General features: G+C 39.2%; 1 protein-coding gene across 1 annotated transcript; it reads right to left on the bottom strand.

The window, feature by feature from the left end:
- Positions 1 to 51,547: 51,547 nt before the first annotated feature.
- LOC136874813 (serendipity locus protein alpha) lies at positions 51,548 to 227,569 on the bottom strand. Its single transcript, XM_067148489.2, has 13 exons — positions 227,354 to 227,569; positions 207,975 to 208,157; positions 207,699 to 207,887; positions 180,596 to 180,760; positions 170,157 to 170,438; positions 148,969 to 149,118; positions 143,623 to 143,803; positions 115,371 to 115,573; positions 85,161 to 85,365; positions 83,995 to 84,207; positions 73,912 to 73,989; positions 61,447 to 61,692; positions 51,548 to 52,321 (listed from the first exon to the last, which is right to left on the bottom strand). Exons 1-13 carry the CDS (start codon positions 227,417 to 227,419, stop codon positions 51,945 to 51,947), a joined length of 2,538 nt encoding a protein of 845 aa, XP_067004590.2. The 5' UTR covers positions 227,420 to 227,569; the 3' UTR covers positions 51,548 to 51,944.
- Between the last annotated feature and the right edge of the window lie 53,003 nt (positions 227,570 to 280,572).

Consider the following 280,572-nt stretch of genomic DNA (forward strand, 5'->3'; position numbering starts at 1 on the left):
AATTATTGCATTATGTAACATAATGTAAGACGTGAAATGATTAGTTAAAATTTTATGTAATGGAGGAGCTTTAATTCCAATTCCTTAAGTTTTAATCTCTGCAAAGTACACGTCATTAAATTTTCAACTCTTACAGGCATTTTAATTTTTACACACATTAAAGATAAATTATGTCATATGGCGATCTCTAACTATTATTAAATCTGAAATTAATTGCACATTTAATTTGACCTTATTTTGCCGAAATGAGTAAATATCATTACACTATACTGGCATACAATGATCCCCCAACACAATTTACACATGACTTCGAATTAAATTAATGTTCAATGGAAAACCTCAATTAAGCTCTAGAATAGGATCATTAGAATGAAAAAACAATCAAAACAAATTCTGTGGACGTCAATATAACCATGTTATATAATAAATACAAATATTATTTAGTATGAGCTCTGTTTATATCGGAGGGGCTAACGATATCCAAACTTATGATCTTACCTTAGTCTTTCTTTCTTTCTTTCTTTCTTTCTTTCTTTCTTTCTTTCTTTCTTTCTTTCTTAATTCGTTTACCCTCCAGGGATGTTTTTTCCCTCGGACTCAGCGAAAGATCCCACCTCCACCGCCTCAAGGGCAGTGTCCTAGAGCGTGAAACTTTGGGTAGGAGGGTTACAACTGGGGGAGGACCAGTACCTCGCCCAGACTGCCTCACCTGTTATGCTGAACATGATCCTTCCACGGGGATGAGAAGATTGGAAGAGAAAGACAAGGAAGAGGGAAGGAAGCGGCCTGGTCTTAAGCTAGGTACCATCCCGGCATTTGCCTGAAGAAGAAGTGGGGAAACCACGGAAAAACACTTTCAGGGTGGCTGAGGTGGGAATCGAACCCTCCTCTACTCAGGTGACCTCCCGGGTTGAGTGAACCCGGTTCCAGCCCTCGTACCACCTTTTAGATTTCGTTGCAGAGTCGGAATTGCACGTGATCACAAGGAACCGCAATACTAAACTATGTTCTACATAAGGTTGATACTATGTAAAGAATTGCTATTTATAATTCTGAAGATCCAGTAACTATTTCTAAGTCCAAATCTGGACGTCAAAGGTGACTATCGTAAGTGGCATTACACTAACTTTACAGGAGAGCAGAAATAAGTTGCTGAGGCTCGCATTTTGCTACCTTTAAGGCAGGTCGAATCGACAGTTCTGACCATGGTAAAATATTGTAAGTGTCAATACGATAAGGAGTGCGGCGGACGACATAAGACTGAATTATGATCACTTACCATTCTTTATCGCTGGATATTCCATGCATATACGATAGTATTACATAGCTTATCTTCATTCCCGCGATACATACGCATACAATAGTGTATCCATAAGAAGGCACGATCAAAACAAGTCACTTACGATTAAAAAAATCAAAATCGTCGTTCCTTGTATTTTCGATTGTTTACTTGTGAAATCCAGAAAAGTAACAGATAAATTGAGTGAGAGCAAGAAGTAAATATGATGATGAATAATACCGAAACAGTCCTTATCACATCTACGATCATGTTGCTGAGGACGTTAACTGGGAGACCTAATTCAGTCAGTATGTTTTAGACCAGAGGTGCTCAGCTGGGCGCCCGTTGAGGCTAGCCCAGTGCGGCTGGGTAGGCTTGACGTCCCTGCGGGCAGCTTACGTGTTAAGCGTACGTCACAGTGAAGCGAGAAAACGACCACATTCGGTACGGCAAAGGAGTGCCATTCGATTGTGATTAGAGAACTTTCCTCGCACCATTTTCAACGAAACGTTGCTTGGAGTACAGTATCAAGACATTATAATCGCAAGAAAAATCTATTTTTTTCAAATATTCATGTATCATTTGTACTGCGTTCGTTATTAACAGACATGGTTTTATTTTCCGACATTTACACATTCAGAGAAAACAGAAAAGTTACAATGTACAGTCAGTCAAACCTTAGTTGATTTCACGAGGCTGAATGGACTCCGTTTCAACTTTCAGTCCAGAATTAAATCCTTGAACAACGTGGGACCTCTGGTAAGAGTCAGGTACGCTATGTTACCAACAAATGTTGATAACAGAATATCAGTGCGACTTTTATTTTCGATGTTAGCTACATTATTTCCCTCTCATCTTCATGCCCACAGCCACTCATCACGCGAAAACTCATCGTTCGCCAGTGCGGGATATTTGTTTCGTGCGAGGTGTGTTGGTAAAATTCGGTGTAAACGCGTCTTAACATGTCGTCGTCGTCACGCCTCGAAATACCATTATGTGACAATGTTGTCGGAGAAATACTGACCCGCAGCACATGTATCACTTGGAACGAAAATTCCTTGATGTAGTTCATACAATACTAAACCTTAGATGACAAAACCTTTCTGGTCAGAGTTCTAAGCACATAGCGGTTTTTCTAGGCGCAACGACGATATGTTGGTAACAAATGTTGCTAAAGTTCTTCTATCTTTACCGACTTACCGTATTGTGGGAATAACATTTCTATTGCTAACATGAGATATTTATAACAAATTCACAAACGTTTTTCGAAATGTTACCAACATTTGTTCGTAACATGAGGTAGCAATACCGGAGTAAACGAGGCTTTAGGCAAATTTCTTTAAAAATACAGTTTTTAAAAGCTCCTTTAAAGCGCTCGTTATTCTAACACGAATGAACTGAAAATGTGACTGTCTTTAGGATTCGAACCCATATCCCTCGTTTTCCAGACAGATGCGTTTACTGATTCCACCAAAACGGTCTTAGAACAATCAGTGCTTTAAGAGAAGTTACCCTCTTATTCTACGAATATTTCAATTTTTCAAAAACGTCGTTAATTTCTGACCACACCCCAGCACTCCCCTCAGCGAGGAAGTCGGTTTTCCGCTGTCCTGCTTCCAAGATAGTGGATCCGATCCTAGCAGAGGTCAGTGGCATTTAAAATGTGACCACTTTAAATCATCATTGGATTTCAAAATGTTAAAGAACTCCTGGGGACAAAATTCCGACACCCTGGCGTCTCTTAAAATGTATAGCAATTGAATGAATGTTAAATAAAGTACATTATTTTATTACCGAGCGAGTTGGCCGTACGGTTAGGAGCGCGCAGCTGTGAACTTGCATTCGGGAGATTGTAGATTTGAAACCCCCACTGTCGGCAGGCTTGAAGATGGTTTTCCGTGGTTTCCAGTTTTCATACCAAGCAAATTTTGGGGCTGTACCTTAATTAAGGCCACGGCCGCTTCCTTCCCTATCCCACCGACGCCATAAGACCTAGGCCTATCTGTGTCGGTGCGACGTAAAGCAACTTGTAAAAAAGTAATAATAATAATAATAATAATAATAATAATAATAATAATAATAATAATAATAATAATTTGTCTTAGATAATAGAGAAAACTTTGGGCGGTTTTATAGTAATAAGTAACACACTCCTTGCCCGGCAAATGTTCTCAAAGACAAGCAATCTGACACCTCGACGGACTATGAGCTGGGTCGGTGATTTAAGTTAGTCTGGTTAATTCCTCTAGCGCGAGGTCTGCGTGTTTGTGTTCGTCTTAATACTCATCTTCACTTACAGCACATCACACTACCAACCACCTCACAAACATGTAACAGTGAATACATCCCTCCACATAGGGATGGATTCGGAAAGGACATCCGTCCATAAAGTTGAGCGACATCCAAACTGCCTACCCGAGGTATTTGCGAAGTGACCAGGAAGAAGAAGAAGAAGAAGAAGAGAAAAAACCGGGTACTTCACCAAAAGCGTACAAAAATGAAATAGGAAATAAGGGAAGCTCTACAGAGCATTTGTAGATAGGAAGCCTTGTTTTTTTTTTTTTTTTTTTTCTAGTTGTTTTACGTTGCACCGACACAGATAGGTCTTATGGCGACGATGGGATAGGAAAGGCCTAGGAATGGGAAGGAAGCGGCCGTGGCCTTAATTAAGGCACAGCCCCAGCATTTGCCTGGTGTGAAAATGGGAAACCACAGAAAACCATCTTCAGGGCTGCCGACAGTGGGGTTCGAACCCACTATCTCCCGGATGCGAGCTCACAGCTGCGCGCTCCTAACCGCACGGCCGCCTTGGGTCTGAGAAGCCAGCTTAAGGAGATATGTGGTTAAATGTGTCTATCACAATAACTATTTTCCGTATTATTTACAGTTAAATTTATAATGTGACGCTCTCCAGGAAACCATACCTTAATTCGCATGACAAAATTTTACGCAACGAAGGAAAAAGGCGAGAAGGGTGAGAAATACCAATTTTCAGATTTGAGTGCCACCTGTTAGTCTTATCTTTGAATTAAGTGATGAAAGGAGTAACAATGACATTGCCATACGGAAAAGTCTTCAAAATAACCCTGGAAATAAGCTGTGTAGTCTAACAAAACCATACCTTAATTTGCAACGAGAATTTAACATTGGCGACAAGGTATGGTTTCTTTAATGAAGATCCTGCAATATCTTCTTGCACCAGAATATGAAATAACCAGCTTGTGCATCAAGATAACGTATAGTTACAATAGGCCACGGCCGAATGGATCCCTCGCTGCGCTCCTTCTACCGACCTTGACAATTGCTTTTCAAGTCCAGCATAAAGCTGAAATTTGAAAGTTTATCCACAATGCCGCTGGAGTGCTGGCCACCTATGGCACTGACTGGCAGCTGGGTACCGCAGATTATTGTATTTCCAGTTTAATTTGTATTGTTTCGCTATCTTAAGTGTTGGTGATGGGTTCATAATGAGATATTTGTTTGTTATTGAGAGTTGATAGTTATACGTTAATTAGCTTTTTTCAGTTGTGCAGTGTAGTGATTGTGATTACAAATCTTGGAATATGTGATATTGTTGAGCGCCATTTTGTATTTCAAACAAAAATTTCCTGCAAACAAAAACAAATGTGATGAGTGGCTCAGAGCGATGTTTCACCGTAACGTCGTCCTAAATATGAATTATAAGTGCGGCCAGTATCCAGTATTCGGGAGATCAGTAGGTTCGAACCCCACTGTCGGCAGCCCTGAAGATGGTTTTCCGTGGTTTCCCATTTTCACGCCAGGCAAATGCTGGGGCTGTACCTTAATTAAGGCCACGGCAGCTTCCTTCCTTTCCTGTCCCATCGTCGCCATAAGATACATCTGTGTCGGTGCGACGTAAAGCCCATAGCAAAAAAAAATGAATTATTCTTTATGCGTTAATTCGTTTGTTTTAAATTGTGCAGTGATTTGCTTTTCTTTAACTATTTTTGCAAATATTCAAACATGTCGTATTGCCGTGTGCCATTTTGTACTTCAGGCAGGGAAAGGAGTAAAGGGACACTATCATTTTTCACGAATCCCCTGTAGACCAAGACAAAACTAAGGAGTGGCTCAGAACAATTTCTCGCGATAACTTGATGCCTAATACTAACTCTGCTTCTGTTGCCTGTAGCTTTCATTTCAAAGAACATGATTATTCATCTGTAGGAAAAAGTAGGAGAGTAGTAAAGAAAGTTTCTGTACCATCAGTGTTTCCTAACTATCCTAGTTGTAAGGTGACTAGTACCAAGAGTTCCAGAAGAAAAATGATTAAAACAATACTACCATAGAGATAAGTAGGTGTGGTATTTACATGTGCTCTGAATTTCTTCTTTTCTGTGTTCATTGGTTTCTGGAATAATTTTATCAGGTGGTAAGAATTGTAATCTTTCAGGAAATCACTTCGAAGTTTTTTGCATTTTTTCAGAAATCATTTATTACTTGCCTCCCACTACAACTAACAAACTGACACAAAGTTGAGAACACTAAGTTGAAATCGCCGGGGTGAGTGGCTCAGACGGTTGGGGCGCTGGCCTTCTGACCCCAACTTGGCAGGTTCGATCCTGGCTCAGTCCGGTGGTCTTTGAAGGTGCTCAAATACGTCAGCCTCGTGTCGGTAGATTTACTGGCACGTAAAACAACTCCTGCGGGACTAAATTCCGGCACCTCGGCGTCTCCGAAAACCGTAAAAGAGTAGTTAGTGGGACGTAAAACAAATAACATTATTATTATTATTACTAAGTTGAAATCCATGAAAACATAATCTGATGAGTTCTGGTATTGTTGAGATTTACTTACAAATTCATTTTCAAATGCAGCTTCACTGTAGAACAAACCAGCACAAAGCGAAGATTGCCTGAAGCAGAAATCACGTTACAAGTACAAGGATAATTGAAACACCTACGGGTTCGTATTATAGCTCCCTACTACCACCCTGAAATTAACACTTTAGCTTTCCGCTTCTATTTTCGGGTATTTACCACCCCTAAACTTTATTTTATTGAATAAATAATCCTTTAGGTGGAGTCATATTTGTCACATGATAGCAACGCAACACATTTTAATCTAAGATAGCATTTAAACACAGAGAAGCAGAAACCACTACAAGGCCAACGTATGAAGCTAAGTGTTACCTGTGCAATGAACAGTTTACCAAGTATTCACTCAAAATACTTTTCTCTCAGTTTTATGTTTTTATGTAAAATTCTAGTGCAAAGTATGAATGAAAAGAAATCTGAAACTATATATTGAAATTCAAATTTAAACATGTCTGAGTCAAAATATTTCTGTTATCCGTACACCGAATACTTAAGTAGAAAAAAATAAGTATTTTATGTTTCGACCACACGCCCCTCCTGACAGCAGCACTTGAAGAATTTTAGAACTCTAATAGAACAATAGCGGTTAGGCTTAATCCGAAGATTAACATCAGAAGACAAAAGTATTGCATAATGTCCTTGTGGTACGTTCTACTAAATATCTAAATGCTATGGATAATAAAAGTGATTACCGTACCTACTTATTCTTCACAGTTAAGGAACTTCAGCTGGGCTACTTCATTTCTCCGCAGTTTCATTTCACGACATTATTTTTGGCAAATATCAACGAAAGTAGTCCTTAGGATTAATCATTTTAACGATATTAATATCATTCGAAATGATAAATATAGACTCCTTCAGCTTATCTCACAAGGTAAAATTGAAGGAAGAAGAAGTAGGGAAAGAAGGAGAATATCTTGGCTACGGAATCTACGAGGATGGTATGGGCTCAGTACCCCCAATCTTTTCCGAGTTGCTGAGAACAAGAAACAGATCGTCCTGACGACAGCCGACATCCAATGAGGATATGGCACGAAAAGAAAAAGAAGACATTATTTTGGCAAATATCAACGAAATTACCTTTTAGGATTAATCATTTTAATAGTATTATCCGCTGTAACATACTACTCCATACCTCTAAATTAAGATAAATCGGCACTCAAAGTCAATATCAGAACGTCAGCTGGACTACTCCATCTCTCCGCAGTTTCATTTCATGACATTATCATATCAACGAAAGTAGTCTTTAGGATTAATCCATTTAACATTCTCCATACCTTTAAATTAATTTAAATCGGCAATCAAAGTCAATATCTTTTCCACAGAGGAGTATGCATTACTGCAAAACCTTAAGCCGCCAGCGCCACGTGTTGAGCAATGAAACTACACAAGAACCTCGTTTATCCGGCCCTCATTAATCCGGATCTCTGGTTTATCCGGATCAAAAATAATTTATTTTACTTGTACAGTATTTCTGTTGAAGATTTTGTCATTACTGAAGCTGGTGAAAAAAATGAAAATCCACAGCCTGTTCCCAGTCATTCGACCGGATCAGGAATGGAATGAATGAAGCCCCCTTCTAGCGGCGAGGATAGGAATTGTGCCGGCTGCCGAAGCCTGTCGCACTCGTCTGGGGCAATGATTAATGAATGGCAGATGACCTTTATTTTGGTACATTGGAATACTGCAATAGTCAGGCAACACAGTTTTACTATAATAACACCTTTAACTTCATCAATTAACTCGGCAACTTCCGTTAAAAACTTAGCGGACCGAGCTCGATAGCTGCAGTCGCTTAAATGCGGCCAGTATCCAGTATTCGGGAGATAGTAGGTTCGAACCCCACTGTCGGCAGCCCTGAAAATGGTTTTCCGTGGTTTCCCATTTTCATACCAGGCAAATGCTGGGGCTGTACCTTAATTAAGGCCACGGCCGCTTCCTTCCCTTTCCTAGCCCTTTCCCATCCCATCGTCGCCACAAGACCTATCTGTGTCGGTGCGACGTAAAGCAACTAGCAAAAAAAAACCCTTAGCGGAACAAATGACGATCGACAAGCGCATACCTTCTACTGCTCGTGAGACATCTGTCCGTAATGTTTCAGTACATTCCTATTATAGGCATATTTTACTTGGGTGCATATTTTATAACTGGTAATTTTAACTTTAATTTTAATTTTAGCTCGGCCATAGTGCTGACAAGTGTGCCGCACAAACTAAAAATATCGTGTGAAGGTTTATGTTAAGTTTACATGAAGAAATAACGATTTCCTTTCTGCCAGTGGGTCATACAAAAAAATGATTGTCACTGGACTTTTGGTCTCATGAAAAGGAAGTACCTCGTGACAGACATTGACTCGGTCATTTAAGATAGCACCGCTGAGTCAAAACTTAGCAAAGCTGTCATCATCGGAAAAGAAACTCGCGCGCTATTAATAAATACGTATGACTGGCAACATGGTTGGAAAAGCGTTCCTCAGATCACATCTTTCGGTCATTTTACTATGAAAAAGAATACACCCGGGTTCATTACGTGTCAACAAAAATTGGACTGTCCAAGTGTTTTTGTGAAGATTTGCAAGGCAGATAATCTTTCTCAGAACCTGCCTAAGAAGTTGGAAGGTTCGACAACATTTGAGAGTTCTACACAGCAGAAACGGGGGATTCGTTGTGCCAACGGCCAGGCGACATTACAGCCGCTGAACCCGGGCCAAGTAGCGAGACGGAATGTGTTCGCAAAAGGAAAATCCATACGTAATTAAGAACATTCCAGAAAAGTAAGCAACAATTCAGTTTTGTTGTTACAGGATACAAGATCGATTAGTAGTCTAATGTAAATCATTAATCATTAACCGATGTGTGTGTAGTTTCAGTACATCTTTTCAAATATCCAACATTATTATTATTATTATTAACATTACTACTACTATTATTATAATTATTGTACATCTCAAGACAGAACTTCTGCGTATACGAGTGCCGCAAGACTAAAACTTCCTTTCCACATTTTTTTTTTCAAATTTTGAACATGTGTACATACCGTATTTAATTTGCGGAAAATTATGAAAATTATTTTAATACGCAAAGCTGATATTCCTTCATCCAGTAAACAGTCAGATTTTCTTAAATCCTTAATATATTATCGGAGTACTATACCCCAGTTAGAGTTTAAGAAAATTTTCATTCTAAAAAAATAGTCTTACGACTGCGGTATACAAACTGAAAACAAAATCTAGTCGAATATAACGTGTATTATCGATTATAGGACAGATTCCTCTGAAAAGACTAAAACACCGCCAAATTCTTTGAGTTTCAAGAACGTAGCTATAACTACTTAAGTAAACTTTTTTTACATTTGAAATGATATGGTATCTAATCCTAAATTATAATTCAAATTTCAAAGCTTCATATATTATTACCAAGCCTTTGTTTTTTCAAATTTTGAACATGTTTACATACCGTATTTAATTTGCGGAGAATTATGAAAATTATTTTAATACGCAAAGCTGATATTCCTTCATACAGTAATCAGTCAGATTTTCTTAAATCCTTAATATATTATCGGAGTATACCCCAGTTTCCAATCGATGTTCACGAAATTCAATAAATTCTGTCTTACAGCTTCGAAGTTACACGAAATGATCACTTTTTAACCTAGAGACTTCTAGTTTTCACGAAAATGATCGCAAATTTATCTACTCTCAAAATATAAAACAAACAAAAAATGCGATTTTTCGACTTGAGACATGGTTTCCTGGAGAGCATAACTATATGTATTTACACTGTTGTGAGATAAGCCGGTCCCGCCGTGTGGGGGTAATGTGCCTGCCCCTTATCTGGAGACCCCGGGTTCGGTTCCCGGCCAAGTCAGGAATTTTTCCTGGATCTGACGGCTGGTTCGAGGTCCACTCAGCCTACGGTGAGATAGCAGCACTGGTCTAGAAAGCCAAGAATAACGGCCGAGAGGATTCGTCGTGCCGACGACACGACACCTCATAATCTGCAAGCCTTCAGGCTGAGCAGCAGTCGCTTGGTAGGCCAAGGCCCTTTGGGGCTGTTGCGCCATGGGGTTAGTTGGTTGGTTGCGAGATAAATCATTGTAAGTTAACTCACGTTTGTCAGTGATATGGTAATTTACTGTAAATAATATAAAAGCTAAATGTAAATACATGTAAAAAATTAGATGTAAATAATCCAGAAAATAGTTGTTTGTCCAGCCCTTGTCCCGTTTCCCTACGAGGTCGGGTGTGAGGTGAGATGAATCTGTCGTTGCGGATTTTTATGACCAGATGCCCTTCCTGACATCAACCTCATCAGAGAAGTTAATGAGATGAAATGAATGACGTGATATATGATAGTAGGGAGAGAGTGAAACCCGGTGCCGGCACATAGCCTACTCCCGTCGAATAGCACCAAGGGGTCTGCTCGAGGCTTAACGTCCCCATCCAACGGACGAATCACCATCAACAGCGTCATATCCCCTCACTCCATATGAGCGCTGCGGAGAGGTTTGGAATTTAATCCAGGTTTTTGGCACGCAAATAATCCAGAAAATAGTAATAGACAGTAATGATAGACATAGTAAAGCTCTTATCTCCTTAAGCTGGCTGCTCAGACCCTAGGTTCCCTATCGCATAATGATCAGTAGAGCAACCCCTATACCCTGTTTAATTTTAGCATGGATTAACAGACAGACGGGTACCGTATCCTCAAGAACGCAGAAAAAGAGGAATGATCAAGATGCTCCCAGGCACTAAATAGAACAAAACAAGACCTTCTAATAGTTCGACTGAGAACTCCTGTTACGAAGTCCCTCGGTGTAGTCGCGCTGTGCGATGTTACAATGGGCCTGAGCCAACTGGCAGCCTCTTATCCCGAATTGATCACTTAAGTATGAGACGGGCAGTGGCTAGAACCGTCTGCGTAAGAAAAGGAGATCGAAGAATAGAGAGTGCAACACTAGAACATCCTTACAATTGCCCATCTAAGAGGATAGCCGAATAATTTATCTCCTTTTGTGCATTTGCTGGCGAGAACTATTGTTTACAATGCACTGTCTTCTGTATGGGCTAGATCAAATTTACTTTCATTGTCCTGTCTCAGTCTTATCCTTGGTTTTGACGATATATGAAAATGACTACGGTATGAGCGATCCTATTAACAAACCCCATTTCTTACGCAGCCAGTCCCTGTTATGAACGGTGTGAAAATGTCGCTCATAGGATCGGTTGGTGCGTGTGCATTTCAGCAACTTCTGGCTTGGTAAGGAGAATAACGAAAACTACCTCACTCCTCGTTCCCCTAGTATTTCTCTTAAGTGATGCCTAGACCATCTACGACAGCTGATGCCGGAGCTGTTGAGGATCAAACCATAATCAAGCCGATCTTCGAGCTAAATACTCAACATACATATTCATAAACAAACCGGTACTTACTCAAATATTTAGTTCTGTTTTCTACTGTCAATTAGTCGGTACAAAAAACCTATCTAAACAAGAAACATCCGGAAGAAATTCACGTATGGGAGACCGGAGCACCACGAGTCATAGGGTACCATGGGGCATTGGCATTTTAGCGGGTTTTTTAAATGTTTGTGTTGGCACCTCTAGTATCACATGACTTCTTAGTGGGTATAGGTTGTGTCTAGGTGGCAAAGATCAGTTTGAATTGTGTTAAGATCAACGAGCTAGAACGAAGACTACAGAGTGGCTAGCATGTCTACTAGACCGTTCTGGGTTGTGCCAAGTCGAAACAGCGGCGCCTTACTTTAAGCGCCCTCCATATAATTTCGTCCCCTTATAGTCCGTTACTTTTAAAAAATTCGATCGAATAAATTACTTACAAAAATTATGCTTTATGCGTGTGCTGCATAAACTGCATGCATCATAGACAAAACAATGTATCATATTTCAATCAAGTTTTTTTAGTAAAATACACAGTTTTTGGTGACAAGCAGAGTTATGTTTCATGAGTTTGTAACAGAATCCAGTATATGTGCAACAGGCCTAATTTTCTTTCCTTTTTGGTTCCCTTTGAAAAATACAGATCCTAAGAAACAGTGAAACGCGATACACGGTATTCTGCCTGGTGGAGCACTGGTTTTTTGAGCCCAAATTCGCAGGTTCGATCCTGACTCGGTCCAGTGATATTGAAGGTGGCGTCGGTAGATTTACAGGCACTTAAAAGAAAGAGACAAATTTTCGGCATCATGGCGTCTCCGAAAGCCGTAAAGGTAGTTGGCAGGACGAAGAACCAACAACATTATTTGCTATTAAATGTTATCCTACCCACCACATTTTCCCAGGTTCACGTTTTAAAATAAATATTAGTGAACAAGATGCTTGCTGTCCAGCGTCATACCTACAGTGTTTTGAATTTTCTAGTCTCCTCATCATCTCTGCCAACGATACGGAGTAATATGAGGCCCATCAGTCCTACATCACCACTACCCCCCAAGTCCAGCTCCATGGCTAAATGGTTAGCGTGCCGGCCTTTGGTCACAGGGCTCCCGGGTTCGATTCCCGGCAGGGTCAGGAAGTTTAACCATCATTGGTTAATTTCGCTGGCACGGGGTCTGGGTGTATGTGTTGTCTTCATCATCATTATTTCATCCTCATCACGACGCGCAAGTCGCCTACGGGTGTCAAATCAAACGACCTGCATCTGGCGAGCCGAACATACCCTCGGACACTCCCGGCATTAAAAAATAGGCATATGCTATTTCATTTACTACCCCCAAGCGAGTTAGCTACGTGGATTGGGCGTATTGCTGTTAGCGTCCCGTTTGCCCTGGTTTCCAATTTTCACATCCCTCACCGGAGAGTCTGTCTTACAAAGGCTGCGCCTGGCTAGAAATAGCCGCACGAAATTTTCACATAAGGAAAATGCTGGGGTTGAGGAACCTTAATGTAGGCCTCGGCCACTTCCTTCGCAGCCCTGTACTGAAATAGCTCATAATAAAATGAGCAATAATATGATTACAATTATGATAAAACTTTACAGTACCGGGCGTAAAGCTAATCGCCCTTAGTGCCGAGGTTACAGTACGAATAATGGAAGCCTTTACCTTCCACCCCTCCCAGGGCCTTCATGGCCTGTACGGAGATGACTTTGTTTCTTTATTATTATTACTAGCAAGATACCCGTGCTTCGCTACGGTATTATACTGAAATTTATAATTGAATGCTTATTGTTTTAGATATATAATCCGCCGAAATTCGCGACCTGACTCGTTTTCTGCGAGAATCCGCCAAAATTCGCGATCTGACTCGTTTTCTAACAGATTACGGCAAGTTTCCTCCCATTTTTAATCTTTCTTTCCAGCAATCGATTTCGTACTTCCCGGGCTAGGTCCAGGTATTCCACCCGGTTAGTTGGGTCCCTAAATCTTTGCCATCTAAACCTTAAGTATTTTTAATATGGATCAAATCCTTGAGGAGATCCGGCGTGGTGTCGTCTTGGGTGCCTTGGCGGTACTGAACCCGCGGCCGGACTGCATTCTTAGTCATTACCCATCCAGGACCCGTTTCCAGCGCGGTCCGCACATTTGACGACGGTCCAGAACATTATTATTATTATTATTATTATTATTATTATTATTATTATTATTATTATTATTATTATTATTATTATTATTATTATTATTATTGTTGATGTTCTGGACCCCACAGCAAATGCAAGACCGCTACTTGGCGGTAAATTACATCTGCTGCCATTGTCATTGTTGACAATGTGACCAGCACCATTGTCGCGCGTAGGCAAGTGTGCGCAATTTCTGGCGATACGAATGACATACTTCCGTGCATTATTGACCTTATTATAGTGGTGAACAATTCGACGACCGGGCGAGTTGGCCGTGCGCGTAGAGGCGCGCGGCTGTGAGCTTGCATCCGGGAGATAGTAGGTTCGAATCCCACTATCGGCAGCCCTGAAAATGGTTTTCCGTGGTTTCCCATTTTCACACCAGGCAAATGCTGGGGCTGTACCTTAATTATGGCCACGGCCGCTTCCTTCCAACTCCTAGGCCTTTCCTATCCCATCGTCGCCATAAGACCTATCTGTGTCGGTGCGACGTAAAGCCCCTAGCAAAAAAAAACAATTCGACGGTCAATCTCATTCCTATCGTTTATTTTAAATGTGTTTATTTTTATTTATATGCCAGGAGAATCCAGTGTAATCTAAGAACGTTCTCCGAAGGAAAAGATGGCTGTTGAAAACGAACCCAGGAAAGATTAAAAATAATCGTTTTATGATCAGAATAAGTACATCGAAAATCTACGGCCTGTTTCCAGTCATTCGACAGGGTCAGAAATGGAATGAATAAAGCTCCATCTAGCGGCGACAATAGGAATTGTGCCGGCTGCCGAAGCACTCCTCTGGGACAATGATCGATGAATGACAAATGAAATGAAATATTGGACAGTGTTGCTGGAATGAATAATGACAGGGAAAACCGGAGTATCCGGAGAGAAACCTGTCCCGCCTCCGTTTTATCCAGCACGAAATGTCACATGGAATGACCGGGATTTGAACCACGGAACCCAGCTGTGAGAGGCCGGCGCGCTGCCACCTGAGCAAAGGAGGCTCCTTATAAGTACATTATGAACAGTAAAATCAATTGGGCTGGGGCTGTACCTTAATTAAGGCCACGGCCGCTTCCTTCCCACTCCTAGCCCTTCCCTGTCCCATCGTCGCCATAAGACCTATCTGTGTCGGTGCGACGTAAAGCAACTAGCAAAAAAAAAAAAATCAATTGGTCTCACCTCCTTTTACACCCCACCGCCATGTAGTTTATTTACCCCCCCCCCCCCAAAAAAAAAAATAAAGGAAGGCGTGTTTCTTTATGTTTAAATGAGATTCCAAACACCAATGTTCACATCTATTACCTTCAGTTTTGAGATATAAGTATCCCCATAAAAAAATTCAGTTTTTTCACTTCCTTTCACACTCCCCCCCTCCAAGTGAATTTTCCGGCAAAAAAATACCTGTTTCTTTAATAGTAAACGATCTTCTAAATACCAATTATCAAGACTCTAATAACTTCTTCAGTTCATGACTTATGTGTCCTCATGAAAAGAATTCAACTCCTTTTCACTCCCGCCCCCAAGATGGTTCCCCCCCGAAAACGCGTTTTCCTTTGTTTTAAAGGAGATCCAAATACCAATTTTCACGTCTGTAACAACTTCAGTTTTTATTAGATGTATGTATTCTCATACAATTAAGTCAATTAATTTTTCAATTATTTCACCCCCCCCCCCCTCCATTCCCCCCTTCATTGGATTTTCCGAGAATACGTGTTTCTTTACTTTTAAAGCAGATTCCAAATATCAAATTTCACGTCTGTAACATCTTAATTTTTGAGATATCAGTAGCGTAATTAAAAGAATTCAACGCCATGTTCAGTCACTTTTACCCCCCCCCCCCATCCCCCACCCAAGTGGTATTTCAGAAAACTAAAAATACAAGTTTCTTTATTTTTAATAGAGATAAAAATACCATTTTTCACTTCTGTAACATGTTAAGTTTTTTGACATATACTGTAGAAATTCTCATTTTAAAATTTCACCCCCTTTTAGTTCCCCTTAAATGGAGTTTCCAAAAACAAATCACCTATGCTTCTTTACATTTGCAGGAGATTCCAAATACCCCTTTTTACGTCTATAACATTTTACGTTTCTCAGATATTCTGTAGATATAGTCTTTAAAAAATTCACCCCAATTTGGCACTCCTGTTTAACCGCCATTAATTGGATTTTCCAAAAACAAAAAGATATGTGTTTCTTTATTTTTAAAGGAGATCCCATATACAAATTTTCAGTTCTGTAATATCTTCATTTTCTGAGATATATGTATCATCATTAAAGGCATTCAACCTATTATTCACCCTTTTACACCCCTCCTATTGGGATTTACAGAAAACAAAAAAATACATGTTTCTTTATTTTTAAAGGAGATTCTAAATACCAATTTTTACATCTATAAACTTTAAAAGTTTTGAGATATAGATACACTCATTTTAAAAATTCACCCCCCTATTAATTGGATTTTTCAAGAACAAAAAAATACGTCTTTCTTTATTTTTAAAGGAGATCCCAAACACCAATTTCCAGGTCAGTAATATCTTCAGTTTCTGAGATATAAGTACTAGTATCCTGATTAAAGGCATTCAAACCGGGCGAGTTGGCCGTGCGCGTAGAGGCGCGCGGCTGTGAGCTTGCATCCGGGAGATAGTAGGTTCGAATCCCACTATCGGCAGCCCTGAAGATGGTTTTCCGTGGTTTCCCATTTTTTTGCTAGGGGCTTTACGTCGCACCGACACAGATAGGTCTTATGGCGACGATGGGATAGGAAAGGCCTAGGAGTTGGAAGGAAGCGGCCGTGGCCTTAATTAAGGTACAGCCCCAGCATTTGCCTGGTGTGAAAATGGGAAACCAGGCAAATGCTAGAGTTGTACCTTAATTAAGGCCACGGCCGCTTCCTTCCAACTCCTAGGCCTTTCCTATCCCATCGTCGCCATAAGACCTATCTGTGTCGGTGCGACGTAAAGCCCCTAGCAAAAAAAAAAACATTCAACCCCTTTTTCACCCTTTTCACCCCTCCTATTGGAATTGTCTGAAAAGAAAAAAATACGTGTTTCCTTATTTTTAAAGAAGATTCTAAATATCAATTTTTACATCTGTAAACTTTTAAAGTTTTGAGATATAGATACACTCATTTTAAAATTTCACCCCCTCCCCTTTTCAGCCCCTTAGCGACGGAATATCAAGAAATCCTCTCTTAGCGAGCACCTACATCGTAATATGAATATATCCCCAAAATTTCATTTCTTTATGTCCAGTAGTTTTGGCTCGGCGATGATGAATCTGTCAGTCAGTCAGTCAGTCAGGACAAGTTATTTTATATACATAGATTTCAGGTTCCATGGCTAACCGGCGGGTTTGCTTGGGTTCAATTCCCGGCTGGGTCGGGGATTTTAACCTCAACTGGTTAATTCCTCTGCCTGAATTAGGTGTTTGTGCCGTTTTCAACAACAGATATCATACAGGTAGCGCCTATCCTCACAGAAGCGTAGGTAGCTCAAGGACATCAACCTGCAAGACTCTCCGGAGGCCATTCTAATTATTATTATTCAACGAATATGAACTATTTCCACCATAGATGTTGAGTCATCCAGCGAAAACAGTGTAAATTTATGAAGTAGGTGGTTTTGTTGGTACAGTCCTTCCATGTGCTATGACACCAACATACTAATGCTTTTAAGAAGACAGGTATACTCCCTTATGACTCACATGTATTTAGTGACGATGACTTCCTCCCAAGTTCAGTTCTAAGCGGTCATTTCCACCAAGTGAGGGGACGCAAGAAATAAAAAAAACATAGCTGATCTGTCACAACCTACTCTTACCCTACTGACGACCCATAATGTATCCTATCGAGGGTGAGAAAAGCCGACACCAGCACTTGAAAGGGAGGTAACTAATGATGTTCCAAGGCAGTTCAAAAGTCCTGCAGAAATGAGAAGCCACTCAAACGCAGAACTTTATTTATGCACACGAAAATACTCCAGAAATAAAGTTTGGTAGAAAAAAGAAAAAGAAAAAAAGAAATGAAAGAAAAAAAGAAACAGATGGCCAACTGCGAAAAAAACGCGTTTTCCTCAATGAGCGTGATTTCTTGGAATCTGACACTGGAGAAGTACAGTCTCTGTTTAGCAAGAGTGATGATGATGATGATACGGAGGAGGAGGGTGAATATGATTCATGAAAGAACCTGAAGAAGATGTCCGGCCCCGCGGTGTAGGGGGCAATGCGTCCGCCTGTCACCCGGCGCCCCCGGGTTCGATTCCCGGCCAAGTCAGGGATTTTTAATTGTAAATGATTAATATCTCTGGCCTGGGGACGTTCCTTTCCTCACATTCAACACTCTACACTTCCGTAATTCCAATTACACGCAGGTTCATATCATATGGTGTAAGTAGGGGCAAAATATCTATAGGTCGACGCCCCGAACAAATAGCATTTTTTTAACCCTGAAAAGCACTACGTTGGAAATATCTTTAGGGTAATTAATGAATCTAATGAAAAAGAGTATGAAGAAAAATGTATGAGATGTTAAAACAATGGTGATTTTTTTTTTTTTTTTTTTCAAGAAGACATTTCAACATTGCCTGCCCAATCTTGAGGAGTGTGACAAAGAAACTCACCGTCAAATATAATTAATGAAATTCTCCGTAAAATTTAGCTCATTCAGTATGCGCTAGAGACAACTCACTTTACACTAATTAATTGTATTCAATATCAATGTCCATTTCTCAACCATTCAGTGACCAATATAGTTTTATTAATGTTTCATAATAATGTACACTCATGCTCAGAAATTAAGGATAATGCTAATACATGGTGAAACAACGTTATGGTGGGCGGTTTTCTGTTTTAAATCACCTCGGGGTATGACCATGTGGTGCATTTGACCTGCGGTCGTCGCATGGTGGCACTGGCAGCAGTCCAAATACGCAGGGGTGTGTTGGTGCATGTCAGAGTACGGTGCAGCGAGTAAGTGTGCAGATGTTTTCAGACGTGCTAATGGTGACTGTGTGGTGAAAATGGCTCAACGAAAACATATTGATGACGTTATGAGGGGTAGAATTATAGGGCGACTGGAGGCTGGCCAAACACAGCAGGTCGTAGCACGGGCCCTCCGTGTTCCACAAAGTGTGATCTTAAGATTATGGCAACGATTCCAGCAGACAGGAAACGTGTCCAGGCGCTACAGTACGGAACGTCCGCAGTGCACAACACCACAAGAACACCGATATCTCACCATTAGTGCCCGCAGACGGCCACAGAGTACTGCAGGTAGCCTTGCTCGGGACTTTGCCACAGCCACTGGAACACTTGTCTCCAGATACAGTCTACAGACGACTGACCAGACATGGTTTATTCGCCCGGAGACCTGCAAGGTGCATTCCACTGACCCCTGTTCACAGGAGAGCCCGTAAAGCCTGGTGTCAAGAACACAGTACATGGTCATTGGAACAGTGGTCCCAGGTTATGTTCACAGACGAGTCCAGGTATAGTCTGAACAGTGATTCTCGCCGGGTTCTCATCTGGCGTGAACCAGCAATCAGATACCAACCCCGTAATGTCCTTGAAAGGGACCTGTATGGAGGTAGTGGTTTGATGGTTTGGGGTGGGATTATGATTGGTGCACGTACACCCCTGCATGTCTTTGACAGAGGAACTGTAACAGGTCAGGTGTATCGGGACGTCATTTTACACCAGTATATCCGCCTTTTCAGGGGTGCAGTGGGTACCACCTTCCTCCTGATGGATGATAACGCACGGCCCCACCGAGGTGCCATCGTGGAGGAGTACCGTGAAACAGAAGATATCCGGCGAATGGAGTGGCCTGCCTGTTCTCCAGACCTAAATCCCAGCGAGCACGTCTGGGATGCTCTCGCTCGATTTATCGCTGCACGTCTTCAAACCCCTAGGACACTTCAGGAGCTCCGACAGGCACTGGTGCAAGAATGGGAGGCTATACCCCAGCAGCTGCTCGACCACCTGATCCAGAGTATGCCAACCCGTTGTGCGGCCTGTGTAAGTGTGCATGGTGACCATATCCCATATTGATGTCGGGGTACATGCGCAGGAAACAGTGGCGTTTTGTAGCACATGTGTTTTGGGACGGTTTTCTCAACTTATCACCAATACCGTGGACTTACAGATATGTTTCGTTTGTGTTCACTATGTGCCTATACTATTAGCGCCAGTTTTGTGTAGTGCCACGTTGTATGGCACAACAATATGCAATTATCCTTAATTTATGAGCATGAGTGTATTTTTAGTTATGTTTTAATCATTATGTTCCTTACAATTTCATTTGTAGTTACCTTTTATTCATGCGTTTCTTATTTCAGTTGCAGTTGACGTATAAGTTAATTAAATTTATTTTCCAACTTTCTTCACAGACATTTCTTGACCAAACCTGCTTCTCATGTGTGCGGCCCATTGCCCACCGGTGACTTATGAATTATATTATATTATGAATTTTAAAATATAGATGATTCATGAATTACAAAACAAAAACTAGACAGGTAATGTTGCCTATATTTAAAATAACTTTTGAGGTTTTACATTTGTGGCTCATTGTGTCCCGGGCTCTCCTACTACGTACAGTAGGCTAAGTGTAATATGCATTTCTCTCTCACTAATTAGAAGTAACTTCTCGTAAACTGATTGTAAGAATGGCTCTCTCATAATAATATCCCGTAGTAGTAGACTACCATATTGGACTAGAAGTTTTAGACTTACCTATAACGAAGCACAATTTGTTCATCTTAGTGGCAGAACAAAATACGAGTACAATACGAAGTCACAAGATGCGTGCCTTATAAGTTCCGTTCTTATCCATAATACCACTACCCCCAAACACATTAGGCAAACGACGTCTTTAAGATATCTCATTTCGAAATAACTCAAAGAGATAAGATGTCATCTGTGTTAGAAGCATTTCCAGAAAGCAACGAACTATCAAAAATTACCTCACGTGTAGACAAGCAAGGTTCCATTTACCTCCTGGCAAAAAAGGATTTTCAGTTTATCTAGTTAATTATGGATTCTCAGGTACGAGCTTAGTTATATTAATTACGGGATGAGGTAAAAGGTCAAGTACTCATTTTGACATCACGTGAGTTGAGATGATATTTCCCTTCTCCGCAAAAATCGTCAGGGTGAAAAGCCAGTATATCAGCCACCGTGCTTCATGCCCCATTTTGTTATCATTATTTATTTTCTTATTACTTCGCTTTAAGGAACCTAAACATCATTGTCATCATTCCATAATAAAGAGGACAATTATGACACGGAATATGATGATTCAAAGACGATAACATGATAATACTTTTACGACTCATTATCTACTTTTACAGTTATCGGAGGCGCGGAGATGCCGGGATTTGGTCCCACAGGTATTCTTTCACGTGTCAGTTAATCTACTGACACGAAGCTAGTACAACACGAGTACCACTGAATCGAACCCGCCAACTGAGCTTAAAAGGCCACCGCCCTACCGTCTGAGTTACTCAGCCCGTCAGTCCTCGAAGACTGAATATTCTTGGACTTTAAAGCAAGGCAAGGCATGGCATGGCAAGGCAAAGCAAAGCAAAGCAAAGCAAAGCAAGCCTAACAGATTATATAGTAAAAAGCCACCGTAACATCACTGGAGAAAGATAAGAATGAATCCCGTACGGTCGCCAGTTTACGAACTCGTCACTAAGAATCTGCCTGGTTATGTCCGGCTCCATGGCTAAATGGTTAGCGAGCAGGCCTTTGATCACAGGGGTCCCGAGTTCGATTCCCGGCAGGGTGGGGAATTTTAACCATCATTGGTTAATTCCACTGGCATGGGGACTGGGTGTATGTGTCGTATTCATCATTCCATCCTCACCACGAGGCGCAGGTCGCATATGGGCGTCAAATCAAAAGACCTGCACCTGGCGAGCCTAACATGTCCTCGGACACTCCCGGCGCTTAAAGCCATATGCCATTTCATTTAGCCTGGTTGTAGGCCTATAGGAGTTTTAACGAATGTACTTTTATTACGCATTTTTATATATAATGTATATTACTATAAGCTTCCGGAGTCCGACTCATTGACTGAATGATCAGTGTCGAGGCCTTCGGTTCAGAGGGTTCCCGGTTCGATTACCGGCCGGGTCGGGGATTTTAATCGCGTCTGATTAATTCTTCTGACTCGGAGACTGGGTGTTGGTCTCAACACTTTCCTCTTCACATTCAGACAATATACTGCACTACCAACTACCAAAGAAACACACAACAGTGATTACATCCCTCTATATAGGGTTGGCGTCGGGAAGGGCATCCGGCCGTAAAACAGGACCAAAACAACATGTGCGACACAGTTCGCACCAGTGACCCCACAGATGTTGGAAAAGCAGAAGAGAAGAAGAAGAAGATTACTATTAGCTTCCGGAACCCGCAGGAATCCAACACTCTTACTTGGATCCAAGGACACTCATTTCCTTTTTAGGTATTCTATACCACCTAAACTCTGGAAGTTTGAACACCTATCAAAATAAAATTCTGGATGAAGAACTACCTTAATGCCCCCCCCCCCCCCAACTTCACCCCCCTACCACCAAACTGAAATCCTGGCTACGCTACTGGGTTGTAATCCTTTATCGTTACCCAGGATGCACTCTTAAGGTCTATTCACAGATATCCGTGACGTGTCAGTGCCGTGAAACTGCATCAGTGTCAGTGATGATTCATATCGTTCCTTTGAATATGACTGTCGTATCCACACTTGTCCGGCGCAGTGTCGTATTTTCTGCGTCAGTAATCAGTGCAGTATCCGTTCCGTGATATTGAGTATTGTCGCCAACGATATTTTTGCTGTTTCACGGACGTGTTCTGCTCAGAAGTTTGTACGCGCTAGTGAATATAAAATGAGCGACGTTAAGTTCAATGTGTGTGGTTAACTAAATATTTGTTTTATTGTAATTGTACTGCATTATTCACTTACCTCAGACAAACTGCTAACCGTTCTCTCGGTATTATCGCCTTTCTCCAGCGGGTGTCTTGTCGTTTTAAATGAACTTCCAGTTTACTCAACAATATCTTAAAACAATTTTCAGACATTCTGAAATATTCAAAATATTTAGTTTGATCGTCAATTAGTTCCTTATACAGGGTAGCGAATTCGCCATCACATTCTCTATTCTGCCATGCCTCATGTACACACTTCCTTTTTTTAAATTGACGCTGTTCCTCTTCACCTAGAATGATAGCAATAGCCGCCAATTCCACATCCGTAAACTTTGACATCTCGGCAATCACTGAACTGAAACTGAAACAATACTGATATGTGTGGATAACCATCAATGAGACGTCACGTATGTCACGGAACTGATACGTCACGGCACTGTCACACATTCCGTTCCGTGATATTCAGTATTGTCGCCAACGATATTTTTGCTGTTTCACGGACGTGTTCTGCTGTGAAGTCTGTACGCGCTAGAGAACATATCCGTGACGTGTCAGCACCGTAACATACGTGACGTCTCATTGATGGCTATCCGCACCTATCAGTACTGTTTCAGTTCATTGATGGCCGAGATGTCAAAGTTTACGGATGTGGAATTGGCGGCTATTGCTATAATTCTAGATGAAGAGGAACAGCGTCAGTTTATAAAACGGAAGTGGGTACATGAGGCACGGCAGAATAGAGAACGTGATGGCGAATTCGCTACCCTGTACAAGGAACTAAATGATGATGAAACTATTTTTTTAATATTTCAGAATGTCTGAAATTGTTTTAAAATATTTCTGAGTAAACTGGAAGTTAATTTAAAACGACAAGATACCCGCTGGAGAAAGGCGATAACACCGAGAGAACGGTTAGCAGTTTGTCTGAGGTAAGTGAATAATACAGTACAAATACAATGAGACAAATATTTACTTAACCACACACATTGAACTTACGCACAATGATTTGTAGTACATAAGTTTATTGAAAATCTTGAAAATAATTAGTCAATAAAGAACTGTCTGTGCTGTCTGGAATTGCCATACATGGAGATGAGTTTTGTTGATGATCTTGAAGGGAAGATGCATTTTCGTGGCGTAGAAGTTGACGAGGAGGACGAATCTTTCGAATGAGATGTTTCTTCATAGAAATGTTGCTCCGTAAGCATCTTCATCTCACACTTCTGTATCGAAGCAATTATTTCAGATTTCGCTAAATTTAAGTAATACGGGATTAGAGTCTTCAAAGTTGGAGCCACACCAGCTAAAAATGCGTCAACAGGATGTTGTGTTGATGAGGTACTGGCTGCGTTTTGTTCTTTACTAATTAAGTATTCCAGTAATTTTGCAGAACCACTTTGTTGGAGAGCCACTTTCTTTCCTGGCGATTTTCGTGGAACTTCAGAATGACTTTTAAGCTTTGTGGAAGGTGGCGGGTTTTGAAACTCCTGATTCAAAACTGATTCGGTGGGTTTCTCTTTGTCATCCTGTCTGGTCTCCTGTATGTCTTCGTGTTGTTGTGTATCGGCATCGCCTTCTTCTTCCTCTTTTTCGTCCTGTTGACTGTTAAGGTTTCCTTTAGTTACCCTCTCCTAGAAATATCTCTTCAAGAAGCTCAACTGTTCAGAATACTTGTAAAGTTTTATCTGTTTTGCCCGTTGTCCAGTTTACGTTACAGTTCTCTTCGTAGATTTCCTATCATTGTCTCTTATGTTATTCCACCTGATTCTGCAAGATGTAGGTACCTAAAAATAGATTTGACAGACATTAGTTTATTATATATATATATATATATATATATATATATATATATATATGAATAAACTGTAATGAAGCGGGTTTTTTTTAGGTACCTAGCTACTGGAGATTCCCTACAAACAATGTCGTTCAGTTACCACTTGGGGCATAGCACAGTGCACAAGATTGTCACGGATGCTCGCCAAATCCTACAATAGCGATGTGGAAATCTATTGCTAATGATTTTCGTACACGATGGAATTTCCCGAATTGTTTAGGAGCCTTGGATGACAAGCATATTACCATCCAAGCTCCCTCAAATACGAGGATTGGGGCAAAAGTCATGGCAACTATTTTTTTCTTGTAGATATGTGAACGAATCACAAACGTATGTGTGTCGTGTGGAAGTTCTGCAGGCATAGTGTGTATGCACAACAACAGATGGCTCTGTGATAGCTGGTAGTAGCTGCTGAGTGTCGTGCGAGATGGAAGTAACCCGTGTTGAGCAGCGCGCTTACATCAAAATAGCCGTTCTCCGAGGGAGAAATGCGATGGAATGTCACAGTGAATTAGTGGAAGCCCCTGGGAACAATGCCCTGCCATACCGTACAGTAGCACGGTGGGTAGGAAAGAGTGTGTCAACCAGTGATGAGCAATGCTGAGGCAGATGGTATTCAGCGCCTCCCACGTCGTTGGCAGCGTGTGGTGTCAGTAGCAGGGGACTACTTTGAGGGTCTTTAGGCCCAGGTTTGTCATGTCAACTTCATGTGTACTGTGTTATCATTCTTTTGCACCGGGAAGGCCATATTGCCCTGTACACTACCGTAATAAATTAGTGTGTTACGATATTTCACCGCTATTCATTGTCAACACATGTAGTTAACACCTTGTCCTTTCATCTCTATGTCACATTTTCCAACCGGGCTGGTATCTTCGAGAAAGGGAAAAGTTGCCATCACTTTTGCCCCAACCCTCGTAGTGGATCTCTGTACTTTAACTACAAGAAGGCATATTCAATTGTCTTGTTGGCACTTGTTGACGCGCACTACAGTTTCATTACTCTCGATGTCGGCGCATATGGAAAAAACAGTGATAGTGGAATTTTTGGAAATAAAAGCACTTCAACGAGGTACAGTATCTATACCAGGAAATGCTGCATTGTCAGGCACATCTATTGAGACTCCGCATGACGAAGAATTTCCTCTAATAACTTATTTAACGCGACCATACCCGCGGCAATACTTGAATCGTTCTGAACGTACCTTCAGTTACCGCTTATGTCGTGTCAGCAGGATTGTTGAGAATAGATTTGGCATTTTGGCCCAAAAATTTAGAATTTATAACAGGCGAATTGAGTCCAAACCAAAACACGTAGATTACATAGTACTTTCAACCTGTATTCTACATAACATCGTCGAAAAATATAATCCAAAATACGTTTGCAAGCGAACGAACAACTACAAATGAATGTACAGAAGATACAAGACTTGAAAATTTGCCTATGCAGGGTGGAAATGCAACAAAAGACGCCTTTCATGTACGAGAAGTGTTCAAGGGTTACTTCACTTCAAAGGCTGGATCTGTTCCATGGTAAAAAGAGAGAATCAATACATGATGGAAGGTTACCTAAGACGGTGATAATAGGCCTACTGGGAGTCATACGTGTAAAAATATTTTGTGTACCGGTACGCTATTTGTAAGAACTGATGGATTGAGAAAATGCACAGAATCAATCAATCAATCAATCAATCAATCAATCAATCAATCAATACTGATCTGCATTTAGGACAGTCGCTCAGGTAGCAGATTCCCTATCTGTTGTTTTCCTAGCCTTCTCTTGAATGATTTCAGAGAAAATGGAAATGTATTGAACATCTCCCTTGGTAAGTTATTCCAATCCCTAACTCCCATTCCTATAAATGAATATATGCCCCAATTTGTCCCCTTGAATTCTAACTTTATCTTCATATTGTGATCTTTCCTACTTTTAAAGACGCCACTCAAAGTTATTCGTGGTAAACTCCAAGTAATGAATATTGATCAAATTGTATTTTGACATAGATTGTACTTTCTATACATGACCTATTCAATATATTATTTAATCGCTTCACTCAGTATGTCAAATTGAAATTACAAATAGCCTATGCGTATAACAATACTTAAATACAATAGGTACTTACCAACTGCGTTCATTTCCTTCCCATTATATTCCAAATATCATTTCTGAAACAACTGTCCATGTATGTGATAAAACATAAAGAACAGGATGATTGTGAACCAGTTCAATAAGCTGTTCGTTGCTCATTTTATATTCACAAGCGCGTACAAACTTCACAGCGGAACACGTCCGTGAAACAGCAAAAATATCGTTGGCGACAATACTCAATATCACGGAACGGATGCTGCACTGATACTGACGCAGAAAACACGGCACTGCGCCGGACAAGTGTGGACACGACAGTCATATTCAAAGGAACGATATGAATCATCACTGACACTGATGCAATTTCACGGAACTGACACGTCACGGATATGTGTGAATAGACCTTTTTAAGGAATGACACTACACTCCATCACTCCCAGTGCAGTCAATTGCCATAAAAGAGTCCTTATATGAACAATCCGGTCCAAAATTAAATGTGAATATGGCTACCTACAAAAACGGAAGAAAAAATTACAAGAATGCTGGTTTTCATCCGAAGTCGATGCGGTTACGAGAAGCGGAGATACAGTGCTCGAAAAAATCGCGTGACGTCACTTACTCTACTCCAAGGCCGACGAGAAAGACGGTAGCGATGCGCACGTCGCTCACCGAACGTCACGTACCTGCTGGTCTCCCTGTTTTACTCTAAAGAAGACATCCCGAGGCTGACGTGAGAGACTAGACCAGCGTGGTAAATAAATTACATTTCAACCTACCGAAAGTACGGTACACTATTCAATTACAGATCAAATGAAACAATCTTACTATCCTTCGTTGAACAAAAACTAAAATGCTACTGCAATAAAGATATGTATGTATGTTCAGTCCGTCAGCGATGCCGCTGGTGGGATCCTCAACAGCTCTGCCATCAGCTGTCATAGATGGCCTAGGCATCACTGAAGAGGCGTACTAGGGAAATGAGGAGTGAGGTAGTTTACCGTTGCTTACATACATACATACATACATACATACATTATCATTATAGACTGTTATGCCTTTCAGCGTTCAGTCTGCAAGCCTCTGTGAATTTACTAAACGTTGCCACAATCCTCGATTTGCAACTAGTATTGTGGCCTCATTTAGTTCTATACCTCTTATCTTTAAATTGTTAGAATCTGACTCTAGCCATCGTCGTCTTGGTCTCCCTCAACTTCTCTTACCCTCCATAGCAGAGTCCATTATTCTCCAAGGTAACCTATCCTCCTCCATTCACATGACCCCACCACCGAAGCCGCTTTATGTGTACAGCTTCATCCATCGAGTTCATTCCTAAATTAGCCTTTATCTCCTCATTCCCAGCACCCTCCTGCCATTGTTCCCACCTGTTTGTACCAGCAATCATTCTTGCTACTTTCATGTCTGTTACTTCTAACTTATGAATAAGATATCCTGAGTCCACCCAGCTTTCGCTCCCGTAAAGCAAAGTTGGTCTGAAAACAGACCGATGTAAAGATAGTTTCGTCTGGGAGCTGACGTCCTTCTTACAGAATACTACTGATCGCAAATGCGAGCTCACTGCATTAGCTTTACTACACCTTGATTCAATCTCACTTACTATATTACCATCTTGGGAGAACACACAACCTAAATACTTGAAATTATTGACCTGTTCTAGCTTTGTATCACCAATCTGACATTCAATTCTGTTGAATTTCTTACATACTGACATCAATTTAGTCTTCGAGAGGCTAATTTTCATACCATACTCATTGCACCTATTTTCAAGTTCCAAGATATTAGACTGCAGGCTTTCGGCACAGTCTGCCATTAAGACCAAGTTGTCAGCATAGGCCAAACTGCTTACTACATTTCCATCTAACTGAATCCCTCCCTGCCATTTTATACCTTTCAGCAGATGATCCATGTAAACTACGAACAGCAAAGGTGAAAGATTACAGCCTTGTCTAACCCCTGTAAGTACCCTGAACCAAGAACTCATTATACCATCAATTCTCACTGAAGCCCAATTGTCAACATAAATGCCTTTGATTGACTTTAATAATCTACCTTTAATTCCATAGTCCCCCAGTATGTGAACATCCTTTCCCTCGGTACCCTGTCATATGCTTTCTCTAAATCTACGAAACATAAACACAACTACCTATTCCTCTCGTAGCATTTTTCAATTACCTGGCGCATACTGAAAATCTGATCCTGGCAGCCTCTCTGTGGTCTGAAACCACACTGGTTTTCATCCAACTTCCTCTCAACGACTGATCGCACCCTCCCTTCCAAGATGCCAGTGAATACTTTGCCTGGAATACTAATCAATGAGATACCTCGATAGTTGTTGCAATCCTTCCTGTTCCCTTGCTTATAGATAGGTGCAATTACTGCTTTTGTCCAATTTGAAGGTACCTTACTAACACTCCACGCTACTTTTACTACTCTATGAAGCCATTTCATCCCTGCCTTCCCACTATACTTCACCATTTCAGGTCTAATTTCATCTATTCCTGCTGCCTTATGACAATGGAGTTTATTTACCATCCTTTCCATTTCCTCAAGCATAATTTCACCAACATCATTTTACTCCTCCCCATGAGCTTGGCTGTTTGCAACACCACCAGAATGATTTCCTTCTACATTGAGATGTTCCCTCCACCTCTCCAGTGATATGAGTTCACCTGAATTACTCAAAACACTGTTCATTTCCTTTTCCCCCTCCCTTCCTAAGATTCTTTATTACTGTCCAGAAAGGTTTCACTGCTGCTTGACCTAGCCTTTCCAGGTTATTACCAAAATCTTCCCATGACTTCTTTTTGGATTCAACAACTATTTGTTTCGCTCTGTTTCTTTCATCTACGTATAAATCCCTGTCTGCCTCGGCCCTTGTTTGGAGTCATTTCTGATAAGCCTTCTTTTTACGTTTACAGGCTGCTTTTACTTCATCATTCCACCAAGATGTTCGCCTTTTCCCATCTTTACACACAGTTGTTCCTAGGCATTCCTTTGCTGTTTCTACTACAGCATCCCTGTATGCCACCCATTCACTTTCTATATCCTGAAACTGCTTACTGTCTACCGTCGAAACTTCTCACTAATCACATCCATGTACTTCTGTCTAATTTCCTTGTCCTGGAGATTTCCTACCCTTATTCGTTTGCAGACAGATTTCACTTGCTCTACCCTAGGCCTAGAGACTTAGTTCACTACAAATCAGATGGTGGTCTGTATCATCGAAAAATCTGCGAAAAACTCGTACATTCCTAACAGATTTCCTGAATTCAAAGTCTGTTAAGATATAGTCTATTATGGATCTGGTATCCCTAGCCTCCCATGTGTAGTGGTGAATAGCCTTATGCTTGAAGAATGTATTCGTAACAGCTAAACCCATACTAGCACAGAAGTCCAGCAAACACTTCCCATTCCCATTAGCTTCCATATCTTCCCCACATTTACCAATCACCCTTTCGTATCCTTCAGTTCTATTCCCAACTCTCGCATTGAAATCGCCCATTAGCACTATTCTATCCTTGCTGTTGACCCTGACCACGATATCACTCAATGCACATAAAGCTTGTCAACTTCATCCTCATCTGCACCCTCACATGGTGAATACACGGACACAATTCTTGTCCTAATTCCTCCAACTGACAAATCTACCCACAGCATTCGCTCATTTACGTGCCTAACAGAAACTATGTTGCGTGCAATGGTATTCCTGATAAAGAGCCCTACCCCAGACTCTGCCCTTCCCTTTCTAACACCCGTCAAGTACACTTTATAATCTTCTATCTCTTCCTCGTTATCTCCCCTTACCCGAATATCACTTACTCCTAGCACTTCCAGATGCATCCTCTTTGCTGACTCAACTAGTTCTATATTCTTTCTTCCATAAGCCCCATTAATATTGATAGCTCCCCTTCGAATTCCATTTTGTTCACCAAGTTGTTTCCAAGGAGTCCCTCGCCTGTCAAATGGGAGTGGGACTCCATTACTCCCATAGGTCCGAGGCTTGCTTAAAATGTTCTGAGCTTGGTAAATTCATGAAGCAGGATGCTACCCTACTTGCACATAGTCCAAGTGAGGATCTCTCCTCTACCGGGTTATGGATCACCGGTGAATTGTATAGTCCTAGCCACCTGAGCACAAGGAGGGCCATGACTCAAAATCCAAATTCCTACAATGGTGGGAGAAGGGGGTGAACACTATTTAACAGATACCTAGAAAGCAAACCTCTTTAGTAGGGAATTCAGAGATTCAGTAGATGATTGTCAGGAGTTAGAAACCAAAACAGAAGATAGAGAGGGAGAGACACAGAGGGAAACAAGAAGCTTCTCATTCACAAATGAAGATATTTTCAGAGAAATCCAACTGCTTCAGCAAGGAAAAGCAGCAGGAAATGATCAAATTACTGGGGAGGTGTTAAAGACAAAGGGGTGGTACATAGTGCCTTATTTAAAATTTCTCTTTGACTATGTCATAAATAATAGTGTAATACCAAAGGAATGGAAGGAATCTATAATAATACCAATTTATAAAGGAAAGGGTGATAAAAGGAAACCAGAGAACTACAGACTAATCAGCCTGACCAGTATAGTTTGTAATATACTGGAGAGTTTAATATCAAAGTACATCAGAGATGTGATGATAATATTGGTTCATGAGGAGCCAGTGTGGATTTAGAAAGAAATTTTCTTGTGAGGCACAACCGGTGGGATTTCAGCAGGACATATCAGATCAATTGGATTCAGGAGGCCAGTTAGATTGCATAGCCATAGATCTTTCCAAAGCCTTTGATAGAGTGGAACATGGAATATTATTAAAGGAATTGGAGGGAATAGGATTGGACGTAAGGGTTATACGTTGGATAAAAACATTTCTAAATTCTAGGGTTCAGAAAGTCAAAGTAGGAAATAATGTATCGCAGGAAGAGAAAGTTTGGAAGGGAATTGCACAGGGCAGTATAATAGGTCCGTTACTTTTCTTAATATATGTAAATGATTTAGGGAATAATACAACATCAAAAATAAGATTGTATGCAGATGACATAATTCTTTATAGGGAAATAAATAACATTCAGGATTGTTCAGAATTACAAAGGGACCTTGAGAGTATCCAACAATGAGTTGAAGAAAATAATATGAAGGTTAATGGAGGCAAATCAACTGTTACAACATTTACAAACAGGAGTTTTAAAACTGAATTTGAATATACTTTGGATGAGATAGTTATCCCAAAAGATGGCAAGTGCAAATACTTAGCTGTGAGATTTGAAAGTAATTTGCACTGGAAGGGTCATGTGGATGACATTGTTGGGAAAGCATACAGATCGTTACATGTCATAATGAGGCTACTTAAAGGATGCAACAAAGAATTAAAAGAGAAAAGTTACTTAAGTATGGTTCGTCCATTATTGGAATATGCAAACAGTGTTTGGGATCCTCACCAAGAATACCTAATAAAAGAAATAGATAGTGTGCATAGGAAAGCAGCAAGATTTGTAACAGGGGATTTCAGGAGAAAGAGTAGTGTATCAGAAATGTTAAAGGAACTTGAGTGGGAAACTTTAAGAGGAGGGAGAAAACTAGACTTACAGGATTATACAGAGCCTATACAGGAGAAGCAGCATGGGGAGATATCCGTGAGAGGCTTCAGTTGGAAAATAATTATATCGGCAGGACTGACCACAAATAAAAAATTAGAAGGAATTTTAGCAGAAGTGATTGGGGTAAATTTTCATTCACTGAGAAGGATGTGAAGGAGTGGAACAGTTTACCAGGGGTAGTGTTTGATCCTTTTCCAAAATCTGTACAGATATTCCAGAAGAGAAAAAACAGCAACAGAGAAAGTAAATGAAATGTTAGAGGGCATTTGACCAGTGCAGGTTAATGTAAATAAAAAATGTGTGTGAATAAATTAATTCCATCCCCTGGTCTAAGGAGATTGGACAGCCAAAGTAGGGGACTGCCTGTAGGGGTGAAGTACAGTGGGGACTTCGAGGGCCCTGGGACTGCTACGGTAGCTGTAAAGGCCCTTCAGGAACTCTGAAAAGTGGTGGCAAAAGGGGCTCTGGTTAAGACACAGCAGGTCGTTATGCTACTTAGTTACCAGAATGTGTAAAAAAATAAATAAGTAAATAAATGCAATGTAAATTTTAATCTTATACCAGTTGTATAGTATCATTTGAAGTAATTCCACATACTGTATATCAGTTGACTATATTTGTAAGTAGTACAGGAGATGATATAAGTAGAATTTTGTAAACATTATAAATTTATTAAGAATGAGCTGTGTGTTTAATAGAAATAATTGTTAGCGTAAATTGTATAATATTGTATTATAGGAGAATTTTCTTCTCTTGTTAGTTTAATATTTAGTGTTTGACAATAATGTATTTTAGTGTACCATTTGCCACCGAGGTAGACACTTCATTTGCAAATAAAGAGATTTTTATTTTGATTTGATTTTTTGATATGTTCGAGATGCCCACTCCTTTTCCATAGCAATTGGTATCCCGACTCTCAGGACCACTTACTAGGCCACTCAGCTGTTGCCCATGGTTCACGAACTAGGACGTGACTATAGTAACCCACAAACATGAACCATTCCTGTTGCTTTCCTCACAATAAAGATATGCACTCATAGAAATCACATGTTGCTAATATAACTGAGTCGTCTACAAGTACCAGGTGGCTCACGGACGCCGTACTTTCTACTCATAAATGTCCCGCATGCATAAGTGATGTGTGGGGTGTCTACCAACTGATTTTAACAGGGGAACTACTGCCAGCGGGCAGGTGACGTCAGAATATGAAGAGATAAGAAACGAAGTCACACTCGCAGCATGTTACTCAGCATTGCTGGTCGAATGCACCCCTTGCATTAGTAAACATCGTTTTCGACCGCATAGCTCTAGGCTGGTGTATGCTACAGCCACACTGTATTTGCTGTCTGCATATCGGCAGTAGCTAGTGTGATCAGCAGCGGTGAATACACAGACATTATTTTAATCTGGACAATCTGGTCGGAATGCAACAGAAGCTCCAAATAGACATATGCCTTCTACATACGTACTTCACCAAACAGTATTAGTTTTTGTTTCATACATGCAACTCTTCCATCGAGTGGAATGTCTACACTTGTATAAATAAATAAGTTATTAGATTTCATTTACTGCATCTTTGGTGTGTCTACAAACAGTAGCGGCGGTTAGGGGGTGAGGTGAGGAGGGACAGTCGTTCCCACCCGCACTTTGTAGAGTAAATATGACATTTATTCCATTTTAGCCAGCTGGAACTAGGAATTATTTTAAAAAGGCTATTTGTAAAATCCTGCCTGTCTTACATGCTAAATCTTTCCTTTATTGTATAGCGCTATGGCAAGTAGTGGAGATGTTGCATGTGCTGTAAGGAAGGGTAATGGGGGTACAAATATACACATTTTGTTTTTGCTAGTTGCTTTACGTCGCACCGACACAGATAGGTCTTATGGCGACGATGGGACGGGAAAGGGCTAGGAGTGGGAAGGAAGCAGCCGTGGCCTTAATTAAGGTACAGCCCCAGCATTTGCCTGGTGTGAAAATGGGAAACCACGGAAAACCATTTTCAGGGCTGCCGACAGTGGGGTTCGAACCTACTATCTCCCGAATACTGGATACTGGCCGCACTTAAGCGACTTCAGCTATCAAGCTCGGTACAAATATTTTGCCGAGGTCGTGGCCACTGAGTTATAATTCACCCGCTTGCCGCGCTCATTCGTCAGTCTGGCAGTCTCTTTATTGTCTGTTAGTTTCTTAGTGTGTATTCACTTACTAAATGATTATTAATTGCATAATCATGCCGTACATCTATGTAATTGTACAGGGCGATCTGGCCATGGGGTTACGGGCGCACAGTTGTGATCTTGCACTTGGGAGATAGTGGTTTCGAATCCCATTGTCGACACCACTGAAGATGGTTTTCCGTGGTATCCCATTTTCATACCAGGAAAACGCTGAGGCTGTACCTTAATTAAGGCCATGGTTGCTTCCTTCCCATAAGTTCTATCTATGTCGGTGCGACATAAAGTCAATTGTAAAAACAGATATAGGCCTATTTAATTGTAATTGTAATTTCAACGCAAGAGAATACCAACTTCACATTCACCGGGTCCGCCTCTGTGGTGTAGTGGTTAGCGTGATTAGCTGCCACCCCCGGAGGTCCGGGTTCGATTCCCGGCTCTGCCACGAAATTTGAAAAGTGGTACGAGGGCTGGAACGGGGTCCACTCAGCCTCGGGAGGTCAACTGAGTAGAGGTGGGTTCGATTCCCACCTCAGCCACCCTGGAAGTGGTTTTCCGTAGTTTCCCACTTCTCCTCCAGGTAAATGCCGGGAAGGTACCTAACTTAAGGCCACGGCCATTTCCTTCCCTCTTCCTTGCCTGTCCCATCCAAACTTCCCATCCCTCCACAAGGCCCCTGTTCAGCATAGCAGGCGAGGCCGCCTGGGCGAGGTACTGGTCATTCTCCCCAGTTGTATCCCTGGCCCAAAGTCTGCATCTCCAGGACACTGCCCTTGAGGCGGTAGAGGTGGGATCCCTCGCTGAGTCCGAGGGAAAAACCGACCCTGGAGGTAAACAGATTATGAACGAACGAACATTCACCGGACTAAATTATTTCATTTGTATTATGCTATTTTATATGTAATTAATCAGCCCCGTGGATTAGGCCTATTCGTAATAACAGTTTTTTGAGATTTTGATTCAATGCTATATAATAAAATTTTTACCATGTCTCACAATCATACTACGGGGCATTTACTTAATAAATAACATAACACAAGGAAATAACTTAGCAATGTTGGTATTAGCTCCTGTTGAAATACGATTACAACTGAATATTTTTTTTATTTTTTACAATTGGCTTTACGTCGCACCGACATAGATAGGATTTATGGCGACGATAAGACAGAAAAGGGCTACGCGTGGACAGGAAGCGACCGTGGCCTTAAATAAGGTATAGCCCCAGCACTTGCCTGGTGTGAAAATGGGAAACCACGGACAACCATCTTCAGGGCTGCTGACAGTGGTATTCGAAACTACTATCTCCCGAGTGCAAACTCAGAGCTGCATGCCCGTAACCCCACCGCCACCTCGCCCGGTATAATTACATAGAAGTACGGCACGATTATGCAATTAAAAATAAATTAGTATTTGAATACTCACTAAGAAACTAACAGACACTAAAGAGACTGCCAGACTGATGAATGCGCACGACAAGTGGGTGAATTATAACTCAGTGGCCACGACCTCGGCAAACAATATATACCCCTACTATCCTTCCTCACAGCACAGGCAAAGTCTCCATTACTTGCCGTAGTCATCATCATCATCGTCATTATCTGTTTACCCTCCAGGTTCGGATTTTCACTCGGACTCAGCGAGGGATCCCACCTCTACCGCCTCAAGGGCAGTGTCCCGGAGCTTCAGACTCTTGGTCGGGGGGTACAACTGAGGAGAATGACCAGTACCTCGCCCAGGCGGCCTCACCTGCTATGCTGAACAGGGGCCTTGTGGAGGGATGGGAAGATTGGAAGGGATAGGCAAGGAAGAGGGGAAGGAAGCGGCCGTGTCCTTAAGTTAGGTACCATCCTGGCATTCGCCAGGAGGAGAAGTGGGAAACCACGGAAAACCACTTCCAGGATGGCTGAGGTGGGAATCGAACCCACCTCTACTCAGTTGACCTCCCGAGGCTGAGTGGACCCCGTTCCAGCCCTCGTACCACTTTTCAAATTTCGTGGCAGAGCCGGGAATCGAACCCGGACCTCCGGGGGTGGCAGCTAATCACGCTAACCACTACACCACAGAGGCGGACCCGGTGAATGTGAAGTTGGTATTCTCTTGCGTTGAAATTACAATTACAATTAAATAGGCCTATATCTGTTTTTACAATTGACTTTATGTCGCACCGACATAGATAGAACTTGCAACCGCTCCGGGTTAAACATTCTTTGCCCGATACCTCCATTTTCTAACTCGTCGTTGGGCAGCCTAGATTGACGAATGGAGTCGCTCAGCGGATACCTCAGGGTTTACTTATGGCAAGTAGGACATGTAATCCTACTGTAGAATTCGCTTTACGTGAGTCCAAGAGAATTCCAATTCACGGGTGATACCTATCGTTACTCACGACATAATGATAATCATCGCCGGCAACCTTATCAGAGTTTGACCTCGAGAGAAACTAGCCATGGTTAAATAAACACTTAGTTGTACGGTACCTTACTTAGCTAGTAGTTAACTTACAATCTAGACAGTAATTAAAGAACTGATGACACCAGCAATTAGAAAAATAACAAAATATTTATTAATAGAATATTAAATTACTAATTTCCAAATTATGCAACGCATTATTCAAATTAACTGAAAATACGTAATGAAAATGAGTCAGCGCTGGCTCGTATAATAAAATGAAATAATATCCAGTATTTAAATTATTTAAAATGATCAGTTCCTTTGTGAAGTTGAAGTTCAATATTTGCTCATTTACAACAGATCACTGGACACATCTGAGGTCCACCTCGTACTTGAAATGTAAGTATAACATTGACACAATTAACTCGTTCCGAAAGTTCACTTTCTTTAGTCTTATATAAACAGTCTCACTTGGATACAATATCCAGCCGCAATGCATTTCAAATACACTAATACATTAAGTGTGAACTAATTGGAATACGTTTAAGTGGTTCTGAGTGAATTATAAGAAAACGAAAATAGAACTGAATATATTAAGTTAGGTTTTAATAAAATCCGAAGACATGATTTTGTTGCAACGATCTCGTTGTGCATTGAAACTCCTTACGAACTAAGGCATTCTTTCCTAGTGCCAGTTAAATACGGCTCCTACTCTAGCCTTTCCCTAGCTGAAGTTCGTTAAAGAAATGTATGTTCAAAACGGAGAATATTAACCAATCTAGCTATCTATCTAACTTTAGCTTAATCTTTGGCTCTCTCACACATGCCCTAATAGGTTCAATGTCCCTTTTATTAGTTATCTTTCAATAACATTCAACCACAATGCAAGCTACTTTACTTTCTTGCAATTAACATGGAAGCGCTAAGTTGCGAGGTTTGGAAAACATAATCTCATATATATTGGTATCGTAATGCTTCTGGTTAACTACAGCTATTCAAAGTCGTATAATTCTAATGTTCATAACAAGTCATCTACTCTGAAATAGAATTACGTCACGAGCATACATTTATATTAATAAATCCAGTTCGTACCTTGGCATATGTAGCTCCCGCGGTGTTGGCACTCTTACGCAAATTAATCATAAAATTCACTTGTAGTGTGGTATAACTTAACTTGCAGGTACACGAAGGTCCTGCATCGCGTAAAACCTTCTCAAATCACAATACATAACTCGAAACTTTCATCTAATTACCATATTCATATTCTCATAACAACATCAATCTTATATAAACACCGTAGCCTCCATAAAAATATATCGTGTTTCCCAACTTGACGACTACGATAAAATACCACACAGATTCTTAATAAAATTTACAAGTCGCAGATTCTCATAACTTACATACGAAGTTCAATGCCCTTTCTATGAACCAAACAAATGCGTAATTCCATGTTTCTTTCTACACCGCGCACAACCATACGTGACGTCAACTTCATGCATTACTTCAATGAAATCTCTATAATCTCCCAGTATGTCATTTCAATCAGCTGTTTTATATTTCTCTACACCTCACGCTTCTTTCAAATGTTCAGGTCGACATAGCATAAACTATTGCTATATTATTAAATCGTAACTTCGAACTTAATTATCTTACACTTTGTTGGTAATCATCACTTGCATTGCTATATTATCGGTCTACAATTGCCATCAGCACATACCTAAGGTACATGTGTAAGCAAACCAAAAATTATGCAATGAAATGTTATGAATGACTTAGCTCGCTCATGGTTGTCCCTGGTCCAGCTGTTCCATTCCCATTGGATGTAGATGGGTCTTCGGTTCGGTCACGGGTTAGACATCTGGAACGTCATCCGCTCCTTCGTTCTGGTAGTACAATCTGGTTACCCGTCGCCTTCCTACGTCATGGCTCGGTCAGATGGTTACCCGTCGCCTTCCTCGCCATTTCCTGGTTGTATGGTAAGATGAATTGTTCCCAGGTCGGTCCATCATGTGAATTTAGCACATCATCTTGATCATCTTCTTGACAGTCACAATGTTGAAGATAATATTGCAATATACTGCCATTTCAGTATTCTTCTCTGACGTCGTTTATCCTTAATTTAATTTATTTTTATTTTTCTTCGTATCTTCGTCGTATCCGCAATTTCTTACGTAACGACTTCAGTACATTTATTTTCGTCTCAACTGATTTTGAATTCAGGCGAAGACTTATATTTTATTCTTATTCAATCGTTGTATTCTTTCTTTTCTCTTTTGCAATCCTTTGCTTCTCCAAAAGAAATATCCAATGACGGTAATTGCGTCCGCTCTCGATGTCGTGAAAATTCAAGATGAAGATTATTTAATAATAATGTTTTTTCTATTTTTTTGAAAACAATACTGTAGACCGTCCTCTGTCCGTTTTACTCGAATACATGACCATCCCGAGAAGTATATGGCCCTCTGAGACATCATAGCAGGCGACTATTCCTTGCTTGTTTTAGATTACAAGGCCCATACCTTCGGTCGGCGCCATTTTGTAATCTGTCGTGGACGTGCGAACGGGCACAAACTTATGGGAAGGAAGCAACCATGGCCTTAATTAAGGTACAGCCTCAGCGTTTGCCTGGTATGAAAATGGGATACCACAGAAAACCATCTTCAGTGGTGTCGACAATGGGATTCGAAACCACTATCTCCCAAGTGCAAGATCACAACTGTGCGCCCGTAACCCCACGGCCAGATCGCCCTGTACAATTACATAGATGTACGGCATGATTATGCAATTAATAATCATTTAGTATTTGAATACACACTAAGAAACTAACAGACAATAAAGAGACTGCCAGACTGACGAATGAGCGCGGCAAGCGGGTGAATTATAACTCAGTGGCCACGACCTCGGCAAAATATTTGTACCGAGCTCGATAGCTGAAGTCGCTTAAGTGCGGCCAGTATCCAGTATTCGGGAGATAGTAGGTTCGAACCCCACTGTCGGCAGCCCTGAAAATGGTTTTCCGTGGTTTCCCATTTTCACACCAGGCAAATGCTGGGGCTGTACCTTAATTAAGGCCACGGCCGCTTCCTTCCCACTCCTAGCCCTTTCCCGTCCCATCGTCACCATAAGACCTATCTGTGTCGGTGCGACGTAAAGCAACTAGCAAAAACAAAATGTATATATTTGTACCCCCACTACCCTTCCTTACAGCACATGCAACATCTCCACTACTTGCCATAGCGCTATACAATAAAGGAAAGATTTAGCATGTAAGACAGCCAGGATTTTACAAATAGCCTTTTTAAAATAATTCCTAGTTCCAGCTGGCTAAAATGGAATAAATGTCATATTTACTCTACAAAGTGCGGGTGGGAACGACTGTCCCTCCTCACCTCACCCCCTAACCGCCGCTACTGTTTGTAGACACACCAAAGATGCAGTAAATGAAATCTAATAACTTATTTATTTATACAAGTGTAGACATTCCACTCGATGGAAGAGTTGCATGTATGAAACAAAAACTAATACTGTTCGGTGAAGTATGTATGTAGAAGGCATACGTCTATTTGGAGCTTCTGTTGCATTCCGACCAGATTGTTCAGATTTAAATAATGTCTGTGTATTCACCGCTGCTGATCACACTAGCTACTGCCGATATGCAGACAGCAAATACAGTGCGGCTGTAGCATACACCAGCCTAGAGCTATGCGGTCGAAAACGATGTTTACTAATGCAAGGGGTGCATTCGACCGGCAACGCTGAGTAACATGCTGCGAGTGCGACTCTGTTTCTTATCTCTTCATATTCTGACGTAACCTGCCCGCTGGCAGTAGTTCCCCTGTTAAAATCAGTTGGTAGACATCCCACACATCACTTATGGATGCGGGACATTTATAAGTAGAAAGCACAGCGTCCGTGAGCCACCTGGTATATTTAACATTCATAGACATAAGCTTTTGCCTTGTCAGAAAACAAGGTGAAATTCTTTACGTTTCGCAGAGAACTTTGCTCTGCGTCTTCAGAAGAAAACCTCCTCTGTTCACGAGCAAGATTTCTTTAACAATGAGGCTTTGGTCTATACAAAGTACTAAGTGGTACTCTCTTTTGTCACTAGATGGTTCATTGTGCACTAGCCTTCTGGGCTCCAATTAAGATGTTTCTTGTCCCATCATATGTGAGTGCGAAGTAAAAAAGCAAGGTCATTAGAAGGTGGGTAGAGCGGCACATAGATCAAGCGCCGATTGGCTGTCGCTGGTCCCGTGACTGATGACGTCACAGTGAAACTTGGCTCCTGATTGGTTGAGTTGCATGGCTTAAAAGGGCGAGAAATTTGAAAGTCTTAGCGGGCGATTTGAAAAGTGGGCATGGTGATGGTTGTTTGACAGCTGTCAGTGCCATGTCGGGGCATGCGCTGTGCTCTGGTGGGTGATTTTAAAACTAAGCAGTTACAGGTGTACCAATTTGACAGAGGCATGGCCAACTTAACAGATGTGGGCAAGGGTGGTTTGAAAAGTAGGATAGCTGGGTATGTGTACAGGTTTAGGTTCAACCCAGGGCTTAACTAAGCAAGATGTCAGCTATTTGCCAACCTTACAGACCAAAATTTGATGCTTATAAGACTTATGACTTACCTTAACCAACTTACTGAGCAAGATTGCTGCTATACATAGGGATAAATGGTGACAGTTATGGCTGCATTTCTTCTTCTCCTTCTTCTTCTTCTCAACCGGCTGCCTTTCCTTACATCAGCTTGTAGGCTTTTAGTGCAAGGCTACTAGGCAAGATGGCTGCTATACGTTGCCTGTATAGAAGGTTTCATGCTGTTTTATGAACAGACTATTTTTTTAGGTTGATTTTATTAGGAGCTTTGTAACATCATGGTCATCAGCCCTGTGTGCTTTTTAGTAGTTTGATAACCTGTGTTAGGGTACTCTAGTAGTGAGTTCAAAAAGTTTGATAAATATGCATTCCTTACAGGAAAAACTGTGAAAGGCAACGTTAGGGACTTTGAGCTGAGCTCCAAAATGGCGACAATACCTGGTTTGCATGCGATTAGAAAGGTGGTGTAAAGTGTATTATGGATGCATTGCTTACATACGAATGGAAGACTACCAGAACTCGCAGCTGAGCTTGAAATTCGGAACACAACAGTGACTAAACATGTTTTGTAGGAGGTGGTGTAAGGCTAATGCGTATACGACAATAACAAAACATCTTAAAATCATGTCTCCTTCTCTGAGAAAATCACCACAGAAACAGAAGATCTGGAGGTCTCCTGTTCTAGGGATCGGTGAATTTCAAACTGATCACCTTGCCATCTTTCATCCCATGCAGAGAGAGGTACATGATGTACAAGTACACCGAGGAGCAAATGGCAATTCCGATCACTACCTAGTGAAAATAAAGGTAAAAAAAAAAAAAAATCCCCAAATTAAAAGTAAATAAAGTTGTTAAAAAAGGATAAATTATTCAAGTCATTAAAGCCAAAAATAATTCACCCGAAAGAAAATTCACCATAATAGGTCACACATACCGAAGTTTGACACGACAAAGATTGGAAACACTAATCTGCAAGAAATGTGGGAAAGGGAACATGCAAGCATGTGGGAGGGATTCCACAACAAAATCATCCAGAAAGCTCGAGAACAAATTCCCCTGAAAGAGAATACAAAACACCCTTGGTGGAATTCTGAATGTGAACGTGCAATGAAGGAACAAAAAGAAGCATTCCAGATATACAACAGCAAGAAATCACCAGAAAACCAAACATATTTCAATGAAACTAGAAAACGAGTAGCCAAAATCATCGGGCAGGTCAAGAGAAAACACTTGAAGCAACAACTGGACTCTCATAACTACAACGTACAAGATTTCTACAGGGAATTTGGAGGACAAGTCCATGGGTATGCTCCTCAAAACCTGACGTTCAAAAGACCAGATGGAAAACTTGCACTCAGTAATCAGGAAAATTGTCAGGAACTAGCACTTTACTTCGTTCATCTCCTCAACAGTCCAGAGCCCCTCACAAGATTCCCTCAAGAACCCCCAAGGCACACTTTCCCAGACTCTCCACCACCGACAGAGGAAGAAATCCACGGCCACATCCTCAAACTTAAAAACATTAGGACCTCGGAGAAGATGGCATCATTGCGGAACTTCTGAAAAATCTTGGACCTAACTCCCTCAGGGAACTCACTCAAATCATTACAGATATCTGGCAATCAGAAGAATTACCTCAGGACTGGAAATGCACCCTCATCCACCCATTACACAAAAAAGGAGATAAGACTGACGTGAACAATTACCGGGGCAATTCTCTTCTCCAAGTGGCATACAAAATTCTTTCAGCTTGCCTTTTGAGGAGAACACAAGAACAACTTGAAAAAAGTATTGGCGAATATCAAACAGGCTTCCGCCCTGGTAGCTCGTGTGCAGAACAAACATTCAACTTGAAGGCAACACTTAAATACAAAGCATTGAGGAACAAACCGGTCATCACCAAGCTCGATAGCTACAGTCGCTTAAGTGCGGCCAGTATCTAGTATTCAGGAGATAGTGAGTTCGAATCCCACTGTCGGCATCCCTGAAGATGGTTTTCTGTGGTTTCCCATTTTCACACCAGGCAAATGCTGGGGCTGTACCTTAATTAAGGCCACGGCTGCTTCCTTCCCACTCCTAGCCCTTTCCTGTCCTATCGTCGCTATAAGACCCATCTGTGCCGATGCAACGTAAAACAACTTGTAAAAAAAAAAAAACCAACAGTCATCTGCATTTTTGTTGACTTAAGGAAAGCGTACGACTCGGTTGATCGACAGTCTCTCTTCGTTATTCTTGAGGAACTGGGGCTTGACTCCAAGACCCTCAACCTCATCAAGGCGACACTCACTGACACTATCTCCAAAGTTAAATTCATGGGGGAGATCTCTGAACCATTCCCAATTAAAACTGGCGTCCAACAAGGTGACGGCCTATCTCTGCTTCTTTTCAATCTCGTCTTAGACAAAGTCATCCACAAGTGGGAGAAGAGATTGAAAGACATGGGATACTGGCGCCCCGTACGACTAGGACGACCCAAAGACGGTATTGATATATCCTGCCTCGCTTTTGCAGATGACCTGGCCATACTGACAGATGATGTAGTTACAGCTATTAAACAAATTGAAACCCTTAGCGAATGTGCTGGAAAGGTTGGCCTACAAATTTCCTTTGGAAAGACCAAGTTCTTCTGCTCAAAACTTAACATCAAAAACTTGAACACGACATATGGGCAAATCAACCAAGTACCACACTTCAAGTACTTGGGAGAAATACTTGAACCAATGGGAGGCGAGAAGACTGCCCAGAAAAATCACCTACAAAAATTTCGGAAAGCCTACAGTAGGGTTCACAACATATACAATAAAAAGTGCTTGACCCGCCATGCAAAGATCAGACACTATAATACAGTAATCAAGCCCGAAGTCTTATATGCCAGCGAGACCATTACACTAAACGGGAAAGGTGACCTAGAAAACATTTTAAAAGAAGAAAGAAGAATCCTGAGAAAAATTCTCAGCCCCCGAAAAACAGAAGGTTATAGACTGAGGTCACGCGAAGTGACATAAGAATTTTCCAACATTGCAGCAGACATCCGCAAAAGATGTCTGAAATTTTATGGGCATGTCCGCAGACTGCCGGCAAGTAGAATAGAATAGAATAGAATAGAGAATAGAATAGAATAGAATAATTTTTATTGTCGTTAGGCAACTGGCAGTTGCAATGAACAGAGTCATATGTGCATAGTTACAAAATATTACAAGTATCTGATAGCTTTATGGGCTTATGCCGTGTCAAGAAAATAAGGTGAAATTCTTAACGTTTTGCAGAAAACTGTGCTCTGCGTCCTCAGAAGAAATCTCAACTGTCCACAAGAAAGGCTTTTTAAACAATGACATTTTGAATTTCGGAACGTTATAATAGAAGTGGAAATGGTACATTCATTCGCCACCAGATGGCCCCCAGGACGTGGCACAACGCTAGCGTTTGAAGCGGAAGCTGGCTGAACCATCACAATTAGACTAAGCGGTTCACATATCGTGTTTGCGTAACATATGACGGGTGTAAGACATAGACACAAGCCTGGAATGAGACATCTGATGACGAATAACGTACGAATTTGGAAAACACCAAGACAAAATAACAATAGTGAAGGGACAGGGAAGGGGACTACCTACGTAAATTCTTAATGGCTGGCAACCATGTATTACTTAATTGGTACCTGCATCAAAGAACATGAACGTAATATTCGTCTCAACCAACCTGACAAATCGGCAATAGCTGAGCACGCTCTATCGTCGGGTCATGATGTCATGTTCCAAGATGCTCGAGCTCCTACCCACAATAGACACTACAGGTCCAGGATTATACGGGAAGCTGTGGAAATATGTGGAAATCCTAACAATTTCAACAGGGACACTGGCTATCAATTAAGTAATACCTGGTTGCCAGCCATTAAGAATTTACATAGGTCGTCCCCTTCCCTGTCCATTCACTATTGTTATTTCGTCTCGGTGTTTTCCAAATTCGTACGTTCCTTGTCGTCAGATGTCTCATTCCAGGTTTGTGTCTATGTCTTACACCTGCCATATGTTACGCAAACGCGATATGTGAACCGCCTAGTCTGATTGTGATGGTTCAGTCAGCTTCCACTTCGAACGCTGGCGTTGTGCCACGTCCTGGGGCCATCTGGTGGCGAATGAACATATCATTTCCACTTCAATTATAACGTTCCGAAATTCGAAGTGTCATTGTTTAAGAAGCCTTTCTCGTGGACAGTCAAGATTTCTTCTGAGAACGCAGAGCACAGTTTTCTGCGAAACATTAAGAATTTCACCTTATTTTCTTGACACGGCATAAGCCCAAAAGCCTATACACTATCATGTCTATAAGTACGGGCTGTGAAAGCATTAATGGAAACATTACAAGTATCTCATTAAGCACAGAAAATAAATACAACTATATACACAAAAGTTAAAATAAACATAACACTATTCGTCCAAGAGAGTGATAAATAACTACTAAGTTACCAACGTGTTAGGATGGCGTTGGCCTTTATTACCCCCCTTGAAACAGTGTTATTTTTTCTTCAAATTCAGATACTGAATAGAAGCTATTGGATGTCAACCAATTTTTACGGGTTCTTTTGAAGTTACATTGGAGCTATCCTTTACTTGGGCAAGTAGTTTGTTGAATAATTTAATGCCATTATACCTATAGTTTTCTTGTGCTTTTCTCAGCCTAACATGTGGTAAATTAAATCGTTCCTATATCTTGTGCTATATGAGTGTACATTGCTGGGAGCTGTTAGGTCGATTAAATTTTCTTTAGTATTTAGTATATTATGATAAATGTATAATGAGGGAAGAGTCATAATTGCAAGGTCTTGGAACATAGGTATACAAGACTCCTTTGTGGCCTTAAATATATCTTATTGCCTTCTTTTGCCTCTTGAACACATCTTGAGCCCCTGTTGAGTTACCCCATAACAGGGTACCATATGACAAGTGTGAATGAAAGAAGGCATAGTATGCACTCATCATCTGACTACTACTAACTGATCCTTTAAGTCTGCGAAGCAAAAATATCACTCTAACCAGTTTTGTACATAACTTTTGCATGTGTGTGTTCCAGGTTAATTTACAATCCAGATACAATCCCACTAATATGACAGAATTTTGATCATTATTACCCAGACCTGAGTTAATTAAATGGAAGAAGATCACTTCTGTCTTGTTATTATTTAAGATAAGTTCATTTGCCTGCAACCAAGAGGATGATTTGTGTAGCATTTCTATCCTTTCCTCTTCAACATATTTTAAGTCTCTATTGCTTCTCATGATACTGTAGTACTATCATCTGCATAGAGCACTGACCTACAGGGTAAATTACTAACAATATCATTTATGTACACAAGGAAGAGGAAGGTTCCTATAACTGAACAACCCCTGTTTTTACGTTGAGAGCCCCAGATCGTTGATTTTCTACCAGTAAAATTTTATAACTGTCATTGAGGTAGGATGTAATTAATAATAACTCTAAATCTTTCACACCATAGTAGCTAAGCTTACTTATTAGTGTATTGTGCGGTACTGAATCAAAAGCTTTGCTGAGGTCTAACAGTGTAGCGCTTGTAATGAGGTGAGACTCAAAGCCTTGAATTAATTCAGTCACAACAGCTTCTAAGGCTTTAATGGTGGATTTATTTGCTCTGAACCCAAACTGTGCAGCTTTTAGTAAATTATACTTTTCAAAATATATAGATAGTAGACTGATGCGCAAGGTTCTCACCTACATAGAACATCTAAAAAATACTCCATGGGTACTGGAAGTGAAGAAAGATCTGTAAAAAGCCAAGATGAACTCAACTGACACTGTAGACAGAAACCTCTATAGGCAAAAAATTAATGGATGGAAAGTACAACCAGAGAACGGAGTGAAAAAGAAGACTGGAGTGAAGTGGACAGAAGAACGAAAAAGGATCCACGGAGAAAGGATGAGAGCTGTTTGGCAACTCAGAAAACAGAATCGTTAGAGCTTTGCGTAATCCATTGGGTCCATACCCACATAACAACAACAACAACAACAACAATAACAATAATAATAATAATAATAATAATAATAATAATAATAATAATAATAATAATTTTGAAGACCCAACCAACCTTCATGCTGAATACTCAGCATACAAACACAATAAGAAAGAAAATAACCAAACCGAGTTTGACATGTAGATTGAAGTGCATAGCCATGTGCTTGCATTCGGAAGATGGTGAAACGTTAAATTACCTAGTCAAGGTTACAAATAGCAGAAGCCTTTTGATTTGCTTTTGAGCCTTGGCCTACCTATAGACTGCTGCTTACATACAAGATCACCCGTAGTCACTGCAACAAAAACTTTGAGCTATTATAAATTTCTGTGCTAACCCTAATAACTTAAGTTAGAACTAGCCTGGTGGCTACGATTGTTAAGGCATTTAAGTCTATATGGTCTGACACCATGGTTGGAGTCCTGTTGGTTGTAAAAACGAAAATACTATCAGAATGTTGGCTGGCTACGAAGGGTAGGTAGTAATATAAAATGTGTAATCACTAGATTGCATACTAAAAGCCTGGATAAATTCCAAACTTCTTTGAAGTGCTCATATAGAATAAGAGCATATAACACTGTTGATAGTTTTTCACCCACCGGATAGAGCCGTAAAGCTTTGAGCAGACTCTTTAGTGTTATTCGATAGGAGTAGGCTACGTGCCGACACTGGGTTTTACCCTCTCCCTACCTTATCATCATCATCATCCTACATCTAGACGTGCAGGTTGCCTATAGATGTTAAATAGAAAGCTATGCACCAAGCGAATCAAACATCTTTCCGGACACTCTCGACATTAAAAGCCGTACGATAAATAACACTAATAGTAATATTATTGGCTTTACATCCCACTAACTACTTTTTCAGTTTTCAGAGACGCCAAAGTGGCAGAATTTTGTCCTGCAGGAGTTCTTTTTGTGACAGTAAACCTACCAACACAAAGTTGACCGATTAGAACACTTTCAAAATACTACTGGACTGAGCCAGGATCGAACCTACCAAGTTGGGCGTCAGAAGATCAGCGCTTCAACCGTCTGAGCTACTCTGCCCATCATAAATTAAACTTAAGAAAAATTCTACTCAGATGGCTGGCGCCATAACCGTTTGAGCTACTCAGCCTGACAATTCAACTAGTAAGTGCTGAAATTACAGTTAATTTGAATTAAGTTGAATGCTAGAGCTGAACCAAAGATGTGTTCCTCACCCAGTTCCTAGAGGTCAAAGAGGTACTGTATTGTAGTCTCTAACTACTAGGCTTATAATAATAATAATAATAATAATAATAATAATAATAATAATAATAATAATAATAATAATAATAATAATATCAAACTAAATTGCTTCGCATTCGCGGATGATCTTGCGATACTGGCAAATGGTTTCGAAGAGGCTAAAGTTCAATTGGAAGAACTTGCAAATGTAGCGAAAAAAGTTGGATTGCAAATTTCGTATGATAAAACAAAAATAATGCCTACTTTCAGAACTTTAAATTCAGAGCTATTATTAAATAATAATAAATGAATTGAAATTATAAGTACATTTAAATATTTGGATGAAAATCTCACTTGGAATTACAATGAAAAACCATCAATAGAGAGCAGAATATATAAACTGAAGCAGGCACAACAGATAACTTGGCCTACATACAAAAAGAAATGACTTTCGATTAATGCTAAATTTAGGCATTATAACTCTGTTATTAAACCAGAAGCAACTTATGCTTGTGAAACATTATTTAAACTCAATACTAGATCAACAACAGAACGCTTACAACGAGTTGATCGAAGGATACTCAGGACGATCATAAACAAGAAACATCAGGTGGATGGACAGCGGAGATTGTTGCCGAATGAGGTTATCTATCGGGAAAGTGAGTCCATCACAGACATATATTGTCACTTGCTGGCATTATTGCTGGTTGCCCTACACTCGCATTTCATTCTCATAGTATTTTTGTCGTATTTCTAACTCATTCTCATTCCTTATTGTTGAATTCCATTTTCTACAGTAGCTGTTCTTGGACCTTTCTCCCATCCTTTCCTCGAATCATACTAACATCATTGAATAATAGCATTGTGGTCATTTTTGTACCTCCATGTTATTAATGTATAAATAACACTACTTACCTGACAATTAGTAAAGTTTTCAGTAAGGAGATGCCAAAGTGACAGAATTTTGAGGTCTCGTAATTTGCAGTGCCACTATCGCAAAATATGAAAGATGCAAACTTAACATACCCGTATCAAATTTATTGTGCTCAGCAAAGCTAACGGATTATCGGCATGTCGTATGTACGCCAACCTACTCATAACCTAACTCTTGTAAAACATTCAATCATTTACTTTAATATATTTTAATTATCTTTTATTAAATGACAAGTACGACTATACCCTGTAAATTTGTATTCAATATAGGTGAAAAACTTTGCTGTTTATAATTTATATGTAGAATAGGAGGAAACCTTTTCTGTTTATAATTTATATGTAATCTCAGTTCAATACGGATCAACAACATGAAATTCATAACCCTGTAAATTTGTATTGCACATTTGTACAACTTCAAATACATGTTGTTAATATATTTTAATTAAATTTTATTAAATATTAAGTACGACCATATTCTGTAAATTTGTATTGTACTTTTATATAACCTCAAAATCTATGTAGTCAAAAACTGTAGAAAACTCAGTAATATTCGTATATTGGGTATAATTCACTGTCAATCTGTTACATATGGAGGTTTCTGGAAACGTACAGTACTGATTTATTATTATCCAGATACATGTGGAAACATTAGGAATTTCGTAGAAATGTCCATGTGTGTTTATAAACGGTAATCAAACATTCAAGTTTGATCTACTCCAATCGAGAGGCCGGTCGATCGATTGTCAATGTACGTTTGATTTTTTGCTATGGGCTTTACGTCACACCGACACAGATAGGTCTTATGGCGATGATGGGATAGGAAAGGCCTAGGAGTTGGAAGGAAGCGGCTGTGGCCTTAATTAAGGTACAGCCCCAGCATTTGCCTGGTGTGAAAATGGGAAACCACGGAAAACCATCTTCTGGGCTGCCGACAGTGGGATTCGAACCCACGATCTCCCGGATGCTCACAGCCACGCGCCTCTACGCGCATGGCCAACTCGCCCGGTGTATGTTCAACTGTGTTCCATTAAAGTGTTGCAACCAAGTTGCAAAAATATTTCCAGAAGTTAATATTTTTTAGACTGTTTGTCGAACAGTATATATATTGAGTAACACTCAGTCGGTCGGTCAGTGAGACAGGGACAGACAGAGACAGTGCAGTAAGAGAATGTAGAGTGTGGGTTAGAGTGAGTTGATATCTGTATTTGTCAGTACTGACTTGAATGAGAGGGTAGTCAGTCTTGCCTTGTGATGGCAAAGTGAATAACCAGTGTGAGAACTTGTTGATATCTGTGCTTGACAGAATCAATAAATTGCTTCAATGTGGTTCCCTTAATAGAGTAGTGTTGTGTATAACTGTGTAAAACTGTGTGTTGTTAAGGAATAGGCATAGCAGCAATAAAGTGGCTTTATGTACGGAGGTGAACGTATCTCGTGTGATATTTATTTACACCAAAATAAAATTGCATTGAGAATGATAGGCAGCCCCGAAGATGGTTTTCTATGGTTTCCCATTTTCACACCAGGCAAATGGTGGGGCTGTACCTTAATTAAGGCCACAGACACTTTCTTCTTACTCCTAGCCCTTCCCTACCCCATCGTCATCATAAGACCTATCTGTGTCAGTGTGGTGTAAAGTAACTTGTTAAAAAAAAAAGTCATTCATCGGGAGTGAATCTGTTAGATGGCTAAGCGGAGTTCAATGACCCTTGTTATTCGTGAACGGTTCTGGAACGATACTGCGCTATAGAGGCCATGTTGGGGACTAGGAGTTTGATGCACACCGATCAGTGCGATCGCCCGAGTAAGTGTGTATTAATGTGCGTTTAAATCGTGAGTTAAAAGACTGCATCAAGTCAAAAACTCAAATACAAGTGAGCTTGCCAATAGTACTATAAACAAAATCGTGGGAAGATAGGTAGATAGGTAGCGGTGGTGAATGTTAGTTTTCGAGACTAGGGTAATTATTTGTATCATGTACCAGCTAAACTGTCTTCAAGAGGCTGATTCAACCTTGTTTCAAGGCCTCACAGAAAGGAAAAAGAAACAGATTCAGATATCAGGCTTCTTAACCATGAGGATAGTTTATGCTAATCCTTAAACCATAGCAACAATTCATGGACAAATTTTATGACTTAAAAGAAACAATTTCTTTAGTCAATACCAAAGATTCTCTGAATAAAGACACTTAGTATTCAGGGGAATAACACGGAGGTTGATTATACAATATCTAGATGAACTGACCTGATTCATTCAATTATAGTAAAACAAGCATCTTTGATCTTCTATAAAATATCAGGTATTGGTATATAAGTAATACAATAAAGTCTACTTGTAAAATATACTTGCTAGTTGCTTTATTTCTTTCTTTCTTTCTTTCTTTCTTTCTTTCTTTCTTTCTTTCTTTCTTTCTTTCTTACTCTTCACCTAACATTGAATGCAATGGCTATGTTATGAACTATTTACAAATTCTGAGAATTACTGGAACCTGGATGCTCCTTCAAAAGCAGTTCAATTCTATTTTGCACAGCTTGTAAGTCTTGTATTCTTTCAGGAGTGTTCACCTCATGACTAGTCAAACTAGCTATACTCAATGCAGACAAGGTTTTCTTGTATGAGCTCTCATAAGAAATAATAGAGTTTCCATTACCACTAAATGCTTCTGGTTCTGCAGGGGAATTGAAGAAAGTATTATGAGTATCCTCTTCATTTAATAGGCATGTGTTATCAGAGGGATTTAATTCAGCTTCACCCACATTTATCTTATCTTTCATATCCTTAACTCCCTCTGTGGTCTCAGATAACGTGTCAGACAGGAAAGTCAACTTGTCAAGTATTCCTGTAATCAAAAGGAAGTACACAACCATGTTCAACTATTTTATATGAACTCAGTGCAAAAGGTGACCTAAGACAAACAAAAATTCAGATAAATCACATTAGGTTAAAATTAATTTTATATAAAACAATATTGTTTATTATATAAATAAACTCTGCATGGTAATCTTGTCCAAGTACCAAAAGTACCAAAATAATAACAATGTTTGAGACCTGTATAACAAGGAGGGAAATAATGGTAATTAAAACTGTTGCAATATCCCAATAATGGAATGTGAAATAAACATTCAACAAAACTCCACTCAGTATGCAAGTAAGAAATGAGCCAAAATTCCAAATCACCAAGGTTACACACATCTTTATATTAATTAACCGACTGGATAAATTTTTGGAACAAGAATACAGGAAGAAAATAAATACAAAAGGAAAGGTAAATATATAAATGGATAACTTACCAAGACAAAACAATCACATTTTGTCTTTTAGGTTGCACCGGCACAGATAGGTCTTATGGTGACGATGGGAAAGGAAAGGACTGGGAGTGGGAAGAAATCGACCATGGCCTTAAAGGTACAGCCCCAGCATTTGCCTGGTGTGAAGATGGGGGAAACCACGAAAAACCATCTTCAGGGCTGCTGACAGTAGGATTCAAACCCACTATAACTAGAGCCTTGCGTGGATATACAAAATATTATCCACATCCACACTTCCTTCATCTGCATCCAGGAATGGTTATCCGTGGATATCGTAAATATTTAACTACAGTATATTACATCCAAGCTATTGAAACAGATCTGTTAACATAATACAATAGGCCTGATACCTGGCACCAGAACCCCTACAGTCACGGGTTTATGAGGGATTTCCTCTTGCGGCAACTACTGGCATATTAACCTTTGTCCCTTCCTTCCATTAATTGCGGGCAGGAGCCAGTTAGGCTTAGGTCAGATTTACGGCTTTATGGTCTCAATGCTCTTTATATACCACCATTAAACGCAAGCAAAAATAAAGAGTATACCTGAGTGAAAATCAATAAACTTCATTATTTAAAAATTATCAATAAAATTATCCATACTATCTCATAGCTAGCTTCCGCCAAGACACTAACTTCGTGGATATCTGCCATCCATGCAGGGCTCTAACTACAACCCGGATGCAAACTCATAGCTACATGACCCAAACTGCTCAGCCACTTGCTTGGTCCAAGACTAAACAACAAGTGAAATGCACAAGGATATGTACTAGTAGTTGTAACATTTTACTGACATGGAGCTTACAAAATAATTATAGTGCTCAAATATACAGTGATTCTCAATCTTCCATCACTGCCATAAGAGAAAAATATAATCTACACCCTTTGGCCTCAAACATTAGGAATTTAATCTTATCCAGCAAATTGCATATCTGTTTAAGCTGGGTAAAAGGCCACGCTAAAATTATTGGAAATGAGAGGGTGGGCATGTTAGCAAGATCCTCAGCTTGATGGGATACAGATTTCAGCTTCTCCATGTATCCCGTATCTCATGTGAAAAAGATATTAAGAAGTGAAATGGAAGAGAGTTAGAACTCTGTCAGGACAAATACCACGAAGGGACATGTCATGCGGGAGTTGTTCTTTCCAACCATTCATCAGCGTTTAACTTCAAAATTCTTTGAACCCACTTTTATACTTACACTACTAGACATGCCAAATTTAGAAGTTATTTCCAACGGCTTAAAATCCAATCACCAGAGGGATACCTTTGTACGTGCAACCAGAACAAACAGTAGCTCATTTAATACTCTATTGTCCACTACATGCTACCAAAAGGAACAATTTGTTACAATATAATTAATAAATTAATGTAGTAATGGTCCACCTTTCAATACTATAATATGTAATATTCTAAATTACATTAATTAGGGACTAGTTTCGGCCAGGGTTCGCCATCTTCAGCCTTAATGTAAAACTTCTAATAACTAAACAAATGTACATGCACACAATTGACATAAAACAAATGAAACAAATACATACAAATTGACATTGAAAACTGGGATGAAATTATGATTAAATTTGAAATAAACTAGGTTCTAACATCTTGAGTATGCTCATCATTGAGACTATTTCAAGTATTAATTTACATACACAGAACTGTTAGTTCTAATAATGCTGAACATTAATATTTCAACAGTATTCAAAGTACTGAAAGGTGGACCATTACTACATTAATTTATTAATTATGTTGTACTTACAATTCAATACGGATCAGAACCATGAAGTTTATAACCTATGAACAATTTGTTAGGTAACCTGAGTTATTGCAAATGTAAACTTTTCCCTGTCAGTTTCTGATATATTTGTGAAAAGGTGTTGCACTTCAGCTTTTATCTGTTTCTTAGGCAAGGTTTTTAACTCATTGTAATTTTTTTTGTAGTATTTTGTTCTACTAGGTAAAGTATTAATAACATTTAATACAGTATGCTTATAAACTATAGCCCTAACATACTTTTAGGTAAATAGGGCTACCTTCCTTGGATAATAATAATAATAATAATAAGAAGAAGAAGAAGAAGAAGAAGAAGAAGAAGAAGAAGAAGAAGAAGGAAGAGGGTGTGGCTTGATTATTCATGGAAGGTCTCGAATCTTCCACAAGGGTATAAAAACTGCTGATTTTCTTGTCTCTCGGCCACTCGAACTACATCTAGCATAGTGTATGGAAGTGTAGCAGGAGGCGGGAAGCGCCTCTTTCATCCGACAGCAGCTCTTCAACAAGGTAATGGCCGCTTAACATCTTTATTTCTTGCTAGCTCAGCAGTTTAATCCGCGGGGAAGGTCCAAAACCTTTATTATGTAACCTATCTTCAAACATGTAAATTGCCGTCACTTTTGTAAAACTTCATATATCTTTAACTGTAAATCGGGGATAGAGAGTGCTTTACCCTCTCGAGCTCCCCTTCATTTTGAATTTGAGGTGATTACATTTTCGTAACCGTTCTTCTACTCTTCCTTAATGTGTTAAATTTATTCTGTATACGAGTCACCTCCATAGTTTGGGAATAGCCCCTGTTTCATCGGCCTAGTGCCTCTTAGGTTTTAAGAAGTTTCATGTAGGAGTGCAGATCCACGCCTCCATTCAGTTTTGCATTTTGGGCCATTAACGTAACCTATAATTTTAGGTTGGGTACAAGATACCCCTATTTCTTTGTAAGTGTGCCTTGAGGGCAGTGAATAGTAAAGTCCGTTGTGGCCTTTGATAGGCTCAGAACATTGAGAGCAGGCCAGCTCTTTCTTGTATTTGGATATGTGCCTCTAGGAGGCTTGACATTGCTAGGTGGGAGCAAGTGCTCCATGTAATTAGGGGTTTTCTGCCCTTTGGTAATATGTGGTTGTGAGCTGACAGCTCAAAATTGTAAAAATTAGGGATTGTGGCCCAGATTGTTTAATTGTCTCTAAATCTTGGCTTTCCTGGTCTTGGACCTGATTTAACTTATTGTTATTGGTTAAAATCTGAAGTTTTATGTGAAACTTGTTAAGTTTTGCTGTTGTTGAAAATATAACCTTTAATGCAATTTTAATCAATATCTCTGCTTTGTTGTTAGACCCATTCCAGCCCGCACCTTCTTTCACCTCTGCATTCCAGGGGTAACCCTATTATTATAATAATAATAATAATAATAATAATAATAATAATAATAATAATAATAATAATAACAATAATAATAAATAGCAACAACACCACCAACAACAACAATAATAATAAAAATAATAATACTAATAAATACTCCAAACAGTGGTAATTTGAAGATGTAAGAAATTGAGTAATAGGTTTCGGCATCACTGGCAAGAAACATGGCAATCATATAGACAAACTGAGATAACAGAAAAAATGCTTGTAAAACAAGTGCCATTAGGAGAAGAGATAAAGAAGCACCTTGGAAAAAATGGACAAATCAAAGAAGCAGTTAAACAGAAGAATAAGGCCAGGCAGAAAGGATTGAAGAACAGAATGAACAAAAGTACAAAAAATGGAAGAGATTGACAAGATGAACATATGAAATAATTTGATGAAGATTCCAATTCAAAAGGATGATGAATAACATAAAATCTGACATGTGCAGAATATAGACAGAAAATTGGTGATGATGATGCTTGTTGTTTAAAGGGGCCTAACATCTAGGTCATCGGCTCCTAATGGTACGAAATGAGATGAAATGTAATGACAATTCAAAAGTCCAAAACTCATCCACTGACCAGAATTCAAAACGTGATGATGAAGAATTAATGGATGAATATGAATTTAAAATAATCAGCGGATCCAACTTGCAATACTGAAAGTTAAAATAATAATTCCAAAATTAATCCACTGACTAGAATTCAAAAAAAGAGACAATGAACAATGATTATGAACTTAAAACTATCAGTGTATTCAACCCACAATGCCCCACCTTCCCAGAAACTATCTTAAAACAATAGCATATACTGACCAAGGGGCTGCTTCCAAAGCATAACCCTGAATCAATGATGCTTGTTGTCTAAAGGAGTCCAAAATACAGGTCAACGGCCTCTCATAATGGTACTTATTAGAAGGAAAGTAAGTACCATGGTATTTCTCATTAGCGGTAATAATCATGAGTAACGTAGACTTATGGTGTTTCTCACATTACGGCACCACTCATAGGCAATGCAAACCCATGGTGTTCCTCACATAGGTTTACTAATCACAGGAACTCGTACTATCCCATGATGTTCTTCACATACATATAATGGTACTAATCACAGGCAATGCAGATGCACGGTATCGCTCATATACTGGTACTAATCACAGGCAATGCCCAGACCCATGGTGTTTCTCACAATGGTACTAATCCCAGGTAACGTAAGCCCTTTAGGGGCCGATGACCTAGATGATAGGTCCCTTTAAATAATAAACACATCACCATCATCAACGTAAGCCCATGGTGTTCCACATATAGTGGTACTAATCACAGGTACTGTAAAACCCAAACTGACTCACCCTCTGTTGCTACTAATCACAAACCTATCGTGTACCTAACATAGGGGTACTACTTGCAAGTAAAGGCGACTCATGGAGTTCCTCGCGTGATAGTACTACTTACAAGTAGTCTCATGGTTCTAATTCAATCATCCCTTGGTCGCCACTTTTAGTCGCCTCTAATGACAGGCAGGGAATACCATGGGTGTATTCGTCGTCTGTGTTGCTTTCCCACAGGGGGTTGATAGAAATTGGCAACTTAATCAGGAAGAAAGAAATTGTATCTTTTTGATACTTCAATGAATCGTTAAATGTATTAGATAAGCAAGACTGCAGCCTGGAGAGACTTAGGGAAGAGGAAAATGAAGAAACCAATCAGACAAATGATTGACCAGGAACTGACAATAAGGCATCTGGTTGGGATGAGGTAACACTGGAAATTATAAGAGCAGCAGGATAGGTTGGTATGCAAAGATTACATAATTTATTGACAAAAATATGGGCACAAATAAAATTCCAGGAGATAGGATGGAAAGTATAATAATCCCTTCAAACAGAAAAGGTGACAAGGACAAATGCCAGAATTATAGAGGAATAACACTTTTTACTAATTGCTTCAAAATCTGTGAAACACTAATGAATAAACTACAAAAGGACGTTGAACACAGACATAATCGTCCCACAGACATAGATGTAACAGCTGATTGAAAACACTGCCAATAAAGAAAATGGTTGTTGTTTTCACTGTTTTACTAAAGCATACCTGCCAACTTTACAAAACCAAAAATCAGGAGATTTTGACATGAAAATCAGGAAAAATCAGGAGATACAATGGATCAAAACCACTTATTCTACATGTCTTGCGCAATACAGTACTATGATATATTTATAACACTTATTGTCTCAAAGCCCGACTGTTGCTATATGACACTACAAGGCTAAAAATTACACATCTCTATTCCCTCACAGGAAGTATGTGAACGAGATGATCAGTCTCTGGTAAGCCTTCCAAAAATAGTATGTGTGAATCAGTCATGCCATTACTTAGCAAATGCATAGATTAATATATTGCATCAAGCGCCCATGTGATTATACAAAGCGCAATGCTATTTGAATCAAATAGCTAGCTGATGTACCCGTGTTACGCTATGGAATTCTCAGAAAGACTGTCCTTAATAGTTTTCCCAATTGAAGTCAACAGTCAACATAGGTCAGTACAATGGTGTCAGCAATGCTTTAATATGAAACATTCCATAAAATGAAAAAACAGCACATTTTCTCACATTTAACGAAAAGTACTATGGTGTCGATCTAACAGTTCAAAGTTCCAGAGCTAAAATGACCAGGCCGCGAACAACCGTGAACACCCCTGTGTAATTATTCCATTTAAGTGTGCACACTGCTCATTCCAATCACTGTCTCAGAGTAGGGATCTTTACGTACCAGTAGTATCAGAAAATTTATGAACCAGAGGAATGGCATGCTAAAGAGAGATCTCTTAACTCCCCAGCTACTTCCTGCCAGTATCCAGGCAGGCTATTATACTTGATACGGACGTACGCATCAGTAATCCCACCTATCGGAGATAAATAGCAGCAGAACACACAAAGTACATCATGACAAACAATGGTCAATGTAATGTTATTGTTGATCAATTTTATGAGCTTTCTTTATAACAGGCCTTCACATTTAGTTTTCTTCCGACTTTGTGATGTTAGAGTATCTAATGTAAAGTGAGTCGTCCTTTCTTTCATGACTCCCTCTTGTGTTATTATTCAAGCGATCGTTCCTTCATGATTTTTTTCTCATTCTTCAAAATTTAATCACCATCACCAATATTATTACAGTCTATGGTAAAACTGAATAAGATATAAATAATCGGAAATTGTATTCTCTATAACTTTTGTTATGTAGTACTTTTCAATATGACCAATAAGATAGGTAATTAAAAATGAAATTTTTCGCACCTTCGCCTAAACAATAATTTCGAACAGGGTGAATAAAATTATTTACAGCGTAGATTGTAGTTCCTTATTCCCCGAATTCACATACTGATTTTCATTAAATTCTGTTCACCCATTTTCTCGTACCTCGGCGGTGATATGGACTTAGAAACAAAAATCCAATTTTTTCATTCTTTTTTTTTTTTTTTTTAATAATTTGTTTTACGTCGTACTGACACAGATAGGTCTTATGGTGACAATGGGACAGGAAACATCTAGAGTGGGAAGGAAGCGGCCGTGGCTTAATTAAGGTACAGCCCCAGCATTTGCCTGGTGTGAAAATGGGAAACCATGGAAAACTATCTTCAGGGCTGCCAACAGTGGGATTCGAACCCACTATCTCCCGAATACAGGATACTGGCCACACTTAAGCGACTGCAGCTATTGAGCTAAGTTAAAAATACAAATTCACGAATATCTGTTATCATAGCCGGTTGGGTAAAAATGTATAAGACATAAATGATAGGAAATTTAATAATATATAACTTTAGTTATGTAGTATTTATTGATAGGGCCAATAATAACAAATATTTGAGAATTAAATTTTAGGCCTTCCCCTAAACTACCATTTTACTGTGTGAATAAAATTATTTATGGCCTAGATTGCAGCGACTTATTCCCCGACTTCATATACCGATTTTCATTAATTTCTCTTCAGCCGTTTTCTAGTGCGAGTGTACATACATACATACATACATACAGACAGACAGACAGACAGAAATTACAGAAAATTAAAACGTGCATTCCCCCTTGTTAGGTACTGTGGTCACGACCGGTCAGAAATATAATTCTTTTTAAATTCTGAGCAATGTACAGACAAAACTCTTATTTATATTGAGGTAAATTAAAATTAGTCAGAATTGTCTCCAAATGGCTCCCGAAATCTCTAGAAAAGTCACTAGTCGTTATAATTGAAATTCTGTCACTAAATTACTAAAAAAAGACTCCATGTCTAGTGACTAGTCTCTAGAATCGACAGTGAATGAACACGAATGTAACATGCGAGAACGAGAGATTGACAATCGATATATGCGTCGCGATATACAGGTTTTATAAACATTGCATTCACGCATATTTCTCACATTAATAAACATCGATATTTTGTTTGAAAGCAGCCAATAAGCGAAGAACTTCTGGCCACTGGCATAAAAGAGCTGAAATGACAGGATTTGAAAACAAATGTTTGAAGTTCACCAAAAAATAAGCTAAAATCGGGAGAAATAATAGAATAATCGGGAGGCGATAAAAACTGTCAAAAATCGGGACTCTCGCCTAAATCGAGAAACTTGGCAGGTATGCAAAAGGCTCATGACGATAAAGAAACAGAAACCATATGAGAAAAGCGCACAGAGGCTCAAAGAACCTACAAAGTTGATAAAAAGAATGAAGAAGACATGCAAGGCACGCACTTCAGAATGGTTCCACACCACTATTGGAGGAAGACAGGGGTCTTCTTTCTCCAGTCTTGTTCAACATCATGATGAACTATGTTAAAACCGAGTAGAACTGAATAGGAGTAAGTCAATAACAAAGGAGAATAATATATAAATTAGTCAAAAAGTGGCTAAGAAAGTTGCAAGAGATGCATTCAAGAGAAAACAGTAAATGAAGTACATTAAAAAAAAAAGGAAGTCATAAGATATAAACTTAATGGTTTTGATCCGTATTGAATTGTGATTACAATAATAATTATTTTAATTCAATTAATTAATTTAATAATTATCATTGTAAAAAAGTAGTAGAAAATGTTTTTGTGCACCTGGGCAGAGTAATTAGGAGAATAGGAAAAATAAAAGAACTTAGCAGGACGGTACAATAGGCTTACAAAGTACACAATATTATAAGAAATCTGTTCAGAAAAAACAAACTGCCAATGAAATGTAGAGAAACACCTTACATGCCTATTTCAAGACAATACTTATGCAAGAAGCAGAAATATGGGTATTAACTCAGAGAAATGAGAGCTGCTGACAGACCAATGTGATGTCCTTGCATAGTATGAGAGGACCAACATTCAAATGCTTCATTTTTAACGCTTTGTATTGGCACTGAATGTAAATGTCAGCTTCATGTTCAACCATAAGCAAAGCCACTCTACATGATTAGTGAGTATTCTTAGCAAGAATAAAATGTTACTAAGATTAGAAACTTACTTGTTATTTCAAGACATAAAGTCTGATCTATGACAGAGTCTGTCTGCACCTCCACAGAATTGCTTCTTGGGTTCACTGGTCTGCGATGAGTTCGGTGGATAGAGGCCTGTCTCATATTGGAATGGAAATGCTCCTTATTCTTTGGGGTAAAATACAAAATACTTCTCTCCTTACTTAAGAGTTTTCCCCTCTTCAGCAGTTCATTTATTATTTCTCCAGGAGCAAAGTGATCAGTGCTGTTGTGTTCTGAAACAGTAAAATTCATGCAGAGTGATAACACAGAAATGCTTGTTTTAGTTTTTATAATACTAAGTTCAAGGTGCATGGCATAGAAAGAAAAAGAACAATGCAAGGCTGATTACTAGATGGTATTCCTGAGAGAGAGGCCATCTCAGACTGAAAAACAGGACAAACTAGGACAACAAGATTACCCCTCTTAGTGCCATGCCTATTTACAGTGGGTACGCTAAGAATGCCACCCGCTTTACAACCAAATTGCAAGGCTGAACAAGATGAACCATAATTCTCCTAATTCTAAATCCAGATAATTGATTGTTGTCCCAAATTACTCAGAAAGTTGACTGTATTGATATTGATAGCAAATAATACCAACTAAGGTCACATTTGGGGAAGAAAATATTTTTTCCTGGGAAATTAGCATGGAACAGATTATATTTTTCAAGTTCAGACCTACAAAAGTTACCTGAAATACATAGGTATTCACCTAAGAAATATGCGTCTGGATGTCTTATGATGTGTACTTGCTGGTAGTCATATGTAAAAGAAACCCTGGATATTCTGCCTAGTATTTACTGAAATTATTTTAACACTTTCTACAAGAAAATCATGTACGTATTTACACTTTTTCAGTCACTACCACTTTTAGCACTTGTGGACCCCCAAGCATAATGGGTGGAGTCCCCATTTGCACTTTATGCACTGTAAATGGGATCTCTTTACTGGTCCACCATCTTTCTTGCTACACACGGCACATCATTTTAGGTTACGTCCCAGACGTTTTTCCAGTAGCGCTCTGAGAGGACTTGGATCTGTCAGATTTTGTGCTGGAGATAAGAGGTTCTTTTCTGACATCCACTCATTTTCGAGTTCAAGAATAATGGAAGATGTAAATTTTAACCTTGTCATTTTCTTGGTAGAGGAGTTTTCCTTATAGATAATATACGCATTCAGCACCATTCTCGCGAAAACTGAAAAGACAACCTTCTTCAAACACTTGAGTGTCTGGCGCTCATCTAGGTAAGTGTATAGCAACACATCCAAACCATCAACACCCCCCATAAATTCGTTGTACTTGTGTATAATTGTTGGTTTCGTTACCTCCCAAGGAGGTCTGTTCTTTCTTGGTTTGGTAGTAGTTTTGCTTTTGGCAATGGAATGCGTAGACAAGAGCAAAACTGTATGTTTTTTTAGATTTTTTCTCCTGGTAGTCAGCTAGCAGGGTCTCCTTCTTTCTAAAGTACCTAGCTTTCCCAATAGCAAATTTACCTTTCAGTTCTGAATGGATATCCTTTCTGTTTTGCTGGAAAGTACCTGTGAAGTATGTGCCCTTAGAAAACAAATGCTGGGTCAGACTAATCATAGTAAAGAAATTGTCTATTACAACATGATAGCCCTTCATTACGTAGTTGCCTATCGCCAGTAATTTAGTCACAACATGAAATGCTAGTCCATGTTTCTGTATATTTTTCCTATCGACATTGCTCTTTGCTCCGCAGTTGCAGAAGAAACCCAAACAACAATGTGATATTAAGTCACACAGCATCCAGAATTTTATCCCTCATTTGTGCTGTTTTTTGTTTGGAAGATACTGCAACAAAGAGGAATGAAATTTTGTTCCAACAAGTGACTCAACTATGCTAGGGTGTTGGCAGGGAGTGTAATGGTGTCTGAACAAATTGTTGGTGTGATCCACAAGAGGACTAAAGCGAGCACATGGGTCATATTTCTCATGGCCTGGTTGAAACAACTTATTAACAAGGTGGAAGAATTTCAGTATTGGCTGGAATCTGTTCCTTGAGAACATCATTGAAAACCATGGGATGGCTTGAGAATCAGTGTTCCAGTACGAAGATATTGTCGGTCTGAGTGTAATACCCATCTCTAACAATACAACGATAAAACCTTTAATTTCCTTTAGAGTAACAGGCCGCCACTGCTTTACGTGGGAATTCAGCTTCAATTGTTGTGCTGACCTCAAGAACTGAGTAGCATATCTATTAGTTTCTGCCACCATTAGCTGCCACAGAGCCCGAGTAAAGAAGAGATAAAAATGCGAAATAAGTTTCGCGTTGCAATGCTTTGGACCTGGATTTTCCAAGTAGACAGGTGCAGGGTGATAACGAGTATCACTTCCTATGAAACCTTCCGATACACAGATCTTTGGAGAGCATTACTGCTATCATCATCATCATCATCGTCGTTATTCTCATTCTCAGGACCATCATTTGCTCCATCACTAAGTTCGGATTCCTCCAAGCTCTCAGATATATTCGCAGCACTTACTTGCATGGTTCCCACCGTAACCTCACTACTGTCACTGTCTGAGTCATTATTCTCAGAATCACTCCCATTAAAAGGTGAAGTGTTGAAATACTCCAATAACTCGTCATCGTTCATGAACACATCACCGCCAGCATCATGCCTTGCTGCCATATTCACTAGCTACTGAGCAACACTTCATAAAACATACACCAAATTCAAGCACTCATAAAACCCGAACAAGCAAACAAGTGACAATCTGCATGCAATAATGAAAAGTCTGTGCCTTTATTATCCTACAACAACCAGTTTTTCCACCCATCAACAAAACAATTCTCAGTAATTAGTGTTTATTAAGGCACTAATATCAATATAAATGGTCCGTTATTGGACATTATAAATTTTCCAGCTAACTCATTCCTGGTTGCCAGCGTTTCGCCCCCGTGTACTAGGTTGGGCTCGTCAGTTGGTACCTAGCACACCTACCAAGACGCATGACTATTGCATACCGTGGAAGCTTCAAGTAGCCTACGCAGTGGCCTCCACGGTATGCATTACCCATGCGACTTGGTAGGTGTGCTAGGTACCAACTGACGAGCCCAACCTAGTACACGGGGGTGAAACGCTGGCAACCAGGAATGAGTTAGCTGGAAAATTTATAATGTCCAATAATGGACCATTTATGTTGGTATTACAAATTTACTCATTTGGGACAAATATTTCAGGTTCCCTATGGGAATCAACATCTATATCATATTAAGGCACTAGCGAGAAGAGCGCAATCGCGCTCCCGGCAATTTTAGCGGGAGTCGGAAGGAGTGCAATTGTGCTCCTTGGCACTCTAAGGGTTAAATAATAAAAATGCATCATAAGGTATAAAAGTATTTCATTACTGAAACATTCTCTACATGTAATAATATAAACATTGGTTTTTTAAATTTTTTTAAATTTGCCTTATTTCTCACCATCACAGATAGGTCTTATGGTGACAATGGGATAGGAAAGAATTAGGAGTGGGAAGAAAGCAGCCATGGCTTTAATTAAGGTACAGCCTGAAAATGGAAAACCACAGAAAACCATCTTCAGGGCTGCCGACAGTGGGATTCTAACCCACTGTCTCCCAGATGCAAGCTCACAGCTGCGCGCCCCTAACTGGATGGCCAACTCGTCCAGTCAAACATTCTGTAGTAACAATAAGAATGGCTTAACATTATCTGCTCCTGGACTTTTCTTACTAGTCTATCACTTCAGTTAGTTTTGCAATTCCATGTTTGTGCAAATTGAAAATAATGCACTCATATAACTATAGGAAGCAAGTCTGCTCCATGATGAACCATGTTACTTAGAACATGACCTGGACATCCCACTCCTATTAAGGCTAAATTTATGTTGGCTTGATGAACACATTTGGTAACATAATGGTTGCATGCATCTATAGGAAAACCTAGAAAATCAATCTTTTAATAAGCTCACTACAACATTCACATAATGTGATCCAAGTTTTGTTCACTATTCGCAATAGTTACAGTTTTAATAGAAGCAGAGGTCATTTTTGTTCCAGTTTTTAATTGCTGCACGCCTTCCTTAGCAATGGCACAATGCAATCCATGGGCCAAATCAATCAATTGCCATTGACCTGCATTTAGTACTGTTCCCCAGGTGCAGATTCCGTACCAATTGTTTATTTAGTCTTTTTAAAATAATTTCAAAGAAATGTTTATCAAATCTCACTGGGTAAATTATTCCAATCTCTAATCCCTCTTCCTATAAATTGAATACGTACCACAATGTGTCCAACCAAATTCTGACTTCATTCCCAGACGGGGGTCAGTTGTGAATTTAAGGCAACAGCATAGCGAGTAGAAGGTAGAAGTGTGATCTCTCCCCTAGTTCATTGGTTCCTCCGCTAGGCCACTCTTCCAGCAGTAAGTGAACTTGAGCTTACAAGCCAGCATACGAATAAAAGACAATTATTGCATGCAAAATATTATGCTTTTGCTTACCATTCCAGAAGTCAGTTGCCAGATAGTTTAGATAGCCTGCGGGTAGACTTTGTGGTCTCAGAAGATCAATTCCTTTCTCATCTGTCTTGTTACAAAATGAAATCGACACTTCATATAATGTAACACAAGTTTAGGGATAATGTCCGTAACATGGTCATAGCAGCATTATAATTCTTTCGAATTAATAGTGATACTGTGCAAACTGTCCAAACATTCGTAAAATATATTGCCCCTTAGACTATGTTCACAGGAGAGTTTTTGTTCCACTACACTTCCAACTTGCACGAACATATTATAAACTGCTCTTGAAGGATGGGTGAGGAAAGTGCTGTCAATACTGCATTTATTGCTATAGTCCCTAATAAATGTGAGGGCTGCATCAAGTATTTTTTCTGTAGGCTTTCTGTGAAGCAGGCTGACACATTTATGACATTTTGTGACCTTGGATACGTTGCGTACTGGAAATCCTCCTAGATAATAAATCAAACACTCCTTTGCAAGACTGCAGCTATCACTGTTAATTAGACCCAAATTGTTCTCCCAGTCCGGTAAGGGGTTATCCATCTTCTCACTGAAGTCTAGTGCTTGCCTTATTGTATTTTGTGCACTTTCTACTATAGCCTTATTTGTCTCTTCTGTCTTCTTAGCCAGTGTTTGGTTTGGTTGGGATATAAATAGACTGCAACAGGTATAAATTGAGAAAATCTATTGCTGAAGGGTGGTCGTCACAACTTAATGAGCATAGTATACCAAAGTGCCGTTCTAGTGGATCTTGATTAAATTTGACTGTGAGCACATACCGAAATCCATTATTCCATAAATACTTGGGCACCTGTATGGTGCTCTCAATTTTTACTCTTTGAGATTCAAGAGTTCCTTCTGAAGCAAAAGTATTATTCTTCCCACTGAAGTTATCTCTCCATTTTCTTAAGGTCTGATGCCCTATTGAATCTTTATAAAGAGCCCCTGCTGGTGTAGAAGTATTTAATAGATCTATTAGGATATTTAATTCTTTAGTGAACGTTTCTATTGGTTCACTGTCTCCAAATCCATCTGAGTTTATCTGTTTTCGTTTGTTTAATTGTTTCGTGAGATGTGGAAAATTGGGGAATATATGAGGGAAAGCGCCAGTTTTCATTTTCTATCTCTAGGAATTTCTACCTGTTCACGAATTGTATTACGAATGAATCTGATTTAACAATAAATTCATCAGAAAAATGTGAATCGCACACATAACACTAATCAGAAAGCTTTTTGTCTTTTCTGGGAATCGCCTTTTGCCATTTTGAAAATTCTGCTTCATTTTTAGTTGGTTTTAAGTGTTTACCTTTTGCAGATTTATAGCCAGACTTACAGCCTGGAACAAAGCAAGTAGGTTTATTTTTCCTCCTAGGTATTGCACCCTTTTCATATGACCTGGTCGATGTCTTCTTCATCCTGGGTTCTGGCTCGGCTGCACTGAAATAAAAATACTCACCATTGATGATCCTCTTCCTCAGGGGGCGGTGACGTTCTCTGGACTGTCGGGGTGCTCTCACGATAGGGATGCAAGGTTACTAGGCTACAGGCTAACTAACCTACCAAAATAAATATGATCTGGCCCAGACTGAATTTAAATATTATTAAAGTAATAAAATGAATGATAATATGACTGAGAAAAAATTATTAAAATATGATTACAATAATATTAAGTCCATTAATTCAAACACATGCGTAAATTAATTAAATCTGTTTTAATTTAATGAGAATTTAAAGGACTACTGAATAATCTCCAAAATAAAATGTGCTAATTAGTTAACTCAATGAAAACATTCTTAGTAACAAATCTGCGTTAGATTCACGTTCGATTACATTATATAGGAGTTGCCACTACTCCAATTATATCACCCTCCAGTGTTATGATCAAGACTATGAGTTGAGAATGAGATTAATTAGGTAAGGATTCACAATACTAAATTATAAAATGAAAAGAATTATAAATAACTCAGAATATTCCATGATCACAGGGATTCATTTCCTCCCCTATTACATCTATCAAACTAGAATAACATTATCATTTACCGTTATTTCCATTATAGATTGGTGATGGCTAATTCTCTCCATCTGACTGGTAATTTGTACACAGAATAATAGATGTAAAATAGAATAATTTAATTTAACCGAATTATACCGATCAAATAATAAGTCACTGTGTCAAACCGTAATGTGGTCCATCATTTACCTCAAAACAAATTGAACTGAACTGAATTCAACTGAACAGCTGTCTTATTTATACCATAATAAGTGTTGATTATAGCTGGTCTCAACTGGACCTAAATGACTTTACAAAACATGACGAACATCAATACCTGTTCACAAATACAAGTTCATTACCCAATTTTTTGACAAGACAAATTTTAAATAACTACAGTGTTTGCTGGTCAGTGAAGGTATAAACTGATTATGTTTGCCGTTCTACAACCAAGAAGTGAATTCTAAAATGATGTTCGTGTTGTTTGACGGAAGCTTTCGTTATCATACATTACTCTATTTACACAGCGGAAAATCTTCCGTTTACCACGCCACAAAAGAATATCTATACTGTTCACCACCGTCAATCACTGCCTAAGCTACGCATAAAAAAATACTCAAGTGGAGTGAATCAAAAATTTTAAAAATACCCTAATTAATATACACACATATCACGCATAATTTAAACAATATCAAAATTTTTACTGAATCATCAAATCCTTAATTACAATGCCGCATGTTGATTTCAACGTCCTAGGATATTTATCGTTGAAATAACAGGTGACCATGACCAAGATTAACGTTTATCATGGCTGCTCTCTCCCTATTCTGATTCACATAATAATAATAATAATAATAATTATAATAATAATAATAATAATAATAATAATAATAATAATAATAATAATAATAATAATAATAATAATAATAATAATAACAAACATGGCGCATAAATAGCTGACCAAAATGATGTTATTACCTACTCACAATGTTTAATGCAGTGCAGACTGCGACATCATGTTTCAGACAAAAAAAGAAAAAAGAAAGAAAACACCATTTGATATCATTATTACCTATGAATCATATGGTCCTAGCCATGCTGGACACGTTCGCATGCCTTATGTAATCGTTACACATATAAATGCTTGATAATGAATTGTATGGGTCTTTAGTTGAAGTTACGTCCATTAATATCACCCTTATGAGTATCTTTTGAATTCCATCTTACCTTGCTTATTAATATTTATTCATTATTATATCATCTAGACTCATAATTGTATTCTTGACCTCAAGTCCATTATTATTATGTATAAAAAGTTCGGCGCACTTCCAAACATCCGTATTCAAGCCCTCAATGATCTCACAGCTTTCCCGCTGAGATTGAGTTCTCTACTTCATTATTATTATTTCCATACAACATGTCCGTCAACTAGACTGCTGACCTATGAATGTCTTCCCCTTTACTCACTAGATACAATTCGTAATTAATGCTCTAGACTCCTCGTCGTAATGGACTGCTCAGCATTACCATAATTCCCACACAACTACATTATCAATCATATCGCTAGCCACATAGACTGATTTAATGAATATTACAGAAAGAATCAAACAATATCAAATGGTCTCAAAAGGAAAGCCTGAACCATGGAAATCGGTTCGACAGAACCCTGCCTGCGCGAAATGCCATGAATACTGCTGCTACCTGACCAATATAACACAAATCTGCCTCAATGCATGCGTAACAACATTATTAAATCAAATCAAAATGCGTGACGGAAAAACAAATTATACACAAAGTGATGACTGTGGTGTAGCCCTAACATGAATAATCAATGATTAAAATTAAACTACTGAGTTATCATTAACGACAGCTTGCGTCCTGTACAAATTAATATTTACATTATTTACAACAAACAACACCTTAGATTAAATTTCACTTACTCATACTGGTGGTTCGGCTGCCGCTCCTCCACAGCCCCGATGGCTATTCAGCTTACGCCATCATGATTGAGACATATGACAGGGTTAACTTGCAGTATCCTGATATGGTTGCTTGCGTATTTCACATGATCATACACACGTATACATTGCTCTTGCTGTTACACTTATATACACGCACACACACAAAAACAACTATACCCTACTCTAATACATTAATTATATAGGTGGACTTTACACATGATTCAGATCTTCCTATAATATTGAACCTCACCTCCGTTGACTGCTAGACTGCTGGTCTTGTATCTCCCTCTTTGTAACGGGACCACGGGATTACCTTCCCCTAGTTGAGCTTCCGTGCTGTGTTTACGTTCGAGGTTGTACACCTGTCGGTTCTAAGAATTCTCCTGGTTTGAATGAACTGTAACAGGACATTCCATGGGCAATTGCTGCATCTCCCCAACATTAAACAATTACCGTCTGTCTATATTAGCAGGTCCTAGCCGTAATGTCTATTAATTTGAATGGCTGATCATTACTTCAAGAATAATAAATCGGAAATACGAGCTGTTGCCGCGCTTGCACAAATCATAGTCTTTGCGACAGAAATATGCACTTATTAGCCCGATATGCCATACAGTTAACTAGTTCCTTATCCCATTGGGATCCTTAACTTGAAAAGTCTATCACCTCTCCTTGGGCCAAGTACTCATATAGTTTATAATTACCTAGGGATAACTGATTTAAATAAACGTTCCTAATCGTCGTTCGTGAGTAAATACAATAAAAGTCCGCAATTCATCAGTAAATTACTCTAGTAATGGCTGTCATTGGCGAACAAATTACTTTAGGAATTACTCTCCACATTATTAGAGTTCACTGGACACAAAGACTGAACATTCATGAGTCAGTAAGACGAACTGATCTTCCCTCACTGAGAACATATAGAACACTCCTCCCCAGGTGTGGTAGGCGGGCTTAATTTATGTGTTCCTGGGTAATCTGGGCTTGGCGCGGTACCCTGAGGGCTTTGGCGTCACAGGTATTCGTGCGCTGTGGAGGTGGGTTTCCCTCGCACAATTATTTTTATCACAAGTGTCCCCTATTCCATTTATTCACTACAAGTTGGATCACAATAAACCTAGCCATTCCTCTAACTGATGTTCCATTCCACAGCGGTCATAGGTTTTTTACTTAATTTGAATGCGTGGGAGGTACTATTTTGTGCCGACGATGCATTGTATGTGGGTGGAAACTGTCAGCACGTGGTTGGCAACGCAGGATTTGTAATACAACGACGCACTTCCACGTTTAAAGTCATGTCACCTACAATTAATTAATAAACTCACACTGAAAATATACTATTTTCACCTACTGTCAGGAGCACCAAAAATCTGCCTTAACACTGATCCGATGTCCCGTATCAACTAAATTACCATAGGCGCCTTTTTGAAACGAGTAATTTAGAGCTCCCTGATTGGCAGAATTTTGCCTAGCAGTACATGGCTTTCTTCTATATGGGACGAACCACCTCTGTTCGAGGGATGTCTGTCATCATTCAGTCTCACTCGCACAGAACATGTGGTCTCTCCCTCTTTCTCCCACCTTTGTTCACTTACTGGTGAAATTTTATGGCGGTATCGTACTGGCACCGTGAGAAAGCGCTGACCCGAGCACTTAGCTGTCGGCTGAAAGTTTTATTTGAGGATGGTAGAGAGTGCAATTATCTTTGGCTGCACCCTAGAACGTGCCTTAAGCATGGTGACAGGGCTCGACTCTATGTCGCCAATTTTTATTTGACACACCATGTCGCCTGCCGAAATATCTACCGCAGTGGCTGTCTTATATTCTCAAACATCGATTGAAATAATTCATTTTTTTTTTAATGCTAATTCGGCATATGGGTGCAGTATGTTTGTAAGTTTTATAAACTCAGCACTATATATACACCGAATAAATTAATACCATCACCAAATCACACGCTCTTCACTTTCACATGACAATAATACACGACACTTAAGTTTTTGCCTTCACAGAACAACACTACCGAACATAACCATATTACAACTACAGATACCAACCCTCAGATAGTAATGGTGCTGCCCATAGCAGATGATTCATCACAGTCCCTATACTAGCCAACAGAGAACAACTCAAGAGCTCACACTCTCTTCCACTCATTATGGCAACAGGCTATTTTTAACCAAGAACTTGTAAGATTTCGTGTATGCAAAATTAATTGTTTTTCCTCTAGTAACGAACATGAAACGATTTCGTTTTGATGAAATACGAGAAAGGGCCACGTAAAGCTGCCCACGAGAAAAACATTCTCCACTGAAATCAACTCCAGCCACGCTAAGTGTCTGACCATGTGCTTTGTTTATTGTCATGCCAAAGCAGACTCTTTCCAGGAATTGAACTGGTTTGAAATCAATAGGTAAATCTGAAGGAATCACAGTGATTGTCGGTGTTAAGACTGTTTCTCACGTGCCACAGCCAGTTAAAAGTTTTTCAAACAGTTTTTCAATGTTTTCACTACCAATTGTGTCTCATTGTTTAACTTTGGCAGGTGTAGGTTAATGTTAAGAATTTCATTCTTCGGGTTTCGAAACCGGTACCAAAAGTTCATAAACGTGATGATTTAACAGAAATGTAGAAATTTTCATGTAATATATAATATTGAAAAGGTGGATCTTGTTATTTTCTTTGTTTAAGGTGTAGGTTACATAACAAGGTAATAGGTACTCCGACTTTCAAAATCAGCTTGTGTGATGACAAGCTGGAAGGATGTAAAAAATTTAGAAAGTTTGTTGGCTAATGAAGAGCCTCTTCACTACAACTACTATCTCGGCTTAGTACTATATTAACTATATTAGGCAGTGACTTTGGAGAACACCAAGTTATTAACTTTTCCAACTTGTTCGTTTGTTGACAATGATTTAGGATTTCAGGATAAATGCTATCAATCAATTCTTAAACTAATTAACAATTTTGGCTGTGTTACTATGAAATCCAGTACATTTGGTGGAACACTGTCAATCAGAGTTTTGAAAGATTGAACAAAACTGAAACACACAAATCATGACTGAGGATAATTTTTCCTTCAACGTTCGATAATTCTCCATTTCTAACTTTAATTAACATACAGTATCAGCAATAAATACTATTAACTTTAGAAGATAAGAGTACTCATATGTTAGTTTTGTGTGCCAATTTTGTTATATCCCGTCAAATGCAAGATCATTCCTCTTTAAACGGAAAAACAGAACTTAATATTTCCAATGAAATGAAATACAATATATCTTTCCTGTCAGCACTCTAAAGAGAGTAAATCAAAAGTAGTTGCATTTCAGGACATAAGTTTGAAATTTTAAAAACAGAGGCAGTATTAATTGTAGAAGGTTTGAAATAAATAAGCCTACATGAACATATTTCAGAAAATTGTATTTTTAATAATAGTTTTCTACCGTTAACTGTTGGAAATAAAATCAATGATCTGTACTATGAAGACCAGATATAATATGATTTATACTCTTACTCCCTGGCACGAAAAATGTAAACAGACATACAGTGAAGATTTCAACGTTATTTTAAATATGAAATTAAGTAGATGAAAATCTTCAAAATATACTATCAAAAAATAAGAGCTGCCTCTGTGGATCAACGGTAGAGTGTCGGCCTCCAGATCCCAAGATAGCGGGTTCAAACCCGGCAGAGGTAGTCGGATTTTTGAAGGGCGGAAAAAAGTCCATTCGACACTCCATGTCGTATGATGTCGGCATGTAAAAGATCTCTGGTGACACATTTGGTGTTGACCCGACAAAATTCATTAAATCTCAGCCATAGACGCCCAAGAGAGTTTCGGTTTACTCGGTCTGCCATCTAGTGGGGGCCTAGGGTAAAACAGAACGTCGAAATTGACGAGCAGACAGCCAGATGGCGTCAAATTTAATGTCTGCACACGGTAGCTGAGGCCATACGATTATTATTATTATTATTATCAAAAAATAATTACCTGATGTTGCTGACGAACATGAATCTTCATCAACTGGCAAGTCATTGACACTCTCTGGAAATCTCAGAATTTCCTCCACTGAAAAAAAAATAAAACATAAATGATTTTTTAAATATATCAAACAACAATATAGACTTGAATGTATAAAATAACACCAATTATTGCAATAACAATAATAATGTTACTGGCTTTACAGCCCACTAACTACTATTTCAGGTTTCTAAGACGTCGAGGTGCTGCAGTTTAGTCCCGCAGGAGTTCTTTTACATGCCATTAAATCTACCAACATGAGGCTGTTTTGAGCACCTTCAAATACCACTGGACTGAGCCAGGTTCGAATCTGTGAAGCTGGGGGTCAGAAGGCCAGCGCCTCAACCGTCTGAGCCACTCAGCCCAGCCCAATTATTTCAACTTGCCAAATAGCTTTGCTCATCTGTAAACTTTGCTCATCTTGCAAAATTAACAAGCTTTCAGCATACCTTTCACTTTACTTTCCAGTCACTACACATTAAGACACTGAATATGATACAAGAACAACACCGAGCTAGATAGCCGCAGTCACTTAAGTGTGGCCAGTATCCAGTATTCGGGAGATAGTAGGTTCGAACTCCACTGTCGGCAGCCCTGAAGATGGTTTTCCGTGGTTTCCCATTTTCACACCAGGCAAATTAAGGCCACGGCCGGTTCCTTCCCAGTCCTACCCCTTTCCTGTCCCATCGTCGCCATAAGACGGTCGGTGCGACGTAAAGCCAATAGCAAAAAAAAAAAAAAAAGGAACAACAAGTCAAATTAGCAAAACAAAAAAAAAAAATAAAAAAAAAATAAAGAAGTAGCACACAGACTGGAAAGCTTGTAGTTTTACATGACTGTTGATATAATCACAGCCATGAAACATCCATCTCTATGTGGAGCCTGAACTACAGGTACATGATTTTTCATTTTTTAAATCCCACATTCATTGGCTGGTATTCAAACCATGGCCAACTTAATGAGAAGATCAGTGAAGAGATTTTTCTTATTAAGCATTTTGCACAACAGGAACAGGGTAACAAAAGTTGTACCTCCTCTAATACATTTTTAGAGGAAACAGCAGTTTGTTGCAACCACAGAATGCATTTTGTTATTCTCCAATGGATGAGGGGGAACAGGCCTGTCTGGCTAGGTTTCGTCCTGCCACAGTGTTAGAGTAGACAGTGCAGCCAGCGTCTCTACGCTGAGTGTTGGGCGGTGGGAAATAATCTAACATCCTGAAGAAGCCAACGGCTTTGGGTGGAGGGAGCTCGTTTGAGAGGGTGGTGGTCCCTCAGTTGGAGGAAATGCCACTGAAAACCATCATGTAGTGTCTGTACTCCATGTTAGGAGCGGCTGCAAAAGGCGTCTGCTCCCCAGTTAGGGGCGGCCTCAAGAAATCCTGGCAGTAGATATAAAATGCCCTTCACAACAGGCGGAGCGACATGTCGGATGACATATTTTTTGTTGTATCAACATGCAGCTGACTCCTCTTCATTCGGATATGAATGCTAGGGCGTCCCCTCTAAGCGACGAGCGCTGTTTTCATCCGAACAATGTGAAAAATGGACAAGGGCTGCTGATACGACGTTGATATTGGCTAAAGAAGCTAGACCAAAAGACATCAAATTGTATCAGACTAGCCACTGTCAACATTGGGACAATGACAAGCCAAAGCCAAGAACTGGCCGCCTCTTTGAAGCAGCGGAATGTGGACATAGCTTGCGTTCAAGAAACCCGATGGACAGGTGCAAAATCAAAAGATATCGCAGAAGGCTACAAGCTAATCTACAATGGTAAGAAAAGTGCAAATGGTGTAGGTGTGATTGTAAACCAGTGGATTTGTGACAGAGTCTCTGAAGTAGCACGCATCAGCAACCGCCTGATGTCAATAAAAATCAACTTGGGGACAAGTTTAATTTGAGTTGTGACATGCTATGCCCCACAGACTGGCTGCCTTGAAGAAGAGCCAACTCCTCAAAAGACCAGGAGGAAACAGGAGAATTTTGGGACCTATTGGACCAGACCATAGATAACATCCCCAAACACCATGTAAAAACGTTATACAGAGGATGGTTGCCTAGTTGTACTTCCTCTTAAAAACAATAATCACAATCACTACAAACCTTATCATAGTCGGTACGGTAAAACTGATTAAGACATAAGTGATCGGAAATAGTATTCTCTATAACTTTTGCTATGTAGTACTTTTTGATAGGAACAATAACATAGGTAATTAAAAATTAAGTTATAGGCACCGTCACCAAAACTACCATTTCAATCACGGTGAATAAAATTATTTATAGCGTAGACTGTAGTTCCTTATTCCCCAAATTTACATACCAATTTTCATTAAATTCTGTCTACCTATTTTCTCATGACTCGGCGCTGATAGGGACTTAGCAACAAAAATCCAAATTCATGAATATCTGTCATCATAGCCAATACGGTAAAAATATATAAGAATGAACCCGTTTATGAAAGGATCGGAAATTTAATACTATATAACTTTAGTTATGTAGTATTTATTGATAGGACCACTAATCATATACACATCGATCCATAGCGTCCTGAGGGCTAAGTTTGGTGGAGAGTTGCTGACCTCGAGGGCAACCTCAAACATGCTGGCTGGATAGGATGAGAGACGGCATGTCGCCTAAAACTGAATTCTCAAGGAGTCAAAGGCCTTAAGGCAGTGCATTATGAAGAAAGTGCAAAAAAAAGAAAATATATAAGAGAGAGCAACGAGGAGATGGAAAAAATGTGAAGAAAGTGCAGTTGCTGAAGGAGGAGATGGCTAAACTGAAAAGAGTAGTAGCGTATGGAATCCAAGAACGAAGAAAGAATAATATTTTTATATATGGAATAGAAGAAGCTGTGAAAGAAGATAAACATTAGTTTATAAGGTGGTTGAGATGATACAGAACAGAAAGAAAATACATTTTTGTGCGGTGGATATCGATGAGGTTCAGAGAGTGGGAAGAGTGCAAGGGAAAGGTAGCAGGCCAATTAAACTTACGTTAATATCTAGCCTGATGGCAGATATTGTTCTAAGGAACACAGGAAACCTAAAAGAAGATCTGGGTGAAAGAGGATATAGGCAGTGAAGCTAGTAGAGTTTAAAGTACTAAGAAGAAATATGGGAAGAGCGAGGCAACAAGGGCTGAGAGCATATATTAGAGGCCAACAGCTGGTGGTTGGGAATGGTAAATGGTCAAGAGAGTGGTCGGTTGATAAGCTGTAGGAAATGGACAAAACCTATCAACAGGCTGATATACAAGCGGCAGCGAAAGGTGAAAGGAGAGACGAGAAGGGACCAGCTTGTGATGACAGGGCAAAGGCTGAAAGTGATGAGGAGTAAAGTCCAGTACAGTGTAAGAAGAGACAGTAGAGAAGACCTCTCTTGTTCAACTCTTGTCCTTTTCTGACCCCGACAGTCATTCATTCATCTCATTTCCGTGTCTGGTCAGCATTTCCAAAAAACTGCAGTATTATGTTTGGAGGCCTATTGAGTCTTTCGTTTTGACGCCCTTTGTGGCCCTTGTCTTTCTTAGGCCAATATCTTCATTCTTCAAAGTGTCAGACCCCTTCCATTTCTTCTCTCTAATTAACGTTAAATTATTAATAGGCGACTTCAAACAGCGTGCTGGAAAGGTAATGTGTATTCCAATAATAACAATTATAATAATGATAATAATGATAACATTTCTGAATATTATCTTACGAGTAAAACAAATTTTGGAAATTATCACAGTTGTGAATCTGACGAGATTTACGGCCTGAGCATGCGTGCGCAAAGCTTCAACGACTCCAGCTCACCAGCTGATGGTGAAAGTAGGTTACTGGGTCAGTGAGTCGCCGTACGTGAGCAGTCTTCGACGCGACATTCAGGCGAAGGACTAGGTTCGATAGCGAACGGCTATACCTGATGCATGATCTGAAGAAGTTGAACTTTGATAATGGAAGACCTGATTTAACGTAGTTGTATACCCCACAAATATATATCATTTGGGATATTCTGTTTGTCAACGCACATAATACAACAGACGTCAAGATAAGTAGAGCTTCCTACAGTGTATATTCTTTGGACAATATTTCCAGGAATTGGTGGTGTGACAAATTTATTAATTTTTATTGTACCAGTTTCAGCTTGAAATCCAAGAAGAGGACAGTTACGAATCTCATCATGGTGATGTTACCTAACGCCGTGTGTGTGAGTGCAGAGATGGAGGCCTAAACTATGAGACCGTAGCTGGCAGCGATGGGTTGAGAGAAAGGCACATATAATTGTACTATTGAGGACGACTAGTCGTCCAGCATCATGAAGACATCGTAAAGCTAAGTCGACGCAATTGTATAATAATATCTGTTCTGTAGTGGGATAGTTATGTAGTTATAATTAGTAAATGGTCTTGCAGTTGTGTAGTTGTAGTACTTTGCCATATTGTAGTACCAATAGATGATCTTCACATATTTATCTCCGATAGATAGGCATAATGTGATATTGAATGGTATACGTGATTTGTGAATTATGCTCGGCGAATCAGGCAATAATAATTCTCATGATTTCATCTTATAAATTTATTATGGCCACGATTGGTGGAGAATAATGTTAGAACATTCGAGTACATAGATTAGATTTTACTGGATGTACAGTTGTCGCAAAGAAGCGGATTACACTTGTATATGGTATCCGTTGGAATATAATGGTGTGTGATATTTGAATTTAAGTCTTGAAAAATGATTCTGTCACTTTGAATCAGAACTCGTGTACGTAAGTGCAGAGTAGAGATAGTTAAATCGAGACTATGTAGATATTGTAAAATATTTTGTGAATATTAGTGTGACTTAGTATTGTAATCATGGTCATGGTAGTTTTGAGTTCACCTTTTATCTTATTGTCTCAGATGTTGTTATACTTTGTGGGCAGTGTTACTTTCTTTGATATTCGCATCCAGGATTTGTGATGTGGCATTTCAGAAGTTAGATTTTGTGTTAGGCAGACCATTTAAAATGACTATCACGATATTTCCAGACTTTAGTTATTTATTTAATTTTGCTAATCCAGTAAGCGACTGGTAAGTGAACAGATAATTATTTCGTTGAGTCGATTAAGTTTAAAGAGAAATTATAGCATCAAATTATGCAATGGGTAAATAATTGAAAACTTAATATGATTATCGTACAAAATTTAATTTTATTTTCTTCTTTCTAATATTTCAGAGTGGATCATCAGAACCCAAAGCTTTCAGTGAATTAAATGAAATCTGTTTACCTGAACAAAATTATCAAAATTATGTAATATGTAATTGTGATTTGTTAGGGCAAGATAGGGCGAAAAATCATGTACCACCCCATTTGATTATTTTGTTTGTACATTAAGAGCTGCATTTTAAATTTTATTAGCGATCATTTCCACTATCATAGTTATTGAAGGATGACAATCTGAGATTTTTCTTTTTTGTTAATAAACCATGGCATATATGAATTTCAATCTGTATTTTCTTTATTATATGCCACAATTTAAGTTCATTTTCCTATGCATGCCACATCCTTGGTTATTTTACTTGGGCGTCCTATTTGCGAACTGAGCAACCCTGAGGTGTCTCAGTGTTCTCCGGCTGTTGACTAGTATTAACGGGTACAATGTATTTTTTAGATGCAAGAGGACTCTTAACTGGGAGTTTCTGTAGGATTTTTTTTTGTGTGTGTGAGGGAAGGGGCTAAATTTTAAAACATTGCTTTACATTATCCCGTAACCACGTGCAGGATTTGACCAGAGCAGCCTACGCACATTCTTACCACGAGAGTGGTATGTTCTTATACCCTCTGACAATTGCCAGAACACACTGACACTTGCCAGACACCAGAATTCTTTCTGGCATCATTCCAGCACTCTTTGACATAAACCAGAACGCAAAGCTAGCGTCGTCTATTCTCATCTTGATCCTCTGAGAAGGTGGACATGTCTTTTACAAGCTCTCTGGCGATCGATAGACGTGAAGATGATATAGCCAGGCCTGCTATAGTGTGCCGTTTCCATATGGTATGAAGACGACAACACGAGTGCCGATGCAGAAATTGAAGCCTGACGTTACTCAAGAACATGGTGCCGGAGTAGTCTAGACATATGTTCATCTATACATATTGCGAGTATAAAATGGTGAAAGTGAAGAAATGGGCTTTACTTACATTTTAAACTTGAGAGTGTATAATTCTAGTCATGTAAGATTAATTTTAAGTATTATGTAGTTTGTAACATGTATTTTATAAGACGAAACCAAAGGGAAATGCAAATGGATTGGTATTACGTATGATAAAGTATCGATAGTTTATAAGTACAATAGTGGCGACATCTATGTATCGATTATCAAAGGTGTACTCTTAGGAACAAAATTTTATATGTAAATTAGAATATTCTGTTGCATGTCTCTGTTGTAATGAAAAAAAATTCTAAATGCAGATTATTATTGTGAGTCTTGAGAAGAATGTAATTGAAATGAGAAGGTATCACAAAGGTATTAAGAGGGAATCGAGAAGATATTGATATACTCTTGAGAAGGAATTGTAATATACGACAGGTCTTGCAAAACTGTACTACAGCTGATCAATATTAAGAAGATATTGAAAGTTATGAGAAATCTAAGTTATTATATTGAAACCAGCCATATGTATAAAGATTCCAAGTCAGTATCACGTAAAGATTTACTTAAAGCAAGGAATATTTGGTGTTGTTCAATGTAATATATCATTGTATGAACTTGTTAATCTTATTCAAGATTGTTTCAGGTTTAATCTGCTTGAGAGGAATATATGATGGTTTGGAACACGTATTATAATAACGATATGCAAGGCTAAGATGTGAAAGTCAGCTCTAACCGCTGTAATGATGTGGTTATGTGGAGGAAACCTGGACCACGCACATCCCAAACCCTGGTCCACAAGTCAGTAAACCATCTATTAATGATAATGCTATTTCTGGTAGACTTTATTTCTTTTCTTAGTGGTATGATGTAATTTTGTAGTAGCAATTGATGTCCTGAAGTAGTTCGTTGGAATGTGGAGTATGCACATAATATGCAGTAGTGTATATTGGGTTATTTTGACATTTTGCGATCCATATATATATACACACACATTTGAGCATGGAATATTGAAATTTATACGGCAATATGTGTGTGCGGGATCATTTGTTGAGACATGCCGATTTCGATGATATTAGTATCAATTTATATCATTATAACTGCTCGATAATTAGTGCGATGTGAATACGTGTGACATATAATGGCTTATAAATCATACATATCGGGATTGTTAAGGAAATGATAGCCATACACAGGAAAAGGTGATGTGTTTTGGAATGAGAAATGTCATATATGAATGTTATGAAGTGAATGTTGAATTAATGGTTAAGCATTGTCACGGCATAGCTTGTAATGAAAAAAATTAGGTAAAATATGGCATATCGTGGTGTTATATAGGGATAATATGCAGGTAAGTAGTGTATTTGATGTGGATTTATGAGTGAAATTGGATATGTGAAACGACTATGTATGATTTAAAGTGTAATGATAATATATGAGTGATGAGTGAATATTAATTGATGGTGATGTTGATACCAGTTGTGGTAAATGACAGGTCGATGTTGAATTACACTGTGATATGCAAAAGAAACATGTGATGGGTTTGAGTGTACCTAATTCGTATTAGTTATGAGGCGTGCTGTGTATTTGAGAGTATCATGATTCACATGAGGTTTGACGACATTTCACTGCAAAGTCCACTACGAAACACTTACTTTTCATTTGTATTGTGCATACCTCACACGACATGCATATCTATTATATATGTCACATATGTATACGATAATATCGGCTTTATAATGGTGATGATTATTATTTACAAAATACCATAGGCTATTTGGGAATGATTTACTTCCACGACGTCATGATTACCGTGCTTGTGATCCGCACCACGTTCCTTTATGCATGACTGATTTTGAAGCGGTATGCATGTGATATTTGTATTATTTACCGCACACATAACTACGAGGATGTGTACCATGATATCTTATGTAGGTTAATAGTAGCATTTCATGGATTTAGTAGTAATTTAATAGGTAGATTTGATATCATGTGATATTTTGACTTTATTATTTAAATGTGATTGTGTTATGTTGATATTGTGTCATGTCATTTCATCATTCATATCGTCCATCATTTTAGTAGGTTAGATAGAGCCTCGAAGGTATGTGTGAGGACTGTTATGTGTCTATTTTCATGTTTATGCGAGCATCTTCAGGACAACTTAGTTATTTAGGGTATATTCATTAATATTTGACTTCATTTTATTTCATTTGAGCCATGAAAGAGCATTATTGTCAGGACCAGACGTAGGAAGCAAATGTAAATCATCATAAATATGTCACATGTCCGACTCGTTGGCTGAAAAGGTCAGCGTACTGGCCTTCGGTTCAGATGGTCCCGGGTTCGATTCCCGGCCGGGTCGTGGATTTTAACCTTAATTGGTTAATTCCAGTGGCCCGGGGGCTGGGTGTTTGTGCTATCCCCAACATCCCTGCAACTCACACACCACACATAACACTATCCTCCACCACAATAACACGCAGTTACCTACAAATGGCAGATGCCGCCCACCCTCATCGGAGGGTCTGCCTTACAAGGGCTGCACTCGGCTAGAAATAGCCACACAAAATTATTATTATTATTATTATTATTATTATTATTATTATTATTATTATTATTATTATTATTATTATTATGTCACATATGAAATATTAAGTCTGATACATATGACGGAATAATACTATAATCAGGCAACATTATTATAACGCAGGTCATTATACTCAGGCAGGTTATACTAAATGAAGCCATATAATATTTTTTAAACAATCTTTAGGATAATATTAATTATCATTGTGAACTGGTGTTCGTATCAATAATTAGAGTATTTGAAAAGTGAGGAATTACATAACGCCATCACCGCATTACATTGAATTAAACTTAGACAGATGATTGGTATCTTTCGGTTTTGTCTTAATTTAGTTAGGGATTTTATTTTGAATAAACTTGTTCCAATCCAGAATCTCAGCTTTTATCAATACTATTCAGATGTAATTAGCCTTATTTGAGAATTCATTCCAACCTTACGTTCATATTAATTTATAGGATAATGCCAACTTTAGTAATATGATTAACTTCATCGTAAATATCATATGATTTGCAGTTACAGGAAATATTAACAGTACATCAACAGACTTGAAGCCATATAATATACGCATTCTATTTAACTGATTTGATACGCCATATTTTCGACCTGACACTTTGATCGCCCAATAGGATTCCTAACTCAACATCTCACAATCGACGCGTTTCATCATTACTCAATTTTGGGAGTGAAAACCAACATAATTAAACACCAATCAGTCACCCTAGCTAGCTGAGGCACTGAAATTACTGGAAGTGGCCCTTTAACAAGAAAACCTGTCAAAGATCCTGAGTGTAGAGTGCTCGTGTCACCGATGGTAGGGGGTGCACAATAGGGTGTTCCAGCAGTTGTCACCTCTCTATTTTACTGAGCTGAATAAAGATTCTGTTTCTTTATTATAATAACAATAAAATTCACACATACAACCCCAAATATAAACTGGTACAATAAGCTGAGATGGTTTAAATATGTTAAAAGGATGAAGAGAAAACAAAGAATTTAGCATCAAGAGTTTTCAGATAGTTGAGGACATCTGAAAGTTATTGCTTTGTTCTACCTGAATACTGATGTTGCATTTGATGTCCCTGTTGTGTATATATATATATATATATATATATATATTATTATGTCACATATGAAATATTAAGTATGATACATATGACGGAATAATACTGTAATCAGGCAACATTATTATAACGCAGGTAGTATATATCTATATATATATATATGATTAACTTCATCGTAAATATCAGATGATTTGCGATTATAGGAAATACTAACAGTACATCAACGGACTTGAAGCCATATAATATACTCATTCTAGAGAGAGAGAGAGAGAGAAATTACCTGTTTTGTTGGTTATATCATCATTCTTGAAGGATATATTCCCATATTCCTTCAATGAATTGCTCATCATCTCCACCAAAAGAGGCTGCAACTTTTTTACAACAGATACTAGAAGTTCAAATCGCTTTAATAATTTTAAATATGCGGTAGAGTTGACAGGGTCATCTGATCCCAACAGCACTACTCGTCTGACAGCATGACATTCCCTGCAAACTTGAGATAATCAAGAATATAAGCTACAGAGGGAAGCAAAACAATGAAATGAAATCAAAGAAAAAACTAATCAATTAAACCATTATAGAAAGATACTCATCCATTTCTTCTCAGCCTCTCTCATTATTTTTTTTCTATGACTCGATTTGCACTAGTCTGCTTTTTCCATTACTAACAATTAAGCAATAAGATGACACACAGGTAACAAGAGTGTAGTAATTAAATACGAGATATTCAATTTGGTCTCCCTGCATACAGGGAGAATGACATTCACGTGCACAAAGGGTTTTTTTCTTTTTTTTTTTTTTCCTTTTTCTTTAATTACATACATAAGGTTATGGAGCACCATTTTGTGTACATAAACTATCAAATAATAGGTCTTGAGTTTTTTTTTTTTGCTAGGGGCTTTACGTCGCACCGACACAGATAGGTCTTATGGCGACGATAGGATAGGAAAGGCCTAGGAGTTGGAAGGAAACGGCCGTGGCCTTAATTAAGGTACAGCCCCAGCATTTGCCTGGTGTGAAAATGGGAAACCACGGAAAACCATTTTCAGGGCTGCCGATAGTGGGATTCGAACCTACTATCTCCCGGATGCAAGCTCACAGCCGCGCGCCTCTACACGCACGGCCAACTCGCCCGGTGGTCTTGAGTTTATATAGCACAATATAATAAGAGTACAACATAAAACAATACAGAGGATGCAGGTTTTGGTGCAAAGATACATAGCTATGTCTGCTAATGTATATGCTTGTTTTACTGATTATGACAAAAAGGCCTTCAAGCATGTGAAACATGAAACATTGTTCTGCATCTTTGAGAGAGAGAGAGAGAGAGAGAGAGAGAGAGAGAGAAAGAAAAAAAATCACCCACACAGAGAGAGTTGTTTACCTTTTACAATATGCAAAAATAAAAATTGATTGTAAATATCTCCAGCAATTGAAATTACTAACCTAAATGAAAATCATCCATAATCTTGGGCAATGCAGATGGAATATTCTGTTGATCCACATCAGCAATGCTTATTTTTAGGTGCTGCAGAAGCTTTCTTGCCCTGTTACACACAGCAGTTGTTATCTTTCTCAAGTATAAAACATCCCTTTTATGAACTTGGGCTTTCATTTTAGCTACTAAAACCTGAATATCATCCAAAGTAACCTTAAACAAACAAAGGAGAAAAAAAATTAAATTGAGATATTTAGCAATGGTAAAGAAAGCAAGCAAAAGAGCTCAATATGACAGCCAACAAGCTTGGCAGTCAGTTATTTGGATTAATTTCATCTGAAGTAATTCTTCAGCTGTATGAGTTACATATATGCAGGTGGCTAATGAATTAAGGGACTGATTATCTCCCGGTATAAGGAGATCCCCTATACCAAGTGCCAACAGTCTCTTTGAGAGTGGATGAGCGGGTATGGGTAAGGGCACTCTATTGTCCTGAGGACAAGAAAGTGTTCCCAACGGCGGAGGAACCAGTTTGGTGAATGGCATTACAGTCTAGCTCGAGCGGTCGAGGAGAGAGGTTGCGTAGCGAAGTGCGTGCTGTAAACATGGTCGGCATTGAACAGTACCGGGCTGCTATTGGGAAATGGCAGGCAAGGCAGAAGAAGGAGGTCAGGAGTGGATTGGTGACGGACGGATTGAAAATGAGTGAAGCGGTGCTGGTGGTGACAGTGATAGCAGTGTTACTGGTTATTGGGGGGGTGGAAGTAAACCCAGGCCCAAATACCAGTGGAAAATATAGTACGGAGGATTTGGCCGCACTCAGGGTGGTTGTAAGTGAAGTTATGCAGGAGAAGTGTCAATGGGATAAGGTGCAGGAAATAAAGGACATGATGGAGGAGCAGAGAAGGGAGATAGGGAACATGAAGAAATGGCTTGAAACGAAGACAGAGGAATCGAGCAGGAGAGTGGTCAATAACGAGAAAGAAATCGAGTTATTGAGAGGGGAAGTGAAACATCTGAAAGATGAGGTGATGAAGATGAAGAAAGAAGCGGAGGGGTACAGGCAGGAGAGATTGAAAAAAGCCATATTTATATATGGAATTGAGGAAGGGGCGAGAGAGAGCAAGATTGAGCTGATATTTAAGGTGGTGGAAGCTATACGTGATGTTATGAAGATAAACTTTAGTGAGGTAGACATTGATGATGTAGAGAGAGTTGGTAAAATCAAAGGTCGGAGGCCAATTAGGGTTAAATTGTTCTCAACCTTAATGGCAGATTCTGTGTTAAGGAACAGCAAGAATTTACAAGGGCGGAAAATAGGGGTGAAAGGAGACATGGGAAGAGAAGGAAGTGAAAACGCGAAGATCTTGAATAGGCACCTATGGAGAGCGAGGAACCAGGGGCTAAAGGCCCGAATAAGAGGTCTGAGGTTGGAGGTGACAAACGGGCGATGGGTCAGAGTTCATTCAGTGACTAAGCTAAAGGAAATGGACGAAAACGAGAGGGTTGAGAGTGGTGAGAGGACAAGGCAAGATGGGAAGAAGAAAGAAGAAAAGAAGAGGAGGAGGGACGTGGCAGGAGAGCAGGGCATCTCGGAAGAGAATGGGCAGTGCAGCCGGGAGACAGAAGACCAAGATAGTGAAGTGGACGGTGAGAGTGGGCCGCAAGAAACTGGGAGAGGAGAGTGTAGAGGTGCAGTGAGCAAGAAAGGACAAAGGGAGGTGGATTCAGAAGTCCAAAATAGTGAGGGGGAGAGTGGGGGTGAGCAGCAAGAAGGGGTGAGTGCAGGGTGCAGTGGTGTAGTGAACAAGAAAGGTCAAGAGGAGACAGATCGACAAGAAGGTAAAAAAATTATGAGTAAAGTCAGGAGTAAGAGCTTAAAAGACATATGGGGAAAAGTACGTAAAGGGATGGAGGATACAGAGGGAGAGAGGTCGATAAATACTAGAAGTAAGAATAGAGGGGGAGACCTAGAAGGGAGGGAGGGAAAGTTATAACAATATTGGAAGATAGGATGTGTGAATATTGAAGGAGTAAGGAGCAAATTAGGAAACAAGAAAGTTAGGGAAGTAATTGAAAGTTTCGATGTTGTGGCACTCTTGGAGACGTGGTTGGAAACAGGGAGGGAGATTGCATGGAAGGGGTTTGAGATAAAATATAAATATAGAAGAAAAGAGAGGAATAAGGGACGAGCACCAGGAGGGATGATAGTTCTAATTAGGGAAGAAATTAGGGAAAGAGTAGAGGATATAGAGACCGATATGATGGAAACCATATGGCTGAGATTGAATTTGGGAGGGAGAGAGGGATGGAGGAAGAAAATAAATCTAGCTTTTGTTTACTACCACCCTAGTAATTCAGAATATGCAAATAAATATTTTTTTGAAGAGTTATTGGTGGATATTGGTAGGATAAGGGGAATGTATCCAGGGGAGGAGGATATGTTGTTATTTGGGGATTGGAACGCGAGAATAGGAGAACAGAGCCCAGTTTATAGTAGGGAGGATGGAATGTGTTTGTTAGAAAGCAGAAGGAGTGAGGACAAAATTACAAATAGTTATGGAGAGAAGCTCCTAGAGATGTGTGCTGTGGGAAACTTGTATATTCTGAATGGGTGGATAGAGGGTGACAGGACGGGGAAATTGACATATGTTACGGAGAAAGGGGGTAGTGTGATAGATATGGTTTTGAGCTCGGAAGGGATGATTGAGGAAGTTGTAAGTATGGAAATAGGAGATTGGATTGAGTCACACCATTTCCCGGTGAGGGTTATGCTGAAAAGAGAGGAAGAGAAGTGTACAATGAAGGAAAATGAGACAAAGGATAAACGAGGGAGGGGTTATAATAAGTATAAATGGACAGAGAAGGTGGGCCGGGATTGGAATAGGGTAGTAAAGGAGGAGCTACATCTTCTGAAATATGGGTGGGAAGGGGCGTTAGAAGAGAATGATACTGATAAAGCCTTGGAATTGTTGCTACATCCAATAAAGATGATAGCGCAGAAGGTGAAAGCTAGAAAAGGAAATAAGAAAGAGGGAGAAGAATGGTTTAATAGGGAGTGTGAAGGATTGCGGAGGAAGGTGATGGACGCGTTAGGAGAATATAGAAGGAAAGGTGGGAGCCAAGAAAGGGAGTTTTTCTGTAGATTGAGGAAGGAGTATAAAAAGAAAATCTCTGAGACAAAAAAGACGTGGTTAGAGGAACAAATGGAAGCCATAAATAATGACTGCAAGACTAACAATTTTGAGAGAGTCTGGGATAAGATTAATAGAATTATTAAGGGTGGAAGGAGTATGGAGAGAACGAGTATTGAGGAAGTGCAATGGGTCAGGCACTTCGATGAATTACTAGGAAAAAAGGGGGGTGATAGATGGAGAGGTTCGGGAGAAGAAGTAATTTGGAGGAATAGGGGAGTGGCAATTTATGACTTGGATAAAGAAATCACAAGAGAGGAAATCCGGGGAGTGATAAGCAGAGCCAGAGCGAAGTCGGCCGGGGGGTGTAATGGTATAAATAATAAGTTTTGGAAGGAAATTAGTAAAAATGAGATAATGACAGAGGGCATGGTGAAACTATTCAATAGGATATTCGAGGGAGGAAATTACCCTAGGGAATGGGAAACAGGAATTATATGCCCTATATACAAGGGAAAGGGTAGTAGGAACAATGTGAACAGTTATAGGGGTATATCTCTGTTGGATTCTTTGAGTAAAATATATACTGGGGTGCTAGCGAACAGAATAAGCGGGTGGGCGGAAGAAAATGAAATTTTGACAGATTACCAAGGGGGATTTAGGAAAAAGAAAAGAACAGTGGATAATATAATGATAGTAAAGACTATTTTAGAAAAGTATAAGAATATGGCTAGAAGTACGGTTTATGTAGCAGCAATAGATTTTGAGAAAGCTTTTGATAAGGTAAATAGAGAGGCCCTACTAGAGAAATTGGGTAGGTTAGGGATTTCGGAGAAGATGTTGAGGGCAGTGGAAGGAATATATAGGGACGTCAGGTTTTGTGTAAAATTGGGAGAAGGGAGAATGAGTGGACCATTAGAGTCCAAGGTGGGTTTAAAACAAGGATGTAAGTTATCGCCCATACTGTTTATTTTATTTATCAACGATATTTTAGAGGGGTTTGGGGCAGAAAATTGGGCTGTACCAGTAATTAATGGTTTGGAAGTGCCAGGACTGATATTTGCGGATGATGTGTTATTGATGCCGTTAACTGCAGGGGCGATGAATAGGGCCTTAGAGTCAGTGATGCTATTTGCGAGGAAATGGGGATTGAAAATTAATGGAAATAAGTCTAAAATATTGGTAGTACAGGTGAACAAAAGAAGAAAGATAGAAGGGAATTGGGTAATTCAGGGAGAAAGATTGGAACAGGTAAGGAAGCTGGAATATCTAGGAGTTATTTTTAATGATAAAGGAACTTGGAGTGACCAGATCAAAAGAATGAAATATAGAGGATTGGCAGCCTTAGCCTCAGTCAGAAATTTGCTACTCAAGTACCCGGGGATCAGTTACAAAACACTGAGACTCGTGTTCAGGTCGGTAATCGTGGGGAGGGTATTATACGGAGCAGAAGTTTGGGGGCTGGATGAGAAAAGAGAGGAACTAAGAAGGATTGTTAGTAGTTTTGCCAAGTTAGTGATGGGCTTACCGAGGTGTACAGCAAATGTAGGGGCGGAATTAATGTGTGGGGAGGATTTGGAATCAGAGGGTGTGAAAAGAATAGTTAGATATTGGATGAATTTAAAAAGACAGGAAGGTGGGAGAGTTTTACAGGCAGCATATGTACAGCAATTTAAGAGCATGTATAAGGGTGGATGGTTAGAAAAAATAAAGGGATATTTGGAGAGGATAGGATTAGGACACCTGTGGGGGGAGGTTTGGTCAAAGACAGAAGTGAGAGGGATGAATATACTGGAAAGGAGAATTAGAGATATCCATAGGCAGAAATTATTGGGGGAAAGCAGACTAAGAAATTCGCTGACTGTTTTGACAAAAATAGAGGAGATAGCAGGGTTGAATATTAGATACGTCGATAGGTCAAAACGATATGGGATGATGTGGTGGCTTTTAGGTCTGCCAAGGAATAAGGGCTGGTTACAGGGCAGGGATAAGACAAGGTGTGTACTTTGTGGAGATGTGAATGATGAGTTTCACTTGCTAAGAGACTGTGAGGTAACGAGGGGGTTAAGACATGGATTATTGAGTGCCGAGCATCGGGAAATACTGGGGAGAGGGGATGAGAACGCAATACTGAGATGGATTATTATACAATGGGAAAAAGGGGGTGAATTGAATAGGTATTTTTGTGCGACAAAAAAGGCCTGCGAGAGTAAAATGAAGGAGAGTGAGTTAGAGGGTGGGCAGGGGAATAGGGGGGTGGAATAGTTATCTGTATAAGGGAAGGGGATAGTATGTTAAAATTCTAATGGATTAGGGAATATAGGGACTGAGTACTTAGTTAGGTGGAGTTGGGTAAGAGGACAGGATTGCATGGTCTGTTTGTTTTATGATATGTTAGTAATTGTTATTCATTGTAATTTTATTAGTTTATGATGGTAATTATTTGTGAAGGCTGAAATGTGGCAATGGTGAAGTGGTATATTTGAGTAAGTAAGTAATTAAGGGCGTGGAGGCTGAAATGTTGTGAGGGAGAAGTGGTATACAAGTTATGATATGTTAAAGGGTTGAAAGATGGTGTCGGAGAAGTGGTGGTATAATATGGTGGATGGCAGTTTGTTGTTATTTGGAGCTGGAGGAGTGATGCTAAATGTGGTGTTGGATAAGTGTTGTAATTTGGCTATTTGTAAATTTTGGTTCGGTGGAAGATGGAGTTTTAGGGAGGTAATTATGATGGGTAATAGGATGAATATGAGTGTATGGCAAATTGAGCAAATTATGATATGTTACAGAGTTTAAATGTGGTGTGGGAGAAATGGTGGTATAAGAGGGTGAAGTGTAGTGTTGGAAGTATTGAAGGCTTAGTATTTAAGTTATGCTATGTTATAGGGTTGAAATGTGGTGTTGATGGCTATTTAATTTTTGGAGATGGAAACAGGTGAGTTTATTATCATTTTGTATTGTATTGGTGACTGGTATAAATGCGGAGTGATGGCAGACGAGTGTGTGTTAGGGCTGATAGCCTAGTATTTATGATTAGGTGATGTATGGTTTGCTATTATGTGTATTGAGATGGTTTATTTACGGATGATTGCGTGGGAGTTGGGAGGTGGTATATTGTATTGGTGTTTGAATTTTTGGAGCTGGAGAGAGGCGAGTTTATTATCATTTTGTAAATTTTTGGTTTGTTTGTAATATAGCGAGCAAATGTTGTGATGACGAGTGTGTGCTAGGGCTGAAATGTGGTGTTGGAAGTAGAGGTGGTAAATGTGGAAATGTGGTGTTGGAAAGGTATGGAGAAGTGGGGGTGTACTCATGAGTAAGTTGTATTGAATGTGATGATGGTATATGAGTGGGTGGTATTTGTGGATGTTGAAATGTGGTGTTGGAAAAGTATGAAGTGTAGTAATGTAATTTGGCTATTTGTAAATTTTGGTCTGGTGGAAGATGGAGTTTTCGGTAGGTAATTATGATGGGTAATAGGAGGAGTATGAGTGTATGGTAAATTGAATAAGTTATGATATGTGATATGTCTGTTAAATAGATTGAAATTAGAGAAGTTGGAAGTGGTGATATGAGATAGTGGAAAGCAGAAGGTGAGTGTAATTGTCGGAGAAGTAGAAGTGGTATATATAGAAATGAGGTGTTGGAAATGTGGTTATGAGGTGATGTATGGTGTGGTATTGAGATGGTTTATTTACGGCTGAATTCGTAGGAGTTAGGAGGTGGTATTGTGTCTGGTATGAGTATTGAATTTTTCAGAGTTGGAGAGAGATGATTTATGATCATTTTGTAAATTTTGGTTTGTTGGTGCAGAAGGGTCGAAGAAATATGTTGTGGGAGAGGTGTCGAAATTTCAATGTTATTATGGAGTGGTATGACGGAATGAAATGAAATGAAGCAATATTACCGAGGTTTTGTGAAAGTTGTGGTATGGTGGATTGGAATGTAATGACGGAATATTGTTGTTATTTTGGCTGGTTTGGTATGTAGTCGCGTAATGTTGCTGTGGTAGTTTATTTTGGAGTAGGTCAGGGAACAATAAAGCTGATGTAAATGCTGAAGGTAAACATAGGCATGGTTGGCCTGAGCACACCAAAGCAGAGTAGGTCAAACAGAAAAAAACAATGGCGGTGTGGGAATGTGCTGAGTAAGAAAGGACAGTTGGTGGAAGGTGTAATCTTACTCCGGGATCACATATGTGATATATTGCAAGTAAGGCAAACGGTTCATAGAGGGAATCTACCGTTGGCCAGTTGATTATTAATATTATTATTCCTTTATTATCATTATTTTATTATATTATTATTATTATTCCTTTATTATTATTATTTTATTATATTATTATTATTATTATTATTATTATTATTATTATTATTATTATTATATTATTTGTTTGTTTATTTATTCAGCTATTTATTTAGTTGTAGGGTGGCTTAGGTAAGACTCTATTGTGAACATGTATTGGGGCTAAACGCCTGTGATGTTCATCAATAAATTGTATTGTATAAATTGTGAATGGCATTAGGATGCAGAAGGCAAAGGGAAACCACTGCATTAAAGATCCTGAGAGATATTCCAATAAATCCACATGGCATGGCTGCAACGTCAAGATCAGAGCTGGCCGTGTGGATCGTCTACCTCTGTTTGGAGACAACGGCTTAAGAAGAAGATGAGTTACATGCACACACATTCAAAAATGTTTCCAGCTCTAGTATAAGAGGGAGTATTACATTTATCTCCCTTCTTTTTTTTTTTTTTTTTCATTTTCTGAAAGTGTCAACAAATACTGTCGTAAGGAAACTTAGGGTGGGGGGATAAAAAGTATACTGTGTAATTTAATTTCATCCCTGACTCCATATCAGGAAATGGGACTAAGGGGTTGATATACATACAAGGAAACTCTTATTTCACTACAGAAACAACATTCTGTGATGGGTTTCAGACATCATTAAGATAGTGACGAACTGCAATTAAAACGTTTCAGGACAGAATTAGAAAAATCTCTCAGATATTCAGGTCAAGCTGCATGGCAAACTATCTGTAACATATAAGTTTGTCTTAATTACACCGTGTGCATTACTTTTGTCAGTCAGTATAAATCACCACGTCAGAAAAATTCTGCCACATATTGCTCTATTTAATTCTTCAGAAGGTAAGTTCTAGTACAATGTCATTAAGTCACCAAAGAGTTTTCCTTAAAAATCATTTTATATACAGAAATTTAAGTAGAGAATAGAGTGTCCAAAGGATCAACACATCAAATGTGAAACATACCTAGGCAGTAGCCAGTTTCGATTTCATAATGAATTTGGCACCAGAGAAGCATTGATGGGGATAGATATTTTGGTGCAAAGATGCGCAAATATCTCTGTGGATGCGTGCGCTTGATTTATCAATTATGAAAAAGCCTTCAACCCTGTGAAAATGAAACACTGCTGCATATCCTACATGATATTGACCTGGATGGTAGAGACATCCGAATTGTTGATAGCCTGTATAGGAATCACACAGAATCACACAGCATTAGTTAAGGTCGAATGGCACCAATACCTGTGCTGTTGAGATAAAGCAGGCAAGGCTGTTTTCTGTCTCCATTCTTCTCCAATATCTACTCTAAAAGGGTATTTTCTCAAGCACAGGAAGGAAAACAGGAAGGCATCATTGTTAATTGGATCACAGTAAATAATCTCTGATGAGGATGAAACCATTCTGCTTGCAATAAGTGCAGAAGATCTACAAGCGTTACTTTTTTTTTCTTTTTTTGCTAGGGGCTTTACGTCGCACCGACACAGATAGGTCTTATGGCGACGACAATCATTACTAAACTATGTACTTGGAGACAAAACATGACAGCAAAATATGCCGGCCTCAGTTCTTGGAAGCGAGCTGGAAGCCAGCAGTCAATCACACCACGATGGCCTCTGTTGAGTTAACGATCCTTGTTTGGTGTGGAGAGGTTGCCAAACCACTTTCTTCCACACTCTCTTCATTCTTTACCCTTTCTTCATGTTGAGTGCAGTAAATGATTCGGCAACTCTGCTACAGTAGACATAGTAAATCTTATGAGCCGCTAATAGACACTGGGCTGCCGCTGGAGAGTAAAGGTGTGAGGCGAGGATGCCTTGTTTTGTCCCCAAGTGCTAGTTAACACAATGCTGCAGCAGGTCTGTGTTTTAACACAAAAAAGATCAAAGTAATGGTCATCAGCAAACAAATCATTCAACCTGTTAACTTGACAGTAGCTTGCACATCACAGAAGCAAGTCCAATGCTTTAAGTATCACGGCTGTGTACTTGATCACAACTGGAACAATGCTGTTCAAATAACATCCTGGATTGAACAGACAAGGATTGCTTTCAAAAGAATGACTTTTAATCTCCATCTATGTTTACTTCGGTCTCATGTATTCTCTGTCTAAATTTATAGTGCCGAGGCCTGGAACCTCACAGCGGCAAAAAAATGTCAAACCTTCGAGACGTGGTGCTACAGACACCTCCTCAGAATATCATGGGTTCAGAGAATATGTAACACTGAAGTACACCTGAACAAAGAGCTAGAAATTATGCACAACATCAAAAAGAAGAAACTAGAAAATTACTTTGGCCATATCATTTGAAATGATAAGTAGAGACACTTTCAGCTCATCTTACAAAGTAAGTGGGGTTTTCAAGAATAGAAAAGACGCTAAAATGAAGATAAAGTTACAATTCAAAAGGACAAATTGGGGAAGATGTTTGATGAATTTCCAACTTTTTTGAAATCATTTAAGAACAGACTAGGTAAAGAACTGTTAGGGAATCTGCCACCTCGGTGACAGCCCTAAATGCAGATCAATGGTAACTGATTGAAAGAAAGGACAAGCAGGAGAAAAGAGACTATCATGGCTACAGAATCTGTGAGAATGGTATGGACTCAGTACCCCCATGCTTTTCTGACTTGCTGAGAACAAGAACGAGATCGCCCTGATGACAGCCAACATCTGATGAGGATATGGTACAAGAAGAAGGAGAAAGGATCCAATTTCTTCTATCAAGTGCAGAATCTAGTTTGGGACAAGAAAATTCCTTTAAGAGCAAAATAAACTATGTTCAAACCATTGTGTTTGAGTCATCAGTCCAGAGACTGGTTTGATGCAGCCCTCCATGCCACCCTATCCTGTGGTAACCTTTTCATTTCTACGTAACTATTGCATCCTACATCTGCTCTAATCTGCTTGTCATATTCATACCTTGGTCTACCCCTACCGTTCTTACCACCTACACTTCCTTCAAAAACCAACTGAACAAGTCCTGGGTGTCTGAAGATGTGTCCTATCATTCTATCTCTTCTTCTCGTCAAATTTAGCCAATGATATACTAACAATTTGTTGGTTATTTTGATCCACCTTTTCAATACAAATTACAGTTTGTGTTGCTAAGTTGTAATATTACAACACTAATTTACCGGGACATGTTTCGCTTTTATTCACAAGCATCATCAGCCTATACAATTGCCTCAAGGTTTGTCATATTTGGGTTGTTGTTACAAATTTCATTACATTGAATGTAAATCTAATTTCAGTGATAACAATATTTAAAACAAGAATATACACATTAAAAATTATGACAATATGATTTGCAATGTTAAAATGGATTAACTCTTAATTCTAAAACACATCGACGTCCAAAACAGTTTTTACAATTTGAAAATTTGGCTAAAAATTGTTTGCAATGTTAAAATAAAATTGATTCAACTATAATTTAGCATTATAATTTGAGTCATAAATATAAATATTGGATGTCAATATATAGGAGCCATAGTTTCTGAAGTGCGTTGGTTTCTAGAATACAGTAACATTTCAGTATTGAGAATTTTAGTTAAAAATTGTGCTCTCTAAATAATGTTATTTAAAAAGACTGCAATTTTGCATTATGCGTAAAAGAAGCCATTTTCCAACGAACTCAAGACTTCAATTTATTCTAGATTATCATCATAACTAATCACGCATAATGCAAAATTACAGTCTTTTTAAATAACATTATTTAGAGAGCACAATTTTTAACTAAAATTCTCAATACTGAAATGTTACTGTATTCTAGAAACCAACGCACTTCAGAAACTATGGCTCCTATATATTAACATCCAATATTTATATTTATGACTCAAATTTTAATGCCAAATTATAGTTGAATCAATTTTATTTTAACATTGCAAACAATTTTTAGCCAAATTTTCAAATTGTAAAAACTGTTTTGGACGTCAATGTGTTTTAGAATTAAGAGTTAATCCATTTTAACATTGCAAATCATATTGTCATAATTTTTAATGAGTATATTATTCTTGTTTTAAATATTGTTATCACTGAAATTAGATTTACATTCAATGTAATGAAATTTGTAACAACAATCCAAATATGACAAACCTTGAGGCAATTGTATAGGCTGATGATGCTTGTGAATAAAAGCGAAACATGTCCCGGTAAATTAGTGTTGTAATATTACAACTTAGCAATACAAACTGTAATTTGTATTGAAAAGGTGGATCAAAATAACCAACAAATTGTTAGTATATCATAGTATAGTTCAATACGGGTCTAATAATGAGATTAGTTACATGTAAAATTTAGCCAAATCGATCTCCTCTCACCAATTCGATTCAGTATCTCCTCATTCGTGATTCGATCAATCCATCTCACCTTCAGCATTCTTCTGTAACACCACATTTCAAAAGCTTCTATTCTCTTTCTTTCTGAGCTAGTTATCGTCCATGTTTCACTTCCATACAATGCCACGCTCTACACGAAAGTCTTCAAAAACATCTTTCTAATTCCGATATCAATGTTTGAAGTGAGCAAATTTCTTTTCTTAAGAAAGCTCTTCCTTGCTTGTGCTAGTCTGAATTTTATGTCCTCCTTACTTCTGCCATCGTTAGTTATTTTACTACCCAAGTAACAATATTCATCTACTTCCTTTAAGACTTCATTTCCTAATCTAATATTTCCTACATCACCTGCCTTCGCTCGACTGCACTCCATTACTTTTGTTTTGGACTTATTTATTTTCATCTTGTACTCCTTACCTAAGACTTCATCCATACCATTCAGCAACTTCTCGAGATCTTCAGCAGTCTCAGATAAAATAACAATATCATCTGCAAATCTCAAGGTTTTGATTTCCTCTCCTTGGACTGTGATTCCCTTTCCAAATTTCTCTTTGATTTCCTTTACTGCCTGTTCTATGTAAACATTGAAAAGGAGAGGGGACAAACTGCAGCCTTGTCTCACTCTTTTCTGGATTGCTGCTTCTTTTTCAAAGCCCTCGATTCTTATCACTACAGACTGATTTTTATAAAGATTGTAGATAATTCTTCGTTCTCGGTATCTGATCCCTATCATCTTCAGAATCATAAATAGCCTGGTCCAATCAACATTATCGAATGCCTTTTCTAGATCTACAAATGCCATGTACGTGGGCTTGTCCTTCTTGATTCGATCCTCTAAGATAAGACGTAAAGGCAGGATTGCTTCACGTGTTCCTACATTTCTTCTGAAGCCAAACTGATCTTCTCCCAACTCAGCTTCAACTTGTTTTTCCATTCTTCTGTAAATAATACATGTTAATATTTTGCAGGCATGAGATACTAAACTAATGGTGCGGTAGTTTTCACACCTGTTAGCACCGGCTTTCTTGGGAATAGGTATAACAACATTCTTCCGAAAATCGGATGGGACTTCTCCTGTCTCATACATCTTGCACACTAAATGAAATAACCTTGCCATGCTGGTTTCTCCTAAGGCAGTCAGTAATTCAGAGGGAATGTTATCAATTCCAGCTGCCTTGTTCCTATTGAGGTCACTCACAGCTCTGTCAAACTCTGACCTCAAAATTGGGTCTCCCATTTCATCAGCATCAACAGCCTCTTCATGTTCCAGAACCAAATTATCTACATCTTTACCTTGATACAACTGTTGGATATGTTCCTGCCATCTTTCTGCTTTGTCTTCTTTCCTCGGAAGTGGCTTTCCATCTGAGCTCTTAATATTCATACACCTAGATTTCCTTTCCCCAAAGGTTTCCTTGATTTTCCTGTATGCAGCATCTACCTTTCCCAGGACCATACAGCCTTCGACATCATTGCACTTCTCCTTCAGCCATTCTTCCTTAGCTACCTTGCACTTTCTATCCACTTCATCTTTAATCGCCTGTATTCTTTTCTGCCCTCTTCATTTCTAGCATTCTTGTATTTTCGTTGTTCATCAATCAGGTCTAGTATCTCCTGAGTTATCCACTGATTCTTAGTTGATCTTTTCTTCCTTCCTAACATTTCTTCAGCAGCCCTACTGACTTCATTTTTCATGACTCTCCACTCTTCCTCTATAGTGTTTCCTTCAGCCTTTTCATTTAGTCCTTGTGCAACATGTTCCTTGAAACAATCCCTCACACTCTTTTCTTTCAACTTGTCTAGATCCCATCTTTTTGCATTATTTCCTTTCTTCAATTTCTTCAACTTCAGATGGCATTTCATGACTAACAAGTTGTGGTCAGAGTCCACGTCTGCTCCTGGGAAAGTTTTGCAATCCAGCACCTGGTTTCTGAATCTCTGCCTAATCATAATGAAGTCTATTTGATACCTTCCAGTGTCTCCAGGTCTCGTCCACGTATACAGCCGTCGTTTGTGGTGTTTGAACCAAGTATTGGCAAGGACTAAATTATGATCAGTGCAGAATTCAACCAGCCGACTTCCTCTTTCGTTCCTTTGTCCCAATCCAAATTCTCCTACTGTACTACCTTCTCTTCCTTGGCCTACCACTGCATTCCAGTCTCCCATCACAATTAGATTCTCATCACCTTTTACATATTGTATTAAATCTTCTATCTCCTCGTATATTCTTTCGATTTCTGCATCATCCGCTGAACTAGTAGGCATATAGACCTGCACTATTGTGGTGGGCATTGGTTTGGTGTCTAGCTTGACGACAATAATTCTGTCACTATGCTGATCGTAGTAGCTTACCCGCTGCCCTATTTTCTTATTCATTATTAAACCAACTCCTGCATTTCCCCTTCCTGGCAAATAAGACATACATCTCGGAGAGATGTCTATTACATACAAGGGATATCAGTACATTACGAAAGTGTGGAAAGAAGATCAACTGTGCAGAAGATGAGAAAGACAGTGTCAGAAATTATCACATTAGAAGAGACATGCAGGTAAACTCACCAACGGAAGGAAAACTGAGAACTGCACAGCAGAAATGATTTGGCCACATAAAGCAATTATAGGAGACAAGGATTCCTAGGCATTACTTGGAGAGGATGGTGCCTACAAAAAAAACAGTCAGAAATCCCAGAAGGACATTGGACCAAATTAACGAAGATCTGGCAAAAAAGGGAAAGACATGGTAAGGTATAATGAGAGAAGTTTACAAAGACATAAAGAGATGGAGGCATATCATTTGCAGAAGAACCCGCTGGAGGATCCACAGGTGGTGGTGGCAGTGGTGGTGGCGGCGGCGGTGGTTATGATGGTAATGAACATGACTATGATGATGATAAGTATAGAAACCTTTTTTTATGTATCATCATTTTCATCCAGAATATTTCACAAATTGCACTCTGAGTGCCATGAACTACCATTTACATGTTGCACTTGTAATTTTTATAAAATATTTAGCACCAAATCAGTAAACACTCCCACCAATATAACACACAGACACACCACCACCCTCCCCTTCTCCCACTGCTGTCAACTCCTCCTCACGCACAACGAATAAGCCCTTAGCCATGCCTTCTCAAGCTCAAACTCCTCCACCAAGACTTCACAAATACAACACGCGAAGTAAGAGCTCGGCGACTGCCAATTGCTCTAAAGCTCTCAACATAAGTTAACATCTCAGCGGTCGAAGGGGTAAGTGTCAACACTTTTCATTTAACTTCCACTATTTAACCCCCTAATTCCAATTATGATTCTTCATTAAATTTTCAAAATATCTCTTTAATTACAGAATTTCAGCACCCACTTGACTACCCACTGACTGACAACAACTGTTACTACAACAACGTTCCCTTTCGACTAGTACACTCATTTCAACACGTCGTAACAAAAAAAGAGCCACACCTATCACAAACTCTTCCCACAAATACTACATCAAAGAAGATGGCCTAATGACGTCTACAAAAACTCCAATATAGCCTACGACACCAGCCTTCTAACTAATATTATATCAAAAAGGAACCACGCCATATGAAAATTCTTCAAAATTTATAAGCATTTAAATGAAAATCAATAATTATCAACTTCAAGAACCAAGGACTATTAACAATGCTCAACTTTCCACAAGTTTTTAACAACACGCCATTTGACAATCAATTGGAATGTGCTTTCTGATTTTTAACTTTATTGTAATATCTTTTAATATCAAGATTCAACCACCTATGTCATAATTCTCAAACAATTGTCATGTTTTTAGACTCAAATATTAACACAAATATTATTAAGTAATAGTATACTACATTTTAGAGTAAATATGAGTTAAAGAGAAACAAATATATCAACATTACATACAATGAACCGCATTTGGCACATAGATAAATTGTGCCCGATGGAGGATTAATCTGCTTGTTAAATAACTATATGCTTTCAGAACTATAAAAAAAAATCTGGATTTTCTCTAAGGAACAAAACTAAAAGATTATAACTAATATTACTATACTAGCACTTTGCCCGCTGCTTCGCTCGCATCATAATTGAGTTATATTCCATTATTATTTTTTATTTCCCATTTTCTTTTGAAGGCCACCGAACCAATCCCATGTGTTCATCAACTTCCGTAAGAAATGTAAGACGTAAATGATGTGTTTTCCCGTCCCGGCTTTGGCCGGAATTGAAAAGTTTTACGTGTATTTCGAGTTCGCTATTAAATGAAATTTAAAATTCCCTGTGATCTCGAAATGTAAATACATTAATATTTTACATTACTTCCTTTGTAACAATTTCTTTTCCTGCTTTATGAATGGAATGAAATAATAATGAAATATTAAAGATATGAGTAAGCTTATTTAAAACATCTTAATCTCAAAAATTAACTTTTAATTATGAAATCAAAATACAGAGTTAAAATACAAATATTTGCTATCAAACTAAATTATAAATTTAAAGATTTAAAGAAACGAATTATAAATAACTATATCTAAAACCTAAGCATCAAATAACTTAAATATCTTTAGAAAACATGAACTTTAATATACTTAATCAATGAATAAGTAGCGTAAAATCATATGTTTCACAAAAAAAGAAATAAAAGAAGAATTTTAAATATAATTATTTAGAAATTCTTTATATACAATATTGGCAGTTCTTCCTTCTGGTGCCAAAAGGATTAAGCTACTTGGAGAACTTACTCTGGAACAGTCAACGTAAAATTGTCCGTGGGGAAAACAGTCTTCACGTAGGTCGATTTTATGTATCATTATACCAATTGTTATCAAGCTGTTATCTTCGTAATTCATTTCAGGATCGTAAGAAATCCCATAACGAAACTTAATTTTCCATGGATGCAATCGTCTTTCTTTTTGGACCCCAAGGTGATGTTGCTCATATCGGGTTTGAATTGTCGATTATTTTGCTGGTATGTAGCTGCCGCTGCTCTACAGACCTCGGGATTATTTTTCTGGCATGTCGATGCCGCTGCCTTTGGCCTAGGCTGTTTTACCAGTTGTACGGATGAAATAATTCCTTTAAACTGTAAGCAGCTGCATAACTTAGTAACAAAACGGTAATAATTCTCCTTGAAAAAACAATATCTCTGTGTTAAAAAAAGCCGCCAAGAGGCAGATTCAAACCCGCATTCTTGCAGTCTGCAACCCGTTGACTTAATCGTTGCGCTATCAGCGCTGCGTAGAATAGCTACTCATTAATTCACTGACAAACATTCGTGTATGTAGGCCTATATACTGTTAATGTATTTTATTTTCATTAAGGACTTGGTTGATTACCGTCTTGAAATACATGGAAGCAGAGTAAATTAGTGCGTACTCTTATATGTTGGAAAGTGCCGCGGCCATTTTTGATTGGCTAAAGCCAAAGATTCATGTGCACAAGAGAAGTGTTTCATCTGAAAAATCTTGAAAAGAAATATATTTCCGTTGACTTTTCAAGAAATGCAAGATTTTTTTCTATACTACTGAGATGATTTTGAAGATTGAATGAATATGTACGTACAATATTTTTCACAAAAACGGAGATATTGAAGACAAATGTAAAACCACATTTCACCCCTTTTCACCCCTTTAAAATCGGTATTTTAAAACTTTCTTTTAAAATAGTATTTATAATATAAGAAGAGAAATAATTGAATGAATATAAGTACAATTTCTTCGCAAAAACGGAGATATTCAACAAAATTATAAAATCACATTTCACCCCTTTTCACCCCTTTAAAATAGTAATTTTTGAAAATCCTTCCTTAGTGCACATCTACACTACAGTAGGAACATGTCCTCAAATTTTCATTCAATTATCTCCAGTAGGTTTTGCTGTGCGTTGATTATCAGTCAGTCAGTCAGTCAGTCAGTCAGTCAGTCAGTCAGGATATCTTGCTTTATATATATAGATGAGTGGAAAGGAAAGTACTTGACTTGACTTAATTCCTCTCGTTCCCACTGGAACATAGGGCATCCGTGAAACATCTCCATTGTGGTCGTTGACTTGCCAATGCTTTAACTTCCTTCCAAGTCTTCCCTGCTTCAAGAGCCTCCTCTTTGACAGTCCTCCTCCAGGTCTTCCTAGGATGACCTCTCCTCCGTGCCCCTTGCGGATTCCATTCCAATGCTGTGCGTTCTATAGATCCCGCTGGCTTCCTCAAAGGATGACCTATCCATTTCCATTTCCTCCTCTTGATTTCCTCTGCGACTGGAACTTGGTTTGTTGTTCTCCATAGCTAATCATTGGATATAATTTCAGGCCATCTGATGTTTATGATGCGCCGTAAGCAACGGTTTATAAATGTCTGCAAGAGATTAGTGACAGTTCGTGTAACCTTCCAAGTTTCACAAGCATATAGAAGGACTGATTTAACATTTGTATTGAAATATTTTATTTTCGTTTTCCTTGAAATGTTGTTCTTCCATACTGTATACAGCTGCATGAAGGCTCCATTTGCTTTCCTTATTCTGGCTCTCACATCCTCTTCTGCCCCTCCTTCTCTTGTCACTACACTTCACAAGTAGGTAAATGTTTTAACCTCTTCAATCTCTTCTCCTGCCACAAACAATCATCAATTTTAGCATTTACTCTCATTTTCTTGGTCTTAACAACATTTATGTTGAGTCCTGCAGCCTCTGCTTCCTTCCGTAATCCTTCTAACTTGTGTTTCATATCACTAATTCTTGAAGGCAAAAGACAAATATCATCTGCAAATTCTAAATCTTCCAGTCTTTACGCCATTCCCCATTGTATTCCTCTTTTCCTTCCACCCAACATATTTCCCATAACATTATTGAGCACCACTAAAAAGAATGCTGGTGAAAGAACGCATCCCTGGCGAACTCCACTTGAGACATTCACATAATCTGAGAGCTTTCCCTCATGTACTACTTTACATCTATACCCTTCATACATTGCTTTCATGAGATTCAAGATCTTATCCGGTACTCCATATTTCACCAAGGTCTTCCACATTACGGTCCTATTTACTGAATCAAACGCTCTTTCGAAGTCTATGAATGTCAAGTACAATGTGGCCTGCCATTCAAAACTTTGCTCTAGAATTATTCTTAGCGCATTTATTAGATCAACGCAGCCGCATTGTCTACGGAAACCAGCTTGTTCTTTTCGAAGACGCTGCTCAATTGAGTCCTTTACTCTGTTTAGAATTATTCTAGAGAGAATTTTACTTGGTATGCACAGTAGTGTTATTCCTCTCCAATTCTTACACACTGTGGTGTCACCTCTTTTGGGGAGTTTCACAATCAAGCCCTCTTTCCAATCAGCTGGAATTTTCCCTTCTTTCCATATTTTCCCCAGTAATGGTAGCAGCAAATTAATGGTGGCCTCTTCATCCACTTTTAGTATTTCTGGATCTATATTATTGTAACGAGTTGGCAGGGTAGTAGGATCAATTAACACTAGACTGGTAGCTTCAATACTAAGATTTATTAGCTAGGCACTAAACTACACAACACTACACACAACTTTAGCTCATAACACACACTTACGCAGTTTGCACGCGCTCTCTCTCTCCCTTCGTTTCTCACTTGTTCTCACACTACACAGTTTTACACTCACACACAAGGTCCCACATCGCACGGCTACACGTTCTCTCCTTCGCCGACAGTCCGCACTGTAGCACACTAGTCCGATAACCACGGCAGTTCACATACTTCACTACACTGGCAGTCGCCCACGACTGAACCACACCAACTTCTAACTCAGTCTAACTCTCACTGACTGCAGGCAGGTCATTCCTCTCTTATATACCTGCGCTGGCCCTTCTAGAATCGTCCAGATGCTGGATGGATCCAGGAACATCGCGAGATGGAACACTCCAGATAATCGTGGAGTCATTTCCATACTCCTCTGCTATGGGACCGCGAGCGGAAGCAAGTGGGACTGGCCTAGCACTTAAGAGCTGCTTGCGATTGGCGCAGCTGAAGCGTAAGGGGTGGGCCTATACGATGCCGGACCGGGCCCACTGCCAGTTGGCATGGCGGACGCTATGACCATTACATTATCTATACCTGCTGCTTTACCATTCTTTGTTTCAATCCTAACCTAACTTCATGCCTTGTTGGGGGATCTAGCTTTATTCTTGAGTCTTCACTATCTAAGCCTTCATGAATATCCTGCTCATTTCCATCATCTATGTTTAAAATTTCTGAAAAATACTCTTGCCATCTTCTCAGTTGTTCTTCTTGTGACAACAGCATATTTCTTTGCTTATCCCACACTGGTTTACTCTTCCTATAACCTCCTCTTGACAACTTCCTTGAAATAGTGTAGAGTTTCATATCACCCTTCTTCTCAGCTTCCTCTGCATTTTGTGCCTGCTGGTCGATCCATCTTCTTTTATCGCTTCTCACACTCCTTTTAACCATTTTGTCAATTTCCGAATATTTCCTTTGGGCTTCTGACTTCTGCTGTCTTGTTCTGCTTTGGTTTACTATAGCTTTTGCCTCTTTTCGTTTTTCAATTAAGTCCCATGTTTCTTCAGACATCCAATCTTTCTGTTGATAGCTCCTATAACCAATTACTTTTTCACATGTTTGTATGTAAGTGTTCTTAACATTTTCCCAAGTTCTTTCCACACTCAACTCTTCCTCTTTTTCGAGATTTGAAAGGACTTTAAACCGATTTTTCAACTCTTTTTTCTTGTTGCAAACTTCTTCGATGCAGCCTTTATTTTCAATTTGAACTCAGCTACTACTAGAAGATGATCACTACCAACATCAGCTCCTCTTCTATTCCTCACATCTGTCAATGATCTTCTAAATTTCTTGCTAATAGCTACATGGTTGATCTGATTTTCTATTTTGTGATCTGGCGATACCAATGTAACCTTATGACACCTTTTGTGGGGAAAGATTGTCTCTCCAATCACCATTCCACAGTGGATCAAAATCGAAATCTAGGGGGAAAAAATTATTTTTACGTTTTAATCGTGAATTTAGAGTGAAAGCAACGTATATAATTTGTTTACTTCATAATAAACATCAGTTAAGACCTTTTTTAAGTTACATCTACATCTACACATGCAAGAAATTGTCTATGACTAGGAGTTGGATAGAGCCTAAACTACAATAAACTACAATAGATTGTACTCAGTTTACCTTTAATTTGGAAGACTGCAATTGTGGATAATTGCAGACAGCACTTCAGTCACTATCACTAATCACTCGATGACCCTGACCTTGATGACTCATAACATGTGTCATCTGCAGCATCATCGTCATTCACTGCCGCATGCTGTTCATGATGAGCCGGTACATCTGGTTCTTTCAGGAGTCACTGGATAATGCTCTTCTCGTTTTATGTTGAATTTTGGTTTTATGAGATATTACTGGGTCCGAAGATATCAGCAGCATATGTAATATGTCCTCATTTGTATGTTTTCGTGAGGATTTTCTAGAATATCCAAATCTGTATTTTCTCAAATCTTTGTTACGTGTTTCTTGGGCTTCTTATGACAATTACCCGATAGGTATAGTACAAAAATCAATTATATCTGCACCATGAATTAATGCTTTATGCACAGTGACTGGCATATAATACCATGGATACAGTTTGTTGTATCCTGGGTGTAGGTTTTGCAAGCGGGTGTATTTATAGGAAACTGACAAGAAAGAGCACACAAAATTGTAGAAAAACGTCTGATTACCTCTTCATTTATACCCGGCGAGCAGCGTTGCCATAATTTGAATTTCCGACGCCTCCTGATCTTGGTTTGTCAACATGCAGACCCATTTCTGATCGAAATTTATTTTGTATTACTTTCTTTCTGTTTTCTATTTTTGTCTTATCTTCATCCCCTCTTGCTTACAATTTCTTAATTTCTATTTTGTAAGATGTATGTAGCAGGCATTCAAACAAACGGATCCAACAATGGAGGGTAGATAATCCAAATTTATAGCTCTCTTCAGGACAAACTGTTTTTGTGAGTGTGTTATTCATTTCACTGGGACCAGCACCACACACATAACACCTCTGTGCTGATGAACCTGTAATAGAATTGCAGACTTTTCCATCCACCATGGTCAGCAATAGAGTTTGATTAATATATATGTATTGATCATCAATTTCTATTTTAATTGGTTGGAGGGACGTTATTTCAGTTTCAACTAATTAAACCTCTCGCCTAGTCAATTCTACAGTCTCCTTTTCAAACAATAATTTAAGAGGTCTGCAAAATCGTGTCGAAGAAGGTCGTGGGTTCTGCCATAACATTTTCTTTTCATTGTTGTTTTCTACATTTAAAGAATAGATTTGTAATGGAACAACTGAAACTACAAAAATATCATTGTCACTGCCGTCATCATCTGTAAATTTCTGTTTATACTGACTATGTCCGCTTGAACCATCACACCCCCATTTTAATATAATACGAACTGTATCATTGCTAGAAATAGACTGTTTCAAAACATCTTCTTGAACTACTGCCAGGCGCTCAATTGTATGGTTGACCAGTGATTGCAATGTTATTGTGGCACATGTTTCTGTTATTGTTATTGATACACTTGGTGGATAGCATTTCTGTTTTGTTTCTCTAATGATGTGGTAAGGTGGGAAAATATTACAGTTCCTATTTTTGCATTCAAGTCGCATATTCATATATTGGCTTTTGCTGCAATTGTTATCTACAAGGAATGATAGAGACTCTTCACCGGTAAGTGGTACAGGTTTTACAGCTGGTGATATATAGGATTTTTTAATTTTAGTAGCTCTATGTGGAGACTTAAGAGTTTCTTTAACCATTTTTGCAGACATGTGCAATGATACTAGTGTGGCATGAATAAGTTCTTGTTCTGAATGTGCAGAGAGTAGCGGTTGAATTTTTCGTCTCTTTGATTTTTCACTACTTTCTAGGCCTTCCGACTTTCGATGCGGATGGAATAGGAGGATTTAAATTTTCTGTTAATTTAGAATCATACACAATTTTCGAAAATGTTATCTTCTCTTTTAACCACTAGAATATTTTGAAATGAATTTTGCTCTACTTCTATGAACCTGCTTCCACCGCCTGGTAAAATTATCAACAAAATCCTTTAAATCTCCTTGTAGGCATTCAGTTATCTCTTCATAACAATTGTCTATCCCTAATTTACTTTTGACAAAGTCACAAAGTTCCACTTTTGACACAATCTTCGAACCCAGTGCTTCAAACAGTTGTAAACGTGGGAGAACTGGTTGCGCGGCATCTTCTAAAACGTAAAATAACTAAATAAGTTGCAAAAAGATGCAAAAATTCTTATAACAGGCGTAAACTACAAGACTTTATCTACATTTTAACATTAAGTAGACAGTGACGCAGAGTGACGCGACATACTAAACCTCTAACTGTAAAAATAATAGTTAAATATAACATGATGCAAATATAGCTAAAATTACGTAACAATTACGCCCATTAATAACTGAAACCCGTTACAAATGTAAAGATCATACCTTCAACTGCATGTTCCATCTTAAAGCATCACACTAACCTCAAAGACAACCAAACCACAGTCACTTACATTCACTCTCCAATTCAGACTGCGAGATACGCACGCACAGCGCGGGAGGTAAGATAAGATTCGACCTCGAACAGAGCTGACAGATTTACACTAAGATGCGTTTATATCCCAGAATAGTGTGCGGCAATTATATGAGAATGCTGTAGAAGTAACAAATTTTGATTTTTTAATTATGAAAAAAAATAATTTTGTCCTCCTAGATTTCGATTTTGACCCACTGTGCATTCCCTGGCTGGCACACAAATTTACAAATCTTTCTCCATTTCTAATCAATGTTTCCCTATCACATGCTCTAGTCCCTCATTATTTGATCCAATCTTCACATTCATATCACCCATAATAATAGCAATATCTCTTTTATTTATATTCTTTATAGTTTCATTCAACTGATGATAAAATTGATCCTTCATGTTACCATCAAATACTTCTGTTGATGCATAACAAACTACTATTGTTACATTTCGAATTTTACCTTGAAATCTAGCCGTCATCATTCTGTCTGAGATGGAACTCCATTCAATTAAACTGTTCTTGGATGTCCTATTTAGCAACATACCCACTCCATTTCTCCGTTCCGCATCCTCCCCAGACTGTCCAGAATAAATAAATGTATTCCCATTTTGCGTCATGATCACTCCAAAATCGCACCACCTCACTTCACTTAAACCAAGAATTTCCAAGCCATAATTTTGCATCTCTTTCTCAACCTGCTTTAGTTTACCTTCCTCTGTCAAAATTCTAACATTCCAACAACCAATTCTCATTTTCCGTTTTGGGCCAAAGTTCGTCATCAAGGTATCCATCCAGTTTCGTTTCACTTCAGTTTCTTTAATAAGTGGATTTAAAATGTGCGAGTTTTTAGCTCACAGCACCCAAGCTTGGTGGTGGGGCTGCCACCTGAGCCTCCAAGCCTGCCATTTTCTGTAGGGGTTGACCCCCTTAACCTTTGAAGATCCCTCTTCACCACAAGGCAGTGGTTTCCCCCATTTCTTCAACCCCAAGGGAAAAGGGTTGCTTCGTCTGCCAGATTTGCCGTTCCAAAGGTCTCCTTCTCCGCCGCATCTGTCATTGAGGACTTCACCAAAGCCCTGTTAGCCGTCACTTTTCAGTGTTCCTGAAGGGCCTTCACAGCTACCGTAGCGGCCCTGGGGCACACACAGTCCCCGCTGTACATCACCCCTACAGGTAATCCCCTACTTCATGCCGTTGCCCGCCTCCCACGACGTGGATGAGGGGTTGGACTTATGGGAGGCGGAAAGGAAAGTGACAATCATAAAACTTGTCTATTTCAAAACTACAGGTTTGGACTTGTTAATGTTTACTACAACTCCATCTCCCACTGTGGATCAATGGTAGTGTCGATCTATGCATCCCAAATCGTAGGTTTAAACCTGGCACAGGTAATCAGAATTCTGAACAGCGGATAAAAGTCCATTAAGCACTCTGTGCTGTATACAGTCAGTGAGCAGTGATGTAGTTTGTATTTAATTTTTAAAAAATTAATTAAAACTCAGTCACACATTGCCCTAGAGAGTTCTGGTTCATCTACCATCTAGCAGAAGAAATAGGAACACTGAAACTGACATATAGGCACCTAAATGGCACCAGACAACTCAGTAACTGAGGCCACATGTTGTTGTTGTTGTTGTTGTTGTTATATTAGCATTATTATTGCCAAACTACAACTCTATCAATACCACTACTACTCTGTCAACGAGTGTGTTAAGAACAGATCACTTCTGACAATGATAGAAAGTGAAAGGATCTACAAAAATGTCTGTTGGCATGGGTAGAGTCACGACAGCTGAACCTCTCCACATGCTTCGCTGAAGTTCGTGAAGTCTGCATGTAACCGATGCCATCACTGACATTACCCTGCTAGCTTCACTCGGGCTAATATCTTGTACGCAAAGTGGGCATACTTCCTGGATGACGTTTAGTAAATACAAAGATAATTATGTACTATTTGATTAGAGAATGTGTTGAAAATGACCTCATTGTGCCTGGATGTACTTTTGTGCATGCTGCAGCATATTGCCACACACTTGATTCAATTCAGTACCATCAATTCTTGGAACTTCAGTCTAAATATTTTCTTACAGATCAGAGGTATAGAACTAAATGAGGCCACAGCACTAGTTGCAAATAGAGGATTGTGGCGATGTTTAGTAAATTCACAGGGACTTGCAGACTGAATGCTGAAAGGCATAAGAGTCTATAATGATAATGTAATGTATGTATGTATGTATGTATGTATGTATGTATGTATGTATGTATGTATGTATGTATGTATGTATGTATGTATGTATGTATGTATGTATGTATGTATGTATGTATGTATCTTTCACAGTTCTTGGATTTTTTTTAAAATATACTTCCCCTTCAAAGCACTCCACAGATAAAAGTTCCATGTGGATAGGTGTGGCAATCGCAGTGGCCACACACCTTTACTAACAGACCATTCTTCCCTGAAGAGTTTGTGACGTGCAAGTCTGACTCGTTGGCTAAATGGTCAGCGTACTGGCCTTCGGTTCAGAGGGTCCAGGGTTCGATTCCCGGCCGGGTTGGGGGATTTTAACCTTAAATGTTTAATTCCAATGGCTCGGGGGATGGGTGTATGTGGCGTATTCAACATTAGAAATCATCCTGGGTAGGGCCCTCATCTTCACAGACAGGAAGGTCGCCTAATAGGCTGTCTACTAGAAAAAGACATGCAATGGGCCTCTCCAGAGGCCATACGCCATTATATTATATAGTGACATGCGATAAGAGTGACAAGTTGCTGTGTCCTGTTGAGAAAACATGTACTGGCATTCATGAGGTAGCAGTTGTGCGTAACATTCTTCAATAATTCCCATGTAAAGACATACTCCGATTTTAGGATAGTGTAAAGGTTGTTCATGGATAATGTGGGCTCTGTTCACTGATCAGTATCTAGTGTTTTGAGCAATCACATGTACTGACAGATAAGTAATGATGGCGCATGGCCTTCGAAGAGGCGTGGTGCAGGTCTTTCGAGCTGCCGCCGTATAGGCGACCTGCATGTCTATGAAGATGGGGCCCTACCTATGATGAATTCTAATAATGAACACAGCACACATACCCAGCCCTCAAGCCATCAGAACTAACCAATGAAGGTTAAATTCCCCAACCCGGCCGGGAATCACACGTGGGACCCCCTGGACCAAGAGCCAGACAGATGAAACCAGGCTTTATCAGCCGTGAAATAAAGCAGTGGATCCTATAGTCCATTCACAATTGTTTCCAGGAGCCACATGCAATAATGCACATGATTTTCTTTGCCTCTCTCTTGCAGCTCTTGGACACGTATCATCTTGAAGGCCTTCATGTGTAGAGAGCATAATGGACGTTGACTCGAACTATGAGACACTTGAAATTGTTGCTGCTATTTATGTGTTGATTTCCTCAGGCTTCTAAATATGTCTTGAATACTGGCAACCACAGTAGGTGTAAGAATGGATGAGACGCAGGTCCTTTTCGCGTTTGCAACTGATCCACTTTTTCACCGAATCCTGTACACTGCTCTTTGCATTTACACTACCACCAAGAAACTTAGCAGCACTCTTCCCAGGTTTCCTTTTACAACTGCCTTTACGTCACACAGACACAGACAGGTCTTATGGCGACAATGGGAGAGGAAAGGCCTTGGAGTTGGAAGGAAGCGGCCATGGCCTTAATTAAGGTACAGCCCCAGTATTTGCCTGGTATGAAAATGGGAAACCACGGAAAACCATCTTCAGGGCTGCCGACAGTAGGGTTCGAACCCACTATCTCCCAGATGCAAGCTCACAGCTGTGCGCCCCTAACCACATGGCCAACTCACCTGTTTCCATGTTTCCTTAATGGAACCAGTGTGCACATACACCTGCACAATAATATTACTAGTCTTTGCTGAAGAGAATATAATTATCTTGCATGGCATAGTTGCCAACACATTCTAATGGCTCAATTCACTTCCAAATACTAACAGATACAGTAGAAGTCCGTTATAGCGAGAATTCATAACGTCGGAAAATTTACTCGCTATAGCAGATTGTCGTTATATCCGATTTTTGTATAGAAGTCGGAAAACCCCCCATGCATTTTAAAATCAGTATGAAACGGCAATCAGTTTGTTCAAAACTTGCGTTTCCACAGATGTTATCCACACTACGGCTGGCTTGTTTGTTATTTTTCGAAATCTGATACTACGTGAAACTGTATGTTTAATTTCATTCTGAAAAAAATAGAGTACCGTATTTCTCCGAATCCAAGATGAACCCCACTTTTTTCTTCAAAAAATTTAAATCGGGCTCAAAAAGTACTTTGTAAAATCATATGAATGCCTTTGTTGTACAATAGGCCTACGCATTTTAAAACTATTTTTAGACGTCGAACATTGACTTTCGTCATGCCTTTTTTTGCGGCTGCACAATTATTCTTTATTTCCGCGGGTTTAAGGGCCATTAACTTAAAATTGGCATCATAATACCGAAGAGAACCCTTTGAAAATTTGCCAGCAGTACCTATTCCAAGCGTCTGTAGATTACGACGTTCCACCAGGAAACTATTCTTGCTGCCTATGAAACTGTTACTTTTACTCAGTGTCAGATGTAACCGGCTACCGCTACACGCACGTCTCGGTTGCCAGGTTCGGCCAACTTCAATGGCTAGCAATGTGTAGGCCTATTCGCGGACGTCGAAAGTCAACGAACGAGTTTATTGCGCCACGGTATGGCCATTCCGCTATTTGTCTTCACACTAACGCCAAATATTGGCTTTAGCTAGGCCTATGCCGAAAATATTCCTGCTGTCTATAAGACTTAATTTACCGAGCTCGATAGCTGCAGTCGCTTAAGTGCAGCCAGTATCCAGTAATCGGCAGATAGTGGGTTCGAGCCCCACTATCGGCAGCCCTGAGGATGGTTTTCCGTGGTTTCCCATTTTCACACCAGGCAAATGCCGGGGCTGTACCTCAATTAAGGCCACGGCTGCTTCCTTCCAATTCCTAGGCCTTTCCTATCCCATCGTCGCCATAAGACATATCCTTGTCGGTGCGACGTAAAGCAAATAGCAAAAAAATATATATATATGTAAGATTTAATTTTGCTAAGCGTCAAGTACAATAGAGGCGTTATAACTCTGCCACTGAGTAGCCATGGCCTTTCTAAGAATTCGAAGGCTCGCATGTTTTGATGTCGTTCTGCAGATTTGAAAAACGTTTTTGTAAACGCTAATAGAACGCCATACTCTCTTTACTATTTCCTGCGATCCTGTGCGTAACTTCACTGGCGATGTAGGCTATAGTAAGGAGGCGGTCGTTTGTCAACGAGTTTCGTGCGCGCGTGAAAAGAAGTAGCGTGGTTACCGCGGTAGTTGCCAGTGGTCTCCATTAACTTACTGTTAGGCCGCGAATGCAAGACAACCCTTAAGTTTTCGCATGAGATTCTGAGAAAAAAGTCTTGGGATTCTGAGAAATACGGTATCACTCCAAAGGCTTCTGTGGCAAACACTTCAGTTCTCTTCTTCAAACGGCGTCACCTAACCTAACCGTATATGTATCATGAAAACATATTTCAAACGCACGTAGAGAAATGATAACCACCTCGCGAAATATTTACATTTAAATAGCCTTTCCGAAATTTAACTAGACGCGAGAAGATATGAAATATCCTCTGAAATCTGTGATGTACTCTGCCATATCTAGAAGTGTATCACATTCTTACTTAATTTCCGTATATAACATTAAAATATATCGTTTAATTCAGTCTTTATTTTTAACGAGTTAACAACTGCTATCGGCCACGTTATTTACGCATTTATTACGAAACCTATTATCCTCTTTCATTTCAAATTTTCTATAGAGAACAGCAGTCGACGGGTATTAGGTACTAATCAACTCCAACATCGCCTTTGAATGTCGACGAGAGAACTCGCAAATGCACAAAGTGAGAAAACTATACCGTACGGTACTGAAGAAGATCGATCGCATTTTGTTGCAAACGTTTCAGTTTGCTTATTCAAACAGCGTCACCTATCCTAACTTAACCGTACTATACGTATGATGAAAACACACTCCAAGCGCCAGTAGAGAAATGATAACATTCTCGATATACATTTTCATAATAGCCGTTCCGTAATTTAACCAGATATAAACTAACCTCTGAAATCCAAATTAAGCACTCTGCCATACCTCGAAGTGTATCCCTTACTACTTAATTGAGTATTTAGCCTCAAAATTAAGCGGTCGTTTAGCCCGCCTTAATTTTTAACGAGGTAACAACCGTTTATTTACCAGTATGCATTTATTACGAAAATATGTTCTCTTTCATTTCGAATTTTCTTTGCGGAACAGCAGTCGACAGGTATTACTATTCGACTACGACATCACCTTCGAATGTCGACGAGAGAACTCTCTTGTGCACATAGAGAAGAAACGATGCCAAAGGTAATCGGTCGTATGCAATATCATCGCTGGGGTGAATAAATTTCGCTTACGGAAAAAATCTCACGCGCTTAATCGCTCGTAATAACGGATGCGTCAGTGATATGGCCCTTGCTGTAACCGAAGGACGATACACAGTTTAATTTAGGAACTTTGAAGGGACAGAAAAAAGTCGTCGCTATATCGGAGTTCTCGTTATATGCCATACTCGCTATAGCGGACTTCTACTGTATGTTATAATGAGCACCTATTGGGCTGTGATACTACAACTTCCTTTAGGGTGATATCTGTGTTGGCCTTGGTTGTATGCAGGCTCGAGCAAAATGAGCAGGATAACATCAGCGTTGGCCTTGGTTGTATATAGATGCCAACAAAGCAAATGGGGACAGGCCTGTTTTTCCTAGACCACCCTATACATAAAGCAAAATGTAACCTCACCTGGCAGAAAGCTGCTGGATCAACAATGCCATCAATTAGTTTTGCCAATTTATCCACTTCATTCTTCCAGTGAAGCCACAGTGTTTTAAGGTAGATAATACAAGCTACCTTATTTGGCTCCAGATAGTAAGCTGTCACTGCAGGGACTAATTCAGGCTCGAGAGATTCCAAACTAGCTAGGCAGCTACGAATTCCAAGAACTCCTGACAACAGAAGTGGAAAAATATACAAAATTGTACTAAAAATGTGTGAAGATATAAATTTTGGTTACTAAAATCGGAAAAGACATTACTTCTTTTAAAACAATGTCTAATAATCTGACATTCAAAAATGTAAAATGTAATCAAAAGAGAAAGAACAATACACACTAGGCACAAAAAACTCAAAAACAACCAATAAATTTGGATTAAAAGCAAAATTAAACTACTATATGCTGTATATAGAAAACCAACTTAAATGTCATATTATATAATGAGCATTTGGAAACTCTGTTGCATTTAACTCCATTAGAATGGAATTCATTTCAACAGCACATGAACTTAAAAATTCAGAATATTTTATCTAAAAATAAAACACATTATATACAAGAAACATAATTTCAGAATAGTCCTCAGAACCAACAACACTAACTAACATATTTTACAACACACACACTATAAACATAAAACAAACAAGTCCTTAAACTCTAGAATTTACACATTAAAATTTCCACACTGCAAGGCAAGCTATGTTGGACAAACAGGTAGAAATTTTCGAACAAGGTACCTAGAATATTTAAATGCCAGACAAAAACACATTTTCAGCAATGAACCAACACATTGCAGATTTCAATCATTCTTTCACTTTCACATAAAGCAAGTTGCTTAACATTTATGAAAATATACAAACATATCTGGATCAGAAATAAAATCCAAACCTGGAATTAAATGAAATTTATGATATCAACATACTTTATAGAAATGTATTTAATATTACCAATAACTGTAAAACAAACACCCTTCCTAAACATCCAACACACTCCCAACAGCCTCCCCTTTAAACCCTACCACTCCCTCCCCTCACTAGTAATAACTCCATCCTTCACTTCACACAACAGCTGAGCTAGTCCACACACACCAACAATATCAACAAGGAGTAAGTACAGTTTGATTCCCAATTTCATACTCTGTTGTTCCTCTTGTCTCTGTTATCTTCCTTCTTTTTTATCTATTTTTCTTATTTCCAGACAATAATCACGAAGTCAGGTTTAACAGAATTTCACAAAAACAGGGCTCAACTTCACAAAATTCAATATGTTCTGTTTTGACATGTCCATCACAGTTGCGATTTTCTGTATTTTAATTCTACATTCAAAAAACCTAATATATCTAGTCAATTCTGAGGCATCCTTTCAGCTCAACATGAAGAAAATTTTAATTTTTGAATCTTTAACAACAAGAATATATTGCCAGTCTTTTGTGGTGAATTAAGATTTTTATAAGAACATTTGTTTGATAAATTAAGATTATGTGTTATTATTAGAGCTGCCAATTTATTTGATTGTTTGAAGCGATTAACAGATTAATCTAAAAATCCAATTAATTTATCATTGTGCTTAGCCAATTAAACAAAACAATTAAAACTGTAGTGTGGTGAAGGAAAAAAATAACTGTTTTGCATAGCACAAAACCTGCGTATTTTATTAGTATTTGCTCAGCTATTGTATGATTGAGCAGGTCATTAAAGTAAACTGATGTTCATGTCTTTCTTTTCGAAAGGTAAAAGCAATAGTAGCTCCTTAATTGCTTTGTTCTAAAACAAGGATTATGACTATTGCTTTTACTGACTGTTGGAAAGGAAATTACTGGACTAACTCAGTCAGGCGGCATAATGATTAGGGTTGGGGAAGGTACATGAAGAGGCTGTCATTAAAGACTTTACAGGAATTTCCATGTAATGTGTAAATGGACTTATACCATTTGGTAGAAAGACACAGTAGAAAATGACAATTTAAACCTCAGTTCATGTGTGGTTGTTATTCAGAAGGCAGTATATATTCACATTCAGTGTTTGTGAAATTCAATTACAAATATGACTTAAGAACCGATGCAACGAAAACTTCGTGAAAGTTTTGGATTTAAACTAAATGACTGTGGTAAGATGACAGACAGAAAGAGTGTTTTGTAAGAAATGCAGGAAATCATTCAGTTATACTGGAAGTACAAGTAGTCTTCAATATCATCTTAAACATATTCTCCTTTCCAAAATGTATCTGCATCTATCAATGTCCCTTGCTAGTTCATCTTCTCAGTCAACTTTGAAGCACTTAATAGTGAAGCCTGTGTCCTCTATGGGTAAGGAAACTGAAATAACGAATAAAGTAGTGGAGTAGACTGTGCGGCATAGTAAGCCGGTCAACATCACCTCTGATCGGGGTAATGAACAGGTTTTATAGGAAGCTCTCAATTCTAACACTTACCATCTTCCCTCTAGAGACACAATAACAAAACAAATTGACAAAGTTGTATGATGAAGAAAGGTTGAAATTATTAGATGAACTCAAACAAGCAGAATTTATTAGTCACAGAGAATATGTTTGGTCTTCCATATCTAACTGTAGTTACTTGGGGATTACAGCTCACTGAATTGATGCGAATTGGGAATATCGTAATTCAACGTTGCAAGGTAAACATGTTAGAGAAAACCACAATGTCACTAACTGCACATAAGAGTTTGAAGATGTAGTTTGTGAATGGGGGTTGGAAGATAAAGTTGTCGCTATTTGCACTGACAATGCAAGAAGTATCATTACAGGTGTACAGCTCACATTCTACAATTTAGTTTAAATAAAGCTATTACAGATGCTGCTATGGAAACATTACTTTCAATGTGCAGAAAAGTAGTGGGACATTTTAAACACAGCCCTTATGTGGAAAATCAGCTTGATACAAAACTTAAAGAATAAGGCCTTGATGCATGTTAATTAAAACAGAACATAATTACTCAATGGAATAGTACATTTTTCATGTTCGAGAGCCTTATGAAAGATAAAAGGGGTATTATAGATGAACTATCAATCCACTCTTCTAATATCAGACCTCTAACAATAATTGAATGGGAGATGATAGAAAAACTTATTGTGTGTCTTAAGGATTATTTTGAAATATCAGACCTCCTTGGTGGTAGCATATATGTGACAGGTAGTGTTGTGTTGCCTGCAGTAACACACTTGAAATTATCTTTATATTGCTCTGATGTTGATCCTGGATACATAACTAGATTTAAAAGGAATCTTGTAGAATATTTAATGGTTAGAATAAATGACTGATGTAATCTGAAGACATACCAGGAAGCTACTGTTTATAATCCTTTATTTAAATATCTTAGATCTATTGAAAAAACAGAAATCTATATGGAAAAGAATTTTGGAAAGAGATGTGGACAGAGTACAAGTTTCAGTAAAACCAAACAGCAAGAAGAGGAAACTGTATTTTGAAACCAACGAAGACAAACAGAATTCTGTTCATGCCATTTCAGTTTCGAGTTTGCAAATGTCTGTAGACACATTTGATAAATTACTACATAAACTGAAACCCATCTTGCAAAGAATGGAAGTGAATCACAGAAAAACCATCACAGCAGAAGAGAAGCTTGTTGTTACGTTGAGGTAAGTAAAATACTAGCATTAGTTCTATTGTATCTCCATCAATGAAAGTTATAAGATGGTCACTACTGTGTGAGTCTGTGATATCCGTAGTGGATAATGGTGTAAGATGCAGTGAAAAATGTGGCAAATGCAGAAGAGTAGGTAGTTAAAAAAGCGATTCTGTGTCGTAAGTGTGATGAATGGTACCATTTTCGTTGTGCAAATATTGTAAATAGGACTGATATTGAAGAAAGTGTGTGGCTGTGTCCCGAGTGTAAACAAACTGATAGTGAGGCAAAACAACAAGAAAGAGAGACTTACGAAACTATAATTAAGATTTTAGGAGTGCTACAAGAAGACTTATGCGCTCTGAAACATGAAAATGAAAGCTTAAAGGACAGAATAAAGAAACTGGAAGATAAAGAAGACATTGGAGAAGAAAGATCGCCGTGGACGGAAGTGACGCGTAGCCATTTTAGGCCTAATGTTAAACATATGGGAGAAACTACGTACAACTTAAAACAGGCAAAAAACTCTTTGCAGTGCCAAAATAGATATCAGTTATTGCAACAAGTTCCAGAAGAAGATGCACCCAAGTTTTCCAAATAATTTTAAAGCCAGTGGAGGTAATCTACAGAAGAAGAAAACCAACCGAAAGTCATGATCGCCAAAAATTCATCTCTACGCAGACAGTCAAGGGCGGGGTATGGCAGAAGGCATCAAGGACGAGCTGCAGAATCAAGAAACTGAGGTCTTAGGACTAATAAAACCAGGTGCCACAACTGAAGACGTCCTTTCAAGTTGCGATCCTGTGTTTGAGAAGGACAATTATGTGGTGATTGTGAGTGGTACAAATGGCATTGCTGCAAATGAAGGTGAGGAACTAATTACGACCCTCAGAGGTAAGATTTCCAAACTATCTGACTCAAAAGTAATTGTAGTTAATGTGCCACCCAGGTATGACCTTTTAGAGGACTCGTGTGTGAACAAAGCTGTACATGATGTAAATATAAAAATCAAGAGATTATGTAAGGGTTTTAGAAATGTCTATGTAGTAGATACTTTAGGTCTTGGCAGGCAAATGTTCACTAGGCATGGGTTACATCTGAATGGTAATGGAAAAGCAACTCTCTGTAGACAAATTGCTACAATTATCAACAGAGATTTGCAAACTAATCTGTACTTAAGAAAACCCATTCCACTAAACTGGCACATACAGGGAAACTTGCCAGAAAACCCAGATCCTTAAATCAAGATCTATGTACAAGGATCTGGGTTCCAGGGAAGTTCTCAACTCATGAGTCAAACGTTACCCAATTGCAACAGTCAAGTTTTAGGGAGGAAGGGGGTCTGAGATTGCTCTTGGTAAACTGTCAGTGTATAGTAAATAAACAATTAAAATTCGGTACATTGATGGAATCTTATGATACTGATGTGATGATAGGAGTGGAATTGTGGTTGAGAGAAGGGGTGAGTAATAGAGAAGTATTTATATACAGTCTATCGTAGAGACCGAGGAGATAAAAAGTAAGGGGGATTGTTTATTCTGGTGAAGGAAACTTATTGTTCACATGAATGGTTTACTGATGAAAGAGATGAAATATTAGGGATAAAATTAGTTTGTGATAATATGAAGGAGGTGGGAGTTATAGGAACATATAGGCCTGGAAGAGAGGAAAGAGACATGGAAATATTTGAGAAAATAATAAAACAAAAATGGTCTGGTAATAATTGGGGGAGATCTAAACTTGCCTGAAGTTGAATGGAATGGAGCTGCAAGTGAAGCCCATGAACAGAAACTGGCAAATAAGTTAATTTGGGAGGGAGGATTTACACAAGCAGTACAAGAACTGACTCGTCTCAATACCTTGCTAGATGTATTCTTGGTTAAACCATGGGAAATTGTTGATAAAACTGAGGTAATTGAAGGAATAGGTGACCATAAGGCTGTAATAATGGATGTAGGACTCGTACCAAAAATGCTTAATAAGAGGGTCACACAAGACAAGAAATTATACAGAAAAACTAAAGTTGATGAATTTGGGACTTACCTTAAATCACAATTCAGTTGTTGGATAAGTGGAGTAATGTGGATACACTTTGGGCTAAATTTAAAGGAATCATCTGAGAAGGAGAGAAGAGATTTGTACCTGTTAAGAAGGGTAAAATGACCTCAGACCCTGTTTATTATACAAGGGAAATAAGAAAATTAAAAAGAAAATGTAGAATAGTAAACAGAAAAATCAAAGAGGGTAGGGAGAATAGAGAAACTAGAAAACAGCTAATGAGGGAACTGAATAGAGTGAAAAAGGAAGCAAAAGAGAATTATATGAATGGCATACTTCAAGAGGGTAATGACCACAAATGGAAATGGAAAAAGCTGTATTCATATATTAGGAATCAAAAAGGAAAAGGAATCCAAATTCCTACAATGGTGGGAGAAGGGAGTGAACACTATTTAACAGATACTGAGAAAGCAAATCTATTTAGTAGGGAATTCAAAGATTCAGTAGAAGACTGTCAGGAGTTGGAAACCGTAACAGAAGGTAGAAAGGGAGAGAGACACAGGGAAACAAGAAGCTTCTCATTCACAAATGAAGATATTTTCAGAGAAATCCAACTGCTTCGGCAAGGAAAAGCAGCAGGAAGTGATCAAATTGCCGGGGAGGTATTAAAGACAATGGGGTGGTACATAGTGCCTTATTTAAAATTTATCTTTGACTATGTCATAAATAATAGTGTAATACCGAAGGAATGGAAGGAATCTATAATAATACCAATTTATAAAGGAAAGGGTGATAAAAGGAAACCAGAGAACTACAGACCAATCAGCCTGACCAGTATAGTTTGTAAAATACTGGAGAGTTTAATATCAAAGTACATCAGAGGGATATGTGATGATAAAAATTGGTTCATGAGGAGCCAGTATGGATTTAGAAAGAAATTTTCTTGTGAGGCACAACTGGTGGGATTTCAGCAGGACATATCAGATCAGTTGGATTCAGGAGGCCAGTTAGATTGCATAGCCATAGATCTTTCCAAAGCCTTTGATAGAGTGGAACACGGAATATTATTAAAGAAATTGGAGGGAATAGGATTGGACGTAAGGGTTATACGTTGGATAAGAACATTTCTAAATTCAAGGGTTCAGAAAGTCAAAGTAGGAAATAATATATCACAGGAAGAGAAAGTCTGGAAGGGAATTGCAAAGGGTAGTATAATCGGTCCGTTACTTTTCTTAATATACGCAAATGATTTAGGGAACAATATAACATCGAAAATAAGATTGTATGCAGATGACATAATTGTTTATAGGAAAATAAATAACATTGAGGATTGTTCAGAATTACAAAGGGACCTTGAGAGTATCCAACAATGGGTTGAAGAAAATAATATGAAGGTTAATGGACGCAAATCAACTGTTACAGCATTTACAAACAGGAGCTTTAAAACTGAATTTGAATATACTTTGGATGAGATAGTTATCCCAAAAGATGGCAAGTGCAAATACTTAGCTGTGAGATTTGAAAGTAATTTGCACTGGAAGGGTCATGTTGATGACATTGTTGGGAAAGCATACAGATCGTTACATGTCATAATGAGGCTACTTAAAGGATGCAACAAAGAATTAAGAGAAAAAAGTTACTTGAGTATGGTTCGTCCATTATTGGAATATGCAACAGTGTTTGCGATCCTCACCAAGAATACCTAATAAAAGAACTAGATGGTGTGCAGAGGAAAGCAGCAAGATTTGTAACAGGGGATTTCAGGAGAAAGAGTAGTGTATCAGAAATGTTAAAGGAACTTGGGTGGGAAACTTTAAGTAAGAGAAGGGAGAAAACTAGACTTATAGGATTATATAGAGCCTATACAGGAGAAGAAGCATGGAGAGAAATCCGTGAGAGGCTTCGGTTGGAAAATAATTATATTGGCAGGACTGACCAAAGTACAAAATTAGAAGGAATTTAGCCGAAGCGATTGGGGTAAATTTTCATTCATTGGGAAGGGCGTGAAAGAGTGGAACAGTTTACCAGGGCTAGTGTTTGATCCTTTTCCAAAATCTGTACAGATATTCAAGAAGAGAATGAACAGCAACAGAGAAAATAAATGAAATGTTAGAGGGCATTCGACCAGTGCAGGATATTGTAAATAAAAAATGTGTGTGATTAAATTAATTCCATACCCTGGTCTATGGAGTTTGGACAGCCCAAGTAGGGGACTGCCTATAGGGGTGAAGTACAGTGGGGACTTCGAGGGCCCTGGGACCGCTACGGTAGCTGTGAAGGCCCTTCAGGAACTCTGAAAAGTGGTGGCAAAAGGGGCTCTGGTTAAGACGCAGCAGGTCGTTATGCTACTTAGGTTCCAAAATTGGTAAAATATAAATATGTAAATAAATACAATGTGAATTTTAATCTTATACCAGTTGTATAGTATTATTAGAAGTAATTTCACATACTGTATATGAGTTGACTATGTTTGTAAGTACAGGAGATATTATAAGTAGAATTTTTTAAACAATATCAATTTATTAAGGATGATGTGTGTGTTTAATAGAAAAAATTATTAGTGTAAGTTGTATAATATTGTATTCTAGGAAAATTTTCTTCGTCTCTTGTTAATTTAAAATTTAGTGCTTGACAATAATGTATTTTAGTGTACCATTTGCCACCGAGGTAGACACCTCATTTGCAAATAAAGAGATTTGATTTGATTGATAGTATTTTATTGATTAACTAAAAGAAGCACAGTTTTGTATAAAGTAAGACAATACAGATATTAGATCATTAAAGAAGCATACTTTAGTATAAAAATAGAAAATGGATAAATTAAATAATTTATACTGTACATGGAACTTCGTCAAAAGAAAGGAAGTTAAACATTATACCATTAAATAGAGGAAACTAAATCCATAAGAAAATAACATTATATCACTACAGAAATTACTGCATTTTTTATTAACTGAAAGAAGCATAGTTTCATATAAAGGAAGGAACTACCTAAATTAGTATTGCCCATTGTTCTGAATATCATTAACACCTGTCAGGTCTGCCTACAGTACCTACTGGGTGGATTGAGTAGCTCAGTAGTTACTGTTGCCAGTACCAAGCCCAGGGAAAGGAGGAGGGTTGGCTCAATTCTGTAAAATAACAGCCAGAGAACATCTTGAGGCAAACACACATTTTTCATCAAATCATATTTCATTTATCACCTTTCCGGATCAGATCTGGAATTGCAAACCCTGACCACACAGTCAGACTCTTGATCATTGATCGATCAACCTAATATGGAAAGTCTTCTATTGAAAGAATCCACCGGTTTGGATAGCTATATAATTTTCCAAACAAAGACACCATTTGGATATGGTGGGGTGTCAGGTAGAGTATTGTGGCGAGTCGGAGCACCCAGAGACTTAATGATCAATCATGCAGATTAATCAAACTATGTATTTAAGTTCAATAAACCAGGAAAGTTTTCGTATTTGGCAACATTAAATATCAATTCATTGATGAAGGTTGGTAAGTTGAAACATCTAATAGATATTTTGAATCAAAATAAAATTGTGATCACAGCTCTTCAAGAATTACATAATACTGATCAGAACCCAATTGAAACAGGAGGGTATCCTCTCTATAAAGGACCTTCCAGGTGAAAGAGTCGTAAAGAATATTCCTCAATTCGGAGTTGGTTTCTTGATACAAAATAGAATTCTAGATTCCATTATTTTATTGAATTTTCCTCAAATTCATCAAGAGTAGCATTATTAACGATTAAAGTGAAAAAAAGATTTATACATTGATAAATGTTCATGCTCCAACAAATGAAAAGAACAGAAGTGACAAAGAGGGAACAGATCAATTTTGGTATGAACTTCATGAATTGGTAATGAATATACCTGATACTAACATTAAAATTCTCCTTGGAGATTTTGGGAGATTTTAATGCAAAGATTGGACGTGAGAGAAAATTTCATTTTGTGGTGGGACGATAGCCAGCCCATAAATTAACAAACAAAAATGATGAACGGTTAATTGAATTTTGTATTAACCATGGACTAATTTTAGAAACAACAAGGTTTAAAAGAAAACTGCATAAATGAATGACTTTGAAAAGTCCAAATGTTACATTGGGTGAATCCCAAATAGATCATGTGGCCATGGATCATAAATTTCATAAAGATTTCTAATGTTAAGATTCTGCGTGGTGTCGATGTTAATTCAGATCATTACATCTCCAAGATTAAATTTAAATTAACTCCTAAAAGTAAATATAAACCGCATAACCCTCCTAGGTCAGTCAGTAATAATCGAACATGCTTCGAGATATCCACAACACTTTTAAGTGATAGCTTGAGAACCACTATTAACAAACTATAAACCATAGCAGAGGAAGTTGCACCCATTAAAAAACGAAAAAAAAACATGCTTGGTGGAATGAAGCGTGTGATACAGCAATACCAGAGATGCCAACTTTCAAGAAAGGCAATTCGTAATGTAGCCGTTCGGGCACGGGAGGGGGGGGGGGGGGGGGGGGGGGTGACGGGCGAGGCGGCCGTAGAATTTTCTTTCTTCGAGATCTTACTAACGTACATATCATTGAAAAATTAATGAACGACATACAATTCAACCAAATATTCAAAGACTGACATATAAAGAGTGTATGATTCTTACCCGCTAAAGTAACAGGTGATCTGCAGTACATATCTGAGGTAGATTGAAGGATCATTTCTTTTGTTGAGTACTGCAGTTGCTGCCCTTAGCAGCTTGTAGTTGCTGTTTGGTAAACGTACACTGGTGACATGCTATTCCGTTTGATATCGTGTGCTTCCTCTGCACTAACAGAGCACTTAACAGTTCGGTGTTCAGGTTATGTAGCGCATACCTATCTACGAAATGCCACTGTAATATTTGTCCCAAATGGAACATAGTCATGAAGTGAAAATGAAGTGAAAAATCTGCTGTAAATTAAGCAATACCGTCGTTACTAGAGAAATATGTATACGTTCTTACGGGCTTTGGACAGGACTCACTTATGTTGTATTCCGCTTCTCATGCCGTCATTTGTTTCTTTCTTGAGGTCCAGGGAGTGCAATGTCTGTGAATTCTCATTATCTTTGTCCATATGACTAGCGCGGGCAGTTCAAACAGCAAAATAAATATATTACTTTTTTGTTGAAAGGAAAATAGCATGATCTCCGGACCAATAAATATATCATTTATGAGTGAGTTAGGGCACAAAACGAATGAGCAATATGAAGAAAACGACACCTAATTAATACAAACAACTTCAGTGAGCAAAGACATCACACACGAAGGTGTTGGACAAAAAAACACATACGGAAGCGCTACGACGTAGCAGAAAAAAATAGTTGTAAGGTAGTAAAGTATGTATCCATATCATTCTCTTCAAGTCAACCATTTCGTACTATTTCTTAATTTACCGCATATTTTCGAGTTTATTTATGTAAAAGCAATTATGTTCCATTTAGGGCAAATATTACAGTGACATTTCGTAGATAGGTATGCGCTACGTAACCCGGTGTTCATATTAGCACAGAACTCAGTCTTGTTCTTCGTCACCATACGCAACTGAAAATTTGCGGCTACACACACTACAAAAACACGCGTGAATGAGATTTTGAGGAACGCAATAAACAGGGCCATTCTTTCGAGTATTCCTCCCTAAAGTTTTGAACAACTTTTGGTTTATTACTAGCATCACTAATCACGGTAACGTCACCACACGTATTTTCCTGCACAATAAATCGCTTCATTATTTCAAACCTTTCGCATTTTGTAATACACGATTAGCATATATCCTACAAGAGCAATATATGTAAATTTGGCAACCAAAATCGCAATAAATATTTCAACAGTCACGCACGCAGTATCCACAATGATACGGAGTTTCTCACCACTTCGCCGCCAAAACAAAGGCAAAACAACTCGCATATTTCAAGGAAGTCTGGTCATGTGACGAACAAAGACAACAGCTCGGCAAGATATACCGCTTCACAGGTGCCGATTTCTCCGGTAATGTAAGCACACACTGAGTTCGGCGGGAGAAAACTCGAAATATTCTCAAATGAGGGACAGGAAAGGGGTATAAATGATTACCGAGAAGTCCAAAAATAATATTCTGAGAATTAAAGCTGTAATGGCATTCCTTGTCTGTACTTTTGAACACCTCATACACTTAGGTTTGAAAATCAACAAAAAATCGTAATTTGAGGTGTGTGATTCGTAAAGGCGTAATTGTGATGGGTAATTCGTAATTATTATGATTGAATCGTAATAGTTGGCATCTCTGAATGCTGGCATAAAGCCCGGTTGAATGATCAACAACAAAAAAACAGAAAGCTCTACAGAACTAATCCATGCTAGACGATTAATGGATAAAGAAATCAGGAGAGTTAAAAGAAATTATCAGAAGGAAACATTAAAATCTATTGATGAAACTTTCAATCGAAATGAAACAAGATACTATTATAGGACATTTAAACAATACCAAAAAATTAATACTCCCTCTACGCTTCTGATGAAAAATAAGAATAGAAAGGTGGCCCATAAAGATTATGACAAAGCAATAATTTTGGCTGAATACTTCAAAACATTACTTAATAGCGATGAACCCGAAAAATGTTTTGAATCCGATCTTTTTCCCAGAAATAAAACACCTATAAAGAAGGTCATACCACCAGTTTATGATGAAGTAAGTGCAGCTATTGATTCGCTGAAAAATTTTAAAGCAGCAGAAGAAAATCAACTAGGAGCGGAACTCTGGAAGAATGCAAATATACAAACTATTCAGAATTTACATAAACTTCTCATTGACATTTAGAATACAGAAAAATTGCCTGAAGAATGGAATGTTGCAATTATACACTCAATCCATACAAAGGTGAAAGATCAGATCCTAGTAAATATCGGGGAATTTCTTTGCTAGATATCACTTATAAATTTTTCTCTAAGATCCTATATTCCAGAATCTATGACCAGCTTGATAGTAAATTTGGTGAATATCAGGGTGGTTTTCGTCTAGGACAAAGTTGTCCAGATCAAATTATCAGTCTCAAATGGATCATAAAACGTCAATGCATTAGGAGCAAAAATTCAATGATCACTTTTGTTGATTTTCAAAAGGCTATGATACTAACTATCCATCGTGAATCATTACTACATATCCTTACTGAATTTGGTCTACATCAGAAACTTTTTAACCTTATTGCGGTCACTCTGAGAAACACAAAATCTAAAGTTCGGTTCAGAAATGAAATCTCTGAACCATTTGAAATTCATATTGGTCTTCGACAGGGAGATGGATTATCCCTATTGATGTTTAATTGTGTGCTGAAAAAAAATATGCGTGAATGGAGTAAGGTATGTCCTCCGACTGCTAAGATTGGAAGAAATATTCTACTAAATTGTCTTGCAATTGCTGATGATCTGGCGCTATTAGCAAATAGTATAGAAGAAGCAAAATTTAAAGTAGAGGAACTAGGAAGATTAGCAGTAAAGGTTGGGTTGAAAATATATTTTGAGAAAACAAAAATTATGCCATCCTTTAAAGTTGACACTCCACATATTATATTAAACAATACTCAGAAAATTATAGTTGTAAATAAATTTAAATACCTTGGTGAAATTGTCACTTGGAATGCTAAAGAAAAAGCATCCATAGATAATACAACTCTAAAATTGAGACGAGCACAACAAATTAAATGGCCGAGTTACAAAAAATAATATCTTTCAATTAATGCTAAATCTGACATCATCGTACAGGTTGACTGAATTAGCAGACGAAATAACACATAGTGTGCTGTGAGAAGCAGGATACACTTTGCGTATTTCTACTTTATGTTAGTGTCTGGTATAGTCATCAAACCAGAAGCAACATATGCAAGTGAAACATTATCCAAACTAAATACCAAAGCAACAACAAACAAACTGCAGAAAGTGGATAGAAGAATTCTCTGTACAATAGGGAACATGTGATCAGAATGTACAAATAATAACTCCAAACATGATAAAAATCTAAATTAAATTACACAAATGTCACGTGATGCAAGTATGCGATCTCATTGGTCTGACGTCATCGTACAGGTTGACTGAATTAGCAGACGAAATAACACATAGTGTGCTGTGAGAAGCAGGATACACTTTGTGTGTTTCTACTTTATGTTAGTGTCTGGTATAGTTAATTTCGAGGTCTATACATAGGATAATAATCTGAGTGGTATATTTTAGACTTAAAATGAATCCTGCGCAGACAGTGAGGCAGAAAACATAAATGGTGTATAGCTCCGATGTGCAATAGCACATCACATACCATCCCAAACAAATTGTTTATAAATGTTCCAAAGACGCTAAAACTAGGGAGAAATGGATTTTGGCGAGCCAGAGAAATACTGGTGATATATCAGAAAAGTCTACAGTTTGTTTTTTTGAATATCATTTTAACGTAAGTTGAATTTGTTTGAATTTTCAATCACTTTTCCATATCAGCTGTTCTAGTGGTAAAACTTTAAATTTCAATGTATGATGCTTTATTTGCTTCAATTACATTTTGGAATATGAAAGTAATAAATAGTGCATTAATTAACGCTGATTATTATAAAGTATTCTCCAAACCTAACCTATGTTTTGGGTGATCCATGTCAAGGTAATAAATCAAAGGGGTTATGAACCATATTGACAGCTCTAGTTATACCAATTTACCTTGGCATACGACAGTTATTTATGTCTTTATTGAAGAGCTTATATTTGTAAAGAAATTTAGGCTATAGCTAAATACTCTATAATATAACAAAAAATAGGCGTGTAGATCATGAAAGAAAACAACGTGAATTTAACAAATGTATAAAACCAATGCTTGTCTGTTGGAGTCTTATAAGTTAACAAACAATGCTCAATTATAATAATTATCATAATATTAATGAAATAAATAACATAATTGCACACAGGTGAAAATAGTGATGCTGGTGTTTAAAATATTATCCAACTCAGCCTAAGTTTTAGGTTATACAAGCCAAGTCAATAAACCGAAGGGTAAAAATACCGGGCGAGTTGGATGTGCGGTTAGGAGCGCGCAGCTGTGAGCTCGCATCCGGGGGATAGTGGGTTCGAACCCCACTGTCGGCAGCTATGAAGATGGTTTTCCGTGGTTTCCCACTTATCACACCAGGCAAATGCTAGGGCTGTACCTTAATTAAGGCCACGGCCGCTTCCTTCCCATTCCTAGGCCTTTCCTGTCCCGTCGTCACCATAAGACCTATCTGTGACGGTGCGATGTAAAGTAAATTGCAAAAAGAAAAAAGAAAAAAAAAAAAGTAAAAGTCACAGCACCCAAAGACATTCCTGTATTGAACGATTAAAATGTCACCAAGACACTTTTCTTGCCTGATATGCTCATCTTGTTAAAAGCCAAATGTAATTAATGTTATTGGCTTTACGCCCCGCTAACTACTTCTACAGTTTTCGGAGATGCCAATGTGGAGGAATTTAGTCCTGCAGGAGTTCTTTTACGTGCCAGTAAATCTACCGACACGAAGGTGACGTGTTTGAGCACCTTCAACTTCCACCGGACTGAACCAGGATCGAACCTGCCAAGTTGGGGTCAGAAGGCCAGCACCTCAACCGTCTGAACCACTCAGCCCGACTTGTGAAAACTGGATGAAGTCATATTTATCTTTATTTTTATCATGTTTAACTTTTTCCCTCCACCAACATATTTAATATTTCTCTTTCATGGGCCCCAGATGTGGGTAGGCCAGTTGCCCCAACCATAAATATATATTTTTTCGGGAATGATAGATTATAGACCTATAGTAGTATGATCTTTCTTTCTTTCTTTCCTTCTTTCTTAATCAGTTTATCCTTCAGGGTTGGTTTTCCCCTCGGACTCAGCGAGGGATTTCACCTCTACCACTTCAAGGGCAGTGTCCTGGAGTGTGAGACTTTGGGTATGGTGATACAACTGGAGAGGAGGGCCATTACCTCGCCCAGGCGGCCTCACCTGCTCTGCTCAACAGGGGCCTTGTTAGAGGATGGGAAGATCGGAAGGGATAGACAAGGAAGGAAACGGCCGTGGTCTTAGGTGCCTGGAGGAGAAATGGGAAAATACGAAAAACCACTTCGAGGATGGCTGAGGTGGGATTCGAAACCCCTCTACTCAGTTGACCTTACGAGGCTGAGTAGACCCCGTTCCAGCCCTCGTACTATTTGTTTTCAACTTTCATGGTAGAGCCGGGAATCGAAACCGGGCCTCCGGGGGTGGCAGCTAATCACATTAACCACTACACCACAGACGCGGACTAGTACTATAATGCTACCTATATGTTTATGTTAGTGCTGAAATCTGATTTCTTACTTTACTAATGCTGAAAGCCCGAAAATGTAATGTTATTCTTTAATACGGGAATCAGTCTAAAAGGAAATGTTGAAAGTGATGTGATTTCTATCCAGGTTCGTTGTTATCCTAATACTATGAGTTAGAGTACATTGCATGTATATAAAAGATGCCACTTACAAACTTGCTTTTATTCCGCGAAATTCTGCGCCCACAAAAGTTACTAGTTTTCAAGAATGATAACATCTACACATGGTAGATTGACTGTGCTGTTTTGAACCTTTCTTCTGTCATTTTGAAGTTATTCGCAATCACGAATAATAAACAATCGGCTTTTAGTAACGCTGATGCACAATGGCTGGTAGAGCTGCATGCGGTACTGGATCATGACGTCACAGCGCCGCTTAGGCCATTTCGCTCGCCTTGCGGAAAGGCACTTTTAAATATTTTTTTAATGGTAGAAAACAAGGCAACTTACCACAATGTAATATGTTTACATACTATTTCATTGGTGCACTTTTCAAAAAAAAATATTTTTGAAAATTATGCATGTTCCCTATTATTAACCCAATCGCATCATTTGACGACCCTAGCTCGTCATAGTTACTCGTGGCATATGAATCAAATGACGAGCTCTGCTCGCGGCGATGCACAGCTGTACATCAATCCATATAGTTCAGTCAATAACCCACAGACGCCACTTGTATGCATTCTGAGCTGAAGTTTACACATGTGGCTTCGGATTTTTTCCTTTCACCAGGTTCTTGCACACTTCCGGAACAAGAGATAAGAGAATCTTTTTTCACATAATTTCGCTCATGTCAGTTGCCATCATGCCGTCAAGCAGATATGCTGGTGTTGATGAAGAAGGAATACGAAAGCTAATAGATAGTGTTTTAGAGAGTGATATTGAAGGCAGTGATGTTTGTGACGATGAAATAGACCCTGAAGTCCTTAGTTCGAGTACTAGCGATGCGTATAATAGTTCTGATGACACGGAAAGTGAAGCAAATAACGACGGTGTGCCGAGTCTTTCGAAACGAGCTCGTACCTCGGCACAGACTAACTTGACTGACTGGAACTGGACAAAAAGTGACAATAAACCTGTTGTACATAAGTTTAGTGAATACAGTGGGGTTAGTGAAAATTTATTGAAAAAGTTTGATACGCAGCCACTATCTGAACTCTCAGTTTTTTGTGAATACATGAACCCTTTGTTTGACAATATATCTGTCGAGACAAATTCATATGCAGCAAAACAGTTGAGCAATCCTGACAGAAAAAAGTTGAAAGACGATGACAAATGGTTTGAGACTACACCCGACGAAATTAGGGCATATTTTGTGTTAGTTATACTAATGTCACAAGTGCGAAAGTCAAGAATACAGTTATACTGGAGTAAAAACAGGTGTATAAACACTCCTATTTTTCGTGAAACCATGAGCAGGGGAAGATTTATTATAATTTCACGATTTTTACATTTTGTTGACGATGAACAAGTCGATAGTAGTGACAAATTAAGAAAGATTAGGCCTATAATATAACATTTCTGCTCCAAATTTTCAGAATTATATTTACCTTCACAAGACATTGCTCTAGATGAAAGTCTAATGAAATTCAGAGGCCGCCTTTCATATGTCCAGTGTAATAGGTCTAAACGTTCTAGGTTTGGAATAAAAATTTACAAAATTTGTGAATCAAGTTCTGGCTACTGTCTGTCTTTCAAAATTTATGTAGGTGATGATGTAACGGATCCAAGTCTGCCAGCGAGTACAAACGTCGTGCTCAACATGTGTGAACCCTTGTTAGGCCGAGGACATACATTGTTTTTAGATAACTGGTATTCTTCCCCAGATTTATTCAAAAGGCTACACGACAAGCAGATGAATGTAATTGGAACTGTTAGACAGAACCGAAAAGACATGCCTCGCGATATCAGTAAGACGAAACTAAAACGTGGAGAGTATGAGACGTGGGCTGCCAACAGTATGTTGTGTGTGAAGTGGAAAGTTAATAAGGATGTTTGCTTTCTCACCACTAAACACAAATCAGCTGACATGACAGGGACAGGCAAACTCAGGCGAAAGAGAGGGCAAACTCCGAGGGAAGAAGTGATAAAGCCCAAGTGTGGCCTTGAATGCCAGAAGGGGGATGGGTGGTGTTGACCTTCAGGATCAGGTTACAGCTCTGTTCCCCGTCATGCGACGCACAGTGAAAGGATATAGGAAAATATTCTTTTATCTCCTAGATATGTGTATTTTCAATTCCTTCACTGTGTATCACAAGATCGCTGCTAACAGAAAGACGAGCTACACGGACTTCCGAACTAGCATTGTGCAGCAGCTACTAGAGACTGTTCAGTTGCCGGAGTACTCGGTTCGAGGTCGACCTTCAGTGAGCACCACCCCAACCAGATTACAAGCTAAATCATGGGCCCACTTTCCCATGCGTATTCCCCCTACAGAGAAGAAATCAAAAGTCACAAGAAGGTGTGCTGTGTGCTATAGCCGGGGTAAAAGAAGCGAAAGTTGCTGGCAGTGCAAAAAGTGTGGCGCAGCTCTTCACTTAGAAGAATGTTTTGAGGTGTACCACACCCAGCAGACGTACTAAAATAGCGGCATTGGTAAGTTTATTACTTCTTTATCATGCATGCAAATTTTCAGAAAGGAATATTTACTGGTTGGTTTTGTATGATTTTCTAAATAATAGTGTGATGACGACGGCCGCAGAGCGGTATTTAAATGTGATTTCTTAGTGAACTCCTATGGTATTTAAATGTGAGGCGAATGGGTTAATAAAAAAACATCAGGTTGATGGCCAATGGAGACTTTTACCTAATTCAGTAATTTACAGGGAAAGTGAATCAAATACTGACACAATGACAAAATGGAGGATTGCATTTTTTGGACACATACACTGTTTGCCAAATTTTAGACTCCTAAAACAGCTTTTAGATTTCTTTTGGAATAGTAAAACAAAAAACACTTGGTTTGAAGAAATACAAATGGATTTGGATGAATTGAAAATTACTACAGAGCAAACTGAAAATAGAGAAAAGAAGAAGATTCTAAACAACAAATATACAAAACTATCACTTAAAACATCAAAACATAAACAATATGTTACATCAGCAGAAGAACGGGCTGCAAGATCGTCTACAATGAAGAAGTTTTGGGAGAAGATATTATCAAGTATTAAAAAATGAGCTTATTTTTTGATGTACTTTATTTTGTGAAGATTTTATTGTATAAGGTTGATTTTGGTGCTCCATTGTGGGCGTAAACAGTGTAAATAAAATAAATAACACCTCTCAGATAACATTTCTGTCTTTAAAATATTTGAGAGATACATTCCACGGTAACAATCGTTTAAAAACTGATGAAATCAATTCCTCTGTTCCAAAAGACATGGTGAGCTTGGGACAACACGCTTACAGCTGAGCAGCAAGAAACAAACTGATCTGACTTGAAGTGGTATTGGGCATAAGTATGTGAGGAGTAGAGCCATTTCTGCTCTTTGTCTGGCCATGCCCAGGTTTAATCGCTGGCTTGATTCTACGCGCTCAACTGCTCAGCACCACTTGTTAATGCTTGCTGCTTCAAAAAGCTATCTGAGTGGCCTAACCCTTAGTTCTAAATATGTCAACTTCCTGACATGTCTGAAGTCCTGAAGCATCATTTGTCCTGAAGTATCATTAAATCATCAATATTGAAATATATTTAAAATACCTTAACTACTCATTTTTGTATTACAATTAAAATTTAAAATATAAAAAAAATATTTCTTTAAAGCATATCAAATTACAAAAATATATTATGCCAGGTGTTTTTCTCAAACTTATGCTGTGTGAACCTGATTAAAATTCAATTAACCAATCAAATGTTTTTAATCAATTGACAATTCTAATTATGTATTGCATCATCTATAATGTTTTGTAGCTAAAAAAAGGCCCATTAAGAGCCAAAACGTACTGTTTTTCTATTCTAATCACGACAAAAATCTTCAATTACATAAAATGAACTTCATTATAAAGCCCGTATTGTCGTAAGTATACTTTGAAGGTGGGTCAAATGTTCCACCTTTACAATACCATGATTCTTTATTATCTAATTATTTAAATATCATTTTTTTTAAATATGACGGGACATGTTTCGTCTAACTTGTAGACATCATCAGCCGCAAAAGTCTTTAAGAGAAAGCAACAAGGACAAGGACAAAGCAACACATTAAAATAATTCGGGTAGCCGAATACGTCAATTAAAATGGTGAAGAGTGTTCAGGATTGTTCAGAGCACAACACTTAAAAATATATTGTTGACATTAAAATTAAAATTGTCCATGTGGGATGATTCAGTAAAACTTGGCGTTAAAATTCTTCTTTTTGAGGTGCTGTGTTGACATACAATATTCTGTTGTGTCGGTGAAAGTTTGACAATGTGGTGTACAATGTTAAATCATAAAAATGATGTGTAAGGAATCCAGTGAGCGGATGTTAAGGTCGTCTTATTGGCATGATGTTGACATTTCTTGCTGAGAAGTTAGGTGGAATATTTGAACATAATAACGTGTGTGAAATGTGCAGTGAAGGGCCCTAGAACGAGAATAATGGCTGTTGTTAGTATTAAAATAGGCAAGTTTTTGTATCTTGTGATATAAACCAATAAATGAAAAAATATAAAGAGTGCGGCAAATCTGATTACTTACGTTCTCGCCTGTTCGAGAGCGACCAGTTCAGTGTGGACGATTGTGGCTGACTGGGGGCAAACTATGGAGATCGTGTGTGATGGGAGCTGGTATGAGGAGAAAGTAGGGGAAGGTTGGAATCAATAGGCGGGGAGCTATCACGTGGAAGCTTGTTTGTAAGTTTGTCAAAGTAGGAACTTTTAAGCAATGCCTCGAAAATTACGTTCGCAGTTTCTGAATTTTCATTAAAATTGTGAATGGTGTAGTATGTGGTGAGACGGAGAACTGCAATAGTGGAAATATAATTTTAAAGTTTTTATTTAAAGTGTCTGAAAGATTTCATTTTTGGTGGGAACTCTGGACTCTACTGGAATTATTTTATGTATTGAAATATGTGTGTAATAATTTCTCTTTTAGGCAATAGGCAAGAAATATTGAACTGTATGAACACTGCAAGATATGAGAATTGTTGTGAAGTGATTTTTTTTTGTATGTAAATTTTCGGGAATTGATAATTTAAATTAATGTCAGCAAGCAAAGACACTTGGGACGTTTTAACTCGAAGAATTATTTGAATTTTTTTTTTTTTTGTAATTATAGATATCAAAATTTATAATATGATGAAAATGTAAATGTAAAGGTGCTTTACTTTGGAAACAGTCTATACTGCACGCGCGGTTATGGGTGTTGAAATAGGTGTTGCAATAGGAAATCTCGAAGTTGCTAACTATCATAATATGACCATACATGGTCATGCAATTTCATTCGCTAGAACGAGATTTCCTATTGGCGAAAATAAAGGGAATCTAGTGGAAATTGTTTCCCATTGGTCGGTTGTGATCAGGCCATTTCCGGACTTTCTGCCGGCTTCAGAATTTTCATGTGTGTGCTCGGCGTCATTTACATCCGACCGCCCTAGCGAGTGCAAGCTCGAGGGCTTCCCTCGAGAACTCCTGCCTTTCTGCGGTAAGTGTTATTTCAATGTTAATCTCAATGTTTTCTGCTTTCGTTTAATGTAATTAATTTGGTTTTTCGGTATTTCCTTGCTTAATGCCATTTTTAAAGTTTTCAATTAAAGTATCAGCTGCTTTGTGATTTAACCTTGTTTTGTAATTTTTTGTTTGTTATTTTAATACAGTTGAGCTAGAGGGTGTTTCTTGTAAGTCTTTTCTCCCCCGTAACACCTTACATTCCCATGGACCTTGTAGGGCCCTCTCACCTTCCATCATCCTTTCTTAGTTGTCATTTTTAGGCCTGTAAGTGTTCCCTTGTATTTGATGTAAGTTTGCATATCGAAAGATACTCGTCACGTTTCCATGTTTTGATGTGAATTCACCGCCACTGCGTCATTTTTCTATCTCCTTATTCATATTATTAAGTATTATATTATTTACTACTGGTATTACTTTATTATTATTATTATTACTATTCTTATATTTTATTTCGCATTATTATTATTATTATTATTATTATTATTATTATTATTATTATGTGTAAGCGTAATTGTCCCGGTGCGGTTACATTTGTTACTAGAGCGTGTGTTATGAAAGGAGCTAAGGCTTACAATGATCATTCTCGGCTAACTTTTATAAAAATTAATTTTAAATCTTAGGTTGAATATAGCTTGTAAGTGTTCCGTGTGTATTCTTAATTCCCGGTTCTTGTTTTTCATGATTCTTGCGCTAGTTTTATGCACCACGTGTTTTTCGTTCCGTGATGTGCAGTCTTGTGTTGCTGTGTTTCAGCTTGTAATTAATTAACAGTTGGAGGAAATGGTGTGTCACTATTTGTAACAAGTTTTTTTGGTTTCGTTAATTTTAATAAATTTTCTTGTGTGGCAAGATTTCGCTTGACCACGTGTTTTGTAGTAAAGTGATATCTTCACATTTCGTGTGCTGTGTTCGCTTTCCGAAAGTCTTCTTTGACAAATTTCAATATGTTTGATTATGTCAAGTTTTTTTTCCGATACGTGTGTTTTGATCGTAACACTTGTGGGATTTCTTGTTGCTTTAAGCTATGTCATTAAATTATGCTACGTGCAGTACTTCAGTGCACGACCTAATGTTATCTCCCGAACAGCTGAGTTACGTATGTGTTGAAAACAGATGATTGCTTGACTTACTCCGAGATTATGAGCGCTCAATTCAATCTTATAAAAGTTTCTCGTGTCGTAATCATCTTATTTTTCTTCTTCCAGATACGTAAATTGTAGTGTGTGTTTTGGTCAAGTTTTAGCATGGAGTCTCCTTTGTTTTTCTGAAATGTTTGTCTCCGTAAATTAGCGGCAACAATTTTGAGGTTAAAGTTTCGTCTATTTCTTCAAGTGTTTTTCTGTTCGTAAATCTCGTGTTTCGGCAGATTATTTTCTAAATTTTGTTTCTTGTCGCCTAGTGTGTTACATTTGGCAGTATTCCACGTGTGTGTGATCTTCTAAAGTAATTTTTACGTTATGTTTTCCCTCGGTATGTGCTTAAATTTTCGGTCATGTTGTGTTGTTTCGGGTCTGTTGCTGTGTTTGTGTTCGTTTCTGAATAGGTATGGAACTATTTTGGGGACAGTTCCCGACCAGCTGCTAAATTCGAAAGTTTCCTAGTTTGTCTTGTGCTTTTCTATCGTGTAAGTGTCTGTTTCCTTGTCACATATATTTATTTACCCGTATGTTCCTATACTTGCTAGGAGGGTCTACGTTGACTGTGATAGTCTCGTAGGGTGAATCGTGCTCACCATATTATTAGACCAGCTAGGCTGAGGCTCATTTTGGGCAAATTTGATGGGTTACGGATCTGCACTTGTGCTCGTGACATGTTGGAAATCTAGCGTATCTGGTATGAGATTCCTCGTAATCCTTTTCTTGGTATTAGGTGCCTAGATGGAGAACGATGTCCCTTGTGATTGTAGAATGATTACTAGGAAGATTTTCTGCAAATGTTCATTTTGGTGTCCTTATGCTGAGCTATAAGTTGTTAAATTCATAGTAGGTCTGCAGGTTGTCAAGATTTTCCTTTCTGTTATTTTAAAATTTGTCACTGGTGAAATTCTGAAGGTACTGCGATTTAGCTATGCCAGTCAGTTAATTTTTCAGCTTGTTTGGTCTTGTTGAGAGAATAAGGCAAAAAGATTTATGTAAATTTGATGAAAGGAACATGAAAAGTCGTTCTTCATGTGACAATGCATGGCTCTTAGTGTCATAAGTAGTTTCATTTTTTTAGTGAAACTGATGACTGTCTTTTCCTTTTAACTGAGGAGTGAGGTGAAATATTATGACAATCCTTAACGTTTTCAGACAAACAAGACATCTGCACTTAAACTGTGCTTAGGAATTTTGTAAGTCTTCAAAGTTCCCATCTGAGAATCCTTACTCACAATTTCGCTCCTGAATAATGTAACCAAAGGGTCCCACTGAAGCAAAATCCTATCTAAACACCTTCTTAGTGATAACCATCGAGTAGGCAAATACTTCAGAATTTTCCTGATCTCTGTGTTGTGTAAAGTCTGAAATTCTCTGAACTTTTCTTTCCTCTTTGCACACCTTTCCAGATAATAAAATATATCAATTATACTTTCATCTACATTTACGGGCAAGCACGTCGCACCCTTCTCGGCAGCAAGATTAATTAGGTGACAAGAGCAGCCTACGATGATTATGTTACTATTTTCCCGCTTCAAACATCCTGCCACACCATTCTTTAATCCTACCACTACTGGAGCATTATCAGCACCAAGAGCTAGGCAGTTTTTTTAATGGAATGCAGAATTCCCGAAAAGTTGAGAGCAAAAGATTGGCAATGTTAGCTCCAGTAGCATCCCCTTCTAAATTAGGCACAGAGAGTAGACAACTCTGAATTTCACTGAGTTCAGGCTTAAAAAATGTTACAATAATGGGATAGGCCCATATCTTTAAATCACTTTTATTGCTACCATCAGTAGCAACAGAAAATGCATTCACCTGCAAATGTGATACAATTTTTGCCCTTTCTTCCATGCACATTTCTGTAATGATAGCTGCTGTTTTCGTTCTAGCACACCCACATTTTGCAAAACAAAGGTCGCGCGTGATCGGCTCAATTTACAGGCAGGTTATTTTCTACTATAAATGACGTAAATAACGCCTCGGCATTCGTCACAGGATTTACATCTTGGTTTTTACATGAAAAGTTCAGTTTCTGGTTTCTTTCTACACACAGAACACTCTCCTTATGTTTTTTCGTTTGCATGTGCTTGAGTATATCGCATTTCCCGCCATGTGCAACTGCAAAATCAAACCTACATATAGTACAGAATGTGAACGTTGGTCCCTTTCTGGATTCACTCAAACACGGAAACTCTTCCCTATAAGCACTTTTAAACACTTCATCATATTTCTTTTGTTTCACATTTTGGTGAAAACAAATATTAAGGCACAACATGAGCACTTCTGTAGGTCTTGCCCCGGGTAGAACGACTATGTTTCTGAGGTTAGGTTACTCCAAAGAGAATGTTACTTGCTTGACTCGCTTGCAAAGAGAATGACTGTATTATAGACCAAAGAGCAGCACATGACTGGCCACCGTGCACCGTACTGCCATCTAGTATCATTATTAGAACTGCTATCGACCAGCCATACTCAGCCATATATCGACAGAACGAGGAAATCTGCGGGAGTTTAAAATAATACGAAAATTACGGATATTGCTCTGAAAATCGGGAGATCGGACCCAGCGATCAGGAGATCGGGAGGAACGATGAAAAATCGGAAGTCTCCCGCTCAAATCGGGAGACTTGGCACGTCTGCTTATATCAGGGAGTTGGATTTCTGTATGTGCACTCTTGCATCGCTTTCGTTTTTCATTTCTGAGTTCCTGTTGGTAAAGTAATGTGATTTTGATTTGCTATTCTTGGCCTAATTGCGCCTTAATTTGACTGGTGTGACACGTAAATCGTAATGTGAGTTTATCTATGCAAAAATTTTATGAGTACATGACATGGTATAGCGACTTACTAACCTCAATTCATTTTTTTTTTTCTAGGGGCTTTATGTCGCACCGACACAGATAGGTCTTATGGCGACGATGGGATGGGAAAGGCCTAGGAGTTGGAAGGAAGTGGCCGTGGCCTTAATGAAGGTACAGCCCCAGCATTTGCCTGGTGTGAAAATGGGAAACCACGGAAAACCATCTTCAGGACTGCCGATAGTGGGATTCGAACCTACTATCTCCCGGATGCAAGCTCACAGCCGTGCGCCTCTACGCGCACGGCCAACTCGCCCGGTAACCTCAATTCATTGAAGGTGGTTGCAAGCTAACTTAATTTAGTACTTATTTCCCTGTTTTGAGATCCCTTGCAACTTTCTAAATTTTTTCTTTTTATTTGTTTGGTTCTTTCTTAACGTTGGGTGATTAAGAATGCACACCGTAACTAAATTTAGTAGTTATAAGGAATTTATTTAGTTATAAGCAAATTTTCTTTTGAAAAATGGCTGGCAATTTCCTGGATCTTATAGTTTAATTAAGACTATTAGTTGTAATTAGGAGGGTCGTTTGTGACCATATTAGGTAGATTTTAATGTTATGTATTTTGGGGTAAGATTAGAAGTTTATGCATGTGCTTAGTTAGGGATTTTGTAACGTTTTTGGTACTAGGGTAAACTCAGGCAGATTTTCTTTTAATTTTTTAACTTATCCTAAATTCTGAAATAACACTTGCCAAGGGGGGCTGGGGTATCCCAGATCTATAAGAGGGACCTCCCTAAGGAGTCTTGTTATTGTTATAAGAAAAATAAAAACAAAACCCACCCTCGAAACTCAAATTTTAAAGTCTTCGATAGGTTAGGCCAGTGGCCTTATTTCTTCAGCTCCAAGTTTCTGCTGCCTTTGTTTATGTTCCAGTGAATGCAATACTACTGACTCTGTTCACCTGGGGTATCTGTTGGGAGCCTGCAACGCACCTTTTGGCCGCTGTATCTGATGGTGGCATGGGAAGGTGGTTCTGATGGTGGCAGCATGCAATGTTGCGCCAAAAACCTTCGCCTGTTTTGGGCCAGTTCACTAAGCTGGTGGGCTGTGCTGAGGCTGTAAGAGAGCAATGGTGGGACTGTAATATGGATGGAGACGTTGCCCATCGGCAGCTGACAGCGCCTTCGTTTAACAGCGATACCAACGCTCTACTTGTTTTTGCCTGTATGGACGTTCCTGAAGAGAACAAAGATTTAAAAAATTTGTGGTGTGGTGCGATTGTGGCGTTGCAAGATTCTTCAAATGTCCATTTACGCCTCCCTTCACTTAAATTTTGTTATTTTTTTAAAATCTTTTTTGTCGAGCGGAGCCAGGCAGACCTTCGAAGACTCCTCCCCCAACAAGAATCAATGCCTCTCACTATCCCTCATACGTTGTTGCACCAGCACGCAAGGAAAACCCTTCTCAGCGATGTGTTGTGTGTTACCGAATGGGACAGAGACGAGAATCTAGGCATGAGTGTGAAGATTGCAAAGTAGCCCTGTGCGCCGCACCTTGCTTCCAGCGCTGCCACACAGTTGTGGACTTCTGAGGACTACTTTTATGGAAGTGGAAGCAATATTTCAAGACTGATGAACGTGAATAAAGTATTGTAAAGTAGAGAATAAGTCTTCTGATCGTAATACCTAAGACAATTTCTTTTATCCTGTAAGTAAATATGTTATTTGAAGAGGAGTTAGTAATGTAAAGCCCTGACTGAACTTTACTATGGAGGCTTCCGTGGAACTGTAATCATTTTTGGTAAGTTGATAATGAATGTGTAATATTTTAAATCTGATAAAATATTTGACTACACAAGAGTATGTTATTCTAGGTTTCTTGTTGCTTTCCTCACTGAACCAGATTCTCTTTCCTTGCCCGTGGCACTGTAATCATTTTAATAGCTTGATAGTGAGACTTTGTTTTTTTAAACCTGATGCAAATACCTGACCAATTAAAAGTATCTCACCATAAATTCTCGTTGCTTTTCTCAGCGAGCCAGACACCTTGCCCTTCGTACTATGATCATTTTTGACAACTTGATACATATTCTATACTTTCTGAACCTGACAAAAATACTATACTACACTATATGTTACTTCCCAGTACCTTATGGAAAATTTGCCACTGTGTTAGTAGCTACTCAAAAGAAATGTACCACTCGAAAGGTTAACAAAGTTCAGGAATCAATCCCGCGCTGTGGAGGGTCTTGAGGTAACACTTAAAATAAATTTATAACACATTAAAAGTGCCAAATATTATTGTTGTGAATAAGTGACTTAAAAGTCTGAGTGGTATACAACGAATTGAAAAAAATAACAGTCACACTCACTGAAGATTAAAATCGAATGGCAGCAAGATATTGCTAAAATTTGTAGATAAACTATATTGAATACTCCCTCGTAGTAAAAAGTGACCTGAGTAGGTCTTTAGTATGATAGCATATATAACATGAAAAATAAAATAAAATTTCAAAAAATAAACTTAATAGAGCATTCATTATATCATAATGCCTTACCTTCTAACAGTAATTTTCTGTAAATTCGTTAAAATTGTTTTCTCGTTCATTATTGTGATGAATAGGAGGTTAATATTAAGATTAAATTTTCCTTACATTGAAAATACTAACTTTTTATATCTTCTGAGCATGCCATTGCAAACAGCCCTATCTGCATAATGCGGTCCATCTGAAGATCAAATACTGCCACCATCTCCGAGAGATCCTGTACCTGACGAATGCCTTCAGGAATAGAATTATTACTGACAAAATTAAGCAGATTATTCAGGGGTTGATTGAAGTCACAGAATACCTGTAACATACAAATAAATTTAAATATAACAACATCAAGACTACTGATTAGTGAATAGAACTCGAAAAAAAAGAACAAGGCCAAATAGTAACACGTATTGATGGAATAGCTGAAATATGGAGAAAATACTTGTTATCTCTATCAAGGCACAAACCAATACCAAAGATGAACATCAGATAACGTAACCTGAAACCAGACATACTCAAATTCAAAGTAGAGAAAGTTATAGAGAATCCAAGCATTTGGAAAGCTCTTGGCACACATGGTGTTACCGCTGAGAAACTAAAGCCATTGACTCAGCTGGAACTGACATGACTGTCAGTTATATGGAAATTTGGAAAATGGCCAGAGGATTGGAGTGAATCCACACTGATACTACTACACAAGAAATGCACTCCAATGGACTATGAAAATTACAGAACTATTGCCCTAATTTCCCAAGCAAGCAATATCCAAGTGAACATCATCAACAACAGATTGACAGCTTTCCTTCATTCCCAACAACAAAAAGGATTTATGGCTGAGAAAGATACAAGAAATCAAATATTGAACACCCAACAACTGACAGAGAAAGCCAGAAAATTCAATGTAATTGCATTCATGTGCTTTATCAGTTACAAACAAGCCTCTGATAAAGTAAAGTTGGAAAAAATATGAATCATCCTTAGCAGTATGGGCACATCTTCGCAGCTGATCTGCCAGATAAAGCAACTTTTCAAAGGAAACACAGGAAAAATACGGTCAATCAAAACACTCTCCCAAACGTTCAACATTTGTAACACACCCTTACTGATGCTAATGCTCAAAACCTATAATATAACAGAGATAAAAGCAGTGGTAGCGTAATCGTGGACCCAAATTAGAGGTATGAGCAAAATGGTGAAGTATAAATACAGATTTGCAGATGCCCAACCATGACTAACTTAAGACAGTTTGAAATTGAACCGGTTCAGTTAAATTGAGATGTAAAATTATGACTAGCCTCAGTAACTAAAAGGAAACGAGAAGGATAAAGGGAAAATGCAACATTTATTCAAAGTGAAAATAAGGAAACAGATAAGGCACAAACAGGACCTAAGAATACTTTTCAATGAGGGCAGGAGTACTTGAAACATATTTACAGTTTTGTTGTACAATAGTTTTCAAGATGTCGCATTGATGTGGGCATTTGTCGTGCATTTACAATAACGTACCTGGTACCTTCCTTACAATAGCCATGTTCCATCACCTGCTTAAATATAATGCAATCAGAGGTTACTTGGTTGCACTCAATCATAAAATGAATCTTAATGTAAAATATTACTCGATAAAGTTCGAGTCAGGCAAGAGACCAACTCCCACACTCAAAAAAATTAGAACAACCTCTCATTATTGGGAGCAGGCCAAGAGTAATTAAAATGGAAAAAACGACATCATAGAGGTCCCGACAGGCAAAGATAACAAGGATACACTCACACATGAAGGGAAACCAAGATGTCAGTCCTAATGAAGAAAAGAACATGGGCAAACAAGGTCTGGTTACCAGGTAAACTCCAAACTTATAAACAAAGAGGAGCTGAAGAGACAACCAAGGTTAGAAAAACACACACACAGAAATAAAGATGGAAAAGTCTAAAACTGAGGCAAAATAAACTAAAAATCTCTTTCTTCAGTCAGTAATGGGCACGACTCATTCATCACACACACTCAACTGCCAGACAGAATAGCAATCTCAAAACATAAGTATCGTAATTTAATCATCATATGATACCAAAGGTTTCACAATTATCCAGCGATATGAGCCATCGATTTGCCCAAACACTCACCTTATCACCAGTGTTCGAAAACAAGAACACATTCCAAGCAATACTTATCCATCAATGTGTTGAACAAGCTTCGACAATGAAAATACCCAAATTTCCAAAGCAAGTTAATACATGTACGTCTTACTGGGGAACCACCAAGCTCAAATACGTCCCCGACAAAAGGACCAGGAGTCCATCCTCACAAAGGAACATTAAAAACACAACAGGCATCGAAACATGCAAAGATAAATCGCACCCAGTTACTAAACGAAGTGACATTAAAAGTAAGAAAATTTTACGTCGCCCCGACACAGATAGGTCTTATGGCGACGATGTAATAGGAAAGGGCTAGGAGTGGGAAGGAAGCGGCCATGGCCTTAATTGAGGTACAGTCCCAGCATTTGCCTGGTATGAAAACGGGAAACCACGGTAAACCATCTTCAGGACTGCCAACAGTGGGGTTGGAACCCACTATCTCCCGAATACTGGATACTGGCTGCACTTAAGCGACTGCAGCTATCGAGCTCGATCAAAGCAGAAATACAGAATGAAACGACGTGGCATGACGTCAATAAGCTAGAGTCCTAAGTTAAGAATGAAACTTAAAAAACATAATAGACTCCCACACATAATATACATAACCTAAATGTAACCACACCATGTAAATGAAAAGAAATAACTACAGCATTCAAAACCAAAAATATAAGGTAAATATTTATCAGATCAGACTTTATCAGAGAGATTCGATAAATTAAAAACCTTTAAATCAGTTAAAAACATGAATAGGAGAGGAAAGTGATTATTTGACTCAAGGCCTCTTATTTTACAAAACTGAGAGAGAAAATAAGAAAGTTAAAATCAAGGAACAGAGGAATTAATATCTATGATAAGAGATGGTACAACAAATGTCATCTAGCGGTACAAAAGAAGACCCTGTATAGAGGCAGTGAACCAGTTCAAAGTCATGGGGGGGGCCAAAATCCAGTAATCGGGAGATAGTGGGTTTGAGCCCCACTGTCGGCAGCCCTGAAGATGGTTTTCCGTGGTTTCCCATTTTCACACCAGACAAATGCCGGGGCTGTACCTTAATTAAGGCCACGGCCGCTTCCTTCTACTTCCTAGACCTTTCCTATCCCATCGTCGCCATAAGACATATCTGTGTCGGTGCGACGTTAAGCAAAATAGCAACAAATAAAGTCATAGGGCAAGATGGCATCGGGTGATAGTAGTGTGTGTGTGTTTGATCTAAATACAGAAAACAAGTGTTTTAAGACCAAAAAGTCGTAAGAAATGGTGTGGTGTGCAGTACTTGCTGAAAACGTTATTGTTTTAAGTGTGGTAATGTAGACAAAGGTGAAAATTATGATTATTCGTGTCAAGTTACAAGCAGAAGAAGGAGCACACAGATGATGGCGATATTGAAAATAGGCCTGTATGGCTTTCCAATTCAGTTGAGAGTTTAGTGAGTGAAAGCACACAAGATATGAATAGAAACAACACTTTGGCATAATTAGCAATTTTACAACATGACTTGAAAGTACTCAAGCTATTATTATTACAACTTCCTCCATAAGGAGGCTACCACAGGGACAAGTAAAATCAACACAGGGTTATGTATTGAAAGAGGAATAAAGAAATAGAAATGAAAGAAAATACAATAAATTGCTAGTTGCTTTACGTCGCACCGACACAGATAGGTCTTATGGCGATGATGGGACAGGAAAGGGCTAGTAGTGGGAAGGAAGCGGCCGTGGCCTTAATTAAGGTACAGCCCCAGCATTTGCCTGGTGTGAAACTGGGAAACCACGGAACACCATCTTCAGGGCTGCCGACAGTGGGGTTTGAACCCACTATCTCCCGAATACTTGATACTGGCCGCACTTAAGCGACTGCAGCTATCAAGCTCGGTACAATAAATTGTATATATGAAATGAAATGGCATATGGCTTATAGTACCAGGAGTGTCCAAAGACAAGTTTGAATTGCCAGATGGAGGTCTTTTGATTTGATGCCCGTTGGCAACCTGCGTGTCATGATGAGGATGAAAATGCTGATGAAGACGACACATACACCCAGCCCTGGTGCCATCAGAATTAACCAATTATGGTTAAAATTACCAACCCTGCTAGGAATTGAAACCGGGGCCCCTGTGACCAAAGGCCAGTACGCTAACCACTTAGCCATGAATGAAGTAGTACAAGAAGAAGATGAAGAAGTCGCCTGTGCACTACTGTGGCAAACTATTCAGATGACGCCAGAGTATGGTCGCTGATCCTCTGATGGCACTGATGGCGCCTTCGAATGTCGACGAGAGAACTATCCACCAGCTAACCTTGCCGTAGTACAGGGACAAGTATCATCTGGACAACAACTCTGTGCATGGATCATGTTCGGGGGACAATTACCAAATTCCTTATGGATTTCTGGAGTCGTCTGAAACTCAACCGGGCTCACTTGTACGGCATCCCACCTCTACCGCCTCACAGGCAGTGTACTGGAGTGTGAGACTTTGAGTCATGAAAACAACTGGGGAGTAGGACCAGTACCTTGTAAAGGCGGCCTCACATGCTATGCTAAAAAGTAAACTCGTGTCCTCATCCAAGATGGTGCAGCTAGTTTCAGGTACATCCCCAACGGAGGTGAGCTACACATACCATTTCAACCATGTACCAGCCCTCCTGCCATTCTTAAATTTCTGGCAGTACCAGGAATCGAACCCGGGCCCTCGAGGACAGCAGCTAATGACACTAACCATTACACTGTGGAGGCGGACTCATGCTATGCTGAATAGGGGCCTTGTGGGGAGATGGGAAGATTGGAAAGGATGAACAAGAAAGAGGGAAAGAAGTGGCCGTGGCCTTAAGTTATGTACCATCCCAGCATTTGCCTGGAGAAGTGAGAAACCACAGAAAACCACTTTAAAGATGGCTGAGGTGGAAATCGATCCCCACTCTGCTCAGTTGACCTCCAGAGGCTGAGTGGACTCCATTCTGGTCCTCATACCACTTTTCAAATTTTGTGGCGGAGCCGGGAATCAAACCCGGACCTCCAGGGGGTGGCAGCAGGGGGTGGTACAAACAACTACACCACAGAGGCAGACCCAAACACTACCATGAAGCCAAAGTAATAAGTATCATAAATCATAACTAACTGAACCACCCCACTTTTTTCCAATCCTCCAGAGTCCAATTAGCAACCTCATGATCCAAGTGAGACAATATGTGTATGACAGAGAGGACTTATTAGACAGACCCTAGACATAGTCACAAATCTCTTAAATTCTACCACTTTTATCATCATTATTAAAACACAAATTTCCACAAATCTAAAGTTAAATTCTTCACATGACAGCTCTATATCAACATTTTAACTCTGTCTTACCTCAAGAACCAACCTAAGTAAGGCTGTATTGACCCGTTGCTCCAAGCCCTCCAAGCTATCGGCAAGGCCATTCACATATAGGTTACGCACAGAGGGATTGCCACAAGAATTCTGATATTCCTTCTTCAAAACTTCTAGTGCTCGCAACACCTACACATAAAATAATGATGTAATCAAGTAAATTAAATTATAATGATTTCTGTAACATAGATAGAATATATAATGTAATACTGCCAAAGTGGAAAAAAAAAAAGTAAAGAGCAGTGATTTGCACAACAAATACTCAATAGATTAAATGTAACAAAAAATACTTCAAAATCAAGTCTTCATAAGTGCGAGTTAACAAAAACGACTGATGCAGAGTGAATTGGTGTGGCAGTTTTGTTGCCATTCTTTAGAGTCAAGAGTCACTCAAGGAAAATCTACTTACAATTTAAATACGAGTCTCACAGAAAACTATCTCTATCCTCCCAGAGTCTACTGAGAATCTGAACACCAGTTCATTCTGAAGTCCATGCTTTAAAATTAGATAACTTTCACTTTGACTACTCTCGACTCTGTTCATTCTTCTTGTCTTGTCTCAATTCTAACTTATGTTACCCATATTCTCTGATCTTTATCATACTATCATACAGCTTATAAATCTCAAATTTTGTCCCGTATTGGCTCAACACAACTAAGGTTATGTTACAAGGAGGTTCGGTGGTGGTGGTGGTGGTGATTATTTTAAGAGGAAGTACAACTAGGCAATCATCCTCTATTAAACACTAATCAGAGAGAAAAAATGGAAAGGGTCCGACACTTCAAAAAATGAAGGTATCGGCCAAAGGAAGACAAGGGCCACGAAGGGCATGAAAATGAAAGACTCCCTAGGCCCCCATACGTAATACCATTGGGGTCTGAAAAGAACAAGAGTTGACCAAGGGAGGTCGGATAGGAGAGATGAAAGTGAGGAGCCTGGCACAAGTAAGTGGAAGCAGTTTCTTATAGCTAGTTTATTATTTACATAACATAATCCAGGTTAATCTCTGAGTATAATACTAAATAGAACATGTTTCGTTCCAATTATGGAACATCTTCAGCTAAAAGCTTTAACAAAAATTGACAAGACAAATAAAACACTTGTGATGATGATGATGATGATGATGATGATGATGATGATGATGATAATAAGATAAAATGTTGGTTCATGTTAGGTTAAAAATTTCCAACAAGTCAATGTCCAAGTTAACGAATAAAATCGAAATAAGGGGTCTTCTTTTAAGGCTGCAGAAGTGCATGCTATCATAGCATTTCACATTACTCTAGTATCTTCTTCGGTTCACACCAAAACATCACTTTTTTTCTTTAGTTGTATATAGAACTGTCAATAGGAACACAAAATAAGATAAGCACAATGCCAATTCAGTGTGGGAAGAGGGAGTGGAAAGAGAAAAACAACGCATTGTTAAGGAATTAGAAGACAGAAAGGAATGCATTCCCTTACCAAGACTGAAGATACCGGTATGTAAAGGATATAAAGAAAGCCAAATAAACACAGGAAAAGGGACGAGACAAAGAACATTCAGGTGAAAACAGATGGTAAAAGATAGGAACATAAACACAGAAGAAAAAGAGCCCAGCAGTCAATATTAGTAATTCTAATGTGTGTTCCTACTGTCCTGTAATAAAAATTTAGTTTCATCAATTCTTTGTTCTTTCTCATTTTTTTAGTTTCTTTTTCTTTTTTACAAGTTGCTTTACATAGCACCGACATAGATAGGTCTTATGGCGACAATGGGACAGGAAAGGGCTAGGAGTGGGAAAGAAGAAACTACGGAAAACCATCTTCACGGGTGCCGACAGTGGGGCTCGAACCCACTATCTCCCGAAAACCGGATACTGGCTTTGTGCATTTCAATATTTTTCAATATTCAATAACAAAACTTTGCAAACTTTAGTTTTTCCTAAGTCATTTAGCAAAATAAATGCTGACAGCAATAGTGACTCAAATAAATATTCAAGTAATTCAACATACAATTGAATGCACCAAAATTTTGAAGATTCAAGCGAATGAATTGCAGAGAGTGAATTAGAATATCATCACGTCTCAACGCATATCTACAGACTGAGGGAGAGCCCTTTCAACACTTACTGTAATGGGGTAAGTTTTATCGTTTTTCTATCTGTTTTTCAGTATAATTACTGATTCATCGAAGGTAAGAAAGAAAGAAAGAAAGAAAGAAAGAAAGAAAGAAAGAAAGAAGATGAGTTACTAGGTTTGAAGTCAAAGAAGTGAAAAGTTGCTTGTCGAGGGTATGCAAATGGCAATATATATGAAATGGCATCAGTTTTTAATATTTTGCACTGAAAGATAATAATATAATTATGATTTTCTAATAATACTAACTGCATTATGTCTGGATTAGGGGTTTATATGAGTTTGCTTCATATTAAAGGATAGTACAGTAAAAGGAATGATTTAAATTAACTTTTTTTTTTTTTTTTTTAATAAGGAAGGAAACAACCATGGCCTTATCCCTAGTCACTTCACCATTAGGAAGTTCTACATTTTGGATAGATTCATTTTCAGTTCTTCTATTCTTAACGATTCTGGATAACAGTTTCTTATTCCCACCCTGTGTTTTTCTTGTAGCCATTTCTGCTTTTCAATTACAACCATCTGACCTGTAATTTTTTTTTTAATTGACAGCTTCTCCTCTATTGATCTGTCTGGCCCCCCGGTGTAGGGGGCAACGCGTATGCCTGTCACCCGGCGGCCCCGGGTTCGATTCCCGGCCGGGTCAGTGGTTTTTAATTGTAATGATTAATATCCCTAGCCTGGGGACTGGGTGTTTGTGACGTCCTTATCCTCCTTTCCTCACACACAACATTCCACAATACCACCATTCCAATTACATGCAGGTTCATACAATTGGTGCCAGTAAGGGCAAAAGATCCACATGGGTCGACGTCTCAAACAAATAGCATTTTTTTAAAAAACATATTGATCTCCCAGTGTTCTTGTTTGATATAGGGCTCTTCTTGCTCATTTTCTGTGAATGATGGCCTTTTTAATATCATCATTCCACCAGACAGTTTTTTTGTATTTGGCTCCTTCGTTCACACTCTTCTTCTGCTGTACCTACCACATCCTTCTTTAGAGTGTCCCATTCATCATCTAACAATTTCAGTTCTCCTCTCAGCAACAATATGCAGACATCTTGCCTGAATTCTTCCTTTACACTTGGCTCAGTAAGTTGCCAAGTTTTTATTTTTGGGAGATATTTTCTCTTTAATAACTGTAACAGTAGTCTACAGTCTTTGCCAAGGTCTTCACTTGGAATGACCTTGACATCATTCACATTCTTCTAAAATCATTTGGATCTATCAGAAAATAACCTATTACTGTACCCTTTTTATCATCCCAGCTATATCTTGTGATTTTATAGGAGACCCTTTTCTCGAACCAAGTGTTACTCACTATCAGGTTGTTTCTCAAGCACAGATCCAGCATATATTCTCCCTCTTCATTTCTATTTCCCATTCCATGAGGGCCCAGTGTGGATTCGTATCTTGTTTGTTGTGAATCAACTTGTGAATAAAAATTTCCCATTACAACTAGATTTTCATACTCTGTGTGTTCTTCCAAGTTAGTAGCTGTTACTTTCACCACGAGGAGGACAGTGTCATTTCTTGGCAGTTTTACAGACCATCTACAGTCATAGCAGATGTCAATAGTGTCTATGAAGAAAGTACGTATCATTACATGTCAATTGTGAAACCACGAGTGGGGAATTTTTACTAACATTTTTGTGAAAGTTTCAGTGCAAGGAAGCTGGACTTTTCCTCTTTTGAGCATCCTACCTGTAGGGCATAGACTTAGATACATTTTATTAAGTTCACAGATAACTTAATTACCCTTTAACGAACAAACTCGACTTGACTACAAACATCTATGTCTTTATGTATTAAAAATCCCACTCTGTTCTTAGGTTTCACTTCATTTCCAGACCAGTACAGACTATAGTCTAATCTGATATTGATTTTCTCGTTTTATTCCAATTTGTATCACTCAACCCCATAATCAGAAGTTTCCTCCTTTCCATGAGGTCAACCAGCTCTGAAGTGAGGATATTTAATGCTCCCACTCTGATCCTTTGTCTTCGTTGAGTTCACATAGCCGGTGTAACACCAGGTTGTAAGCCATCATTCGAACCAAACTGATGTCGCTGTCTTGAATGCCTACATCCAAGGCCCACATCATTCTTGAAAATAATTTCCTAAATAATCCCTACGTTGACCTGCTGAGCCTAACATAGAAGGAGATTTTCTTTCCAGGTTTTCTCTCTTAGCCTTTGGTGTCCAGTCACCTCAACCTACAAGGCAGCAGGTTGTACTTATATTAATCCCTGAATACAGAGCTGCCTCTCCGCCATCTCCACCGTACCAAAGTCCACTTCCACTGTAGATGTCGTTGAGGTCTCCACTCGTAACCCTGAGCTGGGACCCTTATCAGATGCTACACACCGGATCAGTGTGCTCTGGGACTCGCATAGGCAGAGGCCCCACTCCTTGTCTAGGATTACCTCTGAAAAGGGTCACTACCTGCTACCTATCATATCATATATATCATACCAGTATCATATCAGAACATTGAAATATTAAACCAGAAACCTAGAGCAAAAAGCTCCATAGTAAAGGATAAAAATGGAAAAATATTAATAGATAATGAAGACATCAGTGCACGATGGAAGGAATACCTTCAACAACTGTATAATGGAGAAAATTTCAGAAGCCTTCACCAGAAGCAGATTGGCCATGACACCAAAGAAAGGAAGTAGTGTAGAATGCTCTGAACACAGAACCATAACTCTGTTCTCTCATACATCCAAAATACTACTATAAATAACAAATTAAACTTACAAATTTACAAATTGATCAGGACCAGTTTGGATTTAGGACAAGGATGGGAACAAGAGAATCAATCTTGCCTCTCCAAAAAAATTTATAAAGGAGTTTGGAGATGAGTAGAAACACCTATGTAGCATTTGTAGATACTAAAAAGGTTTTTGATAACGTCAGTTCAGACAAACAATTCAAAATTCTTAAAGCTACAGGTTTGGACTGGAAAGACAGAAGGCTGGACTGCGATTCTATGAAGGACAGACCAAAATGGTAAATACTGGAAGAAGTATCCAGACAGCAAAAATCAAAAAAAGGCTTAAGGCAGGGCTGCTCTCTTTCACAGTACCTCTTTAATGAATTCATTGAAGAAGCCATACAGAAGTTTACAGCAAATACAAAAGGAGTTAAAATAAATGGGCACCGTATGATGATATAGCAATTATAGCAGACTCTGACAAGGAGTTGTCCAAGATGCTGAATGTATTGTCATCAGCATTGTCAGATTCACGCTTAGACATCAACATTAAGAAGACCAAGGTATTAGTTGTGAGTAAATATCCTGAACAAATTCACACTAACATCAAGCTTATTGACAAGATGGTGGAACAAGAAACCAATTTCCCTTATCTAGGGAGTTTAATCACCAATGACAGCAAGTGCAGCAAAAGAGATTAGAAGGCAAATAGCGCTTGCAAACAGGCATTAGTAATAAGAGAAATCTTCTGATCATTAAATAATAATAATAATAATAATAATAATAATAATAATAATAATAATAATAATAATAATAATAATAATAATAATAATAATAATTGTACCGGGTGGTATACCTCTACGACTCAAGTTCAAATCTTGCGCCAATTGAAACTCCTCTACAGGAGAAGCTCTGAACTTTAAAAAAGGAATCAACTCTACTGGTTATCAGAAGATGTCATTGTGTGTTTTTGATTTGCTTTTGTTTTTCATTGATCAAGAAGTGTGGACATTCTCTAAAAGATGTCTCTACCAAAAACTATGATAACGCACTCTGGTGTAAAGGAATGAACCTTCTTGGAGAAATGTTGTATTCATAAGTTTTGTCTTTACTAAATTTTGTTCTATGGTTTGTGGGTTGGCAATATTAATCCTTTCCTTCTGCCTGTTTTGAATTTAGCCAATCAGTAATTTCTGTAATTAATTTTCCTCCAATCATATCTTTCTTCTTCGAATTTCCATGTGTAACTCTTAGTCAACCAATAAAAATTGAGTGGGTGTGTCTACTCATTCCTGAAAGGTCTCGAATTTTCCACAAGGGTATAAAACTGCTGATTTTCTTGTCTCCGGGCCACTCGTATAACATCTAATTCAGTGTGTGAATATGTAGCAGGGGGCGGGAAGCGCCTCTTTCTTCAGGCAGCAGCTCTTCAACCAGGTAATGGCCTTTTAACCTTTATTTCTTGCACAGCAGTTTAACTCTCAGGGAGGGTTCGAAACCTTTAATATGTAAACTATTAAACATGTAAACCCTTTTCCTGGTAAACTTCAGTTTTCTTGAACTTTAATTCGGGGATAGAGTGTGCTTTACCCTCTCGAGCTCCCCTTCATTTGAAATTGAGGTGACTACGTTTTCGTGACCGTTTCTTCTCTTCCTTAATGTATTAAAGTTTCTCATACGAGTCACCTCCCTAGCTTGGGATTAGCCCCTGTGTATAGGCCTAGCGTCACTTAGGTTTTAAATGTGTATTTAGGAGTGCAAGTTCACGCCTTCAGTCCTTTCTGTACTTTGGGCCAGTAACTTAACCCGAATTTTTTTTTGTTTTCTTCACGTGAAGGCCCTGTAGGTTGGGTACAAATACCCCTGTTTCTTTGTAAGTGTGCCTTGAGGGCAGTTAGAAGTAGTTTGTTGTGGCCTTTGATAGGCTTGTAAAATTGAGAGCAGGTCAGCTCTTTCTGGTATTTTGGAAGGTGCCTCTAGGAGGGTTGACATTACTAAGCGGGAGCAAAAGCTCCATGTAATTAACCCTCTACTGCATGAATTATTTTTCGTTTTCGTTTGGTGAAGAAAATTTCAAGCTTTAATGTTCAACATACGTTCAGTGTATTTGATGTACCAGCAATTCTTAACTGGGGCTAATAGCTTAACACTCATATGTGATGTGGATTGCCATAGTTGAATATATATACGACTTTTCACGATTTTACGCTAAGCTTTTAACATTCAAAGACCTACTGGCCATGGGTACGTACTGCAAGGCGCAAGTACAACTTGCAGAACCGTAGGTCGGTAATGTCTTTGAGGTTGAGTCAGAGGTACTCCTGAAGCCTGTGGTAATGTGATGGGGAGGGCCCACGTAAAATAAACAGTGGTTGGTTCGCGTGGATGTTGACGGGGTGGGAGGAGTACCTTTGGTTGTAGGGCTGTTTTGACTTATGTTATGTAAAAAAAAACAAGGCATCACTGGGATATGTGTTTAATTGATTGTACACTTGAAGGTGTGCCGTAAAACTACCTCTGTCTACAATATTTGTCCATTTATATAGGTGAAAAGTTATTTGTTGCCTAAAGGCAACAGTATGCAGTAGAGGGTTAAGGGTTTTCTGCCCTTTGGTATTTTGTGGTTGTGAGCTGAGAGCTCCAGGATTGATGAATGTGGGCCCGTAGCCCAGAATTTGTAAAGACCCCTTAACTGGTGCTTTCTTTGTAAAGTTTCATTGTACCTGATTTTCTTTGTTTCACCTAGTGGAAATTGTTAATTGTTAAAATTGTTATCAGTTGAAAATATAACCTTTATTTAAATTTTAAAATTCATCTTTCAGACTTGTAGTTAGACCCATTCCAGCCCGCACCTTCTTTCACCTCTGCTGTTCCACAGATACCTCGGAACAAATGGTAGCAGAGCATGGTTGAATGGGTCTCAATTTAGCCCCTTTTGACGGCTAAACATTGCTTTTGATTCAAACTCTAACAATTTTCTCAGTCGCTGGAATTTTTTTATTTTTCTGTCACTATGTCCGGCCCTCACGATGTCCTCCATCCCGGCTATTTGCAAAAGGAGGAATTGATTCACGAATTAACTATTAGAAATGTTCCATCTGGAGACACGGTTGCGGCTGATACCACTAAGCTTAAAGATTGAATTGCCTATTACCATCCCAACTTTGGGAGAGAAAGATATTGCCGATGCTCTCTCCACGATCACTGATAATGCTACTGAGCTAGCATTGGTAGTTAGTTTTTTTGAAGGGGGTGATCCATCACCTAATCAGCTCAAACGTGTACAAGCTAGATTGTACCATTTTTCCAATAGAGTTAACGATCTATTGTCTCTAAAGTTGAATGACATTCAAGGGAAGGAGGCTAGTGCTCTTCTCGAAAACCTTTCCAAATTGTCCAGTAAGGTTAGCCTATTGTTAACCGGGGCAGTCCCTCCCAAAACCGACCAACCCGCTACGGTAAACTTAGTTAGCGAGGAAGAGTCTTCTAAAGGAGAAGAAAATAGCAAATCTGTAGGAGCTCAACAAACTTCTGCCCCATTAGACAACGAATCTGAACGTCGTACCTCGTTGAATAATGCACCATCTGAAACAGCTTCTCCGCCACTTAGGCCTCTACCTACTATGTCACCTGGCTTCAGCAATTTGCCCCATCCTTTAGCAATGTTGCTCAGAGGTATTTCTAAGTTCTCCGTCAATTCCACCAGTGATGTCATTGCCTTTCTAAGATTTTTCGTTGAGTTTCAGGATCATGCTCTTGTTTTTTCTCTTTCTCCGTGTTAAATACTTCAAATTATTTACCCTTATTCCATTGGTGTCCTCTCAGACAAGATAGTTAGGGCAATTGCTGAACAATCATCCATAGAAGACTTCCACGCCCACCTGTTAGCTAATTTTATTCCGGCTCGAGCTTGCTCATCACTAATTCAGAAGTACTATTACCGAGTACAGCGGTTGGATGAAAACTTGGCAGATTTCATCCAAGATATTAAGTTCTACACTAGAGTATTTGCTCTCCATTTTCCCGAAGATCAAATTGTTCAGGCTATTGTAGAAGGAATTTCACCATCTTACAGGTCATATTTGTGCTTTGCGTCGCGTCCGCAAACTTTTGCCGAGCTGGAAGCTATGGCTGTTTCAGCCGAAGGGGTTAGATATGCCGACACCTTACGTGTCGTGAAGGAACCCCCTGCATCTTCAAGCAATTTTCGGCCTCCACCTCGCCGAACCTTCACTGCCCGCAAATGTTACGCTTCTGGGTCGGTAGATCATCTACGTAATAAGTGTCCATTAATTAAATCCAATGGGACAAACAAGGGAGCAGGGTCATCCCAAGGCTGTTTTAAATGTGGCGCTTTCTCCCATATTGCCAAGAACTGCCCTAATGCTAACAGCACCCCCACCTGCTCAACTTCTGGTGCAACTCCCACCAAGAATCAAAAGTGACTAGTGGCTTTGGCTGAGTCAGCAGATTCATCTTTTCAAGGCTCAGCCCCGGTTAAACCCGACGAAAATTCAGGGAAAAGTCAGAACTGTTCTACATTACCATTTGAATGTCCCAAAGAATGTCTTAGGATTGCGGCGGATACCCCCGCACCTGTTCCATTTCTCAAAATTGAATTGAATAATGAACCTGTAACTGCTCTATTAGATTCTGGCAGTATGTGTTCCATTATTTTGGCCGAGTGGTACTCCAAATTAAAATCTGTTTGTAAACTTCCCGATTATTGTTCGTCTTTGGTTCAATGTGTTTCGGCAAACTCATCTCCATTAAAAATTCCGCAAGCTACTCGAGGACTGTAAACAAACTTCGCATCCGCGGCGTGCTTCACCACGACTACCCCTCTCATAGTAGCGGGAGAGAGGTATCTCAGGGTACTTGAGGGGTCCGAGCGGCCTCCACTGGACACAGGTAGCGGCGGCAGGTCTTGCCGTCAAAATTAATCGGCAGCTAATGTACTTCAACAGTTACATGAACACTCTATATCTGCAATTAACACATTTTTGCTTCAAATCAACCTTTGGTGGACTTAGAAAAATATTACCCCCATGAATTAATGTTTTTGTTTTGCAATTCTACTACAACAAAGAAACTATAAAGCTGGACTTAAACTAGTTCCACCCATCTATAACAAATAACTTAAGAAACCTCCGACTTCTGAAAAATTGTAGTTTCTCTTCTAAATTCTTCTTCAGCTAATCAGCAACAAACTTGGACTTTTGTTTTGGAAAATCTTTTTTTTTTCTTTCAACATTCTTCTGTGTCACCCCTTGGAAGGACTTTTTGGGGGGGGGGGGGGGAGAGGTCTGTACCGGGCGGTACACCTCTACGACGCAAGTTCAAATCTTGTGCCAATTGAAACTCCTCTACAGGAGAAGCTCTGAACTTTAAAAAAGGAATCAACTCTACTGGTTATCAGAAGATGTCACTGTGTGTTTTTGATTTGCTTTTGTTTTTCATTGATCAAGAAGTGTGGACATTCTCTAACAGATGTCTCTACCAAAAACTATGATAACGCACTCTGGTGTAAAGGAATGAACCTTCTTGGAGAAATGTTGTATTCATAAGTTTTGTCTTTACTAAATTTTGTTCTGTGGTTTGTGGGTTGGCAATATTAATCCTTTCCTTCTGCCTGTTTTGAATTTAGCCAATCAGTAATTTCTGTAATTAATTTTCCTCCAATCATAGCTTTCTTCTTCGAATTTCCATGTGTAACTCTTAGTCAACCAATAAAAATTGAGTGGGTGTGTCTACTCATTCCTGAAAGGTCTCAAATTTTCCACGAGGGTATAAAACTGCTGATTTTCTTGTCTCCGGGCCACTCGTATAACATCTAATTCAGTGTGTGAATATGTAGCAGGGGGCGGGAAGCGCCTCTTTCTTCAGGCAGCAGCTCTTCAACCAGGTAATGGCCTTTTAACATCTTTATTTCTTGCTAGCTCAGCAGTTTAACTCTCGGGGAGGGTTCAAAACCTTTAATATGTAAACTATTAAACATGTAAACCCTTTTCCTGGTAAACTTCAGTTTTCTTGAACTTTAATTCGGGGATAGAGAGTGCTTTATCCTCTCGAGCTCCCCTTCATTTGAAATTGAGGTGACTACGTTTTCGTGACCGTTTCTTTTCTTCCTTAATGTATTAAAGTTTCTCATACGAGTCACCTCCCTAGCTTGGGATTAGCCCCTGTGTATAGGCCTAGCGCCACTTAGGTTTTAAATGTGTATTTAGGAGTGCAAGTTCACGCCTTCAGTCCTTTCTGTACTTTGGGCCAGTAACTTAACCCGAATTTTTTTTGTTTTCTTCACGTGAAGGCCCTGTAGGTTGGGTACAAATACCCCTGTTTCTTTGCAAGTGTGCCTTGAGGGCAGTTAGAAGTAGTTTGTTGTGGCCTTTGATAGGCTTGTAAAATTGAGAGCAGGTCAGCTCTTTTTGGTGTTTTGGAAGGTGCCTCTAGGAGGCTTGACATTACTAAGCGGGAGCAAGAGCTCCATGTAATTAAGGGTTTTCTGCCCTTTGGTATTTTGTGGTTGTGAGCTGAGAGCTCCAGGATTGATGAATGTGGGCCCGGAGCCCAGAATTTGTAAAGACCTCTTAACTGGTGCTTTCTTCGAAAAGTTTCATTGTACCTGATTTTCTTTGTTTCACCTAGTGGAAATTGTTAATTGTTAAAATTGTTATCAGTTGAAAATATAACCTTTATTTAAATTTTAAAACTCATCTTTCGGACTTGTAGTTAGGCCCATTCCAGCCCGCACCTTCTTTCACCTATGCTGTTCCACAGATACCTCGGAATAATAATAATAATAATAATAATAATAATAATAATAATAATAATAATAATAATAATAATAACAACAACAACAACAATAATAATAAAAATAATAATATATTTGCTTTATGTCCCACTAACTATTCTTTTATGGTTTTCAGAGACGCTGAGGTGCCGGAATCTAGTCCCGCAGGAGTTCTTTTACGTGCCAGTAAATCTACCGACACGAGGCTGATGTATTTGAGCACTTTCAAATACCACCGGACTGAGCCAGGATCGAATCGCCTTAACTGTCTGAGCCACTCAGCCTGACTCTTTTTATTGAAAATTGCAATTATAAGGTCAAATAAAGCATTGGATTTTTCTGATATGTCACTGAGATTAATGTTAGGACTGAAAGATTGGTCTAAATGAAATAATTCATTTATCAAGAAATTATAGATGAAATAATTCATAGATCCCCCTTCCAGCAATTACCTACTACTCCACATACCTCGACTCCGCCTCAGACAACCGCGCCTCTCCTTCCTCTCTACCCTCCCCCTTCCTCTTTTTCCCCTCAATTCCAAAACCAATCTGATCTACCCACTGTTGTCTTCACACAGCTGTAATAGTTATTGCTTTTATCATTGTTATTAGCCAATATACAGTTTAATATAAGAATTTTGAAGGGACAGAAAAAAGTCGTTGCTATAACGGAGTTCTTGTTATATGCTGTATTCGCTATAGCGAACTTTTCTACTGTACTGTTGCAGGATTCAACCTCCCTCCCCTCACTTTCCCTCTCCCAGTTCCCTACTTGTTTTTAGGTAATTCTTTTTTATATGCATCTCCGCTGGTAGGAAATGCTTTAATTGATACGCTTGTGTATTATTCAATTGTAATTCTCTGTGGCTGATTTGATCAATTGTGTAAACTCCTTTATGAGCATCCAATTCTCTCTTTGATACATGATATTCTTTCGATTTCAATGCTACTGAATTTGTTACTGCCTGTTGTCTTTTAAATACATGTTATCTTTTGTTATTGAGATTTGTGTATATTTTCTCAACCCCTTTATATTCACATATTTCTGAACCTACCATGCACCCCTCTGGGTTTCCAGCACTTTCCTGATATTCTGCTGTTGAATACTGGATCAGTTCTTTTAACGACAGAGCACAGCACGGTCATGGGTTTTCGACTTGCGTGTTTGAAAATATAATCTCAGAGGATCTTCTGAAGTTAACTTCCTCAATTCCATCGTACATAAAAAGTTTGAGACACACAGATACAAAGATATCATAGACCTGCATGCATGTAGACCAAAAGAATGCAGAAGGGTCAGACTTCTTGATTTCTGCCAGAGAAATCACCTTGTTGGTAATACATTTTCCTAGAAACAGAAAAATCATTAACTTAGGACTGGCAACAAGAGATGGTCACTTACTACATACAGGTGGCATATACATCAATAAAAGAGAAAATCAGATGCTAAAATGATACCGGGTATATCCCTGGGCTGTGATTACAGACTCTGATGATTTCTGAGTGAATAAGTTTAATTAAAACATCTTGTGTGCAACCATGACCTCTGATAAAAATTTCATCAGCATGCTGTAAAGTGTTGTTTGTTACAAATGCTGCTTAAGCCCGCCTACTGGCCATAATCATCTAGGCATCAAGTCTATATGGTCTGACACCATGGTTAGCCGGTTCGAGTCCTGTTGGTTGAAAAAATTTCACCATCGGAATGTTGGCCAGCAGGCTGGCAGAGATGGTGGTATACAATTTCTGAACACTAGATTGCATGCCAAAAGCCTGGATTCAAATCCAAACCTCTCCACAGTGTTCATAGGGAGTCAGAGTATATGACACCATTGATGGTGATTTGTCTGTCAGATGGAGACATAAAGCTTTGAGCAGACTCCTTGGTGTTATTTGACGGGAGTAGGCTACATGCCAACACCAGGTTTCACACTCTCCTTGCATCATTTTACCCATGGGTGTCAAATAAAAACACCTGCCAATAATCTAGATATTAGGCGCCTTTAAACAACAAGCATCATAAACATGATATAGGCTTTTTGGGCTTATGCCCTATCAAGAAAATAAGGTGAAATTCATTTCGCAGAGAACTTTGCTCTGCATCTTCAGAAGAAAATCACAACTGTTCACGAGGAAGACTTCTTCAGGAATGAAAGTTTGAATCTAGATGTTACTAATAGAAGTTTAAGTGGTACGTTCATTCATCACCAGATGGCTCACTGTACGTGGTACAGCGCTAGCATTCAAAGCGGAAGCTGACGGCACCATCAGAATCAGTCACATAGAGGGGGGGAGGACACATAACAGGTGTACACACATTATGAAAGTATGACACTGACACAAGCATGGAATGAAACATCTGGTGATGAGGAACGTACGAATTTGGAAAGCACCGAAGTGAGACAACAATAGTGAAGGGATAGGGAAGGAAACCACCTATGTAAATCCTCAATGTCTGGCAACCACGTATTACTTAATTGATAGCCAGTGTCCCTATTGAAATTGTTAGGATTTCTACGTATTTCCACAGTTTCCCGTATAATCCTGGACCTGTAGTGTCTACTGGGGGTAAGAGCTTGAGCATCTTGGAACACGACATCATGACCCGACAATAGGGCGTGCTCAGCCATTGCTGATTTGTCTGGCTGGTTGAGATGAATATTTTGTTTATGTTCTGTACCAATAGACTGGCATGTTTGGCCAATGTATACCTTGCCACAAGTGCAGGGAATTTTGTATACCCCAGGATGTAAAAGTGGGGAAAATTTGTCCTTAGTTTTACCTAGACTGCGAGTATTTAGTGATGGTACCAAACACTGTTTTTATAATGTGTTTGCGGAGGACCTTGGCAATTCGATCTGTAGTGTTGTGAATGTAAGGCAGGCAGGCAGGCAGGCAGGCAGGCAGGCAGGCAGGCAGGCAGGCAGGCAGTTACCTTCACTTCTTTCTGTGAGCATTGCTTGGTCGTCCTTGTGGGATGCAGGGCTCTATGAATCTACACATCTGTGTAACCATTACCCTTGAATGTGACTCTGAGTGTGTCCATCTCCTCCTGGATAGTTGATGGCTCACAAATTCTTATTGCCCTCTTGGTGAGTGTCGTGAAAACACCTTGTTTTTGTACTGAATGATGTAAGAATCCGCATGAAGATAGCGATTTGTGTGGGTAGGCTTACAATAGACCAGAGGTGCTCAGCTGGGCGCTCGTTGAGGCTAGTCCAGTGCGAATGGGCTGGCCTGACATAAATGTGGGCAGCTGACATAGAAAGCATACGTCACAGTGAAGCGAGAGAGCAAACAACAGTGAAGCGAGGGAACATTCATTCGATTGTGATTACGAAGCTCTCCTCCACTACTCAGACAAAATGCTGACTGGGGTACATTATTTAAAACATAAACAACAAAAATCTGACTTATCCTAAATATTCTGGTTTGATTTATACTGTGCTCAATAAAAAGTCAGTTTTCTTTTCTTATATTTAAACATTCAAAGAAAAATGACACAATTTTCATGTTACAATCTACAACAGTATAGGATTCAAATGTACAAGCTACGATTTACAATTCCTTGGATGAAAATGACATTATTTCCATTTAAAAAAGGTAAAATTCCTGTTATTCATTAACCCCTCAGCGCCAACCTCTATACGTGGTATAGACCCTCTTTTCTTCCGTAGCCGCCGACCTCTATACGTGGTAGAGACCCATACATGGTTTCGCATTTACGGCTATAGCGCGAAGAGTTTTCGAGTTATGGATATGCAAATTGTTTTGTTCCCAAGAAGACATTTTCGGGTTTATCTGTGTTGTAAATAAGAATTGAAAATCGTTAAAATGAAGTTGTTTTTGTAAGGATAAGTATTTGTCAAGTAAGTCTGAGCACTAATCTCTGCTTTTTTAAAAAGTCTGTTTGCTTCATTCTTTCCCACAGAATAAAATAAAGAAATGATATTATGAGAAGTTTGTCTTTTCGCGTGATGTTCTTTGCTCTAATTTTACATTAATGGTGTGGTTTATTTATTACATTTGTCTTTATTTCTAAGCTTGTAATATTTTCGTAACTCTCCACGAGCGCACTGTGTAGTCATGAGTTAGTGCTGCTTTCTGTCATACGATACGAGAACCAGTTGTTCATGGTATATATATCTCGCCTGAAAGACGATGTCTCGAGCTTTTGTCTGAAATATGTATCGAGTTCGTTTTTTTCATCATAAATGTTATTCCCCTCATTCAGTTTCATCCTGCTCTTTTCAGTCTCGCTGCAGCTTCATCAGTCCGTGTGACACGCCGCGCTCAGCCGTGGTTTGACTGACAGTAACGTGCTTGAAATATTATATAATTCAGATGAAAGTTTTGTCGGAAGTAGTAGTGACAGTATTACCAGTAGTGATAAGGAAATAGATGATGTGGCTGTGGCGGATGCAGTGGTAAATGATGAGAGTGACTATAAGGAGGAACCAGTACTTGGAAATTTCGTGTGGGAGGCTATGGATAATTATACAGATCAAAGGGAAGTTTTCAACAGCGATTTATGATTCCTGAATTCTCTAATAATATTCAGACTAATCACAGCGACAAACATGGAGCAGTTATCTTATCGGGTTCAGCTGATGGAAGGTTTGTTTAAAAAATACGCTCGCTCGGGTGGGGAACGAAATATTCAAGGCCGGCGCGCATCAGATTATTCAGTTCCAAGGTTGCAGAAAAGACATTTTATCAGGAAATTAGCACCCAAGAGTGAGAAATCCAAACCTAAGAGACGTATCGTATGTTCCAAACACGGCGAAAGGAAGACGTCGGTGTACTGCTGCCAGGAGTGTGACTTGGGTCTATATCTCGAAGAGTGCTTCGAACTCTATCACATGAAACTAAATTACTAAGGAAATGTGAAACAATTATGTAATTACCTGCATGTACATAGTTCTGTCATAAGGAATTCCAAATTTTGTGAATATCGAGCTACTCTCATACTTGTAACAACGCTTGAAGTGAATCAATGTAGTTCAGTCGCGCATAGTTGAAATCTCATCCGGCCGCGGGGTAGGAAGCTCTTTAAATGGCTGCGACGCTGAGGGGTTAAGCAAAAAGTAATATAATTACATAATGCAACAATTATTTTGCACAGTGTTGTAGTGTTGTGTGACTTTCCCTGTTCACTAAATTTCTGAAAATAGTATTTAAAACTTAACAGGCATCTAGTGATAATAGCTAGCCTCTAAATGGTGAGAGGGAGTTTCATCATCAGTAAGGACATGAATATTTACTATCCAAGATTGAAGTACAACAACAATGTAAAATTATCTATCAGATAGATGTACAGTATGCCTTCAAATAAATAACCTCACTGATTTTATTCCCAGTAAGCATGATTGGCTTGTTGGTGAGTTTATCAGATAGTTTAAACCCAAACAACCACAAGCCACAGCTTACCCACCTTAACTCTGTATTATATAAGAACTATTCTAAAGCACCTCTTAAAATGTAATAGTGAAAATTGTAATTCATTACGTACATTATAAAAATATTTGAGATTGTAGGCCTAACTCTTTATTTCATTTGGTCAAAATACATAAACTGCAATGAACATAAATAACTTATTTCTTACAACGTTAATTAAAGATGACGTGGATTTCTGCTATCTTTCTTTCACTATTTTCTGCCTCCATTTCAAACTCTGGTATCGCAGCAGTGATCAAGAGTGACTGAGATAACTTTGCCCAAACTTCACGGCCTGTGCCATAGCCACGTCACTGTGGTTGAATTGCATACACTCATCGCCTACCAGCCTACCAGCTTACAGTGCTGGGCACCTGCGGGAAGGAATGCCCAGCATGAGCATCTCTGCGATAAATGGTATGTCCGGTATGTTGTAAGGAGCTGTCCGATTTATTTCTTACTAGAACATCCACGAAAGGAAGGCATCCGTCCGACTTCATCTCCATCTCAGTTACATATTCTGAAATAAATATAGCCAGATACAACTGATCACTGAAGGCAAAATAGAAGGGAAATATTAGTGTAGATGAAGACGATTATGCTGGACGCAGAAACTCTAAACAGTGGTTCGATGTTCATGATACGGCAACTCTGATACAGGAAACACAAAATAGGAAATAATTACTCCATGATGGTTGCCAACCCATCATCATCAAGTGACCCGAACATGTTCTCGGAAAATAAATAAATAAATAAATAAATAAATAAATAAATAAATAAATAAATAAATAAATAAATAAATAAATAAATAAATAAGTAAGTAAGTAAGTAAATAAATAAATAAATAAATAAATAAATAAATAAATAAATAAATAAATAAATAAATAAATAAATAAATAAATAAATAAATAAATCAATCAATCAATCAATCAATCCTGCTTAACACTGTCAAAGGCTTCATCAATGAACCAACTCCAGGCCTTTGAAATGTGAATGTATCTCAGAATGTTCATGATCTCATGGGTAAACCATGTCACCAATCACCATGTCTCCATGTGAAGTTTTATCTTCTTTTTTTGTTTTTTTATTTTACAATTTTGCTTTACATCACACCGACACAGTGTAATAGACAAGAAAAATGTTCCACCGATCAATACATTTATTGTGAATTAATTATTGCACTAGTACCGGTTTCAGCCTATCTTGGCCATCATCAGCTAGCACACAAATTTACAGTCATTAGACAAAATTACAAAGATGTTACGTTAGAGCATCCGGATGTCTAATGTCATTAGATGCTCTAACGTAACATCTTTGTAATTTTGTCTAATGACTGTAAATTTGTGTGCTAGCTGATGATGGCCAAGATAGGCCGAAACCGGTACTAGTGCAATAATACCAATATAAATGGTCCGTTATTGGACATTATAAATTTTTCAGCTAACTCATTCTTGGTTGCCAGCGTTTCGCCCTCGTGTGCTAGGGTGGGCTCATCAGTTGGTACCTAGCACACCTACCAATACGCTGGCTAGTGCATACCGTGGAGGCCACTGCGTAGGCTAACTGGAGCCACCGGCAGTGCCAATGCACTAAGAGACTTTGTCTCATTATCAAAAATTGATGCCTGCTTGGCCATCAGATGATATAGATGTTGATTCCCATAGGGAATCTGAAATATTTGTCCTGAATGAGTAAATTTATAATACCAATATAAATGGTCCGTTATTGGACATTATATAGCCCCAGCATTTCAGGACAAATATTTCAGATTCCCTATGGGAATCAACATCCATATCATCTGATGGCCAAGCAGGCATCAATTTTTGATAATGAGACAAAGTCTCTTAGTGCATTGGCACTGCCGGTGGCTCCAGTTAGCCTACGCAGTGGCCTCCACGGTATGCACTAGCCAGCGTATTGGTAGGTGTGCTAGGTACCAACTGATGAGCCCACCCTAGCACACGAGGGCGAAACGCTGGCAACCAAGAATGAGTTAGCTGGAAAATTTATAATGTCCAATAACGGACCATTTATACTGGTATTATAAATTTACTCATTCAGGACAAATATTTCAGATTCCCTATGGGAATCAACATCTATATCAACTAGTGCAATAATTCATTCACAATAAATGTATTGATCGGTGGAACATTTTTCTTGTCTATTACATTGAATCCAATCAATACAGAATATGAAACATAAATAATAACACCGACACAGATCGGTCTTATGGCAACACTGGGATAGGAAAGGGTTAGGAATATGAAAGAAGCGGTCATGGCCTTAATTAAGGTATAGCCCCAGCATTTGCCTGGTGTGAAAATGGGAAACCACAGAAAACCATCTTCAGGGCTGCCAACAGTGGAGTTTGAACCCACTACCTCCCAAGTGGAAGCTCACAGCTGCGCGAGCCTAATCGCATGGCCTCATGGTAAGTCTTAACCCTTGCAAAACACAGAAAAGTACCACATTTCAGTTACATCTTCTGAAATAAATATAGCCAGATACAAATGATCATTGAAGGCAAAATAGAAGGGAAACATGAACGCAGATGAAGTCGATTATGCTGGACGCAGAAACTCTGAACAGTGGTTCGACATTCATGATACAGCAACTCTGATACCATACAGGAAACACAAAATAGGAATAATTACTTCATGATGTGTGCCAACCATCTGTGAAGAAGAAGAAGAAGAAGAAGAAGACGAAGAAGAAGAAGAAGAAGAAAAAGAAGAAGAAGAACTGCCAAGGAAGGAAACTTAAGATGTAGAACTAGATATAAGTCCAAAGAAGATGGCATCAATGTTAGATAAAGGAATGCAGAAAAATATTATCTCATCAGTGAAGAAAAAATGAAGTGATGGTGATCCACAGAAGTTGATGGCCTGTAGGCTCCAGTAAAGTGAAAGGAGAACAACTTAAAATCATTCTTTGAAGTATCTAGGAAGGATAATAATAACTGCAGGTACCACTGATGACAAACTCATCAACAGGATCCAAGCTAGAAGAAATTTGTGTAGAACTGTAAGAGCCCTTGTATGGAACAGGAAAGTCCCACTGAAGTGCAAACAAAATATCTGCAAAATTACTTAATACTAATCTTGACCTATGAGACACGGATCACAAGGATAAAAGATGTGAGCAGAATTAGGCAGCAGTAATGAGATTTCTCAGAAGCACGATCGGTGCAACGAGACACAATTAGGAGAGGAAACGTGAGGGACTTGGCTGAAGTTGACAGATTACAGGACAAAATAATCATACAGAGGCTGGTTCTGGTATTGTACGGGCACATGAAAAGAATGAGTCAGAACACATACCTAGCTACAGCTAAAAGACTGGCGTCTCAGATGACCACGGCTAAGAAAATTAAACTGGGATAAATTTGAGACGAAATGGAAAAATACCTAGGTAAAAGCTCGTGGAGGGGTTTCATTTGCGGTTATACCTTCACAATCCGATGCTACAGCCATTTGACCCATCTCCTTTCCTCAAATCTACTCCAGGTTAATTTTTTCACTGTATCCTCTTTTATGATGTCTTTATATCTTAGCCATGGTCATTACTGAGTCTAAATATTTTAGTTGTAGCTCATACAATTTTCTAGGTTTTCTTTCTGACTCATTATTTGCATATGCCCATACCATACAAGACTCTACACCCTATATGGTTATTATAATATGCAGTGCAAAATAGAATTTCAACTAAAATATTTTATACATTTTCAGCAATATTTTCAAATATTTTTTAAGATATTAACATTAAATTCAAAATATAAATTAGGATAGAATGATTACAATTAATTTTTCATGAGTGATCCCCAAGTGAAAATAAAACACAATACAATGTATTGAGATCCTAAGAAAAGCTAAGAATGTTCCAAAGAGTTTGTGCTAAACCTTAAACTGTTATTTTTTTTTTACTTCAAACTTAATAAACTATTAAGGAAGTTACCTTCCAGTATTTATTTATAATTGTATACTTGCTTGTTTCATTTCCATTAATAAAAATTATAATACATAACAACTTCATACTTCACAGATTATAAATCAACAAGGTTAAGAACGAAGTACCACAGTAATGAAAGAATTTTTACCTTCTGACAACTTGCTGTTATAACTTCACAATCCGATGCTACAGCCACTTGAGCAATTGACATAGCATGACACAGAACATCATCTATAACAGACTTTAGTTCAACTTCTGGGAGTTTCCCAGAACAAGATGTTAATATTTCAAGAGCCAAGTCCATTTTGTGTACAAATTGTCCTCCACAACCTTCACTTTCTTCCTTTGTACTTGGTCTGGGTGCATTGATGACAGTATTCAGTTCAGAAAAGCACCAGTTAATGCAGCTAAATATGTAGCGCTTGAGCAGCTTAATTTATGGAAAAAAAGAAACAAGGCAAAAGAATTAACAACAAGTATTACAAGTGAAGAACTAAATTATGCTGCTTACTACAAGATATACAAGATGACCCTCGATAATCCAGCAACTTCTCGTATGACATAAAATCAGATTTAGTAAGCTCTCAGTTTTATATTATCATTAACAAGAGTACAGAATCGGAGTTGTTCCTCAAAAAGTTGTAAAACTTCCTACTCAGAAAAATTATTTGGCAAAAACAAACGACAGTACTCTCCCAGTTAATCCTCTAAATTCACTTTTCTATGACACATTTCCTATGAAATTAGCCAAAATACATAGCAACCTTATGCCCTACGAATCATAACAGGCGCAATAAAAACCATGCCCGAATCAACAAACAACGAACGCATTTCTCAGCTTACAAAGACTACCACAAATGACCTGGGCAAAAAAAAACAGTTACTGGCCCCAATCTTAAAACCCAAAAAAATCCATTGAGTCTTACCAAAGAATACATTAATAAGAGCAATCTGCAAATAAAACATGAATCACTTTATATGCCAGTCAACCCCATTGAATATATGCAAGTGACTGCAGATCTGACTCTGCTAGAAGAGGCTGGCAAGAAAGACAGTTTGATCTAAAACAGCTGACCCTTTGTACAACAGAAGAAAGATATCTGTCTAATCAATGGCTAAAAATATATACAGATGGCTTACAGAACAAGGAAAATGGAACTGGGGCAGGAAAACATTCATCTCTCTTCTCACTCCACTTCCCAGTAGGCCAAAACAAAACAAATGTTGATGCAGAGATAAAAGCAATTTCCCATGCACTACAACAGTTACTGGGCAGAAACAATGATTACCAAAATTTTTTTATCTTTACAGATTCAAAAGCAGCCACTCTAGCCATCTCGTCAAATAATGTCTCAAAATAAAGAACTGAAAGAAATTCTATGTTTGTTAAAACCCTCCAAAGACTCCACAAACAGATCTCATTTCAGTGGATTCCTTCTCATGTTGGAATAACAGGTAATGAAGAGGCAGACAGATTAGCCAAAAAAGGTACCACTATAACAACCTGCCAGTCAGACTGATTTTATGTCAGCAAAAAGGATTCTGAAAAATACCATTAAAAACAGACATGAAGACATGGTAAAGAAAACAGCAGAAATCAAATTATGGAAGAATATTGATGCTAAATGAGATCAGTATAAAATAAAACCAAAAAGAGAAGCTGTAGCCTTCTTCAGACTTAACACTGACCACGAGTCTTGCAGGTCATCTGAAATGAATCAACATCCTGAGATCCGAAAAATGCACACTTTGCCATCACCCTGGAAGCAAAATGGATAAGGAACACCTGCTACATTGCAACAAACTTGATGTGACAGCCAGAACTTCAGGAAATCTCACTCAACTATACTGGAACACAAGAAAGCTGATGGATTGTAATCTGCATTAGCCATAAGATACAGCAACAACACACAGCAACCTCACAAACAACATTGTTGGTACATTCTCTATCAGCATGTGCAAACCTCTAGACCAGTACTCCACCACCTTGAACCTGATGAGCAAAGTCTAAGTGAAATTGGTGGCGGTGGTTGTGGTGGTTTTCGTTTAAGAGGAAGTACAACTAGGTAATCATCCTCTCTCTAACAAATTAGTGGAAAAGAAATTGAAAATAAAATAAAATAATTCATTCAACAAAGGAATTTGGAAACGCAGTACAAAATAAAACAAAAAATTATTGAATTAGGCCAAAAAATTTCTAATGAATCAAAAGGGATCATGCATTCCCTGAGTAACAGTACACTTGTAATATAAATACCCTTGATTAATACACTGTCGCACATAAAGCAGATGACAAGATCAGCAGTAGTCGCGTCATTGGCTAGTATACGTTCGAGTGTTTCCTGCAGGCCGAGGCTCCATCTTAGGCAAGGGAGATCGGCGCACTCTGTGAGGATGTGGGCCACGGTGAAGTCGGCACCACAAGAACACACTGGGGGGGGGGGGTGTTCAGGTGATTGTATACCTAACACAATCAACTCAACTGGAAGCTACTCGTCGTCATCATCATCATCATCATCATCATCGTCATCATCAACATTTCTTCACTCCAGCAAGCTGGATGCAGTTGTGTACAAGCCTCCTCCAATTTGTCCTGTCATCCATGGTTATTGTTCATATATGCATTGCAAGTTTAAATCTCTAATTTCAAGGTCCTTCAAAATCTGCTTCTCCCAACCATCACTAGATCTTCCTCTTGGTCTCTTCCCAGGAACCCTGCAGTCAAAGTATGCTTGAGGAGTCATCCTGTGGGGAGCCATTATTTTCATGTCATCATACCATTGTTATTTCTTCAGTTCTAAGGTCTCCAGCATGCTTTTTTTTTTTTTTTTCCAATCTAAGCTGCTATCAGATATCCACATTCCTTATTTTATCCATTTTTGATTTTTGTAGACAAGAATGGAGGAACTTCATTTCTGTTGCCTGAAGACAAAACTTTGTTGACCCAGTAAGTGCTGTTGCTTTCAGATCATACGTCAATATACGTATCACATATATTTTGTACAAGCTGATCTTGCAAACTAACAGAAATTTTTCAACCGGAAGTATGCAAAGTACAGCGTGATAGAATTTGGAAGCGTTCTGTATTCTGGTATTCTGTTGCTATTCATTTGATGTATGGTATTATCTGAGGACAGAATACTACCTAAGTACTGGAAGTTGTCAACAATATCTATCTCCTCATCCCCAATTCTTACATGAACAGTTGAAGAGTTTCTGCCCATCACCAAGCCTACTCTCTTGGTTTTGCTGATTTTTTTAAGAAGTAAGGCTGTAAAAGTTCCATGCCAAAGATCCAGTCTAGCTTGTACTTCCACTTCTATCTCACCCCTTACCATTACATCATCAGCAAAAACCAGGGCATTAGTTGTTGAATTTCTTCTTTTAACTGCTTCCAAAACTTCATCCATTATGATTATGAAGAGGAGTGGTGAAAGACAACTTCCTTGCTGGATTCCACTCTTCATTTCAAACCAACATGACCTTCCATCCTGCACCTGGACACAACTCTTAGTTTCATCATATAATCATTGTACTCGTGCTATTATGTCATTAGGCACATTTTTATGTCACAAACATTTCTCCCAATACTTCTCATACAGCATTCTGATGGCAAAAGTGAGGTTTATAGTTGATCTATAAGGTTTAAATCCATGTTGTTCCTCCTCAAGTGTAGGTTCAACATATTTTCTAATCCTGCTCTCTAATCCTCTGTAGTTGGTACATTTCTTTTTATCACCTTTTATCACTGGGTATTACATTCTCTCTCCAAATTCTATTCAGTACTCTCTATATATCCACTGTTATCCAAACTCTCCTAGTGCTTTGATTATCTCAACACTAAATTCATCTGATCCAGTTGACTTGGTTTTCTGTTTAGATACTGCTATCTTCACCTCCAATAATGTCAAACTATTGGTATTTCTGCACCCAAAATCATAAGATTCGCCATCTAATGAAGTGATCTTTCCATCACAGTTCAGTGTAGGGTGAACTCCTGTAATATTTTGGTCCTATACCTAGTCGCCTCACCATTAGGAAATTCTACCGATTTGATACATTCATTTTCAGTTCTTCTATTCTTAACGATTCTGTATAACGGTTTCTTATTCCCAACCTGTGTTTTTCTGGTAGCCAGATCTTCCTTACATTTCTGCTTTTCAGTTACAACCATCTGACCTATAATTTATTAATTTTTTTAATTGACATATTGACATAATACATATTGATCTCCCAGTGTTCTTGTTTGATACAGGGTTCTTTTTGCACAGTTCCTGTCATTGATGGCCTTTTTAATATCATTCTACCAGACAGTTTCTTTAGGTTTTCTTATTTGACTCTGTCATCCACATACTTTCTCTGGTGTACCTACCACAACCTTCTTTAGAGTGTTCTAGTCTTTATGTACCAATTTCAATTCTTCTCTCTGCAACAATCTGCGGACACCTTCCCTGAATTTTTCCTTTACACTTGGCTCAGTAAAGTTGCCAAGTTTCATGTTATCCACTGGAGGTCTCAGGAAATAAAATTTGCAGTGTCTGTTAGATCTTGCTACCGAAGAAGTAAGACAAGAAGACAACATGCTTGCCATTAAAAAGGTTTGCTCAAAACTCAGAAAGTGTGAATTTGATAAAGGGAGCATTCTACCTCACAAAGGAAAAGGGGTAACATTATTCAAGTAGTACACGCCAACGAATAATTAGCTATGAAATCACAATGGACTTTCATTGCAATAGGCCATTCAAATGACTGCCAATATCTCCACCGTTTGATCCATTCCAGGGAAGTCCCGGGATGGTAATCTCTGTAGGCGATGCCACAGAGAGAGATAGAAACCTTTGCACATGTCCTGGGATCATGCCCACATGAAGAAGTTCTGTAGTTACAATAACCGCACAACTGAGAGGAAAAGCATACCTGCCAACTTTCAAGAAGAGAAATCCAGAAGATCCTAAACGCGCATGCATTGCAAATTCTTGAGACATAGTGGAAAAGGACGGCAAGAGGGGAAGATTACAAACAATACTAATACAAGTCAAATACACCTCTGAAATTAAATACTTTCACAAAGTTACATCTTTATGAGGGGTCATCTGTTTTCACTCAACACTGGGAACAGTTCACACAGTACACAAAACAGTGTTTTTCTGCACTTTAATCTTGCAGGTCACAATATGAATGTCACCGTCAAAATTAAACTAACATGTACACTTATTTACAAACTTCTGTCAAGTTCACAGTATGCAGGCTATTATCCATCACAGGTTGAAGAGGACAGATGAGATGAGTAGCTTTCTTTGCTTTCTTCAGAAATTCTGGAGAAAACCAACTCAAGTAATATGGACCAGTACTTCTGATTTTCAAAACAGAAATAGAATCCAGAATTTCATTTGACATTGAGAACCTAAACTGATTCTGGTTCTTTTTCACCAAGCTGAACACACATTCACACTCAGTATTGCTGTGTGGTAGAGTCAGAACAGAAAGAATGAGCCTGGATATCCTATTATACTTAGGAACACCATCAGCTCCACAAATGTTCATCAAGCGAGCCCATTTGGTGTCGTCTGTCAGATTCTCACTCTCAACAGGAGCACAGCCATCAACCTGAAGAGCTACAAATTGGTTCTGAAGCACATTCATTGCATCCTCAACCGACTCACTGTCCTTCCTTGGCAGCAATGATGGAAATCTTTCTATAAAGAATTGTACAGAAGAAAACTGGGCATCTTCAATTTTCAAAACATCTGCAACCTTTGCATGTTTCAGTACTTCATCAGTGAGAGGGAACTTGTTAATAATATAATCACATGCTGTGCAGAAGCTCATCATTGTCTCTCTGATTCTCAATAGAATGGTACGGAACTTTTAATAAAAGGGAACTTTTGATAACTTTTGGTTTAACAAATCTGGAAAGCAGCTACTTTAACAGGTTTGTCATTAGTTCTAGCAGTTTAAGAATGTGAGGAGAAGCACTCTGAAGTGAAGAAGTGCGATTCTCAAATAAAGGAATGACAGCATAAAGGAAGGCACAGTATACCTTATTTAAGCCTGATGACAGAACCATAAAAATAATTTCTTCACAATTTTGAATAATGTTCTTATTCTTTAGCACAGCTGCCTCTGTGGATCCGTGGTAGAGTGTTGGACTCCGGATCCCAAGATCAAACCCAGCAGAGGTAGTCGGATTTTTGAAGGGCGGACAAAAGTCCATTCGACACTCCATGTCGTACGATGTCGGCATGTAAAAGATCTCTGGTGATACATTTGGTATTTACCCGACAAAATTAATTAAATCTCAGCCATAGACGCCCAAGAGAGATCCGGTTTACTCTGTCTGCCATCTAGCGGACCTAGAGTAAAACGGAACGTCGAAATTGACGAGCAGACAGCCAGATGGCGTCAGATCAAAATGTCTGCACACGGTAGCTGAGGCCATACGATTATTATTATTATTATTATTAGCACAGGAGAGTCAGATATTGAGCCACAATGTAAATCGTTTGAGAGTGATCCATTCTCACGACACAGTAGCTTAACTCTTTACATGGTCTTTGGAATTACCAGGCTCGGCTTTTGGGATCGTAAATTATGTTACACTAGTAGTTGATGTACACTGAGCATTAACAAGCACCTCATCTTTAAAGAAACCCAGTAGTGGATCCCATTGCTCTAACAGCCTCTGCAGACACCTTCCTGACAATAGCCATCTTGTGCAAACATGTTTTAGTATCTTCTTTGTTTCCTTGTTGTGAAGCTCTTGGAATTTCTTAAGGCATTCCTTCCTCTTACAACTCTTTTCTAAATAATAGAAGATGTTAACTAATAGTTCATCAACTTAAACAGGCAAAGTGCTTGCACCTTTCTCAGCAGCCAAGTTAATCAAATGCCAACCCAGTACAAAGACAGATGACTGTGCTTTCCTTAAAACAGCATTCTTCTTTCCAATCATGACTGGAGTATTGTCGGAACAGAACACTGCACAATTTTGAATTGGTATTTTGAAATACTCTAACTGTGAAATTACCAACATTACGTCCCGTTGAATCACCCACCAAGCCTGAGACAGACAACACTGAGCTATCTTTTCCTCCTTTGCCACAAAACAGGTGACAAAAATAGGGTAAAGCTTGGCTTTACTATTATTGTTCCCATTTGTATCTAAAGAAAATGGTTCACGTTGCATGTAACCAACGAGTTCACTTCTTGAATCCGTAGCCATTTCTTTCAAAATGTGTGTGGTTTTCAGACGACCACCGCCATATTTTTTTTGCAATTTCTGGACCTGAAAACATTTTCCTAAACAGAGCACCAGCATGATCAGCAGCACCTAAATAATGGGATATTATGTTCAATTAAAAATGAAGTGAACAAACATTCCACTCTTACTATATCAAGGTCGGCTCCAGAAGAGGTAAAAAACGAATTAATTTTCTGACTGCCATCCTTAAATTTTGTATTGGAGACGTGTTTAACAGATTCAATGTGATTTACTAATTCTGTTCTACCTCTGTGAGGAACGCAAGTATGAAGAATGAGATTTCCACTTAATCAATACTTTATTACAAAATGTTTAAAGTTATCTACATTGAAACAGTACCGGTTTCAACCTGTAAAAAGGTCATCATCAGCTGTTGGTGAACCTGCTTAATAGCGATTGTACATAAAACATTACTAAAACTAATTTAACAAGAATGCCTTATTCTAATATAATATTACTATTAAGATATATACATATGGTACAATATGGGGCTTAGACTCGTTGGAGTTCCATTCAAAAATCTGTGCTGTTGCCAACATTATGTCAAACAATATACATATATACATATGGTGCAATAAAGGGCTTTGGCTTGCTGGAGTCCCTTGAATGCCACACACTCCAAAAATTGTATAACAGAGGTTGAAAATACAGTTCCTATAGAATAGAGGATCACTGAGGTTTCGGTGTCAAGTTGAAACGTCTATGCAGCATGTTGGCACTGAGACCAACCGCTGTGAATACACAATCAAGGTGCTTTGTTGGGCCGCAATTTTGCGGGGAGCGTAATCGACTGAGGTTCTGTAGCTTGTTCATTCTTAGTGTATGATGTTGCTGATAAATATTAGTTTCCAGGTTCCTTGTTGAGGCATGTCATGCTATGGATGAAGTTTTGAAATTAAAGAAAGGTTGATAGAGTTCCCCTCTTCACACTTGCATTTGTGCCCAGGAACCTGGAAACTAGTATTTATCAGCAACATCATACACTAAGAATAAACAAGCTACAGAACCTCAGTCGATTACGCTCCCCGCAAAATTGCGGCCCAACAAAGCACCTTGATTGTGTATTCACAACGGTTGGTCTCAGTGCCAACATGCTGCATAGACGTTTCAACTTGACACCGAAACCTCAGTGATCCTCTATTCTATAGGAACTGTATTTTCAACCTCTGTTATACAATTTCTGGAGTGTGTGGCATTCAAGGGACTCCAGCAAGCCAAAGCCCTTTATTGCACCATATGTATATATGTATATTGTTTGACATAATGTTGGCAACAGCACAGATTTTTGAATGGAACTCCAACGAGTCTAAGCCCCATATTGTACCATATGTATATATCTTAATAGTAATATTATATTAGAATAAGGCATTCTTGTTAAATTAGTTTTAGTAATGTTTTATGTACAATCGCTATTAAGCAGGTTCATCAACAGCTGATGATGACCTTTTTACAGGTCGAAACCGGTACTGTTTCAATGTAGATAACTTTAAACATTTTGTAATAAAGTACTGATTAGGTGGAAATCTCATTCTTCATACCTGCATTCTTCATTCATCAATACAGACAATGAAGCTGATAGATTATAATCTGTGAGGAACGTTTATATCACACGAGCACATGGAACAGAATGCGAATGTTTTGCCTTTCCATGATCGTATAAAACAAGGAAATTCAGTAGAATTTGTCTCCCTAAAAGTCTGATAATATTGTTTCATAGTTGAACTCATTACGAACACCACTAAAAATTCTAAATCGCTTACAAATTCGTCACACAATTCCACAAGTTTCAGAACAACTGCCAATGTTACTCATAACCTCATACCCACACATAAACAAAGCCTTTCAACTGATACGAAGCACAAACGCAGTTACTAAAGTTATAGATAAATTCACAGCTTGCTAATTTTCACTTATTTTTTTTCTTCAAAATCACAGCCTGCTACTTGTCTGGGAACATCTCAGTGAAGAGTGAATGAATTAGCATTTAAGGTCGAACAGGTGACAAAAGCACGATGATAATCGATAATGTGATTATCGATACATTTACCGGTTGAATTTCTGCTACTATCGAAAGTCAAACAAATCTGATTTGGACGCAGAAAGCGAAAACAAGCGTAGATATTCAAAATCTGTATAATAACGATGTTCATCAGTAAAACCGTAAAACATACTCAAAATCCATACATCCGTACTCAAAAAATCCGTACAGAGTTTCCTGCAAAGCGAATGCTTTTCAGCTTTCCCCAATGTTTGTTTGCATTTATAACCAAACGTTGGCGTCCTCAGCTCTGCAATTGATGTTGATGGTTGTGTTACAGGAAGTAACTGTTGATAAACCCTGAAGTTTTTTTCTGAGCTCTGTGTTTCTTCACCGATTCTCGTACCTGTTGGTGCCGTACGCGTAACTGGGCAGGAACTGAATCCTGTGGGCAGTGTGTTGCGGCAGCGGGGAACTTCCCGGTCGCCTGCTCAAGAACGCCGTAAACACACTACGTATTTTATAATCAGCTTTGTATGAACCCATTTGAAATCTTAAACGATTGATATAGCAGCATGAAAGGGTGTGCAGTATTGGCTTTGCATACTAAGTTTTATTCAAACAGCCACGCACTTTTCGTCTACAGAAACTTTTAAAGCTTTTTCGTCGTGTGTTTACATGGCCTGCAGCAATAAATTTGTCACTTTATTACACCTTATAAAAACTGCTAATAAACTAAATAAGTACTTTACTGCAAAGAGAAAGAGCATTAGAATTAAAATTTTAATTATTTTCATAACTTTTCATCATAATAAACAGGAATTCCTAAAACTATTGCAAAATATCAAATGAATTTAGCCTGTATATAAAGGTTCAATTAAGCATGCAATTAAAACCTGAAAGACATCAATAAATTAATACATATCATAAAATTAATAAAATGTCATGTTTTATCTATCTACAAAAACAAATTGTTCAGTGTTATTTTATTTCAGAATGTACAAAGAAGAGTTTTCTAATCCTTCCCTCAAACCACCACAATCTGATATTTGCAGGCTCTGTCATAAACTTCAATGCAGAGTAAAATCTTGCAAGTCTGTAGAAGAATCAAAACACAGCAATTTTTTTGCTTTTGATATGTTTAAACATGTTTTTCCCTGAGACCTTATTTATGATTAGGTATTCTGTTTAACAGACTTGTCTGTTTTGGACTCATCGACCAACAATCATTCTGAGAACCTTCATAATAATAAAAGGCAAAAATTCAAAACTTACTGGTAATGAAAAATCATAATTTAATCTAATCACCAAAAAAAAAAAAAAAAAAAATCAAAACATCAGTAAGTACCTGCATATCTTCCACTTTACCAATGAGAGCTATTCGTAACCAATGCAAACACTTTGCAATCTGGCTGGCACACAGCAAAATAACATGCTGCTGCTTTTTGCTCAGCAAGTCAGAGGCTCGTGCTCCAATCTCTGCCATGCAGGCACTCGTCAACATTCCAAATTGCTGCAGAGACAAAGAAATTACAGGAATTTTGACAGTAGGGAAAGGACAAAGAAATATATAAATAGGATTACATATGTATTGAAGAACTTCCAAGAATAAGCATAATTTAAAAGATTTTATACAAAAAGGAACACTTATTTTTCAGGATTAAAAACTACACAGTACCATCTTATTTGTAGAACTAGTAATGTACTCAAAGTTTCTGTGGTGTCAAATCAAAATCACTTTATTTGCAAATGAGGTGTCTATATCGGTGGCAAATGGTACATAAAAATACATTATTAACCAGCACTAAATGTTAAATTAACAAGAGAAGAAGACATTTTCCTAAAATACAGTATTATACAATTTACACTCACAATTTTATTATTAAGCAAACAGCTAATCCTTAATAAATTTACAATATTTACAAAATTCTATTCATAATATCTTCTGTACTTACAAACATAATCAACTCACATACATTACATGGAATTACTTCAAATAATACTATAAAACTGCTATATTTAAATTTACATTGCCTTTTTTTTTTTGTTCTCATTTGGTACCTAACAAGCATAACAATCTGTTGCGTCTTAAACAGAATCCCCTTTGCCACCACTTTTCAGAGTTCCTGAAGGGCCTTCACAGCTACCGTAGCTGTCCCAGGGCCCCCCCCCCTCGAAGTCCCCACTGCACTTCACCCCTACAGGCAGTCCGCTACTTTGGCTGTCCTCCACAGATCAGAGGATGGAATTAATTTATTCACAAAAATTCTTTATTTACAAAAACCTGCACAGGTCGAATGCCCACTAACATTTCTTTTTTTTTCTCTGCTGCTGTTTATTCTTTTCTTGAATATCTGTGCAGATTTTTTTTTTGGAAAAGGATCAAACCCTTCCCCCCTGGTAAACTGTTCCACTTCTTCATGCCCTTCCCAATGAATGAAAATTTACCCCAATCACTTCTGCTAAAATCCCTTTAATTTTATACTTGTGGTCAGCCCTGCCGATGTAATTATTTTTCCAACTGAAGCCTCTCACGGATTTCCCTCCATGTTTTCTCTCCTGTATAGGCCCTATATAATCCTGTAAGTCTAGTTTTCTCCCTTCTCTTACTTAAAGTTTCCCACCAAAGTTTCTCTAACATTTCCGATACACTACCTTTTCTCCTGAAATCCTGTTACAAATCTTGCCGCTTCCCTCTGCATGCCATCTATTCCTGGTGAGGATCCCAAACACTGTTTGCATATTCCAATAATGGACAAACTATACTTAAGTAACTTTTCTCTTTTAATTCTTTGTTGCATCCTTTAAGCAGCCTCATTATGACATGTGTCTGGCTCCATGGCTAAATGGTTAGCGTGCTGGCCTTTGGTCACAGGGGTCATGGGTTCAATTCCCGGCAGGGTCGGAAATTGTAACCATCATTGGTTAATTTTGCTGGCACGGAGGTTGGGTGTGTGTGTCTTCATCATCATTTTATCCTCATCACAACATGCAGGTCGCCTACGGGCGTCAAATCGAAAGACCTGTACCTGGCGAGCCGAACATGTCCTCGGATACTCCCAGCACTACAAGCCATACGCCATTTCATTATGACATGTAATGATCTGCATGCTTTCCCAACTATGTCATTAACATGACCCTTCCAGTGCAAATAAGTTTCAAATCTCACACCGAAGTATTTGCACTAGCCAGCTTTTGGAACAATTACCTCATCAAAGTATACCTAAATTCAGTTTTAAAGCTCCTGTACGTAAATGTTGTAACAGTTGATTTGCCTCCATTAACCTTCATATTATTCTCTTCAACCCATTGTTGGATACTGTCAAGGTCCCTTTGTAATTGTGAACAATCCTCAATGTTATTTATTTCCCTATAAACAATTATGTCTTTTTTTTACAACTTTCTTTACAATCAACAAATTAATCTAAAAAGCCACCCAATCGATACTTTATTTCTTTTGCCTTTGGCAAACTTAAAAATACATTAACAAACACAGTACATGTTTCGACCACTTAGTGGTCATCTTCAGCTGTATATAAAAAAATCTTAGATGATAACATTTAAAAGCAAGCACATTGGATCTTAAAACTCTATATCCCATGGGAATCCAAAAACTATTGTTCTAGATGCTTTAAATGAAATGGAAGATGGGGGGGGGTAAGGAGATTTATGTGAATGATACTTAAACTACAGTATCATTTACAATTGTGTTTAAAAACATATTTAAAATATTTAAAAGCGTCTATGGTAAAATTCTTTTTGATAACATTAGGTGGCGTGAATAAAAAGTTTGTGTTTGTAATAATCTTCAGGCATTTGTGAGAAAATAATAACTTAATTAAAATTCACGTCTGTGGTGATGTTAAACACTTTGTTTTTAATAAACATACTTTAAAATATTCTGAAGTGTCTATGGTAAGGCACTTATTCAAAAACACTTGTGCTTGAATGAGAGTTTATGTCATATGCACCAGTCTTCAGGTATTTATTGTTTATATTTAATAACTTCCTTGAGTGATATTCTTGTGGTTAAAAGGCCGTGTTGACTGTTTAACTTCCGAGAATTGCTCTTCGGAATGTGATAAAAGAAATTGTGTTAGTCGTTTAACTTGCTAAAAACAGATATAACATTCCTGAAAGAATGTTTGATTAACAACCTGGTTCCTAAATTCTTACAAGGGACACAAAGAAACAGTATACGCTCAGTATTCCAAATTTCAACCCAGAAAACAGTTAACCGTCTATGGCTTAAAAGAGAAATCAAATTTATGTATAGGAAGAAATCCTTCCTTAATCGGGAGAAGGATCTTCAGCGTAAAATTAGGCAAAACGACGTAGTTATAACAAAAGCCGACAAAGGAGGAACAGTGGTAATATTAAATGAAACCGAATACATTAAGAAAACAAACTTTTTTCAATAGTAACAAGTTTAAGGTAATTGAGAAAGACCCCACCCTAAAAATCCAAAGGAATTTGAAAGGAATACTGAAGCAATGCACCTTCCTTTTAAATGACCAAGAAGTCCACAAACTCATAAATATGAACCCTGGACTTCCTAAGGCAAGAGCTATGCCTAAATTACATAAAAAGGACGTACCTATTAGACCAGTAATTAATTTTCGGAAAAGTCCTACGTACAAAGCCTCCAATTTATTCATAAGTTTATGTCCCAAAACTATGTTTTTTATACCAAAACCTCGATAAAAAACTCTAAGGAGTTTTGTAAGGCCGCTAAAGATTTCAAATTAACTTGTTCTCACGTAACAAGTTCCTTCAACATTAAAGACATGTATACGAACATTCCTATAAAAGACACTATCAAGATTATAAAAACTAATTTATTAGACCACAAACACATCAGTAAACCTGAAATAGAAAACTTCATAACTATCCTGGAATTCGTATTGAACCATAATTTCTTTTCTTTTAATAATAAAATTTATCAGCAAGACGGACTACCTATGGGAGCACCGGCCTCCAGAATTTTAGCTAACATATACCTTGATCACTTGGAATACACTCAGATAGTAGGCCACATTAAAGGACTAGATTTCTGGGTACGCTTTGTTGACGATACTTTTGTCATTATAAACAAAGAACTTAATGACAGTCAAAGTATTCTAAATACCTTGAATACTTTAGACACAAACATTAAATTTACAGCGGAAGAAGAAGAAGAAGGTTCACTCAATTTTCTAGATATTCAAACAATTCGGATAAACAACCATTTCCAGTTTAAAATACACAGAAAACCCACTTTTACACCGACTACAATTAAAAGCGATTCTTTACATCCCACTTCACAAAAGAAATCCGCCTACTACGGTTTCGTCAACAGGGCCTTTGAAATCCCGTTAACAGATACAGACAGAAAGAAGGAACTATCTTTCATTCGTCAACAAGCCTTACATAACGGTTTCAGTTTGAAATTCATTAACAAAATCATTACTAAGTGCAAATATCAACAAATTAAACTAAAGCAACAATCGGAGAATGCAAAGAAATACGTCAAATTCACCTTTAATAACCCGAGGATTTATGAAATCACGAATTTGTTTAAGAAGCACAATACCAAAATAGCTTTCTCAACCAACAACAATACAAAACACAGATTTTTTAATCACAATAAAGTCAATAAACTTAAAGATGACGAATTCCAGGAATCTGGCATTTACAGACTGACATGTACCCAGTGCAAAAAAACATACGTGGGGCAATCTGGGAGGAGCTTTTAATTAGATATCAGGAACATGTTAATGCAGAGAAATACAGAAGATACCCTGCTATGGGAGCTCATATGAAGGAGGCAAATCACAATTTCACTAACATCAGACAAGATCTCCAAATTATCAGTAGGATTAATAAAGGAAGTTTAATGAATAATCTAGAAAACATCCACATTACTCTCGATAAACTAGAGAACAGGGAACGCAATCTTAACGGAACGAACCAAAAAAACCTCCTATACGAACAATTCAGTAAATACGTGGAAATGGTAAACAGTAAACAAACAAGACAAACAAATTAAATACTCGAACACGACGTCACTGAAACACAACCAGTAATCCCTCCCCCCTCACAAGACGTACTAGATGACAACACAACTCTACTTCCCCTTTCTCCGGAATATTCCACGAACAATCAGACCATGTCACACCGCTATCACACTAGGTCGTGCACGAAGGCAGTTCTCCAAGGCAACGCGGATTAAACATTTGCCAGATAAGGTAAGTCAAGGCCACGCAATCTCGAATACAAATATCTTCCCGCTATCTATTTAGAATTCGGAGCTTTTTACTTTTATCAAATGTCATATTTTAATATATTACGATCTCCTGCTGGTTACAGATCGCGAGGCAAGCTGCCCGAATCAGATCGCCATTTATATAACAGAAGCCACCACAGGGTTTTAGCAAGTTAAACGACTAACACAATTTCTTTCATCACATTCCGAAGAGCAATTCTCGGAAGTTAAACAGTCAACACAGCCTTTTTAACCACAAGAATATCACTCGAGGAAGTTATTAAATATAAACAATAAATACCTGAAGACTGGTGCATATGACATAAACTCTCATTCAAGCACAAGTGTTTTTGAATAAGTGCCTTACCATAGACACTTTAGAATATTTTAAAGTATGTTTATTAAAAACAAAGTGTTTAACATCACCACAGACGCGAATTTTAATTAGGTTATTATTTTCTCACAAATGCCTGAAGATTATTACAAACACAAACTTTTTATTCACGCCACCTAATGTTATCAAAAAGAATTTTACCATAGATGCTTTTAAATATTTTAAATATGTTTTCCATCATTTAAGTTTTTAAACACAATCGTAAACGATACTGTAGTTTAAGTATCATTCACATAAATCTCCTTACCCCCAATACCCCCCCCCCCCCCATCTTCCATTTCATTTAAAGCATCTAGAACAATAGTTTTTGGATTCCCATGGGATATAGTTTTAAGATCCAATGTGCTTGCTTTTAAATGTTATCATCTAAGATTTTTTTATATACAGCTGAAGATGACCACTAAGTGGTCGAAACATGTACTGTGTTTGTTAATGTATTTTTAAGTTTGCCAAAGGCAAAAGAAATAAAGTATCGATTAGGTGGCTTTTTAGATTAATTTGTTGATTATACTCATCGATACGGCCATGAAGTGGACAGCTTGCAAAACTTTCTTTACGTCGCACCAACACAGATAGGCCTTATGGCGATGATGGGATAGGAAAGGCCTAGAAGTGGGAAGGAAGCGGCCATGGCCTTAACTAAGGTACAGCACCAGCATTTGCCTGGTGTGAAAATGGGAAACCACGGAAAACCATCTTCAGGGCTACCGACAGTGGGGTTCGAACCCACTATCTCCCGGATGCAAGCTCACAGGTGCGTGCCCCTAGCCGCACAGCCAACTCACCCGGCATCTGCATACAATCTTATTTTTAATGTTATATCGTTCCCTAAATCGTGTGCGTATATATTAAGAAAAGTAATGGACCATTATACTTCCCTGTGCAATTCCCTTTCAAACTTTTACTTCCTGTTATACTTGGTTTCCTACTTTGACTTTCTGAACTCTTGAATTTAGAAATGTTCTTATCCAATGTGTAACCCTTATGTTCAATCCTATTCCCTCCAGTTTTTTTAATAATATTCCATATTCCACTCTGTCAAATGCTTTGGAAAGATCTATGGCTATGCAATCCAACTGGCCTCCTTAATCCAACTGATCTGACAAGTCCTGCTGAAATCCCACGAGTTGTGCCTCACAAGAAAATTTCTTTCTAAAACCATACTGACTCCTCATGAAATAATTTTTAACTTCACATACCCCTCTGATGTACTTTGCTATTAAACTCTCCAGTATTTTACAAACTTCACTGGTCAGGCTAACTGGTCTATAGTTCTCAAGTTTCCTTTTATTACCCTTTCCTTTATAAATTGGTATTATTATAAATTCTTTCCATTCCTTTGGTATTACACTATTATTTATGATATAGTCAAAGAGCAATTTTAAATAAGGCACTTAACACCCCATTGTCTTTAATACCTCCCCAGTAATTTAATCACTCCCTGCTGCTTTTCCTTGCTGAAGCAGTTGGATTTCTCTGAAAATATCCTCATTTATGAATGAAAAGCTTCTTGTTTCCTTATGTTTCTCTCCCTCTCTATCTTCTGTTTAAGTTTCCAACTCCTGACAATCTTCTAGTGAATCAATGAATTCCCTAATAAATAGATTTGCTTTCTCAATATCTGTTAAAAAGTGTTCACCCCCTTCTGCTACCATTGTGAGAGTTTGATTTCTAATATATGAATACAGCTTTTTCCATTTCCCTTTATGGTCATTACCCTCATGAAGTATGCCATTCATGTAATTCTCTTTTGCTTCCTTGTTCACTCTATTAAGTTCCCCCATTAACTGTTTTCTAGTTTTCTCTATTCCCTTTAACCTCTTTGATTTTCGTGTTTACTATTCTACATTTTCTTTTTTAATTTTCTTATTGCCCTGGTATAATAAACAGGGTCTAAGGTCATTTTACCCTTCTTACCAGGTACAAATCTCTTCTCTCTTTCCCAAATGATTCCTTTAAAGTTTGCCCAAAGTGTATCTACATTACTCCCTTCACTTATCCAACAACTGAATTGTGATTCAATGCAAGTCCCGAATTCATCAACTTTAGTTTTTTTGAACGATTTCTTCTTGTGTAACCCTCTTATTAAGCCTTTTTGCTACCAGTCCTCATCCATTATTACAGCCTTATAGTCACCTATTCCTTCAATTACCTCAGTTTTATCAACAATTTCCCATGGTTTAATCAGGAATACATCTAGTAAGTTATTGAGATGAGTTGGTGCTTGTACTACTTGTGTAAAACCTCCCTCCCAAATTAACATATTTGCCAGTTTCTGTTCATGGGCTTCACTTGCAGCTCCATTCCATTCAACTTCAGGCAAGTTTAGATCTCCCACAATTATTACCATATCATTATTATTGTTTTTATGAGTATAATCTACTATTTTCTCAAATATTTCCATGTTTCTTTCCTCTCTTCCAGGCCTATATGTTCCTATAATTCCCACTTCCTTCATATTACCACAAACTAATTTTATCCCTAATATTTCATCCCTTTCATCCGTAAACCATTCATGTGAGCAATAAGTTTCCTTCACCAGAATAAACACCCATGCTCCCATTTTATCTCCTTGGTCTCTACAATAGACTGTATAACCTTCTGGATATACTTCTCTATTACCCATCCCTTCTCTCAACCATGATTCCACTCCTATCACCACATTAATCTCATAAAATTCCATCAATGTACCGAATGTTAATTGCTTATTTACTACATTTTGACAGTTTACCAAGAGCAATCTCAGACCCCCTTCCTCCCTAAAACTTGACTGTTGCAATTGGGTAACTTGAAATTCCTTACTTTCCCGAGTTTCATTTTCTAGTTGACTGAGCCAGCTGTTAACAGTGCGTTTGTAAGTGTATATAGAGCTACAATTGACGATGGTTGACTGTGATTTGAAGAAAAAAGCCATTCCATTAGATATCTGAAGTGGAGAAGAAAAAGTAAGGAAAAGTAGGATTTGAAACCATATTCTACTCTTTGTCACATACCTATGAGTACTGTTACACAAGCATAACAGAGACCACAAGAATTGATCAGAATAAAGTTCTTAGTGAGATAACTAGGCTTGTTGTTTAAAGGGGCCTAACAACTAGGTCACTGGCCCATTCTAACCAGGTACCGGATCTTCATGCACTAAAAACGATAAAAATATGCATGCAATTATGCACTAAAAATGTAGAAAATATGCGTTAAAAACTGAAAAAATATGCACTTAAGAATAAGCCAATTTTTATTCACTCACTTCACACTTGTATCATTCAATGGAGAAAGAAGCATCACAATAGATAAACTGCAAGTTTTTCAATGTTTTCTGAAGACAAATTACGCCAGTTGTCTGTCAAATAAGTTTATAGGCCGAGAATAACCTTTCTACATCAACTGAAGTGATGGGACAAAATTTATACACTGGCACCAAAGGTTCCGAACATTCATCTGGCAAAGACACCCTGATTCCATTCAAGTACTGACTTCTTTAGTCCAGCATTCGAGTTTATCACCTTCTCTAACTTGCATTTAATTTTCTTTCCAATTTTACCTTGAATGGAATTCATTGAAGAAGCTGCTTTCTAAAAGATTTCAAATGAATTATGGAAGAATGCATCAGTAGTTCTAAACTCTTAATGGTTCTCGGAAGTGAAGAAAAATGCGTATGGATGAAATTCACATCTTGATGGATACACCATCATCTTAAAGTTTTGTAACTACTTCTTTTACTTGATTGAAATTCTCCTGATAGAATGAAACTGCAGATAACCATGTTCCTCACCTAGGACACATTCCGGTGGAAGAGTCGCTTCAGGTAGGCAATCGCTGTAGAACAGGATACAGACTGCTGATTTTAGAAACACCTTTTTTCCACTTGCAATGAAATAGTTAACAGTTGCAAATTACGTGTGTATTGTTGCCATTGATGCTTTCACGGCCCATACTTATAGACATGATACTGTATAGGCTTTCGGGCTTATGCCGTGTCAAGAAAATAAAGTTAAAATCTTTACGTTTCGCAGAGAACTGTGCTCTGCATCATCAGAAGAAAATCTTGACTGTCCACGAGAAAGGCTTCTTAGACAATGACTTTTTGAAATTTAGACGTTATAATAGAAGTGGAAATGGTACGTTCATTCATCACCAGATGGCTCCCCGGATATGGCACAGCGCTAGCGTTCGAAGAGGAAGCTAACCAAACCATCAGAATCAGTTTAATAAGAGGGTCATATAACGTGTATGTAACATATGACATTGAGAGGTGTATGACATTGACACAAGCCTGGAATGACACATCTGGCGATGAGGAACGCACGAATTTGGAAATCACCAAGATAAAATAACAACAGTGAAGGTACAGGGAAGGGAACTACCTACGTAAATCGTTAACGGCTGGCAACCAGGTATTACTTAATTGATAGTCAGTGTCCCTGTTGAAATTGTTAGGATTTCTACATATTTCCACAGCTTCGCGTATAATCCTGGACCTGTAGTGTCTAGTGTGGGTAAGAGCTCGAGCATCTTGGAACGATATCATGACCCGACGATAGAGCGTGCTCAGCTATTGCCAATTTGTCTGGCTGGTTGAGACGAATATTACGTTTATGTTCCTTGATACGGGTACCAATGGACCGGCATGTTTGGCCGATGTATACCTCACCGCAAGTACAGGGAATTTCGTATACCCCAGGATGTAAAAGTGGGGACAATTTGTCCTTGGTTTCACTCAGACTGTGAGCAATTTTACTGGCAGTGCCAAACATGGTTTTTGTATTGTGTTTGTGGAGGACTTTGGCAATTCGATCTGTGGTGTTGTGAATGTAAGTCAAGTAGGCAGTTTACTTCACTTCTTCCTTCTGTGAGCTTTGCTTGGTCATTTCTCTGGGATGCAGGACTCTATGAATCTGCAAATCGCTGTAACCATTACCCTTGAACGTGACTTTGAGCATGTCCATCTCCACCTGGATACTTATGGCTCACAAATTTGTCTCGCCTTCTTGGCGAGTGTCGTGAGAATGACTTGTTTTTGTGCTGGATGGTGGTGAGAATCTGCATGAAGATAGCAATTTGTGTGGGTAGGCTTACGATAGACGGTATGTCCTAAGGAGCCGTCCGTTTTCTTTCTTACTAGAACATCCAAAAAAGGAAGGCATCCGTCCGACTCCATCTCCACAGTGAATTTAATTGAAGGAGACATAACGTGAAATGAAGTACTGATTAGGTGGAGAACTCATCCTTCATACTTGTACTATATCATAGTTTGATGGGCGCTGAAGAAATAGCCTCCTCCTCAAAATGCTCCATAAAGGAATTAGCCACTACGACTGCAAAATGCCACAAAAAGCAAGAACAACCATGTACCATACCTACTTCATACGAATTCTCACAAATGGTTCAGAGGCATATACTCTACTAAACAATGAATACGACAGAATTCACTGCTTTGTGATACAACTTTCTGTTTAGCCACTAAATTACCACAGAACGAAGGTCTGCACCATCATTAAAAGTGCCTCCATATTTCAATATTTTTTGGAGCCAAAAAGTTACACTGCAACAGTCGGACAACATCCCCAAATTGCCCGCACTGCCAGCATCAAAATACTGACCTTACAGGAAGTAAGGGCCGAAACAAACAAGTGGAAGCGAATGTCACCTTTAAAAAAGAAGCACAACAACATAAGGAAAACAGAAGTTACTTACCCCAAACTGTGCAGGTGACCACAAACCATGGAAAGAAAATAAACGCGTCACTGTATGAATTTTAAATACTTCACAAGAAAGACAACACCATGGTTCTTTTCAAAATAATTAGGCAATTTTAATTTAAAATATTAATGGGACAATAAAATACTGAACACCTTCAAAAAACAAAATAATGATATTAAGCAAACTAACACCTTATTATTCATTGATCAGCTGATCCTGATTAATTAAATTGGGACCCAATTGCTTTTAAGTTACTAGATCAAAGAGTTAATCTTCATTAACAAACTTAAGAAACACATTACTTACAACCTTGGTGCTTTTTGTTTCAATTTAATTCAGTCTTAACATCAAATTTGTTATACTATTCGGTTGAAATTCAGTACTAAATGATAGTTTAAAACCTTTGAAGAATGTGTTTCAAACAAGTTTTAAAACCTTGGGTGCAGAAGAATTAAAATGTGGGAAGGTTGATTAATATCAGGAGTGCAATAATGGGATTTGAAGAATTATATCATCATCAAACTCAAATTACTCTCAGGTAATTAATTAGCTCAATCTTAAACCAGCATAAAACCAATTACTAACCAAACATTAATAAACAACACCATGACAACAACACGCCCACCTCCGAAAGGGTTGGGCCAATCCCCAAGCAGAAACGCAACAATGCAACAAAGATAGGGGCAAAAGAAAATCAGAAAAAGCACGTCCCCAAAAATGAAAAGGAAAAGGCAAATAAATTAATAACACAGAATCAAGGAGAAGGAATGGAACTTCCAACACATATATCTTGTGAAAACTGCCTCGCTTAATAACTTTCCATTTACCAATATTAAGCCCTCCACATGGGACTCGAAGCTTTACCAATATTATTATTATTATTATTATTATTATTAATATTTCCTTTTCCTTTCTGCCAGTTTTGAATCTAGCCAATCCCTAATTTCTGTAATTAATAATTAATAATAATAATAATACCGGGAGGTACACCCCAATGCCGCGCATTCAAATTCAGCACCTAAATGAACTCCTCTATTGGTAAAACAGTGAAACTGAAACTACACCAACTTAGAACTTTACTCAGAAGATGTCACCACAGAAATGTGATGTAATTTTGTTATTGTGCAGTTGCCTAAACCGAGTGAATTTCTCCTTGATTTTGTTTGCCTTTCATCAAGAAGTTGGGACATTCTGCCATAGATGACACTACCAAAAAAACAATGATCGTGCACCCTGGTGCATGGTGTAAGAAGTTATAATTTAAAGAAATTTTGAATTCATAATTTTTTTTTTTACTGACTGATGTTCATTTGTTTTTGGATTGGCAATATTTCCTTTTCCTTTCTGCCAGTTTTGAATCTAGCCAATTCCTAATTTCTGTAATTAATTTTCCACCTATCACAGGCTTCTTGTTCGATTTTGAGTGTTACTTTTGAATTTCACCAATAAAATTAAGAGGGTGTGTCCTGATTCATCTTGAATGATCTCGAACCTTCCCTGAGGGTTTATAAACTACAGCTTTTCACATTTCTTGGCCAATTGATCGACATCTATCTGAATGTGTGTGTTAAGCAGGAGGCGGGCGGCCTCTTTCGTCGGCAGCTAGAAGTGTTACAAGGTATGGCCACATAATTACATCTTTCTTGTTGAAGTAACCTCCACAGATTATTTCAAGGGGAAGGTCCGAATCATTAACCATGTAACCTACGTTTATAAAATGTAAATTTCTTCCGGCTAATGTAAAAATTTCATAAAATATTTAACTGTAAATCGGGGATAGAGAGTGATGTACCCTCTCGAGCTCCCCTTCATCTTGGTTTGAGGTGACTACATTTTGTACCGGTTTTTTCTTCGATAATGTGTTAAAGTAATTTCTATACGAGTCACCTCAGTAGTTTGGGAATAGCCCCTGTTCCATCAGCCTAGTGCCCTTTAGGTTTTTAAGTGTTCATATCTAGGAGTGCAAGTATAAGCCTCCATTCATTCTGTGTTCGGGCCATTAATTTACCCTGTTATTCTTATTCCATGAAGGCCCAGTAGGTTGGGTATTTAATACCCCTGTAATAATTAGTTCCATTTGTAAATGGTGGTTTGAGAAACCAGAGATTGATGCAATGTTACCTTGAATAGGCTTGAGAAAGTGAGAGCCTGTTAGCTCTTTTCCAAAATGTAATAACGAATGCCTCTGGAAGGCTAGATGTTGTATTTTGGGAGCAAGTGCTCCATGAATTAAGGGATTTCTGCCCTTAAACGAATTTGTGCTCTTTCGTAAATTTGAGCCTGGGAGCTCAGATATTGTAAAGAGTGGGGCTTGAAGCCCAGGATCTGTAAAATTTACTAATCTTGGATTTTTCTAGACTTGTTTCTAAATTGCCATTGTACCTGATGTTCACTGTTATGAAATATTGTTAAGTTTGAAGTCCTTTGTTAAAGTTTTAAATCTATTCTTGACATCGTAGTTAGACCCATTCCAACCCGCACCTTCTTTTACCTCTTTCTGCTCCACGGGTATCCCCGCAATAATAATAATAATAATAATAATAATAATAATAATAATAATAATAATAATAATAATAATAATAATAATAATAATAATTAATAATAACAACAATATGTTTTAGGATACCAATTTTGAATTGTAAGCTACCAAACCATCATATTCACATGGGAACCGATTTACAAAATTTCATTATACACCCAGAAAAGAAATTAATAATCTGCAAACACAAGCCCCCAGAATGTATTATACACAGATTTGAAATTCCGGAACATCCCATGCACAGGACTTCTCAGGTGGTAAATAACACTTCGTTGAAATAAAAGTAGATGTGTAACGGAGATGCTCCCGAAATAAAATCAGAATGGTCAAAACTTACAGTCTTGGAGATGTGGCAGGAATACCAAGGTACATGCCATAATTTACGGCGACGAGGCTTGAAGACGAACAAATTATTAAATGTAAGTAGATGAAGGTGTTTTTAAAAAAAAATTAACTTGAATTTGCTGGGGTATTAATCCCAGTGTATTAGTAAACTCAGCCAGCTTCCATAGGGTTAGATGGATTCACGGCGAGGCGTAAATATAATTCTCGTCCAGCGTCCATGCTTACCACAGAAGACTCAACGCTCGCACAAGCACTTCCAGTCTCGGTTACATTTGGCAGGAAAACCTGCGCGAGCAGGATGCGCAGTAGGTTAGAGCAAAGCAAGCAAGTTCAGGCCCCCTATGGGAGAGAGCAACATCAGCCTGAAACATTCGTTCCCGACAATATATAAGTAAAGTTCAAATGAGTTGAACCACGTTCTCAGATGCAGGAAATATGAACAGTTCGTGACTTCAAATCAGTCCACACCTTGGCAAAAGGTTTCCGTATAAAAATGTCTACGGTAATAAAACCGAGTTCCAAAAATGTCTATTAAGGGAGCTTATTTACGTTAATGACGTCATAACACAATTGAACATCTTGGAATTTTTCCTCAAAAGAGAGAGAGTCCAGTTTTTGGTATTAGCACTCACATAAATACAAAGAAATTAAGGAAGAAAGTAATACAGTTAAGAAAGTTGACATAATTGAAGATAGGATAATAACCGAGGACAGCCGGATAGGACAAATATGTAAGTACCAAGTGGATATATTGGGAAAATGAAATGTCCTCCATTAAACTGTGATGATATGATTTACGGATTTAAGAAAGTGGTACCAAAGGAGAAATTTAGGCGCAGGGATTCTTAGATAAGAAGATGACTTATGGTATTATTACTTAAGCTTAAAGAGGCAAGGTAGAGGCAAGAAATTAAAGCAGAAAACAGAGTAGAAGAGAAATACAGATAAAACCATAGCAAATGCCATAAAACATCTTACGGTGTGAAATAATGGGCTACGCTCTGCATACTGTTGAAATATTAACAACCACCCTTAGTACTATTCAAAGATGATTGTAACCATAAAACGGTATTCCGCAAGTATCCTGCGCAGCTTGACTTCTCTCTCACCTTCTACCCAATGAACATCCAAGAGTTTACAGGAATAATGATGAAAATGGCAATATGTTACTTCCATACTGGCAAGCAGCCAAAGACGTTGCCATGGTAACCAGTAGGTTCGTTGTTGGTCTGCGCGGGTGTCCGTCACTCGATGCAGAGCATGAAACCCACAGATAATAGCCATTTTCTCCGTCATTTGAAGAGTAGGCGAAATTATGAACATAACTGAAGTTGTTTAAAATGAAGGGACATTTCACATATAGTCTACAGATTTTACAGAAAATCAATAGTATAAGAGAAAACTGAAAAAAACCTGTTCTGGTCATCCTATAAACCCCCAGTCTATTCAGTGATTTTTAAATCATATGCATATCTAAACTTGCTCCTGGGTAAGTACACTTTAAATATGAAGTTTGGTCGAGATCTATCCAGCCATTTTGCCATGATGGTGGAACAGACAGACAGGCAAGAAAGCTAAAAACCACTCATGTGGTCTTGCGTTGACTTAAATGGATAAAAATTGAAAAATTAACAAAATAAGTGAAATTACAGACAGCAGACCCCTACAACTTTATTTATACTGATCAGCCACTTATCAATTTGGACCGATGACTGCAGACTGGATATGAAATCAAGGAATTACACACACACTAGAAAACTATAAAATTCTTACTAAAATTGCTGTTGGTTTAACTTGAATAAAGTTGACATATTCCATTGGCTGAGACATCCATCTAAAATGCGGTGTTTTCATTAGTTGATAACTGATGATACAATAAGAGTTAATCTCCTGTCATATTTTGTAGATTGCTGCACGTGTTTGTTGGGTTCCTCACTACATGTTCACAACAACAGAAAAGTGTGGCAACAACTTGTGTACACATCTGACCTGCCCATATAATAAAAATGATTGCTGCTTGAGGATGGGGTGGGATGGCAGCAACCATTTATAACACAACAATGTACCTTTCAAACTGTATGCGACATTGACAGTACAAGTTTATAAGCTATGCTACATTTGTAGTTTGATTAATGGGCATCTGTGATTTCAATAATAAACCACCATATTATTATATACATCATTAAATAATCAGGAAATATTTTGGAAACAAAAATATTTTTTGAAAGAAATCCAGGTTGGTGCCACTATAACTAAAAGGTGGTGGCATGGTTTCAAGATATTTTTAAAAAAAGAACCCGGATGCCATCCTGACACATCCCGCCCCAACTCAAGCACTGAGTAAAGGCTATTCTTTCTCTGCTGGCGCATCATATCACCCATATGTGAAGCTCCCATACATAAAACTTGTATTATTTTCAAAATGAATGTCTCTCAACACACAGACCAAGATATAATTAAGTGTATGAAAGTGATTAACTGAAAACTGCTAATCACTGAAAATATGGATTCATTTTCATCTTCTACAGATCTTGCACAATCCATTTCAGTAATGGATACTGTGGTTATAGACTGGCAACTTAAAATAATAATAATAATAATAATAATAATAATAATAATAATAATAATAATAATAATAATAATAATAATAATAATAATAATAATAATAATAATAATAATAATAATAATGTTATTTGCTTTACATCCCACTAACAACTTTTACGATTTTCGGAGACGCCGAGGTGCCGGAATTTAGTCCTGCAGGAGTTCTTTTACGTGCCAGTAAAGCTACCGACACGAGGCTGACGTATTTGAGCACCTTCAAAAACCACCGGACTGAGCCAAGTTGGGGTTAGAAGGCCAGCGCCTCAACCGTCTGAGCCACTCAGTCTGGCCAACTTAAAATAGAGCTCCAAGAAATATCTGAAACTGGAGGCTTCTCATCACCTCTCATACCTCACGTCAGAAGATCCACTGCTATTTGTTCCCGCAAAACTTGTGTCTTCCACACCACTGCGCACCACAAACCAATAGGAGTTAGTCACATGCAGCACTGTCAAATATTGTGTTATCCGCATTCCACTGCAAGCGTTCACAGAGTTAAGTCCCATAAGGCAAGCACTCCGGCTTGTCTGCTGCACGCTCTTGTGTTAAGAATCAGCAGTCTGGCACCACTGAACTGGCCTGGGAATACCCCTAAGTTACAGTTCCCTCTCGTGAGGGTAGAGTTAGCACTGACAGCGCCAGCAGTGCAGAGCTTTATTTCCATTTACCGAACTGTAGGCATATAAAATCCACTGTGCAGATTTCAAAGAAACCGTTATGTCCTGTTTCAAAAAGGTAGGAAAAATACAAAATGAAAACGAGGCCTAAAAATTATTCGCATGAACACATAAAACTCGTAGGTGTTTCCAATCGGTATATGCAACATCATACTAAACGCGGCAGAAAATTATCTGAATACAGACCTGAATGGTGTAGGCCTAACTAGGCTGATCTAGATGACTTGAGTAAAATCATCGGAAACTATCAGAAAGCGAATTAAATTACGATCAGAAAGATTATGACTGTCTTAAGGTAACTCTACAGAATAATATACTTCTTTTTTCATGTCTGTGAACTAATTTTGAATTTTTATCATTAAGAAAAACAAGCATGTTGGCAGAATACTGTGTCTGTCACATTCGGAGATCAATCCCACATAAATTTCACAATTACTTTGCAAATGAAGTCACACAAGATTGATGCTTTCATGGCCCATGATTATAAGCATGACAATTAGCATTTGAGCTTTTGCTGTGTCAAGAAAACAAGGTGAAATTATTTACATTTCGCAGATAACTTTGCTTTTTCACAAGAAAATCTTGTCTCTTCACGAGGAAGACTTCTCTTTTCAAGAAAGAGAATTTTAATATTTCTTTTTAAACTAACAACACCAATAGTCAATTATACTATAATCATCATAGCATCATCAGTAATAACAAAAGATTTCTTGATTCAGGAATATACAGGCTCAAATAAACCAGGAAAATGCTGGGGCTGTAGCTTAATTAAGGCCAAGGCCGCTTCCTTCAAACTCCCAGCCCTTTCCTATCCCATCGTCGCCAAAAGACCTATCTGTGTAGGTGCAACTTAAAAACAAATTGTAAATTGTTCTTAGCTACTACTGTAATTTGTTAATACGCTAGTATCCAAAAGTTAAGTATAAGTTACGAGTAAGCAGGGCAACAATCAATTGACCGCAAATCGCACAATATATGCGGCTACCAACCTTACATATTCGCTCTCCATAGGATACGAGTGTTCCCTGCTTTGACTAGCGGCGTAACCGCAAGGTAAACACAGCCAGTGCCTGCGCCCCATATTCCCTCAGTCGTGTTTGCCCTGTTATAGTGTGCGGAGTGTGGCCTCGTGGTGAACGTGACAATATCAAATTCTCTTCAAATCAAATCAAATTCTCTTTATTTGCAAATGAGGTGTCTACCTCAGTGGCAAATGGTACACTAAAATACATTATTGTCAAGCACTGAATATTAAATTAACAAGAGAAGAAAATTTTCCTATAATACAATATTATACAATTTACGCTAACAATTTTTTTCTATCAAACACACAGCTCATCCTTAATAAATTTATATTGTTTACAAAATTCTACTTATAATATCTCCTGTACTAGTTAAAAATATAGTCAACTGATATACAGTATGTGGAATTACTTCAAATGATACTATACAACTGGTATAAGATTAAAATTTACATTGCATTTATGTACTTTTTTTTTTTACCCATTCTGGAACCTAAGTAGCTTAACGACGTGCTGCGTCTTAACCAGAGCCCCTTTTGCCACCACTTTTCAGAGTTCCTGAAGGGCCTTCACAGCTACCGTAGCGGTCCCAGGGCCCTCGAAGTCCCCACTGTACTTCACCCCTACAGGCAGTCCCCTACTTTGGCTGTCCAAATTCCTTAGACCAGGGAATGGAATTAATTTATTCACACACATTTTTAAATTTTATTTACAATAACCTGCACTGGTCGAATGCCCTCTAACACTTCATTTATTTTCTCTATTGCTGTTTATTCTCTTCTTGAATATCTGTACAGATTTTGGAAAAGGATCAAATACTACCCCTGGTAAACTGTTCCACTCCTTCACACCCTTCCCAATGAATGAAAATTTACTCCAATCGCTTCTGCTAAAATTCCTTCTAATTTTATATTTGTGGTCAGTCCTGCCGATATAATTCCAATTCCAATTCCAACTGAAGCCTCTCACGGATATCTCCCCATGCTTCTTCTCCTGTATAGGCTCTATATAATTCTATAAGTCTAGTTTTCTCCCTTCTCTCACTTAAAGTTTCCCACCCAAGTTCCTTTAACATTTCTGATACACTACTCTTTCTCCTGAAATCCCCTGTTACAAATCTTGCTGCTTTCCACTGCACACTATCTATTTCTTTTATTAGGTAAGCTTGGTGAGGATCCCAAACACTGTTTGCATATTCCAATGATGGACGAACCATACTCAAGTAACTTTTTTTCTTTTAACTCTTTGTTGCATCCTTTAAGTAACCTCATTATGACATGTAACGATCTGTATGCTTTCCCAACAATGTCATCAACATGACCCTTCCAGTGCAAATTACATTCAAATCTCACACCTAAATATTTGCACTTGCCATCTTTTGGGATAACTACCTCATCCAAAGTATATTCAAATTCAGTTTTAAAGCTCCTGTTTGTAAAAGTTGTTACAGTTGATTTGCCTCCATTAACCTTCATATTATTTTCTTCAACCCATTGTTGGATACTTTCAAGGTCCCTTTGTAATTCTGAACAATCCTCAATGTTGTTTATTTCCCTATAAACAATTATGTCATCTGCATACAATCTTATTTTTGATGTTATATTGTTCCCTAAATCATTTGCATATATTAAGAAAAGTAACGGACCGATTATACTACCCTGTGCAATTCCCTTCCAAACTTTCTCTTCCTGCGATACATCATTTCCTACTTTGACTTTCTGAACCCTAGAATTTAGAAATGTTTTTATCCGTGTAACCCTTACGTCCAATCCTATTCCCTCCAATTTCTTTAATAATATTCCATGTTCCACTCTATCAAAGGCTTTGGAAAGATCTATGGCTATGCAATCTAACTGACCTCCTGAATCCAATTGATCTGATAAGTCCTGCTGAAATCCCATCAGTTGTGCCTCACAAGAAAATTTCTTTCTAAAGCCATACTGGCTCCTCATGAACAAATTTTTATCATTACATATCCCTCTGATGTACTTTGATATTAAACTCTCCAGTATTTTACAAACTATACTGGTCAGGCTGATTGGTCTGTAGTTCTCTGGTTTCCGTTTATCACTATTTCCTTTATAAATTGGTATTATTATAGTTTTCTTCTATTCCTTTGGTATTACATTATTATTTATGACATAGTCAAAGAGAAATTTTAAATAGAGCACTATGTACCACCCCATTGTCTTTAATACCTCCCCAGTAATATGATCACTTCCTGCTGCTTTTCCTTGCTGAAGCAGTTGAATTTCTCTGAGAATATCTTCATTTGTGAATGAGAAGCTTCTTGTTTCCCTCTGTCTCTCTCCCTCCCTATCTTCTTTTTCGGTTTCCAACTCCTGACAATCATCTACTGAATCTCTGAATTCCCTACTAAATAGGTTTGCTTTCTCAGTATCTGTTAAATAGTGTTCACCCCCTTCTCCCACCATTGTAGGAATTTGGATTCCTTTTCCTTTTTGATTCCTGATATATGAATACAGCTTTTTTCCATTTCCCTTTGTGGTCATTACCCTCTTGAAGTATGCCATTCATATAATTCTCTTTTGCTTCCTTTTTCACTCTATTCAGTTCCCTCATTAGCTGTTTTCCAGTTTCTCTACTCTCCCTACCCTCTTTGATTTTCTTGTTTACTATTCCACATTTTCTTTTTAATTTTCTTATTTCCCTTGTATAATAAACAGGGTCTGAGGTCATTTTACGCTTCTTCACAGGTACGAATCTCTTCTCTCCTTCCCAAATGATTCCTTTAAATTTAGCCCAAAGTGTATCCACATTACTCCCTTCACTTATCCAACAACTGAATTGTGATTTAAGGTAAGTCCCAAATTCATCAACTTTAGTTTTTCTGTACATTTTCTTGTCTTGTGTAACCCTCTTATTAAGCCTTTTTGGTACGAGTCCTACATCCATTATTACAGCCTTATGGTCTCCTATTCCTTCAATTACCTCAGTTTTATCAACAATTTCCCATGGTTTAAGCAAGAATACATCTAGTAAGTTATTGAGACGAGACGGTTCTTGTACTACTTGTGTAAATCCTCCCTCCCAAATTAACTTATTTGCCAGTTTCTGTTCATGGGCTTCACTTGCAGCTCCATTCCATTCAACTTCAGGCAAATTTAGATCTCCCCCAATTATTACCATATCATTATTATTGTTTTTATGAGTATAATCTATTATTTTCTCAAATGTTTCCATGTCTCTTTCCTCTCTTCCAGGCCTGTATGTTCCTATAATTCCCACCTCCTTCATATTATCACAAACTAATTTTATCCCTAGTATTTCATCCCTTTCATCGGTAAACCATTCATGTGAACAATAAGTTTCCTTCACCAGAATAAACACCCCCCCCCCCCCTCCCTTTTTATCTCCTCGGTCTCTACGATAGACTGTATACCCTTCTGGAAATACTTCTCCATTACCCACCCCTTCTCTCAACCACGATTCCACTCCTATCACCACATCAGTCTCATAAGATTCCATCAATGTACTGAATTTTAATTGTTTATTTACTACACTTTGACAGTTTACCAAGAGCAATCTCAGACCCCCTTCCTCCCTAAAACTTGACTGTTGCAATTGAGTAACTTGAAATTCCTTACTTTCCTGAGTTTCATTTTCTAGTTGACTGAGCCAGCTTGAAGTACAGCTGGCTCTTTCTACTAGTTTTCCTGGTCAGTATTATAACTCAAGGGAGTTGCCTTAATCTTAAGATTAATAAAATCTAGAACAATATTTGCTATCTTTTGTTTACCTGAATTGTTTAGATGGAGGCCATGTTTTGTATAACAGTATCTCTCAAAACTGCTGCATTCAATAACCTGAGTATTCCGAAAATGTTGACAAATTTTAACAATATCTGTATTGACCTTGTCCACTTCAATGTTTACACACGAGTCTCTACTCAAATCATGCCTGTGGGGCACGTTCACTACAAAGACGTTAATGTGGGTCAGCTTCCCTAGTGTATGTTTAAGTTGTGATCTTACATTCTTGACGTTGTCGTGAGCTACGCCGTTCGTCCCACCCATGATAAGCACTGCATCGCCGCTCCCGAAGTCCCTAGTTGCTTCTTCTACATTTTCCAGGCACTGCTGATAGAAGCTCCTGGATATATTTCTCCTGTTGCTGCTATATTCTCGTCGTTAATCACTCCCGCAATTCCCCTTCCTTGGCTATCACCAAACACAGCTACCTTTGCTGATTTAGGCCTAACTGGGTCTTGAATCTGAAATCTAGGCCTAAATTTTAACCTTGGCACGGCAACGGCAGCGGATTGCGATGATTTGGTTTCACGCGCGCTATCACTTTCTTCCAGAATTAAATTATTTAGGGCAGAAAACCTATTTCTGATGTTTATTTCTGGAAATTCAGTTGTAGATTTCTTCTTAGCCGGCCATCCACGAACTACTTGACACTACGTGCTCAAGTCTGTTACTGGTACCGGTATATCACTCGAAGAATGGTCAGTCCAAAATTCTAGCGATCGCAGTCTTTCTTTTAATTCTTGATTTGCAACTTTAAGAGCCTCATTGTCCTTTTGTAGAATGTTTATAATTTCTAATGCACTTTTATATTCCTCATCGATTGTTTTCGGTGCTTCATCGTCAACGCCGTCGCCAACTACAACATTCCGAACACACTGCTCACAAATCCAGTCAACATTTTCATTAGTTTTTACGTCTCTAGGGCAATTTCCGCACTTATAATGCCACCATCGGATCACATGAATCACACAACATTCCATTTTTCACTAATCTTCGACATTTTCCGCACTTTTCGTCACATTTTACGGTTAATTTACTCACTATAATGGCACAACGACACCATTTGGACCCCGTTTTGCAGGGTAGAATACTCGACCGCCTGGAAGCAGGCGAAACACAGACCAAAGTCGCCATATCCTTGAATGTGCCACAAAGTGTCATTTCCAGGCTATGGAGACGATTTCGAGACACAGGAGATGTTAGTCATAGGCCAGTACCAGGTCGACCAAGGGTAACCACCTCACAGCAGGACCGATATCTGAGCTTAATCAATTAGCTGTAAGCTAGTGTCATAAGTTACTTTATTATGAAGCTTTTTTAGCGGCTGAAATAATTTCAATACCGCCAGCCATGGCGATAAATGAATATAATTTTCTGTACTTTTCTATCTTATTGGAACATTCGAACTTTAAACCTTTTTGCTATAGCTAGAATTGTGACAGTCAATTTAATAACTTCAAGGCAGTGATTCAATTAAAGATTCTATTTAACTACAAACATTTCAAGTAAAAATCTTGGACTATGAGTCTTTTACTCTACTTTTTCTCAGTGTCAATTATGCTATTTGATTATCGTGCCTCGCAAGACATTCTTCAGGCGCTTCAAGTAAAATTTAGGACAATAAACTGAGGGCTCATTTTTTCTGCATCGGTCTGTATGTCTATGCTTTAATCTAATTTAAACAAAGTACCTAAATGTTCTGTGAACTCTTTTGCCTTTACTATTGTAGTGTACTGCAGTCAGTTTAGTCACAAATTTAAACACTTTGTTAAATTGTTGAATTTATGGTAAATATAACATTGCAACAAAAGTTACATTCTTTGGGTTTCTTCCCTGCTCATTTTCAATATCTACCATCTCTTCATCCCATCTTCTGGTAAGCTCTTACCTTTCTCATATTATCCCATCTTCTGAAAACTTGATTTACTCCTAGCCCTGGGTGTAATCCCGTATTATTCCAACATGAGAATGCCAAAAGAGATAATAAATATTAAGCAATGAGCTCTCATAAAACTGATTTTACTACTTTTATTCTACAATAGATCAGAACGTCACTATTTTACATGCGGCTAATACGGGCACTCTGATGAACATATATGGGAACATTTTTCACCTGCTTGGACCAAAGGTTCAATCCCAATTTCAACCTTAACGAGATAACTGATAAATATAATATCCTCTTCACAGAATTAATAAAATTTATCCTTTTATCTAATTAAACAAAAAGAGTGCAACAAACCCGAACTATTTCCTCCTTCCCTCAAAGCAGTTCTGCCCATTACATTCTCCTCCTCTATCATAACAGCTGCTCAATTTTCCATCCTAGCTTCTACTCAGCCACACCAACACTCTCACCAGTACAGCGGTACCTGCAGGCAAGTGAGTGCTTCTTACAATTACCATATTTATTTCTTAATTCCTTCCCATTCTACAACTCTTGTTCTAATACCCCTGTTTTCTTTTTTTTTTTATCTTTCTAGACTCCTTTCATAAGCATCCATTTGACTTTGCTTGATCTTCAAGTTAATTTCTATAGTGTTTCTGCTCATTACCAATTCAACGCTTTATGAGACGAACTTGTGTCTTCGTTTGCAGAAAAAGGAGCTCCCCTACGTTTACTAACTTTAAATTTAATGTAATATTCAACTTCCAATGAAATCATGATGCTTAAAAGACATTTTGTATCAGAAGACTTCAAGACTACTTTTAATGTGTTTTCTTCAGACTTTTTATCTTGGCCTTATTTTAATGAACATTGTCAACTATTTTATAATACTAGTCACTCTATACAGTTGGATTTGACAGGAAAGGACCAGAAAAGTCCTGCAGTGTTCCTATTATCGTGCCTACCTTATTATATACTTCTTATGGCCAATTTTATGTCTTTGAATATAGGATCTCTTGTAATTGTCTTCATCAGCTGAAGATGTCCCTAACTAGGGGATGAAACATGTACTGAAATGATGATGATGATTCTTGTTGTTTTAAGGGGCTTAACATCGAAGGTCATCGGCCCCTGTACTGAAATGATAAAGATTTTATAATAATACTTTTTTTAAATATTTAATGTATTGGAAAGGTGGACTCTTTCTCCTTTAAACAATATAGACTTCTCTAATAATGATGGTTTAAATTTAAGAATACTTTGCTGTCGGTCTACTGTAAGTGGTAACCTTGTCACCAGATGGCTCACTATGAACTAACCTTCCAGGTAGGAAGTGACATTGCCATCTTAGCTCCAATTTTGCAACATACATACCTAGGATTGAACAGAAACATCTTAATTGAGCTACAACAAGATGGTGTCATCATTTCCTATTCGGAAGGCTAGCCCATAGTGAGCCGTCTGGTGATGAACAAAAGCACCGCATACAGTAGACTAACAATAAAGTATTCCTCAATTCAAACTGTCATTATTAAACAAGTCTTGAACGTGAACAGATGAGATTTTCTCCTGAAGGTGCTGAGCAAAGTTTTCTTCAAAACGTAAAGAATTTCACCTTGTTTTCTTGACATAGCCAAAGCTAATTATCATATCTATACACACAAGTAATTGTTTACATACACTGATAACAACTGAATTGGAGATATCTGCTTAGTTGCATGTAGCAAGGTCAGATGACCTTAGGGACTAGGCAAGCATCGGCATTACCATGGAGTGCTCATTAAACCAATCAACCACAATTTGGGAGTGAGAGGATGGTACATTGTCTTACTGTACGTACAAGTCTACTGTAGTGTAGTGGAGGTGAAGAAATTAGTGGACATGTTCTGACAGTAGGTTCCTCTATTGTTCAGCACTGAGAGACATTGTCAGATGTACCAGGGGTCCCATTTGATTCCATGTGGAAAGTCCTCCTATGATGATACAACCACCTCTGGCCTGAACTGTACCCAGCTGACAAGAGAATCCACTGCCTCAAGTGCTTGGTGATGCACTCATACCCTACCATCGGTGTGTACAAACTGGTACCATGACTCATTTGTCAGTTCTGAGAGTTCAATGGTGATGTTCCTGTGCCAATGTCAATCTTTGTGACTTGTGACGTGCAGTGAGCAGTGGTGCCCGAGTGGGACCGTAGCTAATGTATCACACTGTGAGGAAGTGGTCCTGGATAGTATAGGTGCTCACACTTCATCGTTATCCAGCATCGAATTCACAAGTAATCTGTTGCACTGTGACCCGTCTGTCCACTCTTACCATCAAGTCAGAATACAGGCGACCCCTGTCAACAACACATTATACTCTTCAGCAGTTGACCCTGGAACTGTTAGTTTTTCCTGAATTTACGTACTCATGGTACACCCTGGACACAGTGACCCATGCAATGCCCATTACCTGCAAAATTTTGCAGATGAAACACCCCATAGGTATTGCACAAAAAATCTGGCCATGATCAAACATTCTGAGATCTAGTGGCTTACCCATCCTGTGCTCACCTGTGAGTCACACATCCAGTAGGAGGTCTAACGACATTGCAGTCATGTACCACTATAATCTATTAGCTTCATAGTACGTACAAGCGTATACTTGTGTGGTCATGTACCACGCTAAACTATTACATTCGCCGGGCCGACCACAGTGCTGCCATATTGCCAAAATGGCAGCCTCTCTAATTCAATTGCTCTTCAGTGTATAAAATTCTTCGGAAGCTGCAAAAGTATGAAAAGTTAATTCATCAACCATCAATACAGATTTAGGGCTGTTTCCCATGTGGCAGCTACCCTATCAGTTGTTTCTGAGTATTTCTCAAATGATTACAAAGAAGTTGGAAATTTATCAAACATCTCCCTTGGTAAAATATTCCAATCCCTAATTCCTCTTCATATAACCTAATATTAGCTGCAATTTTTCCTCTTGAATTCTAGCATTATCTTCATATTATGATCTCACCTATTTTTAAAAACTCCTTTCAAGTTTATTCATCTGCTAATATCATTCCATGCCACTGTTCCACTCACAGCTCGAAATATTTTACAATAATTTATTTTGTTAAGATCAATAAATTGAAATAAATGGTGGAAATTTGTGTACAACAGAAATAAACTGTGTTACCATGTAATTGCATTATGGATCTAAGTATCAAAGTACAATTTTCTCCCCCAACCTGACATTGTTATGGACATCATATCAAGGACTCTTACAAACATACCTTTAAATTCATCATTATCTCTTCACTGTTTGAGGCTTCTACAACTTTCACAAGAGAATCTTGACATTCTTTAATTGATATGCTGATTTTCTCAATCTCTAGAAAATCCTTCTTGACAGCAACATCATGAACAGCTAACAAAAGATTTTTGAAAACTTGGATACTGTTCTCATTGCATTTATTTTCAATCTAAAACACAAATCAGCAAAGATCAATATACATAAGGAGAGACACAATATAATGTACTAATACAGTAATATTTTATCACTGCTTAACCTGCCAATCATCCACAGCTGAACAGTACTCATCCAATGCAGTTCTAAGCTTTGTACTGCACTGGACATCATGACCAACACTTTGCAGTAGGGTGATGCATGTCTCTTTAATCTTATACAGCACATCATTATGAGGTAACTCCCCGTTCGACCTGTTTCTACTTGACGAAGAGCACTGCAGGACCTAAAGAAGAAAAAACATAGAAAGAAAGATATAAACAGTAAAACACAATTTTATAACAGCTATTACTATTATGCATAAAAGGCTAAATTGTGTTTTCCCTAGTCACAACTTTCTCCATGGTATTAATTACTATCTTGACCTAGCAGTACTCAAGTCGCATGGCTCAAGATGTTTTATCCATATTTGATAGCAATCCATTAATGCACTTCAGAGTTAGGGATGGCATTACACATTAAGAAATGTACAATGTAAGAATACTCATTTCTTAACACCCCGATGATCCTATATCATGTCCAAAATATTGACCTACCGAGCAAGTTGGCGACATTATTTGGGTCACGTAGCTGTGAGCTTGAATTTGAGAGATGGTAGGTTTGAACCCTTTTGTTGACAGTCCTGAAGATAGTTTTCTGTGGTTTTCCATTTTCCACCAGGCAAATGCTGGGGTTGTACTTCAGTTAAGGCTAGGTTGCTTCTTTCCCAATTCTAGCTCTTTCCTATCACATCATCACCATAAGACCTGTCTAGGACAGTGTAACTTAAAACGAATAGCAAATTTGACCTTTCAGCAATAGGTTACGGCTGTCATTATTATTATTTTTCTAGTGAAAATTCTCATTATTCACTATTAACATAAATGTACACTAGCTGTAACTATTACCAGAAGGCCTAAAACTTCAGACATAAGTTTTAAATTATAATTCACAGTCTAGCTATCTAGAGTAAGATATGCTACTGGCCTCTCAACTCTATTGACAAGATTCAACTACTGGAAGAAGCTAGTTTTCACTAGGTCCTGACTGTTGACCTTGATAGTGAATATGCTTGGGTTTGTTTCCAAGGAGAGAAACTCTTGAACATAGATTGAAACATTATAGTTCATAAATTTCTTGAAATTTAGGCACATGCCATATTGGCTCAGGTGGTCACTCCATCTTTGAACACTGCCCTGCAAGTCCACTTCGGTGGTGACTGCAAGTAGTAGTAGTAGTAGTAGTAGTAGTAGTAGTAGTAGTAGCAGCAGCAGCAGCAGCAGTAGTGGTAGTAGTAGTGGTAGTAGTAGTGGTGGTGGTGGTGGTGGTGGTAGTAGTAGTAGTAGTAGTAGTAGTAGTAGTAGTAGTAGTAGTAGTAGTAGTCATATGGCCTCAGCTACCATGTGCAGGCATTTTAATTTGACGCCATCTGGCTGTCTGCTCGTCAATTTTAATGTTTTGTTTTCCTCTAGGCCCACTAGATGGCAGACTGAGTAAACCAAAACACTCTTGGGTGTCTATGGCTGAGATGTAATGAATTTTGTCGGGTAAACACCAAATGTGTCACCAGAGATCTTTTACATGCCGACATCGTAAGGCATAGAGTGTCGAATGGACTTTTTCCTGTCCTCCAAAAATCAGACTACCTCTGCCGGGTTTGAACTCGCTATCTTGGCATCTGGAGGCCGATACTCTAACAATGATCCACAGAGTAGTATGTTACAGGCATAAAACAATGTCCAAGCAAACCTCTTATGCAGGTCACGCGAGATGGTATCTGCAACAAGTACGAAGAATATTGGTGACAACGCTGATCCCTGGGAAGCTCCCAGATGGTTGTATTGATTGCGAAGTGCATGCAAAAGTGAGTGGAACATGGCTTAGATGGAAAGGAGTCATGGGAGTGCCGTGTGAGAGATGGATGCCAGTTCAACTTAAATCAAAGATGGTCCATTTAGTGGCATTGTACAGGGCTGATGGTTGACCAGTCACCAAATGTGGCAAGCATCCTCTACACACCATGGAGATGGGCATGCTAAACTGCTCTTTAGGAATTTCTATCCCTGATCATATAACCAACGACACAATCTGGCAGAGGAGGGGAGTTATTACCAATCAGGAGGAAATGCAGGAGGGGTGCCAAAGAATGGTACGAGAACGTCCTGAGAGCAACCAGTAACATCACTTATGATGCCTACACAACTTCACCATCAAGAGCAACCACCCTCTTGGAAGGCCAAAACAATGATGGCAAGACACACTACTCACCAACATGAAGAGGTATGTTTGCCCAAGGTGTTGAGGCAGTATATATGGCTCTTAACCGTAACATATGCACTTGATCCCTGGCTTATCCATGGATTTTAACCCTTTTGGCTCCCGTGTCAGACTCAGTCTGACATTACTTATTTGCAGTTCAGGTCTAAATGTTGGACCTGGTAATGGTGGACTTGCTTCATGTTGTTTATAGCATAACTATTCTTTTGTACAGTGCCTACTTCTACAATTCATTTGTTTAATTTCAAAGTGTTATCTCAGAAAGTGCATCATCTATGTAATAGGCTAATATTTACATTCTGCAGCAACATGGCATCTACTAGCCGTGGCACGCACACCGACAACATTCATAATAATATTATTGATTTTCTAACTGGTAAGACAGGGACAACAGCCCCTAACCTTGCCAGGATAAATAAATTATCTATCTACTATTATGGTTTTTGAAGATGCTGAGGTACTGTAGTTTTTCACCATAAGAGTTCTTTTAAGTGCCAATAAATCTACCAACACACAGCTGACATATTTAAGCACCTGTAAATCCCACTGGACCGAGCCAGGATCAAACATCCCAAGTCAGGCTCAGAAGACCAGTGCTCTATTGTCTGATTTACTCAGTGCGGCCGGATGATATTTACGAGCAGTTATGTGACAGTAGTCATTCTGATGTTGATTTTTCTTCTCAGCGGGAAGCTAGACATCAATGATGCACAAGAGAACAAGAAAAGAATTAGGATGGTACCATATTTTCAGAGAGTAAAGTGAAGGCTAGTAGAAGAGAAACATCATTTTTCTGTGGAATCTGTCCAAGGAACCCAGGACTCTGTCCCAACAACTAATTCCCAAAGAACAACAAGATTTAAAAAAACTATTGCTAAGAGTAATGTAGAACGATCAACGAATTCAAAGCATTAATTTCATAAAATAAATATCTGTGCATTTCTTCCTATAATAATTTAATTTAAACAGGACCTGCAGGGAATGCAAGTGGAAATATAATTGGACTCCAAACAGTTAATTCAAGACTGGGGACTAGAATAGGGTTCGCTCAGCCTTGTAAGTTCAAATTAAGACCTGTCCGATATGAATCATTATTTTTATTTATCACTAGCTGTAGTACCCGACGTTGCCCGGATAGTTTTTTAATGTTTACTTTTAAGATTTGTATTGCCTGTTAATTATGTGTAAAGTGAACTTTTAAAAAATTCTTTATTGAGATGTTGACTGATATTTTACAATCTATTATGTCATTTTAGAGTTTTTTATATGTTACCAATATGAATGTATTATTTCATTTCCAAGTAAAACTTTGTCCTTGTGGAAGCCCGAACTGACTGGGAAATATTTGATCCTTTCAAAAAAAAAAAAAAAAAATTGAAAAGTTATCTATGTATTTACCCGTAATACTATAGATATGGTGTACGCAATTCCAACTCTCATTAAGACTGTTACTAATCAGCCTTGTGACACCAAAAACTGTGGATTCAACACTTATCTCAGTCATTTTAGACTATTTACTTTTCACCCCATCTCAATGGAGGCTAAACGTGGGCTCAAACGGTACCTACAGCATCACAATTCATCTCAGTGACACTAACAATGGATTTGACGTTTAATATCGGTCATTTTTCATTATTTTTACTTGTCATCCCCTCCCATTTCTCACCTCTAACGGTGGTAGGAAATTCTCACCTACATAGTATTTATTTTCTTTTTTTCCAGATAGTAAGTCATTATGTGTATCAAGTTTGATTGAGAGCTATGCTGTTAGATACATACATTCATACATACATACACATACATACATACATACATACATACATACATACGTACATACATACATACATACATACATACATACATACATACATACATACATAATTTACTGTACCACATCTACATGGTATTGTCATTTATTGAATACCTCATGCATATATTAAAACTAGTGCAAGGATGTGAACTAACGAAAGCGTGCCAGACCTAGGCCACCCACGACAGGGAAGAGCAGACTAGCGAAGGGAGAACCACGAGCAGGATTCACAGATTAGCCTCCAACTCTGCTAACCATGTAACCTAAGTGCCAACTACAAGTATAAAGAACGGGAAGAAACAGTAGTGGAATGCTTGTGAAATTAACAGATAATTGCGCCTAAGAATCACATGACGGAAAACTGGTACGACAGAAAATATTGACTGGATTTATCTAATGCCTTGATTTGATTAGATCTGTTATGTCCAATATTGGAATTTAGTCATATATAACATACCGTGGGAACCAAAGCCAAATCAACACAAAGAATTGGCACGGTTCTATCAGTGATAGGACCCCTGGTGAGACGTTACCTCACGTATGTGATAAAAGGGTGAGGAACCAAGGGACACTCTTTTTATTCTGACCCAGAACTCAACGCAGAAAGTTGTGCGTGTGACTTAGTGCAAGTCAATAGAACAATAGAAGTGTAGAACCGTACAACAACAGTGTAATAGTAATGGCAATTATCCAAAATAATCTCTGAACTGACTAGGAGATAAGAGTATTTAATTACAAGCATAATTGAAATTATGTAGGTGAATGCTAGGATAGGGCATGTGACTAGAGTGCAAAGCAGCGCTATAGGACAGTAAGAAAATAAAGCATGAAGGGAAGACTAGATAAAGGCGGACGGCAAAGCAGTTTTTCTGGCATGGTATTCATAAATTACTTGAGAGATCGGCGAAGTGTGTAGAAGCAGTAGGCCAATATTTTGAATAAACAAAAAATGAAAGTCCCTTGAAAATTACATGTTTTCTTTACCATAAAAACTGGCAAAAACTTACGTTCACACCTGGTACACATACTCACCTGTAATCTCTGTCATTTCCTACATTTTCTTTTTTCATGCCTTCTCACCCCCTATGCCATGGGGACTGAACTTGGACTTTACATTTATATATATAGAAGATACCTTTTAAGAAACACATACTGTTCAGCAGGCAACCCGGTGATCAGACTTGACTTGCGGTTTCCCACTTTCTTTTTCACCCCTTATCACCCCGTATGCCAACCTGCCCTTCAGATATTGTTCAAACCACTTCCAAATAATAACAACAAATTGTGAAATTTTCAGCAAAATCGGTCCAGTAGTTTCTGAGTCTATTAATCTCAAAATTTCCAACATCCACTTTTATATATATGGTTGGAAACAACATAAACCGGGTATATGAGCATTACAACATTGGTCATACCGATAAGTAATTTGAAAAATTACGTTAATATCTCGTGCCATTGTCATTTTATCAGCTGCTGACGTTATTATTATTATTATTATTATTTAATAAATTTATTTATTTATTTACTACAAATCATACAGATTATATGGATAGTCTAGCGAAAAAGGGCAAGCCCCATATAGGCCTACATTAGTTTCTTCACAGACCTAGTAACCTAATATATACAATAATTACATTATTCACATAATTACACTCGTACAGTAATTCATGCACTCGACACCATTTTCTCTCCCTTTCACTCCCGTCCATGTACACACACAGATTTACATCTTTTTACGTGTTTTTTTTATTTTAGGTGGTAGCTTATTCCAGAGACGTGAGGAGCGGCCATAGTAACCAGATTGGTAGGAGGTGGTGCGGGCAAATGGAGGGACAAGATTAATGCCTCTGCGGGCAGAGCGAAAGGAAGTTTGTTTAGATTTGTGACTGTGGTGGGACTCCAGGCAGGAAAACCATAGGTTAGTATGGGTCTTACCATACTGAGGTAGGCTGTTCGTAAGGCCCCTGATTTGAAGCCTTTTAGGTTCCTGCTAAGAAATCCCATGACTTTTATCACTTTTCGCCTTGCCTCCTCCGTCTGCAGCTTCCGTTTCAAACCCTTAGAAATAATAAATCCTAAAAGTTTGATATTTGCACGCTGCAGTATTACATTCTTATTTAGTTCATATGTGTTCTCTATGCAGTTTCTTGATCTACTTATCGTAATATATTTACATTTATGTTTAACCCATTCGCGGAACACCATACAGATAAATTTTGTAGGTCTGATTGTAGTTTTCAACTATGTTCTTTTATACAAGACACAGTGTCATCTGCATATTGTGCCGACTGTGTGTGGTTACACATCCGGGAAGATTGAGCACAAACACGACGTATAGCAGGGGACCGATCACAGAACCTTGAACTACTCCTGATGTCACTTTAATAGGTTGTGACCGGGCCCCTCCGTATACCACACACTGTGTTCGACCTTCAAGGAAGGACCTCACCCACATCAATAATCTGCCTCATATACCGAGCTGTTGTAGCTGTAACAGAAGTCGTTCATGTGGCACTTGGTCACAGGCTTTGCTCCAATAAAGTGACAAGCAGTCTACCTGAATCACATCTGGTTGATCCAAGTAACACTTTCCGTAAGAATTCAAACACGTTCCTTGCTACTAATCGTTCCATACTTTTACAAATGAGTTACATTATTGCCACCGGCCTATAATTGAATGGCTCACCCGAACAACGTTGTAACCAACAAATTTAGTGAAAATGAGATATATATGGAACAACGTTGTACTTGCCATGGTGGACATATTTGAAAAATATTAGGCTTTAAATCATTAAACAGGTAGCACTGTTTGAATTTGAAAATAGCGTTGTGAAGAACAACGTAGTAACTGCATGCAAAGTGGCGGGTCAGTTAGATGTGTCACTTACATTACATGAGCTGATAAAAAAAAAAAAAAGTCATATAAAGGGAAAAGAAGGAAGATATCATCGAGCTCGTGGAAAGATAATATTCGCAAATATCTTCGGGATACTGGATGTCCATATATCTCCAAGAGAAAGCAATGTTACTAAATCGTTAATAAGACAGCACACAGATTCTTTTCCAAAACAAGAGAATCATTACTCAAGACATGAAAGTAAAAGGTTTTCCTTAATTCTTAATTTGGAGTGTACAGATCGGGAAAGGGTAGCACTGACGCAGATTCGGAATTATTTGATAGGATAGTCAGCTATGTGGGAAACGACATGGATAGAAATGTGATTGTAGCGGGAGATCTGAATTTGCCATATGTCAATTCGGAAGGAAATGCGAACGACAGGAAGCATGACCAACAAATGGCAAATAAGTTAATATGGGAAGGACAGCTGATTCAGAAAGTGATGGAACCAACCAGAGGGAAAAATATCCTGGATGTCGTGCTGATAAAACCAGATGAGCTCTATAGGGAAACTGAAGTAATAGATGGTATTAGTGATCATGAAGCTGTTTTTGTGGTAGTTAAAAATAAATGTGATAGAAAGGAAGGTCTTAAAAGTAGGACTGTTAGGCAGTACCATATGGCTGATAAAGCAGGCATGAGGCAGTTTCTAAAAAGTAACTATGATCGGTGGAAAACGGTAAATAAAAATGTAAACAGACTCTGGGATGGGTTTAAAGAAATTGTTGAGGAATGCGAAAACAGGTTTGTACCATTAAGGGTGGTAAGGAATGGTAAAGACCCACCTTATTATAATAGATAATAAAGAGACTAAGAAGGAGGTGCAAACTGGAAAGAAATAGAGTTAGAAATGGCTGTGGAAGTAAGGAGAAATTGAAGGAACTTACTAGAAAATTGAATATAGCAAAGAAGGCAGCTAAGGATAACATGATGGCAAGCATAATTGGCAGTCATACAAATTTTAGTGAAAAATGGAAGGGTATGTATATGTATTTTAAGGCAGAAACAGGTTCCAAGAAGGACATTCCAGGAATAATTAATGAACAAGGGGAGTGTGTATGTGAGGATCATCAAAAGGCAGAAGTATTCAGTCAGCAGTATGTAAAGATTGTTGGTTACAAGGACAATGTCCAGACAGAGGAGGAGACTAAGGCCAGAGAAATAATAACATTTACATATGATAACAATGACATTTACAATAAGATACAAAAGTTGAAAACTAGAAAAGCGGCTGGAATTGATCAGATTTCTGGGGATATACTTAAAGACAATGGGTTGGAATATAGTACCATATCTGAAGTACTTATTTGATTATTGTTTGGTCGGAGGAGCTATACCAGATGAATGGAGAGTTGCTATAGTAGCCCCTGTGTATAAAGGAAAGGGTGATAGACATAAAGCTGAAAATTACAGGCCAGTAAGTTTGACATGCATTGTATGTAAGCTTTGGGAAGGCATTCTTTCTGATTATATTAGACATGTTTGTGAAATTAATAACTGGTTCGATAGAAGGCATTTCGGTTTTAGGAAAGGTTATTCCACTGAAGCTCAACTTGTAGGATTCCAGCAAGATATGGCAGATATCTTGGATTCTGGAGGTCAAATGGACTGTATCGTGATTGACCTGTCTAAAGCATTTGATGGGGTGGATCATGGGAGACTACTGGCAAAAATGAGTGCAATTGGACTAGACAAAAGAGTGACTGAATGGGTTGCTATATTTCTAGAAAACAGATCTCAGAGAATTAGAGTAGGTGAAGCTTTATCTGACCCTGTAATAATTAAGAGGGGAATTCCTCAAGGCAGTATTATCGGGCCTTTATGTTTTCTTATATATATAAATGATATGAGTAAAGGAGTGGAATCGGAGGTAAGGCTTTTAGCGGATGATGTTATTCTCTATAGAGTGATAAATAAGTTACAAGATTGTGAGCAACTGCAACGTGACCTCGAAAATGTTGTGAGATGGACAGCAGGCAATGGTATGTTGATAAACGGGGTTAAAAGTCAGGTTGTGAGTTTCACAAATAGGAAAAGTCCTCTCAGTTTTAATTACTGTGTTGATGGGGTGAAAGTTCCTTTTGGGGATCATTGTAAGTATCTAGGTGTTAATATAAGGAAAGATCTTCATTGGGGTAATCACATAAATATGATTGTAAATAAAGGGTACAGATCTCTGCACATGGTTATGAGGGTGTTTAGGGGTTGTAGTAAGGATGTAAAGGAGAGGGCATATAAGTCTCTGGTAAGACCCCAACTAGAGTATGGTTCCAGTGTATGGGACCCTCACCAGGATTACCTGATTCAAGAACTGGAAATCCAAAGAAAAGCAGCTCGATTTGTTCTGGGTGATTTCCGACAAAAGAGTAGCGTTACAAAAATGTTGCAATGTTTGGGTTGGGAAGAATTGAGAGAAAGAAGAAGAGCTGCTCGACTAAGTGGTATGTTCCGAGCTGTCAGCGGAGAGATGGCGTGGAATGATATTAGTAGACGAATAAGTTTGAATGGCGTTTATAAAAGTAGGAAAGATCACAATATGAAGATAAAGTTGGAATTCAAGAGGACAAACTGGGGCAAATATTAATTTATAGGAAGGGGAGTTAGGGATTGGAATAACTTACCAAGGGAAATGTTCAATAAATTTCCAATTTCTTTGAAATCATTTCGGAAAAGGCTAGGAAAGCAACAGATAGGGAATCTGCCACCTGGGCGACTGCCCTAAATGCAGATCAGTATTGATTGATTGATTGTACGTTGCAGTTTATCGTGCGAACGGAGCAGGAATACGTCCTCTTGTTGCTCTGTTACCATAATCACGCTCTAATTATTCTAGCCAGTAATGATGACATCAATGAATTAGTGGAACTTGATTGATTGATTGATTGATTGATTGATTGATTGATTGATTGATTGATTGATTGATTGATTGGTTTGACATTAAGAAAAATGTACAAACTTTTCTGTGAGCAGTACCCAGAAATTGAGTGTAAAGAAAGTACCTATAGGGATATTTTTAAGTCTGTCTTTAAGCTGAGATTTGGTCTTCCAAGATCCGATGCTTGTGTTTACTGTGATCGTCTTTTTATTCGCCTCATTTTAGCAGAATCAAATGATGAAATGCAAAAAATAGAGGAGGAAAGTCAACTTCACCATCGCAGATCTGAGGCAGTATATAAATCTTCGGCAACTGATACTGCTGTTAGTAAAGAAAACAAGGATGTTATAATGCTTTGTGTTGACTTAAAACAAGTTTTATTTCTGTCTCAATTTTCATCATTTATCTATATTATACCAAAGGCACTAGTCCTACTATAACCTTTCTATCCACAATACTGGCAATAATACTGCTTTTATGTGCTTCTGGCATGAAAGCATAGCCTAAAGGGGTTCTGTTCAGGTTTCTTCTTCAATATTGAAGTATATTGAGACTTTCCAACCACTGAAAATAGGTGAATCAAGGCATCTCATTATGCGGTCAGATAGATGTATAGGCCAAAACAGTAACTGGTGGATTATTGCTCTCTTCCAACATTTAAGTTAATACTGAAGAAATATTTCTCTATTGTTGAACAGTATTTATAATCACTGGTCATAGCTTCCTGCCCTGTGACCGGAATTTTGTCTTAGTGGAAAAGAAGAAAAAATCAGCAAAATTGTATGAACCTAATGACTGGGTGGAAGTCATAGCCAACACTAGCTCCCATTTTTAGTCTGTGTCATGGAAAAGGAGGATTTTAAAGATATGAGCATAGTTGAAAATTATTTCAGTAAGGGTTCATTCAAGATCATGAATGATGACCCAACAACCATTCGTGGAAGGAAAAGTCATAATATTCTCCAGCCATGGATTAGTCAGAGTATTGCGAAGAAGACGAGAGGTACTGGTTACAGAAATTTACCTCCAGTGAATGTCCACAGTTTTTCAAACGTGTATTCAAAGACCTCTGCCTATTACAGCTGCAAAAGAAGGACCTATTGGATATGTATAGATACATTCCAGTTAATTCTAGAAAATTCTATGAGGACCTGTTCTCATTAAATTTAATTTAATCGCAGAATTTTCAGCATTTTTTAATTTCTTAATAGTGACAAAATGTAATTGTCATCTTTTTTTGTTTCTCACATACCAGTACCTAACATAATAAGATATTTATTGATAATTATGACACTGTAACTAAGGGTATTAGGAATACATTAACAACTGGTAATGTTAAAAGTAAAAACAAAAAATATCTTTGTCAGTTACAACGTTGTTCTATTTTTAAAATATTTAATGCAATATTTTTTCAAAACGTAATTGTTGTATGAATATAATAACTACTTTACAACTTTTATATGAACATATAAAGTATAGCTAGCAGCAATTAGTTTGGAATTCTTTCAATATAAACAGTCAAGAAATGTTTTTCCCATCTCCTGTAAAATTTTCATTTTGTCAGTTACAACGTTGTTCGGGTGAGCCATTCAATTATCAATGTTATCTCTTCCTCCACTTTTGAAAATTGGTACTACGTTTGCACACTTCCATTCACTCGGTACACAGCCACTGTTAATTGATAAATTGAAAAGACGAACAAGGAGGGGACTAATGCTTCAGCACTTTGCACTAAAATAACAATGACCTGCGACTTTCCGAACATTGCAGGATGTTTACAAAGTGATCTTTTATATTTTGCGCATGCTAATTCCGGAACTGAAGTCAGTTTTCCCCTATCACATCAGGTTTTTGTACTAATTCAAAATGAAAATTTGATAAATGCACATGCAAGATTACTATTATCACATGTAAAGAACGCTCCTTTCTTATTATTTTCACCCACCTGAACACTCCTATCTTACACTGGTATACTTGTGTATGTGTGTTGGGTATTCAGCCCGAAGGCTGGTTTGATCCTCCACAGCTATGCCAACAGCTGTTATAGATGGCCTAGGCATCACTGAAGAGGCGTACTAGGGAAATGAGGAGGGAGGTAGCTTCCCAATGCTTTCCTCACCGAGCCAGAAGTTGCTCCCATATCAGTCTGCCAAGCCCACTGGGATGCACCCACCCACTGACCCTATGAGTGATATTTTCATACCATTCATAACAGCGACTGGCTGCATAAGGAATGGTATCACTAGCATCACACATACCTCAGTCACTTTCATATTGTCAAAGCCAAGGATGAGACTGAGATAGGTCAATGAAAGTAACAAATTTATTCTAGCCCATACCAGAAGACACTGTAAACACTACATCTCGCCAGCAAGGACATACTGGTATAGTTATGAACATAATATAAAGATATTTAGTGTATTGTGTTAACAATTTGTAGATAAACACAGCCAAATGGACCAAAATTTTCCACGCATTAAACCTCATAACGTACTGAGAATGGTAAGTCTACGGTTTCAATTTTATAATGTCCTACCTTAGTATAAGAAACGTCTTTGCCTTGCTTTTCGTATGGTGAGGAGCAGTTGGACCTTCTCTCTTTAGTAACCAGCAGTAATCTGCCAGCATGTTTTTGTTCCATTTCCCTTGATATCTGCATTCCATTTCCTGTAGATCCTGATGGAATCTTTCTCCTTGCTCTTTGCTCAGCATTCCTAGGTTCTCAGGGAAATAGTCCAGATGTGAATGTAACATGTGCACTTTCAAGCTCATTTTTCAGCCTAAATCTTGGAAAGAAACAAGCAATCTATCCATCATTTGTTTGTAGTCTGAATCCTTTGTGTTTCCAAGAAAGTTTTTGACCACATTCCAGAATTCTGTCCATGCCGATCGCTCTGCAGCACACATAACATCTTCAAAATTAGCATCAAAAAGAAGTTTTCTGATATCTGGACCTCTGAAAATACCCTCCTTGATTTTGGAATTACTGATGCCTGGGAATCGATGACACAGGTACTGAAAGCATTCACCTTCATTGTTTAGGGCCTTAACAAATTGCTTCATAAGCCCTGCTTTGATATGAAGCGGAGGTAACAGTATTTTGCTCTTGTGAACAAGAGTTTCTTGTTTTATGTTTTTTGATCCTACAATCCATTGTCTATGTGGCCATTCCTTTTGAGTCCAGTGATGTAACCTTGCTTCACTGTCCCACTCACACAGAAAGCAGGGGTGCTTTGAAATCACCACACACTTGCCACTTGTGTTCCTAGTACTTCAGTTTACACAACAGCATTTTGAGATTTCCATATATTTCTCGCATAATAACTGAATGGGCAACGGATATGAATGCAAGTTTTTTTCATTGTGAAGAAGGATGCACTTCAAACTATGCTTGGAGGCGTCGATGAAAAGTCTCCAGTCAATAGGGTCAAACTGTGGTGCTCCTAGTTCTAAGATAACCTCCAAAATGTTGTTGCAGTAAACCAAAGCTCCCTCTTCAGAAAAAAAGGGTTTAAATTCTTGTTCGTGATGTCTGTACAAATAGTACGTCGTCCCTGATGCCAACATGTTCCTTTCACGAAGTCTAGACCTGAGTAACTCGGCAGATTCCTTTGTAAGGCCCAGGTCTCGAACGAAGTCATTTAATGCACTTTGCTCGAACAGTCTCAGTTCTTTTTCAACACATTCAGGGGAGAAATCACAGTCAGAGTTAGTGCCCGCCATTTCTGCGTCAGATTCAGAAGAGGGACAATCCTATAAATGTTCTGGACGCTGTGGTACTGGTGTATCAGGGCCATGAGGAACGGATAAAATTGCAGATCGAATATTGCTTGGATATACAATGTTACCTTTGTTGCTGCTGTTAAATCCCTTCACATTTACACATTCACAGAACAGAAGTAGCAGTGAGTACTGTGGTCTGGGGGTTCTCGCCACAACATTGGAATACTGAATGGCAACGCAGTTTGCTAACATTCACCCATTGCCATAACAGCTTGTCTTGGTCTCCAAAAGTTTCAAGCCAAAGTGGGCTAGCAGGCCTTTCTCACAAACTCGGTTATATTGCACCGCTGTCTCATCGACACAAAACTTCCACGTACACAGCAGAATATATCTGGATTGTTCTTGCAGCCACGTCGCGGTATGTTGATAAATGTAAGTTCAATAAAAATATTTACACAGTACGTCACTCACATATAGAATGCTTATGAAGACAAAAATCTCTTTTCACCAGCAAGCGAAACACAACTCAGACTATCGCGGATGAAGCACGAGAGAATGGCGCCACTCAGCCAAAACTGCGCGTTGCCGGCTATGTTGTACATAGTTGCCAGCTCTACACTCTGAGTGTGATAATACAGGATGAGATGGCTGGAGGACATTGAATTAATAAAATAATAAAATGAATTAATAAAATAATAAATTAATTAATAAAAGAATATGGAAATCTACATTAAAGCAATACTCTTCCTAACAACGTAAGAGGTGCATTAGTGCTTGTGATGAAATAAATGTAATATAGGATTTTTGAGAAGTGTGATGTGATGGGGAAAAATGAATATCGGATCCTGATTCAGGATGCAGAAGTCATCCTAAAAAGCAATACAGTATGGTGGCAACGAAACCATCGGAGGACAGTGTAATTGCAGGTATGTTGTCCGGCCCGGAAGCAGCAAGTGGTCGAGTCTTTCGGAGGCTGTTAATTACCTCGTACTCCGTCAAGTAAAGGTTGCAAAGAGAGAGGAGTGATGGCCGAGTGGTGTTCGGGTACATATTTGTACTTTTCCCTGGCTCATTAAAGTTCCCTTTAAATTTCTCCCTGAACGCTGTGGCAATAGCCTCGAGGGAGGTAACAGTTGTTCCGTTAGAGTAAAATGCATTTGGTGCTGAGTTGCCATGTTTTCTATTCAGGAATTTCCACATGTCTTTGCTGTTGCCACTATATTGTTTACGTATTTTTTGTATTCTTCACGGATGAGTTGCTTGGTTGTGTTCCTCACACATTTATATTCGTCCCACGTAAGATCATTGTATCCGGTTTCCATTTCCTATAAAGAGCATTCCTTTTGCGAATCATTTTGATTATTTCTTTTGTGATCCATGGAGAGTTTTTCTTCGTATCGATTTTTACGTCAGGCACCACTTTGTCAACACAGTGAAAGAAACTTTCTTGCCATCTAGACCGTACTGAATTTATGTCCACAGTTCTTAAAGATAATGGGTTGGGTAGATGTTTTCTGAGTAGGTATGATAGTAGTTTCCAGTCAGCTGTTTTGTAGTTATAGACTTTTACACTTTTTTTACTGGTGGCTTCTTATATTTTAGGGTGGCTGTAACTGCTAGGTGATCGGAAAAGCTGGGGATGACCTGTGCTTCTGGTCGAGATTGACAGCCATGCCAAGAAATGAGAATCAACCACTAAGATACCATGGGTTTCAGCCAATGCCACCATAGCGTGCTTGCTATGGGCTGAGCCTATTAGCAGGGATGTACTTGTTAAAGTCCCTCGCCTGGAAAATTTTATTTCTTCTATGGTGCTCTCAAGCCGGTCATACGCCACATGCAGATTTAGCAACACCACCTCATACAGCCCATATCAACTTGCCTGCGAAGAGATCTGATTGGCCAACTTCAGTAGTTGATAAAATTATAACGGAGCGAGATATCCATTTTTTTCCAATTATTTATCAGCATGATCAGCCCTCTAATGCTCATATACCCGGTTCACGCTGCTTCTGTCCACTCTGTATACAAGATAGATAAATACAGTATGTGTGTGTATATATATATGCACTATGAGAGACTCTGTCTCATTACCAAAAAACTGATGCTTGCTTAGCCATCAGATGATATAGATGTTGATTCCCATAGGGAACCCGGCACTGCCAGTGGCTCCAAGTAGCCTACGCACTGGCCTCCACGGTATGCACTAGCCATGCATCTTGGTGGGTGTGCTACGTACCAAATGATGAGCCCAACTTAGCCCACGGGGGTGAAGCGCTGGCAACCAGGAATGAGTTAACTGGAAAATATATAATGTCCAAAAATGGACCATTTTTATTGGTATTATAAATTTACTCACTCGGAACAAATATATTTGGGTTCCCTATGGAAATCAACATCTATATCATGAAAGTACATCTCAATCACGGCATGTTGGATTGCTATTTCCAAATCACAGGCACGGTCATGAACTTCCTAGCGAGAAAGGTACTTTATAATACATGGCTGTATGGTCCCATCCTCCTATATAGAGCATTTCTTACCAGACTATCATGACATAACGTAAGTTACTGTTGCCTAACGACAATCTGTCCATCAAGTCAATACAATCTTAGTGCCGTTTTGAAATTAAATTAATTTCATAAAATCAATCCAGCAGTTCTGGAATCCATGCCAGACAAACACACAAACAAACATACATACGGTAGTTTCACTTTTATAAATATGTGGCTTTCAGTGCCGAGTGTCCAACCTGCGCGTCTGAATCTGGGACGATGATGATAGCACTTAAGTTGAATAACACTATTAATAGTCATATGATAAATAAAACTAACCTCTCATTTTTTTTTCAATTTGTTTTACATTGCACCGACAAAGATAGGTCTTATGGCGACAATTGCTTAAGAAAGGCCTAGGAGTGGGAAGGAAGGAGTCGTGGCCTTAATTAAGGTACAGCCCCAGCATTTGCCTGGTGTGAAAATGGGAAACCACAGAAAAACATTGTCAGGGCTGCCGACAGTGGAGTTCGAACCCACTATCTCCCAGATGCAAGGTCATAGCTGCGCACCCCTAAATGCACAGCCAACTCACCCGGTCTTCTAATATCAAATAAATCCTCATTTGAACTCGCAAGACTCAAGGGGTAATTTTTAGAACGCCAGACAATATATCACTGTTTGGTACCTGTGAGTAAAGTGCCAGCAACGATATATCGTAGTTTGAACAGCACGCATTACTATCTGCATTTGGCATGATTACAAACAGCAGATGGCAATATCTTACATTTTGTTTCAAAAGAGTAAAGAACATTGTTTCTAATGTTATCACTACAAGGCCCATTTTTTCATTTATTTACACACATTGAACTGAATTTCACATTTCTTTTTTGGTCATGTGTCGATTGGCAGTTACGTTACGGTAATTACCTACTGAACTACTGAAAAGATACTTCTCAAATTTTCCATGTTTATTCACTTGAATGGCTGCATTGCAGGGAGATTACCACATTTTATCTGTAGTTTTAATTTTGAATTATTTTTACTGTAGGCCTATTGCTACCGTATTTTATAAATTTTATTTTTTTGTTTTCAAAATGTTCAGAAATATATTTTGAAACTTAACGGTATTGTAATCATTGTCGTAGTAAGTACATACCATCCTCAACCTTCCCCGCAAGTTTACAGTCTAAATATTCAAAGTTGTAAATTACGTGGCACTTTAAACAGGATCTTGCAAAATCCTATTAATCACCCTGGCATTCTTGACACATTCGCAGCATGACACTCAAGGGTAAATGTTGCGATCCAACAATGATCACCATCAATAGCACATTTGCCCTCACTCCGCATGACCACTACAGAGAGGTTTGGAATTGAATCGCCCAGCTGAATGGCTCAGACGGCTGAGGCGTTGATCTTCTGACCTCAATTTGGCAGGTTCGATCCTGGCTCAGTCGTAGTATTTGAAGGTGCTCAAATATGTCAGCCTCGTGTCAGTAGATTTACTGGCACATAAAAGAACTCCTGCGGGACTAAATTCCGGCACCCCGGCGACTACAAAAACTGTAAGAAAGCAGTTAGTGGGACATAAAGACAAATAACATTATTATTATTGTTATTTATTATTATTATTATTATTATTATTATTATTATTATTATTATTATTATTATTATTATTATTATTATTATTATTAATGAACTGAATCCAGGTCTTTGGCATGCAATTTAGAGATTAGACATTGTATGCCACCATCTCTCCTACCCTGCTGGCCAACATTCTGATGGTGAAAATATTTTCCACCAACGGGACTCGAACCACCAAACCATGGTGTTAGACTATATAGACTTGATGCCATAACGATCATGGCCCCCAGGCAGGCTGATATTAAAGGCAGCAGACACAATCAAGAAAGCCCAGTATTACAGCTGAGGGAGTCATCAGCCAGCTCATGTGACACTCCAACATATGCAGGCCATCTGACTAGGCAGCAGTTGTCTTACCAGGCCAGGGTCCTTACTGGGCTATAGCCTCTATGCCACTTTTTTGCTTCAAAATACTATCAGATAAAAGTAGGTAGCCAGGGGACTGGGATGCAGAGACTCTAGGCAAGAGGCAGGCATCAAAGAGTTGCAGTGTATAGCCACACATTGTAGGATATCAGATATTATATAGGCCACAGCACTATGACAGAGTTACAAAAATGATTTAATAGAATAAGAGTTGGAAATAAATAAAGGTAGGTGAAATAACTTTTTCTTTACTTATCCATACTTGGAAATAATGCATTAGCCTACATTTCTTCAAATTAAGCATTTTTTTTAACGTATAAATACATGTAGGTATCGGAGACATAATCACACTGCATGTAAGAAACGTTGTCATTTTCCAAAAACAGAGAAACAGTGTGAGCCTTTCATACACATAGACCTGGTAAACTGAGTAGGCCCCTACGACTTACTGCCTAAGCTTGGTTCAAGTTCAAAAAATCAAATCCTACAAAATAATAACGGACATCTCCACTCACTGCTCATTGCTATTACTTGACAGAAGCAGAACTTGTGCATTTGTCCCTTGGCACACATCAGAGTAAAATGTAGCTTCCAATTAAGACAATCATCAATCACCATTGATCTGCATTTAGGGCTTTTGGAAGAACCAACCAGCCTCCAGGGTAATGACGTTAATCACACAAGACAGGCATCTCCATTCAAAGTACTATTTAAAATGCACTTCACTCATAACATTTGGTTCGAAAAGAGTCATGGATAATATAGCAACTCAGATTTTCACTAAATAATGTACACTGAAGTCTCTCCAAGGTCTCAGACCTTGTATGAAACAATTACAGGCCCAAGCTGAGAACGTTATGGCAAGGTTGCAACCAATTATGCACCAGTAATCTGGAATTCATCTTTCCTATCTGGCTTCAAATTTTCAATTATTTTCCTCCTCCAACTCCACCACAGATTAGATTTGCCCTTGATAGCTCTCTCCCCCAATTCCACTGGATGTTTGTGCAAGTAACAATATTATGTACGTTTAGATCATTATCAAACTTAATTTGCTGATATTTAAGCATCAGGAAGTTCATTACGGCCTTCACTTACCTACAGTAATATTCCTCAAAGAGGCAGGCCTAAAGCTGTGCTTTCTTTCTTCAGAAACAACTGATAGAGACTGTCACCTGGGAGACTGCCATAAATGCAGATCAGTGGTGACTGAGCGAATAATAATCTCTTTGTGTTGCACACTTAAAAACCACGAATACAATATAAATATCTTAGATGACCGTAGAAGAACTTCATTTAGGCCAAGAAGCATTAACAAAACTAAAACAATACATTCTGCCCTTGTACAAACCTGATCTGCTAGGGGCTGTACAACTTTCACCATGGACTTAGTCTTCAAATCCCTAATATCCATCATTAGACATATGGATTAGTACCGAATACTAGGAAAACTTGCAATTATATTGGAATGGAACTTTTTGGTCGATGCTCGTATGCACTCATTAAAAAATAATATTAAAAAGTTGCGTGCCCTCCTCATACCCGCAGGCGTTTGGTGTTTGGCAGATTTGGCGCTGTAATTTCAAAATAACATAAACAACACAAGGAGTATTAACTTTAAACAAATTCGGCAGAGACAATACGCGACACTCGGCGAGATACCAAGGGACAGCCATTAGAGCTCTATCTAGCGGGTAGACCTGAGAACTACTGATTCAGTCATAAGAGCACGTGTATTTGTGTATGAAGTTTTGGTGTTATTTATGCGTTTTCAGTTAGTTGACAAAATAAAAAAAATTAGTAACGTGTGTCATTCCTTGATATCTCCTCTCAACATGAGGGGGAAGGTATGTGCTGTGTTTGGCTGCAGTAACTATGAAGTAGAGAAGAATGCGCGGTCTTTCTTTCGCTTCTCTCGTGACAAGAATGTGTAAGTAATATTGTGTTTGCATTATATATTCTTCCAGTTACAAAGAGATTTTTATAGTACTTCACTGCTTGAACCATATTTTAACTGGCTTAAAATATAATAGGCATATTTTATTGTATAGTGCAACAGTTAACCTTCAATACCGATGTGTTGTGGTAGGTGTGATCTGTGGGTTTTAAAATGTCACAAAAGTGATTTGGATAAGGTGTACAAGAAAGAAGGGACGTTACGCTTATATAAGAATTATATTATAAGATCTGTCCAGATCATTTCCAGGCCAGCGATCTTAGAAGTCCTCGACTATACAGCCAAGGCTATGTTACATTTTTACTCTAATTGTACGTAAATATTCCTCAAAGCATCACTGTCGACAACATTTTCATACTTTTCTTTCTTTTATTCATCTTCTCAGGTTAAAGCCGGGATTTTATAGATTTTCTTTCTGTTAGTAGGCTTCATGGTAAGAGGAAAATTGTCCAAATTTTAAATGTTAATTCATTGCTTCATCTGTGTAAGGAATGTGCCGATATTTTTATTGACAAATGTCATAATGTGATGATATATGTTTTTAATGAGAAAAAAGACAAATCTAACCGTAAAAGTTCAGGCAGGAATGCTAAAGCAAAAAAAAAAAGTCATGCATAAATGAAAGATCAAGCCATTTCACAGCAGTCCATTTCAAATCTTACTTATATGTCTAATTTCAGTCTTTAAGTACAGTGATAACCTTTTAAATAATTCTTCATTCATTTATCTAGAATTGCTTTGGCAACCTCGAAGTTAATATCTCAATAATGCTTTCTTTCTAGACGTAATTTATTTATCCATTTTCGTATTTGCATTTCCATTGATACTTGAATTTAGCGCGACATTTCAGGTCAAGTCACTAGGAGCGCCACCGTCGAATTGTCTCCCCTTTTAACAAGGCTAAATCCGTAAGTGTCGCATATTGTCTCTACTGTATTTGCTTTAAATTAGCTTAGGACCAAGGCATGTCTATAGGGATTCTTCTTCATCTTCTTCTTGAAAGGTGTGGTTGGACATACATATACACAAGGCAAAATCAAACTTTAAAGTCCATCTTTCTCAGCCATTCAGTTAAACCGGGTGTGAGAGCGAACAAATCGTCAGGAGTGCCAGGGTACGAATGAAGAGGACAGCATTGGACCAGATGCTCAATCGTCTGTTCTTCCAGGTTACAATCACACCAGTGGCGGTTTCTGGTATAGTGCAATGGAGCAATGAACCTCCAGTTTATATCAAATTGTACTTAACTACTTAATTTTCACAACTGCCTTGTCAATCTCGAAGCCTTTGCTAAGCCCATCTATCCGTAATATACTCGTACTGACTTTCAATTCAAGCGAGCCGCGCGAAGTCCTGGCTGGATACTCGTCTGAAATGCACCCCCCGTGCAAGGCCACATCTCCGTCCGTACCTTGGCGAAGGGTGTGGTGAGGTGTGGGGAGATGCCGACCAACACGTAGACAAGTCTAGGATATCGCAGAAACGAATATCCGTGATTTACGCATGCGCAATATGCCACTCTCACCCGTCTTCGTAATCGCAAATCGTGTTGTTCGGGTTAGAAAACTAGTACATGCCTGCCATCTGTTGCCCTTACAGGAATTTAACTACGGCAACAAAGAATAGTACATATAGTTAACACTAGTGTTGGAAAGCATCATAACTACCAAAAGTCACATTAAACTGCCAAATTCCGATTGATATTTTGTCCCGAACATATTACTAATACTTACTGAACATCTATTCATTTACCTTCTTTGGAGTAATTACTTCTTGGAGAGAAACTTACTTAAAAATCATTGAGACAAAAAATAGCGGGAAGATAATACCAATGAAAATGCTAACTGCCTAGCCCACACGAGTTCGTAAAGTTAAGTTATCAACGTTGTCAACAGTGCGAATACACATCCCTAAAGTTCCCTTCTGTTTTTCAAATGTGATACTAGTGTTTATAAAACTTTGCAGTATTTATCATAATTCGTTATATTATTGTACGCTGTGCAAGCGTGTCAGTGTACTATTGTGTAGTACAGAAACTTAATTTTTAAAACATAAAGAAGTTACAATCTTATGTCCGTGTGTGTATTTGTGTGCGCTGTGGTTGCGTCCACAATCTTTGTGCTCGGGAAAGGTAAGGAGCTACAAAATGAGTATGAACAGTGTCCAGATACCTAGGAAGACAACATTTTCTTCTCTCTCTCTTGAGCGCAAACTTGAGATTAAGAATGCCGGCCGCCCACTGCCTGATCTTGATATAACGATGCAGATTAAAAGTAAAGAAATCGTGCGTAAATTCAGAATGGATATAGGCCCTATGCAAAAGAATCGAGTGGATGTGTGGGTGCGAAATTACCAACAGGATGTTTTGTTTTCCCTTTTTATTTTTGTGAGTGATGAAAGCGAAGGGACTTGGACCAAAGTTGGAGTGGTAGTATGTGGGGGCGAAAGGGGGGGGGGGGCACAAGAAGTCTTCCTTCTGTTGAACCCCCAGTGACGAAAGTCACGCGCCGCCACTGAATCACACATTGGTGGACTAATCCAACCCGACTTGAACCTGAAGTAATTGCAACAACCATGTCCAGTCCTTAACCTGTTGATAAGGCACCAGAGATTTCCCAGTAGGTCAAAACCGTTTGGCTTTTTTTGTGGGATCAAGATGGTGGACACTTGTTCCCAATGTTTTTGTTGACCACTCATGCTTCCAGCTTTCATTTGGGTCAAATCCATCTGCAATGAGTTGCCTTGCAGTGACACTTGCTGGCTTCTTGATTGCAGTCGCTGCGGTGACGGATGACAGAATTCTTGGTGCAGTGGCAAAGAGGGTGATGCAAAGATTTTCTTGGCTTCCCTTAGTACAGCTTGCTTCCGCCTTAAGTGAGGTTCAATTTTGTATCCTTCAATTTTGTGTCTACCTACTTCACATGTACACTTTCCAACCAGACAGGAGCACAGGACTCAGCAGCCGAGTAGACAAGGCTGATGCCAGTTAAGCGTAGACAATCAGCAGAGGCTCCCCAGGAGGTACCACAGAGCTTATGCAAGTTGTTATTTCTTGCGGCGACTTTATGAGAAAGCTTAGTGATGTTGTCTTTGAAGTTCAGGATTCTATCTAAAGTAGACTGCAAGATATTTTGGGAAAGAATTGTACCCCAGCTTTCGTCCATTAAGCAGAACTCTTGATTTGTAGTTAGCAGCACGATTAACTAGATGGAAACAAGAGACTTCAGTTTTTGTTGTGTTGGGGATCAATCTCAAGGTCAATAAGACTGATGAGTGATGACACACGCAGCGGTTTTTGCCGAGTCGGGCGGGTCGGTCGCCGAGTCTGCCGCAGGCCGAGCCAGCGCATGTTTCTTCTTCTTCTCCTTGATCCTTATGAGCTCCTAGAATTCTGCCCAGTAAAAATCCTGAATTATATGAAAAACAATCCCAATATGTTTGTACCGAGGTAGACACTTCAATTATCAAATATAGTAGTCACGCACATATAGCACTACATGTATGATTCTAACAAGCAAAATTATGTACAGAAAACACTCGGTCAAAACTGATATTCTTTTTGATGATGAATGCGGGCTTCTGTATGGGGACCAGTAAAAGGTCCTGATTTATAGGAGAAACACTCGCAATGCTTATATCCTTCAGACAGCACAACACGTATTAATTTTGATGTACATTCACGAATAGCACCATAATGTTTATATCAAAATAAACAAAAAGTTGTACAGAAGACACGAGTGGAAGCAGGAGCGTCTGACCCGACGGGACGGGAAGAACGGTGCTTAGTATTACAATGCAATTTTGAATTGTCAAGAAAGTTATTGATCGCAGCAATTATAGCAGGGGTCGGATTTTATAGTAAACAGGAAATACTGGTTGGGAAAGGGTGTTTAAGACTGGCGAGTGGGCGCAAAAATGTCTGCCGAGCGGAATAATGTAACGGATATTGAAAAAAATAAATGATTGACATTTCCATCTCAGCCACACAACATGCGCAATCAGGCAGGTTGGTAATGTGAAATCTATACTTATAATTAGGGGAGTGAGTGCGTGATTGAATCGTAAACGATAAAGTTAGTAATATGTCGGTGGGATTAAGTACCTTTCATAAACCAAGGTTTTTGAGGGATAAGGGGTTGTAATTGATAATAAAATCGTTCTTTGTCTGTTACAGTATTATGCCACTCTGATTGACAGGCGTGATATGCGGCATCCATTAAAAAGGGGAAATAATCTGTCGGTGGTATGGGTACACGAAGGGGTAGCAGTCTAGCAGCACGTGTGGCGAAGAAATCCGCCTGCTCATTTCCGAAAATATCGGCGTGCTCGGGCAACCAAACTAATGTTAGATACATTCTGGATTGTTTTAACGTATAGATGAGATGCTTAACATTATAAAGATACCAGTTTGGAGAGAAAGAGAGAGAAGATAGAGATTGTAACACACTCAGGGCATCAGTATAAATAGTTGCTTTGGGGAAAGCATGGTTTTTTTATATATATATGAGAGCTTGCCGAATGGCAAATAATTCAGCTGAGTAAATTGAAAAGGTGCTAGGTAAGCGGTATCGTTCAGTTTCGTGGGAATGAGCCACAAAAAAGCCGCTCCGATCCCATGCTGAATCTTGGATCCATCCGTGTATATATATATGCCTCTCTCGGAGATGGTAAATCGTATTTTTTTCGTGGCCGGTTCTGTACATTGATGGACGTGGTTTGCTTGGCGGTAATCTATAGCGGATGGGATAATGATATTAGGCGTGAAAAATAGGCTGGCTGGTGAAAATGTGAAAGATGTGGTATAAGAGTTCTCAATAAAGCATCTCGATATACACGTAACGATACATATGCAAAATATTGCGCTGGCATTTGTTGGTTTCTTGGACGTTGCACTGCGTAATATTCGTGGAGAAGTTGCAATTTTGGGATAAGCGGATTGGCAACAAGTGCCAATTTTTAAGAATGTATTTTTTCGTTTGCATTTGTCGCCGTATCATTAACGGGGGCTCTCCTGATTCTACGAGAAGAGCATTAGTCGGAGTAGATTTGAGTGCTCCGAGACAGATACGTAGGGCTTGAAACTGTAACGTACTGAGGTGCGACAAAGTAGTGACAGAAGCAGTATCAATGATATGTGCCCCATAATCCATATTCGATATCATTGTAGCTCTATATAATGAGATCGCTGTAACAGGATCCGCTCCCCAATGCCAACGCGTGACATCTGCTTAGTGACGTAAATGTTGGAGATGTTAGTGCAAATTTAATTTATGATCTAGGATTATCCCAAGGTATTTGTGTTGGGTGGAGATTGGTATTGCATACTCATCAAATGAAATGGGGTGAGAACGATCATGACAACGAAGATGAGTGAATGTAATGCCGAACAATTTGAGATGGAGAGTTGAAGACCATTCGAATCTAATCATGACGCCACCTTGCCCAAGAGATTTGACATGGGTATTCTACATGTATGTATGTTATCATGGGAGAAGTAAATGACAAAATCATCAGCATAGGGAAGTATGCGAGATGAACGAACAATTAACTTTTCAAAATCGCTCATATATAAGGCAATGAGAATCCCACTGTAAATATCTCCCTGTGGAAGACCGCGTTATGCTTGGCGGCTTTAGATGAGGTGCTTTATTGATTTAACAATGAGCATGCGGTACGTAAGTAATTATCGTAATATATCTATAAAGCTGTTTGCGGTTCGATGTATGGAGAGGCGGTCCCAGGTAAGGTGAAGTGGTACCGGTACAGAAAAAAAAGGTCCTTGGATATCTAAAAAAATTGCAATAGTACTTTGTCTTCGGTATTTCGACAATAGTACATCAATTATGAAAGTATTAACGGCATCTTGTGAGCTACGCCCTTTAAAGTATGCATACTGGTATTTCGGAACAAGTTGGTAGTATTCTAACACCCACATGAATCGCTGTAGGAGTATTTTGAAGAACGTTTTTCTGAGACACGATCCTAATACAATTCCTCGATAGCTGTTAGGTTCAGCGACTATCTTGCGCTGTTTGAGTATGGAAAGGAGAAAGATGTCCTTTCTTTGTGGTGGTGTATCTGAGGTTGGCAAAATATTCAATGGGCACTTTTGTAGCACGAGGGGGTAGTAACTGGATCATCTTATACGTAATGTAGACGGGCCTGAGGCAGATTTGGAGGATGTAGTTAATACCGCTTCCAGTTCGTTGGAGTGAATGGGTTGCAGCAATATGGAGAAGTGGGTATTGGAGGGTGCAGGTAGAGAAACGGAAGCGGGGACAACGTAGTCGGGAATTATGGACGTAAAAAAGGGAGAAAGAACAGTGCTGGATATTGTCGCGGGCGTTACATGCTGTGAGACTCTTGTAAGAGCCCGAACTGCATTCCAAAGTTGGGTGGCAGTGATGTGAGTGTTTAAAGACGAGAAAAAGTCCGTCCATGCTTCTCGTCGTTTAGAATTAAAGACTCGCCGAGAGTAAGCGATATGATTTTTAAGGTGAAATAATTGTGGGGAGTTAAATTTTTGCGATACAGTTGAAACAATTGGCTTCGCTTTTGTATTATCTGATGACATTCGCCATCCCACCAGCGGACGCGCTGAGGTTGATTAGCGGGAAGGACGGTAGCTACCGAAAATGGGTGGTATATATTACCATAGTCGTGTAAAATTATTATAAGGGAAGAATACGTCAACATATTACCGGGCGGTGAGCTGAGTTGAGTGTTTATATAATTACTGAAGGTAGTTGCATCGAAATTTCTAAGAGAGCGCACGTTACATATACCAGTTGGGGCAACGGAAGACGGGTTCAGTCTCCCCACTCCATAAGTAATTAAGATCGGAAAATGGTCGCTTGAATAGGTGTCTGCTAGAGTATGCCATGCTGTTACGGGTACCTGGTGCTCCAACAAATGTTAGGTCCTTGGCATTTGGGGGAAATCCGGGCGGAGTTAGATGAGTGGGTGAACCATCATTAAGTATCGACAAGTCATGATGATGAGTCCCAGCCAGAATGTGGGTGCCCTTAAGCGTATCGGAGGAACTACCCCACATAATATGGTGACGATTATAATCTCTTAAGAGAAGGATCTTCGACACAGTATCAAACTGGTGAAAAAAGTTCCACCATTGGCTTTCAGTAATAGATAGAGTATGCTGACTGCCTTAGGAGAAACCAGCATGGTAAGGTTATTTCATTTAGTGTGCAAGATGTATGAGACAGGTGAAGTCCCATGCGATCTTCGGCAGAATGTAGTTATACCTACTCCCAAGAAAGCCGGTGCTGACAGATGTGAAAACTACCGCACCATTAGTTTAGTATCTCATGCCTGCAAAATTTTAACACGTATTATTTACAGAAGAATGGAAAAACAAGTTGAAGCTGAGTTGAGAGAAGATCAATTTGGCTTCAGAAGAAATGTAGGAACACGTGAAGCAATCCTGACTTCACGCCTGATCATAGAGGATCGAATCAAGAGGGACAAGCCCACGTACATGGCATTCGTAGATCTAGAAAAGGCATTCGATAATGTTGATTGGACCAAGTTATTTATGATTCTGAAGATGATAGGGATCAGATACCGTGAACGAAGAATCATCTACAATCGGTATAAAAATCAGTCTGCAGTGATAAGAATCGAGGGCTTTGTAAAAGAAGCAGCAATCCAGAAAGGAGTGAGGCAAGGCTGCAGTTTGTCCCCTCTCCTTTTCAATGTTTACATAGAACAGGCAGTAAAGGAAATCAAAAAGAGAAATTTGGAAAGGGAATCACAGTCCAAGGAGAGGAAATCAAAACCTTGAGATTTGCTGATGATATTGTTTATTTTATCTGAGACTGCAGAAGATCTCGAGAAGTTGCTGAATGGTATGGATGAAGTCTTGGGTGAGGAGTACAAGATGAAAATAAATAAGTCCAAAACAAAAGTAATGGAGTGCAGTCGAACGAAGGCAGGTGATGTAGGAAATATTAGATTAGGAAATGAAGTCTTAAAGGAAGTAGATGAATATTGTTACTTCGGTAGTAAAATAACTAACGATGGCACAAGTAAGGAGGACACAAAATACAGACTAGCACAAGCAAGGAAGAGCTTTCTTAAGAAAAGAAATTTGCTCACTTCAAACACTGATATCGGAATTAGAAAGATGTTTTTGAAGACTTTCGTGTGGAGCGTGGCATTGTATGGAAGTGAAACATGGACGATAACTAGCTCAGAAAGAAAGCGAATAGAAGCTTTTGTAATGTGGTGTTACAGAAGAATGCTGAAGGTGAGATGGATAGATCGATTAACGAATGAAGAGATACTGAATTGAATATTTGAGAGGAGATCGATTTGGCTAAATTTGACGAGAAGAAGAGATAGAATGATAGGACACCTCTTTAGACACCCAGGACTTGTTCAGTTGGTTTTTGAAGAAAGTGTAGGTGGAAAGAACGGTAGGGGTAGACCAAAGTATGAATATGAGAAGAAGATTAGAGCAGATGTAGGATGCATTAGTTACGTAGAAATGAAAAGGTTAGCACAGCATAGGGTGGCATGGAGGGCTGCATCAAACCAGTCTATGGACTGATGACTCAAACACAACACATGTCAGGAGGACAATTTATATTAACAATGTGGATGTTTTGATAAGTGATACCTATAATAAAGGTATTAGAGATCTGGTTAGGGATATTCAAGGGTTTGTATGACAATTTTTTATGAAAGATTATAGCGACTGCGCCATATCCCTGTCCATCACATCGTTCCATATTATACGCTTTGACGTGAATGTATTGATGAGATGAAAACCATGCTTCCTGTGGAGCTACAATATGGAGTGCAGTTTGAGCGAGAAGTAAATTTAGTTCATGCTGTATATCGAGGACGCTCCTGGCATTCCACGGTGTTAGTATGCTCATAGAAGGAAAGTATGTTATCTACACAGTCACGTAATTGATAAAATACATTTGACACCGGGGTGTTGTCATCCAAAAGTTGTATGAGTTGTACGCGGTTTTGGTGAATGTTGTTTTGTAAATGGACGCGTTGTCGTAAAATATTACTAGTTGTTGCAGGACGGGGGACACCACCAGACATGGCTCGTGCTCCCGAAGTATGAGGAGTGGGATGAGCTGGTGTATTTGAATGGGGCCGTAAAGAAGCGAGTTGAATTGCAGGAATTAGTGATGCCCAGTGTAAATTCAGACATCCTTCTCGGTCATATACAGGAAGAGGAGTAGGCCGGGGTTCTTGCATGATCACTTGTGTGAATTAGCGCTTTCGAGGGTGTTCCATTGTCGGGGGGGGGGGGAGGACGTTTCCCTAGTAAGTAGGAGGAAGAGTTGAGGGTTCTTCTCCGGATGAAATGCTGGGGGATGCAGTTTGGAATAAGCTTCGTGAAAAGTGGGATTGTCAGTACTCATTATTTTTCACTAAGGTCTGATATTGTGACGGGCAAGATGGGGAACCGGTTGAATGGGACCATTGACAATGTACAAATTTAATGCAGTTTTCTGTGCTTTCCGCCGTGGGATAGTAGTAGGGCTAGGCGGGTTCTGAGCCATCTCGACAGCATATATTGGGCTGAGTCAACACTCGAGGTCAATGACCACGGCCACGGTCATTGACCCCATGACGTCATGAACACGTGACCGTGACGTCATAACCAAGTGGCCTTGTTTGTAAACAAAAGCACGTGCTCCTGACGAACCCTAAACCCACTTTTTTAGACAAAACGTCGCTAACATCACTGCTGCCATCTTGACGGGTCCTAATCTCACTGCTGTTACCTTAACTACGTGGGGGCACGGAATTTAAAATCTTCGTGCTTTTAACTACGTGTTCTTGGATTTTTAACTTCGTGTGTTGACGGAGCATACCACGTAACCGTGACGTCACGACCACGTGCTCTTGTTTGTAAATTAAGCCACGTGATTTTTAACACCTGTTATCTTGACGGACACTAACCTCACATTTAAGGACAATAGAGCATCGCTAACCTCACTGCTGTCATCTTCACAGCGCTAAACCTCATATGCTCGTAGTGGCACTGCATTTAAAATCCAACAACAGAAGATCGCTAACCTCACTGCTACCATCTTGAAAAGGTCATTGTTCAAAAATAAAAAAACTATCAAGCAGATACTGATTTCTGTTAGAAAAACGCAACTCAGTGCACCACTAATAGGTCGTGGATTTTATTCTTTATTAGGTAATTCTAATAAGAAGTGACCCATGAGTTCCATTCCCTGTTCTGAACACAAAGTTTTAACTCATAATCATTAGCACGGTAAACTTTTTGTTTTAGGACGAGACATTTTTCGGTTCTTCCGCGTACTTGTAGTAAGAATAATACAAATGTTAAGCAATTTAGGTTGTAACTACTCATAGTATAAGGACTATAACAAAACCATAAGTCTGGTAGATCATTCAATGTAGTTGTTTATTGAAGAATAACCACAGATATACACAACACGAATAGATTACATTACTGTAAGATACATTGTAAACAGTTATTGATCATGAAATATAGAAGTAACACACCGTCGCGAGTATAAAGTTAGAAGAGAGTAACCATTTACCAATAGATATTAATCTGCTACATCTAACAAAGTAGAAGCGTTCTTGAGTAGTATAATGCAGGGATTCTGGCGCCTCCGCCGCATCCTCCGCCTCCTCCTCCTCCTCCGCCGCCGCCGCCGCCGCCCGCGGGAAATTTGAATTTTGGCGGGAAATTTGAATTTTGGCGGGAGATTTGAATGTGTAAACAAAGCCACGTGCTTTTTGACAGCTGTCATCGACAACAACGCATCGCTAACCTCAGTACTGCCATCTTGACGGGCCTAAACCTCACTAGTGCCAACTTAACCTAACTAGCATGAGGTAAACAAAGCCACATGTTTTTTGACAGCCACGTGCCTTTTGACAGACAACAACGCATCGCAAACCTCAGTACTACCATCTTGACGGGCCTAAACCTTAGTGGTACCAACTTAACCTAACTAGCATGAGGTAAACAAAGCCACGTGTTTTTTTGACAGCCACGTGCTTTTCGACAGATTTGTAAACAAAGCCACGTGCTTTTTGACAGACAACAACGCATCGCTAACCTCAGTACTGCCATCTTGACGGGCCTAAACCGCAGTAGTACCAACTTAACCTAACTAGCGCGAGATAAACAAAGCCACGTGCTTTTTGACATCCACGTGCTTTTTTGACAGCTGTCATCCGCCATCTTTAAACTACAGAGCACCGTGCTGCCCTCTTTCGTCACCTGTCATCGGCAGTGCTGCCATCTTGACGGGCCTAAACCTTAGTGCTACCAACTTAACCTCACTAGCTCGAGATAAACAAATCCACGTGCTTTTTGACAGCCACGTGCTTTTTTGATAGCTGTCATCCGCCATCTTTAATCTATAGAGCACTGTGCTGCCCTCTTTAGCTACTTACCTTTGAAATGTGGTGGCGGATAATTTGAAAAATGCTTTTCGACAAGCAGCCATCTTTAATCCAGAGAGAACAGTGCTGCCCTCTATGTGGTGGCGGCAAATTGAAAAATTCCACGTGCTCTTGTTTGAAAACAAACTCACGTGCTTTTTTGACAGCTGTCATCTGCCATCTTTAATCTATAGAGCACAGTGCTGCCCTCTTTAGTTTGAAATGTGGTGGTGGTAAATTCCACGTGCTCTTGTTTGGAAACAAAGCCATGTGCTTTTTTGACAGCTGTCATCCGCCATCTTTAATCAACAGAGCACTGTGCTACTATCATGCGGGCAATTTCATCACCTGTCATCCGCCATCTTTAATCCACAGAACACCATGCTGCCCTCTTTGTGGCTACTACCTTAAGCACGTAGTAGCGGGCAATTTGAAAAGTTCTGTTAGCTATCATCCGCCATCTTTAATCAAGAGAGCACTGTGCTGCCATCTTTAGCTAGATACCTTTGAAATGTGGTGGCGGCAAATTGAAAAATTCCACGTGCTCTTGTTTGGAAACAAACTCACGTGCTTTTTCGACAGTTACCATCCGCCATCTTTAATCAACAGAGCATAGTGCTACCCTCTTTAGTTTGAAATGTGATGGCGGCAAATTCCACGTGCTCTTGTTTGGTAAACATAGCCATGTGCTTTTTTGACAGCTGTCATCCGCCATCTTTAATACAGAGAGCACCGTGCTGCCCTCTTTATCGTAGTAGATGTAAATTCGTCACCTGTCATCCGCAGTGCTGCCATCTTTAGCTAGATACCTTTGAAAAGTGGTGGCGGATAATTTAAAAAGAAAAATTCTACAGCAGCCCTCTCTCGACGCTAATTGCATAAGATGGTGGCTATACATGACTCCTTAAGGGTGCTTACGCAAGATGGCTGCTATACACAGGTTCTTATGAGACTCCCTTGGGATGCTTGCGCAAGATGGCAGTTATACATGGCTCCTTATGAGATGCCCTAGGGATGCTTGCGCAAGATAGCGGCTGCTCTTATGGGACGGCTTAAGGGTCCTTGCACAAGATAGCTTGAGACGCCCTAAGGATGCTTGCGCAAGATGGCGGACACAAGATGGCGGCTATACACAACTCCTTATGAGACGCTTTAAGGGTGCTTGCGCAAGATGGTTGCTACTCTTAGCTTAGAGGCTAACGTGTCGTGATAGTTCGATTCATTAAATTTAGGGCTTAAATGCAAAATGTTAAATATATCGAAAACGGTGCACCGTAGAGCAAAACGGACAAAATTTTTCTGCCTAATACCTAGGTTCGTAGTATGAGGAACAAGAAAATCATAGTCTAATGATGGGATCAACGGTCCGGTTCCTACTTAGGCCCTTTGGCATTTGCTCTGTTTTAGCTTGTATTGAAGCGAGTCTTCGTAACATGATCAGGTCTAGCTATGGTAGAGAGTATAACGTACCGTGCAGGTTCGATTCATTAAATTTGGAGGCTTAAATGCAAAATGTTAAATATCTCGAAAACGATGCATCGTAGAGCAAAACGGACAAAATTTTTCCGCCTAATACGTAGGTTCTTAGTATCAGGAACAAGAAAAAACATAGTCTAATGATGAGATCAACGGTTCGATTCCTAATTAAGCCCTTTGCCATTCGCAGCTATCTATTTCTACAGGATGGTGGCTGCTCTTATGAGAAACAAGATGCCTTGAGACGTCCTAGGGATGCTTACGCAAGATGGCAGACACAAAATAGTGACTATACATAGCTCCTTATGAGACGGCCTAGGGGTGCTCGCACAAGATGGCGGCTACTCTTATGAAGAAAGCTAGCTTAGAGGCTACTGCGCAAGATAACAGCTGCTGTTATGCATGTGGTGGAGGGCAATTTGAAATTCTATGTGCTTAATCAACAGAGCACCCTGCTGCCCTCTTTAGCTGAAATGTGGTGGTGGATAATTTGAAAAATTCTTTTGACAGCTATCATCTTTAAACAAAGGCGACTATACATAGGCTGTTAAGGCCTTATCATTCTCCTCCTCCTCCTCCTCCTCCTCCTCCTCCTCCCCCTCCTCCTCCTCCTTCTCTACCTCCTCCGCCTCTTATGTCAAGGCATAGCTTTATATCGAACAAGTTTAAACCTGCATCGCGAAGGCAAGCGTGTGCAGCGATAACATTATTGTGCATGTTTAGACTTTCGAAACATAAGAAGAGTAGAATCAAACGCTGTACTCGATACGACATGTGATCAGAACATTGATTGATGCGTTCAGAAAACAAAATAAGTGATCAAGACTAGAATCGAACAATGTACTCAATACATCATGTGTTTAGAATATGTCAGGGGATACGCTTGTTCTAAGAAGATCAGATTGAAACATAACAAGACTAGAATAGAACACTGTAATCGATGTTGTTAACTTCAACATGTGATCAGAACATTGATTGATGTGTTCAGAACACAAAATAAGTGATCATGACTAGAATCGAACACTGTACTCGATACAACATGTGATCAGAACATTGATCGATGTGTTCAGAACACGAAATAAGTGATCAAGACTAGAATCGAACACTGTACTCAATACAACATGTGTTTAGAACATGTTAGGGGGTACCCTTGTTCTAAGAAGATCAGAATGAAACATAACAAGACTAGAATCGAACACTGTAATCGATGTTGTTAACCTCAACATATGATCAGAACATTGTTTGATGTGTTCAGAGCAAAAGTACAATTTTGATGATTTGCGCAGCTAACTCGCTCGGTAAACGATATAGCCAAAGTATATCTTCAAATTATTTACCTCCCATCATTCGTCTTGTGTGTAAAAATCAGTCGAACAAGTTATCGCATAAACATGGCTGAAAAAAAATCGTGATAGGGTATGGAACCCAGGGGTTACATCTTATCAGAAGGGCAAAAAGGATGAAAGGACTCTTCCTCCTCCTTACCGCACATTCCTTGGCTAAAGGGCTAATAGGCTAAAGGGCTAATGAGCTAAAGGGCTAAAGGGCTAATGGGCTAAAGGGCTAAAGGGCTAAAGGTGCAACAACCTCATCGATCGCTATCAGCAAGAACGCTTGTACTTTGTTAAGTGTAGAAAATTAATCTTTATTGGTAAATGGTTTTATGTTCAGAACAAGGAATGGAACCTAGGTGTTACGTCTTACCTAATAAAATCCCCGAGGTGCGATGAGTTACGTTTTTCGAACTAGTGTTTGGAACACTGAACTTTTCAAGATGGCAAGAGTGAGGTTAGCAATGTTCTCTTGTTGGATTTTAAATTCCGCGCTACAACATTCATAAGGTGGCAGCCCTTGAGGTTTACTCCCGTAAAGATGGCAAGAGTGAGGTTAGCAATGTTCCGTTGTTGGATTTTTAAAATTCCCCGCTATAACATGCAAAAGGTGGCAGCCTTGAGGTTTACCGCCGTAAAGATGGCAGCAGTGAGGTTAGCGACGCTCCATTGTCCTTCAAAGTGAGGTTAGGGTTCGTCAAGAAGACAGCTGTCAAAAAAGCACGTGGCTATGTTTACCAAACAAGAGCACGTGGTCGTGACGTCACGGTCACGTAATCAATCCTTAGCTCGACGTCGCTAAGAGCAGCATTAGGATTAGCTATTCTTAAAAGTCTTGGGAACAGACCAGCAGTATGAATTGCTATGTTTCAAAGCGTGTACACATCACCTATCGATTTTACATACATCGACCATCGAACTAAACTTCATCCGCTAGATCGTGCTGCTATCTTAGCATGACTTTAAAGTACAATGAATAGCCATGTTTCAAAGCGTGTACACATTACCTATCGATTTTGCACGCATCGACTCTCGTACTAAACTTCTTCCGCTAGATTGTGCTGCTATCTTAGCATGACTAAGATGCATGAACTGAAAGTACGAAGAATAACCATGTTTTAAAGCGTGTACACATTACCTATCGACTTTGCATGTATCGTCTCTCGTACTAAACTTCTGCAGGTAGATTGTGCTGCTATCTTAGCATAACTTATACGCATGAACTTAAAGTACAGAGAATAGCTATGTCTCAGAGCGTGTACACATTACTTATTGATTTTGCATGCAACAAATATCGTACTAAACTTCTTCCTCTAGATTGTACTGCTATCTTAGCATAACTTATACACATGAACTTAAAAGTAGAAAGAATAGCCATGTTTCAAAGCGTGTACACATTACTTATTGATTTTGCATGCATCAAATATCGTACTAAACTCCTTCCGCTAGATTGTGCTGCTATCTTAACACAACCTATACGCATGACCTTAAAGTAAAAAGGTGTGTACACATCACCTATCGATTTTGTATGCATCGAATCTCGTACTGAACTTCGTCCGCTAGATTGTGCTGGTATCTTAGCATAACTTATACACATGAACTTAAAAGTACAAAGAATAGCCATGTTTCAAAGCGTGTACACATCAACTATCGAATTTGCATGTATTGACTCTCATACTTAACTCCTTCCGCTAGATCGTGCTGCTATCTTAGCATAACCAATACGCATGACCTTAAATTAAAAAGAATAGCCATGTTTCAAAGTGTGTACACATTACCTATCGACTTTGCATGCAACAAATATTGTACTAAACTTCTTCCGCTAGGTTGTGCTGCTATCTTAGCATAACCTGTACGCATGAACTTAAAGTACAAAGAATAGCCATGTTTCAAAGCGTGTACACATTACTTATTGATTTTGCATGCATCAAATCTCGTACTAAATTTATTCCGCTAGATTGTGCTGCTATCTTAGCATAACCTATACCAATGAACTTAAAGTACAATGATTAGTCATGTTTCAAAGCGTGTACACATCAACTATCGAATTTGCATGTATTGACTCTCGTACTAAACTCCTTCCGCTAGATCGTGCTGCTATCTTAGCATAACCAATACGCATGACCTTAAAGTAAAAAGAATAGCCATGTTTCAAAGTGTGTACACATTACCTATCGATTTTACAAGCATCGACTCTCGTACTAAACTTCTTCCGCTAGATTGTGCTGGTATCTTAGCATAACCTATACGCATGGCCTTAAGGTACAAAGAATAGCCATGTTTCAAAGCGTGTACACATTACCTATCGATTTTGCATGCATTGACTCTCGTACTAAACTTCTTCCGCTAGATTGTGCTGGCATCTTAGGATAACTTATACACATGAACATAAAAGTACAAAGAATAGCCATGTTTCAAAGCATGTACACATTACCTATGGATTTTGCATGCATTGACTCTCGTACTAATCTCCTCCCGCTAGATTGTGCTGCTATCCTAGCATAACCTATACGCATGACCTTAAAGTAAAAAGAATAGCCATGTTTCAAAGTGTGTACACATCACCTATCGATTTGCATGCAACAAATATCGTACTAAACTTCTTCCGCTAGAATGTGCTGCTATCTTAGCATAACTATGATGCATGAACTGAAAGTACGAAGAATAACCATGTTTTAAAGCGTGTACTCATTACTTATCGATTTTACATACATCGACTCTCGTACTAAACTTCTTGCGCTAGATTGTGCCGCTATCTTAGCATAACCTGTACGCATGAACTTAAAGTACAAAGAATAGCCTTGTTTCGAAGCGTTTACACATTACCTAATGATTTTGCACGAAACGACTATCATACTAAACTTTTCCCACTAGATTGTGCTAAAATCATGTAAGTGTGCTGCTATCTTAGCATAACCTATCGATTTTACATGCATCTACTATCGTACTAGACTTCTTCCGCTAGAGCATGTAGCAATCGCTTTTGTGCATCCCTAACCCATGTGCACGAACTTAAAGCATAAAGATGAGCTATGTTCTAAAGCGTGTACACATCACCTATCGATAATGTATGTATCGAATATCGTACTAAACTTCTCCTGCTAGAGCGTACGAGTATCGCGAGTGCGTGCACGAACTTAAAGCATAAAGAATAGCAATGTATAAAAATCTTGTAAACAAAGCAGCAGCATTACGTATAGTCAAGATTAAATGCGTGCACACATCATGTATCCATGACGCACACAGTACTAAACTTATTCCATTAGAATGTACAAAGTTCGCATGTGTTTGTGCTGCTATCTTAGCATAGCCTATGTGAATGAACTTAAAGCATAAAGAATAGTGATGTATAAAAATCTTGTGAACATAGCAGAGTGTTAACTACGTAGGTGTAGACATTGAACTTTGCATGCTGAGGCAGCATACTACGTGACCGTGACGTCACGACCACGTGCTCTTGTTTGGTAAACATAGCCACGTGCTTTTTTGACAGCTGTCTTCTTGACGAACCCTAACCTCACTTTGAAGGACAATGGAGCGTCGCTAACCTCACTGCTGCCATCTTTACGGCGGTAAACCTCAAGGCTGCCACCTTTTGCATGTTATAGCGGGGAATTTTAAAAATCCAACAACGGAACATTGCTAACCTCACTCTTGCCATCTTTACGGGAGTAAACCTCAAGGGCTGCCACCTTATGCATGTTGTAGCGCGGAATTTAAAATCCAACAACAGAACATTGCTAACCTCACTCTTGCCATCTTGAAAAGTTCAGTGTTCCAAACACTAGTTCGAAAAACGTAACTCATCGCACCTCGGGGATTTTATTAGGTAAGACGTAACCCCTAGGTTCCATTCCTTGTTCTGAACATAAAACCATTTACCAATAAAGATTAATTTTCTACACTTAACAAAGTACAAGCGTTCTTGCTGATAGCGATCGATGAGGTTGTTGCACCTTTAGCCCTTTAGCCCTTTAGCCCATTAGCCCTTTAGCCCTTTAGCTCATTAGCCCTTTAGCCTATTAGCCCTTTAGCCAAGGAATGTGCGGTAAGGAGGAGGAAGAGTCCTTTCATCCTTTTTGCCCTTCTGATAAGATGTAACCCCTGGGTTCCATACCCTATCACGATTTTTTTTCAGCCATGTTTATGCGATAACTTGTTCGACTGATTTTTACACACAAGACGAATGATGGGAGGTAAATAATTTGAAGATATACTTTGGCTATATCGTTTACCGAGCGAGTTAGCTGCGCAAATCATCAAAATTGTACTTTTGCTCTGAACACATCAAACAATGTTCTGATCATATGTTGAGGTTAACAACATCGATTACAGTGTTCGATTCTAGTCTTGTTATGTTTCATTCTGATCTTCTTAGAACAAGGGTACCCCCTAACATGTTCTAAACACATGTTGTATTGAGTACAGTGTTCGATTCTAGTCTTGATCACTTATTTCGTGTTCTGAACACATCGATCAATGTTCTGATCACATGTTGTATCGAGTACAGTGTTCGATTCTAGTCATGATCACTTATTTTGTGTTCTGAACACATCAATCAATGTTCTGATCACATGTTGAAGTTAACAACATCGATTACAGTGTTCTATTCTAGTCTTGTTATGTTTCAATCTGATCTTCTTAGAACAAGCGTATCCCCTGACATATTCTAAACACATGATGTATTGAGTACATTGTTCGATTCTAGTCTTGATCACTTATTTTGTTTTCTGAACGCATCAATCAATGTTCTGATCACATGTCGTATCGAGTACAGCGTTTGATTCTACTCTTCTTATGTTTCGAAAGTCTAAACATGCACAATAATGTTATCGCTGCACACGCTTGCCTTCGCGATGCAGGTTTAAACTTGTTCGATATAAAGCTATGCCTTGACATAAGAGGCGGAGGAGGTAGAGAAGGAGGAGGAGGAGGGGGAGGAGGAGGAGGAGGAGGAGGAGGAGGAGGAGAATGATAAGGCCTTAACAGCCTATGTATAGTCGCCTTTGTTTAAAGATGATAGCTGTCAAAAGAATTTTTCAAATTATCCACCACCACATTTCAGCTAAAGAGGGCAGCAGGGTGCTCTGTTGATTAAGCACATAGAATTTCAAATTGCCCTCCACCACATGCATAACAGCAGCTGTTATCTTGCGCAGTAGCCTCTAAGCTAGCTTTCTTCATAAGAGTAGCCGCCATCTTGTGCGAGCACCCCTAGGCCGTCTCATAAGGAGCTATGTATAGTCACTATTTTGTGTCTGCCATCTTGCGTAAGCATCCCTAGGACGTCTCAAGGCATCTTGTTTCTCATAAGAGCAGCCACCATCCTGTAGAAATAGATAGCTGCGAATGGCAAAGGGCTTAAGTAGGAATCGAACCGTTGATCTCATCATTAGACTATGTTTTTTCTTGTTCCTGATACTAAGAACCTACGTATTAGGCGGAAAAATTTTGTCCGTTTTGCTCTACGATGCATCGTTTTCGAGATATTTAACATTTTGCATTTAAGCCTCCAAATTTAATGAATCGAACCTGCACGGTACGTTATACTCTCTACCATAGCTAGACCTGATCATGTTACGAAGACTCGCTTCAATACAAGCTAAAACAGAGCAAATGCCAAAGGGCCTAAGTAGGAACCGAACCGTTGATCCCATCATTAGACTATGATTTTCTTGTTCCTCATACTGCGAACCTAGGTATTAGGCAGAAAAATTTTGTCCGTTTTGCTCTACGGTGCACCGTTTTCGATATATTTAACATTTTGCATTTAAGCCCTAAATTTAATGAATCGAACTATCACGACACGTTAGCCTCTAAGCTAAGAGTAGCAACCATCTTGCGCAAGCACCCTTAAAGCGTCTCATAAGGAGTTGTGTATAGCCGCCATCTTGTGTCCGCCATCTTGCGCAAGCATCCTTAGGGTGTCTCAAGCTATCTTGTGCAAGGACCCTTAAGCCGTCCCATAAGAGCAGCCGCTATCTTGCGCAAGCATCCCTAGGGCATCTCATAAGGAGCCATGTATAACTGCCATCTTGCGCAAGCATCCCAAGGGAGTCTCATAAGAACCTGTGTATAGCAGCCATCTTGCGTAAGCACCCTTAAGGAGTCATGTATAGCCACCATCTTATGCAATTAGCGTCGAGAGAGGGCTGCTGTAGAATTTTTCTTTTTAAATTATCCGCCACCACTTTTCAAAGGTATCTAGCTAAAGATGGCAGCACTGCGGATGACAGGTGACGAATTTACATCTACTACGATAAAGAGGGCAGCACGGTGCTCTCTGTATTAAAGATGGCGGATGACAGCTGTCAAAAAAGCACATGGCTATGTTTACCAAACAAGAGCACGTGGAATTTGCCGCCATCACATTTCAAACTAAAGAGGGTAGCACTATGCTCTGTTGATTAAAGATGGCGGATGGTAGCTGTCGAAAAAGCACGTGAGTTTGTTTCCAAACAAGAGCACGTGGAATTTTTCAATTTGCCGCCACCACATTTCAAAGGTATCTAGCTAAAGATGGCAGCACAGTGCTCTCTTGATTAAAGATGACGGATGATAGCTAACAGAACTTTTCAAATTGCCCGCTACTACGTGCTTAAGGTAGTAGCCACAAAGAGGGCAGCATGGTGTTCTGTGGATTAAAGATGGCGGATGACAGGTGATGAAATTGCCCGCATGATAGTAGCACAGTGCTCTGTTGATTAAAGATGGCGGATGACAGCTGTCAAAAAAGCACATGGCTTTGTTTCCAAACAAGAGCACGTGGAATTTACCACCACCACATTTCAAACTAAAGAGGGCAGCACTGTGCTCTATAGATTAAAGATGGCAGATGACAGCTGTCAAAAAAGCACGTGAGTTTGTTTTCAAACAAGAGCACGTGAAATTTTTCAATTTGCCGCCACCACATAGAGGGCAGCACTGTTCTCTCTGGATTAAAGATGGCTGCTTGTCGAAAAGCATTTTTCAAATTATCCGCCACCACATTTCAAAGGTAAGTAGCTAAAGAGGGCAGCACTGTGCTCTATAGATTAAAGATGGCGGATGACAGCTATCAAAAAAGCACGTGGCTGTCAAAAAGCACGTGGATTTGTTTATCTCGAGCTAGTGAGGTTAAGTTGGTAGCACTAAGGTTTAGGCCCGTCAAGATGGCAGCACTGCCGATGACAGGTGACGAAAGAGGGCAGCACGGTGCTCTGTAGTTTAAAGATGGCGGATGACAGCTGTCAAAAAAGCACGTGGCTGTCAAAAAGCACGTGGCTTTGTTTATCTCGCGCTAGTTAGGTTAAGTTGGTACTACTGCGGTTTAGGCCCGTCAAGATGGCAGTACTGAGGTTAGCGATGCGTTGTTGTCTGTCAAAAAGCACGTGGCTTTGTTTAAAAATCTGTCGAAAAGCACGTGGCTGTCAAAAAGCACGTGGCTTTGTTTACCTCATGCTAGTGAGGTTAAGTTGGTACCACTAAGGTTAGGCCCGTCAAGATGGCAGTACTGAGGTTAGCGATGCGTTGTTGTCTGTCAAAAAGCACGTGGCTGTCAAAAAACACGTGGCTTTGTTTACCTCGCGCTAGTGAGGTTAAGTTGGCACTAGTGAGGTTTAGGCCCGTCAGGATGGCAGCAGTGAGGTTAGCGTTGCGTTGTTGGCGATGACAGCTGTCAAAAAGCACGTGGCTTTGTTTACAAATTCAAATCTCCCGCCAAAATTCAAATTTCCCGCTAAAATTCAAATTTCCCGCGGGCGGCGGCGGCGGAGGCGGCGGCGGCGGAGGCGGCGGCGGCGGAGGAGGAGGCGGAGGAGGCGTCGGGAGGAGGAGGAGGCGGCCGAACCCGCTTATTATACTACTTTCTTGCAGATAACAATCGATGCGGGTGTAGCTGTTGTCAAAATGTGCCAACTTAAGCTAACTCCTTCTGGGAGGAGGAGGTCGCAGTATGGTAGAAGAGGAGGAGGACCACTTCAGCCCGTTAGCCCTTCAGCTACAGCCTTAGGAGGAGCCCATTAGCCCTTTAGCCCTAGGAGGAGGAGGAGGCGGAGGAGTCTTTTCCCTTTTTCATGTAAGTGTGTGTGTTTTTACTGTGCAGTGATAATAATTTACACGTCAACGCCTACGAAAACTGGATGCATCTTGTTTAGTTTTACGGTGCAGAATAATAGTAAGCAGTGATTATTGTGTTACCGTTTATGCACATGCTACTGCATGTAGCTATCCGCTTGCAGTGGGCAGATTCGAAACGCACCAGGCAAATAATAGAAGATGTATCTTAGCTTTAATCAACTTTAAATTGTAGGGTTGGCAACGTTTTAGCCTCCGGATCGTAAGATATACAGTTCAAACTGTAATCTCAGCTTGCTAAAGGAAGAGCAGCTCAGTAAGTATGTTGAGAATGCAATTTTTTCTACAAAGATATCTCTCTGAACAGAGTTCTCTTCTTCGATTCTAAGTTTTGTTTTTCTACAAAAGTATATCTTCCAATGCAGTAAAACTTGTTCTGATCACTTGCTGTAGGTAACGACGTGGTCTGTCGTATGCGATATATTTCTTTAGTGTTCTCAACACCCACTACATAAACTAAAGAATGTAATTCTAGTCTTGATATGTTTGTTGTTGTAAGTAACGGCATGTAATTCTAGTCATGATATGTTCTGAACAGCAGCTTCGTAAGTATGTGATCAAGTCTAAGCATGCAAAACTATGATGATGTCATCGCTGAAGGTTAAAAACACGTGCACACTCTTGCCTTAGCGATGCATGTTTAAACTTGTTCGATAGAAATATGCCTTGACGGAGGAGGAGGAGAACGACATCGAGTAGTGTTCAATTCTATTCTTGTTATGATTCAATCACTTCTTTTGAAACCTTCAAGTCTAAACATGCACAAATCTGATGACGTCATCGCTGCAGGTTAAAAACACGTGCACACTCTTGCCTTCGCGATGCATGTTTAAACTTGTTCGATAAAGCTATGCCTTGACAAAGGCTGAGGAGGAGGAGGAGGAAGAGGAGGAGGTCATAACAGCCTATGTGGAATTTTTCAAATTACCCACCACCACGTGTCCAAGGATAAAGTTTAGTAGCGTTAAGATAGCAGAACTGAGGTTAGCGATGAAAGATGGCGGATGACAGCTATCAAAAAGCACGTGGCTTTGTTTACAAACAAGAGCACGTGGAATTTTTTAAATTGCCCGCCACCTCATGCACAAGGATAAGGTTTAGTGCGGTTAAGATAGCAGCACTGATGTTAGCGATGCAAGATGGCGGATAACAGCTGTTAAAAGAGCACGTGGAATTTTTCAAATTGTCCGCAACCAGGTACCTAAGGTAGTAGCTAAAGATGGCAGCAGGGTGCTCTGTTGATTAAATATGGCCACTGACAGCTGTCAAAAAGCACATGGCTTTGTTTAAAAACAAGATACGTGGAATTTTTCAAATTGTCCACCACAGCATGCATAAGGATCTCTATAACAGCACCCGCCATTTTGTGCATTAGCCTCTAAGCTATCTTTCTTCATAAGAACCCATGTATAGCCGCCATATTGCGCAAGCGTTCCTAGGGAGTCTCATAAGGGCCCATGTACAACAGCCATCTTGTGAAAGCGTCCTTAAGCCATCTCATAAGGCGCAATGTATAGCTGCCGACTTGTAGAATTAGGTAGCCGCCATCTTGTGCAAGCGCCCCTAGGGAGTCTCATAAGAGCATATGTATAGCAGCCATCTTGCGAAAGCGCCCTTAAGCTGTCTCATAAGAAGCTATGTATAGCAGCCATCTTGTAGAATTAGATAGCCGCCATCTTGCACAAGCGCCCCTAGGGTGTCTCAGCAGCCATCTTGCTCAAGCGCCCTTAAGCCGTTTCAGAAGAAGCTATGTATAGCAGCCATCTTGGCGTCTTGGAAGACCAGCAGCCATCTTGCGCAAGTACCCCTAGGCATCTCATAAGGAGCTGTGTATAGCAATTGTGCAATTGGCGTCGAGAAGGCCATCTCGCCGTAAAACTAAGGATAGTCCCCTTCACGATGGCGTATATGAGGTTAGGCTTGATCTTAGGCGTCGGGTAGGGCAACTAGCCGTTCAAGTAATGTTACGCCCCTCAAGACAGCGACTGTAAGGTTAGGCTCGCACTCTTATTCAAAATCCACAAATCGATATTGCTCACCTACTATACTAGGGTTCAATGATCTTGCATTGGTACCTGCATTGCTACACTAATAGACCTCGGGTGCTGTCTCTGAAAACAAGTATTGACTCATTTCCCACTGCTCCCCTCAGTAGATAGCAGGAGTTGCGCGCGCACATGTTGATCTAAGCATTCTCTAGGTATAAATACGAGTGTAAGACAATGCATCCTTGCTTGCCTCGTAAGAGGCAGCCGTGCCCTTGCCCCCCAGGGCAATCTTTTTTGTAGAGGAGACATCGCTAGGGCGGTAGACTTTTAGGGAGAAAGTATTCCCCGAAGTCGATAAAGCATAACCATTTACTTAAGTTAGCCTAAGATAAGAGCCGTCCAATTTCAAATTTCGTGCGCCGACGTGCCTAAGGTAGCATACATAAGGATTTTGCCTCGTCAAAATGCCAGCACTGAGGTTAGCGATGCAAGATGGCGGATGACAGCTGTTAAAAAGCTCGTGGAATTTTTCAAATTGCCCGCCACCACGTGAATGAGTATGAGTTTTAGTGCCGTAAGGATGGCAGCACTGAGGATAGCGAAGCAGGATGGTCGCTGTCAGAAAGCACGTGGCTTTGAAAAGCACGTGGCTTGGTTTAAAGATGGCCCTTGACAGCTGTCAAGAGCACGTGGAATTTTTCAAATTAATCGCCACCACGTGCCTAACTTAGCAACTATGAGATTTAGTGCCGTAAAGATGGCAGCACAATGCTCTGTTTATTAAAGATTGCCGCTGTCAAAAACTACGTGGAATTTCTAATTGCCCGCGACCACATACCTAAGGATGAGGTTTAGCTCCGTCAAGATGGCGCCACTTAGGTTAGCGATGCGTTGTTGTTTAAAGATGGCGGATTACAACTGTCAAAAGCACGTGGCATTGTTTACAAACAAGAGCGCGTGGTGATGACGTCACGGGGCCAATGATCTTGGCCGGGTCAATGACCTTGCTGACGTCAGCAGATGACGTCACGGTCACTGACGTCGGGTTGGGCAGCCTGCTGAGGAGGAGGAGGAGGAGGAGGAAGAGACTCCAGAACTCTCACAAAACAACTACTCATTGGCTACGTTCCCAATCCTAGCTCATTCCCATCCTTCTTTCACCGAAAAACTTCGATTTGTTCGTGCGACGTAAAACAAGTAGTAAAAATAAGTAAATAAATAAATATATTAAACAATTATAGTGGTACTCGTGGGAATGCAGCACTTTTAAATATATGATCAAAATGAGTTTATCATATCGTAGGTCCCTTTCGTTTTAAGGACTTCCTTCATATATACCGGTACTCATTTATATCCACGGTTTTTACTGTAATTTGCGCTTAACAACAAAAGCCCAACAGGGTAACGCTCGTGTTCCGATTTCGTGTTCGTATGTCACAGTATAACGTTTCTCCATGTACCCTTTTCGATCTACCCTACAATCAGCTAATTGTAATGTTCGCCTCGAGCAGCAAAATGGATGAAGTGGCACTATTTAAACTCTTTGATTATAGATGCTGCAAGCTTTCAGCTAACGGTCTTTAATTTTGCAGCAGTGATTCCATAATGTGAATTTTAATTTTTTTTCTGTATTCGACAGCCACATCCCCTTGTTTATGTGACCACCGGAAACATGGCGGACGTTCCTTCAGTTAGCTTCAACCTGGCAGCGCATGTACCTCTCTATGTTGTTCTATCTCGTTGAATGACCTATTATAACTCATCGTCGTCAACCTCTGAGGAGGACCAGGATCGTACAATAACCCTCAAAAGATAGTATAAATTCGAGAGAGTATCGTTCAAGTTAAAAATACTAACAAATTCTTCGCTATGAGTTCTATAGGTAGACCTATATATTTTGTCAAATGACCGGGGACTCTTTGAACCCCACATGGCACCATCAAATGTGCGGGTAACTAGTTTGTAATTCGTGTGCATGATAACTCCGTTCCAGTGGTTCTATCTTCTCATCAAGACGGACGAGGCTTGAATCGCAGTCGATACATGAAACATTTTTAAAATAGGAAGTCACGATCTAATGATTTGGATTCTACTTAAAACACCAGATACCGTCCCTTACCTTTCTTTAGTACTTTTGAGCCATAACAGCATCATTTATGGTGGTGTATTTTGAGTATCCAACCATTCTTCGGTCTTACTTTGTACATTAAATGGTAAGTGGATGCAGTGGCGTACCCTTCAGTGGGTGGGATACGAGTCCAGGCTATAGCGTGAATACAAATTTTCCTTGGAAAGGGTCTGAAAAGATTCTTCCTATCTGCAGGTCTAACTTTACGCTGACCACGCATTACCTCTCAGGTCTTCGAGATAAACTTGGAACAAGATGGCGGCTATCAGGCTTAAGATGTATGCTTTTAGACTTCAAGTTCGACACCCGGGCTAACTGCAGGCCTAAACGTTACGCTGACCAGGCGTTACATCCCAGGTCTTGGAGCTGAACTTGGAAAAGATGGAGGCTATAAGGCATAATACGTATGCTTTATTCATAGGGGCGTAACATAATGATAGATCACTGACGCAGGGGCTAATGCGCAAGATGGCCGCTATACAAGTGCTCTTATGCGACCTACTCCGAGCAATTACACATACACCACATATCAAGGTGTCAGTCAACGCAGGAGGGTAGATTTCATCAGAAATATATCAACATATTATTAATATGAACTGTTACCGTGTTTTGGTGGTAGTTATGCATGAAAGAAGGTGCTGGGTGGTGAATAGGTCTCAAGCTACTAAAGTGAAATTAATTTTAAAATTTAACAAGGTTATATTTTCTTTTCAAAATTAGGTAACAACAAATAGAACAGGTACTTAGTAGCCGAAACACGATTGAAAAATACATTTACATAGGTTCCCCCTTTGGGGCTTCAAAAGTCAGAAACATAATTCTTGAGCAATGAGCCCAACCTTACAATGAACACCATACAACAAAGGGGCCGAAAACCCCCAAACATGCCAGAAACATTTGCTTCCAATTACACCCAAAAGCCTCCTTGAGGCAGAGACACAATTTTCAATAAAGGGCAACTTCCCCTTAAAATCCAAGCCTATCATAGGCCACTCCAAACTCCACTTTTAAGCTGTCCTCCAAGGACGTATACACAGGGGTAAAATACCCAACCTACTGAGGTCTGTTAAATGACAAGAAGGTTAATACATGACCTCTAAAATACAATTTGAGAGGAGGCGAATTTGCACTCCTAATACACTTTGCTTAAGACCTACTTGGCACTAGGCCATTAATACAAGGGCTAATCCCATACTACAGAGGTGACTTAATAACAATTTACATTACATTACGGAAGAATTGGTTGAGAAAAATAAGTTCACCTCAAGACGATGTAAGTGGGAGCTCGAGAGGGTTAAGCACTCTCTATCCCGATATGTCGTTTGAAAGATAGAATAGATACCAGTAGTTTTTACATTTTAAAGGAAAGTTACATGGTAGAAGGCCTAGAACCCGCCCCGAAAGTTAAACTGCTGAGCTAGCAAAGAAGGAATTTATTAATCGGCCATTACCTTATTGTTGACCGCTGCCGGAGAAAGAGGCGCTTCCCGCCTCCTGCTATGTACTTAATACACTGAAAGATGGAACAGAAGTGGCCCGGAGACCCGAAAATCAGCAGTTTATATCCTCTCGCGGAAGGTTCTAGGCGTTAGGGGAAAGAAAACACCCTCCCACAAACTCTTTATTGGGTAGGACCCCGCAACAGATTCAAGTTGGGGGAAGATACACCAGATTGGTCAGAAATTAATAGAAGAAATTCGGGATTGGATACATTCATAACAAGGGGAAGAAAGGGGTAAATATTGCCAACTTAAACAATGACCGAAAGAAATTTAACAAAGAACAAACTCTTGAAATTAAATTTTCTCCAAAAAAAATAGTTCTTTGACACCGCACTAGGTTGCACTATTGTAGATCTTCAGTAGTGTCCTCTAGAAGAGAAAGTTCACACTTCTTACTTCAAGCGAAACAAAAACACATCAAAAGTGACACAGTTCTAAAACTCCAAAATTTACAGGTAGTGACATCTTCTGAGAAGGTAGAAAATTAATACCGTCAATAAAGTTCAGACTTCCTCCAGCAGAGGAGTTTTAACTGGCGCGCATTTAAATTAGCGGCGTGGAGGTGTACCACCCGGTACATGAACTATAACGGCAAGGCTATGTGCCATGAAAATTTACCATCAAAATTATGTTTACACTTTTACCATCATCAGATCATCAATATCAGTGCCAAAGAGTTAATTTCTAAACAATTGCAGCTAAACACTATATCACTGTGTCAATCGAAGCTGGAGACTTGATTTCATCAGAAATATGTCAACAGATTTCCTAAACGAACCATAACGGCAAGGCAATGAGCCTGAAAGTGCCAAAATGTTAACTCCGAAATAATTGCAGCTACACCCTATATCAAGGTGTCAATCTACGCAGGAGGCTCGGTTTCATCATAAATATGTCTGCTTATTGCTTATATGAACCATAACGGAAAGGCTATCAGCCTTCAGAATTTCTAAAATGTTAACATCTAAACAATTGCAGAAATACCCTATATCAAGGTTTCAATCGACGCAGGAGGCTCGATTTCATCATAAATATGTCAACATATTGCTTATATGAACCATAACGGCAAGGCTACCAGCCTTCAGTAGTTCTAAAATGTTAACTTCTAAACAATTGCAGGTACACCCTATATCAAGGTGTCAATCGACGCAGGAGGCTCGATTTCATCAGAAATATGTCAGCATATTGCATGTTTGAACCATAACGGCAAGGCTATAAGCCTTTAAAATGCTAAAATGTTAAATTCTTAACTATTGCATGTACACGCTATATCAAGGTGTCAATCGACGCAGGAAGCTCTATTCCATCATAAATATGTCAATACATTGCCAATGTCAACTATACTGGCAAGGCTATCAGCCTTTAAATTTCCAAAATGTTAACTTAAATTCTACACAATTGCATGTACACGCTATATCAAGGTGTCAATCGACGCTGGAGACTCTATTCCCTCAGATATATGTCAACACATTGCCAATAATGAACTACACTGGAAAGGCTATCAGCATTATATTTCCAAAATGTTAACTTCTAAACAATTACAGATACACACTATATCAATGTGTCAATCGACGCAAGAGGCTCGGTCTGATCAGAAATATATCAAAATATTTCTTACATAAATCATAACGGTCTCCAAAATTAAATCAGTACGTGTTTCATAGTTTTTAGTGGTTGGAACATTGAAATTTTTGATTTTCACATTTCATACTTTCAACTCTAGAGACTTTCAAATGCCTACTGTAACGTTTCTTAGAGGTTAACACTTTGTGTTCAGAACCGAAGAAAATTCATGCTACACACATGACAGAGAATTGAACCCAGGGCTCACGTCTTATCAGAATTACCTAATAAAGAATAAAATCCCCGACCCATTACTGGTGCGCTGAGGTGCGTTTTCTAAAAGAAATCAGTATCTGCTTGAGAGTTTTTAGTGTTTGGAACACTGAATTTTTGATTTTTACGTTTCATGCTCACAGATTTGAACTCTGGAGACTTTCAGTTGCCTACTGACATCACTTAGAGATTAAAACTTTGTGTTCAGACAGGAAAAATTTTGTGCTACACACATGAAAGGGAATGGAACCCAGAGCTCACGTCTTATCATTAGGGCAAAAGGACTCATCCGTCTCCTCCCCCTCATCCGCATGGCAATAAAGTAATAGGGTTCCTTCTCCTTCTCATTCGCGTGGCAAAATGGCAAACGGGCTCCTTCTCCTCCTCCTCCTCCCCTCCCACCATCATCATAGACTTAGTAGCATATATCTTCCTCCTGTGTGCAAGTTTTACCTAACAGGCACGGATTCGACCCTAGACGTTAGGAGGAGGAGGAGGAGGAGGAGGAGGAGGAGGAGGAGGAGGAGTTCTGACTCTATAAGGAGGAAGAATAGGTTGCTATACGCCACTAGGTTTATGAGAAACCGAAAAAGAACAACCTGCAGCTTTGTGAAATGAGCAGGTATACCTAGGTGAGAATGAAGGAAACATGGTAGAAAAGACCTTAGGGGTCGACGCTAATTAGGAAGAAATATTTAGATGCCCCATGTAGAAAAAAAGAGGAAGAAGAAGGTTTATGTGGAGGGGTATATTTAGATAGATGTAAGGAAGTATAGACTTCTTTCTCCTTATCGTCCTCCTCCTCATAGTGCTAGAAGTGCCTAGAGCTGAACTTGGGACAAGATGATGACACGGGACGAGGAAGATGGTGTAAGGTTTGTTGTTGTTGCTTGTTGATTTACGTTGCACCGACACAGATAGGTCATACGGCGACGATGGGACAGGAAAGGGCTAGGAGTGAGGAGGAAGCGGCCGTGGCCTTAATTAAGGTACAGCCCCAGCATTTGCCTGGTGTGAAAATGGGAAACCACGGAAAACCATTTTCAGGGCTACCAACAGTGGGGTTCGAGGTGTAAGGTTTACTACCTGTGCTTCATTCATAGGGACAGCGGCCACACCTTGTACTGATAGGACTAGGGAGATGGTGTAAAACTTAATACATGCGCTTTATTGATAGGGACATACTTTAACTCTAAAAGCTATTTCTAGTTCTTGAAGCCGAGCGGCTGCAGAGTCAAAGATGCTAACGCGTGAGGTGTTGCGAAACGCTATTGGTTTTGGTGTTTGGAACACTGAATTTTTTATTATAATATTTTGAGCTTATATATATTTGAACTCTAGAGACTTTCAATTGTCTACTGTAATGTTGACAACAGTTACAGATTAAAACTTAAAACTTGCCTTCTATGCAACACTTTCGCACCTCCTCTATCTTTCCATCTAAATGAACTAGTGTTTCCTATGTGAGTATATTATCTGTAAATATCTGGTCGAATCGCCGGTTAGTGTTCCCTGCCATTTTAGTTAAATGTTATGTTGTATTTTGCTCTGCTTCGAATAACTGTTCTCTAGTAATTTGTTTCATCTCGGCCGCAAGTTCATCATTTTTTCTTGCATTTTTGCTAATTGTTATCTAGTGTTCTGCGCCACTTCGTCTAATTGTTCTCTGCTACTTTGCGCCGCCTCTTCCATCCTACCTAATAAAACCTCTAGCGTCACTACCATGACAATTCCTTATTTTGAAAAATCGCCGTTCCGTTGAGCGCTTCGGCATATCAATCAATCAATCAATCAATCAATCAATCAATCAATCAATCAATCAATCAATCAATCAATCAATCAATCAATCAATCAATCAATCAATCAATCAATCAATCAATCAATTAATCAATCAAACAATCAACCAATCAATCAATACTGATCTGCATTTAGGGGAGTCGCCCAGATGGCAGATTCCCTATCTGTTGTTTTTCTAGAGTTTTCCTAAATGATTTCAAAGAAACTGGAAATATATTGAACATCACCCTTGGTAAGTTATTCCAATCCCTAACTCCCCTTCCTATAAATAAATATTTATCCCAGTTTGTCCTCTTGAATTCCAACTTTATCTTCATATTGTGATCTTTCCTACTTCTATAAACGCCACTCAAACTTATTCGTCCACTAATGTCACTCCACGCCATCTCTCCGCTGAGAGCTCGGAACATACCACTTGGACGAGCAGCTCGTCTCCTTTCTCCCAAGTCTTCCCAGTCCAAATTTTCCAACATTTTTGTAACGCTACTCTTTTGTCGGAAATCACCCAGAACAAATCGGGCCGTTTTCTTGGATTTTTCCAGGTCTTGAGTCAGGTAAACCTGGTGAGGGACCCATAAGCTGGAACCATACTCTAGTTGGGGTCTTACCGGAGACATATATGCCATCTCCTTTACATCCTTACTACAACCCCTAAACACCCTCATAATCATGTGCAGAGATCTGTACCCTTTATTTAAAATCCCATTTATGTGATTACCCCAATGAAGATCTTTCCTTCTATTAACACCTAGATACTTACAATGATCCCCAAAGGGAACTTTCAGCCTATCAATGCAGTAATTAAAACTGAGAGGGCTTTTCCTATTTGTGAAATTAGCAACCTGATTTTTAACCCCGTTTATCATAATACCATTACCTGCTGTCCATCTCACAACATTTTCAAGGTCACGTTGCAGTAACTCAGAATCTTGTAACTTATTTATTACTCTATCGGAATAAAATCATCCGCAAAAAGCCTTATCTCTGATTCCACTTCTTTACTCATATCATTTATATATATATAAGAAAACATAAAGGTCCAATAATACTGCCTTGAGGATTTCCCCACTTAATTATTACAGGGTCAGATAAAGCTTCGCCTACTCTAATTCTCTGAGATCTATTTTCTAGAAATATAGCAACCCATTCAGTCACTCTTTTGTCCAGTCCAATTGCACTCATTTTGGCCAGTAGTCTCCCATGGTCCACCCTATCAAATGCTTTAGACAGGTCAATCGCGATACAGTCCATTTGACCTCCAGAATCCAAGATAATTGCTATATCTTGCTGGAATCCTACAAGTTGGGCTTGAGTGGAATAACCTTTCCTAAAACCGAACTGCCTTCTATCGAACCAGTTATTAATTTTGCAAACATGTCTAATATAATCAGAAAGAATGCCTTCTCAAAGTTTACATGCAATGCATGTCAAACTTACTGGCCTGTAATTTTTGGCGTTATGTCTATCACACTTTCCTTTAGCAACTCTCCATTCATTTGGTATAACTCCTTCAACCAAACAACAATCAAATAAGTACTTCAAATATGGTACTATATCCCAACCCATTGTCTATAGTATATCCCCAGAAATCTGATCAATTCCAGCTGCTTTTCTAGTCACTTTTGTATCTTATTGTAAATGTCATTGTTATCATAGGTAAATTTTAACGTTAGTCTCCTCCTCTATCTGGACATTATCCTTGTAACGAACAATCTTTACATACTGCTGACTGAATGCTTCTGCCTTTTGAGGATCCTCACATACAAACTCCCCTTGTTCATTAATTATTCCTGGAATGTCCTCCTTGGATCTGTTTCTGCCTTAAAATACCTATACGTACTTTTCCATTTTTCATTAAAATTTATATGACTACCAATTTTGCTTGCCATCATGTTATCCTTTGCTGCCTTCTTTCTAGATTCAATTTTCTCCTAAGTTCCTTCAATATCTCCTTACTTTCACAGCCATTACTAACTCTATTCCTTTCCAGTCTGCACCTCCTTAGTCTCTTTATTTCTCCATTATAATAAGGTGGGTATTTACCATACCTTACTACACTTAAGGGTACAAACCTGTTTTCACATTCCTCAACAACTGCTTCAAACCCATCCCAGAGTCTGTTTACATTTTTATTTACCGTTTTCCACTGATCATAGTTACTTTTTAGAAACTGCATCATGCCTGCTTTATCAGCCATATGGTGCTGCCTAATATTCCTACTTTTAAAACCTTCCTTTCTATCATAATTATTCTTAACTACGACAAAAACAGCTTAATTATCGCTAATACCATCCATCACTTTCTGAATCAGCTGTCCGTCCCATATTAACTTATTTGCCATTTGTTGGTCATGCTTCCTGTCGTCCGCATTTCCTTCCCAATTGACATTTGGTAAATTCAGGTCTCCCGCTACAATCACATTCCTTTCCATGTCGTTTCCCCCATAGCTGATTATCTTATCAAATAATTCTGAATCCGTGTCTGCGCTCCCTTTTCCCGGTCTGTACACTCCAAATATATCAAGTTGCCTATTATCTTTAGAAATGAGCCTTACACCTAGAATTTCATGTGTCTCATCTTTAACTTTTTCGTTGCTTACAAATTCGTCTTTCACCAGAATGAATAATATAGTAATACAATAACTCCTTATTCCTCTTACACGCTACTTTACTCTTAACTTTACCTGCTTCTGCTTATTTACGTTAACGAAATTGTGTGTATCGAAAACTCACGTGTATAGGTGTAACTATAAATCAAGTGTTTAAAAAATCAGGAGTGAGTGTTAGTATAAGGGACTGTGTGCTTTAACTCAGCAAAAGAAAAGACGTTTGTGAGTGAATTCCCCTAGCTAACGGATATCCGAGCTGGGGAAGTCAGAGGGTGTGTCTGGGCATGGCTGGTATTAGACGGCTGAGTTCCTATCCGACGGAGAATGTTGGGATGTGTGATATAATAATTCCGATATAAATGATCCGTTATTGGATATTATAAATTTTCCAGCTCACTCATTCCTGGTTGCTAGCGTTACGCCCCCGTTTGCTAAGTTGGGCTCATCAGTTGGTACTTCACCAAGACGCATGGCTAGCGCATACCGTGGAGGCCACTGCGTAGGCTACTTGTAGCCACCGGCAGTACCAATGCACTCTGAGGGAGTTTGTTTCATTACCAAAAATTGATGCCTGCTTGGCCATCAGATGATATAGATAAACCCGCGGACACAGCTGTACTGGGCGTGGGAAGACGGTGTTGGCTGCGATGATGCAACTGCTTCAGAGTGTGTAGCAGGCGGACAGATGTTTCGCCTTCGGGTCGAGAAGATGGCGGTGGCGAGACGGTAATGCGAGCGTGGCATATGCTGCATCAGGTTGCGGGGATAATATTCACCGAGGGCTAGGTTGTCATGGGGTTGGAAGTAGAAGGAGAGATGAAGTCACAATTGGGGAAGGATGTAATGTTACGACAGTAGTGATAGGAATGCGGGAAATTCAGGGGCAGATATTGTGGTAGTAGTGGTGGTGGTAGTGCAGGAGGACGGAGGCTGTTGACACAGTGAAGGTGTGGCTGCAGCGAGAGTGGCAGACTTGTCATCAGGTTGTGGTGATGGGGTATACCACAGAGTAGATTCAACTTTATGTTGGTGTCTGTATATATGCGCCGTTGCTGACAAGGTTCAGGACGTCTTCTTTGGTGGCGAGCTGTAGACTGGCCAGAAGAGTTGGGCCAGAGCCGTTCATTATCGTGGACACACTGCGAGCTGGGACGCCCTCTGCGTGGAGTTCGCTGAGGATATCGTTCTCAGAGTAGGCAGGATTAACGTCGACAATGATGCAGGTATACATGATAGGGAAGCCGCCCTCCAGCTTGGTGTCTGCCAATATGGGTTGTTAGTTCGGCGGGGTGCTAGATAAAGATGTGGAGTCACCTGGAAGATCAAAAAGAAGAGGTCGCGTTGTGGAATATATAACAGTCCACTATACAGAGATCGACTCTCTTGATTTGTGCTTTGCCTTGGAGGTGGCGGGTGTGGGAAGATTTTCATTCCCCTTCCCGCTATCGAGAGGCCGACCAACTAGTATGTAACGCCTTCCCTCTGGCCAGGAGATTCGGCGGGTTTGGAGACTTGATAAAGTGGGAAGATATGTTTGAATTTGTGGAGGAAGTGGTGGTTGTTGCGGCCTCTTGACGAGGTGGTTTATTGAGCATTATCTTTGTACATTTTTGAATTACAGTACATGATTAGACAATGTTCTGTTTACATTTCATTTATGTTTATGTCGTGTAGTTGTTATTCCCTTGAGTTACATTTACAATTGTTGGATTACAGTTTAGTATAAGTAATTACAATGGTATTACAGTGATATTTTATTGTTACCGTGTTGCATGTTATAATTGTTATAATTTACCGGTTTTGCCAGCAATAGTGGAATTTTCTACAAATATCATGAGCATTACATGGCACAATTTTGGATTACATGTTCTGATAGTGTTGTGTTTACATTTCATTTCTGCTTTTACCATGTAGTTGAGTTACATTGATTATATAGTTGATTGTTTACAATATGGTATGCGTTGTTACAATGGTGTTTCAGTATTATTTAGGTTGTTACATTGTTCCAATTGTATGTTTTGTTTTTTTTTGCTAGGGGTTTTACGTCGCACCGACACAGATAGGTCTTATGGCGACGATGGGATTGGAAAGGCTTAGGAGTTGGAAGGAAGCGGCCGTGGCCTTAATTAAGGTACAGCCCCAGCATTTGCCTGGTGTGAAAATGGGAAACGACGGAAAACCATTTTCAGGGCTGCCGATAGTGGGATTCGAATCTACTATCTCCCGGATGCAAGCTCACAGCCGCGCGCCTCTACGCGCACGGCCAACTCGCCACGTCAATTTTATGTTAATATTGTTATCATTCACCCTGGTTTTTCAGCAATAACGGGGTTTTGAAAATACATAATGACTTTTACCATTATGAGGTTTTATATCATTGGAATTTCTTAATATGTGTAATTATATATATGAATGGTGGAATTCTCCAAAGTGGTGTGGGATTTTTACAATTCGAATTACATGTTATGACAGTATTCTGTTTACACTTAATTTCTGCTCTTGCCATGTAGTTGAGTTTCCTTGAGTATACAATTGCTTGTTTACAAACCGTATGAGATGTTACAATGGTGTTTCAGTACTATTGGGTTGTTGCAATGTACCAAATATAAGTTAATTTTTCCCTGATTTTGCAGCAATAATGGGACTTTTACAATAGATAATGAGTTTTACCATTATGCGGTTTTCCAATGTATTGGATATGAATAGTGGAATTTTCGATGTGGTGTGGGGTTTTGACAATTTTACCATATTTACAGTTTTATAGAAAATTTTACAATATGTCCGCAGTTTTCCATTGCGTTTACCATTTTAAAAATATTTACACAGTTTTACAGTTATGTATTTACAGTTTTTCAGTATATAATTTAAACAATATTGTGTTGCCAAAAGGTATTTACAATATTTAGAGTATATAGCTGTTAAGCTGTTGGGCATCTTGGGCTGAAGGGTACCTGCTTCTGCTACAGATTAGATTATATCAGTACATTGCTTTTAGTGTGGTTATTGGTTGTATTGAGGGGAGGGAAGAGGTCGACGTTGGTTCACTTATTTTATGATTTGCTGTTTTTGGGTGTGTGTGGGGTGGAGATTCTGGATATTCAAGGAATTATGGGAGATGGGGTGATGGGTTTGATGTCACAGCTTCCATATTTCCCTATGTGGCATCACTTTCGTGTGGGGGGAGAGCCCGGAAAAGGTGATATGGCGTTTGAGTGAAGTGAGGTTTGGGAGAGAGGGTCCACGGAGGAGTTGGTTGAGGGAAGGTTTGTCGCGGTCTAGGGCTCAGCGAAAGGATCGTTGGAATTGGGTGAGGATGTAGGAGTTGAGTGGTGGGAAGGGGAAGATTTCCAGTAGGTCGGATGTGGGATAGCGAAATGGGAGTCGAGGCCCGTGGCGGACTGTGCGGTGTTCGATGGAAAGTAGGGGGTGGTATAGGCTCGGGTTGGAGTTGGAAAGGGCTGTCCAGGTGGTGAGGCCATAGGTTATGGGGGTCGGATGCATGTTTTGTAGGTGTGGAGCAGGAAAGTGGGTTTAAGGCACCACCGGGTCCCGGCTAGACGATGCACTAGTCGGGCTCGGGTGGCAATCTTGGTTTTAAGGTGCTGGAAGTGGAGGCTGAAAGTTAGGTGTTGGTCGAATATGATACCTAGGTATTTCAGAGTGGGTTGTGTTCGGATAGGGTAGTTGCGGATCTGGAGTAGGAGGTGTTCTGGATTGCGGGATATACTGGTTTTCAACGTCTGCGCCAGAAGAAGGTGGCCTGGGTCTTGTCGGGTTCAGTTTTAGGTGCCACCGGTCGCACCAGGAGAGGAAGGTGTTGAGGTAGATTTGGATGGAGCGGTACATGGCTTGGACTGAAGATAAAGGGGCGAGGATGGCAGTGTCATCGGCGAATTGATGGAGTTGGACACGGGGTGGTGGTTTGGGGATATCGGCTTCGAAAAGGATGAATAGTAATGGGGGTAAGGGTGATCATTGTGGGACGCCGTGTGTGAGAGGGAAGGAGGGGAGAGTTGGTTGTTGATGGAAATCTGAGTTGAGCGATTCGATAGATAGGAAGAGATGAAGCGGACATAGGATATGGGGAGGGCGGAGAACCTGTGCTTGAATAGTAGGGCGGGGTGCCAGACGGAGTATTCAGTGGAATGTTTTGGGCGGAAGCCGAACTGGGAATGTGGTAGCACATGGTGGGATTGTAGGTGTGGGTAATGAAATATCGTATGGCTTCTAGTGCCGGGATATACCAGGACAGGTGCAGGTCTTGCTATATGACGCCTCGTAGGCGACGTGCGCGTCGTGATGAGGATGAAATGATGATGAAGACAACACATACACCCAGCCCCCGTGCCATTGGAATTAACCAATTAAGGTTAAAATCCCCGAATCGGCCGGGAATCGAAACCGGGGCCGTCTGAATCGAAGGCCAGTACGCTGACCGTTCAGCCAGCGAGTCAGACGTAGGTGGGGATGAAGGCGGTGGACTAGGATTTTTGCCAGGACTGCTATCAGGATTATGGGGTGATAGGAGCTTAGGTGGGCTGGGGGTTTGCCTGGTTTGGGAATAGGAGTATTGTGGTGTGTTTCCAGGAGGAAGGGTAGATTCCTCTGAGGAGGATGAGGGTGTAGAGATTTGGTGGGGATAATAGGATAGATGGGGCATGGCGGATATGGAGGTAGCGAGTTTTGTCTGGGCCAGGGAATGTGTTGCGGGATTTGGAGACTACAGTTTGGATTTCAGTTGGGGGTGATGGGCACGTCGAAAGGATGGTTCGAGAAGGTATACTTGTTGGAGGGGATGAGAGGAAGTGATGAGGCATGGTTTAGGTACAGTTGGGTGTCAGATTTGTCAAATAAGGGGTATCTGTGGTTGCTAAAACGGTGGCGGAATTAGTGGGCAAAGGCTTCCAGCTTTTCCTTAGTGTTTGCTGGAGCTATGCCTCTGTGGATGATGGGGTAATTGGGGGGGGGGGGTGATTTGGTGCCGAGGAGGCTGTTGGTTTTGGTCTAGAAATTGGAGGGGTGGTTTTGTAGGCCACTGAGTTTGGAGCAGGTTTAGGACCAGGAGCGACGGGAGTGGGCTGCTAAGTACGGATCTCGGGAGCGCATGAATTCGCTGTGGTAGGAATGGGATAGTTTATGGAGGTGGACGTGGGGGAAGGTGGGGCTGAGACGGGGATATAAGCGTGGTGGGGATACTGGATCCTGAGGTTGAGGATATGGCAGAGAGTATGAATGTGTTTAGGCTGTCTTCGGACGTTTGATCTGAGGGTGGGTGAGGGGAGTTCTCGAGGGCTTGATTAAGTGTGGTTTGGTAGGCGGGCCAGTCGGCTTTGGAAAAGTTCAGGATTCGCATAGGGGGAGGAGGAGGGGGTCGTGGGGTGGTGGATGGGATTTGGAGAAGGGCTGGGAGGTTGCCACTTCCAATGCTGGGGAGTAGTTGTATCCTGATGATGTAGGTTAGGGAGTTGTGCGCTATTAGGTCATCAGGAGTGGTGTTGGAGGTGGGCGTGTGTGGCCGGGAAAAGGTATCAGGGAGAAGTTGCGATCGCTCAGATGCTTTTGGAGTTCGTTCATTGCTCGGTGGGTTCTGTGGGTGAGATTAAGGTAGGCTATGAGGATGAAGGGGGGAAGGCAACACTGTGGTAGGTTATGAAGTCGAGGGGGAGGGGAATGTTGGACCCGTAGTATATGGTTGCCATGTGAAGGTTCCCGGAGCGGAAGTATACTGTGGTGATTACAGCTTCTGGGAAGTTGAAGGGGTGGGGTGGGTTGTGGAGGCGGGTGGGGAGAGTTGAACGGATGACTATGGCTGATCCCCCGTGACCTGTATTTTCGGCGTGATTGGCTCGGTGGATGGTGAAGCCAGGGAGTTATGAGGACTGATGGTGATGAAGCATTGTTTCGTTAAGGAGAATGGCGAGGATGGAGTGTTGTGTGGTGAGGGCTTTGAGGTGTGGTCTTTTGGATTGAAAGGACTGAATGTTGAGGAGGAGAATGAAGATAGGGTCCGGAGGCCGGGTGCGTCGGGTTGTATTATTGTCCATGGTTACACTAAGGTTTCTGGGCGGGTAAAGTGAAAGTGGGTGTTTAGGCCGGAGTGGGAGGTTTGGAAGTGGGCGTTGAGGGTCTGGTTGGCCGCTGTCTGGAGTTGGCTAGGACGAGTGGTCGGTGGAATGGGTGGATGTTCAAAAGGGAGATTGTAACAAATCGGATATTGTCTTTGGGGGATGGGGGAGGGAAAATGGATTGAGTAGGTAGGGTGGGAAGTCAATGGTTCGGATTGGGGCGACGAGTTCTGGGCGGTTTTCGGGTGGTTGGGGCGGTATTTGCATTTGAGGGAGTAGTTGGGGTGGGGTTCTCCTTAGGTATTACATTTCGGTGGGAGTTGGGCTTTAGGGCATCGGGAGGTGGGGGTGGAATTGGGAACAGTGGTTCCACACCGTATGATCAGCGGTGCAGTTTGTTGTGTCGTGTTGATTATAGGTTAGATACCGCTCGCATCTAATGGGCTGGGGTGCTGTTGCGCGGGAGGGTTTCACGCTATGGTGGTGTCTGAATATGGATACCCCATTAGCAAGGACCCAATCAGCGTCCTGGGGAATGTGTGGGAGTTTCCGAAGCATGAAGGTGGGCCCCGCGTGCTTCCTAATGCGGAAGGCTTTCTGGACTGGGATGCCCTCCGCATTCAGCTCCTGGCCAATAATGTCTTCTGGGATATCGTAGTCCACCCCACGAACCACGCAGCTGAATAGGCTGTGACGGGGGGTGGGTGAGGGGTTTTGATTTTTGGTGGAGGGCTTTCACGGGTGCGGCTGAGCCGAATAGGGCTGATCCCACCGAACCCGTGAGCCGACGTGCGTAATCCTCCCCATTGATCTTTATGATAACCCCATTATTGGTGAGTCTGATGTCCGCTATTTCTTCCCTATTAAAGTTGAATTGAAGGAGTTTGTGGAAAATTTTCCGTGGATTTCGGAATTCGGGTGGTGGCTGTAGGAGAAGGAAGGCATGGGTTCCGGAGGGTTTTTTGAAGGGTCCGAGGGTTTTAGATGGGTCGTCGGGCCCCTGAGAGGGGGAATTCAGTGCTGGATGAGGTGTTGTGAGGGGCAGGGGGGATTGGTGTTAATGGCGTTTGATGACTGCTCCCTCGCTGGTATTTTTGTTCACGATTCTTGGTCCCTGTTTTCGTTGGGGCTGGAGATTGGGCGTTTGGGAACGGGGTGGGAAAATTCACGCGAGGTGACTGGGGTTATAGGAAGGTGGCGGTATCTGGATATTGAGAAGGGCTCGCTACTGGAGCACATAACTGGGTTGGAGTGCGCCTGGCTATATGTGCTGTAGTCCACAGCAACCTGTGAGATGGTGGTGGTGATCATGGTGATGTTGGAGCACGTGGTGGTGATAGACATTCCGGAATGTACTGATTCTCAGCTTACTTCTTCAGAATATATATTCACTCTCCACTAGACACTTGCTCTGAACTGATTTTACGGCGGGGCTTATGAGCCGCCTTGATCGAAATGTGGTGCTACGAGAGGTTGGCAACTATGAGGGCCCTTAGGTGCACCCAGTGGGGACTCCTCCAACCGCCCCCTATGAACACTACACTAAACACTACTGTCCTGGGGTGAGACTCCCCGAGAGGCCGCTCAGTCCACCTGTCTGAACGCGTTTTAAAGCACCTCCGGGGAGCCGCACCAGCTGAAGGTGTAAGTGCCCTTGGTGGACGGAGAGAGAACAGGCAGGAGACAGCTTACCATGCCTACCGAATTTTGCCGTAGCGCTGCTGTCTGCTGCGGTGAGGCGTAGCAGTACCGGACATCCCGCTGGCTGACGCGTGTATTTCGGAGTAGTCCGCTAGACCGCTCTGGCTGGCGAGAATCAGAAGGTAATGCCTTCTCTCTGGCCAGGAGATTTGTGGGAATTTGATGGGTTGCGGGAGTAGGTTTCTGGGAGGTGAGGATTGACTTGTAGAGGAGGGGGAGGGGAATTTTTCTTATCAGTTATTTTCCTTAGTTATATTAAAAAGTTGATAGTACAAAGCTTTAACTTGGTGTTGGAGAGGTACATTAGTGGGTTCACAAAACGTCATTGCAATATAATACAGTACAGTGTGCTACTACAACATTTACAATACAATAATAATTCATAGTTCAGTGTTTAAATTGATGTTGGTGAGTTACATTGGCAGGTTAACAAAACGCTATTGCAACAATTTACAATACAATGTGTTACAATACTTACAATACGATATATACAGATAGCTCATTGCATTTTAAGTCGCAATTGATTTCTGTAAAAAAATGACATACTTGGTCATAAGTGTCCATTACATTACAATGTATGCTGTCTGTTGTTCTACTACGGAATGATGCAAATTTAATACTTGACTGTTTATAAAATTAGAAAAATAAAATTTTTACACAGAAATTAAATAGAATACAGTATGTTCATAGCGGTTCATTATATTATAGTACATATTACATTATGTACAGTGGTTGGTTGATTAATACAGAATTAGTCCTCTTGTTTATAAGGTAAAACATAAGATGATTACACAGAAATTAAATAGAATACGGTATGTTCATAGGGATTCATTATATTACAGTACATCTTACAATATGTACAGATGTTGGTTGATTAATACAAAATTAGTACTTCATGTTTAAAGGGTAGAACAATAAAATGATTACATAGAATTTTAATACAATGCAATGTGGTCATCAGGGTTCATTTTGTTACGTTATCATATATACAGATGTTAGTTTTTCTACTACAGCTTAATACAGAATTAATAGTTAATTATTTGTAGATTGGAAAAACAAAATGAAAACAATAGACACAGGATTTTTGGTTGCAATGTGGTAAATCGAAAGATGTATAGAGTAAATAAAAAACATTTGGCTGTGATGTGGATTCTGTGCACGGGGCTGGAGGACATCGGATTGAAGGAAGAGTGGTGACGACGTGTGTGCGTTTTCACAAGTGTGTCATGTAATGTAAGTATTTCTAATGGGGGATGGGGGCTGCTGTGGTTGGTGAGGTGGGGTTGGAGAGTGGAAGGAGGTGTAGTGCGGTCACAGTCCTCAGGGTGGCATCACTTCAGGATGGGGGCAGGGATCGGTATAAGTGGAAAGGTGTTTGGATGAAATGTGGGGAGGGGGCCATTGAGGAGTTGGTTAAGGGAGGGGTGGTCGCAGTCGAGGGCTCGTCGGTAGGCGCGCTGGAATTGGGTGAGGACGTAGGAGTCAAGTTTGGGGAATGTGAATATGTCGTGGAGTTCCGATGTGGGATAGCGGAATGGGAGACGGAGGGCTTGGCGTACGGTCCGCCGTTCCATGGAAAGGAGGGGGCGATAGAGGTTAGGGTTGGATTTAGCTATAGCTGCCCAGGTGGTGAGTCCGTAGGTAATGGGATATCCGACAAATGTCTTGTATGTGTGGAGGAGGAGGGAAGATTGGAGACCCCACCGTGTGCCGGCCAGGCGGCGCACCAGTCGGGCACGGGAGGCCGTCTTGGACTTGAAGTTTTGGAAGTGGGAGAGGAAGTTTAGGTGCTGGTCAAAGAGGATGCTGAGGTATTTTAAGGTGGTTTGGTTGCGGGTGCGGGTGTCCCGGATTTTGAGGTTGAGGTGGTCGGGTTTGCGAGTGGTTCTGGATTTGCCACGGTTGCGGCGGGAGAGGATGACTTGGGTTTTATCTGGGTTTATTTTTGGTGCCACCGGTCGCACAAGGAGATGAAGGTGTCGAGGTAAGGTTGGATGGTTTGGACGGAGTATAGGGGGAAAGGATTGCTGTATCGTCTATAAACTGTAGGAGTTAGGTGGGGGCAGGGGTTAGCGGGATATCAGCTACGAAGGGGATAAAGAGTAGAGGGGAGAGGGGCAATCTTGGGGGACTCATAGAGTGAGAGAAAAGGGTGGGGAGATTTGGCTGTTTATGGATATCTGGGTATTGCGGTTGGTTAGGTATGAGGATATCAGGCGGATGTAGGAGATGGGAAAGGCGAAGAACCTTAGTTTAAAGAGGAGCGAGAGGTGCCAGACAGAGTCGAAGGCCAATTGGATGTCAAACGTGATTGGGAGCGTGGGACGAGCTCGGTTAAAGTTATTGGATGTGGTTTGGATGAGACGGAGGAGTTGGTCTTCAGTGGAAAGTTTGGGCCGGAAACCAAATTGTGAGGGGGGTAGGAGATGGTTGGTTTGCAGGTGAGAGTGGAGGTGGCGGACTAGGATTTCATCCAGGTTTTTGGACTAGGACTGCGATCAAGGTAATAGGGCGGTAGGAATCGAGTTCAGAGGGGGGTTTAGCAGATTTTGGGAACAGGAGCATTGTGGCATATTTCCAGGCAGTGGAATAGAACCCTGTGCGAAGGATGTAGGTGTAGAGTTCGGCCAGTAGGCTGAGGAGAGATAGCGGGGCATGTCGGATGTGGAGGTAGCGGTTTTTGTCGGGTCCAGGTTCTGTGAAACGGGATTTGGACAGGACATTGGATTTCGGTAGGTGTGATGGAGGTGTCAGAGGCGTTGCGGGAGAGGGTGTGGTTGTTTGAAGGGGTGAATGGGGGGAGGAGGCTAAGGAAAGATATAGTGGGGTATCAGTTTTGTCGAAGTTGGAGTCGAGGTGGGTATTAAATCGATGGGAGGAATGCTCAGCGAAGATTTCCAGTTTCTCCTTGGTGTTGGCTGGAGCTACTCCGAAATGGGTTATGGGGTATTGGGGGATGGATTTCGTTCCGAGGAGGGCCGTAGTGGGTCTTCTTCTTCTTGAGAAGTTTTCATTCCCCGCCCGAAGCTCGGGGCAGTCCCCCTAGAGGGTTACGCTTTATCTCGGGCCAGGAGGTGTGAAGAGAGTAGGTAAGTGTGATAGATGAGTAAGATGGGTAATGGGGCTACGTTGTAAGGAATTAGCTTGGCTAGGAAAATGAAAGAAAGTGAGGATTTATACAGGAGTACAGAGATGGAAGTTGCGGGAGGGGATAAGGTGGTGTAGTGTAGAAGCTATGCGGGAAAGTACAGTCGTGAGTTGTCGTAGATGGTCTAGTTTAGGTGGGGGGAATGAGATATGAACAAAGGGGGTAAGTGGACGGACGTGTTGTGTACGGTAAAAGGGAGGATGTTCGAGCCGGGTTTGATGACGAGATTTGGAACTGGGATTTCTAGCGTGGGGAAGGGAATGAGAAGGTTCGACAGTATGGCGACGGCCGTAGAGTATGACACCATGAGAGACAAGATGGTCAACCGCTGCTGCGCTGGTGAGTTGGAGACGGATTGCATAGGTTGGGCCGTGGGTGTTAAAGATGCGAAACGCCCTCAATATGGACGAGATGAGGGGGTTGACGCCGCGAACGACGCAACTGAACAGAGCGGGTAGAGTTGATATCGATGGCGTTGGGCGGTCGGCGGCTGATGCAGATGCGGCTGAAGATGGTGGTAACACTTTATGACGGTAACGGAGGTTGACAGTCTGTTGCTGGTGACACTGGGGATAGCGGCAACGAAGGTTGACTGGCTTCTGCTGGTGTAGCTGAATGTGGTGGTGACATAGCAGATGCCGATACAGATGGAGTTGGCTAAGACAGTCGGTAGATGCGATGGGAGTCGGGGAGGATTGACGTGGAAAGGAAGGTTGACACAACAAGCGATGGATGGGACGATGTAGTAGTGGTGAGGGAATGGGAAGAGTGTGATAACAGGAGGCTATGGTGGTGGTGATTGAGGTTGTAGGCATTTTGGGGGAAGGTATTAGGGAGGCTAACGTCCAACGAGGACTCGGCCTATATGCTTTGTTGAATCGGCGCGAGCGGATAGTAAAGATGTGTAGCCACCCGGCCGATCAAAAATAGCAGGAGAGTCTTCTGCGACGAGTTGCGTAGTCCAGTTGAGAGACATCGATGTAAAGACCCCGTAGTGGGTACTGGGTAGGGTACTTGGAGCCGCCGGCAGTGCCAATGCATTATGAGATACTTTGTCTTATTACCAGAAATGATGCCTGCTTGGCCGTCAGATGATATAGATGTTGATTCCCACCTGAACCTGAAATATTTGTCCCGAATGAGTAACTTACTTACTTCTAATGTTTTCATTCCCCACCCTGAAGGGGTGGGGCGGGCCACCTAGAGGGTAACGCCCTCTCTCTGGCCAGGAGATTAGACGGGGTTGGAATGAATTGAGAGAAGAGTGAGATGGGTAAAAGGCGGTATGAAGAAGTTGAGGTGATGAGAATAAAGGATGTGCAGGTTATCTAGTGCTTTATGGACAGATTTACAAATAGTTGTATAGGAGAGAATGCAAGAAGGGAGGGTTTATCCAAGGTTGCAAGGGATAAGATGAGGTGCAAGGATGTGATAGAAGGAGGAGAAGTTAACAAGAGCAGTGAGTAGGAGGCTAAGGAGATGAGAGTTTGGCGATGGTGGCCAAAAGTAACGGGGTGAGTGTGGATAAGGTCGGAGATGTGGACTAGGTGGTTGAGGAGGAGGGGCAGGTCGGGGACGGCGACGAGTTGTGGTATGTCGGGGCGAGGTTTGGGGAGGAGAGCGAGATGGTTCAACTCGATGGTGGCGGCCATAGAGGTTTATCCCATTGTCGATGAGGCATTGAGCGTCTTCGGATGTTGGAAGATGGAGTCTGACTAAGAAGGTCGGACCGTCGACGTTGTGGATGCGAAACGCTCTTCGCACGAGCAGTCCTGACTGGCGGAGTTCCTGGGCGATTACGTCAGCTGGTATACTTGGTTCCACACCGCGAACGACGCAGCTATACTGTACCGGTAACGGCGGTACAGACTAAGTCCCCGTTATGAAAATCTTAAACTTACGTGTTATGCTCCGGAACGCTTACGAAGAACTGACCGGGCAGCGAGCAACAGCTGCGCGCGTGTGACGTAGTGAGCGGGTGACGTCACAGCATGCCTCGCTGCACTACAAAACCTGGATTGATGTAGAATGTTCTACGAGTTTCGGATCAAATATAAATACGTGCTGCTTCGCTCAGCAGATCAGTGAATGTGAGTGTGTGTTGCAGCATGTTATAGTGAGCAGCAGTGCGCTGCAGAATGTGATACCAGTTTGTGGCCGGGATTTCTATAAGCACATTAGACTGTAGTATTCGCACCGTCAGTTCGCGGGTGTGGTAATCGAGCGTGAAGCCGCTGCTAAGTTTCAAGTTCGTGGACTTTAATATAGTCACGTTGAATGTGGACTTATTCAGATTTCCTTATATTGTGACAACCTTTTACTCCGATAGGACGTGAGGTGAATTGTGTATCGTCTGGACATTATTTATTGACTGTTACTCTATACGAGTGTCCGAGACCCGCAAACATTTTCGAGTGTTCGAAATTGAAAATTTATGGACTTGAATCTGATTGCTCCTTGCCGAGGACTCGATACTTTAAGTTATAAACTGTGTTTAATCCAAATTTAATTTACCAATCCGTAAGCTGTGGTCATGAACTGTGAACTGTGCAGGTGTGAACAGCGCATCTCTATTTTAATGAACAGTGCATTTCCATTCTAATGAACAGTGTACATTTAGTTTATGGACAGTCAAACCAAGGACTGTCAGTACTCAGTTAATTTCGTCTTTTGGTTTCAACACGTGAACGAGTTTGATTCACGAGCGGAACATCTTTATTTCATTTAAATTGAACAGTGCTTCAATGAACTTACTTCATGTTGTCATAGGTGCAACAAACTTTAAGTAACTTTAAACTGGACAATCAGTTCCGAGTGGACTTTATTTTGTGAATGTTTCTTTCACTTGACACGTGATAAAGTTAAGTGACATTTCACCGAGACATTTGTGTTTGGACTTTGTTAAAAGCATTTATAAACACTCTATCATCTGTGCAGAAGCAGCCTTTGCACTAACTCGCCCAGAGCTGAACGATGTTCATTCATGTTCACCATTTACAAGGACTACCTCGACGCCATGGATCTACAAAGCACCGAATAGATCTTCTAGAACTTCCATCGGGGGACGAATGGTGGTTCGCTGCTATGGAAATGGAGCTGCCGGAATCTAAGGACATCGCCAGCCATAAGACGAGGAACGTTTTCAACTGTATACGCTGTACAGAGGTGATATTAATTTCAATTTTTTAATAAACTCTGAAACAAAAGTTTTTAAGATTTCTTTTAAACAAACCCTCTCCCTCTGTATGCACTTCAGCGACTGGTACACGCCCTGCGTCTCATCTCTACCAAAGTACCAAATTTACTGTTACAGAGGAGAGGGGTAGAAATTGGCGCCCCAGTCGTATCGGGGCCGATTTGGAGTGCAGTAAAATTAGAAATTAGCGCTTCAGCAATATCAGAACTTAATTATGAGTGCAGTAGACATTAAATTGACACTTAACCATTCTAGACTCAATGTTGAAGTACTAGTAATAATTAAGAAGTGCAGTGATAGACAAAATCGCACTAAATCGTGTGACTTAGTAATTTAATTCAGATACATTTCCAGTGCTTTATGTGGAATAACTATTAATATTACAGTGAACTTTCTAACAAGGTTTAACTTCTCTATAATAAGAAGTGTTATTAATGATATGGGATCATTTTTGTGTGTTAAATGTCTTGGAGATTTTTCTTTTGAGAATGTTTGAATGACTTTGAACATGAACTTTAACCATTGGACAATAATGGTGATATCTGAATTCTTTTCAAGTGATTTATGATTTTCTTGTTGCTTGGTTTAAATACATTACCGTCAAAATGGAAAATATTTTAGCTGCTATTGAAGCTCTTAAGATTAGCTTAAATGAACGTATTGCCAAATCAGAGGCTCAATTAGGTACTCGTGTTACTGAGATTAATACTCGTATTGATGAGGCCAATGCCGTAACTGCTCAATTAGGTACTACTTTAGAAGCTCGCATTAACGAATCTAAGGTTGGAACTACAGCCAACTTAGAAAGTCGTATCACACAAGTAACTAAAATAATTAATACCAAGTTTACCGAAGTTAATGCTAATTTGGAAAATAGGCTTACTAAAGCTGGTTCCGAGATTGAAAAACGATTCTCAGAAACTAATGCGAAGATTAATTCTAAGTTTACGGAAATAAACGAACGCCTCACCCATGACTTAGAAACAGTAAAACAGGACCTTAAACTACAAATAGTTGAAGACTTAAAAGCTTCTTTTCCCACCTCACATCAATTGATTAAGGAAGTTGAAAGCTTAAAGGCAGAATTTAAAGAATCTCATGGTCAGTTATCACAGGCACAAGCAAAAATAGCCTCTATTCAGGATAACATCCATGAATCTTTTAAGACTAACTTTCAGAAAATAAGTAATGAAGTCAATTTACTTAAAACAAGGCAGGAGGAAACAGATAAGCTTGTAAAAAACCAATTAGATAGCGCACATACTCAAATCATTCGCATAGGCCGCGATGTAAATGAAGTGAAGCAGGACCTCGAAAAGGAAGTCCAGAGCGTGGAAAACTCCATCCGTGGGCAAGTTAAGACTATCAAGGTCGAATTGCAAGGAAAAATAGAGACGATTGATAATAGAATCTCTCAGGTGGAGAAGGAGGTGTCTACACACCAGTGTCAAGGGTCTAGTGGAGATACTTCTAGCATTTCCACAGTTTTAAAATTATCAGACGATAAACCTGCAAAATTTTCCGGAAAGGAAGAGTACACAGCGAAAGAATTCCTTCTCAATATTGAAGAGTACTTTCAAGAGAATAAAGTACGATCCGATCATCAATTGAGGATAGCTTCTAGATTATTGGAAGGGAAAGCACTAAATTGGTACACAGCATTTAAATTCAACATTAAAACCTATGATGAATTCAAGGAAGCCTTGTTGAAGAGGTTTTGGAATTCGGAAATTCAACACTTGATTAAGTTACAATTATACTCTAGGAGATACAACACAGCTATTAATTCTTCACGATATTCTGATTTTCTCATTTCCCAATTAAAGAAGATGCAGTTCTTTGATCCTCCTTTGCCAGAACAGGAGTTAATACAGGTAATAACTTTACAATTTCCGGCGCATGTACAAGAAATTCTTGTGGCAGCCAATGTTCAAGACCTAGAACAACTTGATGATTTATTAAGGAAACTTGACACTGCACATACACAAAATCTACCTAGGGTTACTAAGACGAAAGAGGTTGCAACTAACCATGTCGAAGTTAATAACCCGCCAAGATCGAATCCCGAACCCCGTGAGGAAGTAGAACCACGGAGAGATCCGTTATCTCATTTCCGACGATTCAGGAGACGTCCATACAGGCAAAGTGCGCCTTATAGACGTAATCAAACGTGGAAGAAACCTACCGAATCACTTACTCGAGATAGAGATTCGCCGAGAGCCGAGATCGAAAGAAGATGGAGAGAAACTCGCGAATATATCCAGAATCGAAACCGGGATGAAGGATTACCTGGCGCTACCTCTTTAGAATATCAAGAGCATGCCAGAAGACAGAACACGACGCCTGCGACCAACCTCGAATCGACAGGCGCAATTAAAAAAAAAACTTCGACAACACAACAATAAGATTGCCTGAAAACCGTAGTAGAGGGGAAATAATTTGTGTCACTAATATTAATTACTGGTACTTGGATGACTCAGATCTCTTGTATGAAGATCCCACTCCTACAACACCGAAGGTCCAACGAAGCCTTCCAGTTATTAATATTACTTTGGATACCCTTTATGTAACTGCCTTAATCGATTCTGGAGCTCAAGCTTCATTGATGTCTGAGAGGTTAATTGAAATGTTGAAGGGAGGAGAAGACATGTTATTGATACCCGTCGCACAGATTAAAATTAAAGGGATAGTACCGGACAGGCATATCAAATGTAAATTTCAAGCTTTTGTTACATTTGACATTGAAGGTGTCCAGTTCGAGCATATATTCCTAGTTATTTCGCCAATGAAATTCAACGTCATCCTAGAGTCAGATTTCCTAGCCAAGTATGGGGGAATCATTGATTATCCTGCCAACGTCATACGATTTTTTAATATCGACTCTGTAGAGTTGCAGCTGGTAGACTGTAATAATTTGAAGTGCCAAGGTCTGGGTACCCCATTCATAGAAACCGGAGGCAAGATGAGCGATGCTTTGCCTGCCGATGAAATAAATTGCGAAGAGGGTAGACCCGGTCAAGAGGGACCCGTCGAGGGCCAGGAAGTGCCCATTGTTGAGGATGTGTTCGACGAAGGTCGTGATCACTTCATATTTCTCACCAGTGCGGCTGAAAGCCCAGAGTTCGATTCCCGCGTGGCAGAAGCAACTCGACAAATATTTGAGAAATTCCCTGAAGTTTTTGATGACAAACCAGGCGTTATTAGAGATTTTGAATACCAATTGAATGTCAAGGACACCTCTCCTTATAAAAAACGGCCCTATCCAGTTCCTGAGAAGTACCGAGAAGAAGCCAGGACTGTGATAAAGGAAATGGAAAATAATGGTATCATTTCTAAATGTGTCACTCCGTATCTAAATCCCTTGCCTATTGTAAAAAAAAACGAATGGCAGTCTGCGTTTCGACAACCACTTAGGGTCAATGATTATGTTTTGATAAGAAAACCAGCTGTTTCACATCCTGAACTTCGCATTTATGCAAAGTTTTGCCCGCTTTATGTAGGACCATATAGGATTGCAGAGGTTCTCGAGAACGGGGCATACAAAATTAAGAAATTGGATGGAAGCATCGAGGGCATTTACAATGCAGCCAACCTAAAGAAATATTTCAGGAGAGAATATCATTAAAAGAAAATCCTATCGAATTTTCTTTTCCCCAGGAGGAGGGGGAGATGTACCGGTAACGGCGGTACAGACTAAGTCCCCGTTATGAAAATCTTAAACTTACGTGTTATGCTCCGGAACGCTTACGAAGAACTGACCGGGCAGCGAGCAACAGCTGCGCGCGTGTGACGTAGTGAGCGGGTGACGTCACAGCATGCCTCGCTGCACTACAAAACCTGGATTGATGTAGAATGTTCTACGAGTTTCGGATCAAATATAAATGCGTGCTGCTTCGCTCAGCAGATCAGTGAATGTGAGTGTGTGTTGCAGCATGTTATAGCAAATACAGTAGAGACAATACACGACACTGAGCGAGATATCGAGGGACAGCTATTGGAGCTCACTCTAGCGGATAGACCTGAACGGTACTGATTCTGTCATAAGAGCACGTGTATTTTTGTGTGAAGTTTTTGGTGTTATTTATGCGTTTTCAGTGAGTTGACATGATTAAATAGTAGCGTGTGTCATTCCTTGATATCTCCTCTCAACATGAGGGGAAAGGTATGTGCTGTGTTTGGCTGCAGTAATTACGAAGTAGAGAAAAATGCGCGCTCGTTCTTCAGGTTCCCTCGTGACAAGAACATGTAAGTAATATTGTGTTTGCATATATATTCTTCCAGTGACAGAGATTTTTATAGTACTT

Source organism: Anabrus simplex, chromosome 5, assembly GCF_040414725.1.
Source record: "Anabrus simplex isolate iqAnaSimp1 chromosome 5, ASM4041472v1, whole genome shotgun sequence".
NCBI classification, from domain to species: domain Eukaryota; kingdom Metazoa; phylum Arthropoda; class Insecta; order Orthoptera; family Tettigoniidae; genus Anabrus; species Anabrus simplex.

Excerpts from the sequence above, each read along its gene's own strand:
- LOC136874813 (XM_067148489.2), bottom strand. The coding sequence starts at position 227,419 with ATGATGGATATTAGGGATTTGAAGACTAAGTCCATGGTGAAAGTTGTA. Across the intron at positions 84,208-85,160 it reads TATGGATGATTTTCATTTAG|TTTGCAGGGAATGTCATGCT; the intron begins GTTAGTAATTTC and ends GATTATCTCAAG. Across the intron at positions 61,693-73,911 it reads ATGTTCGTCAGCAACATCAG|AACACAACAGCACTGATCAC; the intron begins GTAATTATTTTT and ends TTACTGTTTCAG.